This window comes from Pelodiscus sinensis, chromosome 4 (assembly GCF_052426305.1).
Source record: "Pelodiscus sinensis isolate ZL-2025 chromosome 4, ASM5242630v1, whole genome shotgun sequence".
Taxonomy (NCBI): Eukaryota; Metazoa; Chordata; order Testudines; family Trionychidae; genus Pelodiscus; species Pelodiscus sinensis.
In genome coordinates this window covers 78,205,995-78,448,024 of record NC_143055.1, presented here as the reverse complement: position 1 = coordinate 78,448,024, position 242,030 = coordinate 78,205,995, and the positions used below count along the sequence as shown (strand labels likewise).

Below are 242,030 nucleotides of genomic sequence, written 5' to 3'. Positions count from 1 at the left end.
CAAAGAACAAATTAGATGGTTAAAGTGGTAGATGCTTACTGCAAAAGGCAAGGTGGCTGCAGTTCAGCCAGGTTGTGATCATGAAGGTCTGGTCTGTGACATTAGAAATGATTATGTAACAGGTCCATCACCCCCTGAATACCATCCAGGAAGAGTGATGGATGAAGGGCCTATAGGGCCTATGGCACCAGTAGTCATCACAGTGACTTCATATGGAGGGAATAATCCACCTCCTCCAATAATTAAACATGAAAATAAGGTGCTCACCCCTGAACAAACAAGGGCAATAGGCAAGAAGCTTGGGCAGTGTAATAAAGAGAACGTGCTTGATTGGCTCGCTAAGTTGGGTGTTACACAAAATCTGAGCCCTGAAGATATGGTAATGCTTATGATTTTACTGCCCTTCCATATTATGTTATAAATGATATCAATGTAAACCAGATTGATCTGTATAAATGTATCTATAGATTATACTTTCTCCACGACAACATCAAGGGAAGGATGTACTCAGAGAGGCAGAAAGAGGGTGAAAGACCTGAATCCTATTTTATGAGGAAAAAAGTGCTTTTCTGGTTGGCTGGTTTAGGAGAACTGAGGGGAGGTGCAATCGTATACGACACTCCACAACTGAGGGACCTTTATTTTCAAGGCTTATTGCCAGGATTAAAACTGGCTATGGGTTCAGCAGATATTAGAAATATTCCATTATCTGTATTGGAATCCAAGGTGAGAGACATTTTTGAGCTGCAGCAAATTACACAGAGCAGTATGAGTCCTACGAAAAGGATTGCTACTGTAAATGAGACAAATGGATGCAGGCCACCTCAAACCTATAGATCTAAGCCATCAGATAGGATGTTCAGTGGTAAACCTGAAGATATTTTTTGCCACTAGAAAGGTTTAGATTCAAAGGCTGGCAAAGCACAGACCATGGCATGAGATCAAGAATCTTAACACTGAAGAAATCTTTAAGGAGTTCGCTAATCATGATGTAGCCACCAGTGAATCGATACTGGTAGCCAGTAGCCCTTTTGAAGCACCACTATCTTACCAGAGGCAGCCATCTTGCCCTCAAAGGACAACACCATCTTGCTGTTCCTTGAGTACGGACGAACACCATGGTGGGACACCGTTTTGGAAGCTGGAAGATACCAACACCCATTGAAGGTGCCGTACTTCCCTGCCCCTACAAATAGTAGCGCCCATCACACAAGATCAATGGGGACGTCCAACAATAGAAGTCATTTATAAAGGGAGGTTTGTTGAAATTAAACAGCAAGCATTGGTGGATACTGGGGCATCTGCCAACCTCATTTGTATATAGGCATCACCTCAAGTGAAGGAAATTCCAGTGGATTATGTGAAGACTTTATAGTCTTATAATGGGAAGTCAACGGTAACACCTTTCATCAATAATATCCATTGCTGTATAGGCAATCTTTCTACAAAAATAGTGATTGGGTTGCAGGAACTGGATGGCTGCAGAATCATTGGTATCGATTAATTGAAGAAACTTAAATTAATCATCGATCTACTAAAACAGGTTATTCGGCAAGTAAAGGACCATAAAGAAGCTGGTATCATCATTGCTGCAGCACATAGAGTGGAGCAATCAAAGTGAATCAGGAACTACACATGCCTCAATGGGAAAATGAAGTAAGAGCAGTGACAGATAAATACCCATCTGTATTTGCTGTATTTCCTATCGAGGCTAAAGAAGGAATTCGGTCAACTATTGATTCCTTATTGGATCAAGGAGTGCTGGTTAGAGTCCCTGTAATGCACCCATCTGGCCAGTTCTGAAAAGAGACAAAAAGACTTGGAGGTTGACGGTGGACTATCGAGGACTGAATAAAGAAATTCCTATTATGACACCAGTCATGGCCAAATACCCTGAAATAATGGCCAAGATTGCAGAGGGAGCCTGCTGGTTCAGCATGCGGGACATCTCAAACACTTTCTTCTCAATTCCACTCCACCCGGATTCTTGGAAGAAGTTCGCCTTTATTTACGAGGACCAACAATATACATTCACCAGGGTTCCTCAGGGATTCCATAACACACCTGTAGGGGTTAATTGCAGAAGAACTTGGTACATGCAAGTTTAGGGGTGGTGTGGCCTGCATTCTTTTCCTCCTTTCCCTTTTCCCTATATCTGATGAGCCAGAAGCAAGTCTTTGGGAACACGCCATTTAAGATAATCATTGTTGCCACTATACCAAGAACAAGTTTAAGATAAGGGTAAAGGGCAAGAACGCATAAACAATTCTGTTTACCCTAACATACTGATCACGTAAACAAGGCCAAAGAACAAGTAGAACTAGATCAGAACCAGATCGATAACTAACAGCTGAGCCCTACATCAGCACATAATGAGTAACCCCTGGAAATTTCCAAACAGCAGAACAAGGCAAGAGAACTGTATTTAAAGCTGCAACAAAGCACAGCAATTTGGACCGCATCGATGGGCTTTGGGTACCAGTGCCTCGAAAGCTGAGACAACCTCCCATTTCATCCGCAGCCAACTCGAGATCCCCAGCTAGCAGGAAGGGACGTAAGATATGCTGTTTCTTTGTTATGTTGCCCTTCTAGTAAAAGGGTACATTTGACACAGAGCACTTTACCAATAATTGTATACAATGTGCCCGGAATGACCCAGGCAGAAAGAGCCGAAAAGGACCTCTCTTCATCAACCAATAGAGGGTCCTTGGAACTGGGTGCAGATTGATTATATTGAACTTTTGCCTAGATCTTTGCAAGGGAACAGTTAGGCTGTGTCTACATTGGCATCCCTTTCTGGAAAAGGGATGCTAATGAGACACATCGCAATTGCAAATCTGCAGGGGATTTAAATATCCCCCGCGGCATTTGCATTTACATGGCTGCCGCTTTTTTCCGGCTTGGGGATAAGCCGGAGAAAAGCGCCAGTCTAGACGTGATTCTCCGGAAAATAAGCCCTTTTCCGGAGGATCTCTTATTCCTACTTGAAAGTAGGAATAAGCCCTTGAAAGTAGGAATAAGAGATCCTCCGGAAAAGGGCTTATTTTCCGGAGAATCACGTCTCCCCAAGCCGGAAAAAAGCGGCAGCTATGTAATTGCAAATGCTGTGGGGGATATTTAAATCCCCCGCTGTCAGCTGACGGTCAGGGCAGTGTGTGCGTGTGTGTTACACCCAAGTCTTTAACTGCTGAGACTCAAAGTCTCGTTGCAGTGGGCAGCCTAGGAGGCTGGAGGGCGCCCCGAAAAATAGTTTAACGTCTGTGGCTTTACTGCTAGGACCGGGGTTCCATCGCAGAGGGCAGCCAATAGGCTCTCAGACGCCCCGAGTTTATAGGAAGAGCTTATTACACCTTAGATTTTAGCTGCTAGAATTCGTAATTTCTTTGCAGTGGGCAGCCTTGAGGAAAGACTGAAAGGTGCCCCAGTGGATTGTGCCACCTGGGTGTGACACAAATCCAAACGCCCAAGCTTTCCCTATATCTGTCCCTAATGACCGGCTGAAGTTTTTTTAAATTGTGCTTGGTTCTGTTACAGCAACTCTGAAGGAGTTAGGTTAAAGCTTAAACAGTTACAGGTTTATTGAGGAAGCTTATAAATTATATGGTTGCAATGGCTATTGTTCTATTTCTTAACTACTAGCAAAATATAGATTTTAAAAATGGTTACAAAGAAGATAAAGATAGAAAAATAGAAGTAATGGTACCAAGTAACAGCTTACTCTTTTTATGTGTACACTTAAGACAGAGGACCACATCCAGGTACAATTTTTACCCCCTTTTGTGCCTTTTGACTCTAGCATGTCAGGCCAGGGCCGGTCCCTTAATTCCTAGGAAAGACGAAAATACGAGGTGGGCGTCCCCATAGAACCTTGAGAGGTTAAACACCTAACCCGATCAGCAGGTAGAGGGTAGAATGACACTCAACGTGAGTGTGTGCTGGACCTATTTTATATACCCAGGGGGTTACGTATTTTTCTTTTTTGTTTGTTATGCCAAATGGGGCTGGTCTGTTTTTTGTGAGACCAGTTTTTACAAGGGAGTTGTGAACTTAATTTACACTTGTAAGAGAGATAACTAAATTGGAATTACTGGGGATTTTTTTTAATGGGAAATTCCTTTTCCAGGGACTGTGTGTGTGTTCGAATCAACATAGATGCCAGCCGGGGGCAGTTCTCGCAGCCTCGTGGCCAGCTTGTTGACTTAATCGCTTTTTCTTCACATATTTGTTTTTTTCAGCTTCTCAGGATCAGATGAGCCAGCATAGACTATGCTGATATTATTGCACCTTCTCTGTCCTGTATGCTTCAGGAACCTTAGAGAGGCAAATAAGATGGATGTGATGGGGGGGGGGGGGGTGTCTGTCTGGCTACATTCCACCCCCTGATATGACACACCACGTCCCAGGAATGCAAGATGGTGGTTTGCCAGCACCTTTTGCCCACCTTGGAGGAATTTAAAAGTACCCAATGGCCTGATTAGAGCGTTAGGATCTAGGAATTGACTAGGGACCTTTCCTGGTGCTGTGTATCGAATGTGCACATAAGAGATAGCTACATTAACTAGGCATTGAACAATACATAGGGTTATGCAGAAAAGGAGTACAACAATCAAAACAATTAAAACAGTGATTATAATAGAGTGTAGGAAAGGAGTTAAGGAAAGTTCTAGCTGTTGGGCTAACCAATTTAGCCATGAGTTATTTACATTTTTAGTTACAGCATGTCTTATCCCATACTGTTCGTTGCCATTTTCCTTGCCTCCCCCCAAAGTTATTTTGAGGGCTGCGGTAGTTGCTGTTATCGAACCATACCGGTTCCCATTTGAAGATGTTACTCTTGTTTTACCAGTTATTTGGGCTGAGAGGGACAAACTCGATTCCCAGTCCAGTAGAGGAGTTAAGTAAGGTGTTCTGGTACAGCAGTAGCAGTTGGGATGAGGAAGAGGACCATGGCGAGTTGGAGTACCATGTCTTATTTTAATAGTTTGTAACTAACAACAGTGGTTGCAAGCACTACAACAGCAAGCGGTATATATATACAAAAAGTTTATGGTGGTTTCCCGGATTCACACCAGCATTGGGAGGGATCCATCACACTGGAGCACTGTTTAGGGCTATTGCCTCAGTTTTCTGTATTAAAACATAAGGTTTGCCGGTCTTGGATACAATCCAAGCCTCAGTAATGGTTATTGGTGTTAGCCCAGCATCTGCAGTTGTCCAGACTCCTTTTTCCTTATAGGAGTGCAGTAAATGGATTTGTGTTTCCAAACTGGGGTGTTGGGACAAGGGTTATTAAGCGGTTTAGTTCCATGACTGTAAACAACCCTGTTGCCACTGGGGTTGAGTAAGCAAAACCAATTCCTGAAACAATTTTCACTCCAGTTAAAACATACTTCCACCCTTGCTTACTGGTGGGTAGTGTACCAATATAATTTACTTGCAAGGTTGCCCATAGTACTTTTCCATTTCTTAGTTTGGCAAACCATTGCCCTTTTGTTATATGTTTTCTTAGTTTAGCACATAGGGTGCAAGCTTGTACCAGATTTTTGGCTTGTTTGTGGGTGATAGGCCACCCCCCTGGCATGTGCCTGCCGCACCAGCTTATCGCTTTCTGTGTGTCCCAAGGTTTCATGTAGCCAAATGTACAGGCGTTCCCAATCCACCTGGGCAGCAAAAATTTGTGCTGCTGCATCTGCTAGGTTATTTAGCAGTGCAGCCAGGGTGTTGGTTTTTTTGGACACATGACTTATGCTTAAGGCATGTTGGGTTGCATGCTGTTATATCCATTTCCAATATTCCAATCTTCAAACAGGCTTTTCTATTTCCCAGTTATTATTCTTTTAATTAGTTATCCACTGGGTGGCTCCAGCCCATACAGCATAGGAGTTAGTGTAGATGGTACTGGCCTCTGCCTTACAAGCTAATTGATTGCTGCCAGCTCTGCAAGCTGAGCTGTTCCTTTTATGTTTGTGGTCGGGGTGCAGTGGATGTGTCTGCTGAAACAGCAACAGCCTTCCCTGTCCACTTTTATTTGAAATAGCCAGGCAGCCTGTATTCACATATAATGTTGAATTTAAAAGCAAGCCAAAAGTGTTATCAACTCAGCCTTGAAAGAAAAAAACAGTTAAGTTTTAAAGCTTGAATTTTTAAACTAATAATTTGGTTTCTAGAAAGTTAAATGTCCTTAAGAGTTGAATACCCAACAGAAGCACTAACTAATTTGTGCCTTGTCTGTTTGCAATTTTAAGCAAGAGGACATTATCCAAAACAAAATAAAACCAGTTCATTTGAAACCTACAAAATAGTGTTACAATATATAGAGCTAATTCCTTTATGCAGTTAACCAATTAAGTTTTAGTAGAATCCTTAATTTTTTTTTGCAGATTTAACAAAGGTGTTTATAGACAAAATGTTTACATTTGATTGTTTCTTTGCCTAGATGATTTGCATAGTGCTTAAGGAAGAGGCTGCAAAGAAACAAGGTGTTATTTTTAAAACAAGATTTTCCTTCACCTATTACAACCATTACTTAATTCCTTCCACACTCCCATGGAGTCCACTTTTTATCTTCACATTCCCTCAAATTACTTGCTTTGTTCTTTCAAAGAAAATGTTTTATTTCTAGTAACTTTTCAATGTTTGCTTTACTTTCCTTATTCCTTTAACTATGCCCATAGGGCTCCAAACTTTTTGCCTCCCCCCTCCCTTTTTTTTACATGCTTTTTTCTTCTTATGGTTTATCCTAATTCCTGCTAAATGAATTTTTTAATGACACATGTTTGTTTACTATTAATTTGGTAAGGAGGGTGAGCTTGTTTACTAAGCCTTATACCTTCTGGTTTTTTGTTTAAGCATATTTCTGAGGGAAGAAAAAATAAATACATCTGAGTTGCTTTAACTCTCAGCACCCATTCTTAAGGGAATCTAGCTCTGTCTGGGTACAGAGGGACATGCATTTCTACCTCTCTACGTCTGCAGCAGAGGCTTTTACATTTTGCAGTTTCATGTTTGCATTCTTATATTAGTCAATTTTGAAGAACACCTCTTTACAGGTTTTTCACAGAAGACAAAAGCTGCAGCTGTTTCCCTCTCCATTGGGTTTACATATTTACAGGTAGTTAGCCAATTTGTTTTTTAGGTCTGAAATTGTATGGACAAGCAGTTAACACTTGATTAGACCAAGGGCTATGCCGGAATCTTTGCAAGATTTTGTTTAAAAAGGGGTAACATCTTTTACAAATGCCAATTTCGTAGTCTTCTCTCTGTCTTCTTAAAAGACTGCTTACATTTAAACTTTTCAAGTATACCCAACCTCTTACTGGGACTAAAACAGCAATACCAATACCTCCTTTTTCTTTCTTTCTGTAGGGCTACTATTTGAACTTTCTGATCTCAGGTAGTTTGCTAATCAAACTTAGCTATTACCTGCAAAGCTTCTTTATGCTGCCAGCTAGGGCATTTACATTACAAAGGAAATCACAACCTGTTGTGGCTCTTGGAGCTTTTACAGCATTTTAGTTTGTTTGCAGTTTTTACTTATTTTATAGTGTACATGGCATGTTACAGGAAAATGTGCAATCTTTGTTTACAACACTACTTAGCCACATTAAACTTTGCATAGAGTGTAACTCTTTCTTTATGCTTACAGTTTTTTTTGTACCTTCATTAAACAACTTGGACTGAAAGTAAACCAAACCAATTTGTTTTAAACCTACAAACAAGATTACTGGACCTTGAAAACTTTATATATGTACACTATATATATATATCTACACACAGATACACATACATTCTTTTTGAACCTTTCTTACACTATTTTTACATAGCTGTACAACAATTAAATTCCCTTTTTATTCAGTGGGGTAGTTCAGTTTTAATAGAACCCCCTTCCTTGAGAGTATTTTTAGCAGTCTTTCTAATTAAATGTACAGATTTGAGTCAAATTTGCCTGGATTATTTACAGACATTCCTTTGGAAAAAGGGCCCATTTTCCCTTCAGAATGACTGTAAAGAAACCACAGTTTTCTATCTACACCATTTTAGCATTTGCACAACTGCTCAATTCTCTCCATTTTCTGCAGAGTTTAAATTCTCTGTGTTGTTTTTTTTAAAACACTTTCTTATCTCTAAAATAAAAACTGGCCTTGTTTCAGATATTACTTTTGTAAGTACAGGCAGTCCCCGGGTTACGTACAAGATAGGGACTGTAGGTTTGTTCTTAAGTTGAATGTGTATGTAAGTCAGAACTGGCATCCAGATTCAGACACTGCTGAAACTGACCGCCAGTTCTGACTTACATACAGAATCAACTTAAGAACCCCAGGCGTCCCCAAGTCAGCTGCTGCTGAAACTGATCAGCAGCTGATTCCAGGAAGCTGGGGCAGAGCAACTCTGCCTGGGGCTTCCTGTAGTCAGCGCTGGTCAGTTTCAGCAGAAGCTGACTTGGGGACGCCTGGGGCAGAGCAGCTGGGGTGCTGCTGGGTGGCTCCAGTAGCGCCGCTCCTCGGTGCTACTGGACCAACCCAGCAGCACCCCATCTGCTCTGCCCCAGGCGTCCTGATTCAGCCGCTGCTGAAACTGACCAGCAGCAGCTGAATCAGGACCTGGGGCAGAGCAGCTGGGGTGCTGCCGGGTTGGTCCAGTAGTGCCCAGAGTGGCGCTGCAGGACCAATCGGCAGTGCCTCAGCTGCTCTGCCCCAGAGTCCAAAACAAAAGCCTGGTCTGCTGGGGGGGGGAGCACACTAGCTGCCCCCCCCCCCCAGCAGACCAGGGACACGGGGAGCAGAGCCGCAGTGGCAGCGGGGTGCCGCGCCTCTGAGGCTTTGCTTTGGCAAAGCCTCAGAGGCGCAGGACCCCGCCGCGGCTGCGGCTTCAGTCCGGGTGCCTGTGGTCTGCTGGGGACCGTCCCCAGCAGACCACAGGCACCCAGACTGAAGCCGCAGCAGCAGCGGTTCCCCGCGCCTCTGAGGCTTTGCTCCGGCAAAGCCTCAGAGGCGCGGGACCCTGCCGCGGCTGCGGCTTCAGTCTGGGTGCCTGTGGTCTGCTGGGGACCGTCCCCAGCAGACCACAGGCACCCAGACTGAAGCGGCAGCAGCGGCGGTTCCCCGCGCTTCTGAGGTTTTGCTCTGGCAAAGCCTCAGAAGCGCGGGAACCCGCCCGGTGCCCCTTGTCTGCTGGAGACGGTCTCCAGCAGACCAGGGGCACCGGAGCAGCTTACGAACGGGGCTTTCTCGCCCCGACCTCCGACGTAAGTCGGATCCGCGTGAGTCGGGGACTGCCTGTATGTTTTAAGGGTTTAGATTTCCAGTACTTCCTGCCTTTTTTTCAGTTTTACCACAAGGCTTTTAATCTTATTTGTTACCTGCCTGCTTGTTTGGGCCTGATTCTGTTTTTTATTTTTGCCTGCTTATTTGGGCCCGATCCTGTTTTCCTTGCTAAATGGAAAGTGGCTTCTTTCCACAGAATTAGGCTTTGTCCCATTTTTTAGCTTGCAGGCAGTTCTATACCTACAGAACTGTACCCACAACTTCTCAGGATTTCCCCAATCCGTTTCTAACATTTTTCTATCCCATTTTGGGTGGCACAAACCTTTTTGGGCAAACCCCTTTCTTTATACCACTAAAGTCCATGTCTCTCATGACAGGCTTCATGTTGCTATATGTGAACCAGTAGCACAATCCTGCCGACTACGCCAATTCTGTCAGCCGACGGTCAGGGCAGTGTGTGCGTGTGTGTTACACCCAAGTCTTTAACTGCTGAGACACAAAGTCTCGTTGCAGTGGGCAGCCTAGGAGGCTGGAGGGCGCCCCGAAAAATAGTTTAACGTCTGTGACTTTACTGCTAGGACCGGGGTTCCGTCGCAGAGGACAGCCAATAGGCTCTCAGACGCCCCGAGTTTATAGGAAGAGCTTATTACACCTTAGATTTTAGCTGCTAGAATTCATAATTTCTTTGCAGCGGGCAGCCTTGGGGAAAGACTGTAAGGTGCCCCAGTGGATTGTGCCACCTGGGTGTAACACAAATCCAAACGCCCAAGCTTTCCCTATATCTGTCCCTAATGACCGGCTGAAGTTTTTTTAAATTGTGCTTGGTTCTGTTACAGCAACTCTGAAGGAGTTAGGTTAAAGCTTAAACAGTTACAGGTTTATTGAGGAAGCTTATAAATTATATGGTTGCAATGGCTATTGTTCTATTTCTTAACTACTAGCAAAATATAGATTTTAAAAATGGTTACAAAGAAGATAAAGATAGAAAAATAGAAGTAATGGTACCAAGTAACAGCTTACTCTTTTTATGTTTACACTTAAGACAGAGGACCACATCCAGGTACAATTTTTACCCCCTTTTGTGCCTTTTGACTCTAGCATGTCAGGCCAGGGCCGGTCCCTCAATTCCTAGGAAAGACAAAAATATGAGGTGGGCATCCCCATAGAACCTTGGGAGGTTAAACACCTAACCCAACCAGCAGGTAGAGGGTAGAATGACACTCAGAGTGAGTGTGTGCTGGACCTATTTTATATACCCATGGGGTTACGTATTTTTCTTTTTTGTTTGTTATGCCAAATGGGGCTGGTCTGTTTTTTGTGAGACCAGTTCTTACAAGGGAGTTGTGAACTTAATTTACACTTGTAAGAGAGATAACTAAATTGGAATTACTGGGGATTTTTTTTTAGTGGGAAATTCCTTTTCCAGGGACTGTGTGTGTGTTCGAATCAACATAAGTGCCAGCCGGGGGCAGTTCTCGCAGCCTCGTGGCCAGCTTGTTGACTTAATCGCTTTTTCTTCACATATTTGTTTTTTTCAGCTTCTCAGGATCAGATAAGCCTGCATAAACTATGCTAATATTATTGCTCCTTCTCTGTCCTGTATGCTTCAGGAACCTTAGAAAGGCAAATAAGATGGATGTGATGGGGGGGGGGGGGTGTCTGTCTGGCTACTCCCACGGATTTGCAATTGCGATGTGTCTCATTAGCATCCCTTTTCTGGAAAGGGATGCCAATGTAGACACAGCCCTATTGTTTGGTAATAGTAGATCCGTTCACCAAGTGGATAGAGGTCTTCCCCACCAAGAATTGTTCTGCTGCTACTATAGCCAGAAATTTGCTCAGTGACACCTTCGCAAGATTTGGCTTGCCAAGAGTAATTGACTTGGATCAAGGCCCTCACTTTACCAGGGAGATAATGAGACATCTTTGCACAGCTTTGACCATCAAGCAACGGTTTCATGTGGCAGGGCATCCCCAAGCCTCAGGCCTGGAAGAAAGGTCCAATCGAACTCTGAAAACTGCTCTCAGAAAAGTTATAGACACCTCAGGCAAGACATGGGATCTAATGCTCCCCCTGCTACTAATGGCCATTTGTTCCCCAATGTGTGCCCACAACTTCACTCCCTTCAAAGCCATGTTTGGAAAAACTATGGTCACCCCAGAGCAATGGTGGATTCCAGTAGGGGTGCCGCCTGATAATTATTGGCCCAAAGTCGTCACTGATCAGTATATCAAGGATCTGCTTCTCTCCATCACTAGTGTACAGAAAGCTGTGATGATCAATCTCAAGGAGAACGTTAGGAAGATGGACCACCGGCTTAACGATAATGTTCATTTCAAGCAATGGCAAGTGGGCTTAATGAAACATGAAAAATTACATAGTTACATTGAAGAGCTAAGGGTAAAAGGAAACCAAACCCAGCTCATTGTCCAACACGTTGAAGATACTGTGCGTGACATTTTTCAATGGGTACACAAGCCAGACGTATTTGGATGGGGTATCTTTGCTAATCCTCGATTATTATTTGTTAATCCAATGACATTGTGTATTCTGCTTCAAGTTGTTGTTATTTTGTATATGATAGGACTACGTCTATACATATGTCAATGTAAGAAGACCACAAAATCCACAACAGAATTTGACCTATTGCATACTATATGAGTATCTGTGCCATTTGTTCACCGTGTTATGTTAATCATCCTTGTACATAAGTTTTGTATTGTACTCCTATCGTTAAATTTGTTAATGTTATACTTTACCGTGGTATTATGTGATGGCAAATTCTCCCTCTACAAGGTTAAAAGCCATCAAGGAGGGGAAATGTAAGGACTTTTCTATTATAATGGACTCCATTTTGCTTCAACAAAGTCCATCTTGGATTGTGCTCTGCACTGAAGCAAATAAAACTGGCTTCAACCTGTTTTTCCTGCCAAAGCTGGAAAACACCTCAGAGGTGCATTACACTGCACATGGAACAGGACAGTTTTGCACACGGCACAGAGACAGTGCACTCAGCCCCCTTACTGCTTTACTCACTGAAGAAACTTTAAAAGAACTGTCACCTGAGGGGTCTGGGCTCTTCCTGCTCCTCCTTTTGCCACTGCCCTTCCATCACCCTTCCTCCCTTGGTGTGCCACGGCTTCTTAGTTATCCTGCGTCCACTCTTCATAGTGAAGGCTTGAAGGCGAGACCTAACATCAGGCAGCAGAATAGAAGCTGTGCAAGGGATAGGAATCTCTGAGCTACTGTGGGCGCCTCCCTCCACAGCCCCTGCCGAAGGGTGGGGATTTGTGTCTAGGGGACATCCAACAGGGCTCTTAGGTTCCTTTGCCTCATTCCAGAATCCTAATCCTTGTAGTAAAAGCCCTTTGGAATCTCAGGGATCCGCGATTAACCCGAGCTGGATTAACATCTCCGTGGGATCACCTAGTTTTCCTCCCGAATAGCAAGTCTCCTGCTGAATGGTAGAAGGTCCTAGGCTTGCTTCTTCCCCGTCTATCCATCCAAGTGGAATGCCATCTTTCATCTAAGCCATACACCTGTAAAGTATTTTAACTACTTACCTCATTGTAATTGGGGAATACTTTGCTATCTTCTTTTCCCTTCCAGTTCCAGGGTGTGGGGTTGGTTCAGAACTGGTTGTACTGGGATTGATGTCAGTGTCATATGCTGTGTATTGTTTCAAATTCTTTAATAGATTGGTTAAATTTATATTCGAGTTGCGTTGTTATTTCGGCCCAATTAATCCACTGGTGATAGAAACAGTTGTCAGGGGACCTGTACTTCTGGTGTCAGGAACAAAAATCATAAGATCAGATCCTAGTTTTAACCTTAAGTGTTATTGTTACTGAGTTCCTGGGTAACACAGCAGCACCAGGAAGGAAAGGCTGCCCCCATGCCCTGCCAGAAGCAGTTCTGGGTGCCTTTTTTTTCCGAAAGATACTTTCGAAAAAGCGAATTGATTTTTCGATCCGCGTAATGCAATCTAGATGCTCTTTTTTGAAAGAGGCGTGTAGTCTAGATGTAGCCTCCATGATTATATATCAGACCCTCGAATATAAAATAGAAAAAAGGAAGATGTCACATTCAAAAGCACTGGGTAATACTATGCATTAAGATGGGGGTTAAATTCTTCCCTGAGATGTATTCACATAAGGGAGCTGGAGCTCATTTGTGGTTGTGCTAAGGTAAGAGAACCATGAAGTAGCTCCTGGCCAGCCATAAGAGCCTCTCCAGAAAAAGCAGAGTTAGCGCCACTCAGGAGATGTTGGTGCAGATGGTGCAGAAGGAGGCATGACAGGGTCATTACTCTCCATTGGCCCATAGGGGTCATCGTAGCTGGTCCACAATCCAGGGTAGTCCCCAAGGCTCTTCTAAACTTCACCTCTGGCCAAGTTGCTATCTGGTGACAAGCCAGATTGTCACCACTGTCCTGAACTTTATACAGATCCCGAACCAGGCTTTTCCTGGAATGTTCCCTAATTACTCAGGTGAGCTACTGGGTGGTAGTCAAGGCCTGAGTGCTGCCTGTGGCTCTGGGTTTGAAGCCTGTGATCCCTCATACCCACGCGTATAACTGTCTGACATCCCTGGTCCTGTTCAGGGATATCTTTTTCCCGATCCATTGTTTGCCTGGATCCTGCATTCTTGGTTGAGAGGATCTAACTCTGGAACAATCTTTCAGAAGAGATCAGATAAATCCTGTTTGTGGGAAATGCTTCAGAAAACGTCCTATTTGGAAAATAAAAAGCCTTTCTCCCATAAAAATGATATTTTATCGCTGATGGTCCTCTGCTTTGGAAGGATACTATCTTGTTGGCTCATATTTCATGTGAAACCAAGTGGAAATGTGTCCAGGCCTCTGTCATTACTATGCTGAAATGTCAGAAGCTTCACCTTTCAGCATGAAGACTCAAGAACAGAGAGAAAAAGCAGTTGGCGGTTCTTTGAAATTGCACAAGTAGCCAAGAAGTCAAATAAGGAAGGAGTTCTGCCATCATGCTGATTTTTAAAACTGTATTTGAGGGACCCACATATTAATGACTTTCTTATTCTAAACATTACATCCTAAATTTTCAAAGGTGAATCTTTATCTATTCAGCCAGATGCAGTAGTATTCATAAGACACATGTAGGGTTAAGTTTTCAAAAGGTGCTAGTGATTTTGGCCACCTTGGTTTTTAGCTACTCGATTTGATCAACCTGAAGGGCCTCAAAGTTCTGGGCATGCTCCCTCTGAAAATCCAGCATTGTTAAAGTGTCGTAACTTTGGCACTCCAAATCACCAGCTACTTTTGAAAACTTAGGTCTGTCTACCTGTCTCTTCTGAATATCAGTGAGCTGAGGGAGGATAAGTGACTGTAAAGACTACTGGTACTCAGATTAATCTATCTTTCTGGACTCTGGGGCTATGTCTACGCTGCAGTTATTTCAGAATAAGCTATTCTGGAATACAGGCAGTCCCCGACTTACGCGGATCCGACTTATGTCGGATCCGCAGTTACGAACACGGACTGTGGGACCACGTGGTCCCGCCGCCCGTGTACTCCCCGGCAAGAAAAGCTGCTCCGCGTCTCCCTGGTCTGCAGACCAGGAAGACACGGAGCAAAGGGGCGCGCCTGGGCTGCTCTGTTGCGCGAGCCCCCCCGCAGCTTTGCAAAGCCGCGGGGGAAGCCGGCAGGGGGGCAGCCCAGGGCGCTACGGCTGTCCCGCTGCCGGCGTCCTCAGAGGCTTTGCTCCCTGTCTCCCTGGTCTGCTGGTCTCCAGCAGACTAGGGAGACTGGGAGCAAAGCCGCGGAGGACCCGGGCGGCGGGACCGCGGTGTGTCTCGGTCCGCCGCACGCGTCTTCCTGGTCTGCTGGGGGGGGGGGGTGCGCAGCTAGTACGCCCCCTCCTCCCCCAGCAGACTAGGCTTTTCTCCGTCGCCTGTGGCAGAGCAGCTGGGGCGCTGCCGGTTGGTCCCACAGCACCGCTCTGGGCGCTACTGGACCAACCCGGCAGCATCCCAGCTGCTCTGCCCCAGGCGTCCTGATTCAGCCGCTGCTGGTCAGTTTCAGCAGCGGCTGAATCAGGACGCCTGGGCAGAGCAGCAGGGGTGCTGCTGGGTTGGTCCAGTAGCGCCGGATCGGCGCTACTGGAGCAACCCAGCAGCACCCCAGGTGCTCTGCCCCAGGCGTCCCCAAGTCAGCTGCTGCTGAAACTGACCAGCGCTGACTACAGGAAGCCCGAGGCAGAGTTGCTCTGCCCCGGGCTTCCTGGAATCAGCCGCTGATCAGTTTCAGCAGCAGCTGACTTGGGGACACTTGGGGTTCTTAAGTTGATTCTGTATGTAAGTCAGAACTGGTGGTCAGTTTCAGCAGCGGCTGAATCTGGATGCCAGTTCCGACTTACATACAGATTCAACTTAAGAACAAACCTACAGTCCCTATCTTGTACGTAACCCGGGGACTGCCTGTAGTTATTCCAAAATAGCTTATTTTGAAATAACACATCTGCACTGCAAGGAAGCCTCACGTTTGGTCCGAGGCAGGCTTCCCTAATGTAGACATGATATCTTGATTTAGAGCCCCAGGAGGAATAACTTTAGAATGAAACAAAATACAGGACTATGTAGCACTTTAAAGACTAACAAGATGGTTTGTTTCAGCTACACCAGACTAACACGGCTACATTTCTATAACTTTAGAATGGCCCTGGTAAGGGGCTATTTCGAAATAGTGGAAATGGAGCGTCTACACATGCCTCATTTCGAAATAGCTATTTTGGAATAGGCATTATTCTTCATAGAATGAGGTTTAGAGAAGCCAGAATAAGCCATCCATTATTTCAAAATTATTTCAAAACAATGGAATTGCTGTGTAGACGCTTGCATAGTTATTCTGAAATAACTTTGCTGTGTAGACACACCCTGGATGAACATCTTGTTGATTCATTGGCTCTGGGGATCCCACGCTCCTGCACTGAGGCAGCGATGCTGACTATACACACTGCAGAATTCTCATGTATATTTTCTTAATATCAGCATGACATTACATAAGCATGATTAAGGAGATTTTATTTGTGGCCCAGATAGCACTTGAGATGAATTATTCACACAACCTTTTGGCCAATATCTTTGTGATCTTCTGCAGATGTTGGCAATAATATTTTTGTATCTTGTATGTATTTCATATAATTACGTCACTGAGATGCTTGGCTGCTGGTGAATGAGAAGAGAAACTGTTGGATGAAGCAGATTTGATGGTACAGGGTACAGTTGCATGGCTGGCGTGTGAGCCTTTTGTTTGGGGATGCTACTCCATAGTTTAGCCTTGTAGTTACTAAATCAAATGACATGCAGGAAGACTCATGCGCAAAGTGAGTGGGCAGCCACAAACCTGCTTTCCAAAGCTCATTCAAAGTCTCGAGTAAACCCAACTGATGAGCTTCCAAAGAGAGGTGACTTGCATCTGACATTTTCCTCCTATGTAGCCAGCCTTTTTTCCTCCTGATTATTTGGGGAAATTATTTTCCTCCCCAAGTCTCGTATATGCACTGTCCATGACTGGAGCATTTGGAAATATGTGGTGAATTGAGAGAATATTTTCTGAGCTCTGCCACAGGGGAGCAGTGTACAAACAAGCTGCTTGTTTGATTATTGGGAAGTGGATTATATTTGCCGAGACACCACAAAATTGGTTTGGCAAATTATGGCAGGTACATTCTTGCTTTCATAGGTCTCATCTGGAAACAGGGAGAAATGTATCTGCCATTCTCACTTCATTAGACTGAAATGCTGAGAGTAACCTCTAAGCAGGAAAGTACTTGGCATCGTCCCTCAAAAATACGCCCCTAGCTGATGAGCCCAATCTTTGTCAATGAAGTAACTGTAGTGTTCAGAGCACCGTGCTACTTTCCATTTCCATTTATTTTCTTTTATGGGTGTTACCAAGGTGGTGGGGGTTTACCCTCTTTAGGCTATTTGGGTCCTATCAGACACTTAGCCCTTTCACATATTTTAAGCATTTTGGAAATGTCAGTAGGAAATTTTCCATGTGTTTTATTTTGTCTGACCTATCTTTTATGAGATTGACTGGTCAATTGTCACTGAGTGGAAGCAGAAAATGTTGTGATGTTTTTTGCACTACACCAGCAGCATGCGCTCTCACTCCTGTTTGGTTGCACCTGTCACTCAGTCTTCCCTTTACATAGCTAATGTGTTAAAAGAACAATTTAGCTCTTTATTTGTAAAGACTTAAAGCGACTTCATTTATAAGCTTTTATCTTCCATGACCTCTCCCCACTCCTGGGTATGAAGATGTGTTGGTTCACAGGAAAAAGAGCAGCAGACAGCACTATAGGGTTGTCATGATGCATCGGGGCCGACTCCGATGCTTAGGGGACCTACTACAGTAATTGCAATAAAACCAAATATTGATAACGTTTCTTGTGAAAATTCTGGAGACTTCGGGTCAGAGAGAAGAACCATAGCTCAGCTACTCCAGTATACATGTCTGTTACTCCCTTGTGGGTAAACTGATGATTAAACAGAACTAAATAATAATTTCAACAAATATGAATGGGACTTTTTTACATAGGAATATAGATCAAGAGTTAATAAACTCTAGTATATTTAAACCACTGGGGAGTTATCGGCCCTATGAGAATTTACATGGATATTTATTAATAAAATAATTGTTTTCCTTTTAATTGGAGAGACTATGTAAGTAATCGTTTAAAGAAATATTATTTTGGAGTTAATTCCAGAAGGGGTTCAGGCCATCCTTGGGATATATCCCCATCCCTGCCAAATATAGACTTCACTTTTCTTTTTTTATGTAAAGTGCCTTGACATTTTAACTTTAGGGTCTATAGATTGCAAAGCTGTTTCAATAATCCATAAGATTCAATATTTAGAGCTATAGGCTGCCCTTGACTCAGACGCAGAACTCCCATTGAGTATTTTTTTTTACTTATATTAGCTTTGATCCCAGGCTCTGTGCTTGACTGAACATGACCACGATCAAAAGAACTGTAGTGAAAGCTGCTCAAAGTATGTGACATCTGACCAAGGTGAGTATTGCAACTCTTCTTGTTTTGGGTGACTCAACTAACTGACCAGCCAATACAGCAAATACTGAGGATTGTGTCAGGATAACTTCTGTAATTATTACTGACTTGACAGGGATGGGCAGACAGAGTAGTAGGGGATTGGCCTGTACACTAGGATCAGGTTACATAAAGGCAGCTGCAGCAGGTTTTGGAATGTTAGTAACGTGTGTCCCTGAGGAACATTTCTCAGTGAATTAATTGGATTCTGCAGCCATGAGTGGGTGCCCATTTTGGGGGAACAAATACCAGTGAGTATATTTCTCTATTTTACTGCATAATGTCAATTAATACAATAGATACAATGTGAACATTAAGTTTAAAAATCCAAAGGAGGCTATTCATTACCTACCAGCATGCAAATTCTGAATGAAGGGAGCTGGTTTAAGAATTTTTTTGAGCATGGGCGATTGGGATATACTCAATATGAAAGTACCTCGATACTATAGAGATGTGTGTGGTATACAGGGCTGTAGATAGATACATGCTGTTTATTTTGCTCATTGAATATGTTTGCAAAACAGAGCTACTAAAGCAGATGTGCCTGAATGTTAGGAACAAATACGACTCTGACATTTTTAGCTCTGTTATTTGCTATATTAATTTTCTTTTATTCCTAGATTTAATTTTAATAAACTCTCATTGGAGGATGAGGAAGGAGAAGACAAGTCACAAGAAGGACTGAATAAAGCCAGCAAAGGTGGACTTGTCTATAGTGATTATCTACATGTAAGTGTGAGGACTGGATTATGTTACCGTCCTAATGCCTTTTACAATTTGAGATGTTGAAATATGGCATTTTCCTTTCCCTTCTTCTGCTAGCGAAGGCCAATGATAAAGGCAAGCCCCTATGATCCTTGTTCTGCTCTCAGCTCTCAGGATGTATCCACAGACATCTATCTCTCTTGACCTTTGTGTTAAACAAACAACTGCCACCCTAGATTCCCTGACAGTTCACATACCTGTTAATATTAGTGGGATGATTGATTATTTTTTAACTTGTTCAGAAAACAAATTGGATTTTGTTATTTAGGTTGGAATTGTTTTTAGACTAACAGCTAAATTGTGAATTGAGAAGGGCTGAGGTAGAGAGTTACATTAGGATGCATATAACACATCCTTGATAAATCACAGCAAAAAGAAGATCCATTGTTTTGCAGAAGGTTACACAGGGCAAACTTTCAATCTGCTCAGCAGGAGCTGTGCAGTTCCCATTAGCCATTGCATTGTGATTAAATACCCGAGCTGAAAGATGAAAAATATATATATACATTTATAACTGTCTGCAAAAGGTCTTACATTTAACCCATGGACCCAGTTCTTGCATCAGTTGCACTGATGTAAACTGAAATAAATTAAGTTGATCTAGACTTATACAGAATTTGTCCTAATATTTATATAATTATATGATTACATTTAATAAAAACCCATCTTCTTAAAATAATCATATCACGCACTCAAAAATTTGGAATTCAATTAATAAGATTCCTGTGCAACCTTGCCCCAGCATGCTTATGTGTCTTCATACAACGTAAACTTTAATAAGATGAACAACATACTACAGAACTTTACTCCTTTTCTACAGAACTTTCTCCTCACTAAAAATGAATTCCATTCACATATGATTTTGATACTACATTAGGGTATGTCTACACTACAGTGCTAATTCGAACTAACTTAGTTCAAATTAGTTAATTCGAACTAAGATAATTCAAACTAGTGCATCTAGACCTAAAAACTAGTTCGAATTAGTGTTTTGCTAGATTGAGTGGACCCTGAACCGGGGTTAAGGCTGGCCGGAAGCAGTGCCGGCAGGGCATCAGATTAGGACTTAGAGCGTGGAGCTGCTGTCTCAGGCTAGCCGAGGGCTGTGCTTAAAGGGACCCGACCCCCACCCCGGACAGACAGTTCTTAGGGGTTCCCCGCTTGCAGAGCAGTCCTGGCTTGCAGTGCCCTGAGTGCCCACACTCGGCACATCACAGCACTTGGCCATCAGCCCGGCTGCACTTGCTGGAGGCTGCCATCCAGGGAGGGGGTCAATCGAGGGGCTGCAGGAGAGCTTCCACCCCCAGAAGCCCGCAGAGCCAGCCCAGTCCTCCCCATCGGGAGCTCATACCCCATTCCTCCCTCACCTCCTTCCACTTGCCCCTCCCTAGCCCCCCTTCCTCATGTACAAAATAAAGGACATGTGTGTTCAAAAATAGAATCTCTCTTTATTGAACAAAACTGGGGTAGATTGGGAAAAGGAGGTGGGAGAGAGGAAGAGAGAGGGTGGGAGAGAGGAGGGCAACTAAAATGATCAGGGGTTTGGAACAGGTCCCATATGAAGAGAGGCTAAAGAGACTGGGACTTTTCAGCTTAGAAAAGAGGAGACTGAGGGGGGATATGACAGAGGTCTATAAAAGCATGAGTGATGTGGAAAAGGTGCATAAAGAAAAGTTCTTCATTAGTTCCCATAATAGAAGGACTAGAGGACACCAAATGAAATGAATGGGTAGCAGGCTTCAAACTAATAAGAGAAAGTTCTTCTTCACAAAGCAAATAGTCAACCTGTAGAACTCCTTGCTGCAGGAGGCTGTGAAGGCTACAACTAGAACAGAGTTTAAAGAGAAGTGAGATCAAGTCATGGATGTTGGATCCATGGAGTGGTATTAGCCAAGGGGTAGAAATGGTGTCCCTGGCCTCTCTTTGTCGAAGGCTGGAGATGGATGGCACGAGACAAATGGCTTGGTCATTGTCTTCGGTCCATCCCCTCCAGGGTACCTAGTGTTGGCCACTGTCGGCAGACAGGCTACTGGGCTAGATGGACCTTTGGTCTGACCCAGTACGGCCATTGTAAGCTCAGGGCTCAGGGTCGGGGGTCTCAGTGGACCACCTTGATTTTCATGCAAACCTGCACCTGGGTGGCCAGGCTGGTAGCTATCCTGCCCTAGACGGACACTTTCCTGTGCCTAGTGCGGAGGTTGTGGATGAGGTCCACGATGTCTGCACTAGACCAGGCAGGCACCTGCCTCTTGCGGACCTGGGCAGGCTCCCGGGAGCCGCCAGCCTGGTTCAGGGAAGAGGCGGAGGGCTGGGTGGCAGTGGGTGACTGGCTCGAGCCGTGCCAGGTGCAGGGTCTGCTGACTGGGTCCTGGCAGGCTTGCACCTGGCACGGGCACCGTAGCCAGACCGTGCCCCTTTAAGGGGTCCGGGGCCAGGAGCGGGGCAGAAGAGTTTCCCTGGTGGTGCCCAGAGTGGCCATCAGGGAAAGCTGGGGAGGGCTAGCCTCCCACTAGTTCGAATTAAGTGGCTACACAGCCCTTAATTCAAACTACTTAATTCGAACTAGGCTTAGTCCTCATGGAATGAGGTTTACCTAGTTCGAATTAAGCGCTCCGCTAGTTCGAATTAAGTTCGAACTAGCGGTTTGCGTGTGTAGCGCCTATCAGAGTTAATTCGAACTAACTTTAGTTCGAATTAACTTTGTAGTGCAGACATACCCTTAGCTATTTCCCTGTCCCATTCCTTCCTTATTGCCTTTAATAATAATAAAAAAAAATGAAAATACCGTTCAAGTGGTTTTCAGTACTATACTGCCTGAAAGAATGCATGAGTATCCAAAAATCAGTAGATAGCTAGATTTTACCATTCTTATTCATGTGACAGATTAATAGAATTTCAGACCACAAACAACCATTGTGATCATCCATTCCTGCATAACTCAGGGTATGTCTACAATACAGAGTTAGTTCGAACTAACGGAGGTTAGTTCGAACTAACTTTGATAGGCGCTACACTAGCGCTCCGCTAGTTCGAACTTAATTCGAACTAGCGGAGCGCTTAGTTCGAACTAGGTAAACCTCATTCCACGAGGATTAAGCCTAGTTCGAACTAGCTAGTTCGAATTAAGGGCTGTGTAGACCCTTAATTCGAACTAGTGGGAGGCTAGCCCTCCCCAGGTTTCCCTGGTGGCCACTCTGGCCAACACCAGGGAAACTCTATGCCCCCTTCCCGGCCCCGGCCCCCTTAAAGGAGCACAGGCTGGCTACGGTGCCCGTGCCAGGTGCAAGCCTGCCAGCACCCAGCCAGCAGACCCTGCACGTGGCACGGATCGAGCCACCCACCCGATGCCCCCCAGCCCTCCCTCTCTTCCCGGGATCAGGCTGGCAGCTCCCGGGAGCTTGCCCAGGACTGCAAGAGGCGGGCACCCGCCTGGGCTAGTGCAGACATCGTGGACCTCGTCCACGATCTCCGCACTAGGCATAGGAAAGTGGCCGGCTTGGGCAGGAGAGCTGCCAGCCTGGCCACCCAGGAGCAGGTGTGCATGAAAATCAAGGGGGTCCACTGAGACCCCCGACCCTGAGCCCTGAGCTTACAATGGCCGTCCTACGTCAGACCAAAGGTCCATCTAACCCAGTAGCCTTTCTGCCGACAGCGGCCAACCCTAGGGACCCTGGAGGGGATGGACCGAAGACAGTGACCAAGCCATTTGTCTCGTGCCATCCCTCTCCAGCCTTCCACAAACCTTGGGCAGGGACACCATTCCTACCCCCTGGCTAATACCACTCCATGGACCCAACCTCCATGACTTGATCTCACTTCCCTTTAAACTCTGTTCTAGTTGTAGCCTTCACAGCCTCCTGCAGCAAGGAGTTCCACAGGTTGACTCTTTGCTTTGTGAAGAACAACTTTCTGTTAATAGTTTGAAGCCTGCTACCCATTCCTTTCATTTGGTGTCCTCTAGTCCTTCTTTATGGGAACTAATGAAGAACTTTTCTGTATGCACCCTCTCCACCCAACTCCTGCTTTTAGAGACCTCTATCCTGTCCCCCCTCCATCTCCTCTTTTCTAAGCTGAAAAGTCCCAGTCTCTTTAGCCTCTCTTCATATGGGACCTGTACCCAACCCCTGATCATTTTAGTTGCGCTCCCCTCTCCCAGCCTCTCTCTCCCCCTCTCCCACCTCCTTTTCCCAATCTCCCCCAGTTTTGTTCAATAAATTTTTGAACACAATTGTCCTTTATTTTGTACATCAAGAAAAGGGGCTAGGGAAGGGTAAGTGGAAGGAGGTGAGGGAGGAATGGGGTACGAGCCCCCGATGGGGAGGACTGGGCTGGCTCTGCGGTCTTCTGGGGGTGGAAGCTCTCCTGCAGCCCCCCAATTGCTCCCTCTCCCCAGATGGCAGCCTGCGGCAAGTGCAGCCGGGCTGATGGCCGAGTGGTGTGATGTGCCCAGTGTGGGCACTCGGGGCACTCCAAGCCAGGACTGGTTTTCAAGCGGGGCACCCCTGAGAACTATCTGTCCGGGGTGGGGGTCGGGTCCCTTTAAGCGCAGCCCTCGGCTAGCCTGAGACAGCATCTACACGCTCTAAGTCCTCCTCTGATGCCCTGCCGGCACTGCTTCCGGCCAGCCTTAAGCCCTGTTCAGGGTCCACTTAATGTGGACATGCTAGTTCGAATTAGCAAAACGCTAATTCGAACTAGTTTTTAGTTCTAGACGCATTAGTTCGAATTAGCTTAGTTCGAATTAACTAATTCGAACTAAGTTAGTTCGAACTAACTCTGTAGTGTAGACATACCCTCAGACAATTTCCCTCAATTAATTCCTGCAAATTCAGTAGCAGTAGTTCAGCTTGAGTATATCTTTATTTTAAAAGCTTCCAGTAATGGAGAATCCACTATATCCAAATAGTTAATTGTCCTTGCAACTGAAAAATGTGCCTTATTTCTCATCCAAATGTCTTGAACGTTAACTTCCAGCCACTGGATAGTGTTATAGTTTTGTCTGTGGGCCTGAAGAGGCCCTCTGTTATCAAATGTCTGTTCTTCAGATAGTTATAGTGTGACCTAATCACTCCTAATCACTCCTTCTCTTTGATAAAGTAAATAGACCAAGCATCTAGAATTTCAATATCTCTCATGAGGCATGTTTTTCAAATTGTACTTTACCCTGCAAGCAGCGTAAAAGGTGGGACAATTGTATTTCTTTAATCTCCTCCCAGATACAAACAACAGAAAAAACAATGAATCAGTTTGGTATTAAAATACAGAATAAATAAAATGCAATTAAAGCCATCACTTACAAACTAACCACCCATCAGGAACATTTTGTCCAAAATCAAGAGTGAAGTGTTGAGATTATTACAAAAACAAATCTTTCTTTTGAAGCTGGACAAAATATTGAATGCTCAAGAACTGCAGAGTGAAAAAAGAGGAAACAAGATCCATGATGAGCATCTTTTCATTGTGACCCATCAAGGTAAACTACAGGACAGAAAAAGTTGTTTGGTGTAATCACACCATTTGTTTATTTGGTGCTCAAACATGTGTTACAGAAGTTGTTCTGATTTTTGACATGATTATAATCATGAATACCAGCTTTCTCTCCTATTCCCTTGCCAACACAGTACTTGTGTGTATGTATGTGTGAGAGAGTCCATAATCCATATCTGAAGAGTTTTAGTAGAGAGTGAGAATACACCCCAACATAATCAGTTATATATACAAGAATATTGATGGTTTAGTGACCTATGCCTTGGATTTAGAACATCAGACTTTCCAGAACCATAGGTTCGGTTGTGTTGGAGCAGATTCAGCCATCTGAAATAGTAAAATTTCCAGACTAACACGGCTACATTTCTATTAAATTTAGTACCACATTGTTGACTGAATTTGCGTCTTTTTAGATGACATCTTAAATCTGAGGCTCAGTCTTGTCTCTTTGGACGTTACACACCCCACAGAGTTTTGTTTACATGGACTTTTTTTTATTGGTATTCTCGTCAGGTTTCCCCCTCTCCCCAACCATTGCTAACATGCTTATATGCCACTCTAGAATGCTAAAAGTGAATATACTGCAATTAGTTCCTTTAACAGTCTCAAATGCTAAATTATTCCATGCAACAATGGTCTGAAGAAGGGAGAGAGTCTTTAAACAGCTGGTACATTTGTAAATCAATATTTCTTACACTCCAGTCACATGGAAACAGAACATTAATTTTAAATGAAGATGTAAGAATAAATATGGAAATTAGTCTCCTAATCTACTTGCCTAACTTCTTTCTACATATCAGCAATGGCAATGATTAACACTAACAATGTCTTTCTTATTGTAGCTTATGAACTTTGGTTTAAGCAGATTCTGTGGGAACTGGACTCAGTTCGAGTGATCTTTCAGAATGGCAGTGTAAGTTATGTGCAACTTGTTGTAGTGTACAAACTTAAGCCTCTTTTTGAAAATTTGATACTTATCAAATAAACACATACCCCAACACTGAAATTTAAGGCTGAAACTCTGCTCTTTAGTGACACCACTTTGCCATTAGAATAGTACACATATTTTGCACAATTCTGAGGGTTGTAACCCCTAAAGGGTTCACTCTTCAGAAGTGATCGTTTTGGCCAAACTATTCACAGATTCTGATGATTGGTTATCTATGTGGTTTGAAAATGCTAAGCCAATTATTGTACTGACAAAAAAGTATTACATGTGAAAATTTTATATATATATATATATATATATATATATATATATATATAAAATTATCTTTGTAAGGATGTCCAAAACTATATATCTATAGGCAGATAGATGGCCCACGAGACACTGATTTTTTAAAAAAATACAATTTATTTTAAAAAAAATTTATGTTGAAAGTTTCCCTTACCTCTGAATTTTCTGGCTATGATGTACTTATACAATATAATTGATGGTTTTATTATATACCGGTGTATATATTGCTGGTAAATAAAACGGGGGAAAAATCCTCTAGTATTTGGATGTGATTTGATGAAACTGGAGAGGAATTATCAAATCGGTAACAGATGCTTATATAGACACCTAAAAACAAAAAGGGAAATATTTTGAGCACTATTACCACTGCCTGAAGTGAAATACTTTATAAACTAATGAATTGTAAGGACAAACACTTGAGTTTCCTCTGATATACTGTCAATGAGAGCTGGCTAGCTATGTGTTATTTTAATACAACACTAATAACTGAAAAACTAGCCCTTGTGGACATTATAAAGATTTGTAACATTGTTTGGAAGTAGATCTAGCTGCAAAATGTGGAATAAAGATGTTAAAGTTTCAGGAGAAATGAATTCCACATTTTTTTACTGAAATTTAGTATGCTGATTATCTTTTGTTGAAATCTGAAATGCAGAAAAAATTAACCATCTCTAAAATGGGATATATTTATTCATGAAAGTAATTTTTGTTAAAAACTGAAATTCAGAAACCAGTGCTTATGAAAAGATTAACATGTAGCATTTTCATCCCTCCTTTGATATTTTTGGGTTGTGCTCATTGACTACCTTAACAATCTTGAGTGGAATTCTCTGACCCCATTGAAGGGAATGGATGTGTTGATGCAGAGTTGGTTTGGGAACTGCTCTGCAATCATATCTCTTTTTTAGACACATTACATCTCCTGCTTCCCTGTCCTGCTTCTCCATTGACTCCAATAGAATTACACTGTGGACGACTTTGACCGAGACTTTTAACAACTTTTTGAGTTAAAAACATGTGAAAAATAACTCGTTTATAATGGATTGTGTTAAAATGAATAAGCAGCCAGAGCCAAAACCCTCACATTTTATCCTTTAAGCATATATAAAGACTAAAACGTGTGATTTTAGTTTCATGAAAGAGTCTGTATTCAATACAAGATTTTGCTATTGATTTTTACCTGGAATACATTGTGATACTACAGTGATAAGTGAATGAAACCCCAAAATAGATAGTTTGGGTAGAACACCAGGTATAAATAGCTTATCGGCCCATCATTCTCAGGCTGCTCAAGTATTTATTTCCTATTAAGGTGAGAGATGAGAGAAACATGCTGAAGGTTGTTGCTCGAATCCACAGAATTTCAATGATCCTTAAATTACTTGTGGAGCAATTTTCAGTTCTAGAAACTATGACTGCTTTGGACTTCTTTGATTTCAGGTAAATATTTATTATTATTTAGTAATTATCATCCGTGCTTATGTAGAGCTAACAGTTCGGTTTGAATCCAGGACTTTCAGAATTGAAAGCATGAGCTTTTACCACTCCATTGAAGAATTAAATCAATCAGGTCAGCAAGATGAGTGTGTATTTGGTAGAGAAACAGTTGTAACAGTAAAAGATAAAGGTCAATAAATGTCTCTGACTTGATTGCAAGTCCAAGGTATTCTGAGGTTTTTAAGCAGATGTGTTAATTATTTGTATGTGACTTTGCTAGCCAAGAGCACCATTCTATAACTAAAATTACAGTATGCAAATAACCAAAATATCCTGTCATTTGATAGTGCCAAGCTAAGACTTAGTAATTTCCTTCCATTTCTCACAGCCACATGTTATCTGAAGCATTTTATGTCAATCATAAATTTGTGTGGGTGAGAGAAACCCACACTCCACATCTAGAGCATGAGCTAGATGTTTTAACCCATTGGTTCTGGGGCGTCACACATCCAAACTTCATAGAATTTGCAGTACAGTATTACTGGATCACTGAAACCAAATGATATTTCAAAAACCTGTGGGAAGCAGCATCTTACTGCCAGTTTTTTGCTACCAACCCTCCATCTTTCTGCACTTCCCACTTTCTTGCCAAGAATTTCTCCTCTCCATCTACTGATAGAAGCAGCTTTTCCCACAAAGTGTTGCCTGGAAGCCCATATACCTCTTTCTGACTGCTGGCCCAGCTTCTGGGATCCCTCTGTCTGATTTGCTTTCAGGAACGAACTTCTAATTCTTTCTATGTACTCCCAAGTTCCATTGTGGCTCCATGCACCTCCATTCTTACCTTTCCTGTGGTTTCCATGTGGTTCTCCTGGTGATGTCATATAGCTTCCATCCCCTGTTGTATCTTTTTGGAAACCTTTTGGCATTCTATTTTTATCTTATTATCTCTTCATAATACTGCACAAAACATAACTCATTGTCCTTAAAGGTTGCCATAATCCTCCCACCACCATTTTTAAACTTACAAAAGAAGGGAGGTGGGGAGAGGTGGATCAATCATCTATTGAGAGAGATCTTCAATTGTATTTTTCAGACATTTATTATTGTATAATAGGCAATGCTACAAAGTCAATGATTTTCTGTTCAATTGTCACAACCACCTTATGCTTTATTTCTAAATCACTAGTATTGCCAGGTAATGAGAATCAAGGTTATCCTTATTAACTAGTTCTTCTCAACATGGTTTAATTTTTTTATCAGTTCCACATAACATAAAACACCACCTTAACCTTTTGTGCAGAACTAACAAACAAAAACTTGTTCTGATCTATAGAAAGTTTAAACTCCAATAAACATTTTATAGTTTATTTTAATTTTAGCGACTCAAGAAATCTTTCCTAATACCTGTTTGGCTATGCAAGTTTAGAATTAAATTGATATTCTAAATAAATCTCCTCCTGAAACAGATATTGTTAAAAATGTTAATTTCAATATATAATTGTTGTTATTTACTTAAAAATAAAGAAATCAGATTTTCATTGTAATACCAGAGTTGCAACAAAGGACACATAAATGTTATGATGTATCAATTTTTGATATGCTGTAATTGTTAAAAATCTCCATGTAGTTTTTAAGTTATGGATAGCAAAACCACAAAATACCCTTATTTTTTAAATAATATGTCATTACTGTATCTTTTCATGTACCCAAAGAGATTACTTGAGCAAAGCATCTGGTTTTCAGAGCCTTCAGTTTCGACTAATAGAGAATAAGATTGGTGTCCCACAGAGTCTGAGAATCCCTTATAGCAGAAGGCATTACCGTGATAGCTTCAAGGGACATGAGAATGAAATACTATTTAAATCAGAGCAAGAACCAACACTTCTGCAATTAGTGGAGGTAAGGATAGGCACACATGAGCACGGGCACATACACGTGCACACACACCTTACCCCCAGTGTATGCAGTAGGGATGTTAAATATCAGTTAATTGAATAGTTGATTCATCTCATGAATTCTCATCGGTTAGTCAACTGTTCTACAGTCCCTGGACATGGGACTGGCAGCCACTGAGCTCTGGCCCCACTCCTGGGGAACCCTCTGCTACTCTGTGCTAATGCCTCTATATCAGAGGCAGCAGCGTAGAGTGCCAGGTGGGACCTGTTCCACAAGGGGAGTCAGTTTAAAAACCAGCTCTCCTCACGGACTGGCTGCCTGCCACCCCATGCTGGTGCCTCTGATACAGCAGCAGCAGCCCACGTCCAGGGGGAGGAGGGATCTGAGCTCCTGGACCTGGCGTGAGCCAGAACTGAGCTGGGCAGCCTGCCTGGCTCCTAATACACTTTAAAAGCAGAGCCGCAGCAGAGGTAGGTCCCAGACCTGGTGCAAGCTGAGACTGAGCTGGGCTGCTGGCCAGCCTGTTAAAAAAAATTACTGACGGGAAGGGGAGGGATGAGTGTAATCTACAGCATTAACATACAGGCTTTTGCTTATCGGTTAATCGACTATACTATTACATCCCTAGTATGCAGTGCTGTGGCAATAGGAGAGCTTGGCAATAATGCTATGGCAATAGGAAAGCTTCTCTTCTCCACATAGCTACCTTATCTCATGGAGGTGGATTAATTAAGCCTATGAGAGAAGCTCTCCCATTAGAGCAGTAACATTTTCACTGATGTGCCAAACCCCATTTTAAATTAGTATTCTTACCCTATTTATGGAAGGAGAAATTGAGAGAGGTAGGCAGTTTATTGAAATCAATAAAAGTTAGGTGCCTAAATGATTTCTGGGCTAAAGCGATTTGTCCAGGTCTACAGAGGAAGTCCATGTTAGATGAGATTAGAAAAAAGGAGTTTCTGTCTCCCAGCGCTAGGAGCATTTAAGAGGAACACATTACTCGTATCACCTACTCACTTTATGATATTTTATTTTTAAGGCATGGCTGGAAAGAACACCAGGATTAGAACCGGAAGGGTTTAATTTCTGGGGAAAATTTGAAGTGAATGTGTTAAAAGGTCTAGAAGAGGAAGTGGCAATGGTTCAGGTACATTACATTTCCTCAGTCTATCAATAAGCATGAGATATGTGATAAAATAAGATCCTGTCATTTTCATTTCCATTTTAATCTAATCACTGATCCTTTCTCTTAGTTCCTTCAGTCTTAAATCAACTCAGACTTGGATTGCAAAAGATAGGGTTGAAATCCTGGCTCCAGTGAAGTCAATGAGAGTTTTGCCATTGACTTCACCAGGGCCAGAATTTCACCCATGCACTTGATTCTGAAGATCAACGTGCAACTCTTCCATATGAATTCCCATGGGCTTGTTCATAGAAGAAAATGTTTGCAATGCACAACTGTGAAGTGGTAATGTAGTGTTTCACATAGATTTACTAAATGGTACGCATGGGTCCAGCAAGAAGGGATGTCCATTCATATACTGATATTTAACTTACTGAACTACATATGTATATTAGCTGTTTTGCTTTTAAAATGTTTTGCTTTTAAAAACTAATCATTTAGTTGCCCAACAGACCACAAATATCTAGATGTGAGTGATTATATGTCTCAGAAAAGGTTCTCTTGCTGTATTTTGAGGATTCATTTTTGGAAATGATCTTCTTTAGGTCAAATTACATTTTTAATTAAAAAAATTCTATATTCAATTGTGGGATTTTTTGACAAGTTCTAAGGTCAATATTTTTCTAAATGCTGGATTTCTTTCTTCCTGTCTGCCTGCCTTCCTTGCTGCAAATAAAGAACCGATAAAATCAGACCTGTAAATCCTTGAGGACAGATTTTTTTTAAAAAAGTATGAATTATGCAATTGTGTTCAATCTTGTGAATGAATTGATCTCATCTGGATATGAAATCTGGCTAACTGATGTGGTGAATTAAGTATATTTATGCATGCACTGGTTATAATCATTGTGCATTTGCGTAAGCAAGGCACATCCTACTTGTTTGGAAATATATTTACAGGTGTAAATTCATAGAATTATGATGCCAAATATTGTACTTGTATAATAAATCATTTAAAAAAGTGTAGGCCTCTTCTAAAAATAATTATTTCATTTTATGTTTTAAAGACCAAGCAAGCATCAGAGGAAAAAGAGGACCTACTGGCTGAACTTAAAAAACAAAAAGAGGTTTTTATTTCATTATTTGATGAAAAGCGCCATGAACATCTTCTGAGTAAAGGTAAGTTATGTTTACACCTGGAAAAATATAGTTTCATAACAATAACTGGACCCTTTCTGAAAAAGAAGTTTTAAAAATGCAAGGGAGAAAGTTGTCTTTGAAAGTTATGATTTCAAGTTTGTGATTTGCTTTTTTTTTTAAGTTAATTTTATGATGATTTGTCAATTTTCCAAGTAATGGTGGAATTCATTCTACAGTTACTTTAGAAGCAACTCTGATTGCTAAACACAATAATATATACTTTTCTCCTACCATATATTTTTGTATCCTTACTATGTACTAAAATGGACTCCAGACATTTGCAGGAAAATTAACACAGAAACAATTTTTTAAACATTTTAATTTTGCAGGAGAAAGAAGACTCTCTTATAAAGCATTGCAAGGAGCTTTAATGATCTACTTCTACAGGTACTGTAATGAGATATTGCTGTAATATTTAGGGGGGGGGTAACTGAAGAAAGAAGTCAAGGGTAATTGTGGTCTATTTATTATTGCAACTGATTGTTGAAAAACTATTCTAGAGCATATATTATATTTTAGCAGGTTTCTTAATTTCTCCTAAGGACAAATTGTTATAATGTGGGACAAAAGGCAACTCACATTTTAGGAGGATGAAAGCACCTAGTAGAATACTGGGTTTGTTTTTTTTTATTGGTAGAAGAAATTTAGAGGTAAAAAAATTACCAATGTCAGTGCTATGCCTACTTGAAGTGGTGCTTTGTTAAACATGGCATATTAGGAAATATTAGTAAGATAATACAAACTTTCTCTATGTCTTGTCTTTAATTTTTCAAGAGAGGAGCCTCGCTTTCAGGTTCCCTTCCAGCTTCTTACTTCTCTCATGGATATCGATGCACTCATGACCAAATGGAGATGTAAGTTTCTTCTGTATCATGATACTGTATCTTCTAGGTGCAGGATTATTCTTCCCTTTGTCACTATAGTTGTAATCAAGATGTATCAAACCAGAATTCTAAAGACCTGCTCCCCTTTTTATTCTAAGACCACTGCTTTTGTTTTGATCTGGAGGGCTGGTGAGTGGTTGTTCTGCTTGGGGAGGCTGTGGCTCCCTAGCCTGCTTCTTTTTCCTGTGGCCAGGCCCATACTCCCCTCCTGCTCTGCCAAGGACCCCACCATGTGCTCCTCCCATACCCCACTCTGTTATCTCCCTCCTTTCTTCCCTGCTCCCCTCTCCCCCCAAAATATCTATGTATTCTTTATATTTATTCTCAGTGCATGTGTGGTTTCTACATGCAATTTTTTTCAGAAATGGGCTTTTTAGAATCTACTCCAAAGTATTTTTGAATATCCATGTTCTCAAGTTGAACAACTAGCTAAGGGGTGCTGGATCACATGGCATCCAGGGACCAGTGTGAAATGTGTATCTGAGTTTCACTGGAGAAACTCATAAGGTGGGCAAGCGAAGGTGGGGAAGCTGGAAGTGGAGAGCAGTGACTAGTGGAGATGAGGAGGAGAAGCACACAGAGGAGAGGGGATAAGAGAGGGGTGGATGGAGGTACAAGTGTGGGTGAGAAGAAAACCCATGTAAGGAAGGGGGCTGAGTGAACGAAGAGAGAGGGACTATAGTAACTGAGTAACAGGGGGCCAAATAAGCAGAGGAGCAGGAACTGAGGACCAAATGGGTGTCATGAGAAGGGAAGAGGAAACCCACTAGATACTAGCAAGGGAAGGGAGGCTGAGCCCTAAGCAAGGAGGGGACTGTAGCAATCGTGTGGGGAGAGGGCAAGAAGGGGAAGGTACTGGGAAGCTATCTCTGCAGAGCTGGTTGGGCTAGGCAAACTCCCTCCATCACCCACATACCAGCAAAGGGACAGGGGGACTACAGAGACAGTATGTCAGGGGAGGGGAAGAGGACCCAGGAAAGCTCACCAACAATTTACGCTGGGGGAACCAAACCCATCACCCTTCTCCACACAACAGCAAGCATGGCGGGCAGTGGTGGTGAGGAGGCTGATCAGGGAGAAGGGAAGGGGAACACTCGGAGCAGCAAGCAACAGCTGGGGCAAGGAGGCGGGGAAAGGAGGAAACCTCACACAGGGCAAATGGGGAGTCTGAGGAGAGACAGGATAGGGAACTCACTGACTGGGACCAACCAAACAGGATAGGGTAAAGAAGGATGGAATGGGGGAAAGGCAGCTAAGAAGCCCACTTTGCACACCCTGGGCCAAGGAGCAGGGAGGAGGACTACATGGGCTGAGGGCCAAACAGGGAGGAGGGGAACAAATGGACAAGCAAGCAACACAGCAAGGTAGGTGGGGATGGTCACTGGAGACCAAGGCTGGTACTCATCTCAGAGAAGGTGTGCTGGGGAAAACTGCAGGCTGCCACAGCAGGGAAAGCCAACGTGACTGTAATTGGAGCCTTATATATGTTCCATGCAGGTTCCAGGTAGGGAGCTGAGGAGGCTCCCTGCCACACAGCCTTCCCAGCCACTTGGGAACCTGCCTGAACCATGCTAACAACATCCTGTAGCAACACATGGCAGGGAGGAGAGCGGCGGGGCTGCCACACTCCAGCATTCAGCAGCACACCTGTGGCCCCTGTGTGGGAAAGCAGTGCCTTCCTTTGCCTGATGGGTGCACCACCCAAGTCCTTACCTGTTGATGCATGTACATGGAACAGCCTTTGCCTTCCTTTAAGACTAAATAGATCACTTCCATGATATGCCTAAAATTGGGGCAACATCTTATTATCTATGGGTACATCTGTAACTGCCACCAAGCAGATTTGAACCTAGGACCTCTGGAGCTTAGTATAGGAGCCTCCACCCTTTGAGCTAAAAGCCCATGCTATAGAAGTCTCTTAGTCTTATCTGTTGCTGTGGTCTCGGTGCCACTGCAGGGGTTACACATCTACACAGCAACATTTTTTTCAAAATAACTAGCATTATTTCAAAATAACTTAGTCTGTGTATATACAGCAGGCAGTTATTTCAAAATAATGTCAAAATACTGTCAAGCTAGAGGACTTCTTACTCGGACTCATGTAACCCTCATTGTACGAGGAGTAAGGGGAGTCAGAGAAAAAGTGCTCTATTTCAAAATAAGTGCTGTATAGAAGCTCCCAAATTTTGAAATAAGCTACGCAATTGACGTAGCTCAATTGGAATAGCTTATTTCGAGTTAGGCCCTGCTGTATAGACATACCCTAAGGGAACTACAGTTTCTTCCCACACCTCATCATTCCTCTCTATCCAAACATTCTTTGAGCTCTTTTATGCCTTGTGTACGTAACAGGGTGAAATATGTTATCATATATGGGATTACAGTCAGCAGTACTACTTAGTCAATATGCAACATGCTGACCGAGTCTCTCTGATGGCCTAGTGGGTCATCTATGACCTTTATTTGTGATGTTCCAGGAAAATAGTCATAAGCATTGCCCCAAACCTGAGGACTTCACAGGAAACTGTGATACAATATAACTTACAATCTGGCCAGCTTTAATAGGGACGTTAATAGTCAACACCATTATAACTAAACCCTTTTTTATCCCAAAGCAGCAACTTAAAAAGTAAATTCTAAAGGCCATATTTTGTTGATTCCTGTTACTTAGATAATCATGTCTGCATGGCACACAGAATGATTGGCAGCAAGGTGGGCACTGGAGGATCATCAGGCTATCAGTATTTGCGCGCCACAGTGAGGTGAGAATGAAGAAAAATTATTTAAACTTCATAGTAGTAGTCTTTTCCACTCAATAACCTGTTTACAGTACATTACACTAACATGATCAGTACTTTTTATTTAGTCGTAGCCAGGTAAAAAGCACTTTAGTATTAGTGAAAGAATCCAGAAAAAAAAAGAGCATCAGTCCAAATATAGTGAAAATAAACAATAAGTATTACAGAACCAATGTCTACAGAGACTTTGAACATTGACATCTTTATATAAAAAGCTGTGTTTATACAGCAGAAAGAGGGTGACCTTTTATCTTAAGAGTTAAACTATTCTTTGAGTTTAGGGACTGAAAAAACGTGAATGTATATTGGTAAAAGCTATTAGTGTTTATAGATTTTCAGTACGTCTTTCTGTTTTGTCAGTCAACTAAAGACAAGCTTTTCCATGTGACAAGAGGTGAAGTTCCATAAAAGTCAATGCAGTTGTGAAGATTTATTACACTAATGGAAAGTGGGAGGAGTCTAACTAATCAGTTACAGTTGTCATCTTTCAGAATTGTTAGTCTTCCCTGCTGTGCAAGACACATATAATCGGGGATCTTATCTCTCTATCTCACTGACCAGTTCTCCTGCACTTCAGATGACGGGTCATGTGAAGAAGTGGGTAGTACCCATGAAAGCTCATGATACAATCTACATATTTTGTCAGTCTTTAAGGTGCTGCTAGACTATTTGTTGTTTTTTAAGTTTTCCCAGTTACAGACTAACTTGTCTACCCCTCTGAAGCCCTGAAACAATGTTTGAGATAAGAGTTGATTGATTGTTTGAATCAAATTACAAAGTGGGTAGAAATGCAACAGATTTACTGTTTTGTACAAACATAATTTAGGGTAGGGTTACAAAAGGTACTTAGGCTTTTAAGTGAACCTAAATTTCAAGCCTAAATCAGCAATGATTGTGAGTGGAAGCCAGGAAAAAACATGGCTTTGACATGAAGGCAATTTTGATGAGTTTCCCTTTGTGGCTCTTTCAAGAATGAAAGATCCAAGAGATTGAAACCACATGAATTCAAATAATCTTTGTGTCATTCAGCTGTAGTCTGAACTGCCACCACACTTGGTGGAAAGACCATGAAATCATTACTTATAGATGTTTTCCATTAGAAGATAATGGAGGGTTAGCTTGTGTACTATATCGTTCAAACACCGTGGGAGTTCCCAGGATCCTTTGTAATGTAATTTGATAGAGCTGAACCAAGATTAGAGAGGCTATAATTGGCCTTTACAAAGCCTAAATTACCATATTAAAGTTAATGCATCTGATTTTATTTTTTCAGTGACAGGTACAAGGTGTTTGTAGATTTGTTCAACCTTTCAACATTTTTGGTGGCAAGACACTGGATACCAAAGATGAACCCAACTATTCATAAATTTCTTTACACAGCAGAATATTGTGACAGCTCCTATTTTAGCAGTGATGATTCAGATTAAAGAACCTTCCTATGGTGATCCATGTTAAAGAACTTTGAATTGTCATGTAAACTGGTTCTGACCTTTTGTGAGGTCCCTTAAATTTATTAAATGTTACAAAGCATGTATATATATTTATGTACACCAGGCTATAGGATTTAAAGTTTATGATGAAAATTTGGACACATGATAAATAGTATGATTTATAAATGATACTAACTACTAAATTTTCATATTGAGCTATTTTTAAAACATTACAGAAATAAGAAGGCACAGTTTGCTGAAGGAAACAGCATTCAGAGATATGACTCTGGATAAGTTGAAATGCTGTTGTTAATGCTAATGCATTTTCCTCAGTATCTTTAAAGAGATAGTTTTGTTATTAAAAATCACACAGGACTTCTAAAATGTCTTTTCATTTTAATAATCCAATTTACTTTTCTATATTTGTGCTTATTTTTGCATTTCTGGCATCTTGGACAATGAGTGTGAACTAATTCATTTTACTTTTGTTTAGTTCATTTTTCATCAATTTTCATACACTAGAAAATGCTTTATATTTGTTTACTTTAAAAACATGTCCCTGTTGGAATAAAAAAAAAGGGAATTTTTATTGCATTGAGATTTTCATACTGCTAAATTTTAGAAAGTCTAAACATGGAGCCAAAGTGGGCCTGACAGTGTTCCTAAATAATTTATATGAAAAGGGCAATATCTTGATTCTTATGTGCCATAATAAAATATGCAATAATGCATACCTGTAAAAGATAGCATAATTAATACCTGATATTCTTGTTAAATACTTGTTATATATGCTTTATTTTTGTCTCATACTTAATTTTTTCTCTTCAAATAAATGGCTGTTAAACTTAAAGCTTTTAATTTCTTATTGATAATTCTCTTTTAAAAGAGAGGCAGTTGTACTAAATTCCAGAATGAAGGCATTAGAAAGATAAGTCTTTTTATTTATTCAAAGTACTGGTATAGCAAAGGTAGCAGTAATGCAAAATTCTATCATACCATTCTGCCAATTTGTTTCAAATCAGAACTATAACACATTTATAATGTTATAACAACTATAATATTATCTTATAGGATATGGAGACAGTAAGTATTCCTGTCCACTAAATCCTTGTGTTTGAATACTAGACTCTGTTGAGACTGAGGCATAAATTAATACTCTTTATGCTTGTTCACTGAGAATCAGAGACTATCAAGAGCAATCAGATGGCAACAACTTTTAGACATAACACAGTAAAACCAAACATAAAAAATGATTATTGCTCTTATCAAACCTCAGTTGAAACTTGTAATCATGCTGTTTTGCTTACAATAAGTAATAAATGCTGCTGCTTAATAGTTCTCATCAGGCTTTTTCATATCTAAGGAAAACTTCTCTTACAGCAAAGGGGCTTCATTAGAAAGCACACCAAATCCAGCATCTTAGCATGAGACTAGACAAAATGACCCTTGTGATCCTTCTAATCTCTGGTTGTATAATTCTATGAAACAATACAAGAGTGTTCCAAAGGGAAGCACTGCACTCTGGCGCCATTGTTTTTAGTTTCTAAAGCATGCCTTTCAGAAACTGGGTGCTATAGTATCAGCCTGTCCTTACAGCCCTTTTTGTTAGCTCCACTGAGTTGTCTTACCTCATTGGTTTACAAAAGTGAAGTTGCTATCCTAGGGTATGTCTACACTACCCCCCTAGTTCGAACTAGGGGTGGTAATGTAGTCATACGGAGTTGCAAATAAAGCCCGGGATTTGAATTTCCCGGGCTTCATTTGCATAAAGCCGGCCTGCGCCATTTTTAAATGCCGGCTAGGTCGGACCCCGTGCCGCGCGACTACACGAGGCACGGACTAGCTAGTTCGGATTAGGCTTTCTAATCCGAACTAGCTAGTCCGTGCCGCGTGTAGCCGCGCGGCACGGGGTCCGACCTACCCGGCATTTAAAAATGGCGCCGGCCGCTTTATGCAAATGAAGCCCGGGAAATTCAAATCCCGGGCTTCATTTGCAACTCCATATGACTACATTACCCCCCCCAGTTCGAACTAGGGGGGTAGTGTAGACATATCCCTAGATAGCAAAATTGAGTTAGGAGCAATAGTGTAACAGAACAAGTTACCATCAAGTCAATTTAAGGTAACAGTAGTTTTGCACTCAGGACTTCCCGTCCTATATTTTGATACTTCAAGATATGATTAATAGATTCCAAGGCTACAATCAACCATTGTGATCATCTATAGGGTTGCAAGGTGTCCAGTTTTGAACCGGACAGTCCAGTATTTGAGCTTTCTGTTTGGGAAACAAATTGAGAAAATACAAATAAGAAAATATAAATGTCCGGTATTTTCTAAATAAGATGTAATGTAGATTGTGATGTAATGTCAAGTGTGTCCGGTATTTTTGCTGAAACCATCTGGCAACCCTACATCTAATCTTATATCCTAAAGAGCACAGGTCACAGAGTTTCCCTAGAATAATCCCAGAACATACCTTTTAGAAAAGCATCCAATCTTGATTTTAAAATTGTCAGCAAGATAATCCATCATGACCCTTTATGCGCTGTTCTAATGAGTAATTGCTCATTATTAAAAACATAGGACTTATTTTCTGTCAGAATTTGCATAGCTTCTGCTTCTGGCCATTGGATCACGTGTTACCTTTCTCTGTTAGGCAGAAGATCCCATTATTAAAAATGTGTTCCTCTTATATCTAGAGAAGAAGATACTTATAAAAGATTAAGAGGGGTGATGCATGAGGAGGGCTGAGGGATATACCATCCCCAAATATAGGGGCAGGAGAGTCATGGGGCACCTTTGGGCAGTCTGGAGGACTAGTGTGTGTGTGTGGGGGGGGGGGGTGGCACTGGCAGTAGGGGTCAGGGCCCCTACTCTCACCAGCAGCTGTGGGGGGGAAAGCAAAGCATTGTGGCTACATTCTCCCTGATCCCAGCCATGTCACTCAGGGAAGAGGCGGGGCCATCCCTCACACTTACTGGCAGCAAACCTCTTCCCAGTAGCCCTGGGTAATCATATTACCCTTAATCTTCTCTGTAATTCTGTCATCTGATTTAACAAACATGGAGCATAGGACCAACCAAAGCAAACATTGAGGCTACATATACATTGGCAAGATTTTGCACAAATACTCTTTAATGCAAGAGTTTTTGCGTTAGAGTATTTGCACAAGAGAGCGTCTACACTGGCATGTGCTTTTGCGCAAAAGCATCCGTGCCAGTGTAGACACTCTCTTGCACAAGAAAGCTCCGATGGCCATTTTAACCATAGGACTTTCTTGCGCAAGAAATTCATGTTGCCTGTCTACACTGGCCTCTTGTGCAAGAACACTTGCGCAAGAGGGCTTATTCCTGAGTGGAAGCGTCATAGTTCTTGCGCAAGAAGCACTGATTTCTTACATTAGAACGTCAGTGTTCTTGTGTAAGAACTCGCAGCCAGTGTAGACAAAATCTTGCCAATGTAGACACAGCCTGAGAGACACATGACAAGATGGTGAGAGAGAAACAGTAAGCAACAGAAACAGCAGCCATTACTAGAACTTCATAATACTATATCACAATTTGAATATAAGACTAGGATACAAGTGAATTTTCACATTCTTTATTTAGAAAGAATATTATTAAAACACATATTCCACACTGTAATAAGAGAACCTGTTCAAATGTAACAGTGCAAAGTATTTTTGTAAAAATGTCTTCACGATTCAGATAAAAGTTACATGTGTGTTTTTATAAAAATGTCAACATTGATTCAAAGTTATTTCTACATAGAACAAAACTGATTATCACAGAAATTCACAAAAGTTTCTAAATAAATAAATGATACTGAAAGGCTTTAAAATTTAAAAATGGCATTGCTATCTACTCTTATGTTCTGCAGATCAAAAAGTTCAAACACTTTATCATCTCTTTTCAAAGATTCTATCTGACCAACCCATGGAAAAGAGCAGAGATGAATGGGTCTTGTAGAGAAACTAATCCAGCAATCTGTGGCTAGAGGGATGATCTCCATGATACACCAGTTAAAGGTGCTGATTGGGGAAATGCAGAGAGAAAATGAGGTATCTTAATATCCCTTCTTCATTCCTCTGCCAGTAACTAGCAACAATCGATGATGGACTGTTATAAGACAGAAATTAATATGTAGAACCCACATTTAGTGAGTTAAAGGTATCTTTTAGCTATGACAATCATAGAGTGAATTTCCCTTTTGCAGAAGTGTTGTTAATGGAGGTAGAGAAAGGAGACTGAAGCAGCTTTAACTTTAACACTTTTAAAATAATGAAATGCCCATTTGCAACCTTAAATGCAAAGATATGGTACAGCAGATATGCTTTCATATCTCAGGTTGAAGTATTGCAGTATCCTAAAGCTGCTGAGGTGCTCTTTGCACTGATAGGTAATCAAGTACATTGGAAGATAAGCATAAAAACTAAATGTAAGAAGACATGAGAGGTGAGGGTCAAAAACACTGGAAGGGAGAGGGTGTGAAAAGATGAAAGTACATGGTTATGCAAGAAGGCAAATATACATTTTGATGGTTCCATCACTATCTGGTGTGTTCTCTTTCCTTCCCCATACTTCTTTTGGCCTTTACAGTACAAGCGAAATGTTAGAAGAGATTATACTATAGTTAAACCTGCTTGCTTAAGTATATATTGTAGAGTGGCCCAGGAGGAAACTGAAGAGAAGAAAAGAGAGCAGAAGAAAGAGAGGAAGTCCATGTTAGTGCAAACAGCATCTACAATCAAAACAAAACTATAAGAAAAGCCAATTCAGGCACCAGAAGGTACCAAAGAGATAAAAAAAACAACTGTGATTTCACACATGGTTTTTTAAAATAAAACACAGGAGGAAATGGAAAGATACATCATGTTTCTCCTCATATTAAAGGGCTTTCAGACTGTCCAATCATACAGCTAGATTTCTAGACTGAAAACCTTCAGCAAACATTATCTCCTGCCATTTATTTTCTTGTATCATTTCATTCTGAACCAATAGTGGTGTTAGTGACTTTCTAGGCCTTGTTAGTGACTTGTCAGTGGGCATTATTTGGGACCAAGAAACTGACTGTGCTCCACATCTTCCATCTAGGGTTAAAGATTAAATATTTCAATTGGTGTTCCATACAGTTCAAACTTCCAAACTGACCACCACAATGGGATCCTTAAGTCATCTTTCTTTGTGTGGTATTCGGTGGAGTTGTCTGTGTAGCCCCAATCAGATTTGGCAGCTCAGATTCTGGAAGCTGAAGCAGCTTGCTGAATTCTGACTATGCTGTGTCTCTAACATCCAGGAGACCAACTCCTCATAATAAAATAGTTTTTAAAAATTTTTGAAGTAAAATATCTTCATATTGAATAAGCGTAAACTTATGGAATCTCAGTATCTGACAAATAACTGCCAGCAGGGTGGTTTTTTGTTAGGCCAGTCAGTCAAACAAATACAGATGAAACTGTATCTGCTATACCTAGAAGAAATAAAACACAAACTAGATGCTGAATAAGTATAAAGAACACATTTACTTCAAATTAAACTTAGGTCCCAAATAACCAACTAAAACATAATCCCCAAAAGTTCTACTTCATCGACCAGGATAGGTGAAAGGCAAAGAAAAAGGAAACAAAACTTTTTTTAAAATTTTTATTCCTTTGTATTGTATGAAAACAGCTACAATTCTCATCCTCCCCCAAAATAAAAGGATTCTCCTTTATTTTCACATTAGAGATGATCAGTTTTTTTTTCTTGAACTTACAATGTGTTAGCAGAACTGGAGTAGTTCTCCTAATCTAGGACTCAACATCCTTTCCCTTTCTCCTTAAGGACTGCAAAAACTGCAGTAAAATTTGCCATCCAAATATGCTATCATGTTCTAGGTTCTCCACAGATTGCACAAGGCCCCTCTGGACAAATTTGTGGCCCTGGTATGATATGTTTGCTGGGGCCTCATTCTCCCATTTTACCCCTATTTCATCCTAGTTACAGAAATTTGGGGAGCCCTACCACAATTGCTCCTCCTTTCCTACTCTTATTACCTCTTCTAAATGTCTTCTAGAATAAAGGTAGTGGACAGAGAGTGTGAGTTAAACAGTAAGGTTATGTCTACACTGGCGCGTTCTTACGCAAAAACTCTTTTGCGGAAGAGTTCTTCTGCAAAAACTCTTCCAGAAGAGAGCGTCTACACTGGCATGTGCTTTTGCGCAAGAGATGTGCTTTTGTGCAAGAGCATCCATGCCAGTGTAGATGCTCTCTTGTGCAAGAAAGCTTTGATGGTCATTTTAACCATAGGGATTTCTTGCACAAGAAATTCATGTTGCCTGTCTACACTGGCCTCTTCTGAAAGAGCTCTTGCACAAGAGGGCTTATTCCTGAGCGGGAGCGTCATAGTTCTTGCGCAAGAAGCCCTGATTTTATACATTAGAACGTCAGTTTAATTGCGCAAGAACACGCGGCCAGTGTAAACAGGCAGCAAGTTTTTGCGCACGAGCGGCTGCTTTTGCAGGAGATCGCGCCAGTGTAGACACAGCCTGAGTGATGGGCATGCCACATTTTCACCACCAAAAGAGAGAATGATTCAATAATTCTTCCTCAGGATGCCCAGAGTGCACGAAGTCCACACATCTGTCCATACTCATTTCAACCCTCTCTGAGTAGCAGTACATCCCTCAAGGGTACCCCAAAGAACAGGCCCTGAGTGCAATTGTGACTGGCTCTTGTTCAAAATGAGGTGGGTGGGAGATAGACGAGAAGGGTTCTGTATCCATGTAAGAGCCTGTCACAATCTCGTTCTAAATCAGGAATTCATATGTTTATTTTAAAAAAAGAGAAATTATGAATAGAGAAAAACTAAGATTAATAGATTCATAGAATCTCTACTGCTCCTCTATGTTGAATTTAGGGCACAGACAGTTTGGTTTTGTTTCCTTGCTGAGAAAGGTGAAGAGACAACTGGGTTAATGTGAGAATTATTGAATTGGCTTTAATTTTACTCATTTTTCTCTTGGTCCTTTCTCTACAATTGGCCTGCTTTAGTTACCAGGACTCAAATAAAATGTTACCAAGTAATTAGTGCATACAATAGAAAATGAATATTCTCAAATTTAAATAGCTGTATAAGGACCCGATCTTTGTGTAGTCACATCAGTGCAAAGTGGGTGCAAAATGTTATCCAGTTTGATCTTGTACGATTTTATACCCACTTTGCCCTAATGTAACTAATTACCAAAGGTATTGACCAGTCACGCACTGTATGTGTGACATATATGGTTTTTATGGTAGGTAAGTCCAAGATACGGACAACCTAACCTAAGATAAACTAACAAACCCAACCCAGTATTAATCACGGTTAAGGATGCCTGTACAAAAAGTAGATGGCATTAACTTCTAGTCCAATCATTGTAATTAGATGTGTGGTCCTCATTCGGAAGGGTCTGATCTTGTGAGGTGCTGAGGAGACTTCACAGAATCAGAATTCATAACAAGATCAAAATACAACTGACACGTGGTCTTTGTCAGTAAACTTGGTGAAGAATAATGTAGGGACTATAACTAAAGGTGAACCTACGGGCAAGAGCCCTGCATCCTTTGCAGAATCACTGGACTGAACACAGCTACCAGAGTCCATGTTTACAGATTTGCTTGCAAGATCGAATCCTTACATAACAAAAGGTACCCTGTGCCCATGTAACTTAACTAAACTGATGTGTACTTTAACTTGTTATGCATTAAAGCTTTATAAATATTAGCTCATCAATCAAATATATGAATTAGGTCCACTAGCAAAGATTTTGTTTTATTTACATGTTTTTTCACGAGCATTCTTCTTGTCCTCATTTTATAAATAAAGTGAGTTTGTGTTTTTACAAACCTAACCTATAGCTGAAGTGTTTTACAGATCCTTTCACATACATGAAAAATTATATCCCAGAATGTTCCTTTACTTTCAAACCAACTGTTTGTTTGTTTGACTTACCACAGACATTACTTCCTATTTTAACATGGGCATAACCATCTTTTCCCCATGTGCGTCCCCACGAGTTGCGTACAATCCAGTAAGGGATGCTGCCTGTAAAATGAGAGACTTATATAATAAATATGAAAATAGAAAATTTTGAAATCCTAATAAAACTCTTAATGAACGAATAGTCTAATTATTAGTCATTTTAATGTTTCATATTTTATACTGATTTGATGTAATGGTAGTGGAATCTACTATTAAAGGACAGTTAACAAGCAGATGCTATATGGCTGCTGCTACAGCATATCCTCATTCTTGAAGAAGTAATATAGAAACACTATACTTGGATTGACAGAATTTATGGTCACCTGTATTCTTATTGCCATGTCTTTAATGGGCTGCTGCCAGGGTGCACTGGGGATATGTTGGCATGGATGCAATAAATAAAAATACAGAGCCTAGATGAGCTGAACAGTTAAGTATTCTTTGTTTTAAGATAGATATCTTAAACAGATTCGTTTCTAACCACTTCTTTTTTATAAAGGATAAAATTACTCAGTGAAGCAGAGTCCATATAAAAGCCATAGGTTTTGAAGCCATAATTAATGAAACTTTACCTGTTCTATCAAAACCAGTGATGAGAACAGCATGATTTGCTTTTCCACTGGAGCAGTGATACTGTATGATCCCACCCAGATAATCCTGCCAGCTAACTGCATCTACTACCACTGCCAAAGGTCCACAGTTAACAAGCTTCTTCATCATTTCGTCTTCCTGGCCACTGTGAAAAGGATAAGAGTTATAATCCAGAATTGTTAGACTGCAATGTGTCAAAAACAATCTCCAAGTGAACTAATTCTGCCCATTTTAACTTTCAAATAACAAACTGTTTACTATGAAAGTTAAACATCACAGGATTATATGTCAAGATAGCAACAGGGTAAGACAGGTGATACAAAGCAAAGAATTTGCCTATATTAAATTACAGTAAGTAGATATTTACAGTAAGTAGATTTTGGATTCAACTGCAGGGAAACAGCAGATACTATGTAAGGGCACATCTATACAACAGGGCTAAAGCCAAACTAAGCTATACAACCTGAGCTACGTCAATTGTGTAGCTTAAGTTGAAATAGCTTATTTCGGCTTTTGGCGCTGTCTACACAGCAGGAAGTCTGAGACACACTTTTCCTCTGACTTCCTTTACTCCTTGTAAAATGAGGGTTACAGGAATTGGAGCAAGAAGTCCTCCAGCTCAGCATTATTTTGACATTATGTTGAAATAACTGCTTGTAGTGTAGACATAGACTATGTTATTTCCTCTCCTGTTCCTCACTTAGAATGTGGCCTTTGACAATCCATAAGATATGTTAACATGCAACAAAGTAAACTTTCGTGAGTCTTTAACATGTTTTTGAAGCTGAAAGCAGCTTTACTCAAGAGTGTAGGCTTTGTAATACCTAGTAACCAACTGTATTACAATATGTATTGAACATTATATTTTAGCTAACAAACCAACAATCCTAATTAAATTTACTTAAATGTTTTAGTGAATAAATTTATGTGGTATGATGATCATTTTGGGTAACATCACTAGTCATTTGTTAATAGGTATTTAGCTTAAATTAGTTTGCCCACTTTCACTTTTCTATAGTTATTCTAAATGTACTGCTCTCAGAACAAAAGCAGTTACATCAAGTGACTAACACTTACTCACAATTTTTTTCCTGGAGTTATGTAATAGTCTGGAAATATTAGCCACTCTAAGTATGTTTAGTTTGGTTATCACCAACATTATTTAGCAAAAAAGTATACAATTACTTCTTTTTTAGCTGTTTATCATCTTCCTGCTTCCTGATTTTTCATATGGAGTCACTGAAAGTAAATTGTATTGTACTGACAATTTAAAAAATTAGAAAGTCAATTTAGTACATTGTGAAATAGAGAACAAGTTGTCTTTACCAATTTCATTCAATAGCAGTGTTTGCTCAAGTCACAAGCTCTAAAGGGAGGAATGTTTACAGTGGAAATGCACAGATAGCTATGGGGCTGAAGTAATCAAATGCCTGCTGATTTCTTTTTTCCAGTGAAGTTTGATGACGGCACTAAGATTTGTTGTTCACGAGACACAGGTCACTAGCATTCAAAAAGTGTACGCATAAAATTGAGAGCACACAGAGAGTGCACTTTGACTTTATAGTAGCTGAAAATTACTGTTCTTATCCAGTACTGAAGAAAAATTCTATGCAAATCAAAAGCTTGTGTGTCTCTCCAACAAATGTTGGTCCAATATAAGATATTACCTCACCCACCTAATCTAATATCTTGGAACTGACAGCCACAACTGCATTTTACTCTGTCATTTAAACAATCTAGACCACAACTGCCAAAATTATTATGATTTTATATACAGTGGTAGGATTAACATATGACTGACCAATGCTAACAGTAAAAATAATCTTTGGCTGTTGAATGCAGTGAAGGCTTTGGCTTCACTTCCTAGTCTGTGAACACAGGAAAAAAGGTACAGCAAATAAAAAGAATCAATAAGGGTTACCTGAAGTCATATGCAGCATAATCTGTGATTGAAACTCCAAAGTCGGAGTGCTGGAAATAATGGCACAGCCCTGTTTGAGCTTTAAAAGTGTATTCAGAATCTTTCACCAATTTTACTTGTGTCTGTAAGAAGATAAATTACTAAACATTTGGCGCTAAAGCTTTGCAGAACACCTGGCTTTGCAGAACACTAGGTGGTATGGATACTATACTAACCCCCAACAGAAATTTTAAAAAACCACTGCCATCCCAGGAGTACCTCTGTATTTACAAACAATTCAGTTTATATGGCACAAATCGCAACAGGTAGAGACTGAGCTGGCACCAAGGAAGGAATCTGTTCTCTCCAGCCACAGAGCAGCTGTGGACCTTCTGTACAGATTACTTCCACCTACTGGTTAATGAAACACAATCTGTACACCTTGTATGCGTTTTGTGGAGGACAGGATCTATGCAGCAACGTCTATATCTTTTTCAGCTTCATGAAGAAGTCCATGAAGAATGGGGATGTGCACCCCATAAAATAAAAAACTAAATAAGAACATAAGAACGTCCGTACTCGGTCAAACCAAAGGTCCCTCTAGCCCAGTAGCCTGTCTGCCGACAGTGGCCAGCACCAGATGCCCCACAGAGAGTGGACCGAAGACAATGATCAAGCGATTTGTCTCCTGCCATCCTTCTCCAGCCTCTGACAAACAGAGGCCAGGGACACCATTTCTATCCCCTGGCTAATAGCCTTTTATGGACCTAGCCTCCATGAAATTATCTAGCTTCTCTTTAAACTCTGTTATAGTCCTAGCCTGCACAGCCTCCTCTGGCAAGGAGTTCCACAGGTTGACTACACGCTGTGTGAAGAAGAACTTTCTTTTATTAGTTTTAAACCTGCTACCCATTAATTTCATTTGGTGTCCTCTAGTTCTTCTATTATGGGAACTAATGAATAACTTTTCTTTATCTGCCCTCTCCACACCACTCATGATTTTATAGACCTCTATCATATCCCCCGCAGTCTCCTCTTTTCTAAACTGAAGAGTCCCAGTCGCTTTAACCTCTCTTCATATGGGACCCATTCCAAACCCCTAATCATTTTAGTTGCCCTTTTCTGATCCCTTTCCAAGGCCAAAATATCTTTTTTGAGGTGAGACCACATCTGTACACAGTATTCAAGATGTGGGCGTACCATAGTTTTATACAGGGGCAGTAAGATATTCTGTGTCTTTATTTTCTATCCCTTTCTTAATAATTCCTAGCATCCTATTTGCCTTTTTGACTGCTACTGCATACTGTGTGGAAGTTTTCAGAGAACTATCCATAATAACTCCAAGATCTCTTTCCTGATTTATCATCTGGAGCTGTTGCTATCCTGGCTCACACCCACCTTACTGTTCAGGATTGGAGAGTTCTTTAAATAGCATAGTTAGGCTTGTAAATCTGTATTATGACAGTTAAATAAATGGCTAGTGGTACAGTTGTGTGGATTACCTGCAGCATTTGTTTGTCTAAATAGGAGGAGAGGTTCTTAACACCACTGAAAATCAGACTCTAAAATTCACAGTGAATTGAAATGAAGATGCTGTTGAATTCTAGATGCAATGTGTTTAAATCTTCTGACTTACTGCTTCAAACTTTGGTTACTCTGGATTCCATGTGGAACTAAGTTCCAATCAGTTATGCTGCAAGCCACGTATGTTTTGCACTACCAGCTCTTTTTTTGGTTATTTTCATAAAATACATTTGTACAGAAAACCTCTAAGAAACAGTTTAAGAATTATGAAAAGATTCTGACCTGATTCATCCAGCTGAGAGCACTAACAGTAGAGCCACCATGGCAGCCATAATTGTTGTATGAACAGTCAATGACCTGCTGTACGCTGAGTTCTTCCAGATCATTCCTTTTGATTGCATAGGCTGATTCTATTGCACCCACAGTGCTGAAAGCCCAGCAGCCTCCACACTGTGGGGGGAAAATCCAATATTTGTCATTGAATAGTTTTCTGCCTTACTGCTAAATAAACAAAAGGAATGAAAAAGAAATAGTTTAAATGCAATATGTTTCTTCTAATGGATTAGTTATGGCAGCAACAGCCCCAAATCACAATAAAAAGTGTCTTCTTGAATCCAAAATCCTATATTAAGATGAACTTATCTGTGTCTGGTTTATATTGTGAAAAGCAACAACAAATGCTTATCACTAAGTGAAAGAATTAAAGGACAACATAGAAAGGTGAAGCACAAGGAGTAAATGTTCAGTGGAGCTTGACTTAGGGTATACTACAGTAAAACATCTCTGGCTGGTCCGGCTCATGGGGCTGAGGGGCTATAAAAGTGAAGAGCAGACTTCCAGCCCTGGACTGGAGCCTGGGATGTGAGGGCCTCTCCACACACACATTCCAAGAGCCCAAGCCTAGATATCTATATTGCAGATTTTTATAGCCCTGTAGTCCAAGACCCACAAACCAGGGTTAGCTATGGATGTTATTTACTGCAGTGCAGACATACCCACAGGGCCTATTATTCTATGAAGAGCTAAAAGAGAATAATACTGGGCCAGGTTCTCAGCTTTGTACAAGTTACACTTAATGTAGCAGTGAATGAGGGATATCAGGGAGTGAATAATGATTCCCTGATCCTCCTCCTGGTTTTGGGTGCGAGTTAGAGCAGCCTAATGTTTGCTTAAGTAGGTTCCGGTTCCCAAGAGACTGTAACTTACTGGATATAGCTGGAGCTATCTTTCCTCTGGCTACCCTTCTTCCCTGCCCTGATATGTCTCTGCCCTCTCCCAACAGACTACCTATAGGGTTTGTGGAAAGGGAGGTCCTAGAGTTGAATTCTGCATCCACTGGAGACTTCATCCAATTGCTGCTCCCTTTTGAGCCACTAGTAGATTCAAATAACAAGGCAGTAGAGTAAATCTGTCTCGTTTGGTTTAAAAACTACTGATATTTGAGCATATTATAAGTCTAAACAGTTTTAGTCAATCAGATTTGGAATAAAAACTAAATGTGTATTACATATATACTATTGTATAACTCTATAACTTGTAGACCTTTTAACTGACCTCTACACAAGTAAAGGTACTCCATTATAATGTACAGTATATGGGAACAATTCCTTTCCTTATACTATTGTAATTTGAAAATCAGTACACAAGCAAAACTTATTATATTCTGATCATACATTAAAAAGTAATGTTTATTGCCTACAATCAAAGAAAGTTAGAAATCCTTTATATATTCCAAGAAACTTAATCCGGCTATAAAATATAGCTAATTAGTCTTATCAATACTTATACAATATTTTGGATTTCCTGTTTTTAATTAATTTACACATTTACTGAGTCTGTATTACTTTTTCAGACAAACCCTCCCAGGTACTTGTGAAAACAAACTGTTTAAATCACAGGAGGCATTCCTGTTGCATGTTAGCATTACATTCAAAGAACTGCTTGAGTCAGTAACACACAAAGGCAATACCATCTACACTGAAGTGCTATTTTGGGATACCGGAAGTATCCCAAAATAGATATTCCATGTCTTTGGAGCACGCCCATTATTTTGAAATATAACGGTCTCACTATTCTGACCTCCCTGTAAACCTCATTCCACGAGGAGTAAGGGACATTTCGGAATAGCGATTTATTTCTAAATAAGTGCTGTGTAGACAATGCAAAATTTTAAAAAAGCTATTTTGAAATTAACTTGAAGTAAGCTACACAATTTGTGTAGCTGAAATTGCATAGCTTATTTCGAGCTATGGGTACTGTAGAGATACAACCAAACTGTATATTAAACTAATCTCAAAATTAAAATTTCCTGGAACAAAAGTCAAAATATCCTAATTTTTCACAGAACAGAGAGTTCTGAGAAATGTGGATTGAGAAGCATTTAATGTTCTTTGTTTGGAAACTATGTATTGAAACTCAATATACCAACACTCCCATGTCAGAAAATTTCATTTAAGTTGTTCACAGCAAAACAAACCACTTCATTTTAGCTGAGTTCAGCATGGGAATATGTTCATCTAAGCTATAAGAGCATGTAAAGGTGGATGCACCCTGGTGTGCAGCTCTGGCAAAAATTAACTAAGCTGTGTCAAAAGCCAGCAGGGAGCTATTTAAAGAGCTGGCAGGGACCTGGGTTGAAATAGGACAGTACCTGTAAGAAATTTTAAGTTACTTTCACTACTGGACATGAAGGTTTGGGTGCTCTTTGCAGGATGGACCCCTGGTCACAATTTTTTTTAACACCTTGAAGGAAAATTGTATTTAGATTTTGTCAGAGGAAAATAAAAAATGTTGACAAAATCATTTTCTTCACAGAAATTTTCCCACTAGCTCTAGTATGTAGATACATGGTAGTCACATGATTTAATGCAATTAAGGAAGTTACAGATGTTTTGCCATTATTCTTGCATAATGAATATCCCCTTCTTATTTCTGATCATAGTGCCCTTCTTAAGTGAAATTTTTAGCTTAATAGTGCCTTTCATCAAGAAGAATCCTTAAATGCTGTAAATAAAAACAATGCCCACCACTGAAATGCAGCCATCTCTCAGGACAAATACCAAATTTATTTTAGTAGAGCACATAAACAGAAACTACATGTGAATTTTAGTTAGGAAAAATATAATCTCTTTAATTTGCATTTGAATAGGACCCTTACATTAAGCCTTCTGCCAGTGAGACAATGATTTATGCTGCGATGCCTCATATGCTATGTAAAACACCTTTTTAATCTCAGTCCATAATATATACAACAATAAAAAACTGAACGTTAGGAAGAAAAGAAAATCCCATGCTTACTGTCTGCTGATTTCTTACTTGGGTGACAACGTTCTTGTCCCTCCAGTCAAACTTTGTTGGTAACGGTATTTCCTTTCTCTTCACCACTTTTTTGTATCTAGGAACTTTGTGAGGTCTGCTTCTTAAATAAATAGCTAAATTCATACACAAACCATTATAGTTTAAAAATTGTTTATAACATTACAGAAAGAACACTTGAAAGATATTGAGATCTTTTTAGGAGCTTAATTTTGAGCACTTTATAACATTTTAAAAATTGCCTTGCTGCTCTGTTCCTCAGTTTCCCCATATGAAAAATGGGGATAATGACAGCTAATGATGGAAAATACTGTAAAAGAGCCTGACATTATTACTATGCTATAAACAAGTTAACAGTCAAGCAAGACAGTTTCAGATTTAGGACAAAATAAGACTTTTTTTAAAAAAGACACAGGCATTAATTTCATCCATTTTGGTATCAGAGTTTGTAAATTTTGTACAGATTCTTTGTATGTGTGTACACAAACACATAATCTATGGCCTTGCACTTGAAATATAGTTTTGACTGTTTGATGATACTCGACAGATATTTGGTGTGTTGCCAGTAGATCTTTCATCTAAACCTCTTTCAATGATTGACAGTTCCATTGTATCACCAGAATGGTTAGATCCAAAGCCCATTCATGTGAATGGTAGTTTGTCCCTTTACTTCAGTGAGCTTTGGCTCAAGCTCTAAACTGACAGGTCAGTGCTACAAAGCCTAAAAACAATTTAACAAAGAATACGAAATTAGCATGCTAGTTCTTTACCTTTAAAATGTTCAGGAAACAACTGAGAAAACTGATTTATTCCATAGATCGCAGTCTTGTTATCATCTGATGATAAAAAATTCAAACTCCTAATTCTTTTAATACTTTCCTAGAAAAGAAAATTATAAATTCCTGAATGTCTATTAATTTAAAAAATGTAACTATCTTTATTGGGCTTGTAAAGTTTACACAACATCTACATGTCTGAGACTTAAACATATTTAACCACAGTGAAAATCACGTGTCCTTGCAGTACAGTATTTAGGGACAAAACAACTTTGTACCATCTTTATTATAGATTTTATTTAGTTGTAACATTCTTCACTATTTTTTTTAAATTTAAACTGTCTCTTATTCTTGGCTTCACTTCACTTTTTCTTTCTTCTCTAATGCTCAGTGTATCTTTTCCTATGCTGTCTTTGGTGTTTCTTTTCTTTTTTTTCCTCTCTTTTTCTAAACCACTTACATCTTTTTTTATTTCTCTTCATTACATACCACTTTCTCTTTTTTTCTCTCCTCCCATATATATGTTTTCTCTTCTTCCACTACCCCTCCTTCTCTCTAAGTATAGGTTCACAAACAGACATGTGTTTCAGATACAGTCGTATTAGTCTGTATCAGCAAAAACAATGGGGAGTCCGGTGGCACCTTAGGGTTTGTCTACACTGTGGAGAAGATTGATGCTGCCACAATCCATCTTCGGGGGCTTGAATGAGTGGGTCTAGTGATCACCCACTAGTTTGAACTGAGAGGGTGCTCCCACTGGTGCCAGTACTCCTTCTCCTCATGAGTAAGGAAAATTGCTGGGTGTATGTGCTCCCATCAACCTCCAGCTATGTGGGACGTTGCCAAAACATGATTTAAGATACTTTGACTCCAGGCTCTTTTAAATCACTGGTATCCTCTTTGCACCTCCTTCCCCATCGGTGAGCTTGATGTCTCATTTTGATAATTACCTAGGAAACACTTGGCATGGACTTTTGGTCTGACCCAGTATGGCCATTTCTCATGTGGACTCTGTAAGTCAAGGGTTTCAAGATAATGAAAAGGGAGCTGGGTTAGTATAAGTATGCAGAGATTAGCCCCAGAACCTTACACAATGGCTACGTCTAGATTGCATCCCTTTTTCGTAAAAGGGATGTAAATTAGACGTATCATAATTGCTAATGAAGCGGGGATTTAAATCTCCCCCGCTTCATTAGCATAAAAATGGCTGCCGCTTTTTTCCGGCACAGAGCTTTGCCGGAAAAAAGCGCCAGTCAAGACACAGATCTTGCGGAAAATAAAGCCTTTTCTAAAAGATCCCTTATCCCTTATTTTAAGAGGGATAAGGGATCTTTCGGAAAAGGATTTATTTTCCGCAAGATCCGCATCTAGACTGGCGCTTTTTTCCGGCAATGCTCCGTGCCGAAAAAAAGCGGCAGCCATTTTTATGCTAATGAAGCGGGGGAGATTTAAATCCCCGCTTCATTAGCAATTGCGATACGTCTAATTTGCATCCCTTTCCAAAAAAGGGATGCAATCTAGGCGTAGCCAATGGGAATGACTATGAAATTCCAAACTGTGAGAGGAGTAGAGAGTAACAAAAGCCACTATCATCTGACAGAGAAATTGGCAAACTTTGTTAGCTCAAGGCTGACATCTTATGGTGGAAATGAAAAGTACAGGTACTAGAAATCTTCCAGAGCCAACATTTTGTGGCCCAGGAAATCCATTATTATGCATTTACCCTTCTTTTGAAGGAAGATTTCAGTTTTCATTTCATTTAAAATGTCAATGTAAAGTTTAGTTTGGTATACAATGGTGAATGAGGGCCAGAGCTTTTTCAGTCCTAACTAAATATCCTTTCCTTCTTGAATTGATCTATTTGTAATCATATCACTTGCCATGTTACAATTCCACTCATTCTCCAGTCAGCCATAAAATTTCCTGGGGTAGGGAGAACAAGGTAGACAAGACATGACAGGTCTGATTCCTCACTACATTTTTCCTTATATCCATATATAACTACGCAAAGAATGAATAGACCGCTAATATTCCAATTTGCTGATATTTCATACTCTCATAACACATTGGAAATAACTACAAAAGGTGCAAGATAGTGGAGAATAAGGCATATATTCAATGTGAAAAGCCAGGAATCAATTTTAAACAAATGTTAATTCATTCTTTCTACAGCTAAAAGCAACCCCTCCCCCCAAAACAACAAACCCCACAATTTCCTCCCTTTCCAATGCGTCTAGATTGGCATGATTTTCTGGAAATGCTTTTTACGGAAAAGTTTTCCGTTAAAAGCATTTTCGGAAAAGAGCGTCTAGATTGGCACGGATGCTTTTCCACAAAAGCATTTTTTGCAGAAAAGTGTCCGTGGCCAATCTAGATGCGCTTTTCCGCAAAAAAGCCCCGATTGCCATTTTCGCGATCGGGGCTTTTTTGCGGAAAACAAATCTCAGCTGTCTACAGTGGCCCTTTTGTGCAAAAGTTTTGCGCAAAAGGGACTTTTGCCCGAACGGGAGCAGCATAGTATTTCCGCAAAAAGCACTGATTTCTTACAGTAGGAAGTCAGCGCTTTTGCGGAAATTCAAGCGGCCAGTGTAGACAGCTGGCAATTTTTTCCGCAAAAGTGGCTGATTTTTCGGAAAAACTGGCCAGTCTAGACAAAGCTGCTGTGTAAGACACATAAGACTTGTCTCTATTTCACCACATACTAAATAATTTCCACCACCACCACCCGACATCAACTGAATGTTACATATAATCCTTTCTGTCACTATCAAATTGAAAATGGGGGGAGGAGAGTGTAGTCTGGTGCTTGAGAGAGACTGACCCTTAAGACATATGGGGAGGGGGTGAATGTTTTAGCAGCAGTTTATAACAGTGCAGAGGGAAAGTTTTGGGGAGCTGAAGTGGGGAGAGGATAGTAGTAGGGCTAGGTGATGGGTATGGAGGCTGAGCAGCCAACAGGCAGGATGGGTGGTGGGTATGGAGGCTGAACAACTGGCAAACAAGAGATCTGGGTGGCAGGTATGGAGACGAGGGGGGAAGCCTGGCAGTCTGGAGGTTTAGAGGCCAGGCAGCAGAGATGAGCCACTAGAGTGGAAGCTGAGCGGAGGGCGGGCAGGCGCGCAGGAGGGGTGGCTCATGGGTGGCAGGTGTGGAGGCTGTGCAGCACTGCTGGCAGGCAGGGAAGCAAGGGGAGGTTGATGGTGAGTGGGGGAGCAGTCAGAGGCAGCGGGTGGGCGGCTGGCTCTGGGTGGTGGTTGCTGCGGTCACTGGCAGGGAGAGCGGGGGCGGCAGCGCAGCGGCAGTGGGTACCTACCCGCAGGGCGGCCTCCTCCCGCCCATCCCAGCCAGCCCGGGTGCGGTTGCGGGAGCCGCGCAGCTCCGGGCCGCCGCCGCCGCTACCCCGTGGCTGGATCCCCCCGGGGGAGCCACCCCCGCCGGGGAGCAGGCGGCACAAGAGCCAGAGCCCCAGCAGCTTCATGGGGCGCGGGGCAGTTTCCCTTTCACTTTCCGGGCGGCGGCGGCTCCTCCTCCTGGCGCTGCTGTGGCAGAGCGGGACTGGGCGTGCGCCTCACTGGAGCCACCGCTCGGCCCCTCCACAAAGGCGCACGCTTTGAAGTTGAGGCAGAGACTGATACTCTCCCCATTTGCCCTACAGCCTCCCTCAGGCCTTAATCCAGCCGTGTCGCCTCCAGACTCTCCCCTGGGCAGATTTTCACACGGCTGCTGCCCCATGATGGGGGGTTTTACAGCTCGCCTCTGGCACTGGCCATTATTGGAGACAAGATACGGGGCTAGATGCATTGTAGCTCTGTGCCACTCTGGCAAGTCCTGTGTTTCTAAATAAGCCTTCACCTTTCCTGAGTACTTTGAAATAGCTGTAGGTTTCCAGCACAATTTTGTTTGACCCTTTTTAGTTTGACTGAGTTGTCCATTACTCCTGAAAACAGTTATACACATGCTGAACATTAAGGACTTCAGTCCCATTAAGTTCTGTGAGACAGGAATTTAAAATGAAGCTTGGGTATGTGTTTGTAAGATTGGTGCCTATGACTATTTATGGGAAAAGGACAGCAATCCTTTTGTAAATTTCTGTCACTTAAATTCTTGCAGGGGAATGTTTTAGATACATCAGGTTTTATTTATAAATAAGTAATATATTTACACAATTACATTTATTGAGTTGCTTTTCAGATATTTTGGTTGCTTAAACATTTCTGTTCCTGCATGTATTTATTAAAGCATAATAAACATGTAGAAGGGCAATCTCTTTCCTGCTTCACTGGTGATAACATACCTAGCCAATCTTGCCATTTTGTGAATAGGAAGTAGGGTTGTTTTACTGATCCTAAAGGTGTATGGTCTGAACCATGAAGTAGATTACCTTTGCTTGTGCACTATAATATAACTAGCTTTGCACTGAAGTATTCACTTGTAAAAATCAAAGTACAGTTGTAGTGTTAGTGCTGGTAATTTTTGTGATATTCTGTGCTTCTTCTGACAATCTAAACATAAATGGAAAAAATGACATGTAAAAGCAATGTAAGACTTGTAAAATTTCAGTTTTGTACTACTTTATAAAAGTGTCTAGCTTATAACCATTTGGGTATTAAAAGAATTTACTTGTCATAGTAGCACCCCCAGTTATGCTGAGATGAAATGTTGCAATAGCTGCCTTTCCATGTCTTCTCTGCCCCCAAAAGGTGGGCAAATAAAGGCAAAAAGGATAACTGAGAAAACTGTCAGAAAAAATAATTAATTTAATGAAGTAATGGTCAGTTAATAATACAAGACATAGTTCTATTACCACAAATTAAAAGGAAGGGTTGGAGAATACTTTGTTGTGCTGGAAAGGGGTGTTATCCCTCTGGGGCAGAGTTAAGGATATGAGGAGTGACTTGTGGTGTATACCAGTGTGATAGTAGTAAGTGAGGTGTCTGTGGAAAAAGCAATGGGATTATATATGCTCATTTATACTCTCCTCAGCTGCCTCATTCTTACTCTCCTCAGTGCTAACACTGGTCTGACTTACCATTTGCCAGCTAACGGATGATGATTTGCTGATTGTGGAACTGTGGAAGGAGCTGGTATTGTGCTTTTACTCACTGAAGTGCAGCTACCTGTATTACAGAGATAAGCAGAGGAGCAGTCTAGTAACTGCAGTTCTATGGGGAGTTCAACTACCAGCTGGTCTACCGCTTTCGTTCTTTAACTGGCAAATCTCCTTTGGTTTGTCACTTTCTATAAATAAATGTAATCATTACAATGGGATCAACTGAATTAGCCTACTTCCCACAGAGATACTATAATGGATTTAATACTGATCAAGTATGCTTTATTCCCTAAACTGGGGAAAATCTTAAAAATCATTTACCTAATCATGCTGTGAATACCTCAATTAATGTTGGAACATTGAACTTCGTTTCAAGAAATAGACATTTGTTGATATGTTGTAGTGCTGCTAAGGCATGTGTATTTTGAATTTGTTCAAGGTTGCCTTATTAAGATTGTTTGGACTAGAAAAATTATTGTAAGTGTTGGGTAAGTTGCTGTAAACAGCTTTGTTGCTTTTCATGGACAGTGTAGTACAAAACCAAGAATGGGCAAGGGCTTAGCTCATCCATGGTTTTACGTGTGGGTTATATTTTGTGTCTGTCCTTTTCTGCCTGTGCTTATTTTCTGATCCAAGTTATAAGTATCAAGGTTATTGAATGTCAGCCCAGCATGTTTTTTTGGGTTTAATCAATGTACCACGGCCAGTCCAAGGTTTGGTTTTGTCTACTTGTCAGACACTGTCTCTGTAAATTCTACCATTGAGAGAGAGAGAAACTTTATTTAGTAGTATGATTACAACTCTGAATCAGATTTTCAGATATTGATTGGACCAGAGATCCTGGCTATTCAGGGAAAAAGCCACCATTCCAGCCTTCAGTTGACAACAGTTACCAACTAACTGCCATCAGATTGCCAAAGGAGTATCTGCTTTTTTCCCTCTTTTCCTTTCCCCTCTTTCTCTAATCTCTGTATCTGTGTGTGAAGAAACTTATCAGACAAAACAAACAATTTTCTAAGTTGAGCACATGTTTGAAGTTCAGTAAGGACAAATGCAAAGTACACTGCCTAGAGAGGAACAATCAGTTTCACACACACAAAATGGAAAGTGACTGTTTAGGAAGGAGTACTGCAGAAAGGGACCTAGGAGTCCTAGAGGACCACAAGCTAGATATGAGTCAACCAGAGTGGCATTGTTGCAAAAAAGCAAACATAATTCAGGGCTGCATTAACAGGAGTGTTGTGAGCAAGACACAGGAAGTAATTCTTCCCCTCTATTCTGTGTTTAGGCCTCAACTGGAGTATTGACCTATGTGGGAAGAGTGAAAAAATTGGATTTGTTTAGTTTGGAAAAGAGAAGACTGAGAAGGGGACATGACAGCAGCTTTCAGGTACCTAAAAGGATATTACAAGGAGGAGGGAGAAATTATTCTCCTTAACCTCTGATGATGGGAAGAAACAATGGGCTTAAATTGCAGCAAGGGAGGTTTAGGTTGGACATTAAGAAAAAACTTCCTAACTGTCACAGTGGTTAAACTTTGGAATAAATTGCCTGGGGAGGTAGTAGAATTTCCATCATTGGAGATGTTTAAGAGAAGATTGGACGGACATTTGTCAGAGATAGTCTAGATTAGGGATTACCCTTAATGGGTGATGCTTACTGGTTACAGTTAACTAGTGGTGACTGAAGCAGCACCCCCCCCCCCATGGCAGACAGGGGGCTGCTTCAGCCCTGTGGGGCCTGCTGTAGGGGGGCACTCCAGCCCAGCCTGACCAACCCTCCACCTGCCTGCCTGCCTCTAATTGGTTAAATAGGTTTACTAATTAAACAGGCTTCGAGAAGTAGCCATGTTAGTTTATAACTTTAAAACAATGTGTAGTCCTGTGGCACCTGAAAGACTGACTAAAATATATAGAGAATATCATGAGTTTTTGTGGGCAAAACACACTTCTTCAGATGAGCAGGATTAAACAGGATTATATATCCCTAATCTAAATGGTGCTTAGTCCTGCTGTAACTGCAAGAGACTGGACTTGATGACTCGGGGTCCCTTCAAGTTTTCTGTGATTTTGGTTGTCACGTGACTAATATTCCATCATCTCAGAAGAAAGCTGAGAAACAAAATTGGTTTTGTAGTTTACAATTTTTCCTACATAACTGGGCTAAGAGAGAAGAAGATTAATTTACACTTTGCAATTGAAAAGTAAGGCTGAGACTGTTGAAAAAAAACCTAATACTACACCTGGAATGCAGTGTTACATCTACACATCAGAATAAACCAACAATCTTAATGGAAGCTATAGCAGTTCTTGTTGTTGTCCCATGGGTTGCATAAATCACAATTTGTGTTAGTCCATGGGACACGTTAGTAGAAATTACAAAAAAGAAATGTCCTTAGTAGGGATGTGAACGTATAAACCAATACACAGTTCACCAATAAGCCTGGGCTTTTAAGCCAGCTCCCTGCAAATACTGGCTTCCGTGGTGCTGCCTCTGCCTTCTCCCCTGCACTGCTACCTCTATATCAGAGGCAACAGTATGGGAGGGGTGGAGTGTGGAGTCAGGAGCCACTTCTTCCCCTCCCCTGCTTGTAAACGTTTAACTACTGAAATTTTCAACGGTTACACATTTACCTATATATATGCATTTTAACATCTTTAGTCCATAGAGTGGGAGATGGATCTGGAGGAATGTCCATCCCCCTTTAAAAAAAGTGCAGATATTGAACCTTAATAACCAAATCCTATAACCACTATTTTAATTCGCCAGGATTTTCTGGGTTAGGGTACTTACCAACCATTCTGTTTTCTCTGTGGTAGTTTAGGTCAGCTCTGCCTCTTTAATGAAATACTCAAGAAGAAACTATGCACACAGAAATCAAGGCGTATCCTGGCTCCTTTGGGAATTTTTTCCCAACCTATGAGAGAATCTGGTTCTCTGTATATTTTCCCACTAACTGTTCCAAAGTAGGATGAATTAAATTCAAGCTCACAATGCAGAGGCCATTTGATATTTTTTGAATAAGTGCAATATTGTTTTATTTAGAAACATAAAATCACTTGCATTTAGCAATGTGTAGTATTTTAAAAATAGAGAACATAACACCATATCTACTTAAGCAGATCACAGTGTTTTTAATGTAATGGAAGAGAAGACAGGACCATTGCAGCATATGTCCAAAGGAATCTTCACAAGAGGTATTTTCTTCCAATATGTCTTGAATTCAGTGGGCCAAATTCTCTTCTAGCTTAACACTATTGACTTCAGTGAAGTTTTGCCAGAGGAGCATTTGGCCTTATACCAGTGCAAATAATACTTGAAAATTCAACTCAATTTGCTTAATTGTAATATATAATTTTGCACCCAAAAGTAGGCAGTTTGGCCCTACTTGATGACTACATGCAGTAGTTCTTAATCTTGTTGCGTTGCTGAGGAAAGATATTTTACTAACTCCTGCAAGAACAATTTCAATTCAATATGAAGAAAATATTTTCTTATTAGACACATGAGGGCAGCGAAGGACTTTTGAAAACACACTTATAGAGGGCACTGATATAAAATTCACCTTTATTGGAAACATACATGTATCCCAGACTAATTTACAATAAAATATCTGTGTAGCAGATCCGGAGGAAATTGTGTTTCTGCTGGGTTTGCCCTCTGTGTGTGCTAAAAAGGTATGTCAGTTTATCTTGTTCAGAGGGACAGAGAAACAGTGTTGATAACAGTGCGTGTGCCCTTTTCCGATGACTCTGTTTTATCTGGGAGAATGGAAGAACAACAAACAACAGAAGATATGGGACTGGGGGTATGTCTACACTACAGAATTTTTTCTGAAAAACAGCTGTTTTTCTGAAAAACTTCAATTACGTCCACACTGCAATTGCGTTTTTCAGAAAAAAATCGAAAGAACAGCATGGTTTTCCCGACATTGGTAATCCTCTTTCTATGAGGAAGAAGCCTTTTTCTGAAAGAACTCTTTCGGAAAAAGGCGTGTGTGTGGATGGGGAAGAGGGAGTTCTTTTGAAAGAAGAGGAAAGAAGAAAAAGCACTGGTGCCCTGGTGGCCACTCTATCCATAGTAATCACAACTGAGGAGGGGGAATAGGAACCATTCCACATTAGCAGAGTGTGAACATATTTTGTAGCCTATTTTCTTTTAAAATGCTGCTGTTTTAGAAGATGAGCACAGCTTTAAAGAGTTTCAGTGAAGATTTGTTAATGGCCAAAATGTGAGAAGCCCAAAAGATAAGAATTATATAGAGATTTTATTTTATCATAACAAATAATGCAGAAAGTTAGATTTACAAATTAGTGCAATAAGGTATGTCTGAGATGAAGAAAGACATGGTGTTAAAAGGTGTTTTTAAACCATGGCCAATAATGAGTTGTGTTAAATAGCAACTGCATAAGATACTGGGGGGTATGGCTAGACTGCGGCAGGGTTTAGGGATACCAAACATATCCTGAAAAAACTCCGCTGTGTCCAGCGAACGCGTTTGCACTTGCACTGTTTTTTGCAGAAATGCAAACACGCTCTTTCGGAAGCCCCTGTATCTCTCGTTCTATGAGGAAGAAGGGCGCTTCCAAAAGAGGGTTTTTTGCGACATTTGGCCCTGTGTAGACGGGGCCAAATGTCAGGAAAGCCTCTTTCGACAAAAGAATCAGAAAAAACTACGCAAAATGTGTAACTTTTTACGAAAAAAAGATGTAGTCTAGCCGTACCCAGGATGAAATGTTACCTTCAATTCTGATAGAGAGTTAAGCAGCAGTAACCAGGTCTATTAATTTTTGTGAACAGCAATCCCATGGAAATAAGATGTAAAAATAATGTGCACAATTTGCCAAATAGCTCCTTTTTGTACCATATTGCTTGCAGCCTTTGAGAAAGAGACATTTTTATGTTTGCTGCAAACTCCCAAATGACACATCTAGAGGTAAAAAGACAACTTTTCCTAAGAAGATTTGTTGCAGTAAGTTTAAGGCAGGGGTTGGCAGACTTTTTGGTGTGTGAGCCACATTGGATTTGGAAATTGTATAGAGGGCCAGGTAGGGAAGACTGGGTGAGGTTGTGCCTCTCAAAGCAACTAGGTGTGGCCCTGATCTACACCTCCCTGATCAATCTCCCTGATCCCTGGGATCTGCCTTCTATGCAACCACTCAAACTCCAACCCTTTTCCAACCCTCCCATGCCCCCCACGTCCTGACTTCCCCAGGACCCATCACTTATTCAACTGCTACTTTCCCCCATCTCCTGATTACTCAGCCCCCCTGCTCTCCACCCCCTGACTCCACTCCACTCCAGGAACAGCCATCTATCCAGCCAACTCGCTCCCCAGGTGCTGGTGGAAGTTGAGGCAATGAAGGAAGGGGGACAAATGGGGAGGGGCTGGGGTTTAGCTGTCACTGGTCACTGCGCTGCCTGGGAGACAGCCTTATTGAAGTCAGTGGGAGTGTTGCCATTGACTTGGATGTGGTCAGAATTTGATCTCTAGACACTTACCCAATATCAAGCTTCATGATGTGAATTGTGAATGAAGGTTGGGACTAGGACTAATTCCCAGTGCACACAATACTAACTAGGTATGTCTACAAAGCAAGAAAGATCGGGGCAGTGAGTCTCGGAACCCCAGGGGTAGCGGGTGTTTTTGGAATGCATGGCTAAAAATAGCAGTGCAGAAGTTCTTGATTGGGCTGGACCTCCAGCTCAGAAGCCTGGAGAGAAGGGAGGGTCTCAAACCCAGCCTACAGCCTTAGTCTGAATATCCACTGCACTTTTTTAACCCTTCCCCCCTTGCTCAAATCTTGATTGCTGGAGTCTGTTGACCTGTACTCAGACTTGCTGCTGCAAGGTTGTTTTGTTTGTCTAAGTTCTACGTTGTGCACGGTAAATGGAAGTTTAACAACTATATTAGACATATTTCTTCTGACTCTTCTTGAGCAAGTAATTGCTGGTTCAGTGAACATCATTTGTAGTGCGTCTCTAATTAAACATAATTGTAAAAACCCCACTAAACATCTGACTGCAAGTTAAGAAAATCTTAGTTAAGGCTTCTTATTCCAAACTTAACCCACACCAATGTGCTTGGGTGACACTGTGCTTTGAGAATAAGTTGAGAAGAAGCATGCTATCCATGCACTAATTCTGTTCCTAGTCAGACTCTTAACAGTATTTTAATGTGGGGTATTTTTGTTTGTTTGTGTGTTTTAATATCATTCATAGTTAGCTAGAGCAAATGGGATAAAATTAAAGCTATAACTGAAAGGATAGAGGGTGACCTCGCTGGATCTGATAATGTTTAGCTCTTGGTATATATTCATACCTATGAGAGTCATAGCTATGACAACCTAACTCTAGTGTAGACATACTTAGAACAAAGGAAGTATTATTCTGCCTGCTTAGCTATTACCACTTGGATTGGTGGATTACTTACTACAGAAAAAACCCTTTCATTTCTATACGGGGCATCTACACCATGGCACTACAGGCACAGTGGGTATTAACAAAACTATTGAAAATTGCATATTGAATACTGTACTTTACTCAACCATTCATAGTACCCTGCTGAGAGGTGAGGAAATAAACTAGATGACCCATGAGGTCCCTGCAGACCCTTATTTTTGCTATAACATGACTGTGCTTTCAGTTGAAAGCCATCTTTTTGGGGGAGGCATTCATTATTCAAGTGTTGCTGTTTGGAAAAGTAGTAATAAAATGTGCCTCGTACAAAGTAACACTGATTAGAAATTGGGAGAAAATTAAAAGCAAATATGCTTTAACTACATTGAAAGACTGAATGCCCAGAGTTGAGAGAGATTTTCCTTCACTGAAATTAATGCAGTCATTTTATGAATAAGAATTTAAGCGTATTTGAAACTCAGAAGGAAGTACCAACAATGAACTAAACTCATATACATTTTAGCAGCATAAAAATCACTCATTCAGATCAATTGTTGGGGTTATTATTTATTTATTGCCCACATTTGGACTTAATATTCAAAATTATTTCAAATGAAATATTGACTGTGGTATTTATGCTTTTTCGATGTTATAAAAACATATGTGTTCACACAAATATATTGTGAGCTTTGTTCTGAATTTACATGGGGGTAAAACAAAAATAATTCCATTGATATCCGTGAAATAGCCTGGTATAAAATCAATGTCCTAAACGGCAGAAACATGCCTTATGCATTTAGTTAGTTATGGACCTTGGCTTGCAGCTTCAGTTGTTAGAGTGAAGGATAATATATTTTTACAGCCTCTAGTCTTTCTCTTACAAAACAGCAATTTCAGCTTTCGGTATAATTGCCTAAATGGTTGTACAAGTGAAGTTTCCCAGAAGATTAAATTACATTGTTTAAAAAAAAATACATGAAGTCAAAAATGATTCCATTAATTATTCAGGAATATTTACTGTATTTGGGATTATTTAAAATATTTTAAGAATTTATTCCACCCTTCCTATGTTACTGAGACTTAAAAATCCCCATTTTAAAGGAATATGGACAAGTTTATCCATCTTAAATTTAGATCCACCAGCATTGTTTTGATTCATGAAAATACTGCACTGTCCTTTGGCATTGCCCACAAAATAGGGCCTCTGAAAGATACATTTTCAAAAGAGCTCTGTTACCATATAAATTCCTATATGCTGTGGACAGATTTTCAAAAGTTTCCAGCACTAATCAATTTGATATGTTGATGTATAACTGAAGAAATGGCAAAATGGAAGGGCAATCATTTCTTATATGACTCCCCATGATTAAGAAGAAACTTATTACCTCAGGTTTTTTGTAATTAGGTCCTCTAGCTGAGAGGCTGTGAGTTTATTAAATCTGCAACCTTCTCTCTTGAGGGAGAGTTAGTAGAACATTAAAAAAGGTCATGCACAAAAAAGGTTTTCAATAAATGTATCTAGCTTAATAGAGAGATCATTTGATATTTTCAATTGTCTCAATATTTTTTCTCTTTATATGTTATAATTGCCAACCAAGTATAAAATAAGAGTTTATACTGTTCAGTTCATCTTATCTGATTGGGTGCTTCAGTACAGTAATAAAATAATTTGGCATTAAAACATCACATTTGTTTCCACAGCACCATAAAGTAAGGAGAATAGAATTATCACCTGAAAATGATGCTAGGTTTTGAGAAAGGGAGGGGAAATCTTTAATATTAGTCGTCATCAGAAATGTTTGAAATTTCAGTTGAAAATAGGAAATCCTTTTTGTTGATAAATGTTTTCTGTATTCCAAATAGTTCTTGTGAACAGATGAATATCTGAAGGAGCCTATTGCTTACAGAAATATATTTCTATGAATGTTCTTTGGTTGTCAAGCTTAAGCTAACTTGAAAACCAGTCTTTAAGTTGTTGGGCCTGTCAGCCTTGACAATAGACCTTTAAACTGTTCATGTGGTACTAGACTGCAATAATGATCGTAACAATGTCTGGCTGAATTAATTTATGATATGCAAATATGCAAATATGTGATACTTTGCACTGTAATCTATCATGGGGTTGCCAGATGCTTTCAACAAAAATACCAGACACATTTGACATTACATCACAATCTACATTACATCTTATTTAGAAAATACCGGACATTTATATTTTCTCAATTTGTTTCCCGAACAGAAAGCTCAAATACTGGACTTTCCAGTTCAAAACCGGACACCTGGCAACCCTAAATCTATGGGGCTACAGAAATAAAATTCACAGACAGGCATCAATGTGTAATATGATCAGAATACATTCTGCTTATTTTTCATACCTTGCGCCAATCTGACATGGACTCAGCCACTTCTCTGCTTGTTGACAGGCTACCATATCCAGATACCATGTAGTTTATTTTTCATTTCTGGTATGAGATTTCCTATTATATAATTCAACATAATTTACAGAGGTGACTGTTGTGTACTTAACCTTCTGGCCTGAGGCAGTGATAGTAACTCTCCTTAGCTCAAATGACAGTCGGAGATGCAACAATTATAATACTTCCTATCTCTCAAACCATGCACCAGCTCTGAAGATTGTTCAGAGTCATCAGTTCAAGGCCTCTAAGGGCACAGCTACACAGCAGGGCAAAAGTCGAATTACGATATGCAACTTCAGATACGTCAATAGCTTAATTCAGCTCTTAGAGCTGTCTATGCAGCAGGAAGTCTAAGGAAAAACACTCTTCCTTCAACTTCCCTTACTCCTAGTGAAATGAGGGTTACAGAAGTTAGAGTAAGAAGTCCTCCAGCTTTCCATTATTTTGAAATAATGGCTTGCTGTGTAGATGTGCATTTTGTTATTTTGAAACAATGTCAGTTATTCCGACATAATGTTGCTTTGTAGATGTACTCTAAGAACTAGAAGATGATAGTCACCTTATTGTTCGCCCCTCTGCAGTTATGTCTAAAATGGCGTGCTTAGTGTTGGTAGTAGTATTTAAGTTTGATAGTATGTGATTTTGCTATTACTTCATTGTTTGATTAAATATTAAGAGGCTGATTTTTCATTGCCAGGTATTTTGTGTCATTGTTTACATCCCCCCGTATATTTAAAGTGAATGCAAAGTGGGTTTATAATGCTTCCAAATCAGACTTTTTCTATCCATATCATATAGATTTAAGGGACTATACTTGATGGCAGGCAGTAGAGTTTATCTGAATGCAATTTAAATGTACGTTGAGTAATTTATTACCATTATGTCAAAGGAATAATGTAAAAATGAATTATAGCAAATGTTAATATAATTTATCTATCCCATTTTTCTCTTAGCAGAAAAAGCAGGTCATTCCTAAAATACAGAATACATTCTCTTCAGTATTAAAAGCTCAGACTGACTGGCCCCAACAGTTAAATAATTGAGATGTTCTTTACCTAAACTGTGCATTGTAATTTGGAGCTGATTCTATCTTGAAGTATGTGGAACTAAAGACAGTTGGGGCCAATCCAGAAGAAAAATAACTGCTCTACACAGAGGTACTTACTTTAGCTTAGCTCCAAGAATAGACAAAAAATTTAAGGTTCATTATAAGCAGATCTGATTAAGGAAGCCATGAGATTTTTTTCCCCCCTTCTACTTAAAAGACAGCCAGATCACAGCTTTGCCCACTGTAACTCCTTATGGTCAGATCCCCTACTCATAACTCTGGTCATCTGAAGAAGTGGACTGTGCCCATGAAAGCTCATGATACCATCTACATTTTTTGTTAGTCTATAAAGTGCTACCAGATCATTTGTTGTTTTTTTTCTTATGGTCAGTTACTAGCATAAATTCCTTTAGAAAACAATTTTTAGATTCACTTGATATGAACATTTGAGCATGTAAGCTTAGCATTTGTTTTTCATGTTTATTTATGGTAGCCAAATTCATTTGCACAAATGTTTATGATAAGCAATCATAAATAGGACAGATTCTTGGCTGAAGTTAAAAACAAACAAACAAACAAACATTTTTCAGTATTTGTTCAAATATACAGAAAAATAATGACCAGATTTATCTGGCATTGCCCAGGTCCTTCAGGGCAAGGGGCTGGCAGTGTGTGTATGTGTGTGTGTGGGGGGGGGGGGGAGGGGCTAGGTATAGGAGTCAGGGTAGGGCACATTCAACATATATGGGTTTACACTATTGCTATGTTTAGATTCATGGTGATACTGCTCCATCATCAGACTTTAGAGTAGATGTAAAGACCCAGCTGCACTGGAAAGGACCGAAGTGGGACAAACACGTGTAATCTTACTCAGAGTAAGTGCTAAGTGCTTACTCAGATGTGCTAAGTGTGCACATCATTGTACGATAATTAATCACACTTGTACTAACTTGGGAAAGGACTGATTAAATTTTATAACTTTTTGTTATTACAGGTTGAACCTCTATGGGTTGGGACTTTCTGGTCCGGCAACATGCATGGTCCAGTAGGTGGTCAGGTCCCGAGGTGCTGGACGAGAGAGGTCCAATCTATATTTTATTTTTAGTAAATGACTAGGCGGGTACAGAAGAAACACTTTCTCTATGAATACGTTACCTTGATGAATGATAATGGCTTAGACTGTACCTACCTAAAAGCAAAACATCAGACTAAAGCTGGTAATGCATTTTTGGACAGCCCTTTAATAAAATATTGGGTCTCATGCTGATTAGGTTTAGAAACTCTGTTTCTGATTTGTAAATGGTATATCTTCAGCCTCTTTTGAACAAGAATTTTTGAGAGTATAGAAGACAAAATGTACCTGGTACTATTTCAGGAAACAAGGACTGAATAATTATTACAATTCAATGAGTGAGATGTGGGCAAAGATTCCCCTCTATTTAGTACAGGCAGTCCCCGGGTTACGTACAAGATAGGGACTGTAGGTTTGTTCTTAAGTTGAATCTGTATGTAAGTCGGAACTGGCGTCCAGATTCAGACACTGCTGAAACTGACCGCCAGTTCTGACTTACATACAGAATCAACTTAAGAACCCCAGGCGTCCCCAAGTCAGCTGCTGCTGAAACTGATCAGCAGCTGATTCCAGGAAGCCCGGGGCAGAGCAACTCTGCCTGGGGCTTCCTGTAGTCAGCGCTGGTCAGTTTCAGCAGAAGCTGACTTGGGGACGCCTGGGGCAGAGCAGCTGGGGTGCTACTGGACCAACCCAGCAGCACCCCATCTGCTCTGCCCCAGACGTCCTGATTCAGCCGCTGCTGAAACTGACCAGCAGCGGCTGAATCAGGACCTGGGGCAGAGCAGCTGGGGTGCTGCCAGGTTGGTCCAGTAGTGCCCACGGGCGCTGCAGGACAAATCGGCAGCGCCCCAGCTGCTCTCCCCCAGAGTCCAAATCAAAAGCCTGGTCTGCTGGGGGGGGGAGAGCACACTAGCTGCGCCCCCCCCCAGCAGACCAGGGACACGGGGAGCAGAGCCGCAGCGGCAGCGGGGTGCCGTGCCTCTGAGGCTTTGCTCTGGCAAAGCCTCAGAGGCGAGGGACCCCGCCACGGCTGCGGCTTCAGTCTGGGTGCCTGTGGTCTGCTGGGGACGGTCCCCAGCAGACCACAGGCACCCGGACTGAAGCCGCAGCCGCGGGGGGGTCCCTCGCCTCTGAGGCTTTGCCAGAGCAAAGCCTCAGAGGTGCGGGGAACCGCCGCTGCTGCCGCTTCAGTCAAAGCGGCAGCAGCGGCGGTTCCCCGCGCCTCTGAGGCTTTGCTCTGGCAAAGCCTCAGAGGCGCGGGACCCCCCCGCGGCTGCGGCTTCAGTCCGGGTGCCTGTGGTCTGCTGGGGACCATCCCCAGCAGACCACAGGCACCCAGACTGGAGCAGCAGCAGCGGCGGTTCCCCGCGCCTCTGAGGCTTTGCTCTGGCAAAGCCTCACAAGCGCGGGAACCCGCCCGGTGCCCCTGGTCTGCTGGAGACGGTCTCCAGCAGACCAGGGGCACCGGAGCAGCTTACGAACGGGGCTTTCTCGCGTAAGTCGGGGACTGCCTGTAGTAAAAATCTGATTAAAAGTACTTTGATAGTATGTTTATAGTATTCAGATTACCACTTTTCAATCTGAAAAGGAGCTGTTCAGGTGGGAAGTCATCTTGTGGTGTGTGTCACAACATGAACAAGAGCACAATCAGGTCACTGTGTACAGTTGGAAATAATGACAACAAAAATACAGAAGAATCATTCATGGTATTGGGATATTTTTATCCTTAGGCTACATCTACACTTTGAAGTAGGAATAAGATCCTCCGGAAAAGGGCTTTTTTTCCGGAGGATCGGGGCCAGTGTAGACGCTCTTTTCCGGCTTTTCTAAAAGCCGGAAAAAAGCGGCGGACATTTTTATTTAAATGCCGCGGGGGATATTTAAATCCCCCGCGGATTTCCCTATTGCGATCTCTGAAATTAACATGCCCCTTCCGGAAAAGGGGCCAGTGTAGATGTAGCCTTAGTGTTTCATATGTGAGCTTAATTGTTAGCATACGATACATTTTCTTTAAACTTGATCATGGTGGATGCTCCCCTCATGACATGGTGCAGGTCAAAATGGCATATTTCTCTAACCTACTGTGTGTGTGTAAATGTGTATATGTATACGGCGTAGCTTCTTAAATGCACAATTATCTGTGCATCTACTATATCTGTATAGACCTTAGTGAATTATTGTTTATATGCAAATAAAATGTATTAGCAAGGTTATCTAACTCATATTTTGCAACATTTTGCCTTGCATTATAAACAAAAGCAGTAAGATAAACTTCAAAATAAGTAATAGAAGGAATACTGAGTTCAGTTTAAAATGTTCAAGCAGGTTGCTATGGAAACTCCTAAGAAAAGGTTACACTATTCTTATACCATTCTGTGTTTGCTTTTCAGAAAACTGTTACATAACAGGAGTTTTAAAACAGCCAGAACAGAACATTTGTGTGTTATATAACCCTTTTCAAATTTAACTCTCTCCACATCCAAACTAGAATGCATTTTAAGGTCAATAACAGTTAAATAATGAAGAAGTCTATGTTGTGCATTTTAAACTGGGCCGGAAAATAAATGATTATCCCTTCACAGCTAACATGGTCGGTTGATACAGTAGTATGGTTATGAGCTTCTTAGAGAGAACTTTCACAATTGACAAGTCTGAAGGTACACCTCTGGGAACAGAAAACTTGATTATACTTAAAGGGTGGGAGACTAACCTGGGAAGCAATGCCTCAAAAAATTTGGAGGTCATGGTGAATAATCTGACAGGACTCTCAAGCAGGAGCAGGGGTATTATTTTGCCTCTGAAATTTCACTGTTGCATAACTGCTGGACTATTTTACCCAGTTGTGGTGCCAACAATTCAAGAAAGATGTTGATAAATTGGTGAGGGTTTAGAAAAAGAATTACAAGATGATTAAATGATTAGAAAACACGCTTTAGCGCAGGGGTGGGAAACTATTTTTGGTTGGGGGCCACTCCCAAGATTTTGGAAAGTGGTCAAGGGCTGCACTTTTCTGTGAGGGGGTATGGGGTCTAGGATGGAGTTTGGGTGCAGAAGGGTGCATGGGGTAAGGGACTGGGGTGCAGGACATTGTGAGGGCTGAGAGGGCGTTTGGGTGGAGACGGGGGTTGTGACCTGGGTCAGGGATTGGGGTGCTGGGTAAGGGAGGGGTCTGGGTGCAGGAGAGGATTCTGGCCTGGGGGACGGACGTAGAAGGGGGTACAAGTTCTGGGAGGGAGTTGTGACCTGGGGGAGGGGCAGTGCAGAGGGTTTGGATGGTGAGCTGAAGGAGGGAGTTGGAGTGTGGGAGGGGCAGGGATGTCAGAGGCAGGCTCTGGCTGGGAGACACTTACCTAAGCATTTCCCGGCCTGCAGCATCCCCAAGGCAGGCTGGGTTCCCTGCTTGCTGCAGCCCCAGACTGCTTAAAACTGCGGCTGCTCCCTCCATGTGGCTCTCAGCTCCAGGAGGGGGAAAAGACTTGCACTGCCACCATCCCCTAGGCCAATCTCTCAGCTCCCATTGGCTGGTTGTTTCTGGCCAATAGGAGCTGAGAGCTTGTCTGGAATCAGTTCCTATTGGCCAGTTATTTCCAGCCAATAGGAGCTGAGATTGGGCTGGAGGCGGTGATATCACCTGGAGCCTCCCCCTGCCTCCAGAGTAGAGAGTCACATGGAGCAGTTCTGTGTTTAAAATAGTGGCTGCTGCATGCTTGAGGGGCCCGGCAAGGTGGTCCACGAGCTGGATCTGGTGACTTGGCAGGACAGATCCAGCCCACGAGAGGTGTCTTGCACACCCCTGCCTTAGGGTGATAGATTGAGCTTCTGGAGTCTATGTAGTTTAATGAGGAAAAGGTTAAGAGGTGACCTGATTATACACTATGGCTACGTCTACACTGGCCCCTTCTTCGGAAGGGGCATGCTAATTTTGAACTTGGGAATAGGGAAATCCACGGGGGATTTAAATATCCCCCGCGGGATTTAAATAAACATGGCTGCAGCTTTTTTCCGGCTTGGGGAAAAGCCGGAAAAAAGCGTCTATACTGGCGCGATCCTCCAGAATAAAGCCCTTTTCCGGAGGATTTCTTATTCCTACTTCAATAAGAGATCCTCCGGAAAAGGGTTTTATTCCGGAGGATCGCGCCAGTCTAGACGCTTTTTTTCCGGCTTTTCCTCAAGCCGGAAAAAAAGCGGCGGCCATGTTTATTTAAATCCCGCGGGGGATGATCCTTGGAACCTATGGCTCATTGGGCTCAAATTTCTGTCTGTCTTTCAGTACTTTGCCTCCATGGACAAACATTTGCTTTGGAATGAGTTCTTTATTTTTATCTTGCTTGATCAACCAGCACAGCCTATAGGTTTTGATTAAATTCTGATCTCAGATGTGCTGCTGATCCTTATGGTAGCTGGTTTTACCATATGTGCCTCTCTGCCTGTCCTATATGTTCTGAACTGAGCTTTCAAAAAATGTTTCTAGTATTGAATGAGGCTTAATACCTCAGAATAATTGCAACTATAAATACAATTGACTTGTTTGATCTTTTCTGAGGTTTATATTATACCCTCTCCAGGGAAAATTCAAGAAAGGGGGATAGAAGGAACAAGAAACTCAGCAAGGAGTAGAGTTTTCCCCTTAACCTCAGTAAAGGGAGCAATAAAGCATCAGAGCCAAGAGACCAAAATGGATTTACACTTCCCAGCTCACTGGATCTCTGAGCTTCTGCAGGTGAGAACTAATTCTCTTAGATGCTTTGTCAGTCACATCAAACCCTCTGGTAACAATCAGGTTCTGTGCCCCTCAGGCACCATACAGTTTGACTCCTCTGCAGTTCTACCTCATCCTGTCCTGGTTATGTCCCTTTCTGACTCTCAACCTTGATCCTATACAATTAGGATGATGAGGCTTCTGTGGACTCAGCAAGCAGGGGGATCACACTACACAGTATGATATCCAGCCTGCTTTTACACCTGCCCCACTTCCCATACAGATCTATCTAATCTGGTTCCCCTTCTCTCCTAACACTGGTAAAAAGAATAGACCCATGATTTTGTGCCACCATAAGAGCAGTGTTGGCAGCATTGAAATACCTGCACAGATAAACTTACATTTTCTTGGGCCTCTTTTTAATGTTTCAAATCTTATAATGAATGAACTTTATTAAATCAACATATGAAAGGGATAGTGTCTTAAACACTGCCATAATCTCATCAAAGCTTGTCTCTTGGTGGGCTAGAAATGTACAAGCTATACTGAGATTTATAAACAAGTGCATAAAAGATTAAAGCAATTGAGACAGCCACAGAAGATGTGATGCTTTCATGTCCTTTAAAGGTTGTTATTCCTAGGGGAACACATTAGCAAAGGCAGATAGAGAAAGTAAGTAGTGTTGAGTGTTCCTTATGAAGGGTGACTGAATTTCAGATACTGGATTATACACCAGAGACTGACATTAATTAGGTGCTTGATAAATTGCAAGAAGCAGGCAAGCTCTTTGTTCATACTTTTGAGATGCCCGTTTGAAGATTCTAATGAATTTCTACCTGGAGTCTCCTCTCCTCTCAAGCATGGGTGTATATCATAGACTCATAGATCAGTAGTGGGCCACATGCGATCAGCCCATCAGGGTAATCTGCTTTCAGGCTGCAAGACATTTTACAGATGTTGAGCATCCAAAGGCACCACTCCTCACAGCTGTGGCCTCGATTCTCCCAATGGGAGCTGTGGGAAGAGGCAGTTAGCATGTCCCTGCAGCCCTTTGGCCTGTAGGCACCACTTCCCATAGCTCCATTGGCTGTGGACAGAGAACCACAACCCCTGGCAGCTGTGGAGTGGGGCAGTGCCTGCGGATGGCCAACATCAGCAAAATGTCTTGTGGCTCACAGTCAGATTACCGTGACAGGCCTGCAGGTTGCCCACCACTGCCATAGACACAGGAAACTTTTGATGTAGAAATGATCTTGTAGACCGCCTGCCTTCCTCTTTGAAATTCCATAGCATCATACGGCTACTACAGCAATTGTTTCCCTAGAAAAATAACATTAGGAAATGTTAATATATTTTTTAGCTTTTAAAAATACAATATAGCAAGAGGAAATAATGAGTCATGATCTGCCAACTCTTTGTGGATCCACAGATCACTGCTGGATAACTTCTGCCCTCATAATACAGTGTAGTAACTCTTCATAGTAGATGGTCCCAATCCCCAGTAGCTAAACACAGATAGGGTATGTCTACACTACCCTGCTAGTTCGAACTAGCGGGGTAATGTATGCATACCGCACTTGCTAATGAAGCCCGGGATTTGAATTTCCCGGGCTTCATTAGCATAAGCGGGGAGCCGCCATTTTTAAATCCCCGCTGCTTCGAACCCCGTGCAGCGCGGCTACATGGGGCTCGAACTAGGTAGTTCGGACTAGGTTCCTATTCCGAACTACCGTTACTCCTCGTGAAACGAGGTGTACCGGTAGTTCGGAATAGGCACCCTAGTCCGAACTACCTAGTTCGAGCCCCGTGTAGCCGCGCTGCACGGGGTTCGAAGCAGCGGGGATTTAAAAATGGTGGCTCCCCGCTTATGCTAATGAAGCCCGGGAAATTCAAATCCCGGGCTTCATTAGCAAGTGCGGTATGCATACATTACCCTCCTAGTTCGAACTAGGAGGGTAGTGTAGACATACCCCAAGTTATATTTTAGCATCAGAAAACTGCTGTCAAGATTAATTGCATTTAATTAATGGAACCTCAGACTTAGATTCTCCTCTGATTTGCACTTTGTATAGTGATTTACATCTAAATAAAGAGTATAAAATACTACCATGGCAGAACACTAATGTTTTGCTCTCATTTTTCAGAGGTAAAAATGACAATCCATGTGTGTAAAGCACTAGAGAATCAGGCCCTCGCTTTTCTTGTATGTCCATTCCAGTGGTATTCTCCTATCAAAGTCTGTGCGTTTATGGAGGAAAACATGCATCTGACGAAGTGGGTCTTTGCCCACGAAAGCTTATGCTCCTACACTTCAGTTAGTCTATAAGGTGCCACAGGACTCCTCGTCGCTTTTGCAGATTCAGACTAACACGGCTACCCCTCTGATACTGGAGGAAAACAGTATGTTTTAGGAAATGACAGCATTAAATATTGCAATGTTTTCTCTGCTTTTATTTCTTAAAATACCTTTGTGCGTTATTAAATTTTTTTTATAGAAGCACAGAAATATTTGTTTTGAAGCAAGAGAAAAGGACAGATTCTAAGTTGTCTACATGAGTCAAAATTGCTGTAACACCTGATTCAGCCCCTTTTAAATGTGTATATTATAGGAGCTGTGATTCCCTCCATACCTCCTTAGGCTTAGCTTGATTCCCCTAGTCTGATATACTTTGATTTTCACCCACTTATCAGCATGTAATTACATGTCCTTCTTCCATTACATCTCTGAATTTAGCTCCCTGAATCTAACCAGCATAAGGGAGTCTAGGTTTCTGTAAATCACATGTCAAGGGACTAGAGAAGTAGAGGGAGGAAGAAAAAATAAATATCAGGAGAGCATAATAAAATATGTTTCCTATGGTGGGCTGCCATTGAGGAGCAGTGTAACTTAGACACCTCATAGGCTGCTTAAAGTTATGTCTAAACTATGAACTAGGGGTTACCTACACTTACTCCTATATGAGCTAGCAGAAGTATGAATAGTAGTGCAGCGGTGGTAGCATCGGTCGTGGTGGTATAGCTGAGCTTGTACAGGTACAATAGAGTCCCGATTATCTGACCTAAACGGGACCAATAGGTGGTCAGATTAACGAAAATGTTGGATAATACGGAGTACAGAACATTACCTGTAGTTGATTCGGGTGCTCTGGGTGAAGGGCAGCAGCACTTTGGGGATGTTCCGCTTGGAGGCCGCCAAGAAGGGCGGCGGCGGCAGCAGCAGCAGCACCCAGAGCGACGGAGCAGCGAGTGGGGTCATTCTTCTGGCCCGCACCCGGGCGCTGCAGGGAGGGAAGGGGCCAGGCAGGAATGGGGACCCTGGGAGGTGGGTGCACAGAGGGATGGGGATGACCCCAGCTGCACTGTGACCAAGTGGCACCAGCAGGAGACTCCGACCCGCAGGCTGGACTCTCAATCAGCCACCACGCGCTGCAATTCAAGGGACATCAGCGGCTGGGGCAAGGGAAATGGTCCCGGTCACATGGTGGGCGGACGGCGGCAGCGTGGGGTTTTAGTTTTGCTTTCAGGGGCTGCTGCTGGAGCCTCTTCAGCCAGGAAGGGCTGCATGTGACATGGCAGCCCGGGGCGGCTGGCCTTGAGGGCTGCATACTTGCTCTGCTCTAGGCTGGCTGGAGTTTCTCGCTGAACCCCAGTTTTTTCTGGCTTTGTTGGATAAAGCGGAATGTCGAATAAGCGAAGGTCGGATAAGCGTGACTCCACTGTACATACATACCAGTTTCAAATGGAGTTGTGCTCAGTATGGCTCAGTCATGCCTCTGCTGACTCTACCTGTGTTGCTATGACATAGCTATTTTTACTCATGCTAGCTCAATGAGAGCTAGTGTGAGTATGTGTACATGAGCAGGGGAATCACACCCCTGACTTGTAGTATTGGTATAGCCTAAGTTACAGCAACATGTCCCAGCTGTGCAGGGTACCTCTCAGAATTATTTCAATATTTTATGCTCAGGCTTCCCCTGAAATGCCCCTACATTTGGACTTGATGCAGGTGCCTCATACTATAACGTAAACTGCCGTGTGCAAAGTTTGCACCAGGGAAAACTCTTTCCTGGCCAGCTTTAAGGCATTCTGAGCCTTTTTACACCATCACAGCTGCCCTTCCACTATACAGTACAGTAACACAATAAACAGTACACTCTATCATCATCATTGTGCTGATCCCAAAGGGACAAAGCTTTCTTGTAAGCAAGTGGAATGCCACCCAAATCAGTCCCTGTCAAGTTCTTAAAGAGGTCTGTATATTCAGTTCATGTCACCCATACAATACAACAAAACATTAAAAGTTTCAACTTGTGGCATTTTCCTAGCAGTAAACCACATCCACACATTCTGTACTAGCAAGCCCAGAGATTCCATTCTATATACTATTTTATATAGGGTCTTATTTTGCTATCATCACCACCGTATCTGACTGTGTCCAGTAGTATCACATGAGTTTTGTTTTTTCTCTTATCCTCTCTTCAAGAGAATTGTGTGTTTTGTTTTCAGTGACATTTTAAAAATATCCATGATGTATACATTTACATTATAGAAAGGAAGGCTAAAGAGACATGTTTTTGCATGTGGATCAGTAGATGATAGGCCTTATGTGCTGCTGTGAGAGTTAGTTTCACAATCTTTGAATGGTCCCTGAGAAAGTTCTGTCTCCTGGACATAGGTGTTTTACACACAGGCTGCATCTAGACTGGCATGATTTTGCGGAAATACTTTTAACAGAAAAGTTTTTCTGTTAAAAGTATTTCCGCAAAAGCGCATCTAGATTGGCACGGATGCTTTTGCGCAAAAAGTGCTTTTGCACAAAAGCATCTGTGGCCAGTCTAGACGTGATTTTGCAGAAGAAAGCCCCGATCGCCATTTTAGCCATCGGGGCTTTTTTGCGCAAAACAGTTCTTCCCTGTCTACACTGGCCCTCTTGCGCAAGTATTCTTGTACAAGAGGGCTTTTTCCCGAGTGGGAGCATGAAAGTATTTGCGCAAGAAGCACTGATTTTGTACATTACAAAGTCAGTGCTCTTGCGCAAATTCAAGCGGCCAGTGTAGACAGCTGGCAAGTTTTTGCGCAAAATCTTGCCAGTCTAGACGCACCCTTCTAGTAGAAAGTTCTTCTGCCTGAAGAGCAGAGTTGTCAGGCACGGTCTTCATACTCGTTCTTTACTGTCAATGTTCACATTTTCTGGGTTCTAGCCATTGAGGCCCTTGAAGATAATAAACAAGGTCTTGAGTTTGACTCTCTATTTCATAGTAAGCCAGCGTGGAGAAGGGAGGACAGATGTGAGGTTATTTTAGTAGTATATGTCACTGAGGAGACCTGCTGCAGGATTTTGTACTAGTTGGAGTTTCCTAAAAGCTGATGGCATCATGCCTAGATATATTGCAGCGCTGTAGGTCAAATGGGAGATAACTAAATCATGTACCATTGAAACTAGGCCATTATCTGCAAGGCTCATATGAAATACCTTGCCAACCAGAGGTCTTGAAACTTTACTAATGGATGTTGCTCTGTGAGAGGTTATCATCAAAGAAGAACCTGGGAGATATCTGAGATACTCGCAATGAATTCTAAATTAAGTTTGGTCTGTGTTCCTCTTTAGAACTTGAACATAAGCCAAACTTCTAGAAACTTGCATTGATGAAATTTGGACAGCATCCTTCCATCTTACTTGTCCCTCTTTTTCTTAGTTGATTTCTACCTCTCCCAATCCCCGGGGCTTCCTCATAAACATTAGCTATACAGATTGAACTTCTAAAATCCAGAACTCTCTTGTCCAGCAACATCCATGGTCCAGTAGAACCATGGATATTACTGGACCAGAGAGCCCCGGTTGGTCAGCTTCAGAAAAGTAGCACAGGTTCAGCTGGCAGTGGGGAGTGCATCTCCAGCTCAGGTTGGAGGCAGTGGGGTCAGTGGCTAGGGGTGCAGCTCCATCTGAGGTTGTTGAGGGGAGGAGTGCAGCCCCACCCAGAGCTGGCGCTGTGGGAATCACAGCCTCGGTCAGGGATGGCATGTTGAGGGATGGAAGGGACACAGCCCCGGTGTGGGCTGGTGGCGGGGAACACAGCCCCAGCTGATGTTGGGGACAGCAGGGTCGGTAGTCCTGGCTGGTGTTAGTGGTAGAAAGGGCAACCCCATCCAGGGCCAGAGTCAGCGGGGCTGGCTAGTGGATGTGCAACCCAGACTTGTGCCCGGGGAGAAGGGGGGGGGCGCATCTCCAAGCCCCGGCCCTTGTGTGGGGGATGCAGCCCCTGTCAGGGTTGGCACAGTGAGGGGCTGAAGGCAGTGGTAGGTGGCAGGGAGCACAGCCACCGCTGTGAGCAGAGCCTGTAGCCAGGTAGGGAGCTTTGATCTCCCCTTGTCCAGCAAACTCTGTGGTTTGGGACCACTCAGGACCTGAACAAGGGAAGTTCAACCAATATTTAGAAGGCCGAAGGTGTTTTCTATGGACTTCATCATACAAGCAGTGAACAGGGCAGCAGCCAACAGGGGAGTTTGCCTGGGAGTTCACCCTGGGGGAGCCCCATAGTGTTTGGTGGTCTTTTTCTTGAAGTTTGTTTCTCTTCTGCCCTTCAAGGGGACATTTCAAAACATCTAAGGAATCTTTCTGAAGGAAGGCTGATATGGATAGTGATGGGTCTGCTGTAGTTACCTTCACAGCATGTGTCATGATTGTCTTCCTCCTGGAAGATAGAAGTGATTTCATCTGCACTAAATGCCAGCTAGTCACCATTTTGGAAGAAAAAATTAGAGGACTTGAAGACCAAATATCAACTCTACAGTCCATCAGAGAGGATGTAGACTTCCTCAATAAAAGGCAGCATTTAATACTGCAGGCACAAGAACTAGTGGGGGCAGTATAGAACAAGGGAGAAAACTGGCAGCATGTAACCTCCAGGAGAAGAAAGCCAACTCAGGTATCCCCTATTCCACTAGAGGTAAGTAACCACTTTCAGGCTCTTTGCACAGGCACTACTGTGGAGAATGCTTTGGCAGGGACCTCTCAGGGAAGAGATCAGAAGGAGATCTTATCTACCAGAAGGCATGGGATACGTAGTCCTAGGAATTGGGGTTCCATGACCACCCCCCCCAAGAGAAGAAGTCTGGTGGTCATGATCAGGGACTTCCTCCTAAGAGGGACATAGTCATCCATCTGCCGTCCAGACTTGGAATCTCGAGAAGTGTGCTGCTTACCAGGAGCTAGAATTCAGAATGTGACCGAGAGTCTTCCAAATCTGATCAAGCCTTCGGATCGCTACACCTTCCTGCTTCTCCATGTAGGAGCTAAATATACAGCCAAGAATGACCTTGAGCAGGTCCCTGCAGATTGTGTAGTGTTGGGAAGAAGGATCAAGGAATTTGAAGTACAAGTTGTATTCTCGTCCATCCTCTCTATAGTTCTTCTATTATGGGAACTAATAAATAACTTTTCTTTATGCACCCTCTCCACACCACTCATGATTTTATAGACCTCTATCATATCCCCCCTCAGTCTCCTCTTTTCTAAGCTGAAAAGTCCCAGTCTCTTTAGCCTCTCTTCATATGGGACCTGTTCCAAACCCCTAATCATTTTATTTGCCCTTTTCTGTACCCTTTCCAAGGCCAAAATATCTTTTTTGAGGTGAGAAGACCACATCTGTACACAGTACTGAAGATATGGTGTACCATAGTTTTATACTTCCCCTCCTCCTTCTTCCCCTGGCTTCCCCATTCCAGCTCCCTCCTCCCAGGTTTCCCTCTCCCCACTCCCACCTCCTTTTCCCAGTCTCCCCAGAGGTTAATCCCTTCCCCCCCAGTTTTGTTAAATAAGGAGAGTTTCTATTTTTGAACACACGTGTCCTTTATTTTTTACATCAGGAAGGGGGGCTAGGGAAGGGTAAGTGGAAGGAGGTGAGGGAGGAATGGGGCACGAGCCCCCGATGGGAAGTACTAGGGTGGCTCTACGGGCTCCTCCAATTGATCCCCCGGATGGCAGCCTGCGGCAAGTACAGCCAGGCTGATGGCCGAGTGCTGTGATATGCCGAGTGTGGGCACTCAGGGCACTCCAAGACAGGACTGCTTTGCTGTCCCTCATCGAGTTAGACAAGCAAGCAGGGAACCCTGAGAACTGTCTGCCGGCACTGGTTCTGGCCATCCTTAACTTCGGTTCAGGGTCCACTCAATGTGGACATGCTATTTTGAATTAGCAAAACACTAATTCAAATTAGTTTTTAGGTCTAGATGCACTAATTCGAATTAGCTTATTTCGAATTAACTAAATCGAATTAAGTTAGTTCGAATTAGTGCTGTAGTGTAGACATACCCTCAGAGAATTGATGAGCAGGATCCTCTGGGATGCTAACATGATCCTCTGGGATGCTAACATGAAAGGAGTCCAGGAGAGCTGGTAGTATTTTAAAGAAGCCTTATTAAAGGCACAGGAAGAAACCATCCCGATGCGCACTAAGAAAAGCAAATATGACAGGTGACCAGATTGGCTTACTGGGGAAATTCTTGGTGAGCTTAAATACAAAAAGGAAGCTTATAAGAAGAGGAAACTTGGACAGATGACTAGGGAGGAGTATAAATATATTGCTTGAGAGTGCAGGGGAGTTATCAGGAAGGTGAAATGACAATTGCAATTACAGCTGGAAAGGGATGTGAAGGGTAACAGGAAAGGTTTATACAGGCATGTTAGCAATAAGAGGGGGATCAGAGAGGGTGTGGGGCCCTTACTGGATGAGGGAGATAACCTAATGACAGATGATGTGGGAAAAGCTGAAATACTCAATGCTTTTTTTGCCTCTTTCTTCACAGACAAGGTCAGCTCCCAGACAAATGCACTAGGCAACACAGTATAGGAAGAAGGTGGGCAGCCCTTGGTGGAGAAAGAACGGATTAAGAACTATTTAGAAAAGCTAGACATACAAAAATCAATGGGTCTGGATGTAATGCATCCGAGGGTACTGAGGGAGTTGGCAAATGTCATTGCAGAGCCTTTGGCCATTATCTTTGGAAACTTGTGAAGACCAGGAGAGATGCCAGATTATTGGGAAAAGGCAAATGAAGTGCCCATCTTTAAAAAAGGGAAGAAGGAAAATACAGGGAACTACAGACCAGTCAGCCTTACCTCAGTCCCAAGAAAAACCACGGAGGAGATCCTCAAGGAATCCATTTTAAGCACTTGGAAGAGGGGAATGTGATCAGGAATAGTGAACATGGATTCACCAAGGGCAAGTCATGACTGACCAATCTGATTAGCTTCTATGGTGAGGTAACTGCTTCTGTAGACATGGGGAATTTGGCAGAAGTGATATACCTTGACTTCAGCAAACCTTTTGATATGGTCTCCCACAATATTCTTGCCAGAAAGTTAAGGAAATATGAATTGGATAAATGGACTGCAAGTTGGATAGAAAGCTGGCTAGATTGTCAGATCCAACAGGTAGTACTCAACGGTTTGATGACAGGTTGGCGGTCTGTTTCAAGCGGAGTGCCTCATAGATCGGTTCTAGGGCCGTTTTCATTCAACATCTTTATTAATGACCTGGATGAAGGGAAGGATTGCACCCTCAGCAAATTTGCAGATGATACTAAGCTAGTAGGAGAGGTAGATACATTGAAGGGCAGGGACAGGGTCCAATGTGACCTAGACAGATTACAGGATTGGGCCAAAAAAAATCTGATGAGGTTCAACAAGGACAAGTGCAATCCTGCACTTGGGAGGGAAGATTCACAAGCATTATTATAGGTTGGGGATCGACTGGCTACGTAGCAGTTGAGCAGAAAAGGACCTGGGAATTTCAGTGGATGAGAAGCTGGATATGAGTCAACAGTGTGTCCTTGTAGCCAAGAAGGTTAATGGCATATTAGGGAGCATTAGGAGGAGCATTGCTAGAAGTGATTATTCCCCTTTATTCTGCACTGGTGAGGCCACATCTGGAGTACTGCATCCAGTACTAGGCCCCCCACTACAGAAAGGATGCGCTCACACTGGAGAAGGTCCAGCAGAGAGCAACCAAAATGATTAGGGGACTGGAGCACGTTACCTATGAGGAGAGGCTGGGGGATTTGTTCTTATTTAGCCTGCAGAAGAGAAGAGTGAGGGGGATTTGATAGCAGCCTTCAACTTCCCGAAGGGAAGTTCCAAAGAGAATGGAGAGAGGCTGTTCTCAGTAGTGACGGATGGTAGAACAAGGAGCAATGGCCTCAAATTACAGTGGAGGAGGTCTAGGTTGGATATTAGGAAAAATTATTTCACCAGGAGGGTGGTGAAGTACTGGAATGGGTTACCTAGGTTGGTGATGGAATCTCCATCACTAGAGGTTTTTAAGTCTCAGCTTGATAAAACCCTGGCTGAGATGATTTAGTTGGGATTGGTCCTGCTTTAGGTAAGGGGCTGGACTCGATGACCTCCTGAGGTCTCTTCCAGATCTATGATTCTATTATTCTATTCTATGATTTTCTGTAGATTTTCAGAAGGACCTCGGGCAAGACTGAATTCTCACAATCCTACCATGAAAACAAATATGTAAATATATAGCTATAAAATTAGCATATGCGAGCATTTCTTTGGTTCCTATCTCCATAGTATCTCAGTACCTCTAGTGTGTCTTAGCTCCTCCACTGGACTTATGTGACTCATATTTACTGTTACGAATGTTGCAGTGCATTAACATATTAATGTGACACACTATGACTCACATGAAAAATGTATGTCCTTTTCATATCTGTAGTAAGGGCAGTGAAAAATCAGGTTTGGCTTTGTAGATAATCCCTGCATAATTGACTGGCAGTGAAACCTTTTTATTTTTAGCATGCAGTTGCTAAGGAACTCCCTACATCCAGATGTTCTGCTTACTGGCTGGCCAATTACCCCTATTGACAGGAGGAACAGACCTGTTTTCGAGCTCTCACTTTTCTATTGTGGGCTCCTTGAAATCCTTCTATATGATTGCACTCTTGTGGGAGGATCATAATCTCTACAGCCAAATATTTGTGTTGCTCTTCTCTGTACTTCCTCTCCTTTTGATAATGATGTTGCAATGACATTTTACATGAATCCTATGGAAAAAAAATCTCATTTTTTGGGTTAGAATTTGAGTATGCATTTTAATACAGTGGCTGTTTGTTTTGTGCAGTATTGGTGAAAATAGCAAGTACAGTTCTATATTCCTGCAAGTCAATTCAGTTATCAAAGACTGTGAGGGTATGTCTACACTACAGCGCTAATTCGAACTAACTTAGTTCAAATTAGTTAATTTGAACTAAGCTAATTCGAACTAACGCGTCTAGAACTAAAAACTAGTTCGAATTAGCATTTTGCTAATTCGAACTAGCATGTCCACATTAAGTGGACCCTGACCCGGGCTTAAGGCTGGCTGGAAGCAGTGCCGGCAGGGCATCAGAGGAGGACTTAGAGCGTGGAGATGCTGTCTCAGGCTAGCCGAGGGCTGCGCTTAAAGGGACCCGACCCCCACCCCGGACAGACAGTTCTCAGGGGTGCCCGGCTTGCAAACCAGTTGTGGCTTGGAGTGCCCGGAGTGCCCACACTGGGCACATCACAGCACTCGGCCATCAGACCGGCTGCACTTGCCGCAGGCTGCCATCTGGGGAGAGGAGACAATTGGGGGGCTGCAAGAGAGCTTCCACCCCCAGAAGCCCGCAGAGCCAGCTCAGTCCTCCCCATCGGGGGCTCGTACCCCATTCCTCCCTCACCTCCTTCCACTTACCCTTCCCTAGCCCCTTTTCCTGATGTACAAAATAAAGGACAATTGTGTTAAAAAATGGAATCTGTCTTTATTGAACAAAACTGGGGGAGACTGGGAAAAGGAGGTGGGAGAGGGGAAGAGAGAGGGTGGGAGAGGGGAGGGCAACTACAATGATCAGGGGTTGGGAACAGGTCCCATATGAAGAGAGGCTAAAGAAACTGGGACTTTTCAGCTTAGAAAAGAGGAGACTGAGTGGGGACAGGATAGAGGTCTCTAAAAGCAGGAGTTGGGTGGAGAGGGTGCATACAGAAAAGTTCCTCATTATTTCCCATAAAGGAGGACTAGAGGACACCAAAGGAAAAGAATGGGTAGCAGGCTTCAAACTAGTAACAGAAATTTGTTCTTCACAAAGCAAAGAGTCAACCTGTGGAACTCCTTGCTGCAGGAGGCTGTGAAGGCTACAACTAGAACAGAGTTTAAAGGGATGTGAGATCAAGTGATGGAGGTTGGGTCCATGGAGTGGTATTAGCCAGGGGGTAGGAGTGGTGTCCCTGCCCAAGGTTTGTGGAAGGCTGGAGAGGGATGGCACGAGACAAATGGCTTGGTCACTGTCTTCGGTCCATCCCCTCCAGGGTCCCTAGGGTTGGCTGCTGTCGGCAGACAGGCTACTGGGCTAGATGGACCTTTGGTCTGACCCAGGACGGCCATTGTAAGCTCAGGGTCGGGGGTCTCAGTGGACCCCCTTGATTTTCATGCACACCTGCTCCTGGGTGGCCAGGATGGCAGCTCTCCTGCCCTAGACAGCCACTTTCCTGTGCCTAGTGCAGAGATCATGGACGAGGTCCACGATGTCCGCACTAGCCCAGGCGGGTGCCCGCCTCTTGCGGACTCGGGCAAGCTCCCGGGAGCCGCCAGCCTGGTCCCGGGAAGAGGGGGAGGGCTGGGGGGCATCGGGTGGCTGGCTCGAGCCGAGCCAGCTGCAGGGTCTGCTGGCTGGGTGCTGGCAGGCTTGCACCTGGCACGGCACTGTAGCCAGTCCGTGCCCCTTTAAGGGGGCCGGGGCCGGGAGGGGGGCAATAGAGTTTCCCTGGTGTTGGCCAGAGTGGCTACCAGGGAAAGCTGGGGAGGGCTAGCCTCCCACTAGTTCGAAGTAAGGGGCTATACACCCCTTAATTCGAACTAGCTAGTTCGAACTAGGCTTAATCCTCGTAAAATGAGGTTTTCCTAGTTCGAACTAGCGGAGCGCTAGTGTAGCGCCTATGAAAGTTAGTTCAAACTAACGTCCGTTAGTTCGAACTAACTCTGTAGTGTAGACATACCCGGAGAGATTCATCGCACAAATAATATTTTGCAGAGAGGTTTGGGTTCTTTCGGCTAATGGCCAAATGAAAAGCAAGTACTGTGCAACTTGTCACTGCCTTTCAACTCATCCCAGACTCTCCTCCTTTCTGTTTCCCCCCTTTCCTTTCACAAAAAAGATGATTATCATTTTCAATTGTTGGCTCCTTGACATAGACAATCTTTAGGTGTCTGAAAAATTAGTTAAAAGTTTTTATGCTCCCACTTCATGAAACCATAAGATTCCAACACACAATATCTGTTTTCTGGTTTATAATACTGCTCTTAGAAAAGATAACCATACTTTTGATTATAATAAATAGTTAAATAATTGTTTGCAATAATAAATGTAAAACAATTAATTTATTGGTTGCCAGTCATCTTGGGATTTTTTTTAGTGGTCCCCCCTCTCCCACCAGTTAAAAGAGAGAGAGACAAAGGGTAGTTCAAAGAAAAGGAAATATGACATTTGTTTAATTTTTTTCCAGTTACTAGATTACACAATTTCTTTAGGAAAATAAAAGAACAGACTGCTCATAATTAAGGGGAAGGGAGGTATCATTATCCTTTGTACTTCTGGTGGGCTATATGATAAAGGTGAAGAAAAGTGGATGTATAAAAGGACAAAATTCACCCATAAATTATAGCAGAGGAATTAAGCCTGCTAGTAGCAAGCAGTTTATCACATTTCAATTGATGTAATGGAGAAGCTATCTTGTAATAGAGATGGATACTAATAAGTAGTTCCTGTCAACACATGCACTTGGAGAAAGGTTTCTATTGGAACTGTAAAGGGACCTTTCAACTTTAACAACTCGGAAACTATCTGTTGAATTTCAAATGAATGTTTGTCTTTGGGCTAGTTAGATTTTTTGCCGTTGTACATTTGTGACATTGGTCTCTTTAATTCTTTTAGCGTTCATTTTGTTAACAGCTATCACAACTGACAAAATTCTTTTTTGGGAGGTTGGAGAACAACCCTCCTAAAACAAGTCTGTGCTTTTTCCATCAACAAATTGTCCATAAGATTTAAACCTACCTCTCTAATGTCCCTTTCCCCACTTGCTTTAACTAGGACCATCATTTTATTCAGCTTCCCTTTCTAATAAATTGAAAAGGGAACCTTTCACCTCATTCACATTTAAGTCTAGGAATAGTTTATTGAAACTTCCCACCTTTCAGCTCCCTCTCTTTCAATTCTCCACCTTCCTCTTTGTGATGGTTTTCATCTCAACAGACTCTGTGGCAGAATCCCAAATGACTTTCCCTATTTAAGATATTAGCGCTTTCTGAAGATCTCCTGTCAACATATTTTTAACTCTAGAGACCTCTTGCATTCAAAGAAATTGAACATCATGTTTCCCTATATGTTCAGGGCTGACATATTCTTCCAGAAGGAAACTTTTATTGAAAACAGGGTTTAAAAATGGTTCCTGAAAACATGGGCTGAACACTGTTATCTTGGCAAGTCTGAATTGGGATCTGTTAATGGGTGTATTCACCTCACACCAAGGAGCAACAAGTTATTGGAGGCCTCATGAGCCTGCAACACCCTATCTCAGAGAGGGGCAGTGAGAGTGAGTCCTCAAAGCAAGTTAGGCAGGTTGCACAGGATGCAGTCAATTGGAGGAACAGCCAATCAGAGCCCAGTGAGCTCACATAAGTGAGCTGTAAGGTGCTTAGAGAATGAGGACTATATTTCTGAGAGAATAGGGTAGTGTCTTGGACCACCTGCCAAGACTGGGGGAGCAAGAAGGAGCTCCTGACTGACTGTATGAAGGCCTAGCTGGCTCAAAGCCCCAAGGAGAAGGAAAAGGCAGTGTTAGTGCTACAGGGAAATGGCTCAGGTAACTGAAGTAACGAAGATGGAAGCTAAAGATATGCAGCAAGAAGTTGCCATCCACAGGCTCCATGGGATGTGGCCCAGAGTAGTGGATGGGCCCGATCTCCCCCACTGACCTTCCTGCTGGGGAAGTGACAGGATTGGAATGAGATACCTACTCCTGGAAAGGGGGAAAAACATAGATGGTGATGCAGCCAGAGGGCCGAATTATGAAGAGGATACTGCAGTACTTGGATTGAGGCGGGGTCTGCAGACAGTGAAGAGATTGGAGAGATACCAACTACAGGCAGTCCCCGGGTTACGTACAAGATAGGGACTGTAGGTTTGTTCTTAAGTTGAATCTGTATGTAAGTCGGAACTGGCGTCAGCCGCTGCTGAAACTGATCAGTTTCAACCGCGGCTGAATCTGGACGACAGTTCTGACTTACATACAGATTCAACTTAAGAAACCCAGGCGTCCCCAAGTCAGCTGCTGCTGAAACTGATAAGCGGCTGATTCCAGGAAGCCTGGGGCAGAGCAACTCTGCCTCGGGCTTCCTGCAGTCAGCCGCTGGTCAGTTTCAGCAGCGGCTGACTTGGGGACGCCTGGGGCAGAGCAGCTGGGGTGCTGCTGGGTTGCTCCAGTAGCGCGGCACTTCAGCGCTACTGGAGCAACCCAGCAGCACCCCAGCTGCTCTGCCCCAGGCGTCCTGATTCAGCCGCTGCTGAAACTGACCAGCAGCGGCTGAATCAGGATGCCTGGGGCAGAGCAGCTGGGCTGCCGGGTTGGTCCGGAGCGGCGCTGCGGGACCAACCCGGCAGCCCCCAGCTGCTCTACCCCAGGGGTAGGCAAGAAAAGCCTGGTCTGCTGGGAGGAGGGGGCACTAGCTGCACCCCCCCCCCAGCAGACCAGGGAGACGGGGGGGGCGGGACCGCTCAAGTCCTCCATGGCTTTGCTCCGTCTCCCTGGTCTGCTGACCTGGGAGACGCGGAGCAAAGCTGCAGAGCACGCGGGCAGTGGGACAGTCCAGGCGCGCCGCGGCTGTCCCACTGCTGGCATGCTCCGAGGCTTTGCTCCCCATCTCCCTGGTCTGCTGGTCAGACCAGGGAGACGGGGAGCAAAACCGCGGAGCACGCCCGCAGCAGGACAGCCCAAGTGCGCCTGGGCTGTCCCGCTGCGGGCGTGCTCCAAGGCTTTGCTCCCCGTCTCCCTGGTCTGCAGGGAGACGGGGACCAAAACCTTGGAGCACGCCCGCAGCGGGACAGCCCAGGCGCGCCATGGCTGTCCCATTGTGGGTGTGCTCCAAGGCTTTGCTCCCCATCTCCCTGGTCTGCTGGTCGGGAGACAGGGAGCAAAGCCACGGAGCATGCCCGCAGGGGGACAGCTCAAGCGCGCCCGGGCTGTCCCACTGCGGGCGTGCTCCAAGGCTTTGCTCCCCGTCTCCCTGCAGACCAGGGAGACGGGGAGCAGCTTTTCTCACCCCGGAGGATGGGGGCGGCGGACCGTGGTGCATCTGGGCGTCCCGCCGCTCCAGTCCTCTGGGGCGAGAAAAGCCCCGTTTGTAACTGCGGATCCGACATAAGTCGGATCCGCGTAACTCGGGGACTGCCTGTATAGAGAGCACAGTAGCTGGAATAACCAATCCCCATGACTGCCAGCAGGAGATGCTACTCTAGTGAGTGATCCTTGTCACAGGACTATTTAAAAATCTTTTACTTCTACTTTTGAACTATCCAAATAAATTGTTTTTACAGTATATAGTGTGTCTATAACCTGTTGTATTGTGGATGGTGCTTCAGTGAGCTTTAGATCAAGTCTTCATGACTTCTGCTCCTGAATTGCTGGAGCATCTTGTTTGTTCCTTATGTAACTGTTTGGTAGGTAGTTAATAAAATTAATCAGTCTGCATTGTTCTTACATTTTTTTTAATTAAAGAAAATTGGTAGGAAAAGGTGACATCATTTGACTCATCCTCCACTATATTGATTTATTTTGAAATTTAAAATCATATGACCAATATCTGAAACATGCCTGTGTTTATGTACTAATGTTATAAACACTATGGGCCAAATTTACATCAGTATAATTCAACTGACATTAATATAGTCACAGTAGGGATGAATCTGACATATTTATTACTTTTCACAGTGATTTATGACAAAGAAGCATGAGAAAATTAATTTACAGTCAGTAGTTTTTGGAATATGTTGTTTCCACTGATATTTTTTCAATATTTTAATTAATTTTTAGAGCATCTATCATACACAAGAAGGATGCTTTAAACCACTGTTCTCCAATTTTGCACTCCAATCCTGAAAATATGCACGTGCCTATATTAACAAATAAAGAGTCCTGTTAAATTCAATCCCAGTGGATCAGGACCTGAGAGTTTTGCACTGAACTCGAGGTCCTGAGCTATCTAACTCCAGTTTGGGAACTTGGGTCCAAACCCACTGACAAGAGAGGACAAAGGGGCAATTGGCCCAGGGCCTGGAAATTCAAAAGGGCCCAGCGCTCCCAGCTGCCACAGGGCAACCACAGCAGGAGCTGAGCTCTGTGGCCAGTAACAGTCTCTTCATGTTTGCCTGTTAATTCCTTCCCCAGAGGTACAAATCAGAGGGTTCTATAAACCGTTAAGTGGATTTATGTCAATTACAAATTGGCATGAGGGCAGTTTACCCCACTCTTGGTCACTTCCATCTCCAAAAACCTCTCCCTGAAACCTCTGAACTTGTGTTGTGTGTGGATGGGGTGTAGGTTCTTTGTGTGTGTGTGTGTGTGTGTGTGTGTGTGTGTGTGTGTGAGAGAGAGAGAGAGAGAGAGAGAGAGAGAGAGAGAATCTGCGAGAATCAATCACTTTCCTCCAGCATTTTTTTTTCTCTTCGGCCCAGTATTCTTGACTTACATGCATATTGGCCTTCCAGATTTCTTGGTTGGCATAGTTCAATAATTGCTGAATTTCTCTCTGCTCCAGTTTTCTGCTTCCATGAACAACAGTTTAAGATTAATTCATACTGTCCCTACACAAATTATTAATTATAAACCAGCAAATATAAAAAGTTTAAACTCAATTAAATTGTTTCATTATTTTGTAATAGGCCCAAATTTGTTACCATCAGAAGGAGTGGAACATTTGTCTAAATGATTTTGTCATATTGATTTCCAAATAATAAATTAAAGGATGTTTTCCAGAGACAGTGAAGATTAGTGATTCAACCATTTAAATAATGAATGCAATGGAAAAGTATAACTTTTTACTACAGCAATAGTTTACATTTAACACCACAAGGTACCAGAGTAGGCTAATTAATACAAAGCAACCACATCATTGTCTTACTTGTAAAAACAAGTAGTTATATCAAAATAGGAGGGTGAAGCAGCATACAATCTGATATTTAACAGATTGAAGGACAATGTTACTTTTTTTTTTGCAGTGTGAGTCCCTCCCCCTCATAGTCTTAAGTCCCAATTCAGCAATCACTTATAACTAAGTCCATCCCCATTCACATCAGCATTTAAGCACATGTTTGAATCTCTGTAAAGTAAATACGAGTTATTCATGCAAACATTTAAGCACATGCCTAAGAATGGATCTGTGGATGAAAATAGTTTTCTGGCAGCCAGACGCAACAACACATAGGAGTGCTTTGTGATGTGCTTTCACAGTGGAAAAAAGGTCAGATTTAATTTTTTTTAAATGAAAGCTTAATTTGAATAATATGATCTGATGTACTCAAAACTGAGGAAAGATCATAATAGCACATCATCCATGGAATACTGTTATTCTTTTTGAAGAACGCTGATATGCTTTTTAATTAAACAATTCTCCCCCAGACTTAGTATCTCCACATTAACAAGAGAACCACAGACCCTGGCTCTTTCCCTCAGTCATAAGGGCCTGCAGCTGTGCCTGCCTAGTTGTCAGGCAACCAATGAACACAGCTGGGGCTCAAAAGACCCCCCTGATTGGCTAAGGCAGCCGGTGGCTTGCTCTTAACCTCAGCAGCTGTAGAGGATCAATGGTGATGGGAGTTGGAGCTGTTAGAACATGCCTTAAGGCAGCAGTCTGTGGCCCTCAGGTGAAGCAAGGTTGAATACAGAAATTGACAATGCCAGCCAGGGGGGTGGGAGAGAAAATTGCCTTGCATTATAGGAGAAACCACAGGGAATGAGGAATGGCCTCAGAACAGGAAACGTGGGGGAGAAAAAAAGTTGTAGTTGTATCAGGTTTTGAACAGGAATGAATGCATAAAAATGAAAAACAAAAATGTCAAATCAGTGACATAAGATGTGAAAACAGGAGATCTTAATCCTCTGAAAATAGCAGAATGGCTAACACAAAGGCTATGTTTACACAGGCATGTTGTTGTGCCAGAAGTATGCAAATGAGGCTAAGCTTGGAATATCACTGAGCCTCATTTGCATACCTAATGAACTGCCATTTTGCGGAAGAGGCTCTTGCGCCAGAAGGAGCTGTCTAGACTGCCCCTTCTTGCGCAAGAAAAACCCTCTTGCGCAATGCTGCTACCCTGATTACTTTCAGGAATAACGGCATTGCGCAAGAGGGTTTTTCTTGCGCAAGAAGGGGCAGTGTAGACAGCTCCTTCTGGCACAAGAGCCTCTTCTGCAAAATGGTGGCTCATTAGGTATGCAAATGAGGCTCAGTGATATTCCATGCTTAGCCTCATTTGCATACTTCTGGCACACTAAACCCGCCAGTGTAGACATAGCCAAAGTGTTTATGACACAAAGAAATAAAATAATGCAGCATGGACATCTATTGATGGAATATACACATAAGGAACAAGCTGAAAAATTGCTTAAAACTGACACCTGAAAGAAAATGGAGGTTCCTTGTCAACTGTCTAAATCCTGATGGAAGTAAGAGGGGTCAGGTAAGGAGTATCACTAGGATTGTCTGAAAATGATATCAAGAGAGTATAGATGAAGATAAAGTATTGTTTCCTAAATGGCTACAGAGAAAGAGAGAGAAAATTGGGCATCTGTGGCTTCATATATAATGCTTAAATAGGTCACATTTTCAGATAGAATCCAAATGGCTTTTTAAACTATTATTTCCCCCTACCTTCCTATGAGGTGGTATCATTATCAATGGTTTGGAGATGTGGGAGCTATTTGTAAGGGAACAATGAGGTATTGTAAATGTAGAAGAAATCTCTCGCATGAGAACACTGTTGAAGGAACAGACCCTAAGTGTAGCAATTGTGGAGAAAACAACTGTGCAGCATATATAGGATGAGCACTAGGAAAATGAGTTAGAAATACAAAACATTAAAATAATTTAAAATCTAGTACATATGAAGGCTTCCAAAAGCAGCTTCTGCAAAAAAAATTTAAAAAGAAAAATACATAAGAAAGAAACAAGATGAACAGGTGCAGCAGAAAACATCACTTGTGAGGGAGGGAGGGAGGGAGGAATGGGAGACAATGTGTTTCTTTCAGAGAGGTAGCTGTGTTAGTCTGTTTCAGCAAAAACAACAAGGAATCTGGTGGCACTTTAAAGATTAACAAATGATAAAGAGATCATCACATTTCTTGTAGAGGTATTGACTGCATCTTTCAGATGATGGAGGAGAGGGGAAATTAAAGGATTAAAATAATAACAAAATCAACAGAAAAATATCTAAACATAGATAATATCTCAACGTGGCAGTCATGTTATTTTAAAAAAGGCAAAATACAGTTTATAATCCATGGTTTTAAAATCCTTAATTGGAATGCATGAAGTTTAATGATGCATGGACAGGAATTTAAGAAAGCCATCTTTGAAACAGGAAAAAAGCCCCATGTAATTTGTGTGCAAGAAATATGAGTAATAAGTAATCTTGTATTCAGTCTGCCAACATGCAATATTCTGTTGTGGGACTGAGCAGGTACTAGAAGAAGGTTCTGTATATTTATAGAAGAGGGACTTGGATTGAAACAGTTGTACAAAAACTGTGGTTTTGAATATAACACTATTGAGATTCTCATGCAGAACAAAAAAACCATTATGTATAGATTTATAATATTTAAAATACATGTATAATTAGTTATTTTATAATTAGAAAAAGTAGTTAATTCCAAAGTACATTCATAAATTGTGGAGATTGTAATAATTACAATGAGCTAAGGAGAAGTAAGAAAATTGACCTAAATTGTAAATGCCAAGAGCAATTTATTCTTAGGCATTACCTGAAAATATTGAATATGAGAGTGCCTACAAGATATAAAACAGTAGATGAAGCATTTTTTGTTTTGGATTTGGGAACTGCAACAAATAGTATAGCTAGTAAATGCAGCTGGGAAATTCCTAAAGAAAATGGAATAGGAAGTGAACATCCTTATTGAGTACCAAGACTGAGGAAATGTGGAAAATACAAAAAGGGTTCCTAGTTGGAATTTTCAAAAAACTGATTGGGGCCTTTTCAAGATTAATGTATTAAATATTTGAGTGATTGTAGAAGAGTAAAATCTAAGACTTCTAGAACAACATAGTAAAAGAATCACAGAAAAAGCTGATCTTACCATCTACAAAACATTTTATTTCTCCCAGACTTAGAAATTAATTTCCCAGGTTGAATGAGGACTGCAAATTATTAATCAAGAAAAGAAAAAAGGCATACAAATAAGCCAAACACATAATGAACAGAAATGACTTAATTTTGAAATAAGTTAAGGGATGGCACAAAGGATGAACAAAAAGACAAAAATATCAGAGACATTGCTGTGGGAAATTAAACCAGGATTCAAAGCTTCCAGGAATATATAAACCGAGTCAAAGAATGAATAGAATTTTAAGTACAAATATGTGTATACCTGGTCTTTTTGTAAACAATGAAACAGAGGTCTCCAGCTTAGAGAACCAGACATTTTAGCAAAAGAAATCCAAAAGATTATATGAATCAAAGCAGTAAGTTTCATGAAGGGAAAAAAGGTATGGTTTTTTTTTAACAAAACTTTAAATTGATAAATATCTGCAGAGAATATATTGACGATGCATTATACAAAAAAATTAATATGCAGGCGCTTATCAAAGGCATTAGAAAAAGGAATAATACAGCTCCAGAAAAAGTGAGTTATGAAATGCTTCAACTCTTCAGAAGGGAGTTTAAATAGTTACTGAGGGAATGGAAACAAATATTGGAAATATTACTTAGGAAATCAGGCAAAATACATACAAAACCTGATGCTTATAATCCTATAGACCTCATTTCTTGTGCAGGGAAAATTATGGAAAAATGATACATGTAAGACTAGTAGAATCCTGGAGAACATCGATATTATAACTGAGCTATAAAGTAGTTTCAGAAAAGAAAAATACACAGTTGTTCATATAGGGTGACTAGAAATAGCAGTATAAAAAGCATAAGAACTATGAACATTATAGGTCTTCCTGGACATTGAAAAAGCATATGACATGTTATGGAGGGAAGGCTTCCTATAAAACCTAGTCAAATTTGGAATAAATGGAAGAATGTTTTGGTGGATAAGGGATTTTTTAAGTGACATAACTACACATGTCAAAGTGGGAACAGTGTTATCAAAATCAAAAACTTATAAATGGAATGCAACAAGGGAGTATTGTTAGCTCTACTTCGTTTTCCATTATGACAAATTACCTCCTGGAAAGTGTGCAGACAGGAATAAATATTTCCTTTTTTGCAGACAACTGTGCTGTATGGAAAAGCAGAAAAGACTTAAAGTAGCTGTGGAAAAGACAAATGAATCACCCCAGAGAATTTCTAAGTGCAGAAATGATTGGAAATTTAAATTCTCTCATACACAAACTACAGGAATGCTTTTAACCAGGAAGAAAATTAGGGAAGACTAGGACTTACTTTATGGTGAAAAAATCAAGACAGTTCAAAAGTTTAAGTCCCTCGGAGTAGTGTTTGATGACAAAGTTACTTGGAAAGGTCACAGAGATAATAACATACAAAAGAGTAAAAGTAGGATGAACTAACTTAAAAGTGTGGTTGGAAACAAATGAGGTACTGAACAGTATTGATGATGATGTATAGAACATTGATAAGATCAGTTTTAGACTACAGATATCAAGGTTTCAGTTCGGCCTTAAACAATTTTTAGGAAGCTGGAACTGCTCTGGGCCCTAGCTCTACAATTGGTATGGTGCAATGACCACACCAATATGTGTGCTGCAAACAACCACTGGAGAAGCACTTGTGAATCAAAGGATGAAACTACTAGATCTAACATTCTGGGCAAATGTAAAAGGGAATAATGCAAATAGAAATGAACAACTGATTTATGAAAATTATTGGGAGTTTAAGATAAAGTTATATGGATTGTCATAGACTTCCTCATAACATTAATTGAAAGGGGGCAGAGAGACATAGTTCAAAAAAAAATTGAGAACTAAAAATATTTAGAAATGTAGCTGTGTTAGTCTGGTCTAGCTGAAACAAAAAACAGGACTATGTAGCACTTTAAAGATTAACAAGATGGTTTATTAGGTGATGAGCTTTCGTGGGCCAGACCCACTTCCTCAGATCAAATAGTGGAAGAAAATTGGTATGACCATATATACCAAAGGATACACTCAAAAAAATGAACATATATGAAAAGGACAAATCAAATTTCAGAACAGAAGGGGGATGAGAGGGGGAGTAAATGTCTGTGAGCTAATGATATTAGAGGTGGTAATTGGGGAAGCTGTCTTTGTAATGGGTAAGGTAATTAGTGTCTTTGTTAAGACCTAGGTGTAAAGTGTCAAATTTAAGCATGAATGACAGTTCAGAGGATTCTCTTTCAAGTCCAGTGTTAAAATGTCTTTGAAGCAGGATGCAGGTAATCAAGCCATTGAGACAATGCCCTTACTGGTTGAAATGGCAAGAAACTCTTTTTTCTTTGTGATCCTGCCTAATATCTGTTTTGTGGGCATTGATTCTTTGGCAAAGTGTCTGAGACGTTTGTCCAATGTACATAGCAGACAGACACTTTTGGCACATGATAGCATAAATTATATTTCTGGATGAGCAGGAATATGTGTTCTTAATCTTATAACTCAATTGGTTAGGTCCAATAATGGTATCTGCAATGCCAATAATAGAGGAAGTCTATCTGCAATACCATAAAATCATACGTTATGACCAGTGAAATTTCTGATGTTATGTATGAAAAATGGGGCCAAATTTACCACATATATATGGATGAATCAAAAGATGACTGTTCAGGTAGATTTGAAACAGCCTTCTGTGTTCCTAGTCATTAAGGGTATGTCTACACTACCCCCCTAGTTCGAACTAGGGGGGTAATGTATGCATACCGAACTTGCTAATGAAGCCCGGGATTTGAATTTCCCGGGCTTCATTAGCATAAAGCCGGCGCCGCCATTTTTAAAAGCCGGCTAGTGCGAACCCCGTGGTTCGGGGTTCGCACTAGCCGGCTTTTAAAAATGGCGGCGCCGGCTTTATGCTAATGAAGCCCGGGAAATTCAAATCCCGGGCTTCATTAGCAAGTTCGGTATGCATACATTACCCCCCTAGTTCGAACTAGGGGGGTAGTGTAGACATACCCTAAGCGATTCAGAAAACTCAAAGGCTATCAAATGTTGTGATTATTGTGATGGCTAAACTAATAGGGATAACACTGGCACTAACTTGGGTAAGAGATGTGTGACTGGCTGCAGCTGTAATTGTATCTGATTTGCTTGTAAGGCATTATGATTATCAGAACAAGGGCTCTAGAAATCAGAAATGGCATAATGTTCCTAACACCAGAAATAGCACATGCAAGTTATTGGAATATCTGGAAATGAAATGGATAAGCAACCAAACAAGATCTAAAAAAGATGAGGAGGTGAATATTAAGATATTCCTGAGTAGAGAAAAATGTATTAGTGTAGTCACAAAGGAGCTTGCAAGGGAGTGGAAAGAACTCTGAACTTGAAACAAAATGGCAAGTGTTTTATGACACATACTCAAAAGTCATCAATAATACAGTACTACAATCCACAGACATGATGGGAAAAGGGAATTACTTATTTTTAAGTTTGCAAGCAGAAGATTGTGCCTTAAATGACAAGTTAAACTCATGAAAAAGAAATAAAGATGGACCCTGTAATGAGTACACACACAAAACCTGGTAATCATAGTCTGACATTGTCAGCCATATTCAATTGAAAGAATGTTTCTCAATGAAAAAAATTGGGTCTACTTGGAATATTTTTTCCCCAAGAGGGACTAGTGAGAATGTTAGGGCAATGGACTAGAACACACACACAAACAGAGATGGCTCTGTACCCAGCCTTGTTCCAGTCTTTTCCCATATTTGGAAGCAGCCCTGCTTTTACCTTCTTTGACACCAGGTAATTCTGTTCAAATCCTCAACTCTGACTCTTGGCTCTGACCTTTTTCTCAGAGAATTGGCTTTGTAATTTGGACTCTGCACTTTGGTTCTGACTGCTCTATCCACTAGGTCAGACAGGCAGACTCTGCAATAATGTCCCAAAAGAAGAGGTTTCATGAAGCTTTGTTGGTTTCTTTACTTCATTGGAGACTATTAGGGAGAGAATTAACCACACCTGACAGATGCTGAAGTCCTGTCACTGAGCCCTGGTCTACACTGCGGAGTTATTTCAAAATAACCTCCTTACTTCTAAATAATAAGCAATGTGTTCACACTACCAAGCCTGTTATCATATATATAGTAGCCCAATGTCTGTGACTCTGTAACGCTGAAATGCTGGCTGTTCCCTCTGGGCGGTGCTGTTGCCTCCTGCAGTGGTGCTTGGCTGACTTCTGTGCCGCTCAGCCTGGCTGCCGCGGAGGAGCAAGTGGCGCAAGCAGCTGTTTGGGGTCCGCGCTCCCCATGCAGCTCGGGGGTGAGAGGCAGGAGGAGGAAAAGAGAAAGAGAGAGATGGAGAAAGAGGCAGGAGGCGGAAGAGAGCTTAGAGAGAGGGGGGAGGCAGTAGGAGGAGGAGAGAGAGAGAGACGGAGCGAGAGATGGGAGGCTCAGGAGAGAAGACCGTCACGGAGGAGAGACCTGAAAATCCCCTCTTATGATGGGCTAATTGGCTAGTTTTGAAATAAAGGTCTGGTTGTTTTGGAATAATTTCTGCTTTCTATGAGGGAATAATACTTATTTTCAAATAAATTCCTATTTTGAAATAACTACTCCGCAGAAGCTTCAGAGGTTAGCTGAGTTAGTCTGTACAGAATAAACTTAAAACACAACGAATGGTCTGGCAGCACTTTATAGACTAACAAAACATGTAGATGGTCTCATGAGTTTTCATTGGCACAGACCACTTCTTCAGATGACCGGAGACTCCCCAGAGTCATTTAAACTAATTACTTCCCGGTGCTTCTTGGAGTAGCATGTCCACATTAAGGGAGCCTGCCACAGACTTATTTTGAGGCTTCCCTGCAGTGTGAACATGCTATTTCAAAATAGTTATTTCAGGAGTTATTTCAAAATAACTGATTTCAAAATGATTTCCTAGTGTGGACAAGCCCCAGATGAACTACTAAAAGGTGTTCATGTACTCTAGTAATGAAGTCAGCATAAAACTTGAAGGCTATGTCCACACTATAGCCTCTTGTGCAAAAACATATGCAAATGAGGTGAATATTGCCATGCCTCATTTGTATAATTAATGAGGCTCCGTTTTTGCACAAGAGGCTTTCTTCCTCACTTTTTTCAGGAAGAACAGCTCTTACGCAAGAGGGGGTTTTGCGCAAAAAGGAGACTCATTACTTATGCAAATGAGGTGTGGTAATATTCCATGCTTTGCCTCATTTACATTTTTTTTGGCGCAAAACGGGGCCAGTGTAAACATAGCCAAAAAAAAAGTGTACAGAAATCTTAGCAAGGGATCAGGGAGCATGCTCAGAAGTGGTTTCCATAGATTAACTATTTTACTTTTTATTTCCTCTCACCACTCCCAAGCCAAAGCTAATCATGTATATGTTCCTTAAAAGGATCTAAGTCCTATTCATGCAATCACAGAAGCAAAATACAAACTTGTATTTCCTTCAGTGGGTGGAAGATTCTGACATCCATGTAAGTTTTAAATTCTAATCAATTTTCTGGACAGAGCTGTAGCAAAATTGCTGTTGAAACTTAGTTCGACAAGGAGAGAGAGAGAGATTTTAATATTCAAAACTAAAGAATTCTGACTTAATAGCTGTTGCTTAATTTATATAGACAGACATGCACACACATATCACATTATTTTTCAGAGAGCATATACAGGAAACTTCATCCTAAAATGATACAAGTTTTGGAAAGTTATCAAGGAATAAAAAGGGGAGTTGTTATGGAAAGTGTTTTGAAACAGCAATCCTTCCAAGCAACCATTAAAATAACCATTGCTGTGATAGAAATGTCTCCAGTTATCTGAAGAAGTGGGCTGTGCCCATGAAAGCTCATGATACCATCTACATGTTTTGTTAGTCTATGAAGTGCTACCAGACCATTTGTTGTTGTTTTTTTCTTTCTGATAACTTTGGATAACTTTGGAAAGCTGTTTGCTTTAAAGCCTTTTTTAATTTCAGGATTGTTATATGTGTGTGTGTGTGTGTATTTGTGTGTGTGTGCGCGTGCGCGCGCCTTGACTATATGCATATTAAAATGTCTAATAATTATTGTAGCCATCAAAATGCCATGATTTCTGAAAAGCAAAATGGATGATATAAAGTACTGTTTCTTGATGGAATAAGAGCACATGCATTTAGACAAATTGTATCTCCTTCACTTTCTCGCCTGTTTCATATAGAAAGGGGGATGATAAATGCACAGAGACCCCTCCGGAGCATAAGTGGAGGTGTATGCTGAGCCCTAATATTCTAGCTACTTTCACCACTTCTGTAACACCTTTTTTCAACTATACTGTTTCTCCACTGTGTGTATACAACTGTGTTTTGTTAATCACAATAAAATCCCATATATTGAGGCGGATCATCAGATAACATAAATGCGAACAGCTCCACTGACTTCTAAACTGCTACACTAATTTACATAGGCCGAAGAGCAACCCATTTTTCTTAAATTGTTTTAAACAAATTTCTTATCAATTTAGGTTCTCCAGTCACTTCCTGGAGATAATACAGGGGAAACTCTGAAGATATAGTGCTGAAAATCTCTGAATATTTGTTATAAAACATAGCAATATGAAAAAATCTTCCAACTTTTATTTAATTAGAGAGGGGAAAAAAACAAAAACCTCACAAAAAATATCCTCAGTGGGAATGAGGAAAGAATGCAGCTTTGATTTCACATGACATGAAAAGATTTAATGTAAATGTTCCATACTGAACAACAAAATAAATATTTGTCTTTATAAAGTATTCATTCCCTAAAATCATGTTTTTGTCCAAGAGTGCTTAGTTGATATGGACTCTTACGGTTTGACACAGTACCTTTTGCTTTTATGCCAATAATGTGTATGCTATAGGCTGAAAAATTCCAGTTCATAGAATGGCTGGTGAACGGGTCATATTTCAGAAAAGCCTCTACCAAAAAAAAAAAAAAAAAATTGGAAAAAGGTGCAGCATAGACCTAGCCTTAAACATTTGTTTTTCTGGGAGTTGTGGTGGAGCAAGGTAGACTAGAGAAAGGCCTACATAAGTGGTTTGTACCAGAAGAAGGTGGGCCAATGACTCCACTGCTTTACAGTTGAGCAAATATGCTGATTGTGTTTTTTCCCCAACGTCTTTATGCATTCTATTGTTTGAAATTATAAGTATAATACTCAAATACTGGAAATAGTGGATTGTGCAACTTATTTATTTGCCATGCCATTAATACCTTTTATCTTCTAAATTGTGAGCCTAACATTATGCCTTTACTTCTGAAATGGCACTTTTTGACCTAGCTGTTCAGTTTCTTCAGCCACCTCCCCTTTGAGTGGTTACTTTTCAGGGCATTTACCATTTGGAAACTTTGAAAATCACCATGGACCTTATAGCTGAATTATTCCTGAAAATAATGGAACAATATGCTATAGTCCCTTCAGGAGACTGTCTACTCTACTAGGGGTCAGATGCAAACTATTGGCTCTACAGCCTGATCTATATTTAAATGTTTTGCTGGATTAGCTATGTTGGTTAAGGGTGTGATTTCCCTTCCCAACATATTTACCATGCAGGGAAATGCCCTAGTATAAATATAGTTATTCCTCCCCTTCCTCCCAAAAAAGCCAGGAATACCTTATATTTCTAAAGAAACTGGTATAAGCTACACTGGCAAAAGGGCACTTATGCTAGTGGAAACTATGTACATGAACAGTTGGACATTGTCAGCAAATCTTTTGTATATAACTAGGCCTAGTTTTGAAATCCTGAGGAGTGGTGCATATGTATGCTGCCAAATTGGTAAGATTGCCCACAGCTTCCTATCTTCTTTCTGAACAAAGGAGAAGGTTAAGATTCACATTCTTTGCTTTTTGAATAAACTTCACTTTTCTTGACAGTATTGCCATCTTATCATTAATGTTGTTCTGTTGTAGGTTACTTTTACTTTGGTGGTACAGTATGTTTCAAAGCAAGCTACTTACTCTTTTTGAGTTAGAACTTGTTTGATGGCGTTTCATTACTTCCACGCTAGTTGTCAACAATTTGTAATACATCATTCAGGTGACTTTTTTCCACTCCTGTGAAAATGCTAAACTTAGCTTATTCTACTTAATGACTCCATTTAGTAAATAGTTGAGGGTTTTTTCCTCAAATGAGGGTTTTTAATCAAGAAAGACATTCATTTTAAAAAGGCCTCATTAATCATATAGTTAAAACACCAATTAAAAACTTTTCTTTGATTTACCTCATTTTGATTAAATACCAGACTGCATGGGGAGGAAGGCATGTGTGTGACTAGATATGATCAAAGAGGTTTGTGGCTGTTTATTACCAAGAAACTAACATCTTTTACCATCTAATTTCTGTGGTATATTTCACCTTCCAGAGAAACCGCCTTTCAAATTTTAGCATCTAGTTACACATGTTGGTTGCTTTGTGACAGGTGGTTAGCTTGATTTTATTTATTAGGTTCTTCTAAGAAGAATAGACTTCCTCAGATCAGTAAACTTTTTCTGTCTTCTCTAGTGATGATTGAGATGGGGGAGTGGGCATGAAATGGGATTCACAAAATACTGTTGAATTATAAAAGGATGGGAGAACAGCATTACCATACATCTGGTGTTACTTTTAGACCCCTGTAGAGTCTCTCTAGATGCACAAGGGTTTGACTTAATTCTTTACACTGAATGATGTTTATCACTAGTGTCTAACTTGATTTGCACCCACTCTCAGCTTTATTTTACTGAATTAAAACAAAATTCTACTGTTTGTGAGTTTCAGGATCAGTGTATAGATATATAACACACCTGCCTTTTAAAAATCATTTAGTTCTCCTTGTCCTTCTGTCTGAATCTACAAATTTAAAATGGCTATTTTCACATTTATTAGTCTACATTGGTGCGATTTTGTGCCAAAGTGGCCGCTTTTGCGCAAAAACATGCTGCCTATCTACACTGGCGGGGAGTTCTTATGCAAGAACACTGACGTTCTAATATGTGAAATCAGTTCTTCTTGCGCAAGAACTATGATGCTCCCTCTCAAGGAATAAGCCCTCTTGCACAACTGTTCTTGTGCAAGAGGCCAGCGTAGACAGGCAACATGAATTTCTTGCGCAAGAAAGCCCGATGGTTAAAATGACCATTGGAGCTCTCTTGCTCAAGAGAGCATCTACACTGGTATGGATGCTCTTGCGCAAAAGCACATCTCTTGCGCAAAGGCACATGGCATTGTAGACGCTCTCTTGCGCAAATACTTTAACACAAGAACTCTTGCGTTAAAGAGTATTTGTGCAAGATCATGCCAATGTAGACGTAGCCTAAATGTAAACAACAAAAAAAGTGATCCGGTTCAACTTCATTTCTAGTTGTACTCTCACCTTACATCCCAAGTTTGGAGCTAAGTTCTGCTTTTGTACATTCTTTTAATGAATCTGACTTTTTCTTGAAACTCTTAAGGATCAAAAGCATACAGATTTTCCAGTGAGAACTCAATGACATCCTACCATATATTTAGAGGTTTTAAACCATTGCAAAGTAAACTATTACGTAAACATCCACAGTTGTGTTGTGCTGACAGTATTAAATATTCATTTTATCTCTTTTCTGTTGAGGAAAAAAATACCCCATTTTAAAGAGTAACTTTTATTCTGCATTTTAAAACTGTAAATTCTAACTCTAATGGGACTGTTATGTAGAGCAGAGGTCCAAGCCCCACATATTAATTTAAATGTAAGCTAACACTTCATGGGTAGTAAATTGTGAAAGGGTTCTTTTGTACTTTCCTCCATGCACCTCTTTGAAATGTTTCTTCAAGGTCAGGTTAGAAAAGTACAGCATGTGATTAGCAGTAAGGAGTCTCAGTTAATCAGCATAAATTTAAAACCTTGCCCCTGCTCAATTAAATGCTTTCAGTTTACTGACAAGGTTGCTAATATTATTTTCTAAAAGCTCCTGATAAACAGAATATGCCACTGCTAACACTTTAGGCTCCAGGAACCCAAGAGAGGATAGGAAATAAAAATCTTGTTGAAAGAGGAAAACAGACTTCTTCAGTGCAAAACTATATGCATAATATATAGTATATGCTTCCAGTCAAGAGCTTGCAGGTGTTAATGCTCCATCTGTAGTGACTCTCTTCTGTATGAAAAAAGACCAATTAACAGTGAATGCAAATAGTCTAGGAGGGATGTTAGAGTTGTAGGTTATTCTTCCTTCCTTCCATATCCTTGGGATATCTTTTCTGTAGTTTTTAAAAATACTTTTAAGTGTTAGATCTGACACTGAAACACGTGGTTCACTTGGATACATTAGCACTCTGGTAGTTGTCTGAATTACATTTTGTCAAGCTGAGATTCAAACAGCAGTAAAACTGTGGTTTCAGTCAAACCTTCAGTATATGCTCTTCACACTTTAATCTTACCTGAATGTATAGTTGGTTTTCACATTCAGTTTTAACCCTAATATTTTCGATAAAGTCTGCAATAGAAAAGCTAGTTGCAGCATTATCTCACTTAGAAGAACCGAAAAGAAAATATAGGATTTTTTATTTTACTTGCAAGGATTTTTTGCCCCAACTCTTGCAAAAAATTAAAGTGGTCATTCACATTCATAGTTACCTACCTAGATTAAGTCACGTATTACTGAATTTTGAAAATGACATAAGTAACTATGCTCAAACATTGAACAGCTAAGGCTCAGAGAATCTTCCAGCGGCCAGTGAAGTAGAAGACCCACATTTAAGACTAGACTTGTTGGGATTGGATTTTCAGAAGTGTTTGGCTTTGCCCTAACTCTGCTGTCATTTAAGAGGATTAGCTCTGCATCCTAGCTTTGGATTCTTTTCATGCCAGGTAAAAAGGTCCAGTGTCACAAAAAAAGCCCCAGATATGGCCAGAGGAGAATTTATCAGAGGCAGGAACCATGAGAGAGCCATAAAGCTTTTCTCTCTCCCTGCACACCAAAGGGACTCCCTTGAAAGTCTTGTCACATGGGAGCCATACACATGATGGGGACATGGTAGCATGCCTGAGCAAGAACATGACACACAACCCTGTGAAGATCTTGAGCAGTGCTGCTGACCCTAGGATACTTCTAGAAGCTCCCAGGGCTTGCTAAATTGCACCAGAAACTACTTCTACACTTCAGAGTTTGTAGCCACCTTAAATCCATCCTCTTCACTTAAGTGCAAGTTCTGTGCTGAGCCTCTTGGAGGTGCAGCACAAAATCTCATCAAATGTCCTTTTGTGAGGTTGGATTTACAGTACATGTAGCCATCCAAGTGAACCAACACCTGTTAATGAAACATTCAGAAATCTAAAAGCTTAATGCAAGCTTTTGCCCAGCACTCCTGTTTTCTTTAGGGGGAGGGGAGAAGGTATACTTAAGTCACGCCTTTTTTGGTCTCAAAGCACTTATCAATGGGTATGGGAAACTTGAGGTATTCAGGCCCAGGTCTTTTGACCCAGCTCACTAGTTCACAGCTACCTCAACAGGAGAGTGCCTCTTTCTGAGAGAATACTTCCTATGAAACAAATTCTATTCGATCTTACTGGACTTAATGAAAATTTGCAACTTTGAGTTCCTTCCCTGTGGTACTCTTTGAATCAATAGAAAAGTCTCCCTTAAATATCACTGGACTGGAACGAACAATATTATTATTTCTTAGAGGAAGGGGACATGCAGGACAGTAGCCTGCAGCTGTTGCCATCGTATACCTTGTTAAAATGCCACAGACATGAGAAATCTCTCGGCCCTGGTCTACAGCAGGGAGTTATTTCGAAATAACAAGTGGAGCACCCATAGTACGAAACCCATTATTCTGAAATAACAAGCTGGTTATTTCAAAATAATAACTCTTGCTTTCCACTAGGAATCACGCTTACTTCAAAATTGTTATTTCAAAATAGTGGTGCTGTGGACACTCCACTGTTGCTATTTTGAAATAACTGCTCCCCATTGTCATTCAAAATAATAGCTCCCAAGTGCTTCCTGGGGCTCTACTTGGAGGTAGTGTGCCCACAATAAGGGATCCTGCGTTGGACTAATTTCAAGCCTTCCCTGTAGTGTGGAAACGCTATTTCAAAAATAGTTGTTTTGTGAGTTATTTCAAAATAAGTTTTTTTTCACCCAAAATTTCCTAGTCCCTTGGTATTCCAATAATGTCCCTGGTGCCCCGCCGTGGGAATTAATGCTCCACAAGAAAAATGTTTCTTAGCCCAGTGTTACACTGAGATGCTTTTACCAGACTGATTGTTCCAAAAAGAATGAGTGATGTTTGATCAACTTCAGTATGCTTGAAAGTGAATAAAATTGTTACATGTAATGGTGTTAGGAACACAGTTCTCACATCCTAACTGGTTTGCATAACCTGTAAATGGGGTGGGTTTAATAAGTCATTTAACCAGCAAATTTCTGCATTTATTACACTCCCAAATTTCCTTGCCAAGTAGAGGAATAAGAGGACCTATTTAGGGTATTCATACACAAATACCTTTTAAAGGTGTTTTACACTGCTATCCTAGACTTCTTATCCATTTAGAATTGTACGTAACTTTACAGAGCCTCTGGGTCTGATTTACCTTTCCTTGTGTTGTAGAGCCCAAGCTCTCAAGAGCTTCTGTGAGGCTGTGAGAAGTAGAATGATGCAGTGGGCAGGACATTACCCTATTCTGCACTAACAGCAGAGTAATGGGGATCTGGTAGGTTTTCATCCCTTTACCTTCAAGGTGAAGGTGGTGATATGGGGTTTTTTTTTAGGTTTGAATGCTAATACTTGGAAGTTTCTTTACTCCCTCCTTCAAGTGAAAATTTCTTTTTCTTAAAATATTTAGCTAGTATAAATTGTGTGTAAGTTAGGGAAATAATGGTATCCAAAAATAATATTTTCTCGAAGGGTGTGTTTCCCCTACTAGAGCACAACTGTGCAAGAAAAACTAGAGTTCTGCTTTTTTTGAAAGAGAAAGGATTTTCTCCAGTGGCCAATCCTTTCTCTCCTTTTGTTGTGCATTGTCATGGTCACACTAGTAACTTATAATACTCCATTTATGTGGGAATAAGTTCCATGATTCTAGGAACAAATTCCATGATGGGCTGAAATTTGTTCCATCATGTAATAAAGTATTTTGGGATCCAGCTGGGAAAGAGGGGTGTGTGTATGTATAATGGGGTAAATCTTTAAAAAAAACAGCTTATAGGTTTAAAGCTATAGGTATAGGTATCACATATTGCACTGTTATAGTGGTTTAAGAATATTCAGCTTTTCTTAAGGTCTTCCTAAGGAACCAGAAAGATAGACTTCCTGAAAAATCATTAGTGCTCATCGACCTGATGGTGCTAATATTTTATAAGCCTGTGAGAATTCTGTTTAATTATACTGTGTTCAATAGAGTGAATTTTTTTTATAATACCATAGGACTGTTTTTTCCCCATAAATCCTTGTCTGCAGTTTTGTAGCTGTGTCAGTTGCACCATATTAGAGACAAGGTGTCTGAGATTATATTTCTTTAGAGGATCAATTTCAATTGGTAAGAGAAAAACTTTCAAGCTGCACAGAGCTCTCCCTTATGTCTGGGAAAGTCATTGAGTCTCATAGCAAAACAGTGTCAAACAGAGTTTATCAGCTATGCGGTCCCAGAAGTCAAATCAGCAAATGAAGTGGTTGTCATCATGTCTGTAATCACAAGGATTATGTGAATGAGGTCTTCTGACCACTCTGACTCCACCTACTAGAAAGAAATCAAAGAAGACCCCACATCACACTTTATCCAGGAATTTAAGCATATAATTGAAGCTGTCCCCATAGAATCAGCTTCAAATTCATCCACACACCCATTACAAAGATCTTCCACGTACTCCCCAAGCCACACAAACAAGGAAATCCAGGCAGACCCATCATATCTCGGCATAACACTCTTCCTGAAAGTTTGAGTCTGATATTACAACATCAAGCCACTCGTCATACAAAGGGCCAGCTTTCTCCCGGGCACAACCAATGTCCTCCATAAACTCTGCAACATTAAAAACCTACCTCAGAACACCATTCTTACTATCATAGATATCATTTTCATATACTCCAACATCCCTCACAATGGAGGAATTCAGGTATTTACAAGAAGATAGACAACCTTCAATATCTACCCCAAACACATTGAAAAATGTATTCATTTCTTCCTTACGTGTAATCATTTTATACTCAACAGTTTGTCCAAACCATGGGGACAGCTGTGGATTCTAAGTTGGCTTCCCAATATGTTGCCCTCTTCATGGGCCAATGAGAAATTTCTGGACATATGCACCTCAGAACCAGTAATCTACCCAAACCATGTCAATTATAATGTCATCCACTCAGAAGATGAGCTAAACAAAGTCCGATTTCCATCACAACTTCAACAAACATCGTCCTCCCATAAAACTCTCTGGAATGCTCCCACACCAGCATCAACTTACTGGTCAACACAATCAGTTTCTGTGCTGGACAACTAGATATAATAAATCCCCAGCTCACCAGTCCTAACTTCAAAGCTCAATAACCACCCCAAACACACCAAGAAATCTGACAGCCTGGCACTCAGACAGGTCCAGCCATCGCAGCTATGGGCCTTTTAAATCCCCATCAAAGCCCTGTGCAGTGTGGTCTGGACAGTTCTAAGGTCTGGGGAGAGTGCTGTGCTCTAGGTGGCACTCAGGTCTGCCTGCCCCAACCACGCCCCTTCTGCCTGAGGCCCCGTCCTTCCACCAAAGGTGTTGCCTCCTTCCACCAAAGGTGTCCCCTCCCCCACCTTGCCCAGGGGCTTGTGAAGGCTGTTGGCTCCCTTGCACTCAGATAACACAGAATGTGCTCTGAGGAGAGTCTAGGATGTAAATCTTTACACACTTAGAATCACATTCCCACTCCACCAGAGAAATAGTTCACATCATGAAAGAGGCCACCCAAATACCTGTTTCAATAAAAAAAATACCTCCTATGACTACAAGTCCAAGTGTCACCCACTGCCTCATGCTGGGGCCTATACAGGGTATCCTCAAACCACAACTCATACTCAATGGGATTCCCATCCTGAAAAAAATCTTTCTTGACCTCTGCTCTTCTGGCTTACATACAACCCCCAATTTCTAAAAGTTCATCAGAAGCAATCTCCTCATAGACTAGGATGCACCATTTCAAAGCGGCACCAGATCCTGCCAGAACATCACCTGCAAATGTGCAGACCTGTTTCCACACTTACAAAGATCAATGCACATTTCAAGAATCATGTGTCCTACACATGCCTATCAATATGTGATCTACCTCATTCAGTGCACTAAATGCTTAGTAAAAACTATGTGGTTGAAGCCATTCCATCAATATGCTCTCAAATGAATCCACACACAGAACAATAAGACAATCACATCATAACACCTGTGGGCAAAAACTCTTCACAAAGCCATGATGAGATGATGAGTCTATATCTCACACCCAGGTCTCAGCCACCAAAGAAACCAGCACAACATTTAAAAAACAAATGAGATGTGGAGATTAAATGTATAACTTGGCTAGGTATCAAAGCCATTATTTTAATAAAGATATTGGACTTATGGCTTTTTACTACAATCTGTAACCTCCCTTTTTGTCCTATTAGTACAAGGGTATTAATTAATTTCCCTTGAATGGTCTGTTTAGAACAGTTTTTCTCAAAGTGGTCCAAAAAACCACTTCAGGAAACCTGTTAACTGCTCGCTCTGGTGTGTTTACTTACTGGTGCTGTTGCCACAGAGCCTCGCAGCTCCTATTGGCTCCATTTCACCATTTGCAGCCAAGGAGAGCTGTGGGAAGCAGCAGCTGGCCCACACCACTTCCTATAGCTCCTCTTGGCCATAAATGGCGAAATGGAGCCAATAGGAGCTGCGAGGCTCCATGGCTGAAGCACTGGTAAGTAGGCATACCAAAACGGCCAGTTAATAGGTTTCTCAAAGTGGTTTTGTGGACCATTTTGAAAGATGCTGTTTTAAAGTATGTGCTAATTACTTCTGCTAAATTGTTTGATATTATCTTTAGCTATGACACTGAGTACATTTCTCAGACTGGAAGAAGAGCCCTATGGAAGCTCAAAAGTATGTCTCTTAGGGTATGTCTACACAGAAAATTTTTTTTGGGAAACTGAGGTATCCTGAAATAGTTACCCAGCTTCTTAGAAACGCGCCCATTATTTTGAAATATTTTTCGAAATAACGGGTGTACTATTTCACCATCTCCATAAACCTTGTCACATGAGGGTTAAGGGATGGCTTGAAATAACATGTTATTTTGACATTTAGTACTGTGTAGACAGCGACAAATTTTGATACAGCCTATTTCAAAATAAGCTGTGTAATTTGTGTAGCGCAAATTGCCTATCTTATTTTGAGTTTAGGGTACTGTGTAGATGTACCCTAATTGACAGAAGTTAGTCCAATAAAAGATAGTACCTCACTCACCCTGTATAAAATAATACCATTAGGTAGGCAAAAATTTGTTTAGATTTCAATCCCATCAATAGTGATGCAGCTAGTAAACCCTTACTATAAAGACTCCAGCAAACAATTACCTGGGGACAATGAACTTCTTGTGGGATTAAAGTTCCACACATGCATTAGAAGTGTTTGTTTATACTCTGTGTTTAAGAGGTTTTTTTTAATCTTAAAATACATTTGCTTAGTATGTGCTACTCAACACTGTCTAATTTGAAATATAATTTTGCATAATTACAGAAAATTTTATTGCCTAAGAACAGAAATCTGTGACTGAACAGGTTATTCTGAATTCAATGAACCAAGGTCACGGAAGGCCGTAGTGAATCAAGATATATATAGATAACTTCTCTTATTTAAAGTGCCAACTGTTCAAGGAAAAAATACTTTTCCTGATGAGAGCTGTATTATAAGTCAGGAAGGTCCGATCATTGACAGTGAAACCCTTTTCCAAAAATGTTATGATTGAAATACTCCGGTTCTTTTTGGAGAAACAAGTCCAGGAGTTGAAAATGTTAACTTTTATGTAAGCAATTTGTATAGCTTCTGTCTATATAAATTAGGCACTTAGGAATAAAGGCTTATGTTGGCCATCAATTAGATATGCTCAAGTTAGCAAAATATAATGAGATGTTTTGTTTCTCATTCACTGGCAACAAGAAAATTATGGTTTGGTGGTTGTGTATGTATACAAAGGGTCGACTGATATAAAGGACATCAGTCTGCTCTTGAGTGCACTATAAAGTAAAATGTAATGTATCATAATGAAATCTTCTGATCAAAATCACACCAAAAATCAAAGTATCACTTGCATTGTCAATATTATGAAGTAGTATTGCTCTTTAGTTTTATTTGTTTAGTTTTATTTGTATGTTAGTAAGATATTAACACCTCATGGGTTCATTTTTCCCCCTTCCTTCCCATGCACGGTCCAACAATAGCTAATTTATATCAGATTCTAAAGAGTCCATACTCCTTTCTAGAAATTGTTTTGGTTTCTTACAACTTTCTTCTCTTGGCAGAGTCACAGAATGCCACATTTTTTCTCTTTCCTAGTTATGAACTCATTTTTTTTTCTTGGCAGCTGATGTTTGGGCTTTATCAATCATTTTCTCATCTGGACTCAGAGCAGGTTGCATAGATGGAAAAAATATTATTGAATATTTTAGAAATGTGCATCTGGCCATCCCTGTGAGTCCATTTGTTCAAGAACTCGTCCTAAACTGTAAGAGCTAGGGCCACCAAATTTGGTATGCATCTTCCTCTTGTCATAACTTAAAGCAAGGCCAGGGCTTGGTTGTGCTAGGACAATGGGATGTGCCTGGAATTAGTTTGATTGTTTCTCATAAAACGGAAAGGGGAAGGTTTGGTAGAAGGGACAGTTACACTGTAGAATGGCCTCCGGGGAGGGTGGGGATCAGCAAGGGGCCAGAGATGGGGACTGGAACAGCTATAACCCCAATGGGCAAGCAGGGGGAAGAGGTGGAGAAAGGGACAGTGATCTACTATATATTTCAGAGAGTTTGTCTGTATGTCTGTCTGTTCCTCAGCCAGGGGGACATGCATCTCTCCCCTCGTTGTGCCCGCTGCAGCTGGAGCAGCCATGGACAGGTGCTTCTCACCTGCCCCCAAGCCGTTGTGGTGAGAGAGGGCTGGGGTCTTCTTCCCAGGGCAGCCTGCATACTACACCCCTCATCCCCAGCCTCACTCCAGAACAATTACAGTATTTAAATGAAGAAAAAGAAAACTTATTTCAGTTAAGGACCCGAGCAATACTGGGTAAATATTCCAGTACTGAATATTTCAGGTACGAATACTGGTGGGCTATACTGTGCTGACCGGCTGCAGTACAATTTAGTTGTGCTTATGCAGAACAACAGCAGGCACTATAGTCAAAAGCGGTAGCAGTTAATCATGTAGCCTAGTGTATAGGAGTGGGATGTGGGCAAAGAAAGTTCAAATTCTGGTTCTGCCATAGGCTTGCTGAGTGAACCTAGAAAAATTACCTCTATCCCTGTTTCTTAGATTGTAAAATGGGGATAACAATAGGGTTATCTCTTGTGAACTATTTTGAGATCTGTGTAAAATATTCTATATAAAGAGGTGTTATTTAAATTTTAGGGGGATATGTTGGTTTAATATTTTTATCTTCTGCTATGGCTATGAACTAATACTGCCTTATGAACCTATATATTATAAAATAAGGGGATGGACATAATGAAATGCCTTATGAAGAAAAGCCTGTTGCTTCTAAAACTTGAAGTGAGCCTTATAAGAGTGCTGATTCTTTACATCTAACCAGACTTTCCTCCTTCTTCTGTGTTAGAGTAATTATGCATTATGAATATGCTAGATTGTAGAGCTACAAAGTTAAATAGCCACAAGAGAATCCAAATATTAGAATAAAGGTAAAAATTACTCATGGAACACTGCAATTTGTTCATGCTAGGAGCAGTCAAGAGTCATGCATAGTTTAACTCTGCAGCCTCCAAGAACAGGTTCACACAAGCTCATTTGTTTTATGAGCATAAGGAACTGATCTCTGGAGAAGTCTCTATTGGAAAGTTAGACTTGGCCATAACAGTAGCTTGAGAAAGTGTTCTCTTGTTTCCCTTACATCTGGCATGTATTAATATGGATCAGAATAATGACTTGTTTACATTGTGTAATGTCTATTTTCACTTTGATGGTAAGATGCAAATATATATGCACAATCTCTAACTATAAGATTGGTTATAGAATGCATGCTGACCTAATGCCCTCCTACAATATGTGTTCTTATTTACCCATTCATCTTCCGCATTGAAAGAAATTCTGGCAGCATATGTATGACTCTATCCAGATGGAAAGGGAGAACATACGAGCCCTCAAGGCAGTAAAAAGCCATGATAACATTTTAAATTTAAAAGGTGGTATTTTATCATAAACCATGTGCACTAATAATTTCTTCAAACAAACTTCTTTGACAAAACTAGTTATGTTACAGGGTTACTTACACAAAACATAATGGTCACCTTGCAAATTTTTGTCAGTTTCCTAGGCTAACTAAATACATTTTGCTCAGTTTTTACCACATTCCTAGGGTATTAAATAGAACACAAAGAATAATGAAGAAGCCCATGTTTTCAAGGGTGACTTTTGGCCTATGCCTGTGCAATCTTGATTTGCTTAATAATGCCGACATGTAGTATGGCAGTTCTGAGTGACAATAGTATAACTTGGTGTTCTTCAAAATGTGTTTGGAACAGATGACACCTGTTGCAAGAAGGGCCCAAGCAGAGATGGATTAAGAAAGGGGCTTCAGGGGTGCAGCCCATTAAAGCCCCTGCATGCTGTGTTTTTGGCCTGCTCTGCGTGGTGGTAGGGTAGAGGGGAATGGTTCCATGCACTGCTGTTTCTTCTCCTGCCCACTGGAGCTGTGTCACTGCAATGAACACAGCACCAACAGGGAAGCTCTGTCCTAGAACTGCTTTCTCCTGCAGACTCTGCCCTTCTCCACACCCCAGCTCTCCTTAGCCACAATTGCCAGCCAATATGAGTTACAGAGTTGCAGTGTTAGCCAGTGATCACAGGTCGTGTGGAACCACCTGTTTCCTCCCCCCACCATTGCCTCAAGTAAGCACCCCACCCCAATCCTCTGCCCCAGCCTTGAGCCCCCCTGCACCGATATGTTCTCCCAGGCCCTTCACCTCAAACTTCTACCTTGAACCTCCTCACACATTCCAAATCCCTTAATGCAGCCTGGAGCCCCCGGCACCCCAAGTGGCTCATCCCCCACCCCAGAGCCCACACGCCCAGTTGGAGCCCTCACCCCATTGTAACTAGCATATAATTTACTTACAATAAAGAAAGAAGGAAACTATTATTTATACTATTTACATTGTAACAAAGGAGTATGAGGCATTTAAGAGTTTTATTGGCTACTTTGTGGAAAAGTATTTCACACTAAAAAGAGCATTTCTTAAAATTGTTCCATAGCCCATATTCACACCACTCGGTGCTGTTTTTGAATAGATTAAAGAGATTTTTTTTTCTTCCTAGTGTTTTTAAGTATTTCCTTTCACTACTTATAATTCTGGATGGAAATAAGTCTCATTTAGACCTAAGGAAATGAGTTAAAGGGGGTAGTGAATGGTAATGGATTGAGAGTTCCCGCGGACATAAAGTGAGAACATATGCATTTACTTTCAGTAACAAGAGTCTTTATTAAAACAAAATGCTGCAGTGGTAAAACCATAACCAATATACCTTGCAAGGTTAACTACTTAACAAACAGAATGTCAACAAAATATCCCATAAGCCCATTTACAGCGGGAAACATCCATTTTCAGTTCTAATTTAAAACCAAACTAACAGATGATTCTGGAAAACACGACATTTGGGGCAATAAAGTTTTCAATTCATAACCCTTTGGTCCCATTTCAGTACCACTGCCTCGGTTCTTTTCATAAGTGTGATGGATTTTTACATTCTTCATCATGATTTCTTGTTGGATCACCTTGACTACTGTGTTTTGAATTGAAGACACTTCATTGCTTTGATTTTTTTAAAATGCCTTTTTTAAGGCATTTTCCCCCAATCCACCAATAATTAACAGCTGGTGAAACTAAATAGGATTCTTAACTGGAGTAACACTTCTAATGAAGCTGTTCTCAGAGAAACCTTTTTTTCATACTTACAGCTTTGGGTTCTATAACTCAGTAAGGGTATGTCTGCATGAGGAAATTATTTTGAAATAACTAAATTCAACTTAACTCATATTTTACAAAATCAAAACAGTGTATCCCCAATACAGGGAAGCCTCAAAATTAGACAAAGACAGGCTCCCTTAATGGGGATGGGGTACCTCGACTTAGAGCCCCAGGAAGCACTGGGGAGTAATTAGTTCAAAGTACTCTGGGGAGTAGTTATCTCAAAATAGTGGCACCGGCACGTCTACACTACCGCTATTTCAAAATAACTATTTTGAAATTAATGTTATTCCCTGGGGGTATGTCTACACTACCCTGCTAGTTTGAACTAGCAGGGTAATGTATGCATACCGAACTTGCTAATGAAGCCCGGGATTTGAATTTCCCGGGCTTCATTAGCATAAAGCCGGTGCCGCCATTTTTAAAAGCCGGCTAGTGCGAACCCCGTGCCGTGCGGCTACACGCGGCACGGGCTAGATAGTTCGAACTACGTAGCCATTCCGAACTATCTGTACTCCTCGAGGAGTTCCACGAGGAGTACAGATAGTTCAGAATGGCTACGTAGTTCGAACTATCTAGCCCGTGCCGCATGTAGCCGCGCGGCACGGGGTTCGCACTAGCCGGCTTTTAAAAATGGCGGCGCCGGCTTTAGGCTAATGAAGCCCGGGAAATTCAAATCCCGGGCTTCATTAGCAAGTTTGGTATGCATACATTACCCCGCTAGTTCGAACTAGCGGAGTAGTGTAGACATACCCTAAGAAAAGCAGGAGTACAGATTTTGAAATAAGTGGCCCATTATTTTGAAATAACAGGCTTGGTAGTGTGGCTGCTCCGCTTATAAATTCAACCTAAGTGTGGGTTATTTTGAAATAATTCCCTAGTGTAGACCAGAGCTAAGAGAGGATGATTGTCTAACACAGTTTGTTCTACATTTTATTATGGAATTAATATACATAGAATGGATCCTGTAAATGTATTGCTTGATGTTAGCTACTCTAAAGAACAAAATATATAATCTTTTCTCCTATTGTGAACACTCATGAGTACAGATTGAGCCTCTCTAGTCCAGCACTCTCTCGCCCGGCAACATCTGTGGCCCAGCATGATTTGTTAGTCAGATGTCCACTTGTACCGTGGCCCCTAAATTGTGGGATAGTGGTGGAACAAGGGTCTGGGACCCAGGAGTGGGACTGACCCTGCTACACTCCTAAATGTCTTCTAAGAGCCCAGTGAGCAGTGGAAGTGTTTGGTAATGCTGCTAGACAGTATTGGCCTCACATAATTCAGCAAGTTCTCTGGTTCAGCACTGTCAGGTTGCAAAGGTGCGAGACTAGAGAGGTTCAACCTCTCCTCCCTTTGACTCTTTATATTAGTGATGTGGAAAGCGGGGTTTCACTTGGATTTAATATTATTACAATAGGGTAACTTGTTTGCGTAAATGTTCACCAATATAAGAATTATACTCAGGGGGTCACAAAACTTGTTTCATTTTCATTGCATCTTTTTGTATCTCAAATGCCCAGTGGTTTTTGTTGTTCAGTTTCCAGCAGCACCACTGTATTACTTGTTACTTGTGGTTTATCACTTATATAATAAGAAAAAAACATGTCCCTTTGCTACAGAATGAGCCGGCTTCTTGACAGTGCTAGAGAAGTGTAAAGAGGACTTTCGGTGGTGTAATTTCTGCTAATTTTAAGCCTCTTTATGTTGCTAGAGCAGTTAAAATTGTAGTTACCTGCCTGGAAGTTGGAGGGAGGAGCATAGGTTATAGAGAGAGAATTTAGATGAGACACCAAGAACTCAGTTTATACATGCACATGACTTGAATGTTAGCTGCAATTGCAGCAGCTTTTATAAATTGTTAAAGGATCGGTTTAGTTTTCCAAATGTGGAGTCCTTTCATGTTGTTTCCTGTACCACATGCTGAGTAACATAAGGCACCATACTGTAAATGAGAATAAGACTTTGCATTTAATGATGCTGAGATCTTGATGCAAATCATATATATTTCACAGCAAACATTCTAATTTTCTTACATGTTTTATTAATGTCCATGTGGTTTATGCAGAATTCTTTTTGCTATGGCTCTATGCCAGCTGAACATTCAAGGATTATTTATCATGGAATAAGATGTATTTATCATTCCAAAGTGAAATATAGATAAGACTAAAATCTTGGCTATACCAGGTTTCTAGAGGAATTCTATTATTCCCTCAGGATGCATGATGATAAGGAAATTGAAAGTGCTTCTTTTGTTTCTGTCTCAGACGAACACTGCACTAAATTGGAGCTACAGTAGAGTCTTTATTTTTTGAGGGGGAAAAATTTCAGGGATGTTGTAAATATCCTTACTATACGGCATAATAAACTCAGAAAAAAAAGAATTGAGGTGAGACTGAAAAGTCTAAACATGTTAGTATGGAGATGTGGGTGTGTTTAATTATACAGCTTTAGTGCAGTCCTCTAGTAATGTCTGTGATAATCATTTATGATTAATGCATAATGGCAATCTATTTAAAGATTTTTAGGCTACATGATTTTTTCTTCTTCTTGGTGTTACAAGCGTTCATTCTTTTAATTGTTAGTATTGTTTCTTATTTTCTTTGACTAGTGATAACTAGCAGCAGTATCACTAACCTGATTCTGCCTCCTTGTTTGTGTTCAGTCTGGGATGGTGTTTACTTTCATTCTTGTCAAAGTTTAGCAATATGCTTTCAGTTAGTAAAGCTATTTCTGTTTATTAAGGCTTTGTTTGTTTTTTTTTTAAAAAAGGCAGCAACACCACAAAGGCTTTGATAATGCAACTTGGTAAACAATCCCATGCTGGGATCCCTGCTACATACCGTCATTTCACACTTGAAGGAGGTCTGGATAAGAAAACACATACCGTAAATTAGCGAATATAACCTGCAGGTTATACACGTTTTTACAACCCCTGCCCTCCCCCCCGGGGGATATACATGTCTGCATCTTATACAAGTTGATTTTTACTCCTTGGAGTCCCCCCGGGAGCATCAGTGCCCCTAAGTGGCTCTGCCCACTCCCTCATTAGGACTGGGTTAGCTCGGCTGCAGGGGGGGCAGGAAGAGCCTGACGAGCTTCCAGCATGCCCGTGCTACTCCATTGCCACCGCCCAGAGGAGGGTGGGTGGTGCCTGGCTCTGGCTGTGTGGGGCGGGTCTGGGTGTGAGCGTGGCTCCCCTCCCGCAAGCTGGCCAGCTTGCTGTCAGCAGGATGGCCATCGCCTTGTGTCTGCTCTCTACTCTGGGCGGTTACCTCCTCACCTCGGTGCTGCTGGTCAAGTGCCCGGGGCTCCTGCACCGGCCCAGGTGGCAGCGCTTCCACTGCTGCCACATCTCCCACGGTGGCATCAAAGACCACCTTTTATGAAGGTGGCAGAAGTCTCTGCAGATTATATACATCCGTGGGTAATCTAATATTTTTTTTACACATGAAAGAAAAACCGCAGGTAATACACGAGTGCGTGTTATACATGGATGGGGGTTATATTTGCTATTTTATGGTATATTCTGTCTCTATTAATATAAGTATGCAATAACTTATTTTACTTAAATTCATAATGAGTTAACAGGTGGAATACAAAGCTAAGACCACTGAAATAACTGGAAAGGGTCACACTGTTTTTCCTGCTCCCCTATCAATTTCAATGTAATGTAAGCATCCAAATAGCATATAGCAGCTCGTACATCTTACAAAATTAAATAAAAAAAAGTTAATGTTAAGGTTGCAAAGTCAAGCACTGAAATTAAAAATGTGAGAATTAAGATTGCCTGCACAGCCTAACTTTGGCTTTCTTTGTGAGTATGCATGATGATAGTATTCAATTATATGATCACATTATTTTTTCTCTGTCTCATTTAGCACACAGGATGGATGCTGCTCTCGGAATGAGAATGAGTTATTCAATATTTCTCTTCGTCCTTGTTAAATTTCTGGTCCAGACTTTATTTACAGAACATTATTCAAAACCTGTTCAGAATACAGAACTATCAATTTCTTCAGGAGTCTTTTCATCATAGTATGAATATTTCATTTAATGTATGAATTATCTTAATACCTCTGTGCAGAGAAGCACTATTATGTCTTTTGTACAGACAGAGGTACAGAGATTAAAGACAAAATTGTCAGTGTCCACTAACTTTGTATGTCCAATTAGAGACACATAAGGACTGTATATACTCAAAACTAAGTCCCAGTATGACTTCAGTTGTAGCATTAACAGCTCACTCCTGACAAACTTTTCTTCTCTCCTCTCCTCCTCCTCCCCCCCAGCCTCCCGCCTTCTCTTATTTATTCTTGGATCTGGACTTTTAATACTCCAGTCATCTGAAGAAGTGGGTTGTACCCATGAAAGTTCATGATACCATCTACATGTTTTGTTAGTCTTTAAGGTGCTATTAGACTATTGTTTTTTTAAGTTTTTCAAGTTACAGACTAACTTGGCAACCCCTCTGAAGCTCACTCCTGTACATTTTGGCTTCTAGTTGCCTTACTTGAGACATCTGAAATCAGGAACACAATTAACCATGTGAAAATTTTGGTTCAAGTGACTCGTGTCGCATCACATAGGATTTCTGTAGCAGAGAATCCAGTTTTCCTGGGTAGAAACTCAACAACCTTTACCACCACAACATCCTTCTCTGAGTACAGTCTCTTCCCTCATTCACTACAGACTTTCCGTCTTCTCCTGTAAATGAGGAAGGGTTCCTATAGGCCATAGAAGTGTTAACTATGTTAACTACAAAATTCTGAGTCAGCACCTTCCTTATTGTGCTTTGAATGAGACAGGTGTCCTCTGGAATATATGGATGTGCTCATGCAATGACAGAATATATTAAAATGCGTACACATAAGGGGTATGTCTAGACTACATGGCTACGTCTAGACTGGCCACATAAGACGGAATAGGCATGCAAAGCAGGCAAGTCAGAATAGGGAAATCCGTGGGGGATTTAAATATCCCCCGTGGGATTTAAATAAACATGGCCGCCGCTTTTTTTCCGGCTTGGGGAAAAGCCGGAAAAGAGCGTCTAGACTGGCGCGATCCTCCGGAATAAAGCCCTTTTCCGGAGGATCTCTTATTCATACTTGCAAGGAAAAAAAGCGGCGGCCATGTTTATTTAAATCCCGCGGGGGATATTTAAATCCCCTGCGGATTTCCCTATTCTGTCTTGCCTGCTTTGAATGCCTATTCCGTCTTATGTGGCCAGTCTAGATGTAGCCCATGGCTCTGTCGATGGAGCCATGTAGATGAGTTTACAACACATAGCAAAATGAAGTGGCGATTTAAATAATCAGCCAACCCCAGATCCCTTTGTCTTCAGATCCTTTATGTCTCGTGAAATGCCTTTTGCTATGTCACACCCAAGGAGACCAAATTAAGGTTACATACACTGAATTATTGCATTGCCTAACTTTTGAGTACCTGACTATGAGCTTTCTTTGATGCAGATTGTTATGTATAATTGTCTACTTAGTCATGTAGAATCAAATTGACCCTCTCACCTGAATCATCAGCAGGATTGGAACCTTGAAATCCACAAAACAAACTCCTGCCACTTGAACTAACATTAATAGCTGGTGGCAGGGTGAGGCTGTCCTCGGCTGTGAGAAGAGGCTGAGGCACGTGTGATTTAATGATGTTAGTTGAGAGCAGAGGAACGTTAATTTAAGACTCCTGGGTTCATTTCTAGATTCTAGAGGGGAGTGTTTTCTAGTGGCTATAAACTCTTCTCACACTGTTCCCTACCAACTGCTTCTTGGTCCTCTTCTTCTTTTCCTAGAGTGTGACAAGATAATGCATAGGAATAAATTAGCTTTGTCTTATCTCTGGGCTTTTTCCAAATAAAGTCCTAGCAACCAACTTAGGGCTTCTTCTCATTCTCCCTGGCTCGTGGCATCTCCACCTTGCCTGGTGCTCTGCCAGCTAGCCATACCATCCATGCTCCTACAGCTCCAACAAAGAATTACAGTGGCTTTGGTCCAGCCACTTTTTATATTAGCTTGCTGGGCCCTGATTGGCTGTTTCTGACACAGCTGCTCTAGGAATCTTGAGGGATATCTCTACTGCTCTTTTCTGGGTTGGTGTGTGACAGGGCCACAAAGCCTCCACCAGGGAGCAGTGAGGCCTTATCCACCCTAATACATTAGTTAAATCACTATGTTCTTGTTTGGATCTCCCGAACTTACCCACAAGGCAGTGGGGAAGTTTCTGTCAGAGTTCTCTTCCCTGGGATGACATAAGGAGTCACTATCCCTTCGATGCCAGCGACCAATCAAGGTTCATACGTCAATCGGATTATCCAAAGTAAACCAGGGACCCAGGTATCCCAGACCCTCAACCAACAGAGTGAGGGGGGTAGGGCAGCCTTATTTAATGGTGGGCTGCACTCGCCATGTCACAACATCGTCATTGGGCACTTGTGACTTTTAGTCAGAGCATTGGATACCACCCAATGTCCCATCACACCCTGGTAATGTTGCCTCTGCTGGTCTGCGGCTGCATATTCGCATGACAAAAGCACACTTATTTTGCAGCAAACCTCTGAAAAGTCACCTGAAGACGTGCCGGGTAGCATGCAGCTTCCATTGAGCAGTTTCCACCTTCGCTGCCTTCACAAAATTATGAATATTAAGTGGCAAGACAAAGTTTCAAATGTAGATATCCTGTCAAGAGCTGGCATACCCAGTCTCATAGTGTTCCTAAACAACAGAAGACTCTGGTGGCTTGGCTGGTGAGGAGAATGAGTGATAAATGCCTTCCCAAAGACATCCTCTTTGGTGAACTAACACGTGGAGCAAGGGCAAGAGGAAGGCCAAAGTTAAGATTCAAGCATATGTAAAAACAGTATGAAAAGGTTTAACATCAATCCAAGCTCTTGGGAATCTACGTCATCAGATCGCAACACCTGATGACAATTATTACAACAGAGCACATCATTTTTCGATAGGACCTGTGTAAGTCATGCAAAAGAACTCCACCTCAGAAGGAAAAAGTCTCAGACTCATGAAAACAGAAGTAGACTGGCATGTAGCTATTGTAATTGACTGTGCAAATCTAATATTGGACACATAAGCCATGAAAGAAGTTTCATATCCAGGCACAACTCATAGATTATCACCGTCTGTTGAGATGAATGGGCCATATATATGTTCTTGTTTACGACAAGTGCATTTACATCCAAACCCAGATTTGAGACTTGATCAGCAGATCATCCAATTTTAAGCAACTCTGCTAACATTATCCTGATTTCCTTCTCTGCCTCTTTTCTGGTTCTAAACTGGGATCAGCACTATTAAATGTTTGTGTTCAGAAATGGTGAAGGTGGAGGAGTGTCAGATTACATGGGTCTCAAATGGGGCAATTAACTCCTTTTGTGGACTAGATTTCCCATCTCTTCTCTTCCCACCTCCTCCCCCCAGAAGAGCATATGCTTATTTCTGGAGATCAGCTTCAGAAAACAGCCATCCATGTGGAGGCTCTAGTCTATCTTCCTTGGTGATTTCTAGGAGCTGCTACATACTTAATGATGCTGCATTCCTTCTAAGTGGAATGGGAGTAGGATGTGCTTTGTCTTTACTTTTCCCTCCAATTTTAAAATTTCACATAGGAGCCTTTACATTTGGCTTCTGCCAAATATTTGCAAATATTTGCTTCACCAACAGTAGTATTCTTGTAACTTTCCAACCTGTTCTGTTTTTGCAGGCCCTGCTTAAAACAAAGATGACTAATTTTTTTTTTTTTTTTACCTTTCTCCCAGCAAAGAGGCTGCAGGATACTGTAGTGACCAGTATTTGATTATGCTTTCTCATAGAAAGCATGGACAAAACCAAAGTGGCAGTAGGGTGGCTGTCACATTACCGAATTGGAGGGAAGCAGCCAGATCGCTGCTGCACCCCTAGGTGGGGGTGTTGGCCCCAGAAATCTGTATGAAAGGGAGCCATGTGGGGTATTGAATGGGAGCTTGTTGTTTTCTGATCCTGTGTACACTGTTTATGTGAGTATATAATGTCTGTGTGTGTAGATCTGTAATCTGTGTGGAAACTGAAGATTTCCCTGCATGTGGTTAAGCATTGGGCAGGGCCGAGCCTGTGGAGCCTGTGGACATGCTAATTACCTGTGGGACAATGGTTCTCAATGGGCCAAAGACACACCCAAAGAATGGGGGCTGTCCTGAGAGCAGCCAGCAGGGAACACAGAGAGGCTGAGGACCAGGTGACCTGCTACATACTAGAAGAGGCCAGGAAGGAGTATAAAGAGGCCATGTGGTCGATGCCATTTTGTTCTCAGCTCAGCACTTCATCCCAGAGGCAGCACTGCAGGGATTGAAGAACCCGGAAGACCTGTGAACCCATCCTGATCGTAGGATGTGCAATAAGGACTTTTAACCAGCAGCTGCAACATCTCTGCTAGAGCCTGCATCGAGGGCTGGGAGATTCGGTGCATGTAACGTACTGTACTTTAATAACCTTACTCTCAGGCTTTTCTTTCTTGTAATAATAAACCTTTAGATATAGATTCTAAAGGATTGGCCCAGCGTGATTTGTGGGTAAGATCCAGAGGGTAAATTGACCAGGGATCTGTGGCTGGTTTCTTGGAACCGGACAGAACTTGTTCGGGGTAGGTGGGATTGGGTGCTAGGACCCCCCCCACCCGTGTATAGGCCCGGGGCCATCTGGGGCACGGATATTGCTGGGGTGTCGGAGGGGTTTTGCTCGGGAGGCTTCTGGCAGGCAGCTGAAGCGCTCGGTGAGACTGGTTCGTGGCCTGTGTGGAGAGGTCGCCAGTCGGGGGCTGTAAGGAACCCCGGATTTGAGCAACTCGCCCTGAGCGGACGCCCTTAGTTGTGCCCAGACACGGCCCGGTCTGTCACAGTTAAGGAACCCTGGATTTGAGCAACTCGCCCTGAGCGGACGCCCTTAGTTGTGCCCAGACACGGCCCGGTCTGTCACAGTGGCATATGACTATATCAGAAATCTTAGCAGTTGCTAGACCATGTGAAACTTTAGCCCTACAACTAGAAAGATTTGAATAAACATGTCTTGGATGCTTATTCAAACCAAGGATATGACAATGCAAGGTGGTCCTTGAGTCTCCTTGGCTTGTATTGAAGTTTCTTATCACCTTTCAGGAGACACAAAGCACATTGCAAGATAAGAACATAACATAAGAATGGTCATACTGAGTCAGACCAAAGGTCCATCCAGCCCAGTACTATGTCTGCCGACAGTGGCCAATGCCAGGTGTCCCAGAGGGAGTGAATCGAACAGGTAATGATCAATCGCTCTCTCTCCTGCCATCCATCTCCACCCTCTGACGAACAGAAGCTAGGGACACCATTCCTTACCCATACTGCTAATAGCCATTAATGGACTTAACCTCCATGAATTTATCTAGTTCTCTTTTAAACCCTGTTATAGTCCTAGCCTTCACAACCTCCTCAGGCAAGGAGTTCCACAGATTGACTATGCACTGTGTGAAGATGAACTTCCTTTTATTTGTTTTAAACCTGTTGCCCATTAGTTTCATTTGGTGGCCCCTAGTTCTTATCAGGTCCAAACCTCCCATCACTAGCAATTAGTATTTCAAAATAAAATGAGACAAATTATTTACCTATTAAACCAATCCACCACAAAAAGTACAGTCTAGGTTTACATCAAATTGGATTTGAACTAACAGCACTTCTATTCTTGACCTCTGTAATACTTCATTTCTATATTAAAACATCCTTATATCCATTTTATCAGTAGTGAACAATGAGCCAAAAAGAAATAGGCTATTCTAAGTAAGCAGAGAAGATTTCTGAAGTGTTTTAGTTCATTTAAATTCATATCCTGGCCCTTCATTTATTTTAGCATTCAGCTTTTTCCCAACTTGTGACCTATTTACAAAATACAGTGCTGTTATTTCAACATCAGAAGTAAATAATATGACAACTTGTCACACCAATCAACTCAGAAAAGTGTGTTGGTGGCATAAACAATGTCATAAATGCAAGTTAGATTGGGGAAAGGATATATTTATAGCACTTTGATAAACTAATCTTAAATATCTTTGAAGAAATTAATGGCAGAACTTCCTTAGATCTTTCCCTCTAAAATACAGACACCCACATTCTACAAGACACTTTTACTCTTTATTATTACAAGCAAATATTTCTACATACAGATGAATAACAATGGAAGAGTAACTGAAGAGAGGCAGGGATGTAAAGCTAGATAGCAGTTGAAAAGAGGGAGAGTTGAGAAGGATCAGAATAGATATGTGAATGATTAATCTGGTGGCAGATGGAGTAGCTTCTCACCTGCTGTGGGCAGGGGGTTGCTCCAGCCCCACAGGGCCCACTGTGGACAGGGGCTGCTTTGCCATCTCAGCTAGTGGAGCACCTGCCCCAGCTTATGAGATTTTACATCCCTAGAGCAGAATTACATGCAAGCTTGCCAGTATAAGGGTGACTTGCATTGGAGTAGTTGCACAGGAGCTTAATCCATCCAGATCCTTAGGGTACATGTAATGCCACAAGGCAAACTGCAAGGGCTTTTTTTTTTTTTTTTAAATATACCAGTACAGCACTGCACTTGGTCAGTTGGCATCCGTGAGAGGCATTTGCCTGTTTTCTCTCTCTCTAGTGGCAGTGGCTCTTTGGTGACAGCCCGCCAGCAGAGTCACACAATATGTAAAACAAAGCAAACCCCTTCTGGGGCACAAATCCAATAGGGGCTTTTCTCACTGCCCTCTAGTATCTTTAACTTTGTCCCCAGTACAAAATAGAGTGGTGGCCCATGACTCCTTACCAGGCCACAACTCTCCAGGTGGGCTGCTACAGTTCTGTTTCCCCAGGACACTTCCCCCAGTGAGTAATGGGAGATTTATTTGGGTGTGTGGAGTGGAACTTAGCAGCTGTCTGTAATGTCCCTTTAAGTAATTGTATTGCTGCTATAATTCCCTGGGCCGCTACCCCATGACTCCAACACATTCTTCACCCTTATTTCAGGCCCTTGTCCCAATGGAGACTCAGCTGCCTGTCCCAGAACACCATCTATTCTTCACCAGCTCTAACAGGAAACCCACACAGCCCCTCTAGTCTGCTCAAAGGACCTCTCTGCTGACTTTTTTTCCCTGGGTGAAGTGTAGCAGGACCATGAGGCCCCCTCTGGAGGCCTTAGGGCCTACTCCATTCCATCAAAAGTACCTTCTGGTTAATGTAGCTATCCCAATTTTCCCCAGGATACTTGTTATATCATTTTTTGTAGTCATTTTTTAGGGGAAGGCGGAAAAGGAGAGGTTGTCTTAGAATACAATGGAGCTTCATTAATTAAGAAAATAGAATTTGGGCCATGCAAGTACATGAAATATTTATGACATCTCAAAGTGGTTATAGTTTATTGCATGAAAGTCTTTGGTGGGCTCTTCCAAAAATCTTTGTTATAATGTCAAATACTGGAAAACCATTCAGTGCCGATAGAAAACAGTTTCCTAAGACTATGTCTACACTGGCCAGTCTTGCACAAGAACATATGCAAATAAGGTGTGGCAATGAATATCACCACATCTCATTTGCATACTTAATGAGCCACCATTTTTGCGCACGGGGCTTTTGTGCAAGAAGGAGCGGTCTACACTGCTCCTTCTTGCGCAAAAAAACCCTCTTGCACAAGAGCCATTCTGCCACTTATTTTCAGGCAGAACGGCTCTTGCACAAGAGGGGGTTTTTGTGCAAGAAGGAGCAGTGTAGACCACTCCTTCTTGCGCAAAAGCCCCGTGCGCAAAAATGGTGGCTCATTAAGTAGGCAAATGAGACATGGCAATATTCATCGCCGCACCTCATTTGCATATGTTCTTGAACAAAACTAGCCAATTTAGACCTATCATAAGTGTTTTAAGATGTCATAGCTATTTTAATGATTAACAAGAGGTTTGTTAGGAAAATGAAAAATGCAAACTTCCCATTTCTTTAGTTCCTCTAATAGCTGTATCCCCAATGCAAAAAGACTTTATTGTCTGCATAGACTTGATATGATCTATCAGAATTCACTCACATGAAGTTTACATTGATTTGAAACCTACTTTGAGATTTTATATTTAAATCTAATTTTTTGTTTTTTTGGTTTTTTTTTAAAGTACAGGAATGAATGAACAGGAGATAACCTGCACAAGGAGAGCAGCAATCTCCTGTTCATTCATTCCTGTACCTTTTAAAAAAACCCCACAAATAATTAGATTTAAAGATGCATCTGACAAAGTGGGACTTTGCACATGAAAGTTTATGCTCCAATAAATCTGTTACTCTATAAGGCGCCACAGGACTCCTTATCGCTTTTGCAGATTCAGACTAACACGACTACCCCTCTGATAACTGGCATGGTATCAGTTTTCCTAGATCCATTCTTTTTTGTGTGTTAACCTTGCTATGAACATCAGAATAGAAAATAAATTATTCAGATCTTATCTACAGAGGAGGCATCCATGGCATAAATCAAACTCAAATTGGACTCTAGGCGCCTAAGTCCCTTTGTGGATCTAAGAGTGTCTCTCTCTCCCTTTCTCTGGCCTAATGCATATTTTTAAGGAAAGTGGAAAAACTTCAGCTGGAGGTACATCAGCATCTCCTGTAGTCCAGTGGTTCCCCACTGAAGTAGGGAAAACCTCATTTCAAATTCTATGATAGGAGAGCCTCTGGATGCCAGCTGTCTTAGAGGTACAGTGATCCCCTGGTTTCACCAAAAGAATGTCACATGTAGTGAATACAAATGCCTGTGTCACAGTGGTAATTATGATCATTGCAAAAAGATGGGGCATGTGTATTTAATAAGTTCTGTGAATAGGGACTGGTCACCAGAAAGGTGAAAAACATGCTTTCTTTTAGGCAAGAAATGTTTGTCTGTTTAAACTGAAATTAAGTATTGTATAGTTCATAAAGTGCATCCATTTACAGTGTTAACAAAATGCTAATAAGACATCTTTAGCTTTCTTAGCAGTCTGTAAGGGAAGATGAGGACATCACATTATCCTAAGTTTCTAAACTGAGAACCAGATCAGTGCCATTTTTATGATTAACCATTTGGTTTATCTGTGAAAAGAAGGTGGAACAGAGTATCTGGCATTGCTTATGTTTTTTTCAGGATATTATGTGAATGTTCTTGTCCTAGCTTGTGTTCTTAGGTTCATTGTAACTGCTTATATCTTTATTCTGAGAAGAACAGGTTGACTGAGTCTATTCAATCATGCTTGTAATCTATACTATGCTCTCTACTCTTGAAGGCTTTGGAGTTCATACTAAATTGCATACTGAGGAACTGGTCACTATAAATTCCGAAGGTTTTTTAAATCAATTGTATGATACTTTCATGCTTGTATGTTATAAAAATTGTTATAGAATGTATGGTAATTGAAGTCATAGACACAAATAAATAAAAGCTATATCTAAATGAAGGTGCATAGAGCCACAGAAGACAGTCCAGTACTCTTACTGCCTCAGACTTCACAAAGGCAATTAAAATATTCCATTCTGCAGATGCCGTGTGCTTCCATGATGCTTATAAAATTGTCACACAATGGGAAATGAGGACATGGAGCACATGAAGTACAACTTTCATGAGGCACCATGGTGGCATCTCAGAGTTTGTTTTGTTTGTTGTAAAATGTTAGGTTATTTTCAGTGGAAAGCATACAGTACTCATATTGAAAATTTTATTTAGGCTCAAACCTCAATTCTCTAATGCAGGGGTCTCCAAACTTTTCAGCCCGAGGGCCGCATTAACTATCAAACAGCAGTTCGGGGGTCGACTACACACTTGAGGTCCAAATAAAAAACAATCAAAACATGGATGTTGTTTTCAATTATTTATTTAATATTATTTTATTCAGTTATTATTTAATAACACATTGATACACTACTCATGAACACCTGTATTAGTGTGAATGGTGAAATTGTTTCCTGGATGCCAAAATAGCAGACATTTCTGGCTTTAGATTTGTTGTCCCTAACATCAACAGTGACCTGAGATTATCATCGGACAAGTTTGTTCTCAAATTGTTCTTCACATATTTCAGACGTGGGGAACTCAGCTGTTGCTTCAGCCATGAAGACCTTGCACTGCTGAAAGTGCGTCAAGTTGTTGGCCTGTACTTGTTCCAAAAACAAATTAGCAGCATGCCAGGCACATGCTATGGGGCACTGCATTAATGCACTGGGGAAAACTCACCCTTCAGGCCAGCGAGAAGAAATCCAGAGAGTGAGAAAAATACTTAAAAGGAGCAAGGGACAAATGAAGCATTAAAAATTAACATTTTTCCTCACCTAGAAGCTGATTTTAGGCACTAGATCTGGTGTTTTAGGAGAGATCTGAAAGAATTTAATATCGATTTAAATCAGGGGTCACCTTTTTAAAGTTCCCGCGGGGGTTCACGTTCCCCCGCACGTCGCCAGGCGGGCGTTACCACCACCGCCCATCCTGCCCCCGATTGGCCGGCTGCCCTGTCAGTCTAGGCGGGGGAACGCCGCCCGTGCTAACCCCCGCCCCCTGCGCCGTTTGCCGCCGCGCGGCCGCTTGTCAGCGGAGCGGCCCGCTTCTCCTGCCCCGGCGCGGCGTGAGTACACGCCGCACACCCCTGACAGGGCCCCCCCACCGCGGCAAGAAGGGCCCGTTCGGCGGCGCCCCAGGGACGGTCTCCACGGGCCGGATGAGAGGGCCTCGCGGGCTGCATCCGGCCCGCGGGCCGTAGTTTGGAGACCCCTGCTCTAATGGAAAAGTTCTGGCCAGCTCTTCTAATGGACAAATTGAGCACTGATTTAAGCCCAGACAGAAGGATTGTTGGATTCCAGGAAGGTGTTGGAGGAAGGGAAGAAGGCTTCCCTTACACAAAGCTGTGGAGCTGCTCCATGGAGATGGAGATGAGCTGTTTGTATCTCTTAAAAAAGGCCTACTGTATGACAGAGGAAAAACCCAGAATACTTTGTTTTCTCACTGTCCCTTTGAGACTGCTGTTTGCCTACCTCCACCAACACCTTTGTGCTGGCACCTTGTGAATGTGCTTTGAACTATGCAGCTTGTCATGCTAGAGTGTGCGTTCTGTCTGTTGTCCCTTCAGATTGAACTCTTCCCATGTGCAGCATAACAGGACCAGTTCTGCTGCATGAAACAATAAGCAAAAGCCAGAATCAAAACTGATGTCAACTGGATGCCTGTGATGAAACTGTTGATCCTTGACTGTACTGACTTTTTATGTAAGGCTTATGCTTTTTCTAACTGTTCTTTTAACGAAACATGCTACCATCTTACAAAACATCCTTTGGTTTCACTAAATGGAAAAAAAACCTTATTTGCATGTAGAGCTAATCCTTCAGGAGGCTGTGTCCTAGAGTTGGTAAGAGAGGTTTTCCTTTTTTCTTTATTTAGACCAAATAGCGTGACTAAATAGTGAGAGCAGTAGACAATAAGAACAGTCAATACAGCCGAACCAAAATGTAACTCTCCCTTATCATTGTTTGCTTTCACAAAGATTTCCTCATCAATGTAATATGGAGTAATCCCTCTCCCCAATAATCTTGTCAATTCAAGCATGCAAACAGGGGTTACACAGACAAGGAATTTGGCTGGCTCTGTTTATGATTAAAGGTCCATTAAGGAAAAAACAGTGAAATATGACAATGCAGAAAAAAAACAGGGAGGATGGGAAGATCTCTTAATAGATTCTTTAAGCAAACTTGGCCTGTGTTTTTTCAGTTTGATCTGTTTGATTACTTTGGAGTTCTCATCTTCAGATTTGGTGTTCTATCATTTTGTTTGGATTAGCTGAGCCTCCTGTCACTATCTCTTCATTTGCTCAACTAAAACTCCCTTAAGTAGAGCTGATCAGAAAAATGTTTCCTTCGACAGAAAATGTAATTTTTTATCCTAGGCCGGGGTTGGGGGGTGGGAAGACGAGTAGGGGAAAACTACTTACTGAAACACACACAATGGGCCTGAGGGTACGTCTAGACTACCGCGCTTTGTCGACAGAAGTTTTGTCGACAGATACTGTACGACAAAACTTCTGTTGACAAAGAGCGTCCAGACTACGGAAGCTATAGACAAAACTATAGACAAAAGTTTTTGCTTTGTCTACAGAGAGCGTCCAGACTGCAGGACGCTCTGTCGACAGAAGAATGTACCCGGAACTCCTTTGCCAGGTCACAGGGGCAGCATGTACTTCCTGGTGCAGCTGCCTGCACTTTGCAGAGACGCATGCTAAAAGGGGCACCCCCCCCCCGACTAGCCATTGCTCTGCTGCTGCAGCTGCCTGCAGGGATAGCAAAGGTTCTGCAGTGCCTGTTTGGAGTGCCCTGCTTCCTGGCACAGCACAGCAGTGTGGGTTTTTTGTTGGAAGGTTTTTCCTAACCTTTGTTTACCATGGAGCGAGAGCTTCCCCTGGCCAGGCGCTGGCCCCACTCCACGGTGCTTCATATGCTGCTGCAACTGCATGAGATGATCATGCTGTTAATGCCTGGTCCAGAACCTGAGCCCAGACTGGAGCCGCTCCTTCAGGATGCAGCAGCACTGTTCCTGCCTCCGAACTTTTTCCCGGACAGGCGATGTTGGAGGAGGGAAACAAGTACGGACTGGTGGGACCGGCTCGTAATGGAGCAGTGGGATGATCAGGCTTGGCTCCAAAACTTTAGGATGCGGAAGTCCACCTTCCTGGAGCTTTGCAACTGGCTTGCCCCCACGCTGCAACGAGAGGACACCCACCTGCGCCCTGCCATCCCGCTGGAGAAGAGAGTAGCTATTGCCCTCTGGAAGCTGGCCACTCCTGATAGCTACCGGTCAGTGGGACACCAGTTTGGTGTGGGGAGATCAACTGTTGGTGCTGTGTTGATGGAGGTAAGTCCCTTGGGGATGGGGGGAGGGCAGTCCGTAAGGGGACTGTAACCAAAAAAGGGTGGGTGGGGGGCAATGGAGGGGAGGTGGTGGAGGGCTCCTGTGCCTCACACCATCATAGTACTAGGAGCAATCACTGGGGGAGGGGGGTCGCCAAAGGACTTAGGCAACCCCTCTTACTTCATAATCTGTGTTTGTTTGTATGTGTCTATTTTTGCAGGTGGTGAGGGCCATCAACTCAGAGCTGCTGAATCGGATTGTCTGCCTCGGAGACCTAGACACGATCATAGCTGGTTTTGCAGGGCTGGGATTCCCAAACTGCGGAGGAGCGCTCGATGGAACCCACATTCCCATCCGTGCACCACCCCATCAAGCCGCCCGGTTTATCAACAGGAAAGGGTACTTTTCCATTGTGCTGCAGGCCCTGGTTGACCACCGTGGACTATTTACAGACCTGTGTGTGGGGTGGTCGGGCCGGGCACATGATGCTCGGATCTTCCGCAATTCACATCTGTACGAAAGGCTGCAGACAGGAACCTTCTTCCCCCAGCGAACCTCTGCTATTGGGGACGTAGAGATGCCGGTCTGCATTGTGGCCAATGCGGCGTACCCCCTCATGCCCTGGCTTATGAAGCCATACACAGGGCATCTGACCCCGAGCAAGGAAGTGTTTAATGCGCACCTGACATGCGCCCGTTTACAGGTAGAATGCGCATTTGGCCAGTTGAAGGGAAGGTTTAGGTGTCTGCTAACTCGCCTTGACATGGGGGAACACAATGTCCCAGAGGTGGTGGCAGCATGTTGCATCCTCCACAACCTGGTGGAGAGCAAAGGGGAGGCCTTCCTCCCAGGTTGGGGGCCAATGGCTGAAGTGGAGGGCAGGCGGTTTGCGCAGCCTCGGACAGCTGCTGTTCGCCAAGCCCATCAGGTGGTGGTTCGCATCTGGGAGGCTCTGCGTGAGCACTTCTCACCTGGAGCCGTATGACTCCCCAAGGTATCCCCAATGGGGTCTGTGGGCCTTCCCACCCATCACAAAACCTTCCCTCCCACAATCCATCCCTGCATCATCCTCTGAAAAGTTAAGGCGCACACACCATGTTAAACTTCGAAAATATGTTTATAAACAAGTAACGTTAGAAATTATATCTGTAATACAAAATATAAATCTTCAACAACAGTGAAAAATGAAGTTCTTTGTTTAACTAATACCATGTGTTTATTACTGAGGTAGTAGGGGGGATTTCAACCTGGAGTGAGGGAGGGAGGGAGGGAGAGAGGGAGGATGGATTTCCAACCTGGAGTGAGTGAGGGAGGGAGGGAGGGCAGACACCTTCAGGTTAATGGCGGCCTTGCCTGGGTCGCAAGGCTTTGCCACCCCTGGTCCGTGGACCCAGCCATCCTCGGGCTCGAGGATCCTCGGGCTGATAATGACTGTTCCCTTGCAGTGGGGGGGAGGGGCAGGGCTGGAGGGGTGGCAGGGGCTGAGGGAGAGGAAGGGGTGGCAGGGGCGGAGGGAGAAGAAGGGAGGTCAGAGGGGGCAGGGAAGGAGGACGAGGGGTCAGAGGGGGCTGGAGCTGGATGGCCAGGAGGAGTCCCCAGGGGGAGAGGACCTGGCACAGCCAAGGACTCCCGGACAGTGGCACACATACTCCGCCACTCTGGGAGGAAGTCCTGCAGCAGGGAAGTATGCCACCGAGCCTCCTCCCTTGCTCTTTTTTCCATGGTTTCCTGCATGTTGGCCATGGTCCTTTCCATTTTTTCCATGGCCACCACATGCCGCTTGAGGAGGTCATTGTACGTCCTCCAGTGCCTGCGGGTGCTGTGGGACCGGGTGGGTGGTGGCACAGGGGTTGAGCGGCGGACAGCAGCAGCAGGTCCGGCTGTGGAGAAGAAGAGGGAGAACCGATGAGTGTTAGCAATTCACACACAAGTCCATACAACAAGGGATGGGAATGTTGTTACTGGTAGGCCACGTCTGGCCTTGCCAGCCGCCTTGGCTGCACAGGGGACCCGTTGTGGCTAGGACAATGTCCACCTCCACCCCCTGGATACTCCTGCCCTCCACTGTGGCTGTCCAGGCCAGATAAGTGTGCAGCCACAGTAGGACAGGGGCCTGCTGCACCTTGGGTCTCCCATGCCCCCACCCTCTTACCCACCACCTGCCCACCTGCTTGTACATGCACAGAGAGATGCAAGCTGTCCAGGAGGGAGGACCAAGATGTGAACACTGCTCTGCATCCTCTCTGCTCCCACCTCCCCTGTTCTGTGTCTGCACTCACCTGATGTTCCTTCTTCTGCATCAGACGCTGCCTGCGAGGCTTCCCCTGAATCTGGGACAGGCTGCAGACTCAGGGTCAGGGTGTCCTCTGTCTGATCCTGTGCCTCCTCCTCCTCCTCCACGTCTTCCATGGGGACCTCCTGCTGGCTATGCTGCACCGGTGTGTGCAAGCCTGTCTGCACAAGCACTGATGCAGACATTGGTTCCTGGCCTCCCAGGATGCGGTCCAGCTCTTGAAAGTAGGTGCAGTGCACCGGGGCTGCACCTGACGCCGAGCTCTGCGCTCGCGCCTTCATATATCCCTGGCGAAGTTCCTTAACTTTTGCACGGACTTGCTGGAGTGTCCGTGGGTGGTGCCCTTTATTGGCCAGCCCCTTAGCCATGCGGCGTTCCTGCGCCGGGTGTGCAGGGCCTGCACCGCTTCTTCCTCCCCCCACAGTTCAAGCAGGGTCAGGACCTCTGTCCCTGACCAGGCTGGGGCTCTCCTTTTGTCGCCTGTGGTCACCAGGGCTGGCTCCCTCGAAGGTCCTTGGGGGCCTCGTGGCGCTGGAGCTGCGCACATGGCTATGTGCAGGTGATGCTGGGAGAGCTCTGGGCTGACAGGGTCTCTCTGTGGCCAGCTTCCTGCCACAATGCCTGCCAGAGATGTCGGTGCCTTTAAAACATGGCTACAGACAGGACCAAGAAGAGGTTTTTCCTAAAGAAGGACTCTCCAGCAGGGGGCTTCCCTGGAGGTCTTTTTCTGTCGACAAAAGAAACCCCTGCGTCCAGACTACCCTTTTGTCGACAGAACTCTGTCGACAAAGACGTTATGCCTCGTAAAATGAGGTATACCAGCGTCGACAAAACTGCTGAGTTCTGTCGACGTTATGTCGACAGAACTCAGCGGTAGTGTAGACGCTGGTATAGTTTTGTCGACAAAAGTCCACTTTTGTCGACAAAACTAGGTAGTCTAGACACACCCTGATTCTGTTGTCTGGTGCCATTTTAGTCGCATCTTTGCAAAGTGGGTATAAAACAGTAGATTCTTACCAGGTAGCGTTTTGCACTCTCTGTCTTGGGCTTAATTGACCTACATAAGTAATAGGATTGCGGAGAAATCCATGCATACTTGGTTTAAACTTAAACAACAAATAGTCTGGTAGCACTTTATGCACAGAAGCGGGCTGTGCCCACAAAAGCTCATGATACCATCTACATGTTTTGTTAGTCTTTAAAGTGCTACCAGACCATTTGTTGTTTTTTAAGTTTTTCAAGTTAGACTAACTTGGCTATCCCTCTGAAGCTTATATTGGTTTAGTTATTCTTTCTCTTTGACCTTCTAACATTTGACATTTTGGTCAACTGTTACAGTCTCTGGTCATTAAAAACTTGAAGGAAATAATATTTAAGACCTTACTCCACGTTAATTTTTGTTTAGAGAAGATTTTATATATTAAATGGCAAAACCCTTCATTACTGAATAGTTGAGGTTGCCTGGTGATAGCTTGAACCCTTCCAGAATGTCAAGTCCAGTGAAAGTGAAACTTTCAAAAATCAAGGAATTAAGTCTCTGCTCAGGACAACTGCACCTGTATTTTCTTTTACTGTCCCCAAGGACACCCACTATACACTTTGGGCTCGTCTACACTGGCCCCTTTTCCGGAAGGGGCATGTAAATTTCACCAGTCGTAGTAGGGAAATGCGCGGGGGATTTAAATATCCCCCGCGGCATTTAAATAAAAATGTCCGGGGCTTTTTTCCGGCTTTTAAAAAAGCCGGAAAAGAGCTGCTACACTGGCCCCGATCCTCCGGAAAAAGCGCCCTTTTCTGGAGGCTCTTATTCCTACTTTGAAGCTCTCTACGCACCAGCAAGTGCTGGCTCAGCACTGTCCAAATGTCAGGCAGACTTTGCGCAGGCACAGCTTGTGCATGCATAACGGCTTGCTGACTGTTCTACCCTAGGGCCTGGATTTGCTGTCTGTGGGCCTAGTTACCGCTAAGCTCTTTAAAAATAAATGGGCTTTTTTATAAAGTGAAATCATTACAGGGAAAATACTGAAAACTATGAAGCTTTTGAGCTTTCATATAAGCTTTTTATCAGAGGTTCCCCCAATTCCAACCCTGAGCTGTCAGTCTTTCAAAACCCACAACTAAGGTTTTTGTTGGTGCTTATTATTACAGCTTCAATAACTTTTGGTTATTTGTGTGTAGGTGCTTAGCAAATAACCAGAGCAAATGTTATGACTCTACATGATCAGAAACAATATTACATAAACTCAAACATACATTGTTAAAGAACTTCAACAAAGTTATCATACTTTAAAATGTTTAGTGAAATATAAACAACTTTAGGTTCATATGATAGCCTCTGGCAATTATTTCCCCCATCACCTCAAAAAAATGGTACAGACAAGGGTTGGCACAAATAATGTATTTACCGGGAGTAATTTTAAAAGTTTTTCCGCGTTGATGTATCTGTGCTCCCATATAATGTCAATGATAAAATTCCCACCAACTTCATTGGTATTAAAGTCACGCAAAAGTTGAAATCTTTGAAAATTTTACCCCAACTGTCCACGTGTGAATTGTGACTTTATTGCATTTGTTCGTGATTCAGAATTATTTTTGGACTTTATTCACAGAACTATGTCCTGCACTGGGAGGTCTGAATAATGATGCAAATATCTATCTTTAACTTCGAGGATGTTCATCTCTTTTTCATTTGTTTTTCATGTCTAGCTTCTGTAAATCATAAGCTCAGCACTGCTTCAGAAATTCTGCATGCATATACAAACCCAAATCCTTTCTCATTCACCCATCACTAGACAACATCCATTTGTATTTAAATCAAGGTGGTGACTTAAAATTGCATTCCATTCTAAACCCCTGATCACTCTAACTCAATTACTAAATCTCTGAGTGATATGTAAAGGTATTTAATGCTGGAAATGAATAAGTTGTGAAAACTGTCAGATTATCTGATCAGAAATGAGTAACTGGGATCATGACTTTTGATTTTTGAATGGCTTCTGACACAATCTTATGTGACATTATCATGAGCAAAATAGAGAAATGAAGTCTAGATTAAATTCCCATATGGCAAATTCAAAAGTGGTTGAAAGACCATGCTCAGAGTTGATGCCTATGGTTTACTTTGAAACTGGGAGAATATATCTAGTGGGAACCCATGGGGGCTCATCCTAGGTCTGGTATAATCAATATTTTCATTAATGATTTAGTTAGCCGAGTGGCAAGAATGATAAAAATGTGTGGATGACAGCAAATTGAGGTGGGGAGTATCAGGGGTTTACAAGCACTTTGTAAGGCAGAATTACAATTCAAAATTATCTTAACATAAGGAAGAATTGGTCTGCAGTCAAAAGGACAAAATTCAATAAAGGCGAATATGAGCTACAGGTTGGACTTCCCTGGTCTGGCACCCTTAGGACCTAATTGGTTTTGGAGAAGGGTGTTTGCTGGACCAGGCAATTTTTTGGGGGGGAGGGAGGCACTAGCTTTCAGCAACTCTGCAAGCTGTGGACTCTGCTGCCCTGCAAACTCCTCTCCCCCTACCCCCGGCTTTCCTGCCCCTAGAGCTGCGGGCTCTGGTGCCCTGCAGGCTCTATTGCCCTGCTGACCCCGCCGGCCAGCTCTGTTCTGAGCCACCACCAAACTCTGCCGCTGAGACTGTCTCATCCTGCAATGTCTGTGGTGCTTTCTGGACCACATATGTTGCCAGACCAGAATTCTGGACCGCAAAGGTTCAACCTGTGCTATACTTTGGAAGGAAAAAAATCAGTGCAAAAACTACAGAATGTGGAATACCTGACTATGCAGCAGTAATGCTGAAAAGGATTTTGGGTTATAGTGAATCACAAATTGAATGAATGAGTCAGTCTTGCAGGTATAGAAAAAGGGGAAGCATGATGCTGGGGTTTATTAACATTTCTGCATATAAGAAAGAAGAGGTAGTTGTCCTGCTCTACTTGGCACTGGTGAGGTCATAGTGGAGTACCGTACTTCACTAAAGATGTGGGAAAATTGGAAAGGGTCCAGAAGAGAGAAAAAAAATTAAAGCCTTTTAGAAAACTTGATGTATGAGGAAAAAGTACACTGTGCATATTTAATCATCAGAAAACAATGCTGATGGGGGACCTGATAAGCCTTCAATATGTCAAGGGAGGTTTACGTTAGATGTTATGAATATCTTTCTAGCCATAAGGCTAATTAAGTTCTGAAATGGGCTTCCAAGGGAGGTTGTTGAATCCCCATCATTGGAGGTTTTTACAAGCAGGTTACGCAGGGATGGTCTAGGTTTACTTGGTCCTGCCTAATTGCAGGGGCAGGGGGGCTGGACTTGATGACCTCCCTAGGTCCCTTCTAGCCCTACATTTCTATGATTATATGTAAAGCTACAATTATGTCACAGAGGTTGCAGAAGTGATAGAATCTCTATTACTTCAGCCTGTGGTGGCCAGGAGCTGCAGGATCCCCCACGGGCCATGAGGTCAGGGAACTGCAGAGTCTTCAGTTAGTCATGGATATTTTTAATAAAAGTCAGGGACAGGTGATAGCATCCATATTTTTTTTTCTTTTTTGGCCATGACCTGTCTGACTTTTACTGAAGATATTAATGATAAAATCTTAGTCTTAATTATATGAGGCAACAGCAGCTACTAAAATACCTTTTTACTGAGTAAATCAAAACATTCAAGGTGGGTAAGAAAGCTTGAGATTTGCCTACCCATTATTAAAAAGTCTCTTAGCTTGGTTCTGGAACAGATAGAGAGGAGAAGTCTAAAAAGGATCAAGTAGATGAACATAAGACTGGCCGTACTGGGTCGGACCAAAGGTCCATCTACCAAAGGTCCATCTAGCCCAGTAGCCTGTCTGCCGACAGTGGCCAGCACCAGGTGCCCCAGAGAGGGTGGACCGAAGACAATGATCAAGCAATTTGCCTCCTGCCATCCCTCTCCAGCCTCTGATGAACAGAAGCCAGGTACACCATTTCTATCCCCTGGCTAATAGCCTTTTATGGACCTAACCTCCATTAAATTATCTAGCTTCTCTTTAAACTCTGTTATAGTCCTAGCCTTCACAGCCTCCTCTGGCAAGGAGTTCCACAGGTTGACTACACGCTGTATGAAGAAGAACTTTTAAACCTGCTACCCATTAATTTCATTTGGTGTCCTCTAGTTCTTCTATTATGGGAACTAATTAATAACTTTTCTTTATCCGCCCTCTCCACACCACTCATGATTTTATAGACCTCTATCATATCCCCCCCCCCAACCTCCTCTTTTCTAAACTAAAGAGTCCCAGTTGCTTTAACCTCTCTTCATATGGGACCCATTCCAACCCCCTAATCATTTTAGTTGCCCTTTTCTGAACCCTTTCCAAGGCCAAAATATCTTTTTTGAGGTGAGGAGACCACATCTGTACACAGTATTCAAGATGTGAGCGTACCATAGTTTTATACAGGGGCAGTAAGATATTCTGTCTTATTTTCTATCCCTTTCTTAATAATTCCTAGCATCCTATTTGCCTTTTTGACTGCCACTGCACACTATGTGGAAGTTTTCAGAGAACTATCCATAATAACTCCAAGATCTTTTTCCTGATTTGTTGTAGCCAACTTAGCCCCTATCATACTGTACATATAGTTGGGGTTATTTTTCCCGATGTGCATTACTTTACACTTATCCACATTAATTTCATTTGTCATTTTGTTGCCCAGTCACTCAGTTTGGTGAGATCATTTTGGAGTCCCTCACAGTCTGCTTCTGTCTTGACTATCCTAAACAGTTTGGGTATGTCTACACTACCACCCTAGTTCGAACTAGGATGGTAATGTAGGCAACCGGAGTTGCAAATGAAGCCCAGGATTTGAATTTCCCGGGCTTCATTTGCATAAAGCCGGGCGCCGCCATTTTTAAATGTCCACTAGTGTGGACTCAGTGCCGCGCGGCTACACACGGCACGGAGTAGGTAGTTCGGACTAGGCTTCCTAGTCCGAACTACCGTTACTCCTCACCTCATGGAACGAGGTGTACAGATAGTTCGGAATAGGAAGCCTAGTCCAAACTACCTAGTTCATGCCGCGTGTAGCCGCGGGCACTGAGTCCGCACTAGCGGACATTTAAAAATGGCGGCGCCCGGCAACATGCAAATGAAGCCCAGGAAATTCAAATCCCGGGCTTCATTTGCAAGTTCATATGACTACATTAACCACCCTAGTTCGAACTAGGGTGGTAGTGTAGACATACCCTAATAGATTAGTAAGACATGATTTCCCTTTACAGAAACCATATTGACTTTTGTCCAACAAATTATGTTCTTCTATATGCCTCACAATTTTATTCTTTACTATTGTTTCAACTAATTTGCCCGGTACTGAAGTTAGACTTACCGGTCTGTATTTGCCAGGATCGCCTCAAGAGCCCTTTTTAAATATTGGTGTCACGTTGGCTACCTTCCAGCCATTAGGTACAGAAGCCGATTTAAGGGATAGTTTTCAAACCACAGATAATAGTTCAGCAATTTCCCATTTGAGTTCTTTTAGAACCCTTGGATGAATGCCATCCGGTCTCGGAGATCTGTTAACATTAAGTTTTTCTATGTGTTCCAAAACCTCCTCTAATGACACTTCAATCCGGGACAGTTCCTCAGATTCATCAACCACAAAGGATGGTGCAGATTTGGGAATCTCCCTAACGTCTTCAGACGTGAAGACTGAAGCAAAGAAATCATGAGCAAATGAAGCAAATGAGATGCACATGGCTCAGATGTAAGGATTAGTTGGATATACTAAATCCTTACTTAGTACCATGTTTTAAAGAAAGTCATGGATAATGGCTAACATGAAGTGATTTATTACTCCCTATCCTAAAATGATATACTACTATGGATATTTTAGCAAAATCATAGGAAACTCAAGTTCAACAGTACAGGCTAGTGCATGTAAAGGGTCTCCTTTTTAATCAACAAACTCTTAGTGCAAGATCCTGAATAACCCTTAAACATGGAAATTGCAATACTGAAGGCAATGGGACTGGCTAACTCCCATGCTTGCTCACTTATTCTAAATTAAACTTTGCAATGGAGTTCAGGCTGAGACGGAATATCCAAGTATTAATTCATATCAATTTTTCCTGAAATCTTGTGCATATGTGACACTACTGGGCACCCAGAACAATAGAACCTAAGAATACCACCATATAGGTGGAAGGATAGAAGGATGTATAAATAACAAATGAAATTGTCCTACTGTGCATAGTGCTGTCTATAAAGGGACCAAATAAAAGCATTAGCATGAGCATTAATATGTTTCTTGTCCCCGGAAATATACTGAGTGAATCTGCTATAAATAAGTCCTTTTATGAAGCCTTGCCATTGCTAGAAAATGCAGTTACCCCTTGACCCATCATAATTATCACATGAACAGCATCCATTCCAAATGGTAGCAGAAATGATTTCTTCAAGTGGAAGAATTGCATAAAAACTTGCTTTACATTTAACCTAATTAATTAGCTGACTTTCATTGATAGGGCTTACCGAAATTATGCTGACATCATGCCAAGACTCAGATAGATGGCACCTCAAAGCACTACTTCGTATTCTGTCATCTTTACGTTAATCGCACTATGAAATCCATTTAGTTCTCTCAAAGCTCAGAAAAGACAGATCAGGGTCAATGCTGAGTCCCAAAAGTTAGGTCAAAAGCATAGTAACTTCTGCATGGTTGTACTCTAAAGATGGGGAATACTACAGAACGGTAACATAAGTATGATAAAGAAAATGTACAGGAATTTCCACTTACTGGCTGTAAAAGCCTTAGTTCTGTTTGAGATCAGCATAGTGTGATACTTTCAGGGCTCGAAGCACTGTGTTAATGATATCTGGATCATAATACAGGAAATTCTGTTACAATTCCCATAGCCCACCCAGTACAGAGTATGAAATTAAAAAAAAAAAAAAAAAAAAAAAAGACAGTAGCAGAAGAATAGGAGCAGTACTTATGAGGACAGGAAATTACTTCCCCAAGTAAGGATGCCATAGGTCAACTATTTCACTGTTGCTTGTATAAGTATGTATTTAGAAAAGCCAACATATCTGATAAGAATTCTATAGCCTCTTTGTGAACAAAAGTAGATTGTTTTGAAACATGTAAAAGGCGACACCAGCTACATGAGTGTAGAGAGGTTAATAAACATGATTGCTCCCTGCTATGCCTGACTAATTGCCTTACTAATCAAGGGCAAAGGTTAGCTCATCGTTCATGCATGTAACAGTTCATATTCCTCAGGGAGTCCTGTAGCTAGTTGAGACAGGATGATTGTTGTCAATGTACATAGTGAAAAGGAGGGCTCTGTTGATCAGGCCAGGAAGGGAGCTTACAAACATTGTGACCGATTTCCATAAGAATAGTTAGCCTCTTCCTTGTGGGTTCCAGAACCAGATGCTCCAAGATGCAGTCATTTAAGGTATCAAGAAATTTTATCTCTGCATCCTGTCCTGAGGAGACATGTACCCAGTCAATATGGGGATAGTTGAAATCCTCCATGATTATTGAGTTTTTTTATTTTGATAGCCTCTCTAATCTCCATTAAAATTTCATAGTCCCTATGACTGTCCTGATCAGGTGGTCAATAATATATCCCTACTGCTATATTCTTATTATTGGAGCATGGAATTACTATCCATAGAGATTCTATTGAACATTTTGGCTCATTTAAGATTTTTATATCATTTGAATCTACATTTTCTTTCACATATAGTGCTACTCCCCCACCAGCATGGCCTGTTTCATCCTTCCGATATATTTTGTACCCTGGTATGACTGTGTCCCATTGATTGTCTTCATTCCACCACACTTCTGTGATTCCTATTGTATCAATATCCTCCTTTAAAACTACATAGGTATTAGTCACACTATTTTGTCTAAAGAAAAAAGGGAAGCCTCTCTTACCAACTCTAGGACATAGCCTCCTGAAGCATGAGCTCTACATGCAAATAAGTTTGTTTCCATTTAGTGAAACTAAAGGATGTTTTGTAAGAAGGTAGCATGTTTTGTTAAAGGAACAGTTAGAAAAAGCATCAGCCTTTACATAAAAAGTCACTACCATCAAGGATCAACAATTTCATCACATGCATCCAGTTGACATGAGCTTTGATTTTGGCTTTTGCTGATTTTTTTATACTGGTTCCCTTACTTCATGCAGCAGAACTGGTCCTGTTCTGCTGCACGTGGAAAGAGTTCAATTTAAAGGGACAGCAGATAGAATGCACACTCTTGCATGGCAAGCTGCATAGTTCAAAGCACATTCACAAGGTGCCAGCACAAAGGTGTTGGTGGAGGTAGGCAAACAGCAGTCTCAAAGGGACAGTGAGAAAACAAAGTATTCTGGGTTTTTCCTCTGCCATACAGTAGGCCTTTGTTAAGAGATACAAACAGCTCATCTCCGCTTCCATGGAGCAGCTCCACAGCTTTGTGTAAGGGAAGCCTTCTTCCCTTCCTCCAACACCTTCCTGGAATCCAACAATCCTTCTGTCTGGGCTTAAATCTGTGATCAATTTGTCCATTAGAAGAGCTGGCCAGAACTATTTCATTAGAAAACTGGGGTTTGTGGCTAAATAAAATTTTCAATATGAGTACTGTATGCTTTCCACTGAAAATAACCTAACATTTTACAACAAACAAACCCTGAGATGCCACCATGGTGCCTCATGAAAGCTGTAGTTCATGTGCTCCATGTCTTCATTTCCCATTGTGTGACAATTTTATAAGCATCATGGAAGCACATGGCATCTGCAGAATGGAATATTGTTATTGCCTTTGTGAAGTCTGAGACAGTAAGAGTACTGGACTGTCTTCTGTGGCTCTATGCACCTTCATCTACATATAGCTTTTATTCATTTGTGTCTATGACTTCAATTACCATACATTCTATAACAATTTTTATAACATATTAGAATGAAAGTATCATACAATTGATTTAAAAAACCTTCAGAACTGATAGTGACCAGTTTCTCAGTATGCAATTTAGTATGAACTCCAAAGTCTTCAAGAGTAGAGAGCATAGTATAGATTACAAGCATGATTGAATAGACTCAGTCAACCTGTTCTTCTCAGAATATAGACATATGCAGTTACAATGAACCTAAGAACACAAGCTAGGACAAGAACATTCACATAATATCCTGAAAAATATGTAAGCAATACCAGATACTCTATTCCTCCTTGAGGAACCTGACCTTCTTTTCACAGATAAACCTAATGGTTGATCATAAAAATGGCACTGATCTAGTTCTCAGTTTAGAAACTCAGGACAATGTGATGTCCTCATCTTCCCTTACAGACTGCTAACAAAGCTAAAGATTTCACTGTCTTCATAGCGTTTTGTTTATAGATGTCTCTGTCCAATCCATGTTGTTACCATGGATTTTGTACTGTGTAATGGGGATGTTGATATAGTGAGGCAAATACAAAATGGAGTCATAATGGGTTCCGTTTTGGGTAGGAGGCAAAGGTCATTCTTTCTGCCTCAGAGTTTCCCGCCTAATTTACGCTTTCCATTTGGTACTAGTCTGTGCACTCCATCCCAACAGAGTTCACACGACCCTCTAAGATTATGCACATCACCCATTATGCACAAGGCACCTCAGACCTGCACACCACTCCTAGGTAATTTGTGTGCACAAGTCACCATTAAGTGCACTCAGCCCTCTACAGTTTTTCCCGCCTTTGAGGCAATATAACTCTCTGTGTCTGAGAGGATCGGGTTCATTCATTGGGTTTGTTCCTACCGTATCGTGTGGAGCTAGTCTGTTTGTCCTGTCTGTTTACCTAAGTCTGTCTTATGAGTATGAGTGTGTGAGAGGTTGATCTATTGTTATCATTGAGAGTTAGCAATGTTTAGCTAGCTGGCTATTTTTGTGCATATGGTGTATTCCCGTGTTGGGGTATTAGGCCAGGAGTAGTGGTGGCTAGACCAACATCGTTATCACCTCTGGATTACCACGAGCGTGCTGAATAGTCACTTTCCTGTGATTCCTGTGAGTGTTATCTTAAGGCCTGGGAATAGACTTCGAGGGATCACCTCACTGTTCCTCTTTTGTGGCTTTCCATTTCCTAACTGTCAGGGTGGTCAAATATTGGAATAAATTGCCAAGGGAGGTGGTGGAATCTCCCTCTCTGGAGATATTTAAGAACAGGTTAGATAGACATCTGTCAGGGATGGTGTAGACGGAGCTTGGTCCTGCCTTGAGGGCGGGGGGCTGGACTCGATGACCTCTCGAGGTCCCTTCCAGGCCTATTATTCTATGATTCTATGATTCTATGAAGATGTAGAGGTCGTGAGCAACGGCTGCAGTGTCAACTAACTGAGCAATTGTAATGTATATACCTATTGTCTGAGTGACTTTTCTATCTCCTTTTCTTCTTGGATTAGAGTTGGCTTGCCAATTGTTGTTCAATTTCTGTGTATGTTACCTAAATTTGTTTACAATATATGGTTTGGCCCCAAAATTGAGTGTCTGTCTATTTCTTTGAAAAATTCCACCGGTGATAGATATGCTCTTGGGCTAATCTCGCTTCTGAAAGCATTCGCATATCTGGCGCAGCATTCAGTCGATTTCTGTATTTCGTTTTCATTGCTGCATAGTTCGAGAACCCAGTTTTGCACAAGTATGTACTGGCAAAGGGTAACAGCTGACGAATTGCGTGTCTTGATAAAGATGAATATTCTTGACTTTGACATAAGTCACCCCAAAATGTAATCAGAGCAACTTCTTTAAATTTTTGTATTAATTGGCCATCTGAAGTGATTTCAATTAGGTTTTCATAATCTTGTGTAGAAAAACTGACTGGCTTTTCTGTTAAACTTAATGGATTTCGAATCCAGTTATTGTTGTCATTGATGTTTGGAAAATACTTAATGATGTTCGTGTATAAATTGCGGAGATGATCTGCAATGTCGCTGTGAATATCTTCATCAAGTTTGTATCCATTTTCTTCAAGGAAATCATTCAGAGTTGGTAAACAATCCAAATCATTTCGTCCTAAATATGAGATCCAAAACTGTAGCTTCCGTGACAATGACAAAATTTTGTCTTTCGCATTAAAAATATTTACATTCTTTCCTTGCAGCGACAGATTTACTTCATTTAGTTTTGTAAAGAAGTCTGCAAGATACGCAACTCTAGATAACCACAAAAAGTCTGTTAAACGATCAGACAGTTGGAATTTGTGATCCATCAGATTTGCGGAGAGCTCATGACGCAATTCAAATAATCTAACCAGCACTTTTCCTCGTGATAGCACCTGACTTCTGTATGTAGAAGCAGGGCTGTGTGCTGACTACCCATATCTTCACACATAATTTTGAACAGTCTTGATTGTAATGGTCGAGTTTTTATATAATTAATAATCTGTACTGCTTCGTCCAACACATTTTTAAGAGAGGGAGAAATATTCTTAACTACCAGAGCGTGTCTGTGGAGAATGCAGTGACTGCTGGTGCAGTTTGGTGCTACATTTTTTATTCATGTTACAGCGCCAGCCACTGTTCCTACCATTGCTTTGGCACCATCACTGCACACATCAACACTTTTTTTCCCAGCTTATATGATGTGTTTTCATAAAGTTATTGATACAATTGAATATATTCTCACCAGTCGTATTGGTTTGCAAAAATTCACATAAAAGTAAGTCTTCTTCAATAGAACTATTAAAATCATAACGGACAAATACAAGCAGAACTGCAAGACCTGTAACGTCAGTGGACTCGTCTAATTGTAATGCATATGCATCACATAAATGCAGCTGAAAAATAAGCTCCTTCTCGATGTCAGCAGCAAGATCGTGAATATGACGTGTGAAAGTATTGTTTGATAGTGGCACAGCCTCAACTTTTTTACTAGACTCCTGATCCAACATACACATCACAATATCTTTTGCACATGGTTTTATGAGTGATTCCCCAATAGTGTGTGCTTCTTCGGCGAGCGATATATGCTAGCTTACTTTGTAAGACGCCTCTGTTGCATTTTCATTATCAGATTTGGCAATTTTTGACATGAAGAGTTTACTTTTTTCAAGCGATTCAAGCTTTTGCTTAAAAAAACTAATGTCTTTATCTTTGTATTCTGGATGATTTGTTTCAAAATGTCTTCACAATTTAGCAGGTACTAAACAACTATTAGATAATATTTTGTTGCACACTACTGTGGCCAGACAGTCTAACCCCATATCATCCATCTTATTTGCCTCTCTGAAGCACAGGGCAGAGAAGGAGCAATAATATCAGCATAGTCTATGCTGGCTCATCTGATCCTGAGAAGCTGAAAAACAGATATGTGGATAGAGAGCAGTTAAGTCAATAAGCTGGCCTCGAGGCTGTGGCTGGCACCTATGTTGATTCGAACACACATAGTCCCTGGAAGGGGAATTTCCCACTGAGAAAACAATGTCCTGTACTTCCACTTTAATCATCTCAATTCTCTCTTACAAGTGTAAATTAAGTTCACAACTCCCTTGTAAGAACTGGTCTCACAGCAGACAGACCAGCATCAATTGGCATGACAGATAAGAAAGAGAAAATACGTGACCCAATGGGTATAAAAGATGGGCCCAGCACACACTCACTTTCAGTGTCATTCTACCCTCTACCTGCTGGTCTGGTTAGGTGTTTGACCTCCCGAGGTTCTATGGGGACGCCCACCTCGTATTTTCGTCTTTCCTAGGAATTGAGGGACCGGCCCTGGCCTGACATGCTGGAGTCGAGAGGCACAGAAGGGGGTAAAAATGGTACCTGGATGTGGTCCTCTGTCTTGAGTGTACACATAGAAAGAGTAAGCTGTTACTTGGTACCATTATTTCTCTTTTTCTATCTTTCTCTTCTTTGTAACCATTTTTAAGACCTATATTTTGCTAATAGTTAAGAAATAGAACAATAGCCATTGCAACCATATGATTTATAAGCTTCCTCAAATAAACCTGTAACTGTTTTAAGCTTTAACCTGACTCCTTCAGTTGCTGTAACAGAACCAAGCACAATTTAAAAGAACTTCAGCCGGTCTAAAGGAACAGTTATAGGAAGAGCTTGGGCGTTTGGATCTGTGTCACTCCCAGGTGACAGGATCCACTGGGGCATCTTTCAGTCTTTCTCCAAGGCTGCCCGCTGCGAAGGAATTATGAATTCTAGCAGCTGAAATCTAAGATGTAATAAGCTCTTCCTATATAACGGGGCGTCTGTTGGCCTGCTGGCCACCCTCTGCGATGGGACCCAGGTCCTAGCAGTAAAGGCACGGACGTTAAACCTTTTCTCGGAAACATACACACACACACTGCCCTGACCGTCGGCTGACAACTACACACTGGGCACCTGGAGCATCTTCATTTCCATTGCTTGTGAATCCAAATGCCAAATAGTCTTCACAATACCTGCGTTTCTTATTAGTCAGCTGAAATTTTTCATAATTAACTTGAGCTGCCTCAGTAGTTTCCTTGCTGGTTTCAGTAAAAATATTGGAGTTTGAAGTACTCACTTTTCTCTTTAAAGTTCCTTCTTTTAACCAACGATCCATGGGGAATTTTGATATTAGATTGAATTCTTAAACTTAAAGTCACACACAGGAGCCACGTGTCCTCACAGTGTGTATGGGGATTTGTTCCGATCCTCACAGTGAGTAGGAGTTCCGGTGTTCCATTCACTGATAGTACTCCCCCCCCTCTCCACACACACACATGCTGCCTTTACCAAGGGACCTAGCAGCAGCAACAGCTGCTTGTCCCGCTTCTGCCCGATCAACCCAAGATCCCTCTCCCACATCCCCCGCTGCCGCTCTGCTTTTACCACCGGACCTAGCAGCAGCAACAGCTGCTTGTCCCGCTTCTGCCCGATCAACCCAAGATCCCTCTCCCGGGTTCCCCGCTGCCGCTCTGCTTTTACCACCGGACCTAGCAGCAGCAACAGCTTCTTGTCCCACTTCTGCCCAATTAACCCAAGATCCCTCTCCCGCATCCCCCGCTGCCACTATGCTTTTTCCGATGGTAAAAGCAGAGTGGCAGCGGGGGACGTGGGAGAGGGATCTTGGGTTGATCGGGCAGAAGCGGGACAAGCAGCTGTTGCTGCTGCTAGGTCCGGTGGTAAAAGCAGAGCGGCAGCGGGGGACACGGGAGATGTCTGAAAGGGGAGCGGGGAAGAAGCCAGCGTCTTTGCGCACCGGGCTTCTCTGTCTCTTTATGGGCAGGGGGAGGGGAGCGTTCAGGTTCTCGCGGAACCCTTACGTTCGCTTCACGGAACCCCAGGGTTCCGCGGAGCACCATTTGGGAAACACTGGTCTAGACAGTATTGGGTCCTGCCATGAGGGCAGAGGCCTGGACTCGATGACCTCTCAAGGTCCCTTCCAGTTCTAATTCTATGATTCAAAGAGGTTATAAAATCCCTATTATTGGAGGTTTTTAAAAAGCTAAATAAATACCTGTGAAAGATGGTCTCGTTGTTCCTGCCTCGGCATATGGAGGCTGTCTAGATACCTCTCAAGCTCCCTTTCAACTCTACTTTTTTAAATTAATTCTACCACTTGAACTAAACAAGGTGCCCTTCAGTTGAGGGATAGTATGTAATAGATGATATAGGTGTTAGGACCAACCACTCGAAAAGACCTGATCCTGTGCTCTAGCCCATTGTATTACATCTATAAATCATAGAGTAGTAGAGTATATTTCTATTTCAATATGAGGGAAGTGATAATTGTAATGGTTGGTATAAGGAAAAGGCTGTACCAGTGTTTCTGCAAAGTTAACCGATAAAACTGTCACAAAGGCTAATGCTGTCTTCAAAGGTCAAAATGTCCTTCTGTGCTAAGTATAGCCTTTCCTAGACAGGAAAGGTGTTCCAAAATGCTAATGACATTCATCAGATGAAGATCAATTTTTAAGACCTTGGCACTGAAAATGTCCAGATACAATGAGTTACATTTTCTGCTTCATTGACAAATGGTGAGTCATTGGCCATAGAGTGGGAAAAAAATATTACCAAGGAGTCTGTGACTAGCAGATAGCATTTTTTCCATAGTGGTTGTGATGAGTCACTACGTTCTTTGCTTTAATACGTTTTTCTTACCCTAAGGCACATTTACCTGCTAGGCTATACAATTTTTCTTTATTTTGTCCTGGAAAATAAATAAGACAAATTAAAAAGGACAATTAACTAGATTTAACTCCAGGAATAGTACAGTACCACTTTTAGGATTTCTTTTAAAAAGTTTGTTATAGTTTTTTGTTCTGTCAAAGGAAGTAAAATCCCCAATAAATATTTGGGAACCCTGCTATCAGATTTTGTTTCATTTCTCCAATTTAGAGTTTGATTGGTCTTATAGAGACATTAGTGAAAATAAATTAGGAGTTTTATAGTGATTCTATTTTGTTAGTTTCATAGATCTTCATATGTGAAAACAGTAGTAATGCAAACCTGTTCCTTAACAAATGTTTATATTTTTATCTTTGTGATAATAATCAAGTTAGATTAATTTGTTGATATAACAGTTTTCTATGGAGGATTGGGAGACTCGGATGCAGTTTTGGTATAGGTTATGAAAAATAATATTGATGTAGTACTACAGAGAGGATGTTTTTGCTTTGCCAAAGAAGTATTTTTAGATAAACATTACTTGTTCCTATAGAAAAGCTTATAGTATAGAACTTTAAAACCAACTTCATAATTCTATAGTATGGATATAGAAGTCTCTGTTTTAATATCTTTTTATTAAGGATGTTGATTAATGAAATTCACACAAAGCTGAAATTAATCTTGATTAATCATGGTTTTAAACACATCTTGATTTAAATTACAACACAGAATATCAAGTTACAGTGCTCACTTATTACAAATGTTTGCACTGTAAAAATATTTTTACTGCATTCTCTTTATCGTGAAAGGGCAACTTACAAATGTAGATTGTTTGGAGAGAGGGTGACATAATTACACTCAACTTTTTTTAAAGCTTTAGCAATGACAAGCCTATTCAGTTCTACTTCTTATACATCCTGTTGCTTAGAGAAACAAGTTTATTTACATGTATGGGAGATAGTGCTTCCTGATTCATATTTACAATGTCATCTGAAAGTGAGAACAGGTGTTTGCATGGCATTTTGTAGCCATCATTGCAAGGTATTTCCATGCCTCTGATAGCCGTTTGACTTACAAGTGTGTTGCCTCCTGCTGGTTGTCCTAGAGATTAGCTCTGTGTGCCAGTGTGCTTTCTTCTGGTGCATCTTGCCACCATTTCTCTTCCAGGGACTCACGTCACTCCCATGAGTGTGGTATCCTCTTTCTGACAGTGACCTTTGGCTGTGCTGTACTGACTTCTGGGGGAATGTCTCAGTCCCTTATTCCAGCCTCTTCCTCAGTGGCAAGTAAAGGTGAGAGGGGACCTGGGCCCTCCTCAGGATTCTGGTCCAGGGACCATGTAGATGGCCACCACTTGCTGCATCCTTTCCAACTCCTCAGTAGATGTCCCTGGGCCACTTCCCTGCAGCTCCACCATCCTCTTTGCCCTTGCCTCAGGGCCTCAACCTGAAGATCCCTGCAGCCTGCCTGGAGTTGCATTTAGCTCCCTGGGTCTCTGCCTGCAGACTGCTCTGTCCAGTGTGTTTGCTACAAGGCAGCCAGTTTTTCTCCTCTTCTCAGGCTTCAGGGATATGGTCTTGCATGACCTTCTTATTAATAAACAAGGCAAATACAACTTAGATGGGACTACTATAAGGTAGGTGCATAACTGGTTGGATAACCATTCTCAGAGAGTAGTTATTAATGGTTCACAATCCCGGTGGAAGGGCAGCACGTGGTGTTTTGCAGGGATCTGTTTTGGGACCGGTTCTGTTCAATATCTTTGTCAATGATTTAGATATTGGCATATCTAATATCATAGGGTATGTCTACACTACAGCGCTAATTCGAACTAAGCTAATTCGAACTAATGGATCCAGACTAAACAACTAGTTCGAATTAGCGTTTTGCTAATTCAAACAAGCATGTCCACATTAAGTGGACCCTGAACCGGGGTTAAGGCTGGCCGGAAGTAGTGCCGGCAGGGCATCAGATGAGGACTTAGAGCGTGGAGCTGCTGCCTCAGGCTAGCCGAGGGCTGTGCTTAAAGAGTCCCGACCCCCACCCCGGACAGACAGTTCTCAGGGGTTCCCCGCTTGCAAAGCAGTCCTGGCTTGGAGTGCCCTGAGTGCCCACACTCGGCACATCACAGCACTCGGCCATCAGACCGGCTGCACTTGCCACAGGCTGCTATCTGGGGAAAGGGGGCAATTGGGGGGCTGCAGGAGAGCTTCCACCCCCAGAAGCCCACAGAGCCAGCCCAGTCCTCCCCATCGGGGGCTCGTACCCCATTCCTCCCTCACCTCCTTCCACTTACCCTTCCCTAGCCCCCCTTCCTGATGTACAAAATAAAGAAAACGTGTGGTCAAAAATAGAATCTCTCTTTATTGAACAAAACTCGGGGAGACTGGGAAAAGAAGGTGGGAGAGGGAAAGAGAGAGGGTGGGAGGGGGAGGGCAACTAAAATGATCAGAGGTTTGGAAGAGGTCCCATACGAAGAGAGGCTAAAGAGACTGGGACTTTTCAGTTTAGAAAAGAGGAGACTGAGGGGGGATTGGATAGAGGTCTATAAAAGCATGAGTGGGGTGGAGAGGGTGCATACAGAAAAGCTCTTCATTAGTTCCCATAATAGAAGGACTAGAGGACACCAAAGGAAAGGAATGGGTAGCAGGCTTCAAACTAATAACAGAAAGTTGTTCTTCACAAAACAAATAGTCAACCTGTGGAACTCCTTGCTGCAGGAGGCTGTGCAGGCTAGAACTAGAACAGAGTTTAAAGAGAAGTGAGATAAAGTGATGGAGGTTGGGTCCATGGAGTGGTATTAGCTAGGGGGTAGGAGTGGTGTCCCTGCCCAAAGTTTGTGGAAGGCTGGAGAGGGATGGCACGAGACAAATGGCTTGGTCACTGTCTTCGATCCATCCCCTCCTGGGTCCCTAGGGTTGGCCGCTGTCGGCAGACAGGCTACTGGGCTAGATGGTCTTTTGGTCTGACCCAGTACGGCCATTCTAAGCTCAGAGATCAGGGTCGGGGGTCTCAGTGGACCACCTTGATTTTCATGCACACCTGTTCCTGGGTGGCCAGGGTAACAGCTCTCCTGCCCTAGACGTCCACTTTCCTGTGCCTAGTGCGGAGGTCGTGGACGAGGTCCACGATGTCCGCACTAGACCAGGCGGGTGTCCGCCTCTTGCGGTCCCGGGCGAGCTCCTGGGAGTCGCCAGCCTGGTCCCGTGAAGAGGGGGAGGGCTGGGGGGCATCGGGTGGCTGGCTCGAGCCGTGCCAGGTGCAGGGTCTGCTAGCTGGGTGCTGGCAGGCTTGCACCTGGCACGGGCACCGTAGCCAGCCCATGCCCCTTTAAGGGGTCCAGGGCTGGGAGGGGGGCAGTAGAGTTTCCAGTAGAGTTTCTGGTGTTGGCCAGAGTGGCCACCAGGGAAAGCTGGGGAGGGCTAGCCTCCCACTAGTTTGAATTAAGGGGCTACACACCCCTTAATTCAACTAGTAAGTTCGAACTAGGCTTAGTCCTCGTAGAATGAGGTTTACCTAGTTCGAACTAAGCGCTCCGCTAGTTCGAATTAAGTTCGAACTAGCGGAGCGCTAGTGTAGTGCCTATCAAAGTTAATTCGAACTAACGGACGTTAGTTCGAATTAACTTTGTAGTGTAGACATACCCATAGAGAGTACACTTATAAAGTTTGCAGATGATACTAAGCTAGCAGGGGTTGCAATTGCTTTGGAGATTAAGGTCATAATTAAAAATTATCGGGCAAACTGGAGAAATTGTCTGAGGTAAATAGAATAATGCTTAATAAGGACAAATGCGAAGTACTTCACTTCTGAAGGAACAATCTATCTCACAGAATGGCAAGCGACTGTCTAGAAAGGAGTACTGCAGAAAGGGACCTAGGGGTCATAGTGGACCTATGAAGGAAGATTGAAAGAATTGGGCTTGTTTAGTTTGGAAAGGAAAGGACTGAGAGGGGACATGATAGCAGGTATCTTAAAAGGGTGTCAAAAGGAGGAGGGAGAAAAATTGTTCTCCTTGGCCTCTGATGACAGGACAAGATGCAATGGACTTAAACTACAGCAAGAGAGGTTTAGGTTGGACATTAGGAAAAAACTTCCTAACTATCAGGTGGTTAAACAGTGGAATAAATTGCCTAAGGAGGTTGTAGAATCTCTATCTCTGGAGATATTTAAGAGCAGGTCAGATAGATATTTATCAGGGATGGTCTAGACAGTACTGGGTCCTGCGGTGAGGGCAGGGGCCTGGACTCGATGACCTCTCAAGTCCCTTCCAGTTCTAGTGTTCTGTGATGGCAATCACAAGATGTTCCTTCTCCGGCCTCAGATCATGCTTGGGAGATGTCCTCAGGGAGGCTCAGGGGTCCTGGGTCACCTGTGTGCTCAGGATGTCCTGGTCCTGCTCCTCCTCGTCACCATTATCTGGGCACGGATTAGGTAGTTTGGACTAGGCTTCCTAGTTCGAACTACCGTTACTCCTCGTTTCACGTTTCACTGAATCCTAGTCCGAACTACCTAGTCCATGTCGCGTGTAGCCGCGTGGCACAGAGTCCGCACTAGCAAACATTTAAAAATGGCGGCGCCCGGCTTTATGCAAATGAAGCCCGGGAAATTCAAATCCCGGGCTTCATTTGCAACTCCGGTTGCCTACATTACCACCCTAGTTCGAACTAGGGTGGTAGTGTAGACATACCCTTACAGTGCCAGATACATTAAACATTCAAATGGCCCTTCATGCTTTGATCATCATTCCAGAGGACATACTTCAGTGCTGATGACACTCATTTAAAGAATGCATTAATTAAATTTGTGACTGAACTTCTTTGAGAATTGTATGGCTTCTGATCTGTTTTATCCACATTCTGCTATATTTTTCATGTTACAGCAATCTTGGATGATAAACAAGCACAAGTTTTTTTAATAACATTTTTGCTGGAGATGTGATAAAACACAATGTGAAATTTCTAAAGATAGGTACGGCACTCAACCCAAGATTTAAAAAATTGACATGCCTTCCAAAATCGTGCACAGAAAAGAGCATTCTTTCAGAATTTTAAAAGTGCAATATGTTATACAGAAACCACAGAATCTGAACCACCACAAAGGGTTTTAAAGGAATTTCTGTAGTGTTATTGCTTACATGCCTATTAAATTATGCAGATATCTCCCATAAGGGGAGAAAGATACTTCCTAGAATCTCTTAAATTCTATGAATTAAACATTATAATATTGATAGAGCAGTGGTTCTTGAAATGCCATCCACGGATGGGCTGCAGCTTGAGGCTAAGCCTCCCCACTGCAGCAGAAAGCCCAAGCTGACGCTCCAGCCCCATGCCCCATGCCCCTCCCTTGCTTTTCATTGTGGCAGGGGAGCCCCAAGCCTGTGAGCCAGATCTGGTTTGCAGTGGGTGCGAATGGCTCCACGTCCTGCCACTTCCCCTTCCTCCTGGCCAGACTCCTCACCTCCACCCTGCTCCTGCACTCTTCTTCCTGCTCAGATCTCACATCCTTATCTGCACCCACCTCCCACCCAGACCTTACACCCTCACCCCATCCTGCAAGCCACCTCCTATACGGACCCTGCACCCCCATGCCTATTCTGCTCCCTGACAGCCTCCTCCTGCACACTGAGCCCCTCATTTTTGGCCTCACTCCAGAATCTATGGAGTCCCACAAAATCTACTAGCCCTGGAACCCCAGAAGAGTTAATCTGGCCTGGGGGAAGCCCTGAATCCCTTTGCCCATCCTTACCTCTCTCCTATGAGGCTGGAGCAAGAGGGCAGTGAGGTGCCTCAGTTGAGGGCCACATCCATGAGGGCTGAGGGGTTCTTTTTTGTTTTATTTTTGTTTCTGACTTTTTATGTAAGTCAGTGGAACCCTGACCCAAAAAAGGTTCCCCGCTCCTGTGATAAATAAAGACAATGTTGAAACCTTTTGTTTTGGACATAAATGTTATGAAATGTATTTAAAATGAAATTTGATGAGGTAACATGATAAGGGGCTTAATCTGTTAATGATTTTGATGAATAATATTTCCTTTCTTACTAGTTATATATACCCCTTTATGTTATAGCTGTATATGTATATTTTATACTCTAATATCCTAATATCTGTAATTTAGTATTTAAGGCAAGCAAAGGCATTTTTTCATCATGGGTGGTTGGCTTGTGGTCCATGGAAAGGTTTGTGTTGAGCAGGGTGGGCCATGGGCCAAAAAGTTTGAGAGAGAGGAGTGTATTTTCTATAAGAATTGTTCAATTCTATAAGAATTGTCCTTTATATCCTCTAAGTAGTATGGATTTTTTAGTGAAATTTCTACAGAATCTCATTTATTTCATCCATATTAAATTCCCTAGGCATATAGCAAGGAAATGCAAACTTAAATATTTTGACCTAAGTTTTCAAGGGTACGTCTACACTACAGCGCTAATTCGAACTAACTTAGTTCGAATTAGTTAATTCGAACTAAGCTAATTCGAACTAGCGCATCTAGAACTAAAAACTAGTTCGAATTAGCGTTTTGCTAATTCGAACTAGCGCGCCCACACTGATTGGACGCAGGGGGGCATTTAAGGGCAGCTGAAACCGGTTCTGGCAGGGCATCAGGTCAGTAGTTGCTTTGTGTGGCTGCTGTCTGAGGCTATCTGAGGCTCGAGCTTAAAGGGACCCCCCTGGACAGCCGGTTGTCAGCTTTTCCTGCTTGCTTGCCAACCTCGCCAAGGGACAGCAAAGCGTTGGTCTCTGTGCCCATCTGTGTCGGTGCTTCCCTTCGGGGGGGCCGCCGCAGGTGGCAACATGGAGCCACAGCTCGCCCTGCACCTTCTGGTGCACTTTCTGAACTTGCTGCTGTAAGCCTGCCAGCAATGGCTCGAGGCTGCTTGGCACCACCTGGTGCACGTCAGCCCCCTGCCTCTCCGCCTGGACGCCCTGGGGGCCGAGGAGGAGCCGCGGCGGCGCCCTGGCACCGGCGTGCCCCGCCATGTCTGGCGTCTGGACACCAGCACCGACTGGTGGGACCGTATTGTCCTGGAGTGCTGGGAGGACCGACAATGGACCCAGAACTTCAGGATGAGGAGGGACACCTTCCTAGAGCTCTGCAAGTGGCTCGCCCCTGCCCTGCGCAGAAGGGACACTCGCATGAGGCCCGCCACCCCCCTCCAGAAGCGGGTGGCCATCGCCCTATGGAAGCTCTCCACGCCGGACAGCCACCGATCCGTCGGGAACCAGTTCGGCGTGGGGAGATCCACCGTCGGAGCGGTGCTCATGCAGGTACGGCACTCGTCGGCCACCAAGCCGGGGGGGAAGGGGGCTGCGAGGAGGGGATGGGCCGCCCCAGGGACAAAGGGGGAGCGGGAGGAGGCGAAAGCGCCCCGCACCGGAGGGGTCGGTCTGTCCCGGCCGTACTACATGCCGCCAGGGGGGTTGCTACCGGGAGTGGGGCGCGGGGCACTGCCAGGGCACGAACGCTCCCAGCCACCCGGGCGCCCCACTGATTGGCGCTTTGCTGTGTCTCTCTCCGCAGGTGGTCAAGGCCATCAACCGGGTGCTGCTCCGCAGGGTGGTCCGCCTCGCCGACCCGGACGCCGTCATCCGGGGATTCGGCGCCCTCGGCTTCCCTAACTGCGGGAGGGCCATCGACGGGACGCACATCCCCATCCGTGCCCCGGAACACCAGGCGTCCCGGTATGTGAACCACAAGGGGTACTTCTCCGTGATCCTGCAGGCCGGGTGTGACCACCGGGGCCAGTTCACGGACATTAATGTGGGCTGGTCCGGCAAAGCACACGACGCCCGGGTGTACCGCAACTCCTCCGTGTGCCAGCGGCTGCAGGCCGGGACCTTCTTCCCCGACCGCCACATCAGGGTCGGGGACGTGGACATGCCCGTGTGCCTGGTGGGGGATGCCGCCTACCCACTGCAGCCCTAGCTCATGAAGCCCTACACGGGGCACCTCAATCCCTCCCGCCAGGCCTTCAATGCCAGGCTGACCAGGGCCCGCATCGTGGTGGAGGGGGCCTTCGGGCAACTGAAAGCCCGCTTTCGATGCCTCCTCACCCGTCTGGACCTGGCTGAGCACAACATCCCTCCCGTGGTGGCGGCATGTTGTGTGCTCCACAATTTGTGTGAGTGAAAGGGGGAGGCTTTCCTGCCAGCCTGGATGGCTGAGGCTGACCGCATGGCTGGACACTACGGTCAGCCCTGCACCGCCGCCATCCGGGAAGCCCAGCGGGGGGCCGTCCGGATCCGGGAAGCCCTGCGGGAGAGCTTCCTGGTGGAGGAGGAGGAGGACTGACCTCTCCCTGCAAGCCCCACTGGGGCCTTCTTCCACCCTACCCCCCTTCCCCTTTCCCCTCCCTATCTACAGTAAAATAAAGACACCTATTTTTGAAACAAAAACGTCTGTTTATTTAACATAACTGGGTGCGGGAAGGGAGGAATGAGGGTTGGAGAGGGGAGGGGGAAACCTGGGACGAGGGAGCTGGAAGGGGAGGGGAGGGAAGGGAGGAAGGGAAAGGAAAGCTCAGGGGTGGGAGTCTGGCTGCCTCTCCCGTCTCGCCACACTGCGGGTCCGGGGGCGTCGGTGGGAAATGGTTGTGGAGGGGGGGAGCAGGAGGGACAGGGGGTGTGGAGGAAGGAGGAGCGGAAGCAGGAGCGGGAGCAGGAGGGGGAGCAGGAGGAGCAGAGGGAGCAGGGGGAGCAGCAGGAGGAGGAAATGGGAAGCGGTCGAGCAGGCTCTGGAGGTGGCCTCGCAGGGCACGGCCCTGCTCCTCCAGGGCCTCCAGACTCCTCCGGCACAGCCTCAGGTCCTCCTGGACCCAGTGGTCCTGGAGACGGAGCTGTTGATCCAGGAACCGGAGGTGCTGCCTCTGGTACTCCTCCTGGTTCCTGGCTCTCCTGCTTGCCCGGGCGCGGGCGGCTGCTGCAGGCGGGGTGGTGTGCCCTGCAGTCCCAGGTGCTGCGGCTGTGGTGCAACAAGACCAGCGGTCAATTACCCCAGGGGCCCAGGTGCGTGAAACCCAGCTCCCCTCTGCAAGGCCAGGGCCCCTGCAGGATCCCCAGCTGCTGCTCCTTGGTGGGCAAGGCCCAGGTGCACGGTCCCGGGGCTCCCTCTTGCCCCAGCTCCCCGTACACATAAGGGGAACACGAGGGTACTCACAGGTGGACGCCTCCCCGGCCTCAGACGACACAGGCGAGTGGCTCTGTGGCGTGCCTCGGGGGTCCCGGGTCCCGGGCAGGCTGGCGGCAGGCTCCTGGCTCTCAGAGCCCTCTTCCTCCTCCTCCGACTCCAGGAGCGGTCCCTCTGCCCCGGGGTCAATCACGTCCCGGGGGGCAGGGATGGCATGAGCCCCCAGGAGGCGGTCCAGGGCGTGGAAGTGGGGGCAGGCCTCCGGGTCGGCCCCTGGCTGGCAGGCCTGGGAGTAGGACTGCCGCAGGTCCTTAATTTTGCAGCGGACCTGCTCCCAGCTGCGCTGGTGGCCCCTGGCGGCCAGGCTGGCAGCCATGCGGCCATAGACTGCCGCGTTCCGGTGGCTAGTGCGGAGATCGTGGACATTGGAGGCTTCCCCCCAAACCTCGATGAGGTCCACGATCTCCGCACTTGACCAGGCGGGCGCCCGCCTTTTGCGCCCCCGGGCAGGCTCCTGGGAGCCGCCAGGCTGGTCCTGGGGAGCAGTGAAGGGCTGGGAGCCCTCGGATGGCTGGCTCATGTTGTGGCAGGTGCAGGGTCTGCTGGCACTGGTGCTTGCAGCCTTGCAACTGGCACAAACTGTGTAGCCAGCCCGTGGCCCTTTAAGGGCTCTGGGGCCGGGAGGGGTGCAATAGAGTTTCCCTGGTGTTGGCCAGAGTGGCCACCAGGGAAACCTGGGAAGCCTTAGCCTCCCACTAGTTCGAATTAAGGGGCTACACACCCCTTAATTCGAACTAGCTAGTTCGAACTAGGCTTAATCCTCGTAAAATGATGTTTTCCTAGTTCGAACTAAGCGCTCCGCTAGTTCGATTCAAATTCGAACTAGCGGAGCGCTAGTGTAGCGGCTATGAATGTTAGTTCGAACTAACGTCCGTTAGTTCGAACTAACATTGTAGTGTAGACATACTCCAATTGAGCTGAGGCTTCACATTCTATATTTGTAGGTGCACTTTGTTCCTGAAAACTCTGAGGTACAACACAAATTTCCCTGACAAGTCTAACATTATGTAATCAAGATAGAACACAGGCTACATAAATCTCAGTCAAAACAAAATGTTTAATTCTGTGCCAGTGATTCTTGGGGACTTCTTGGAATCCATAATTAGAGCTATGCAAATAGGGCTTTGAGATATGAATCGACAAGATTTGTTCTTAGACATTTCAATTAAATAACTAAACCCCACTCAACCCCTTGAGCTCCTTTCACATAGCCATTGGGTTTACTAAAGAAGTTGCTTTTTATCCGCACACAATGCAGCCTATGTGAGGATAGCAGTTGCTATGGAAACTATTCTCTTTATTTTTTGCTTAATAGCTGAGGGTGAATGATTGCCTAGATATTTACAGTAATTTGCTACGGGGTTCCAGAATTCCAGTAATGCTCTATGCACTTTTCATTCATTATTTTTTTTCCAAACAATTTAAAATCTAAATAATTTTACAGATTTGAGCTAGTAATAACGATGTTGTAATTTTGCATCAGGGCTTGTACATCAGTCAGGCTTGTATACAGAGTAAAGGGGATATAGTTAAAGATGTCTATTTTAAAAAGGAAAACATCAGGAAGATGGAAGACCTCTTGTACAGGTTGGACCTCCCTGGTCCGGCATCCTTGGAACTTGATTGGTCCTGAATGAGGGATTTTGCCAGAAGGAGAGGTCATTTCTGACCCCTCACCCCAGATTTTCTGGCAGCTGATGGCCTCCCTGACTGCTCCCCCCTGCCACCACCCTGCTGTCCTGCCAACAGCCCACTGTCCTGCTGGGCTCCTGGCCTGCCAGCCCTACTGTGGCAGCCTCCAGTCCCACCAGAGGGGCTCCTGGCCCCACCAGCTATGCTGGGGCACCTGGCCTTACTAGACCTGCTGCAGCAGCCCACAGTCCTTTTGCTGGGGCTCCTAGCCCCACCATTACTGATCACTGCCCCATCTGAGTCCACGGGTGCCCTAGCCACTCTGCTGCTGGCTCAGCCAGACTCCACAGCATGGCTCCTGGCCACTGGTCCCCCTGCAGCCATCCTAGCCGGGCTCCCATGCCTCTCAGGGCTCCTGTTTCTCCCATCCACCGGGACTCCCTGGTCCAGCAACATCCTGAGCAATATGACATCCTGAGTTGTGAATTAATGGGGGGAGGAGCCTGGTGCGGGTGACAGCAGGGGTTGGTTCCTCCTCCCACACTCACCATGGCAGCAGGAGCCAGAGTGAATGGCAGCCTGCTCCACTCTGCTGCCTTCTCCCAGCCTGCTGTGCTCCACTTCACTGCAACCACAGTGCCCCATCCATAGAATGGTTGAGGCGGCTGCTGCAGGGCCCTCCAAAATGCGAGGACTGGGGCAGCTGTGCCAAACTATGCTATGGATGGGACAACTCTGGCTTCATCCACAAGGGACTAACGTCCCAGCCACAGCACCTTGGGCAAGAGTGCCAAAGCCCAAAAGGATTCATCCCTGGCTAGAGGGTCTGTAACCTGAGCCTCACTGTCTATGGCTGAAGCCTGAGCTGTGGGTGGTGGGGGTCATGCTTGGGCTTTTGCTTCAGGCCCCAGCCAGTCTAAAACCAGACCTGGTGACACCATTACCCACAGTTTGAGAACTGTTGGTCTCCTTAAACCGAAGAGCCTTATTGCTTTCTCACGTAAAAGGCCTTGCACAATGTGTGTGATGAACAGCAAGTATTGCCACAGGTAGTATTTTTCAGAGTGAATCTAAATGCAAGAACCAGTCATCCCTTTTTATTGCAATTTTATAGGTAGAAATGTGAAGATCATATGGAAGTTTTTTTCTTGAGAAGCACAAATGATTACCAAGATAGCTTGAGAAAATAGCATGCGTCAGATCCCCATCTGGTATAAACTGTCAGCTCTCTTGGCTTTAATGGAGGTATGACAATTTACACAGGCGATGGTCTATCCCTGCTGGTTTTGCTAGCCATCACTCACTTCATGTGCATCAGGCCTTAGTATTCAGGGGAACAGGTGTACAAGAAATCTTTTCCACCCGCCATGCAAGTGTCAAGCACATTTGGAGTCTTGCATTAATAGGAATGCAAAGAACAATGCACTGCTATAGCTTTAACAGGGTTGGAGGATCCTAAAACACTTGATTCTCAGTTAGCAATACACATAAGGTTTCCTGGGCAATGTACTTTTTTCTTCCACCAAAAATAGTCAAGTCTGACTTCTTAATTGTGACCATTAAAAGTACCCTTACCTTTCAAGAGTTTATTATTTCTACTTAAATTAGTAGAAATTGGTACAGATTGTATGGAATTCTGCAGCTCTGGTCTCTCTTCTTTTTTTTAAACAATTGTTCAGATACATTCTTTTCACCACTAAGATACCTAACCAAAGAAGAGCAGTTAACTGAAAACTTTTTTAGAAGTCAGACAGAATAGGGTCAGTTGCCTATGCCAAAGGAAAGGAAAAAGAAAGGAATAGATCAGGTGTGAGATACTATTTTTAAATAAGGAACACTATTTGCGCATTTCTCAAGCTAACATGAAGCTTTTGTAGAAATGTCTTTTCCCTTGTGTGAGGTTATTTATATTACCTCAAAACCATTGTGTTTGCAGAAGATCCAAAATGATGTCTGAAAATAGGCCTGATCATTCTTCCATTTTAACTTACTTACAATAATTTTGTTGATGTCAAAGTAAGTAGGATTAGGTCCAATTGTTAAAACCTTTTAGGAACTCATCCTGTTCTTATTGAAGTCAACGTAAAAATATCTTACCCCAGGTCTATAATAGTAGATAAGTGTGGATTAAGAAATGCTATGCAATTAACGTAGCTAAAGTTCCCTAAGTCCAAGTATCTTAACTCAAAGTTTGATGCTGTCCACACTGCGGGAAGTCAAAGGGAGCACATTCTTCCTTTGACTATCCTTACTCCTCATAGTAACAGAACTACCGGCATTGACCAGAGTGACTCTCTCAGTTTGAATTAGTAGATCTTCAGTAGACCCACTAATCTGAACCCCAGAAGATCGACTGCAGCTGCTTCAATCTTGTCTGTAGTGTAGACATGTCCTTCTTGACTTCAGTGGACAAGATTAGCTCCTTAAGTGACAGAAAATTGTCCCATAAGGTAAAATCTCAGAAGGGTAGCTATGTTAGGCTGTATCTGCAAAAATGAGGAGTTCTGTGGCACCTTAGAAACTAATACATCTTTTCATTTTTCCTGTAATTATCAGCTGGTTAACTGACAGAATCACAAAGACCTGTCTACCTAATGACATTCTAGGTAAGAGCACAGCTCAGTCTGAATTGGTTGTGTTTGTGTTGCTCTAATGTGGTGAATCCAGTCATGTCTTTAGAGCAAAAGAGTTTTCTGTCAGGAATTTTGTCTGCCCTATTTCAACAATGGCACATAGTGTCAAGTCAGTTTCTGAGCTGGTAACATTATGGTATTGTTCAGTCTTTCTGAACACTCAGGAAGACAGCATCATATTGGGTCACATTTGAGTTGCGTACATCACAGCCACTGTGGTTAGAATGTAGTTCCTTTCTTTAAGCTTTCATTTAAAAATTTAAAGAGAACAGTCTACAAGCTACATTATTCCATAATCTGGATGTTGAATGCCTCAGGAGCAAAGAGGCTAACTAATACATGGTCTCTGAATTTTTCCCATATTTTGATTTGTACTGTTCTGTTTTGTTTTAAATACATAATAATTTGCTGTTTTAGACCTATGTATTCCTTATAAAATAGCATTTTGTGCAGAAAAGTTAGCCTTTTTCCTGGTGCACAAAATATAACTACTATGAATATTGTCAGAAGTCTCCAATTATTCAGCATAAACTCTTTATCAAACACTGTAAATTGCAATAAAAATCAAAACGATATGATGGAACTGAAAGGCTACCGCCACTGTTTATTAACAAATGGAAGACTGGATCAAAGGTGTAGCCTAGAAAATCAAGCTCAACCTATTTTGTGGCTAGATTTTTTTTTGAATGGTAGCATTCATGCTATGGTCTGACACTGGTAACATTAAAAGCTTTGATGGATTTCTTTTTTATGTTAGCTTTTCAAATAGCTGATGTCTGAACAGAGGATCTGTGTTGACGGATGACTCAAGACTGACAATGGAGCAAGAACAGAGCTGCATTATTAGCAAAAGTACATTCTTTCAGCTAATATCATAAAATAAAAAGCACAAGATAATGCATGGCACTATGAAACAGAGTATAGTGTTCTCAAGTCACAGATAGACACCATTCTGCCTGTACAAAGGAAAATAAATAGATTTAATTATCTTCTTTCAGTTAAGTCCACTGTACAAGTAAGACTTAGTGCTACAGTAGACATTAAAGGAAGTTTCATCAAACCTATCAAAATACCATTACTCATTGGTTCTGCACATTTAGGTGTATCAAACCCATTAAAGAACCAATTCCAATTCACTGTAGAATGGTACATTTGTTAAGCTGAGGAATCAAATTTCAGACAGGCACTTCGGCTTCCAAAAGAAAACAATTATTTTTTCCGTCAGCCCTCAACTTCACACAACCAGAGTGGCACAGTGGACACGCTTCAGGGAAGGTGGTCAGGACGAGCACTGTAATATGCTGTGGAATTGCATACCCACTCAGGAATCACAAAAAAAGAGACTCTCCTCAGACAAACATTGAACTGTAAAGCTGTGACTGTGAGAGATCGTAAAACAGAACTGATGTGGAAATTTGCATAAAAACAAAAAAGATCAAGATTTTGCTAATAATGCAGCTCTGTTCTTGCTCCATTGTCAGTCTTGAGTCATCCCTCAACACAGATTCTCTATTCAAACCTTAATTAAAAGTTACTCATGCTTACAATGAAATATGCTCACTTTCAAATAAAACCTGATCTGTCATGTTTGATTAAAAAAAACAAAGCAAAAACAACAGGCAATGTAAATTCTTAATGCTGATCCATATTTGTCTATGAGTCCAAATACATCTACTCAGCACCCTAAACTAGAACTAAGATATGCAATTTGCACTACGCAAATTACGTATCTTATTTCGATTGAATTTAGAAATAGTGTGTTACTTTGAAATTTGGCACTGTCTAGATGCACCAAATTTTGAAATTGCTCATTTTGAGAGATCCCTTAACTTTCATGGAACAAGGGTTACCGGGATGCCAAAAATAGCATGCTCATTATTTTGAATTTTTTTCAAAACAACGGGCAGCTTGTGTAGACGCAGGATAGCTATTTCAGAATACCTCTGTTATCCCGAAATAGCCATGCAGTATAGACATACCCTATGAGATTTCCATTCCAACTGCTGTCAAGTTAATGAATTCCTATTAAATAGAATTCCATCTACTAAAGTAAGCAATCAGAAATATGCTTGCATTAGTATTATAAGACTTGTTTTATAGATTTATTTTTTTCAGCTTCTTGTGACCTAAAGGATTTAGAGTGGGGTGGTTAATAGGCAGATCATGGTCCATATCCAGACTGCTAGACGCTTTTGAATAGATCTGGAAATATCTAAATTTCATATTATTTATTTTATTTTTTATTATTTTCTCTAGAGTTGGGACTTTAGCAATGTCTTGACCAAGAAATGTGGACCTTGACAAAATAATTGGCAAAATTAACTGGCTTAATATGCAGGAGAAATGTTAGTTCTAGTGAAGTCAATGGGAGTCTCAGTGGGACTCAGATTCCACCCAAAGTGTTTATTCTTACTTTGCCCTGTATCTAGAGTCAGTAAGCTGACATTCTCCATGGCATTTCTCCATCCAACCCAGTTGCTATCCAGCTGGGAATTAGTAGTGCTCTCAGTATCACTAAATCCGAAGAGTATTAGTTAGTTTATCCACTACCATCTACTTATAAAATTATTAAATTGAACATCTTCAAGTACTTTTTCCAAACTTACTGCTTACACTATGCTCAGATGTCTCTTGTCAATGGGCTGGATATTAAAGATTATTTGGATGTCTACAGATGTAGAAGGGAAAATCCCTTGATAGTATGTATCTATCTGTATCTTTTGTCACTTACATATCTTCGTAAATCTGCTCCCGTGGGTCCAGCGAAAAGCACTCTGTGGAGATATCACCAATATTGTTCTGGATTTTGCTGGCTCATGAACTTCTGTACTTGGAAATGGGTTCATTCAGGTGTAGCCAGACAGAAACCCCCCTTGTAACATCCATTTTTGCTTGCCTGGAGCATACAGGGCACACAGAGCAGAAGGCCCAGGCTGCTGTGACCATGAATGGCTGTAAACAGAGATATACCAATTGCTAACCAAGAGGCTGCCAAGGAGTGCCCTTGACTAAAACCCATATTGATTCGAACACACAGCCGCCCGCGGGGGGAGGAATCTCTTGCCCAGTAAAAAAATGTCTAGTATTCACAATTTAGTTATCTCTCTTGCAAGTGTAAATTAACTTGAAACTTGCTTGTAAGAACTGGCGCCACAAAACGGACCAGTACAATTTGGCATCTTAGATAAGAAAGAGGATACGGGCCCCCAGGGGTATATAGATTGGTCCAGCAGCACATTTTCTCTGGGGGTGTGTCTAGACTACATGCCTCCTTCGACGGAGGCATGTAGATTAGCCAGATCGGAAGAGGGAAATGAAGCCGCGATTAAAATAATCGCGGCTTCATTTAAATTTAAATGGCTGCCCCGATCTGCCGATCAGCTGTTTGTCGGCAGATCGGGGGAGTCTGGATGCGATGTCCCGACAAAGAAGCCTTTCTTCATCGACACAGGTAAGCCTGGTTTCACGAGGCTTACCTGTGTCGATGAAGAAAGGCTTCTTTGTCGGGGCATCGCGTCCAGACTCCCCCGATCTGCCGACAAACAGCTGATCGGCAGATCGGGGCAGCCATTTAAATTTAAATGAAGCCACGATTATTTTAATCGCGGCTTCATTTCCCTCTTCCGATCTGGCTAATCTACATGCCTCCGTCGAAGGAGGCATGTAGTCTAGACACACCCTGAGTGTCAATCTACCATCTATCTGCTGGTCGGGTTAGGTGTTTGATCTCCCGAGGTTCCAGAGGTTCCACCTCGTATTCGTCTTTCCTAGGAATTGAGAGACCGGCCCTGGGCTGACACGCTGGAGTCGAGAGGCACAGAAGGGGGTAAAAATTGTACCTGGATGTGGTCCTTTGCTTAAGTGTATATATACATAGACTTAGAGCTCTTTAAAGATTAAGCTGACACTTGGTACCATTATTTCTATTTTCTATCTTTATTTTCTTTGTAACCATTTTTAAAATCTGTATTTGTTAGCATTTAAGAAATAGAGCAATAGCCATTGTAACCATATGCTTTTATAAGTCTTTTAATAAACCTGTAACTGTTTAAGCTTTAACCTGACTCCTTCAGTTGCTGTAACAGAACCAAGCACAATTTAAAAGAACTTCAGCCTGTCATAAAAGGACAGACATAGGGAGAGCTTGGGCGTTTGGATCTGTGTCACTCCCAGGTGACAAGATCCGTTGGGGCACCTTTTCAGCCTTTCCTAGGTTGCCCGCTGCTAAGGAACCCCTGTGTTCTAGCAGCTAAAATCTAAGGTGTAATAAGCTCTTCCTATATAACGAGGCGTCTGTTGGCCTGCTGGCCACCCTCTGCGACGGGACCCCAGTCCTAGCAGTAAAGACACAGACGTTAAACCTTTTCTCGGAAACAAACACACACACACACTGCCCTGACCATCGGCTGACATCAGGAAACTGTATTTCTGACCCAGCTAATATCACTGAAAATAGAGATGCTCTTCATGATAGCTGAACAAACAATTCAGTTTAAATACTTCTAAAATGATATATTTTTTTTCTTTAATGTGAAAGCTGCAGAGAGCAGGATTCAGAACAAAGGAACATGACACTACAATACTATAAAACATAGTAACATTTTTTACATTAAAACTTATTTTTAACAGAAAAGAAAAAGCCAGTCTGCGGAAAAAAGTCAGTATTCTCATTTTAGCTAGTTTTTCTTCAGGCTGATGTATAAGGTAACAATGCTGTCACAACCAGTTCCCATACTGGTTTCATAACTAGGAAAGAATATAATCTTCCTTGCCTTTAGCTGTAATATAATGGTCTCAAGGCTTAGTGCAGGCAATTGCTTAAACAGTCTATTTGCAAGTATAATGATGAAATTATATCTGGCAAACTGAGTCATTTCAATCACCACCTTTTCAACAGAAGACAACTCTCATAGTGAAGCAGCATTCAAGTGCCTTATAAGCTATGGCCAAAAGGTCGGTAATAAAATTCCCTCCACCTAGTCATAAAATTCTCATTTCAAATGTGTGGGATGAAAGGAAGGACAGGAAAAATTATTACTCTTTATAAGGACTTTCAATCCAATTCACTTAAATGATCACAAAGAAAGTTGAGATAGAGGGCTCCCTACATGCAGATTTACAGTATTTACCTGGTAGGCATATTTTTTTGTTTTTATGATGAGCCTGAATTCATGAACTATTTGCTACAAAGATCAATCTAAGGACAAATTTTCAAAATATGGGGCCAGATCGTTAGCTGATATAAATCCAGTATAAACATTGTACATAAATTCAATTACTTAGATGTTCAAGTGTACAGTGGTGTTTCCTTAATCATTTGTGGTGTGTATTTAATGAAGACCAGGTACCCCGTTGGAAAAATTGCCCACGTATCTAGAGCATCTGGGCCATGAGGAAACAAGGAAGGGATCCAATGGTCATGTTCTGAATGTAATTTTTTTTTCTGAGGGGCAGAGAAAGAGGAGAATTAGTGGCATAAAGACCATCAGGAAAATGGGAACTTTCTTTATCATAAAGTCTTTGAGGTAGGAAATTTTCACATGGTTTGTACAGTCCTAGCACAAACTGGATGCCCAGTTCTGACTACATTCTTTGGTGTTGCTGTAATAACAAAAAATGGAATGTAGCTGGCTGCCAAAGTTACCTGAAATATGATACTCTGTTAATTTGAATTTGTTTTCAGTGGAACTGTTCACAAGATAAAGATAGGCACCCTGATTCAGTACATTGCAGAACTGAAGCCAGTGTGTGTAGTTTTCTTTGGAGGAAGGTGGGGACTCCAGCTTCATACCCAGAATGTTATGGGTACATGTTCCAAGCTGGTTGTGTTGATTGTACTGTGCAACTTCTATTAAGGTAAATGGGAGTCATGTGGCTGTCTCTTCACTGCTCCCATGAGCCACTTTAAACAGTTACCTGTAGGCATGTAACAAAAAGATACGACTGAGGAATATCAGTTGAGCCTTAAATTTGTAGCCTTAACAGTTATGAAGAATGTTTCTCAAGCATTAGACTTGCTTATCCACTGGTTGCAGTTATTGTTTATACAGTAGTTCTGATACCTTAATTCTCCCTGCACTTTCCCATCTGCTAAAAGATGTTTTATGGTTTTCATAGACAAAAAGCAATAATGGACTTTCAGTCTGGATGATTTTTATTTTAAAGGGAAAACAAGAAAAGAATAATATAAAGTCTTAATAAGAAATCACAGTATGTATGAGTCACTCAGTAACAGCAGCCATCTCAAGCTCTCAGGAAGTGCTCTATAAACAGGATTGGAGGCCCAATTTTCGCACACTTTGCTCAGCGGGGTAATTGTTTAGATTTGAAAGAGTTAAATTACACAGTCCTGAAATGATGGCAGGAATGTGCAATAATCTTTGAGAATTTGAGTTCTGTAAGCTTTCTCTCTGCAGAAAACGTATATTTTGAAATGTAATTTTTCGGCAGACATTTACAAATCCTTCTCTGAAGAGCGTGTTATTATCTAGTCATAGAAGATGGCAAAAGGTAGGTAATACAGGGGCAACAACGTGCCATATCAATGGGCAAGTGCATACCCTGTCAGCTACAGTAAATCTGTGCTCAAATTCTGTCTCCTGTCATAATTCAAAGTAAGTTTAATGAGATCATCCTACAACTATATCATAACCACAAAACACCACAACTTCTTGTGTTTGAAATTTCATTCAAGACTAGAATGGGACATATTACTTGTAAATATTTATTCCCAACATTAAATATATCCACTTCAGCTCTTCTTGTGCCACTTGTGCCTTTTCTCCATTTATGTAGGGGGTTTTTGTGTGTGTTCCAGAAAGCAAGTTCACTGGCAGGAACCATTGCTAGAACAATATATTTTTAGTAAATATAGCAGAATATTAATTGAAAAGCAAATTTCAAAAGTCTGTTTTCTTGTGTGAATATTCTCATTTACAATCTCAAGCTCATTCAGTCAGGGAATGAAAACATTGACTTGTGTGTTCAATCGAACACCTCAGGTAGTTTGAACACTTCATATATGAAAATGAGCTGTACTGAAATAGCTCAGTAAAATGAGCTGTACTGAAATAGCTGTCAGAAAGCAACGTATGGAGGGTCAGGCCAAGTGTTTTGAGTTATGGCAGTGTAGCCAGACACAAACCCCATCTTGTTTTTCCACGAACCCCATCTTGTTCCCCCCCCCCCCCCAGAGAGCAAGAGAAAGGCAGTCAGCCTTTGATGCCCTGGGAACACAGGTGTGGTGCCTGTCCCTGACTCTACCATAAACAGAAACCAGACAGTAAATGGGCTAGCTGACGACTGGGAGGCCTCCCGTCCCCGTGATGGCTAGTATCAGTAATTGACATGCCTGCACTCTCAGGAGAGGAATCTTCGCCCATCACATACCAGAGGTGCCCATTGTCTGCATCTTCCCAGGTGTGAATTATGCTTTGCACCCTTCGTGGGAAACTTGGCATTCAAAGCCATTTTTTTTCCTAATTGGCCACTTGAGACCAGGAAGAAGCCCATGTGACCCAAGGGGTATAAAGAGGGTTGAGTTGCCCACCCAATTTGAGCTCCAATCACCTACACCTGCTGGCAGGTATTGATTGTCTCCCGAGGTCCGTGGGACGCCCAACCTCTCCCTACTTCTTCCCGAGGGATTGAGAGAAAGACGCTGGCCACGCCAAGTCTGGAACGCAGGGGTGAGAATTGTACCTGCAATGTGTTTTCTTTATGTGTACACTCTAATTGTCTTTCTGTTTTAAGTTAGTTACTTTATTATAGTTTTCTTAAGTCAAACTGCTTCATTTCTATTGTAAACTGCCTTTGGTAAGGTGATTTAGCTATAAACTTTGGGAATAAGTGGGGTGCCCTCATTCACTTATATATATATATATATATATATATATATATATATAGCTGTATATATACACTGAACCAAGTTTCTTTATTTCTTTTCTCTTTCTTTCTCCTATAAATAAGCCAGTACGTGTCAAGCTTCTGACTTGAACCCGTGCTGCCGTACCCGAACCGAACTCAAACAAAAGAACTTCAGCCAGTCATAAAGGGACAGTTATAGGAAGAGCTTGGGCGTTTGGATCTGTGTCACTCCCAGGTGACAGGGTCCACTGGGGCACTTCTCAGCCTTTCCTGGGCTGCCCGCTGCGAAGGAATTATGAATTCTAGCAGCTAAAATCTGAAGTGTAATAAGCTCTTCCTCTACACACTGGGGCGTCTGTTAGCCTGTTTGGCTACCATCTGCGACGGGACCTCGGTCCTAGCAGTAAAGTCACGGACGTTAAACTATTTTCGGGGCGCCCTCCAGCCTCCTAGGCTGCCCGCTGCAACGAGACTTTGTGTCTCAGCAGTTGAAGACTTGGGTGTAACACACACGCACACACTGCCCTGACCGTCGGCTGACAGGCAGCTATACCAGGAATTGGAACCACAGTCATGAGTCAAGAGCAGGTTAAGAACAAAGCAAAAATAGGGCTGGAGCAAGGGCATTGCTACAGCAGGACTGGGAAGAAGGCTAAAGTCAGAACAGTACTGGAGCAAGAGTAGCTCTTTCCCATTATTGGGCAAGAAAATTATAAGCCATAAAATGACACAGGGCAGACTGAGCTGCTGTTTTACTGGTGAGGTTAATATGCTCGTTCTGAGACTCACATGACCAGCTCCTGGCTTGTGACTCTCAGGGCTCCGGGTTGGAGCCTAGCATAGACATTATTCAGCACCACATGTGGCTTAATCAGAGTCTAATTCAGAGATGAGTAATTACCAGGTGAGTTGCAGATCTCACTGGTCTCATTGACCAGGTCTCAATGAAGTTTTGCTGATTTAAGATTTACCCCTTAAAAGTGATTTTGGAATCACTTTTAAAAGCAAATGGAATCATGTGTTCTAGCACAGTGAAGTTGTGATCCATAATTAGGAGCAAACCTGGGAACTTCATGCATGAGCCTCTACCACTTGAGGAAAAAGCCAGCTGTCTCTCAGCTCATTCATTCTTTCTCTCTGTAAATGGTGTAATACCATTACATGGGACTGTGAACCACACCCAGTAAGTGTGTGGGTTACACTATTATACCACTCCTCCTCCTCCTGTTTTAGTATTTCATAAACATATCATTTAAAACTTTGTATGGAACAAGTATGGTTAGGAGGTAAAGTAGTGACAGAAGTCTTTTGAGATTCATTTTGACTGTTAGGAGGTTGATTCTCTCCCTCTTTCTACTTTAGTAATATGCCCCATTTAAAAAAATAATGGAAGGAGGAAAAATCTGAGTGAAACTTCTCCCAGCACAAATGGTCATCACACAGTGTACGTGGTACTTATACCCTCAAAAAAGTTTTAAGTAGAATTTAAGTGGTACACAGGCCTCTTGCACTAGTCCTTTTCACATGGTAAATTTTACCCGATCTAATGTGAAACTACATCACTAATTTCATAAAGCAAGTTTAAGTTCTGTACAGGGCAGCTAAATACAAACCAGGCATTTAGGAGTGCAAATGGTGTTTTGAACCAACTGTACCACTGTGATGTAAAAGGAACTCCTTGTCATATATAGAAGGGCTCTTCATCAGCTGAGAGGAATGTAAAGATAAGCAGCCTAAATGAGCCAGTAGAAACATCTGTTGCACTCATAAATTTATCTGAGACCGTTCAGCTGTATAAAATTAAAATAATGCTTCACTAACGCTTGTTTTAATAAACCATAAAAGGGATTGCATTGCAAATTATAGATGCTGTCTAAGTTTTTAAATCAAGTTAAATGCTCATTTTTAAAGTTAAAGTACTGCATTTCTACATCTATCATACACTGCATTTCTTTAAATAAAATTTAAAGTTAAAGTTAATAGGCCTGCCCATTAGCTTTGAAAGAAGCCACAGATCGGTGGACTGGAAGCATAGGTGTGTGCAGCACACTTCATTAGGGTGTGCACCCAGGGAATTTATTTTTTTTAAAGGCGAACATTTGTTGAATACTCAATCATAAAGGACATTATTTTTATTCATCAAACAAACTAAATAACCTAAAACTTAACTAAACTTATTTTTTTTAAATTAACAACTAAACTTTACTTAAAAGAGCATATCATGCGATTAAATTAAAATGCAAAGCCACTTTTTTTTGGAGACACTAGGGTGTGCCTGGGCATACCCCCTGCAAACGCGTATGACTGGAAGTGCATTTTGTTTATGAATCATTCTTATAAGTAGTGGTATTTATATATGAAAGTTAGTCTGGTACCACATCTCTGGGAGTTTCATTTATATCCTTGTCCATGCATCAAAGCCAAGTACCCCATTGACTTCAATTGATATTGGATTCAGTGGATTTAGATTATTCCTGTCTTCAAATTAATAGTAGTAAAATGTTCATGGAAAGCAAAGGTAACACATATGAGACTAAGTAGAGGGAGAAACCTATATGAGATGTATATATACCCGAAAAGTGAAATCTTGGCTCCTTTATGGCAAAAATTCCATTGACTTAAATGGACACAGATTTTCACTCCCTCTCTCTAATCTATTACCTGCACATGTATTTCTAGTCCCTCTTCCTGGTTATTCCACTGCCAATACAAACTCTATGAAATTAATAGGTAGAAGGTTTAAAACAAACAAAAGGAGATTTTTCTTCACACAGTGCACAGTCAACGTGTGAAACTCCTTGCCAGAGGATGTTGTGAAAACCAGGACTTTAACAGGGTTCAAAAAAGATCTAGATAAATTCATGGAGGTTATGTCCATTAATACTTATTAGCCAAAATGGGCAGTGTGACAGTTCTTCGGGGCGGGTAGGTTAGACTCCCCTCCCCCCGGCCCCCAAGTCTGGCACTTTTCCCTTTAATCCTAGCCGGGCGAGTCCGTCCCGACCGGCGTTGTGAGGCGTACCTCAGCGACTCTCTGGAGTTTGTCTTGGCCTGAGACGGGGGAGAGAGAGGGGCCCGAGCCCGCCCTCACTCGCAGGCCCCAGCCCAGGGCCCTAAGGACTTGGACCACATTGCAGTCCTAGTCCAGCTAACAGGGTTGAGACCCTAAATGCGTTAGCCCATGGGCTTGGTTCCTCGCTCTGCCCTGGGCCACTTCCTCTATCCCTCCTCCCCGTCGGTACCTCTTTTCCCAGCTCTCCGTCTGGCTGGTTCTTTCGCCATTGACAGCGGCGTTCGCCTCCGCTCCCCCGGAGGCTGCTGCGGCACCACCCGTCCTTCTCGCGGACCCTCTCCTCCCGTTCTCTCTGTAAATTATCCATAGTAGTCTATGACATTTCTTGCCATTAGGATGTTCAATTTATACTTCTGTACTTTTTTACATGTAATAAAACCTGGTGTTACAAAACTATTAATGTTATAAAGTCAGACACTCAAAAGTTTTAAATGACATTGGTCTACTTTATACAGGCCTGATTAATTGTCTCAATTTATTTGCTCAGAAAAATCCACGTACCCCTCAGCAGTGTAGTTGAGTCAGCCTAACACCTGGTATAGCCAGTGCTAGATTAATGGAAGTATTCTTCCATTGAAATGGCTACTACCTCTTGGAGAGGCAGATTTACCTGCTCTGATAAGAGAACTGCTCCCACTGGCACACATAGTGTCTGTGCTGAGGCACTACAGCAATGCAACTGCACCGCTGTATCATTGTAGACAAGCCCAGACTAAAGGCTGCACAATCTTTGTTTTGCTCTCATATGTATTTTGATGCATTCGTTATTTTTGTGGTGACATTTTGCAGCAAGAGGTTAATAGAACTAAACCAGTTCATACACCATCTTAAGCTTAGGTTCTTATGTTAAGCTCTGACCATAATACATTACTAAACCTGTTCTGTCAGATGGGTGTAAATTCAGAAAATCATGGTTCTCAATATACCAATATGTATGGGAACAGACCACAGATTCTAGTGATAGTTAAGCCTAGTGATACAGGCAGTCCCCGAGTTACGCGGATCCGACTTATGTTGGACCCGCAGTTACGAACGGGGCTTTTCTCGCCCCGGAGGACGGGAGCGGTGGAACGCCCAGATGCGCCGCGGTCTGCTGCCCTCGTCCTCCGGGGTGAGAAAAGCTGCTCCCCGTCTCCCTGGTCTGCAGGGAGACGGGGAGCAAAGCCTTGGAGCACGCCCACAGTGGGACAGCCCAGACGCGCTTGGGCTGTTCCGCTGCTGGCGTGCTCCGCGGCTTTGCTCCCCGTCTCCCGACCAGCAGACCAGGGAGATGGGGAGCAAAGCCTCGGAGCATGCCAGCAGTGGGACAGCCGTGGTGCACCTGGACTGTCCCGCTGCCCGCGTGCTCTGCGGCTTTGCTCCGCGTCTCCCAGGTCAGCAGACCAGGGAGATGGAGCAAAGCCGTGGAGGACTTGGGTGGTACCGCCACCCCTGTCTCCCTGGTCTGCTGGGGGGGGGGTGCAGCTAGTGCCCCCCCCCCCAGCAGACCAGGCTTTTCTTGCCTACCCCTGGGGTAGAGCAGCTGGGGGCTGCCGGGTTGGTTCTGCAGTGCCGCTCCGGACCAACCTGGCAGCACCCCAGCTGCTCTGCCCCAGGCGTCCTGATTCAGCCACTGCTGGTCAGTTTCAGCAGCGGCTGAATCAGGACGCTTGGGGCAGAGCAGCTGGGGTGCTGCTGGGTTGCTCCAGTAGTGCCGAGGAGCTGCGCTACTGGAGCAACCCAGCAGCACCCCAGCTGCTCTGCCCCAGGCGTCCCCAAGTCAGCCTGCTGAAACTGACCAGCGGCTGACTACAGGAAGCCCGAGGCAGAGTTGCTCTGCCCCAGGCTTCCTGGAATCAGCTGCTGATCAGTTTCAGCAGCAGCTGACTTGGGGACGCCTGGGTTTCTTAGTTGAATCTGTATGTAAGTCAGAACTGGCGTTCAGATTCAGCCACGGTTGAAACTGATCAGTTTCAGCAGCGGCTGACGCCAGTTCTGACTTACATACAGATTCAACTTAAGAACAAACCTACAGTCCCTATCTTGTACGTAACTGCCTGTACTTTACACACACACAAAAACAGGTCTCAACCATGCTTGTAGCACTTTCTTATTCATTGCACTAACTCAACAGATATTCTAGGTTTCAGAGTGACACCTACAGTGACAATCACAGCATCTTTTTGTACAGAAAAGATTTGAACCTAAATACTACATATGGGATCATTCTGAAAAGATAAAAATTGCAGCTTTTAAATTAGTGTAAAGCAATCTGTGTTTTTTTGTAAATGTTGAGTTAAATGAAATAAAGATGTTTCATCTCTGCTCACATGCTTTTAGTATTCAGTTGCAAAGAATTTTGCAATGAAAGATTAGCAGGCATGATCATGGGAACAGCTGATTTAAGTGCATTAATTTATAACAACAACAAAAAAGACTCAAAGGTAAAGCCTTACAAGTAAGACTGCTGTCAACTTATTCCAAATTTGAATTGTAAAATCTTTGGCAATCTCCCTTAAGAGAGAAGAGAAAAATAACCTTGCACAGTCAGTATAGATTTATGGTAAATCCTGCCTGAATACACACACACTTTTTTGTGCTCAGAAACGAGGCAGGAAGGGAAGATGGAAGAAGCTAATTTTTATTAATTGAGAGAGCTACTGTGCTTAACAGCATCCTGAAATACATTTTCAGGTCTGCTTCAGCTTGTGCCATTTGACTGTTTTTCAAGTACTTATGCCTCAAGGTGGAGCTATTATCTTTTCAGTGGAGAGGAAGAAATGAAAACAGTTCTTCATTCCCTAGAGTTCTGTTTCTGATCTTGAATAAATGTATGGGTTGTGTTGTTAATGAGAAATGGCAAGCTACTCCCCCCCCCACCCCCTTCCTTTCAAGATGAAAAGTTCAATGAAAGCAGGCAATGTATCACATGGGCAGAGGAGCTGAGATGGTGACTTTTTTGGGGGGGAAGAAGGGGATATTTATGTCAATACTATCTTTCATAGGGTGAGGAAGATGAGTACCTTTCACTCACAGTAGGTATCCAAAATAATTGTAAAAATACGTATAATGATTTTCAAAAGCAGCACTGTTTTTGTTATGGCATTTTGAATTGGTAACAATTTTCCAGAAGATATTTTGAGTGTGTATTGTGTGCTACTTAGAACTATTCTAGACAGTTATGGCTGGTTGTCAAATCAATAGGACACTGGATATATTTTAGTCTGTGTGCTGTAGCTTAAATAACCTTTTAAGGACTCCTTTCTTTCGGTGCTGTAAATAAATGCTGAATGTTATGTGCTTGATTGACCTTTGGGTAATACATTCCACATGGTTTTATTGCTGGAATGAGACCCTTCTTGTCAGTAAACATAGAATAGTGATGTGTGGTGATTTCAGCGTGAGAAATACATGCAGCATGTGGATGAACAGAGGCAGGGTCTTCTGGAAGTTCATTTAAATAAGAATACTTTAAGTCAACGTGTTATTTAATGACAGTAAAGAGAACTTGAAAATCTTATGAATGACATACTAGTCATCTTATTTCTTATTTTAGCTCAGATTCTTAATTGCAACATTACTGTGGACATGGGAATATATTGTAAGTGAAGTCATGAGAGTCTAGACCAACTTGCCCTTTGTTGGTTTTTTGTCTGTTTTTTTAAAAAATATGCATTGCTCCTGAGTATAAATATTCATTCCTGTTACCTTAACATACCTGTTTCTATAGTATGCACCACAAACAATTCTTGCTCCCAGGAAATGTCCAGCTGGGGGCTGGCAAGGCATATTTATAACAGCTGCACTCCTCCATATACCAAAAGCTTCACTGTGCTCCCAGATGAATAGACTGAGGAAGGTGTAGAAGGCCTGTCTAAGATCCTTTAAAGTTCTTAAGTTCTGCAGTGGGACTGTACCATGAATGCAGAGAGCCCTGTGCACTCAGCTCATATACTGAGACAGTGAGCTCTGTGCTGGCCTGAGAAAGTCAGCTGCAAAGGTAAGATTTGAAGATCTGAGTATGGGCCAAGTATCCGAATAATTCAAAGCTCTCCTACTTTGTTGCAGAGAGGGATTGCTATTCCAGTCTATGGCTTATAGTTACAGCTACAGAAGGGTTGTACTTTAGAGACCCCGGTGTTGCATGTTAGAATGTGTGCATGACTTGAAAGTCTCACTTTGAGCAAGAGGCGTGAATGTCAACCTATGTGATTTAATCGACGGAGCAAGCAAGGAAAAACATGATTGACATTTTTCTTTTTGCTTTCCTCATGTATGGAAACGTTCACCCAGACTCCCAAGTTTTGCTGATTTATTTTAGAGATAGGCCAAGATTCATTTAGCCAAAATGTTAAATACTCAAGCATGGCTAAAAATCACCTTCCTTGCCAGTATGTACAGTGCATTAAATGAATTATTTTATGTTGCCCATGAAACCTCTGTCACTGCCTGGAAATACTTCATCATCATAAAAACATAGATGTTTACCTAGACAGTATTAGCTGTTGTGATTTCAATCCTGAAGATACTGTACTAGCAAGAATTTCATACAAATTTATAATTAATAACTGTGATGGGTTTCCTCCCCAAGGTGCCACGTGGAACTGGGGTACCACTGAGCCTGCCGGACCCACCAGCTTTGGCTACCTCTATACTGTACTATTGTGACCAGGTCCTCAATTCACTTCCAGCACACATACACACAGCCTCTTTGACCAACCCCTATATGGGAAGTTATAGCTGAGATACCTCACAATTTCTAAGACATGCATACCCTTTCTGAAAGCTAACCCAAAATTATACTGTCTTGTGCTGCATAGAGAACTCCACAGCTCATGAAATTCACTCCTACCTCAATGTGGAGAGGAATATACAACTGTGTTTTGCCCCCAAATTATGATTTCCCTCCACTGGTTTTAGACAAAATGAAAATAAGTTTAATATCTACAAAAAATAGATTTTAAGTGATTATAAGGGATAGCAAACAGATTAGAGCAGATTGCCTCACAAATAAATAAAATGTGCAAACTAAGTTTAATATACTATATAGATAAGATATGAATATCAAATTCTCATTCTAAATGAGGATGCAAGAAATCTGTAGATTTTTAAAGGGCCACCTTCACTTGCTTGCATTTTAAAACTCCAGGTTATCCTTCCACAGGCTATAATTTCCTCTGGCCTTGGTCCAACACTTACATCCAGTTCAGTCTTTGTACCTTATCAGTTTCCGAGAACCTTCTTTGAGCAGGGAGTCCGAGAAGAATCCCAATAGTGTCACTCTGCTGACTATAATTTTTGCATATGGTAGGAATTCTTTGTCTCCAAGATTGATTCCCAAACATTTCAGTGGAAAAAACACTGGTATTCCAAGGTGGAGTCAAGTAGCAGGTAATTTGATCATGTGCCGCTGTAGTATCATAGCAGCCATGGCTTGGAGGCTGTTTGCAACATCCTCAAGCAGGCTCACTAGGAAGGCATTCAGAAGTGAGAGAAACCTTTTTCTAAGACCTAGTGTTCTCTTTTGACTTGAAACACTCCTCCTAGACAGCCATGTAGACTGTCAAGCTTTTGGGGCATTCTCCATGTATAAAAACACTTGTAATAAATAGATAGATACTATTCCTAAATTCAAATACCAGTGTGATGCATGCATACAAGAAAGAACCATATTCAATTAAATATAAACTTTCCAGTGACACCATATATGAATCATCTTGCATAAAATATATCATTGTCACAATCACATTATTTTTGTTATAAAATAATATTATAATATTACTGTGAACAATATGGGGTATAGCATCATAACTGTAAAATAAATCAAGGTCAAAATTAGAAAAGTAGATTTTCCTCTTTCATTTAACAATTTCATGGTCTGTCTTTGTACTCACATATTGTTTTTATATAGATCTTGTGTTCTGCGGGAGTTAAGTTCAATCATCAAGGTCCAGCTTCTGTCACACAGACTTCCTGCATTCAAACTTCCCCCTGGTGGTTGGCAAATAGGTAATAACACCACAATAACAAGTCCTGTTTCTTGTATCATGCCTGGGCTTGAAGCCTGGCTGAGCTGGATCTGAGGTGACTGGTGATATTTGGGCACTGACTTTTTAATTAGCTTGCTCAGGAAAGATGAGTTAGACAGTGGTTTGCAGGGTCTCTCCTGATGAGCAGTGGTTCCTCTAGAACTTGTTAGTCTATTTGGTACTGGTCAGATTACATAAGGTGGATGCCTAACTCATCTCACCTAAAGACATGTTGAAATATTTCCATTAGTGGGAGTTCAGGTTGTGCTCTACTTTTCTACTGAACAAAAAGAACAGGGCTTAGGTGGCCTTGATAGTCATTGAAATTTCTATTTCTACATTTTGTATGGAGACTTGGGAGGTGGATGCAAGGTGTTTGGTCCTAGTGTGCCTTGTCACTCTTAGAAGTCGTTCTGGGTAAGGGTGATCTTTTCTGGAAAATAAGAATTCCTTGAAGGAAAAAGTGTTGGCTGGGTCCGAGTGAAGGTAGTTTGGGTTCAAAACAGTGTTTGATGAGTAATCGTTAGCCCATCTCAAACTGGCTTTAGAAAGAGATGGGCACATTGTTTGACTGTCTTAGCAGAGGCCAAGGATTGAATATACATTGAAACTTAATCTTCAAAATACCTCTCACATTCTGGGCCAGAGATGAGACACATTTGTGGGATAGTTTTGGGAGACCTGCATTGATGCACCTTGCAATGTGCTATGTAGTTTCTCTAGGTATATAGACGACTTGAACTTCCAGGGCTCCAAAGGCATCAGTGTTCAAAAACATTGACGTAGCTACAAAGTGAATATGAGTGACTTCAAACAAGTATATCTCATTTTCCCCTCCCTTGCCTTGCTGAAGAACCTCATTTGTGATCTCTCATTTCCCTAAAGCTTCCTGATGCAACAGTTAGCATCAACTCTTCCTTATTTTATAAACCAGCTACTGTTTCTCTGTACCTGTTTCAGCTGGCAGCTTCAGACCAAAGTACCTGGTGATGTCAGCACCAACCTTTCTGATGCACTCATCCAAAGCAATCAGAAAACCATGGTACAAAGGAGAAAGATGAGCTAAATAAGTTTCAAACAGGTTAAAAGCAATGAGGTCATAAACCCAGCAGGGTTTCAATATCTGATTAAAGAGCATGCTAATGCTCATGTTTTCTGAAAGGGCTGGCGAACTACTCTGATTTCCTGTCAGAATTTTATTGCTGGGTAATACATCTTCACAAAGGCATCACTCCACTTCTTCCAGTCAAGAAATTCCATAAGGAAAGAATCCCTTAGATTTATGAACTGTGGTATTTAAATCACATTGGTTATGTGAGCTTATTTACATTTCTCAGCCATTTAAGCTATTTTATAATTGTAAAGAAAATAATGAATGAAACGGACAAAATGGTGATAGATCTATTTGATTAAATTGCTCTCATATAAATGCCAACAGCTTTTCTTATTACAACTCTGGCATTAACTGAGCACCTTGTTAGATGCTGTTGTCATGGAAATTTTTTGTGATAATCAATTAAAATCCCATCAGAAAATAATTAATACATGTCTGTATGCAGTGTTGTTGTTGTAACCATGTTCGACTTAGGATAGTAAGGTGGGTGAGAGAAAATCTTGTATTCAGCCATGGTAAGTGACCCACTTAACATTTCCCCCAGGTTTTTTTCCTGTTCCCCTCCTGTGAGAGGAGAAATGTTAAAGGGCCTCTTCACCTTGAATGGTCCCTTCACGGGTGGTGGGTGAAGCTTCCCTTTGGGGAGGCTAACTGCTAGATCCATCCCTTTTGCCCAATAGGATAACAGCTACTGGGAGGGGAGGGCAGCTCTGTGCCCTCAGAAGAGGTGGGACTGAAGGCAGTTAGCCCTTAGCACTGCCTAACTTGTGGCACCCCCCTCTCCAGCCCTTAAAGCCATGTGGAGCGGCACTCCAGCAGGGCTCTGGCCACCACTGCTATGGAGCTCTGTACCCCTTTGAATCTCTAGGCCCTGGGACAATTGCCCCTGTCCCCTCCACTGTCAGCAGGCCTGCTTTCCCCCATGCTCCCATCCCTGCCAGGAGAAACCTCAGGCCAAATGCTTGCCAGGCCTCCCCTACCCTCCCTTTCCCCCCATCAAAGCTGCTCTGGGAAAAGCATCTCTTCAAAGACTCTTTCGATATGCCCATGTAAGTTTCAGGGCAGCTGAGGCAGTGGTATTTGCTAGTCAGCTTCTGGGTTCCTCAGTAATCTCCCTGGAGTCTAGAGAGATTACTGATGAACCTAGGAAATCAAATAGCACATATTTCCTCCTCAGCTCCCTCCTCCACCTGAACCTGCATGGGGCATAATAAAGCAAAAACATGATTGCCAAACCCCACAATACAAGGTCCTACAGCTACAGTAGCACTTGGGCCTTTTCTGACCTGTTATACTTGCCAGTGGCTACATACTAAAATAATTCACTAAAAAAGAAATAATTTTTCCCTTTTTACATTTATCTTGCAGGATTTTCACATTATCTTGTAGTTATAAAAATGGTCTACTCATAATCAGGATATTCTTGATTAAGGACTGTGACATCCTATTCTATTGAGGTTTCTAATGTGCCCATCATCAAATTATTTGCTTGCCTATCCAATTTCTGTTGAAACTGCTGGATTTTAATTACGTTAGGACATGTGGAATTATTTTGTGTGTTTGTCAGGATTGCATCATGTCATTGAATCTGATGAAAAACAATATTTTTTAGTTGGTATAAAATATGGGTTGACAGAAATTGGATTTATGATAATAGCTTTTCTCTAATTTCCTTGAGAGTTTTTTATGTAGACCCATCTGAAAAATCTGTGCCATAAACCACATGGGGAATAACAGGGCTCATGAACTGTATTGAGGCATTACAAGAGTTACTTATGGAGAATTTATGAAGAAGTGGAGCTACATGTATTTATAATAGAAGAAGGAAAATCAAATGAAACTGCCTGGTAGGCAGGATTTTAGTGGTTATGGTAATGACTTGGGAAAATGCAAAGCACTGAAATGCATTATTTTATTCAAAAGCTTTGGATACTTTTTTAAAGAAGTGCTTGCTTACCACAGCATACTGTTAGTGGAAACAGTGCTGTCTCCGAATTCTATTGCTGGATGATAACATATTTAAAAAAATATTTTTGGTGGCAGACTATTCTTCAAAGAGGCATTTGCTAGGCGTTCAGTACCCTGGAGACACTGGCAAGAGCACCAGCAGCAAAGGAGGTAATATTCTGTCAGAAGCAAGCCCAGAGGTAGTGGCTGCATCCAATGAGTTTCACTTCTGTGGCTTCTCCTGTTTCATTTTGTCTGAGATTATTTGAGACTGATCTTTCTATAGATCAGCAGCCTACGGAAGTAGATGACTAATGCAGCAAAGGGATTGTGGAAATATTTGACATCACTGCAAAATACAATTTAATTATGTCAGTTTTCATGCTTTGTTTTCTTTGTGGATGACAGGTTTGCTGGAATATATGGGGACAATTGTTGATGACATGGCCTGGGAATATGTTGATGTGAATAGGGGCAAAGTGTTTTCTGAGAATGTACTGTGCTATGATGGAAGAAGCAGTGCTGGTGTGCTACTTCACACTAGTGTACAAAAACATGAAAGACTGGGTTCACTAGAAAACAGTTAAAGAGAATTCTCTATCTTCTCAAGCCTTTTATTAGAACATATTTTTTCAACATATAACTTTATAGAGAACTAAAAGTTCAGCTGGTGGTGCAATTTAAGGCCCAGTTTTTGCCTTCAACTATGCCTAGGCAACTCTATTTAAAAATAAATGCCTGTGCAAATGCCACAAATCACTGGAGCTTTGAAAGAGAGATGGCTTAGAGGAGAGAGATTTTTTTTTTTGAGGAAGTGGAAGCGCATGGCATGTTCTGAGAAGACCGTGGTGGGCCAGTCAGGATCCTATATAGGGACATGAGTACATAGGAAAAATAGGTTGAAGTTAAGTTGCAGTGTATTAACTAATCTTGACCTAACCACTAATTTTTCCATTGACTGGCCCAATCAAAATAAAAGGTGCTGCAACATGTCCACATACGGTTAGTTTGAGGTTAGTTAATCCACTCACAAATGAAACCCGCTTTTTAGGGTAGTGTAGATACACTCCAAGAGAAGGTGTTGGGAGGCTGGTGTTGGAATTGTGAGGAGAGTTGTTACAACCCCAGTGAGGCCCAGTGTTGTTCATTTGTCAATCTTTAATGCTATATGGAGTGAAGAGCAGAGGCATTTCCAGCTCCTTTCTTATTTCCAAGGATGCTGTTTGCCATCTTCTGATGGGGCTATGTAATTGGTGCTATGTTACTTGCCCTCGGAACTCCTGTAGCAGACTTTAAGTGAAGGGAGCCTGAGCACTTGACCCAAAAAAACCAAACCAAAAAAAAAAAAAAAAACCCCACACATTTCTTGGGCAATTGTATTGTTTTACTGCAGTACACTTGATATTAGTGAGAGGCTGGGAAGGTTAAGGTATTTCTATCCCAAAGAATTAAGTGGTTGGTGTATTATATATATGTCCTTTAGGGAGATCCCATAATTTTGATTTCTTTCAAAGACTGTATGAACCTAATAAGTATCAGTCCACTTTATACATTTGTTTTTAAGAGGAAGAGACCAATCTCTGAATTAGGCTAAAAATTTGTTATTGTTTATTGACTTAAAAATTGGTAGAGTGTTTCTAATAAAACTGAATATTCTGTTCGCCAAGTGCTTTTACCTGAGCCCTGACAATTCTACATAAAACACTGGAACTTTTACAGTAAATCTGGTGATGAGAACCAAAAGAAAAGCCTTTTTATTAAATGTTCATTCTATACATTCCTTTGTTCCCAGCATTTCTATGTAACATGAGACTCCTGGGGTGATTTTGTTGCTATGGCAAATATAATGGTGTTAGCATAATACCTACAGACACATTTTCTTCTTGCTAGAGAAAAAGGGCTGCTTCGTGACCACCTGTCATCTGAAAAAAAAAGTTTATATTCCTTTAACCCTTTGGAGCCTTTAGATACATACTTCTGTACATAGTTGACATAATGGAAAATACTAGCATTCTTTTCTAGATAGGAATGAGTGACCCAGCTGTAGTATATGTCAAGTCGTGAGTAATAACATCAAAAGCATCACAAGAAGAAAGGATATTTGCTTATATAGATTGTTTATAGCAGAATAGTTTAATGACTTCATGCTGTCAATTCTTAATTAGTTACTATGGGTGTTAAAATGCATGCAATAGAAGACTCAGTAGGTAGGAATTAAATTAATGTGTGAATAAATCCGAAATGTAGACTATCTTGCTAATGTTTTTCCCTGAAATATTTTAATGAAATGTTTTTTTAAAATTCTGAAAAACACAGTCTAATTGCTCTATAACTATATAAGGGTATGTCTACACAGTTCGAACTAGGGTGGTAATGTAGGCAACCGGAGTTGCAAATGAAGCCCGGGATTTGAATTTCCCAGGCTTCATTTGCATAAAGCTGGGCGCCGCCATTTTTAAATGTCCGCTAGTGCGGACTCTGTGCCGCGCGGCTACATGCAGCACGGACTAGGTAGTTCGGACTAGGCTTCCTAGTCAAAACTACCGTTACTCCTCGTTTTGAACTACCTAGTCCGTGCCGCGTGTAGCCGCGCGGCACGGAGTCTGCACTAGCGGACATTTAAAAATGGCGGCGCCCGGCTTTATGCAAATGAAGCCTAGGAAATTCAAATCCCGGGCTTCATTTGCAACTCCAGTTGCCTACGTTACCACCCTAGTTCGAACTAGGGTGGTAGTGTAGACATACCCTAAGAAAGTAAGTGGTTCAAAACATGTGCTGGGTAATTTCTCTTACAAAATTAAATTCTATGGCCCTATTTTCAAAGATTTTGAGAATGAAGTGCTCCCTCTGACTATAACTAGAGGTTTGGGTACTCAGTATCTCTGAAAGTCAGCCCTTCTGGAATTTGTGCTCTAATTCTCTTCTTCTTTATCCTACTGACTATAATAGTCGGTTTTGATTTTCACCACAGCAGAACTGGGCCTAAATAATTTGAAAAGAAAGTAAGGATCATGCAGCTATTTATAGAATCATAGAAAACTAGGACTGGAAGGGACCTCGAGAGGTCATCGAGTCCAGTCCCCTGCCCCCATGGCAGGACCAAATACTGTCTACAGCAGTGGTCTCCAACCTTTTTACACCGAAGATCACTTTTTAAATCTCAGAACAGGTGAAGATCTACCACCCTGCCCCTTCCTTGAAGCCCTGCCCCTTCCTTGAAGCCTCGCCCTCTCTATTCTCCTTCTGTCCATCACTTGCTATCCCCAGCCCTTACTTACACACTGTGATAAACAGTTTATTTTTAAATTATGCGATATAAAAAATTAAAATCACGTGTTTATAGTTATGAAATAAATGGTCTGTTTTTTATTCATGCTATTTAAATCTAAAATGAAGCATTTATAATTATACATTTTGTGGGGACAGAGTTCTGCGGCGGGGGGCAGGGCAGAGGACAGGGTGCCAGTGTGGACAGAGTTCAGGGAGTGGGGACGGGAATGGGGACAGAGTTCTGTAGCTGGGGACTGGGGAGTGGGGTCTGAGGAGCAGGGAGTGGGGAGTGGGGACAGGGTGCCAGTGGCAGCAGAGAGTCCCCTGCATCTGCCTCCTCCCAGGATTCTCCCCCCCCCAGAGCGAAGCCAGCACATGCCTCCTCCGGGCCCGACCCCTCCCCCACCCCGCGGTGCAGGGAAACCCCGCGCGTTCCTGCCCCGGGGCCAACCCTCCCTCCCGCAGCGGGCCCAAACCCCCCTCCTGCGGCAGGGCCAAACCCCTGCGGGAGCCTGCCCGGGGGCCAAACCCCCCTTCCACGGCATGGCACGGCCCATCCCCTCTCCTCCTGCAGTGCGGCCAACCCCGCGGACGCCTGCCCCGGGGTCAAACCCGCCTCCCACGGCACGGCATGGCACGGCACGGCCAACACTTCCCACAGCACAGCCAACCCCTGCGGGCGCCTACCCCGGGGCCAAGCCAACTCCCTCCCCTCCCGCAGCATGGCCAAACCCCGGGGCCAACCCCCGCTCCCGCAGTGCAGGGAAACCCCTGCGCTCAACTCACCCCTCCGGCGCTGGTGGCGCAGGGAAGCCTCCGCACTCCTCCTTCAGGGCCGAAACCCCCTCCCCCAGCATGCAATAGAGCTGTGGGAGGGGAGCAGCCCTCACACTTCCGGAACCCCCGGAAGTGACGCAGGCTTCATACAGGACTTCCGTCAACCCCGCGGGAAGCCGGCACTATACTAGAGGTAGGTAGTGGGGCTTCTTGGGGGTGGGGGGAAAATGGTGGGTGGAGTTGCCCGAACGCCTCGCAATCGACTGGTCGAGGCCTTGCGATCGACCAGTCTATCACGATTGACCGGTTGGTGACCACAGGTCTAGACCATCCTTGATAGACATTTATCTAACCTACTCTTAAATATCTCCAGAGATGGAGATTCCAAAACCTCTCTGGGCAATTTATTCCAGTGTTTGACTACTCTGACAGAAACTTTTTCCTAATGTCCTACCTAAACCTCCCTTGCTGCAGTTTAAGCCCATTGCTTCCTATCCCCAGAGGCCAAGATGAACAAGTTTTCTCCCTCCTCCTTATGATACCCTTTTAGATATCTGAAAACTGCTATCATGTGCCCCCTCAATCTTCTCTTTTCTAAACTAAACAAACCTAATTCCTTCAGCCTTCCTTCATAGGTCATGTTCTCTAGACCTTTAATCATTCTCGTTGCTCTTCTCTGGACCCTCTCCAATTTCTCCACATCTTTCTTGAAATGCAGTGCCCAGAACTGAATACGATACTCCAATTGAGGCCTAACCAGCATAGAGTAGAACGGAAAAATGACTTCTCATGTCTTGCTCACAACACACCTGCTAATGCATCCCAGAATCATGTTTGCTTTCTTTGCAATGGCATCACACTGCTGACTCATATTCAACTTGTGGTCCACTATAACACCTAGATCCCTTCTACCGTACTCCTTCCCAGACAGTCGCTTCCCATTCTGTATGTATGAAACTGATTGTTCCTTTCTAAGTGGAGCACTTTGCATTTGTCTTTATTAAACTTCATCCTATTTACCTCAGACCATTTCTTCAATTTGTCCAGATCATTTTGAATTATGACTCTATCCTACAGGTTAGTCGCAACCCCTCCCAGCTTGGTATCATCTGCAAACTTTATCAGCGTACTTTCTATACCAGTATCTAAATCGTTGATGAAGATATTGAACAGAACTGGTCCCAAAACAGACCCCTGCAGAACCCCACTTGTTATGCCTTTCCAGCAGGATTGTGAACCATTAATAACTACTCTCTGGGTTTGGTTATCTAGCCAGTTATGCACCCACCTTATAGTAGCCTCATCTAAGTTGTATTTACTTAGTTTATTGATAAGAATATCATGCGAGACCATATCAAACGCCTTACTAAAGTCTAGGTATACCATATCCACCACTTCTCCCTTATCCATAAGACTCGTTATCCTATTAAAGAAAGCTATCAGATTGGTTTGACATGATTTGTTCTTTATGTAGAAATGAGGTGGTAGCTGATATTTATGTGCCTATTATGTGTTATCTGTGCACATATACAAAAGAGAAATATATAGAACCATGTCCAAACCATATTGTCACCACATCAAATTGTTTTCCTTTCCTCATCCTTACCACCTGATGACTACTGACAGTAAGTTCTCTGCTAGCTAGTAATACATCCAGACTGCCTTGCATCATATTCTAAAAGTTGCCAATCTTGAACTTGGGCAAGAAGAATGCCAAAGGAAATGGTATTCCGAGCCATGAGTGCTTTTTCCCAAAAATATCATGCCACCTCTCCCCAGAAGTTCTGTCAATGGAAGATACTTGTGAAAGATGGTGAAATAATATGTATGTTGATGCATACAGGTTTGCTAGCATTCTTCACACTTCGCTAATGTTTTGTTTTCTACAGTATTGTACAATGATAAAGAAAATACTTTGCTTCTTACCAGTCACTTCTGCTTTTAATCATTCTTATACACTCATACCTATAGAATGAAGCTGTCTTCACAAATTCTGAATTTTGCTGAATGTCCAAACCCTATTCATGAAAGCTTATCAGTACAATTTGTGAAGACATGAATACCATCTCACTTGAATTAGAGCCCTAACATCTGTTTCTAGTTTTTGATAATGAATTATGACCTTCATAGGATTCCTGCGAGACTGCTATTTTCAATGTAATTTATGCATTTTAGCAAATCCATGTGGCATAAATGTTCCTATGCACTCCATTTCTTTTTCTTCTGAAAATTCCATTATTAAGTCCAATGTTGCTCTAAGGCAGCTAAATGTTTCTTTCCCAATTTTTATCAATTTACCATGTTGCTATTTTACTTTGTACCACAAACCACTCCCAATGAGATTTTGTAGCTGTTCTTCTCTGTTTGACTTCATTGCCTGAGTATTTGCAATATTTATGTATGATAATTCTTAATTTATACTCTCGGGATAACATTACTTTGGTGTCATGGTTTGAAATTGTAAAGATCTTTTTACTGGATCAATTGTTTAATTTTATTTTTACTCAATGGGACCGCATCATGAGAAGCAAGTTCATTTCCATTAATACTGTAGTGGGCCAATGTCCAAATGCTATTATTTGAACTAACTTCAGAGCAATTGCAGCAGGATACTGCAACACACTTGATTTAAAATAACAGAAAAGAACAATGAACACTGTCCTTTCATGATCTGAACCTCCAGATTCGTCACAGAAGTATCTGTGCCCTTTTACCATATGCATGACCCAAAAAAGAGGTTCAGCATAGCTTTTAAATTCATTAATTACGTGTATGTCATTTCTGTGTTCCAATGTAAGAGTGACCGTTTCCCTCTGTCTCTTCAATTATTCTAACTCATTTGGAGTATTTTTTTAATTTTTATGTATTTATTTTATTTATTTTTATTTGAGGGATGCTGACCACATCTATTTATTCTTTTTTTCAGTTGCAATCTTATCAGTTCTTTAGGTACACTGGGGGCATAGCCAAGGGTGGGTCTGAGGCCATGGCCCCATCCCTTACCCCTCTCCTCTGCCCCATCCAGTGTTCCCTGTAAAATTTTCCAGCTATGAGTGAGTAGTGTGAGTTTTGTCTTTTTCACCAATATTGAGGTCACATGCTCTTGTTCAGACTTGTGCCAGCATTGCAGCCACCGGTTACTAACAAATATCATACACACACACACACACACACACACACAAATAAAATAAAATAAAATAAAATGTAATTGAAGAAAGAATACTAAAACAGCCCTTTCCTAGTCACAAAGAATAAAAAGAGCTGTTAAATCAGAACTTTCATCCACACATCCTTATTATTATGGGTGATCCTAAGTGCTAATGTATTATATTTGTCTAACATCCTATTCATTCTATACACCAGTGATTCCCAACTTGTGGTCCGTGGACCCCTGTTAGTCCATGCCGGTATTGTAGGGGGTCCATGGAAAGTTTAAAATATTAACTGTCATCCACTCTGTAGCACCAGCCATGTCATTAAGTAAAGTACAGGGTATTATCTGTCAATACTATTAAAATTGAACCATTATACATTTTAAATGATTATCAAGTAATGGAATGTTTGAAAACAGCTATATTGTTTGGGGCTCCATCAAAATGTTAATAGCTTGAAAAGGGATCCGTATGCTCAAAAAGGTTGGGAGCCACTGCTTTACACTCTTTGTTCTTATTGTTGTCTTAGAACTCATTACAGAATCATAGACTTTTCCTACTGTTACAGTGTAATTTGAAATCTGGATGTTACTATTCAATTTATAATTACTTAGTTGAGCACTATACAAAACCCTAAGATAAAGATCTGAACATATCTTGGATAAATAGATGTGTATTCATTGACTTAAATGGACTTTTACTGATTTTCAGCAACTGAGGGTCAAGTCCACAATTTTTGCAATGATTATTTTTGTCCCTATTTTTTATTATGAAGATTAATACAGATCAAACTTTTTGTAGTAGTTGATTAGCCATTGTCCAGACAGCACCACTACAAAATAAACTCTTCAAAAATGCATTTACATTATACTGAATGGTATTCTGTGTTAAAAGTAATATTTTTATTGGGCAAAGACATAATATGATTTTTGCAGCTAGATTCCAAAACAAATAATTGTTGTATTCAGTAGCATATATGTTGTGCTTCTGCCAAGTGGTTAATAGCAGCAGAAATGATCAGGTTTTATGTATCTAGGGTCATTCATGACAAATAAGAAAACTGGCTGGAGGCTCACCCAGAATCCTGAGAAGACTAACCATAGCCTCCACGGTTAGCTTCCCAACTCTGAGAGCATGCACAAATAAGGAAATCTTCATGAGAAAGAGAACACGTATCATTAATGTAGAAAACACAACCATTTATATGCAACTTCCTTCTAGTAATGTTGGCAGTAATCCATCTAAATCTCTTTTCACCAACCAGTGAGAATGTCCCACAAGTGTCTTGGCCTCATCTTCCACCACACGGCCTCAGCCACTGCCACTTGCCATGCAGATGCTCCGGCTCTGACCCCGGACAACGCTGCCACCACCCACCATGTGGCCTCTGTCCAGAGCAGTTGCTGCCCACCACACAGCCTCTGACTCTGGCCCAGGCTGGGGGCCGCTGCTGCCCAACATGTGGCCTCTGGCTCTGGCCCTGAAGAAGAGCTGAAGCTAGGGCCAGGGCCAGGGCCATGTGATGGCTGTCCTGCTGCTCCTGGGGTGAGGCAGCTGCCCACCACACGGCCTCAGCCTGGAGCAGCTGAGCAGCCACTGCATGGCTCTGCTGAGGAGATGGGCAAGAAGCAAATTCTTGTGTAGGCGTGCACCTTAGAGAGAATACTACCCCCATTCCTCTTGTATCACTCCTCCCTGCCCCCCATGTTTGCCTGCCCATCTAAAGTTGGGGCCCACCCAATTGGACACTTCTGGCTACACTACTGAGGTACACTAGTAATATTGGCATCTTCTCTGTTTCACAAAATATTAATAATCTCGCTGTACCTGGTCCCTTTATATATTCTTTAAGTAGTGCCTCAGTCCAATCAATCTGTTTCCAGCTACTAAGCACAATATATACATGTAGTAAGAGGTAGTCCACACCCTGAAGAGATTACAATCTGTTTTTACAAGACAGACAAAACATGGAATGGAAAATAGAGGCATAGAGAAATGAAGTGACTCGCCCAAGGTTTTACAGTGGCAAGAGCCAAGAGTTCTTTTCTCACATGAATGCAATGGCCATTTCCTTAAAATAACATTTTTTAAGGTGTTACTCTTTACAGTAGACATAGTGTGGAAATTAGAACACACATATGGATGGATTTTAAGCATCAGTTTGCAACTTTTATTAAACTTCACTCCTAGTCTTCTATACTAGAATTTGGTTCAGTATGGCGGTTTCAAGGCTCCTGCCATTCAACCCAGTAATTTGGGGTTGGCTCTCAAATTTCCCCACCCACCAAGGTGTGTGTGGGGTACATTTTCAGCTGTTTAATGATTACTCTTTGTTGTGATAGGACTGTATTTTTGCATCAGAGAAGGGCAGTACGGTCTATGTTGTCAAATTCTACTCTCAAACAATTGTATTTAAACCAGTGTAAATGTAGAATATCTCCATAAACTAAGTGGGGGTTATTCTGGATTTAAACTGAGAACAGAATTTAGCCTACTATCTGTTTTAGAATGGAATTTTGTTCAGTAATCCTTAAGATGTACCTTCATTTAAAAATAATTCATATGTCTCCCTAAAGTCAAAATAAATAACAAATGGTCTGGTAGCACTTTATAGACTAATGAAACATGTAGATGGTATCATGAGCTTTTGTGGGCACAGCCCACTTCTTCAGATGACTGATCATCTGAAGAAGTGGGCTGTGCCCACGAAAGCTCATGATACCATCTACATGTTTTGTTAGTCTATAAAGTGCTACCAGACCATTTGTTGTTTTTTTCTGCAACAGACTAACTCAGCTATCCCCTGAAGTCCTAAAGTCAAAATGACTTTGCTAGCTCCAAAAAATGTGGTCAGAGAAGAGTCTAAATTGGTGTCACTTATATATTCACATTCCTTCATTATGTAAAGTAAGCCAATTAGTATCAGACTCAGATACTATCCTCTTACCAATATAATAATCAAACCCCATTACCCATCTCTTTTCAGTTTAACACAAGCTTTAAATGGATGGAAATAAGAATTACGTATTAGGAAAAGCAACCCTTATGAATGTGTAAAATAAAACGTTCCTTGTTACAGCATCCCAATGCCCTCTTTTAGTATTCAGAAGAGCAAATGAAGAAGTAATATGTGTAGAAATATGTGTGTCACTAAGTGGATGGGAGTCATAGGAAGCGTAAGTTAGTGTAGATAGAAGGTGCAATTAACAGAAATTTGGATTCGTTTAGGTCATCCTCTAAATTTGGTCCTTCACATTTTTTAAATCTTTTAAAATATAAACTATAAATATTTCCCTTAAGGCACAAATGAATGGAATTAGCATTTCTCTGAAGGGTTTAAAAGGGTATAAACATTTATCAATAGGAATGGTGAGCTTTTATATCTGAGAAAAGGATGAGGTAGTATAGACAGATTTAAAGCTGACCACTCTTTTTCTGAAAATAGCTTTATATAATTGATAACAAGGATCGCATGACTTTGGTTAAGTACTTGATTTGAGCTTCAGCATACTTTATACCTGATTTTCTTTGTTTTACATGTAATATGTACAGGGCCTGATACTCCTCTGCATTATGCTGGTTTTACCCTGATGTGATTTCGCTGACATCAGTGGAATCACATTAGCAATAATCCTATATTAAACACTTTAAGAAACATGGCAGTCAACATGCAGTAGAAAAAATAGTTTATTGACTAGTTTGCTCTTAATAAATCAACCTGGTGAAGCATCTTATCTACCAGTGTTGGAAAGATTTATAATTATTTTTGCTAGAAATAATCAAAATGAAATCTGAATAAGACATGATACTGTCCCAATCAAATTGGCATCTGAATTGTTTCTCAGGTTCCTGTTTAGACATGGTACAATCTATAACACAAAATCTATCAGCAATAATTTAATGCATTGCTGGATATAATTTAAATATTTTTTCAAGGTATTCCAATAATAATCACTAACCTAATTTTGCTACTGTGATACTACGAAAAGAATACATTTCCCTTGTAAACCTTGGTGTTCTAGTCCTTTTATTTTCGGGGGGGGGGGGGGAGGCGGGGAAGAGGAAACTGTTCCTTTTGATTGAAATTGCTTATTCTTGTTTTCCACTGAAAGGTCAGCTTGTTTGGAGAGTGGTGTGAATTTCTATTGGATTGGTAGTATGCCAGCTCCAAGCAAACATTGTTTTGCTTGTTTTTAAGAAATTCATTATAAACTATTTTTGTGATCAGAACCCTCTTTTTTTAAAATGTACCAGGCAATTATGCCTTTCATAAGGATATGTACCTTCACATCTGTCTTGGTTCCACAATAATGGGCCCAATTCTATGTCTATGTGAAGGAGTCCCCAATCGCATAGACCTGCCTTTTCCTAGTGACAGTGCGATTCTCTGGTCTATCTCTAGCTTCCTCTGGCTTCAAGTCCTTGCCATTCCTATTTTCCCTTGTAATCCTCTTTAACCCATCCTGTATCCTCCTAATGCTCGTTATTAGTATTGTCTCCATTACGTCTTCCCTTTTATCTATGGGACTAGCCACTCTTCTCTTCTTCCTTACCCTTCCATCTTCATTATCTACCTGCTGTACCCCTTCTTCATTCTCCAGCTCCACATACCTGTTCTTGAGCTCTGTTTTTCCTTCACTGACCCATCTTTTCCTCTGCCTGGTTCTCTGAGTCATATGCTTCCACTGTCCATTTTCTTCGCTCAGCAGTTCCCCCTCTGAGGCCCTTGATCCTGCTTCCATCTGCATATCTAAGCTTTCCCCTTCAGCCACATCATGCCTTTGCGCCATCATCTGCTCAAACCCCCTTCTAAACTCGACCAGAGTTTCCACCTGCATCTCCAGTCCTCAGATCTTTTCGTCCATCAGCTCTATCAGGTGGCACTTCATGCAAACAAAACTCCTTTCAGGTACCCCCTCCAGAATCATGTACATACCGCAGCTACCACATCCAATCATCCTCCTTGTGTTCTCTTCTACTTGGGCCATGGCCACTACTGCCTCTATGTTTTTATCTACTTTCTCACCAAAATCCTATTAGTCTGGTGAACACAAAAACAAACCAAACCCCCCGCCCCAGCAAAAACAAACCCCAAACAAGTCCCAATATCCAAACTCCCTTTACAAACTCTCACTCAAACTCCCCTGTTTTCAGCTCTGTTTGCTGGCTCCTGTGCCACTTCAGCTATCTATAGTACATCTAAGCAAACAGTGCAATCTGAGTGCAATCAGCCTCAGGGTTGAGTTTTCTTGCTTTGTTTCACAATAATATGATTTTTTTAAAGACAAACTCTTGCATTTTATCCTTTTCGTTTTAATCTGTCTGCAACGCACACTCTTAAGCTCATCTAACAGGGCCTGGACATAGCAGAGTGTATACACATTTCTATTTCAAGCATAAAGTCTGATTTGTTTGGGTTAGGATGTTTTTTCAGGGCTACAGCCAATGCCAGAGTTTGCAGTTAGCACAGAGGTCTAGTCAGTGAAAAAAATATTTTTTATAAGTCATAAGCAATCATCGACTTGTTAACAAAAATGTGTATGCCAAAAGATCAATATATGAGTGATTATTACATAGTCCTAACACCTTGAAGAATCAGATTCATAATATTTCACAGCTGGATGTTAATATTAAGTCATTCTTTTAAAGACAAGATCAGCAGTACTTTCCCTCCCACCCCCATCAGTTTTAATGAGGTGTAAACTTGCTTTAACCGGGTAACCACTGTATTCTGTTCATTGTATTGTATGTGACAGAATAAACTAAGAACGAAGATGCTGCCACCGTGGCTTCCAGACAATTTCTCTTTCTATATTTTTCATACATAGATCTTGAAGGTACAATAGTTCTGCCTCACCCAGATGATGGAGAAATACTGTTCTTCAGTGTAGACATCACCAGGTGCTGATATGTCTCTCCCTGGCATAGAAAGGTTGGGCTTGGCAACAATAATTCTTATATCGTCATGAGGACAAATAAAGTTTAGCATCTTTCTCCATCTAATTTTTCATCCAGGCCAACCATCCTGAAGGGAACAGAGACTGGTTTTTATAACCAAAGTTTTCCTTTTGTGGGCACAAGAGCAGGTTTGGTATTCAGGCCAGGAACTAGAAAATTCTGTGTGCTATTCTGAACTGAGTTGGCCAGCTCATGTAAGTAAGTACTATTAGACTTACTAAAGGCAGCAGAAACACTCTCTTCCTACGTAATGTATCCAGGACACTTCAAGATGCTTTTCTTTGGTAATTTGATTATATAACTGTAGGTATAGATGTCCATCTTCATTGGCCCTGCGTGCTACAGATGGGTGGAAAAATTGTGTTGGTTTAAAGAAAACTGGGAAAACCTTACAGCATTTTATTCATCTTTCAGTGCATAGTATTAATATATTTTTCCACCTTCAATTTAGGATCTGCAGGATCAGACATATAAATATTGACAGATTTTGTTCTGGACCATTAAAAGCATTATTGTTATAAAGTAAATCACAAGTATAGCAATAGATACATTTTCTGAAATACACTTATTAGGGCCGCTTAAAGGTTTTCCATTGACTTTTTTCAGTGGACAATTAGGTTTCAACTAATCTAATTTGAGGTGGTGTTTTTAGTGAAAAGTGATTATTTACATGAAAAATAATTGACATTGATTTTAAAACAAATATATAAAAACTGAAGTATTTCAGCCATGACCCAAATAAAATTGATTAGGATATGCCACTGTGTTGCATCAGGGCAGACGTAATTTAGGTGCCTTTTGGTCCATTCTCTTTTATGTGATGCGTTCCCTGGTTGGACTATATTTTCTATGTTGCACTGAGACCAGAGTCTCCCAATATTTATTGCAAAGACTCTGTAAGAGGAGAGACCATGATGCATCACAGAAGATGTAGCCTAATCCATGGAAAAAATAGAATCATAAAATCACAGAACACTAGAACTGGAAGGGACCTCTAGAGATCTTCAAGTCCATGGAGAAAGATGCTAAACTTTATTTGTCCTCATGACGCTATAAGAATTATTGTTGCCAAGCCCAAAGTTTCTATGCCAGGGTGAGACATATCAGCACCTAGTGATTTCTACACAGAAGAACACTGAAGAATCCTGCCCTCATGGCAGGACCAAGCATGGTCTATATCATCCCTTGATGTCTGTCTAACCTGCTCTTGAATATCTCCAGTGATCGAGATTCCACAAAACAGAGCCATGAGGTCCCTGAAGAATAACTTCATGAGGGAACATGTCAGTATTTCCTTTTAGAAAACCTCATTTTTCAGTCATTTGTTTTTCCAGTTTTGTTTTGTTGTAACTGAAAATTGAAAATTTCCCCCATAGATCTTTTTAAACCAACTATAACATAACTACTAAAGACAGATTGAATTCCCTATTTATTTTTTAGTTAGGCATTTCTATAGTTGTCTTCGCATATTTTTCTATTTATTTAGCTATATAAAAATATTTACAAAAAATAGTACCTTTCCTCTTGGTGCTTCTGCCAAAAATATGGCCAGCAGTTGCTTCTGACCTCCAAGCCAAAAACTAACCACAGCAAAACCAATACCAAACAATACAATAAACCCTTGCAAGCATGCTCTTTTTGTGCCTCTCCTGTCATCCAAAAATGTGCTATTTTGTTTGTACATTATTCAATACCAAATTGATCAATCCAAGGTTCTCAGACCCAAAGGGTTATGAACAGGCCTCAGGGTTATGCAATCACTCTGCCTGTCTCATATTGATAGATGGGGTATTCTGTTATAGAAAATGTTGAGAACTTCTGATATGCCATATCTTAATTTTAAGTTCCTCTGCTCTCATGCCATTGGAAATCTTGCTGGCTTCAATAGCATGATATGCCTGGATGCTAATCCTGGTCTAGGTTCTGAATCTCGTTTCTTTTAAGGCAATGCAAATTTCCTTACTGGTTTCAATTAAAGATGAATCTTCAGTTGCCAAAATATGTATTACCACAAATCTACCTGTTCTTTTCACAGACACTTTTCTGAGCTATGTATATGACTATAACTCTGTTCAGCAAGAAGGACAGCCTTTTGCAAAGCTTCCTTGTGCAGTACTTGTCCTATTTCAGGCTAGAACCAAAGAATTCAGGGATTTGTGGTTGCCAGAGTTGATGGGATTTTGGGTTTTTGGGGAAAGGTATTCTGGGAAGGGAGAAAGTCCATCTGAAGGGTGAGACCCTGGGTAGGCAATAGAAGCTTCAGACAGTTTTCCAAGTTATTGGAAAACTGGTGATATTTTAATATTTTAATGGGACAAGAAGTTGCGGAGAGAAGTGAGGGAAAGGTAAGAAACTAGAATGAGTTCTATACAAATTATGTAGTTACACTGCTAAATTAATTTAATCTTTTTAAGGGGTCCATTTATGATGGTGGATCACTATACAGGCAGTCTCTGAGTTACGCGGATCCGACTTATGTCGGATCCGCACTTACGAACGGGGCTTTTCTTGCTCCGGAACTCCCGGGCGGTGGGACCACCCAGACGCGCAGTGGTCCCACCACCACATCCTCTGGGGCGAGAAAAGCTGCTCTGGGTGTCCCTGGTCTGCTGGGGGGGTCCCCAGCAGACCAGGGACACCCCGAGCAAAGCCACAGAGGCGGCGGGGTCCCGCGTCTCCGGAGCTGAGAAAGAAAGGCGGAAACAAACTGAAAAGTGTTAAGTAAAACAATGAACTAAAGCAAAGTTTTTATGACTTTGATTTAAAAATCCCCCCTCCTCTTTTTATCATCCCCAAAATATTTCCTCTGCAAAAACATCATGAATTATTTATTGCTTACTTTTCTGATGATCAGTGAAATAGAGCAGATGAGGAAAAGAAGTCTTTTGCCAACTCAAATAGTTGATTGATATTTTGATAAACTGTACAGTAGGCTTCATCTTTTAGTATTACTTTTCTCCATAGTAAAGAAGACATTTTCAGAAAATCTCTTTATGCCTTTTTCATTTTTATCAAAAGCATTATTCAATTTATTGGAGTTGCACAAATCCTAGTCTGCTGGACTTACATTCAGTTTTGACCCCATTGGCAAATGCACCATTGCACTTCATTGGGGGCAGAATTTATTTCAGCAACTTCATTCTTGGGAATTGCAAGATCATGCAAGTTTTAACAACTGAAAATGTGCATAGAGTAAAGTAACATAATGTATTTATTCTAAATGGGTTTGATATAAGCCTCTGAAATATCATTACAGTTAACTCAGCTGAAACCTTCATATTGGTATTTATAAACCACAACCTCAATTTATAGTTATTCCACATAACATTAAACATCAGGGCTGCGTCTAGACTGGCAAGTTTTTCCACAAAAGCAGCTGCTTTTGCGGAGAAACTTGCCAGCTGTCTACACTGGCCGCTTGAATTTGCGCAATAACACTGACGATCTAATATAAGATTGTCAGTGTTCTTCCGCAAATACTATGCTGCTCCTGTTCGGGCAAAAGCCCTTTTCCAGAAATACTTTTGCGCAAAAGGGCCAGTGTATAGAGCTGAAAACTGTTTTGCGCAAAAAAGCCCCGATGGCAAAAATGGCGATTGGGGCTTTCTTGCGCAAAACCGCGTTTAAATTGGCACGGACGCTTTTCCGCAAAAAGTGCTTTTGAGGAAAAGCGTCCATGCCAATCTAGATGCTCTTTTCCGCAAATGCTTTTAATGGAAAAACTTTTCCGTTAAAAGCATTGGCAGAAAATCATGCCAGCCTAGACGTAGCCCAGTTGACTATCCACACAACAAATCAATTTCAGAATTAAAAATCAAATTCAGACTAGCATTCCAGCCTTGGTTTTCAATCAGAAAAATGCAATGGAGTAAATTACAACACAAATGATAGCTGTAGCTCTGAATTTTCTTGCTACTACAGGGTACTATAAAATAAGAAAAATAAAAGTACCTACTCTGAGACAGAGTTTAAGATCATAGGGTATGTCTACACTATAGCACTAATTTGAACTAACTTAATTTGAATTAGTTAATTCGAACTAAGCTAATTCGAACTAGTGCATCTAGACCTAAAAACTAATTCAAATTAGCGTTTTGCTAATTTGAACTTACATGTCCACATTGAGTGGCCCCTGAACCGAAGTTAAGGCTGGCTGGAACAGGTGCCAGCAGGCATCAGGTTAGGACTTAGAGCGTGGAGCTGCTGCCTCAGGCTAGCAGAGGGCTGTGCTTAAAGGGACCCGACCTTCACCCCAGACAGACAGTTCTCAGGGTTCCCCGCTTGCTTGTCTACCTCGATGAGGGACAGCAAAGCAGTCCTGTCTTGGAGTGCCCTGAGTGTTCGCACTCGGCCATCCGTCCGGCTGCACTTGGCCATCCGTCCGGCTGCACTTGCCACAGGCTGCCATCCGGGGGAGTCAATCGGGGGGCTGTTAGGATCCAGGAGTCCCTGTAGGAGAGCATCCACCCCAAGGAGCCCGCAGAGCCACCCCAGTCCTCCCCATAGGGGGCTCGTACCCCATTCCTCCCTCACCTCCATCCACTTACCCCTCCCTAGCCCTCCCTTCCTGATGTAAAAAATAAAGGACACATGTTCAAAAACAGAAACTCTCTTTATTTAACAAAACTGGGGCGGAGGGGGGGGAGGGCACATTAACCTCTGGGGAGACTGGGAAAAGGAGGTGGGAGAGGGTGGGAGAGGGGAGGGGGAAACCTGGGAGGAGGGGACTGGAAGAGGGAAGCCAGGGAAAGAAGGAGGAGGGGAAGTATAAAATTATGGTACGCCATATCTTCAGTACTGTGTACAGATGTGGTCTCCTTACCTCAAAACAGATGTTTTGGCCATGGAAAGGGTTCAGAAAAGGGCAACTAAAATGATTAGGGGTTTGGAACAGGTCCCATATGAAGAGAGGCTAAAGAGACTGGGACTTTTCAGCTTAGAAAAGAGGAGACTGAGGGGGGATATGATAGAGGTCTATAAAATCATGAGTGGTGTGGAGAAGGTGCATTAAGAAATGTTCTTCATTAGTTCCCATAATAGAAGGACTAGAGGACACCATATAAAATGAATTGGTAGCAGGCTTCAAACTAATAAAAGAAAGTTCTTCTTCACAAAGCACATAGTCAACCTGTGGTACTCCTTGCCATAGGAGGCTGTGAAGGCTAGAACTATAACAGAGTTTAAAGAGAAGTTAGATAAATTCATGGAGGTCGGGTCCATGGAGTGATATTATCCACGCGATAGGAACGGTGTCCCTGGCCTCTGTTTGTGGAAGGCTGGAGATGGATGGCACAAGACAAATGGCTTTGTCATTGTCTTCGGTCCATCCCTTCCGGGGTATTTTGTGTTGGCCGCTGTCAGCAGACAGGCTACTGGGCTAGATGGACCTTTGGTCTGACTCAGTACGGCCGTTCTTATGTTTTAAGCTCAGGGTCGGGGGTCTCACCTTGATTTTCATGCAAACCTGCTCCTGGGTTTGCATGTGGCCTTTGGTGACCAGGCTGGCAGCTCTCCTGCCCTAGACGGACGCTTTCCTGTGCCTACTGCGGAGGTCGTGGACGTTGGAGGCCTCCCCCCAAACCTGGATGAGGTCCACGATCTCCGCACTAGACCAGGCGGGCGCCCGCCTCTTGCAGCCCCAGGTAGGCTCCTGGGAGCTGCCAGCCTGGTCCTGGGAAAAGGCGGAGGGCTGGGTGGCAGAGGGTGGCTGGCTCGTGCCATGCCAGGTGCAGGGTCTGCTAGCTGGGTGCTGGCAGGCTTGCACCTGGCACAAGCACCGTAGCCAGACCGTGCCCCTTTAAGGGCTCCGGGGCCGGGAGGGGGGCAGAAGAGTTTCCCTGGTTTGGCCCAGACTGGCCACCAGGGCAAGCTGGGAAGGGCTAGCCTCCCACTACATAGCCCTTGATTCGAACTACTTAATTCGAACTAGGCGTTAGTCCTCGTAGAATGAGGTTTACATAGTTCTAATTAAGTGCTCCGCTAGTTCGAATTAAGTTCGAACTAGCGGTTTGCATGTGTAGCGCCTATGGAAGTTAATTCGAACTAACGGCTGTTAGTTCGAATTAACTTTGTAGTGTAGACATACCCATAGTATCTGCTGAAACAGGTTACTTAAGAACCAAGAAATTAAACATTTGAACAGAAAAGACACTATGGATTGATGTGTTCCCATCCCTGATTTAAATAGTATTCCTAATAAAAAATACATTTTAAATCATACTTCTACTTTCAGATTTATGTTAATCAGACACTTAATTTTCCTCTATTATTTGACATTAGTAGGATGCATCCACTCATTTTAAGACTGATTATGTAGAGAGGAGCCTTCTATAAATACAGAGCATTCAGTGGTGTGTTAGATTGGACATATTTCACCAACATGTTCTAAGTTATCAATGTATGTAATAGAATATGCATGCACATGCTACATAATCATTAAAGGACACAGTGTGGTTAAAATGAGTCAAAAGGAGAAGAGAATGCAAGTTAATGTAACCATTTATTCATGCCAGATAACTGTTCACTGTTGTCCAAGTACGTGCATCTGAAAATTATCCATAAGCAGAAGTGTAACCCTGCAATTTTGGAACTGAGTAATGCTAGAAATAGGACCTGCCATAACGAAAATTGGGACTATTTGGCCAGGAATACAGGTAAGGACATGCATATAATTATTTTCCTGATACAAATATAGGAATTTATATCTTTTAATAACCTGAATTATTAGCTTTTACTGAATTTAGCAAACTCTGTCATCAGATTGTGAGAAAAGATCCATGACCAAAAAACAACTGGGGCCAAATTCATTAGTAAGTAGGAGCAATGTAATTGACTTTCTGATTGTACCAACATGGTGTACTATGTTCATTTCCCACTTGACCCATATGTGTAACTTCAGTGAATTCTAATGTTAGATATGCTTTCATGTCTAGTACAGCTGGAAAAATAATTTGCAATGAATAATTCATTTGATGACCTTAGCATCTCTGGCTATGTCTACACAATTAAAAAGCCACGTCTGGGCTGTGCCAGCTGACGTGGGTTTACAGGGATCAGACAAAGGGACTCATTACCTACAGTGTGACTTTCAGACTTGGGCTGGAACTGAAACTCCAGGATCCTGTAAAGGTGGAGGGATCCTAGAGCTCAGGCTGCAGCTGGATCCTGAATGTCTATGCCTCAATTGAATCAAACCCCTTAGCCTGAGCCCCTGAATCTGAGAGAGCTAGCCCAGGCCAGCTGTGGATGTCTAATTGCAGTGTCAACATACGGTGTTTCTGCCCCTGGGACAGCTGCAGGCAGACCCTGCGTTCTGATTTCTTATTCATTATTTGGAATGTATTTGATTCATTTATGTATTTATTCTGTAGATTAACTCTAAATATGTCTATTTCACTGTTTATTGCTTAGTTGTCACTGGTTAAATAAGTCATTTGGCTCGTTTCTATATTTTGACTGGTTGATTGCTCCAGCATTCCCAGCATGCATACAAATCCATGAAAAATGTGAATGACCATTTACAGAAAACATAGTGCTTTTTTTCCTGATAGATTCAGTTGTAGGTACCTAAATTGAATCTGATTTAAAATGAAAGGCTGTTACAAATTAAAGAGTCCCACTAGGTAGGAAAGGTCATATCCCTCAAGTATCAGTAGACATGAACATTTTCACATCCTTAACTCCACCAGGTAAGCTCAAGAAATTATAGTAACTGACAAGGATATCATGCAGTAACTTCTAATTGCTGAAGTACTGAAGTAAGCAAATATCAAGCTATGTCAAAACTAAATTTTAGACAAGTGCTGTGAAAGTTTGAAGAAATTAACTTCATGACTTAGCTTGTTTTAACAATAATGATATTGAATAATAAATAATTATGAACAATAGTCTCCTTAGCATCTTATAAGCCCCCCAAAGCTATGTTTATATCCTATATACTGTATATACAATATACCCATATTTAATTGGACATCATGCCAAAAAAGCTCCACAGTGACTTTGTACTAAAGTGGTAGTCTAGAAGTGAACTACATTAATACCTACTTTGAAGCTTCTTTACATTGCCAGAGTGCAAATGAGGAATGGACCTTAAGGCCTGGTCTAGACTACAGCAGAAGGTTGAATTAAGATACACCACTCCAGCTACAATAGCCCAGATACTGTGAATACTTACAACAATAGGATAGGATAGACTAAAAGATCAACCTGTCTTAGTGGGTAGCCCCTAAGGATACAACATTGATTGGGTCACACATAGGAATACTTCTTTAAAGGAAAATAGATGACATGTTCTAGAATGCAGTTAAGAATGAAGATACTAGAGAGGAATGTTGTATTCAAATTACATTGGGATATCAGAGTCCTTGCTAGTTCCTTGCATCTGAGTTATATCAAGCCTAAGATCAGTTTAATATTGATATGACATATATTGGAGGACTGTATCTTATTCTGGGACTGGAATGCTGTCAGATCTAAAAGTATTTATCCATTTCAAATTAATATGATCCCATTAAAATATTTGTTATAAGAAAAGCCAAGGACAGATTATGAGTGGTTTTGTATAGTGTGTAAGGTGGTTGGTGGAGAGATTGAATGAATCATCCACAGATAATGATCATACAATCATAAGGATTGTACTTAACTCTAATGGGTGTTGCACTATCCCACAGTGGCATTAGTTTATCAAAGAGATAAAATCCTTGCCTACTCCTTCACTTTCTGCTAATGCGAGCTGATCTGGTTAAATGCAGCTGGCAATTCAATAAAACCTTTAAGGGTATGTCTACACTATGGGACAAGGTTGAATTGTGTTAATTCATTAATTGTGTAGTTGAAGTTGCACAACTTAACTTGAATTTTGGCACTGTTCACACTGCAGGAAGTCGAAGGGAGGACACTCTTCCTTCAACTTCCCTTATTCTGTGTGGAACCATCATCAATCGGAGTGACCCTCTCAGTTTGAATTAGTATGTCTTCACTAAACCCACTAATTTGGACCCTGGAAGATTGACGGTGGCAGCTTCAATCTTCTCTGTAGTGTAGACATTCCCTCACAGTCCCGTGGAGTTATAGGAGACACTGATATGTGCCATATCTTTAGAATTTCCCACTGGAATGTGCACGAGGAGCTGCACAGCTTGATCTTGGAATTGATGTTTTATATTACCTCAGAGTTACTGAAAACAATTCTCGTACATAAATATCTCTTTTTCACCTGACTCAGATATTAGGGAAACTTGTCTTAACAGTCTGACAAAGAGAGATGGTGAGATCTCTGGAAAATGAAATTGCAATATTCAGTAATCATGCCTCAGCATAAGCAAACCTTTCTAGAGAAGAATATATAAACAATCTTTAAAATAACATTACTTCCAAAAGTGTGAGTGGTGATGGTATCTTTCTCAGTTTAATGTTGCCTCTTTTATTTTTTTTCCAACAGGCACATTTACCTGGTATTGCTCGGTTCCCTAAAGAGGGGCAAAGGGCTGGGTATAGGTGGAGTGCTGTAATCAGGGTTGGGGGGTGAGAAGGAGCTCTGGGCTGGGGATATTAGTAAAGGATGGGAGCAAAGCCCCCCTCCCTCCAAGATTCATGCCAGCTCTGCTTGCTTTCACTCCCTGACAGGGAGAGGAAGGAGAAGAGCAAAGTGCACAGATTGTCTCTCCCTGTGCTCCACAGCCAAAATGAGAAATTTAGTAAACTGTGCATTTCCCCCTCCCTGATAAAGGGGAACAGACAGCAATTTCCCCCTATGAATTTGGTGGGGGGGGGGGGGGAGCTTCAGCCCTCCCCCTCATAGGATGCCTGTAGGGTGAGAGGATTGGGCTGGAGAAGTCCTGGACTGAGGGATAGGGGGATGGAGGGTGTTTCACCCGCCTGGTGATTATGTGTGTCTTTCTGTATGGTTTTACGAAAAGCAATCCCATTCTAGGCACATCCCGTTTTCCTGGCACAACCAATACCTTACCTTGCTTTAAGTTATAAGAAGAAACTGTATACTGAATTTGGTGATTCTAGCTCTTACTTTTTATGAGTTCTTGAACAGACAAACAGACAAACTCTCTCAAATATATAATAGATGAGGATCACTAGTTTTATTAAGAGCAGTATACAGAGAGTGCTTCACTCATAACATTGATTTAGCTAGGTAACAGGACTTCACCTTTAAGTAATGCACATGCCTTTCTGTACCTTACTGAGTCAGACCTTAAACTATTTCAGAGATGCACTTTTATTTGGCTATTTTGTAATTAAAAAAAATTACCGCTGTTAACCAAAAGATTTAAAGGATATTCAGTCAGCTACAGTTATGTCTTCAATAGGTAATTATCCTTGCCTTTTTGCTATATTTCAAACACCATTAAACTTCTGAATGTTTTGTGCAGCTTTGTAACTAGATATGGATATTAGAATGTCATTTATATCAGGCTACTGTTGTGAACTTTTTTCAAAGTCAAAGTCAATTCATCTTGAGAGAGATCTTTATTTTGCCTGAATCAGTTTCCCATTTCTAGTCACAACTGACTGCATATTGAATAAGCGTGTAAACCAAATTATCCTCTGTCCCTGAGAAAGATTTGTTTTGATCTTAAGCTTACAAAACAATAGCAAAATGGTGTGAGGGGACACATTGCTGTTTATTTTGTGCAGAGGACTTTAGATTTCTGTGCTCTCACTACAGTGTTTTTCATATGGTGCTCAATTCATTTTAAAGTAAGGAAAAGAAAACATGATTCAGCTCCTTGATTAAAGCTTTTAGCACTACTGCCCACATCTAAATTTTCAAAGAGAGAAAGAATCGAAATGTTCTGAACAGTAGGAATGTAAATGTTGGGGGGGGAGGGGAAGGATTTAAATTTTGATGACCCTTTATCCATTTACAAGAGTACAGATAAACAAAAGGAGAAATCCAAGAGTCTCCAAAACATGCACTCACACACTTCAATCTATTCAAATTGTATGTAGCCATGTCCTGTTTTGAAGTGGAAAGCTACACAAAGGAGGTTGCAAAATGGAAGTTTTTCAATTGAGTGAGTCTATTAGAATGTTATTTGACAGGAAAGAGAAGTGAGGCAAACTGCATAAGTAATGATTTACAGTCATAATGGTAATATTTTTTTCAGATGCAAAAACTGAAGGAAAAAAGGTTATTTTTATATTAAACTAGTTGGAGTTACCCGGCGTTTCAAAATGTAGAAAAACAGTAGTCCATTATCTTTTTTGAAAAGGTAGAAAAGTTACACTGATTTCTATGAGGACTAAAATATAGGTTCACATCATCCCCGGGGGGGGAGGGGGAGAGCGTTGGGAAGGTGCAACCTGGGTGGAGGGGAGGTTACATGCAGGAGGGGTGCCCCAGCTCACGCCCGGGGCTGCAAGTGGCACGGGGGGGCAGGGCGGGTGCCCGAGCCGTTATGCGTGTGTGGGTCGGGGCACTGCCTGCTGGTGCGGGGGAGGGGGGGGGAGAAAGAAGGTTGCTTATGTAACCTTGTGGGCAGGAAAGGGCAAGGACATAGGGTGGGTGGGGCGGTGGGCACAGAACTGAGGGTGGGAGGGCCCCTGCAGCATGACGGGTTCCTTTTTGTTTTTTACAGCTTGAACTCGGGCCCTATCGGGTCCAAAAATAACTTAAAACCTTATCCTGGATGAAAGGCTATCCTATGCAAAGTTTGGTTGTGTTAGCTCTTATAGTGTCCAAGGGTATGTCTACACTACAAAGTTAATTCGAACTAACGGAGGTTAGTTCGAATTAACTTTGATAGGCGCTACACTAGCGCTCCGCTAGTTTGAACTTAATTCGAACTAGCGGAGCGCTTAGTTCGAACTATGTAAACATCATTCTACGAGGACTAAGCCTAGTTTGAACTTACTAGTTCGAATTAAGGGGTGTGTAGCCCCTGAATTCGAACTAGTGGGAGGCTAGCTCTCCCCAGCTTTCCCTGGTGGCCACTCTGGCCAACACCAGGGAAACTCTATTGCGCCCCTCCCGGCCCCAGACACCTTAAAGGGCCACGGGCTGGCTACGGTGCTTGTGCCAGGTGCAAGCCTGCCAGCATACAGCTAGCAGACCCTGCACCTGGCATGGCTTGAGCCACGCACCCGATGCCCCCCAGCCCTCTCCCTCTTCCTGGGACCAGGCTGGCGGCTCCCGGGAGCTTGCCTGGGACCACAAGAGGCGGGCACCCGCCTGGTCTAGTGCGGACATCGTGGACCTCGTCCACGACCTCCGCACTAGGCACAGGAAAGTGGCCGTCTAGGGCAGGAGAGCTGCCAGCCTGGTCACCCAGGAGCAGGTGTGCATGAAAATCAAGGTGGTCCACTGAGACCCCCGACCCTGAGCCCTGAGCTTACAATGGCCGTACTGGGTCAGAACAAAGGTCCATCTAGCCCAGTAGCCTGTCTGCTGACAGAGGCCAACCCTAGGGACCCTGGAGGGGATGGATCGAAGACAGTGACCAAGCCATTTGTCTCGTGCCATTCCTCTCCAGCCTTCCACAAACTTTGGGCAGGGACACCACTCCTACCCCCTGGCTAATACTACTCCACGGACCCAACCTCCATGACTTGATCTCACTTCTCTTTAAACTCTGTTCTAGTTGTAGCCTTCACAGCCTCCTGCAGCAAGGAGTTCCACAGGTTGACTCTTTGCTTTGTGAAGAACAACTTTCTGTTACTAGTTTGAAGCCTGCTACCCATTCCTTTCCTTTGGTGTCCTCTAGTCCTTCTATTATGGGAACTAATGAAGAACTTTTCTTGATGCACCCTCTCTACCCCACTCATGCTTTTATAGACCTCTATCCTATCCCCCCTCAGTCTCCTCTTTTCTAAACTGAAAAGTCCCAGTCTCTTTAGCCTCTCTTCATATCGGACCTGTTCCAAACCTCTGATCATTTTAGTTGCCCTCCCCTCTCCCAGCCTCTCTGTTCTCCTCCCCCACCTCCTTTTCCCAGTCTCCCCGAGTTTTGTTCAATAAAGAGAGATTCTATATTTGACCACACATTTTCTTTATTTTGTACATCAGGAAGGGGGGCTAGGGAAGGGTAAGTGGAAGGAGGTGAGGGAGGAATGGGTTACGAGCCCCCGATGGGGAGGACTGGGCTGGCTCTGCGGGCTTCTGGGTGTGGAACTTCTCCTGCAGCCCCCCAATTGCCTCCTCTCCCCAGATGGCAGCCTGCGGCAAGTGCAGCCGGGCTGATGGCCGAGTGCTGTGATGTGCCCAGTGTGGACACTCAGGGCACTCCAAGCCAGGACTGCTTTGCAAGCGGGGAATCCCTGAGAACTGTCTGTCCAGGGTGGGAGTCGGGTCTCTTTAAGCACAGCCCTCGGCTAGCCTGAGGCAGCAGCTCCACGCTCTAAGTCCTCATCTGATGCCCTGCCGGAACTGCTTCTGGCCATCCTTAACCCCGGTTCAGGGTCCACTCTGTGTGGACAAGCTAGTTCGAATTAGCAAAACGCTAATTCAAACTAGTTTTTTAGTCTGGATCTGTTAGTTTGAATTAGCTTAGTTCGAATTAGCGCTGTAGTGTAGACATACCCCAAGTTATAAGCACACAAACTTACAAACGTTCTCCTTTATATATTAGATATTTGTTATATAGGCAAAGGTTTTGTGTTCAGGAATGGAGTATGAAACTGTAATGAACCTTTCAAATTCACCATTCCAATCCTGCATGTAATCATACAGATACTGCGTACAACAAAGGCCAATAGAGATATTTAGTTTGATAAAAGCAAACTCTATAGTGCAGATGACAAAGCTGAAATCTCTGTAATCTATTTGCAAATTTATAGGCATGCTAAGTTGGTGGCAAAATCAGTTTTAGGTAATCAGCATATTTCTAACTAAAACTTAAATCATCTTCTAATCTACAAGCATCTTTTATATTAAACATTTAATGATATATGTTAGATTTAAATTCCTTAATGTTTCCAATATTAACAGACTCTGCTCATTTGTTTATGGATCATTTTTGCTGAATTGTGTATAATTTTTATTTTGCCTCATGCTGTAACTAGGAAACAAGTAATGGGAAAAACACTCATTTTATATGGACATTTATGAGTCGTTTTAATATGGTCAGTTTATGTATTAGAATATTCATGTTTAAATCATACCCTGAATCATAATTTTAAATCAAGAAGATGGAGCAGTTGTCCCAAGAGCAGCTGCTGGATAATGAAAAGCAGAGGGTTGTGGAGGAATTACAGTCCTAGTGTAAGCTGGGCCCATATCTAGGGCTAGGTTGGCAATGTAGCTGCTACTCTTTAACAGTTCCTATTCATAACTTAAAAAGTTAAATTGCATCTCTTGGTGCCCGTGTCTGGTGCCATCTACATGGAAATTAAATATCTCTTGGAATTTTGAGATAAATAGCCATTGCCTTTGTATATGAGACAATATTTCCTTTCTCATTAAAATGACACTAATTAGAGTGGTGATTTTTTGACTCTATTTTGGAGTTTAGTTGATAAATACTTTGAACCCCAAACTGAATTTCTCACACTGCAACCTTGTTACTGTGTTATGGCATCCATCATCTATGATTTCAACTACGTATCTCTCATGGTGACAGGGAAAGTTGTGCTTTAGACCCTTTTAAGCCCCCTTGGTTGTATACCTGAGTTAGCAGGGTTGGCTTCCTGCATGTGTCTCAAGGGGTTGGGTGGGGATGGGGAATCTATAGTCCAACCACTCTAGTAATGGACCCCTGGCTGGAAGCTCCCATTTTTCAATTGTGTTTACATGACAGGTCCAACTGCATTTGGGACCTTTAATGTCAAAGACCTGAAACCGGCAAAGTGACTCAAAAACAACTTCTTCAAAACAAAGCACTATTTCTCCAAAGGGTACAAAGTGCACAAAACAAAGGCTAAAAATAATAGTGACTGTCTGCATATTTTTCCCTTACATAAACTTTAACCTTTCTTTGCTTGCTTTGGGGAATTAATGGCATCCCAGTTACTCTCATCTCTGTGTTGGGGGAGACAGCCTCCCCTGCTGAAGTTTCTATGGCTCTTTCTTTGTCAGACTCCTATTCAGCTGCTTCTGAGAACCCATTCATCTCTTTTTCTAGGCCCAAGACCCTTAATGGTCTGATTCCCTCTTTGTATTGGGAACACTGAATAGACTCCGACCTGTGATGGGTAATTCTTTCTGGCATGGAGGGAGACAGGCAGGAGCATCCCCTTTTTCCTTGGAAGAGCCTTATTTTTGTCATTGTTACATTTCCTCTGATTTGATTTTCTCATATGATTTAACTCTATGAAGTCAGGTAAACTGAGGCGTGTGTGACATTTATAAAAAAATGATACCCATAACTCAATCATACTTCATATCTACTATCCACATTCTATTGCAGTGCCCATCACCATTGTATCTTAGGGCTTGTCTGCACTCAAAACATTGCAGTGGAGCAGCTGCAGTGCTTCAGTGAAGATGCTACCTATGATAATGGAAGGGCTTCCCCTGTTAGTGTAATCCATCTTCCTGAAAGGTGGTAGCTAGGTCAGCAGGAAGATTCTCCCACTGACCCTGTGTCATTTAAACTGGGGCTTAGGTCAGTTTTAACTGCATTGCTCAGAGTGTGTGTGTGTGGGGGGGGGGATTTTCCCCACCCCTGAGTAACCTAGTTATACTGCCTTAAATCCTTAGTGCAGATCAGGCCTTTGCACCACACGTACTACAACCTGTCTTACAGGATTAGAGCACTGATGTCAGGAAAGAGCAGAACATCTGGATAAGACCCATAGCTGCATCCATCATATGGGTAAGCACCGCAGTTGTTATTTTCTACCTCTTCCTATAGATGGGCTTCCATTGCAAGGTTTAAAGGGTTAATTGAATGGTATGACCAGGAGTTTCTTTTTACTATTCTGTTTAAATGCTCTCAAAAATAGTGATACAGAAAGAACTGAACTACTTCTGTTATAAAGAATTATTTTTGTAGTGCAGAAAATATATTTCCTTACCGCCATTTCTTTGCCTGGTCAAATAGCATCACTTTTAATTTCAGTAATATCATTACACTGTCACTGTCCAGGGCAGAGATGGTTCTTAAGGGAAATCAGATATTAAGTGGGTAGGAATGACTAGGAAACAAAAGTATGAGATATTATGTGTTGATAGCAAAATCAGCATTCAAACAAACTACATCACATAAGAAGAGAGAGCTCACCTATCTACATTTGGTACTGCTATTGTGCTTTTAAAAATATTATAACAGGCCTATAATTCAAGGATGGAGCATATGAAGATACATTTGTATAACAGAAAATTGGCTAATATAGAATAATACTCTATAAACACCATATTTTATAATTATGGACACTAGTTATTTATCACTAGTTGCATGTATAAGTCTAAAAAGTAAATGAATAAATTTTAATGTCAGTGGAGTTACTCCAGATTTGCACTAATGTAATCGAGAGAAGAATCTGATTCTGTATTTTCTACATTTAACCATAATGATTGCAACACTGTCACATGATTCATGTCTCCAGTGTTTTGAATATGCTTCCACTTAATTAAGATGGTTCATCAACAAGCAATGTAAGAATACAAAGGGTTTGTTCAGTACAATTTTAAGTTTTGCTTAGAACAGGAGGGTCCTCAAACTAAATGCCTTAGAAACATTTGAGAACAAGCAATCTAGGACAAGCATTGGAACATAACAGATACTTATCCTTCAGTTCAAACATTATTTCCCTTATTATCTCTGTCCTCATGCTTTCCTTGTTACAGTTTGATTAAAAATATGAACTAGTCTGTCAGGAGAAGGATATACAACAGTGTGTGTCAGTTTCGCTGATCAACTTTATTAAAAGCGTGATAGAAATCTCACTATAATGTTTATTAGCCACAATTGATTATGCTGGAATTTATATGTACATCTAGTATACTGCTTGATTTGCACTTCCAAAGTTATTCCAAGGTGTCTTGGACTCAGGGTTTTCTATTGCATTGTGTAACCCATTTGCAGTACCCTGGTGGTGCAAATACACGATGGGCTGGCCACAAATCCTCAGCAGAAAGTTCTCTGATGAAGGAGCGCTCCTTGTTAGTACAAGTGTGCTGTATTTAGGTCTCAGGGCTGCGGAACCCACATCTGGCAGAAGAGGCAGAGAGAGGAAATGTCAAGGTAGAGCTCTTCTATTCCAATCTTTCTCTAGTACGCAGTCCATTAAAGACCCTACTCAAATGGCACAATCCAGAGCCTTTAATCAGCTGTTCTAAGTTGCATCTGACCTGGTCCCAATACTGAGAATCAATGCGCTCTAACAAGCCCCATGATGTTCCTATCTCTCTTCAACACTAAGCAGAGTTCTTCACAGGAGAGACTCTAGCCCTATTTGTTATCCTTAGTTATACTCAGACTTTTGAATAGAAAGTACTAAAACTATAAGAAAAGTATCTAATCATCTTATCCTTCAGTCTTCTCTGTTTCAGTCTTGCTCTGGGACAAAGTTTGGTGGGCAGAAAAAGCATCCATCTATTTAATGTGAGAGGGTGTAATAAGACCCATAAGTGACATTGTGCAAATTCAGAGGAGCTATGAATCACTTCATAGCTACTGATTACAGCTCTTCCTTCTGCAGACTCATCTTAGCCACTTGACTAACAACTTCAGTTTCACTCCTCATAAATGTGTAGAAAAAAAGAGCTTTAGGAAAGGATCTAGGCAAGGTTGATTAAATGATTTTTTTCTCTTTGAAAGCATATTTCCAATGGTTCACAACTGATTTTAATAATGTTGTGCTGAGGATGCTGCTTGAAAGTCATGTAGACAGGAACAAAGCTCAGTAGATGATTTAATGGCAGACTGGTAAATATTTTTACAATATTTCTGTAATGTGAAGCAGAAGTCTTCTGTTGTAGATATAGAGCCAGCGAGACTGGGATGTAAAATAGTCCTTTAACTGGAGACATCAAATGTCTGCAATTTTCACCTGCCCACGTGTACTTCCGTTTAATGCCGCACTGTCCTGATGATACACCACCAAGACAGCACATCTATGCAGGCTATTACAACATCAGGGATATGGATAAATGTTTTCCTCATTGCAGTGAGAAAGAAGATTTTCATTCTGATCTCATAGACTCATAGACTTTAAGGTCAGAAGGGACCATTATGATCATCTAGTCTGACCCCCTGCTCAGTACAGGCCACAGAATCTCACCCACCCCTCCTCGAATAATCCTCTCACCTATATCTCAGATATTGAAGCCTTGAAATACTTTGAAGACCCCAAGATGCAGAGATCCTCCAGCTGTGATCTGTACCCCATGCTACAGAGGAAGGCGAAAAACCTCCAGGGTCTCTGCCAATCTACCCTGGAGGAAAATTCCTTCCTGACCCCAAATATGGCAATCAGCTAAACCCTGAGCATGTGGGCAAGACTCACCAGCCAGACACCCAGAAAGTTCTCGATAGTAACTCCTATCATCCCTCCATTGACCTATTTCCCACTGATAATGAATGGTCAATTAGTTACCAAGATCATGTTATCTCATCAAACCATCCCCTTCATAAACCCATCTAGTTTAATCTTGAAACCAGATAGATCTTTTGCCCCCACTACTTCCCTTGGAAGGCTATTCCAGAACTTCACTTCTCTAATAGTTAGAAATCTTCATCTAATCTCAAGTCTAAACTTCCTACTAGCCACCTTATATCCATTTGTTCTTGTGACAAATGGGGGGGGAGAGGGGCTACCAGAGCTATATAAGCCTGTGACTCAGCGACCAGGAACAGCTAACAGGAGAGTTTGGAGAGGGAGTTCTCCAGGTAAAAGAGGAGTAAAAATGGGACCCTTGTGGTAAGTGGCTGTCTGGAGTGTGTGTGTGTGTGTGGGGGGGGGGGAGTTATTTGCTGAGCTTGTGTTTGTCTGGATTGTTTGTTTGTTTGGTTGGTTTGTCTGTTTGAAGGAGCTTCTAAAAGGTTTGAAATCTAGAAGCCTCTGTTAATTGGATGAGCCTCAGTCAGGGGGAGGGGCTACCAGAGCTATATAAGCCTGTGACTCAGCGACCAGGGAGAACGCGACCAGGAACAGCTAACAGGAGAGTTTGGAGAGGGAGTTGTGGGAGTTTAGAGGGCACTAGTGACTTCTGACCTTCTTTAAAACATAACTCTTAAAATAATCTATACTCCAGAGGTTTAAAAAGAATCCCAGTTTATACTTAAACTTATTCATTAGAAAAATGGAGACAGAAGCCCAGCAGCAGAGTGGGGGCTATCCTGTTTATTGCGTCGGGTGTAACATGTATGATTACCTGCCCTGTGGGTGGGTGGCGTATGTGTGCACCTGTTGCAAGGAGCTCCTGACCCTCAGAGACCGAGTTCGGGCTTTGGAGGCCAAGGTGGCTGAACTGGAGGAGCTAAGGAAGGTAGAGAGCTATGCTGATGAGACTTTCCGGGACACTGTAGTATTGTCCCACCTCCTGTCTGAGAGCCCCAGTGCTCTTAAGGAGGATGAGAGTTTCAAGGGAACAGAGCATTCAATGAGAGCAGAGGGAAACCATCCCATAGTTGGGACCCTCCTCCCAGAGGATGTTGCGGTATCCTCTCGCACTGAGGATACCTCTGAGGGAGAGGGAACGCCAGTTAGGAAGAGGCAGATGTTAGTAGTGGGTGATTCGATCATTAGAAACATAGATAGTTGGGTTTGTGATGACCGGGAGAACCGTATGGTCACTTGCCTGCCTGGTGCGAAGGTTGCAGATCTCTCAAGGCATCTAGACAGACTTATGTGTAGTGCTGGGGAGGAGCCGGTGGTTGTGGTACATGTAGGTACCAATGACATAGGGAAGGGTAGGAGAGATGTCCTGGAGGCCAAATTTAGGCTGCTAGGAAAGAGACTGAAATCCAGGACCTCTATGGTGGCATTCTCGGAAATGCTTCCAGTTCCACGCGCAGGGCCAGGTAGGCAGGCAGAGCTTCAGAGTCTAAATGCATGGATGAAACGATGGTGTAGGAAAGAGGGGTTTAGATTTATTAAGAACTGGGGACACTTTTGGGGGAGCCTATACAGGAAGGATGGGCTCCACCTAAACCAGGGTGGAACCAGACTGCTGGCACTAAACATTAAAAAGGCCATAGAGCAGTTTTTAAACTAAGAGATGGGGGAAAGCCGATTGGTGTGGAGATGCACGTAAATCGGAGGGAGACTTCTCTTAGAGGAGAATCCATTGATAGAGATTCTCTAAGCTGTAGTCAGAAAGAGAGGAGGGGAGAGGGCAAACCATGGGCCAGAGCAGACAAAGAACCGCATACAAAGGAATCCAATGCATCAGGGAAGGGCAGACAAATAAGCAGTGGCAAATTTCTAAAGTGCTTGTACACAAATGCTAGGAGTCTGACTAATAAGATGGGTGAACTAGAGTACCTCGTATTAAATGAGGAGATTGACATAATAGGCATCACTGAAATCTGGTGGAATGAGGAAAATCTGTGGGACACAATCATACCGGGATATAAAATATATAGAAAGGATAGAGCAGGCCGGGTGGGTGGCGGAGTGGCACTGTATGTGAAAGATAATGTAGAATCAAATGAAATAAAAATAGTAAGTGAATCAACATGTTCAATAGAATCGCTATGGATAGTAATTCCATGCTCCAATAATAAGAAATTAGCAGTAGGGATATATTACCGACCACCTGACCAGGACAGCGATACTGACATTGAAATGCTGAGGGAGATTAGAGAGGCTAACAAAATAGAGAACTCTATAATAATGGGGGATTTTAATTACCCCCATATTGACTGGATACATGTCACCTCAGGAAGAGAAGCAGGGATAAAATTTCTCAATGGCTTAAATGACTGCTTCTTTGAGCAGCTGGTACAGGAACCCACAAGGGGAAAGGCAATTCTCGATTTAGTCCTGAGTGGAGTGCAGGATCAGGTTCAAGATATAACTGTTACTGGACCGCTTGGGAATGGTGACCATAATATAATAACATTCAACATTCCTGTGGTTGGAAGAACACCTCAGCAGTCCAGCACCCTGGCATTTAATTTCAGAAAGGGGAATTACACAAAAATGAGGAGGTTAGTTAAACAGAAATTAAAAGGCACAGTGACCAGAGCCAAATCCCTGAAAGCTGCATGGAAACTTTTTAAAGACACCATAATAGAGGCCCAACTTAAATGTATACCCCAATTTCAAAAACATAGCAAGAGACCTAAAAAAGAGTCACCGTGGCTTAACCACCATGTAAAAGAAGCAGTGAGGGACAAAAAGGTATCTTTTAAGAAGTGGAAGTCCAATCCTAGTGAGATAAATAAAAAGGAACATAAGCACTGTCAAATCAAGTGTAAAAATGTAATAAGAAAAGCAAAAAAAGATTTTGAGGAACAGCTAGCCAAAAACTCAAAAAGAAATAACAAAATGTTTTTTAAGTACATTAGAAGCAGAAAGCCTGCTAAAAAACCTGTGGGTCCCCTAGATGATCGAGCTATAAAAGGAGCAATCAAGGACGATAAAGCCATTGCAGAGAAACTAAATGATTTCTTTGCTTCAGTCTTCACAGCTGAGGACGTTGGGGAGATTCCTGAATCTGCACCGTCCTTTGTGGGTGATGAATCTGAGGAACTGTCCCGGATTGAAGTGTCATTAGAGGAGGCTTTGGAACAAATAGAAAAACTTAATGTTAACAAATCTCCGGGACCGAATGGCATTCATCCAAGGGTTCTAAAAGAACTCAAATGGGAAATTGCTGAGCTATTATCTGTGGTTTGTAACCTATCCTTTAAATCGGCTTCCGTACCTAATGACTGGAAGGTAGCCAACGTGACACCAATATTTAAAAAGGGCTCTAGAGGCGATCCTGGCAATTACAGACCGGTAAGTCTAACTTCAGTACCGGGCAAATTAGTCGAAACAATAGTAAAAAATAAAATTGAGAAGCATATAGAAGAACATAATTTATTGGACAAAAGTCAACATGGTTTCTGTAAAGGGAAATCCTGTCTTACTAATCTGTTAGAGTTCTTTGAAGGGGTTAACAAACATACGGACAAGGGGGATCCAGTAGATATAGTATACTTGGATTTTCAGAAAGCCTTTGACAAGGTCCCTCACCAAAGGCTCCTGTGTAAATTACATGGCCATGGGATAAGAGGGAAGGTCCTTTCTTGGATTGAGAACTGGTTAAAAGACAGGAAACAAAGGGTAGGAATAAATGGTAAATTTTCAGATTGGAGAGGGGTAACTAGTGGTGTACCCCAAGGGTCAGTCCTGGGACCAATCCTTTTCAACTTATTCATAAATGATCTGGAGAAAGGGGTAAGCAGTGAGGTAGTAAAGTTTGCAGATGATACAAAACTGTTTAGGATAGTCAAGACAGAAGCAGACTGTGAGGGACTCCAAGAAGATCTCACCAAACTGAGTGATTGGGCAACAAAATGGCAAATGAAATTTAATGTGGATAAGTGTAAAGTAATGCACATCAGGAAAAATAACCCCAACTATACGTACAGTATGATGGGGGCTAATTTGGCTATGACAAATCAGGAAAGAGATCTTGGAGTTATCATGGACAATTCTCTGAAAACTCCCACACAGTGTGCAGCGGCGGTCAAAAAGGCAAATAGGATGCTAGGAATTATTAAGAAAGGGATAGAAAATGAGACCCAGAATATCTTACTGCCCCTGTATAAAACTATGGTACGCCCACAGCTTGAATACTGTGTACAGATGTGGTCTCCTCACCTCAAAAAAGATATTTTGGCCTTGGAAAGGGTTCAGAAAAGGGCAACTAAAATGATTAGGGGTTTGGAACGGGTCCCATATGAGGAGAGGTTAAAGCGGCTGGGACTTTTCAGTTTAGAAAAGAGGAGACTGAGGGGGGATATGATAGAGGTCTATAAAATCATGAGTGGTGTGGAGAGGGCCGATAAAGAAAAGTTATTTCTTAGTTCCCTAAATAGAAGAACTAGAGGACACCAAATGAAATTAATGGGTAGCAGGTTTAAAACTAATAAAAGAAAGTTCTTCTTCACACAGTGTGTAGTCAACCTGTGGAACGCCTTGCCAGAGGAGGCTGTGAAGGCTAGGACTATAATAGAGTTTAAAGAGAAGCTAGATAATTTCATGGAGGTTAGGACCATAAAAGGCTATTAGCCAGGGGATAAAATGGTGTCCTTGGCCTCTGTTTGTCAGAGGCTGGAGAGGGATGGCAGGAGACAAATGCTTGATCATTGTCTTCGGTCCACCCTGTCTGGGGTAACTGGTGCTGGCCACTGTCGGTAGACAGGATACTGGGCTAGATGGACCTTTGGTCTGACCCAGTACGGCCATTCTTATGTTCTTATGACAACATTGGTATTAAGCTTAAATAATTCCTCTCCCTCCCTGGTATTTATCCCTCTAATATATTTAAAGAGTGCAATCATGTCCCCCTCAGCCTTCTTTTGGTTAAGGTAAACAAGCCAAGCTCCTTAAGTCTCCTTTCATAAGACAGGTTTTCCATTCCTCGGATCATCCTAGTGGCCCTTCTTTGTACCTGTTCCAGTTTGAATTCATCCTTCTTAAACATGGGAGACCAGAACTGCACACAGTACTCCAAATGGGGTCTCACCAATGCCTTGTATAATGGCACTAACACCTCCTTATCTCTATTGGAAATACCTCGCCTAATACATCCCAAGACCGTATTAGCCTTTTTCACGGCCATGTCATAATGGCGGCTCATAGTCATCCTATAATCAACCAGGACTCCAAGGTCCTTCTCCTCCTCTGTTACTTCTAACTGATGTGTCCCCAGCGTATAACTAAAATTCTTGTTATTAATCCCTAAATGCATAACCTTACACTTCTCACTATTAAATTTCATCCTATTGCTATCACTCCAATTTACAAGATCATCCAGATCTTCCTGTATGATATCCCGATCCTTTTCTGAATCAGCAATACCTCCCAACTTTGTGTCATCCGCAAATTTTATCAGGACACTTCCACTTTTGGTGCCAAGGTCAGCAATAAAAAGATTAAATAAAATTGGCCCCAAAACTGATCCCTGAGGAACTCCGCTAATAACCTTCCTCCAACCCGACAGTTCATGTTTCATCTATTTGTAGCTTAATCCATCCATCTATTGTAGGGATTTCTACTGCTGCCTATCATTGTGATATCTGAACACCTTTCATGTAAAATCACCAGCAATAAGGAAAACCTTTGTGGTCTTCATGGAGTCTCTGGCACTTTCCTCTTTTCAGATTCAAAACTGCTTGGAGTATATTTTTTGTTTCTCATTTTTTATATTGGTGAGGACTTATGGGGCACTAGATGCTGTCAATATTAGTTTCGGATTCCCTTCTATATAAAAGAGTAAATATTACTGGAGGGGAGGGCTATGAACTTAAGCACATGATTAGGTTAGTGGGTTCCCATGTATAGGGAAGGGGAACTTTTGATACCTTGCTATAGACCCCCTTTTCATATCTTTTGGGGTTTTCAATATATAGGTGCAAATGTGGAAAAGATGGGGGGAATGTGTGTGAGAACATGTGGAATCTACAGTTGCATGTGTGATATTATCCATAGATGGAGAAACACACCCTGCTTTCAGCAATGATGGCATAGCTGTTTTGCTAACCTATATTGCAAGGTACAATCTAGGGTGCAATTTTACATGAGCCAGCAAGAGTTCCTTTTGGGATTCTGGCTGCAGCATGGCTTGTCCACATCTCATCCAGTGTGCCTGACAATGCCAAAGGCATAATTGCCTAGAGCTGGCAGGCATTTAATTGCATACAGTAATGAATTTTTTATGAGTATAGTTTCATCAGTAACACATATATAGATGTCAAAATCACATTGTCACCAGTGCTGCTTTTTTTTTAAAGATACTGAGGTAGCTTAGTTATGAATTATCAGTTTATGGGGTGATATTCTTTGTGTTTTCTCAAGCTTTTGTTGTAATTCTTCTCTAAGTAGGTCAAACAGTTTGCAGTGTGAATTAAAAGCTGTAAGATGTAGCTGTCAAATGATGGCACTCTTCCCTTATCATTCTCAGGTGCATTAGCTATTCTGAGAATTAAACAGGCCTTGGCAGATCAAAAAAGCTGCTACATGCATCTTAATTTAAGATAGTCTGAAAAAAACTCAGTGGATAGAAAAGAACAGACTTCTGAGTCTGAAGGCATATTTCCTTAATCAGAATGAGGATTTATTTGTGATGTTTAATTATGCAAGATATAAGAGCTGTAATCCTTAGCAGATCATTTGGTCATAATGGTATGTCTGTGCTACAGATCTTCACTGCATATGGGTTACTTACATGTAAATTAATTCCTCTTTCATTGTTCTAATATATGATCATTCAGAGGGATATGAAGAGACATAGTGGAAACCTTCACTTTTGCCAGCTAAATAACGCAGTTTGTCTGGCATCCATCTGTAGGTTGTGGTACAATCATTACAAAGTACAAATACAAATGATATTCAAAGCTCAAACGATGTCCTAGCCAAGCTCATTCAGATTGAACTATTGCTCTTGCAGCCTAATATCTAATTCTGGGCATCTGTTTCTTGTCATTCCAATATAAATGGTATTGGGTTACATCAGGTAGGTTTGTCAGGAGACTGCAGAATAAGTAATGTTACGCTCTCGCATCAAAACACTGGTTCAAGATTATTCCCTTCCATGTGAAAACTCACAGGAGGGCCCCTTTAAGGTTTGCCTTGTGGAATGCGTCCATTATGCTTCCCTGGGTTTGTGAGAGGTATTTGTAAGTGGCTTCAGTCCCCAGAACTACTGGTAATTTTTTTCTGGATTCTCACCTAGACTGAGCTGGGTAGGAGGAGCTGAAAGGGCTGGGGGAGAACACTGATGACATATCTCTGCAGTAAAAACAATTAATAGTCCTGTGGCTTATCTCTAAGGTGCACACAGGACTACTCATTGTTTTTAAAGTTACAGACTAGCATGGCTACCCCTCTAATATCTCTACAGTGGCACGGATCCATGCATGGAGGATGCTTGCTGCAGGCAGATGAACAAGTTATGATCCAGCCTTTGATTTTTAAAACATGCTTAAAACATTTGTGATTAATGGGCTGGTGGACAGACAAAGGCCTGCTACATTCCAAAAGAATGATCATAAGAAGCATTCTGGCTTATGCCAGGCAAATGCCAGAAGCGTGCAATCTGATTTTTTGGACTGCGTTGTAATTCTGCTGCAATTCCATTATTTTATATATACGTCAGATGGGAAGAGTGCTCTTATGCTGAGGAAAAAATGTGTAAATGAGAGAGAGGGGAAGGCTATTAAATTGATTAATCAGAGATGAAAAGTGTGAACTCTGACACGAGAGAAATACCTAAACTTCACCACAAGCTGTTCTGTTTACACCATGGGATGTGTTAAAACCTTCCACTTATTATATGAATTTTTAATGAGCATCTTCCCTACTTTCACAGGAATTTTCTGAGAATGAATTAGCTAATATTTGTAAAGTGCTTTAAAAATTAAAAGAAATTAAAATTGCTAGCTGAGAACTAAGCATTCTCATTATTTCACCTATTATACCTGTCTACTAAGTGTTCATTAACTCTCATAGTTTGCAACCTCTATTTAAATTAGTTGTGCATGGCCAGTCGTATATAAATAACAAACCATAATGTTGCATTATCAATTTGCAGTACACAGTAATAGCTACATTATGACATCATGAAAATACCAGCAGCCTAATGACTATAGATATCTAAGATTCATGCCTTTCTGAAATAGTGTATGCCACCAGATTATACCAAAATTTCCCCCAGAAGGTAATATTTCCAAAAATAAATATTGTAGTATTATACCATCACATCAGCAAACTGCTTCCAAAACTGGCCAAAAAAACCCCACCCCCAAACAAATGAAACATCTTGGATTTACCCACGGGTGCCTATCTTTTCTAAAATTAGATAATATCTACTATAATAACTAATGTATCCATTTAGCAAAATGTTTAACCCTATATCTGATTTTAGGCATATTAGTAAAGATAAGCATGTACTTAAATATCCTGCTGGATTTGGGTTTAAATTAAAAATTATGAATGATTTCAGAAATAAATTTCAAATAAATGTCCTACTGGGTGAGATAAAGAATGTTGCATTGTTCAGTGCTGGCAGTTGGTTGAAGAAAGACATCTGGTGAATTGCTAATCATCAACTGTAGTTGAAAGGTGTTAGCACCAGGGAAGGAAATTTGATCTAAGGGAATATAAAATGAGGAATGAGTTGAAAGTAAGACTAAATATAAGTAAAATGTTTCTGACAGTAATTTCAGAGGTCTAGAGAAGAAAGCACATTGCTTCAGTGAATTACTATTGGAACCATTTATTCAAGACCCTCTCCCTCTCAAAAAAGTAAATAAGCATGGAGGGTTGAATAAAAGGAGACCTGACTTCACCCCAATTTGATTTCTAAATTAAAATATTGGAAGTTGCTAGTATGGAGCAATCCTGTAATGACCCAATAATTGCATTTCTTCTCACTTCTCCGATATATGATCATTGTAGTACAGAAGCTGGTTAGTTGGGGAGAGAAGGGTTATTATTCTTTGTTTTCTTTGCCATTTACTGTCATTTATGGATGTAATTTTCCAGTGTTGTTGTTTCTTGGGGATTTGTCTGTGTGTATATTGTTAAATCTCTTTTTCGATGTTTGATTTTTCTGAGTTAATTATAGCTAGGACTCCAGATTTGTCACCACATTTTTTAATAAGAAATGATGGAGCAGTCACCGTAAATTTAATAAAAGTTACATTTTCCATGATTTTTAATCAATGTTGTGACAAAGAAGGATCAGGGGGCGGAGTAGTGGGGTCCTAGCCTGACCCATACTCACCCTGTGCCTACTCACAAGGCTGGGCCCAGCTCCCCACTCTGGGCATTGTGATCTGCCACAAAAGGTTGCAGCATTTTTCAGGTTTGGCCTGGCTGCACCCCTTATCATGATGATAGGCCAGACCCGATCAGCATTGCAACCCTATGCATTGGGTTGCCCAGCCATTCGCTCATTCCATCTACCCCTAGCTCCTTATTGTGATGAAAGGGCAGCTGGGCCAAAACTATGCGGTGTTCATGCACTAGGGCACTATGCCTGATGTGGGGAGCTGGGCCCTGCCTTGTGGGACAGAAACCATGGACACAAAGACAAATCACAGAGAACTGGGAAAACCACAGTATTCATGACGTTTTTCCTACGGTGACAAACCAGCAGCTCTAATTATAGCACAGTCATTGGAGAGGTCCAGGGGAAAACTGGAAAACTCTACAAAAGAGAGGTGGAGAAGATTCTCCAGGAAGTTGCATCCAATCTTGTTTAAGAGCAGAAGGAACATTTAGTAAATTTACTTCCGCTTCTAAAAGTATTTTGGGGAATCTAGTAAGTGATTGTGATACAACTGCCAAATAGACACCAGACCTAAGCTGCACAGCCTCACTCAGAACTTGACAGCATTTCTTTAGTGACTTTGCCACTGCACGCCATAACAACATCTTATTTTTATCAAGCCCTGAACCAACATGTATTTTTACTATATCCCTTTCCTGTTTTTGTTTCCACCTGTCCTTATGAGTCTAATTCAAAGTCTGCTTAAGTAAAAGTAGTGATTCCTATTTATTTCTGTGTTAATATGGAAGTGGTAGCAGAGAAGTAATCTTCAAATATTGATGACTATATTTATTTTTTGTTCAAGATACCATTTTCAAATATGAATATCTTATATGTCTCCTCTGTCATGAAAGCTTCATTATGGATGAAATAATTCCACACTTGCATTTATTTTGAGTGGTTGTATCCTCCTGCAGTTTTCTGATCTATTCATTTTAAAATCTAGATGCCTTTGAGGGTTAAATGTACCCATTCTATGGCAAAATCCTTAGCTTTCCCTGTGATACATAATATATTTATAAACACAAACATGCACAGGCCCAGATAGTCACATTGCCCACTTTAATTTAGCACTTCTCATTCACCTTCTCTGCCACAAAACAGTAATGCCACCACATGTTCGGGGGAGGACCATTGGTAATAGGATGATAATTTCTGAATGGATGAAAAGGAACTGAAACTTGAGTAAAGCTTGTCTGTTTCAAACAGTAATGTGGTATACTCCCTGAATGAGCTGTGCAAGAGCTAAATTGGGTCAAGTGAGACCAATCAGCCAGTGAGGCTTCAGTCTGGAAGAATTAAACCTTGGGGGGAAACCCTAATTAAGGGAAGCTCACCTGTGTGGAAAAAGGCAGTGCTGCTATGAAGACAGAAATTCAGAAACAAAGGAGACAGCATTAAGGTGATCTGCAGTGACTCCCTGGGAACAGGGAAATTTGTTTTGGAATAATAGAGTCAAGTAGCCCATGGAGCCTATTCCCTGGGAGGAGGGAACTGAGACACTGGAAAACCCAGAGGAATGGGGAGGACCAGGAGGTAAGGAAGAGGCTGAGGAAAAGCAGCAAGGAGCAGGAGGGAACCATAGCTGGGCTGTTGTTTAAATAGTACCTGGCTGGAACATGTCCATGTGTAGAAGATAGGTCTGGGTTCCCCTACTAGCTACTGAGAGAGTGGACCCTAGGACCATGAATGGGAGAACTGCCCGAGACTGCTGGTGAGCTGTGACCATGATATATATTCCTCCCTCTTCTCTTTCTTACCCCCGTAAGAGGACCTGGCTGGAGGGCCAAGTCAAAGATGATTTGGAGGTTCATGGATGGAGAGAGGGACTGCAGCTGCGTGAGAGGTGGAGTGCAGGCACGATAAGCGGCATTGGCCTGGCAGTGCTGATACCCAGAATGGCTTGGAGGATGTGCATCGTGTGACAGGGAGACAGAACTTTCTTCAGTGGCTGATTCCAGACTGTGGGCATGAGGTCCCCCAGAAACTAAGCATTTTCACCACTTTCCATTCCAACTGCCAGGCTCATTTCTTTGCCTTTGCCTTCTCAGATAAAAACACATGACAAAGGATGCTCTAATTTAAAACAAGAACACATTCCATTGCATATGCTCCTTTCTCTGGGGAAAGGATATGAGAACAAACATGACAAATGTATTCACATTGCCTAATACAGTACTACTGAAAAGGGCTCAGATACTACTGTGATGAACATAGTATAAAAACCTATAAGGAATGGAATTAGTTTTGAGATTATTTGAGGCAGATGGTTTTGAAGCTTTTTAGGTGGAGGATCTAAGATTTGGCTAAGAATTTTGTATTAATCTGAATACTAAAAATATATAAAATATGTATAAAGCATATGTTTTATATAGATGACTTAATGTATTAGAGCATATATTATTGATACTTGAAAGCAGCCACTTTCATATATTACAATTCTTGCATGTAATATACTCTATATTTTTAAAACATGTTATGGGCTATAACCTGAGCTGCAATGAATCAGCATTGTCCACTGAATTCAGTGAAGCTACATTGCTTTACCCCAATTAAAGATCTGACACACACATTCTATGTACATAATAAAAGTATGTTTTGCACTGCAAGATTTCATATGTGGACATGGTGTTAGTGAAGAACAAGATTCTAAGCTGGTTCAAATAGATGTTTCCTCACTCTCAGTTGTTAGTTTGGAGTAATCTCTTCTATAGAAATAATGAGAAATCATTTACATTTAGTAGTGCTGAATATTTAGGATGCTCCTCATCTACAGATCAGAAAATTGTAAAAATGAAAACTTGGTAACCCTCTTTTCCCTTTTATGGCCTCAATTCAGCAAAGCACTTAAACATATTATTAGAGTCCAGTACATAGTTAAGGGTGCTGTTGATTCGGAGTCTTATTTGGAATAGGATTATTAAAATTAAGCATGTGCTTAAGTACTTTGAGGTCTGTGAACTCTGGTAAAAGTCTGTTTCTAGGCATTGTAAAAATATGCAAAGCCTCTTTTACATTCCTGATAGGAACTTTTTTTTAGTGGCCAAGTAATAAAATGTAGAAGCCTACAAAATACATATGGTTAGGCAGACAATTTAGCAAACAGAGGTACATTTAAATACTGAACTAGTGATTCAATATTGGATGACATGGTTACTAATGACTATTGACTTCCCTATTCTTCATCCACTCAAGTACTCCAAGGATAACACAAAATATCATTGCTTTGTCTGAAGGTAATTGAAAATCTAATTTTTGTATGATCTTTCAGAGATGCTAAGATAATTAAGTAGAGTATATTTCTTTACATGGACTCCAGCAAGTTGCTTGGTGACTCACAATGGTGTTAACTTTTTTAACTGATCAGTGCAAACAGAATAGGATAAAAGCTGTAAAAAGTAACTTTCATTAAAACAATCCAAATGATGCTTGTAATTATAACCACATCTGTATTGTATAGATTTGCAAGAGACTGATAATGCTTCGTTTTAAAAGTTGTCAAAAGAATACAAAGAAAAAAATGCTATATTGGAAGAAAAATACTCATTGGATATGTATTGATTTGCCTTGATGCACATACATGGACCTCCAAGTCAGAACAGTAAATAAAATAACGTACATGTATGTAATCAAGCTGGAAAGATATATCAAATTGGATCCTAAAGGGATCAGTTCTGGGTCCCTTTCTGTGCAATATCTTTATCACTGATTTATATAATTACATAGTTTGCAATTAAAATTTGAGGATACCACCAAGGAAGGAGCAGTTGCAAGTGCTTTGAAGGATAGTATTAAAATTCAACATGATCTGGACGAACTGGTCTGAAGTAAAAAGAATCAAATTCAATAAGGTAAAATGAAAAGTACTCCACTGTGTAATGATCTGTCTGTCCTTCTGGAAGAATCAGTTGCATACATACAAAATAGGAAATGACTACCCGAGAAAAATACTGCAGAAAGGGATTTGAGAAAGGGGGTGTCATAGTGGACCACAAGCTACATATAAATCAACAGTGCTGCGAGAAGGTAAGCATTGTAAGGGATGTATTAGCAAGAGTTTTGTACACAAGACATGAGAAGGATTTCTTCCAGTCTACTCTGTGCTGATTAGTCCTCGACCAGAGTATTGTATTAAATTCTGGGCGACATATTTCAAGAAAGATGTTGACAAATTGGAAAACATCCACAGAAGAGCAACAAAAGATGAAAAGATCTAGGAAACATGACCTACGAGGGAAGATTTGAAAAAAAAATGGGTTTGTTTAATCTGGAAGAGAGGAGATTTAATATCAGTTTTTAAGTCCATAAAAACTTGTTACACAAAGAACGGAATAACATTTGTCTCCTCTGCTTCTTGCCCTATCCTCAGAAGTTATAAGCTTATTTTGTAGCAAGGGTGGTTGAGTTTGGACATTAGGAAAAATTTTGGAACTGTCCAATAGTTAAGTACTGCAATAAACTTCCAAAGAAGTTGTGGAATCTTTATCATTGGAGATTTTAAAAAGAAGGCTAGTCACATACATCTGTCAGGGATCTTCCTGATAATAGCCTGCCATGAATTCAGGGGACTGGACTAAATGACCTCTTGAAGATCCTTACAGTCCTATTATTATTATTATTTTCTGAAGGATTCCAAAAGATTTTTCCATGTTATACATTAAATTTTCATAGACTTTGAATGACAGCCACTTCTGGGGTGGGATTTTTCAACAACAATGCACATTCAATTCACAACTTCCTTTATTTAAAAACACAACTTTTAATTTTGAAATTACATCATCTTGGTTTTATGTCTGTAAACATGACATAGTTAACAAATCATATGTGTTCATACTACATGTAAATAATGCATTGTTTTCTTTTGTCACAAATGTGATGTTTCTCTAAACTTTTCTTGATCCTTTGTGCTTTTGTCAGAAAAGACAATAGTATGTAGAGTACATACACATTTCAGAATATATATATATATATATATATTCCCTTTGTGCAGTGGGTGGAAACATTATTTAACTTTTAAAAAGATGGCATTTTCAAAACTACCAGCCAATGGAGGGCCAGATTGTGACTCTCTTACTCATGCTGCTTGAACAAGTAACCCTTCACCAGCATAAGGCATTCATAGTGTGGTCTAAATGATTACAATGTATCTACTCTTCCTTCATTGGGATTTGTAGGATTTGGTTCCAGTCTGTGGTCTCCACAGGGTCAAATATTCCATGTGTTTTAGGGTGGGGCACATTTAAAGTGTGGCACAAAATAGTCTAAATGGGACTTTTGCATTCAACAAACTAATTTGTAACTTTTGAGTGCATGTCTACTCTTTCTTAAATAACAGATTAATGACTTTCCTTTCCAGTTGGATATCTCCTATACTTAGAGCTTGCAAAAATGTCTGCTGATTTCCCCACCCCCCATCTATATATTGCTTTTTTAATCATGCTTGTAGTGTACTCTATACAATCTGCATGGATGTTTCAAGCATTTTAAAATATGTTAATAAGTTAGTACCTAATTAAGGTATGTTTTAAATGGCTTTTAAATCCTTATCATGGATACCTGCTAATATTGTGTTTAATGTTCAGTACCTGTATGTTTCTTTATTAGGAATGCCACAAGAAAAGATCATCATTATGGACCCAGTTCTTTCTACCTAGTGCTGCCTTGGTGCTGAGTACCCACCTGAGAGTTTGGAAGATTAGGGTGCTGAGCATGTTATGGAAGGTGCCCGGTACCTGGTAGAATCTTATACTCTCTGAACTTCATGACCATTTTGTCTAAAATAAAGTGGTGAAACTTCCTTTAAAAATTGTCCACATAATTTATGCTAGGGATGTATAAACTGGTTTGGATACAATATAAATAATTTTACCGCAACCTTAGTAACTTTGTTCAAAATGCAAGTACATCCTGTTGAAGAAAAATATTTGTCCATACATAAAAGCTATGTAGTTTTGTTAGTCTAAATTAATATTTGTTTTAGCAATAGGTGTAGAAGTTTGAGAAAGCTGCTGGAATCGATTGTGGAATGCAGAGAACTTTAAAATTATCCTCAGAATTAACATTATATTCCAAAAATCAGAGACAAATTCCAGAAAATAAATGAGTCATTTATTCAGCTCTTGGCAGGCAATACAGTGAATATGGAGGACAAGTAAAGGCAAATAGTGATAAAAGGATTCTAATATAACAAGAAAAACCCTGTAAATCTTTATGTGATGGAGGACTTGCACTTGTCTTTTTTTCCTCTGGGTTTTGTCTTGTCATATTTAGACTTCTGCAATTTCTGAGTGCTTTGACCTGTTTTAGGATTTTAACTTTTCCATAATGGTGAATGAAGAAAGACTCTGTCCTTGAATATCTCTTTGCTTTCAAGCCCCAACATATAGAATGTGCAGATGCTATAAATGCCACATATAGCTTAGATTTTCTATTCCCTTCTCTGCTCCATTGAGAATAATTTGTTATAACTGCTGAAGAAGCCAGATTATTTGTATTTTTTCATGATGACAAGTGCTCACCCTTATTATTCTTGACTACAAATTCATGAAGGGCCCAGCACTAATAACCAAAATGAATATCATAGATATTTATGAAAACACAACCAGTAGGGTCACCATTTCAAGAGGAATCTTGCAGTGATATTTTTTAACCTTATATGCCAAAACCAAATGACAAACTGTCAGTATTTAACCTCCAGCCATTACACACAACAAAGAAAGAGAGAACTGTAACAGGGCTACCATAGAATATATGACGTACTCACTCAAAATAATATCTTTGAAACTTATAAGAAGTTTAGGAAGGAACAAAATGTTGAATACGTTTTTAGTTGCATCAAAACACAAAGACTGTATTTAGACTTGAAGACAGTTACAATGCTTTGCCAATTACTGAGCTGCCCAATTCTCATTTGACTCCAGTTGTAGGTCAGTTAACTCCAAAGATATTAATGAACTGTTGCTGATTGTAACAAGCTAAAACTCTAAGACTCATCAGAGGAACTCTCCTGGGCCAGTATTCCTTGTTCCAGGTTTGCCTACAAGTGTCCCTGTGGTGCATGGAACAAGGTCACTGCAGACAGAGTGATCTCAGATAGAACATAACATAAGAACATAAGAACGGCCGTATTGGGTCAGACCAAAGGTCCATCTAGGACAGTATCCTGTCTACCGACAGTGGCCAGCACCAGGTGCCCCAGAAAGGATGGACCGAAGACAATGATCAAGCGATTTGTCTCCTGCCATCCCTCTCCAGCCTCTGAGAGACAGAAGCCGAGGACACCATTTTATCCCCTGGCTAATAGCCTTTTATGGACCTAACCTCCATGAAATTATCTAGCTTCTCTTTAAACTCTATTATAGTCCTAGCCTTCACAGCCTCCTCTGGCAAGATAAAATTAGGATTTACAAAGAAGCCCATTCAGCAGACAGTGGTCTTAGGGTGAAATGTTTCAGCCAAAATCCAATATATTTTGGCTGAAAACCAAAATATTTGTATTGTCAAATGCTGCCACAGTGCCTCATTGGAGAGGTAGTTTGGTTATATTGTATATTCTCTTTGTAGGCTATGCTCCCTGGTTGGGCATGGTGTACCACAATCTTATTTATTTTTATTTATTTATTTAAATATTTTTATCCTGCCTTTCTATTTAAAATATTCAAGGCGGATTACAAAAAAACCCACAATACAAATATATATAAAAATTTAAAATATGAGACCCCAGAGGGACATAACCAGGTAAAAACATATAGAAAGGAGGAACACACACATACAAATTCAAATATTAATAAAAGCATGAATAAAAAGGGTAGCTTTAGACTGATGCCGAAACAACGCTAGTGTTGGCGCCATGCGAGTATCCCGAGGAAAAGAATTCCACATCCTGGGAGCATCTAGAACAGGTGCCATGCCACATTCCTGAAGAGATGGCCTCCTGATCCACAGGACCTCAGTCTTATCTGGGTTCAACTTCAGCTTATTTGACTTCATCCAAACCATCACTACCTCCAAACACCGATTTAGATCAGTCACCGCCACACCTGCTTCTAATGTCACAGGGAAATAGAGTTGGGTGTCATCTGCATATTGATGGCACTAATCATCAATTTCCAAGATCAATCTGAAGAAGCAGAAAGGTTCTATGGAAAAAAACCCATTGTTGGCTGAAGACCCACAGAACCCTTTAAAAAATAAAACTATATCCTCCCCCAAGAAAAAAAGTCCACACACATATATGATATGTTACCAGTCATCACCCTCCTCATATGTTGCGTTCCCGTTGTCTAGATTGTCTTTGTTGTCTATTTAGGATTTGTCTACATTGCGAGTTTTTGTGACAGAAAATATGCTAATGAGAGACTCATTAGCATAAGTCACAATATCATTAGCATATTTTCTTCTGTTTCTTTTTGCGCAAGGGGTGTTTGCGCAAAAAGAAGCCATGTAGCTGCTTTCGTTTTGGGCAAAAAACCCATTTTGCGCAAGATCCATATGCCTGTCCCAGAGAGGACAGGCATACGGATCTTGCGCAAAATGGGTTTTTTGCCCAAAACGAAAGCGGCTACATGGCTTCTTTTTGCGCAAACACCCCTTGCGCAAAAAGAAACAGAAGAAAATATGCTAATTATATCACAACTTATGCTAATGAACCCCTCATTAGCATGTTTTCTGCCACAAAAACTCGCAGTGTAGACAAAGCCTTAGTGTATAAACTATTATTGTGGGTTTGTTAGTGCACCGAGGACAGAGAATCTTGATTGTAATTGGGTCCTCTATATATTACTGGAATATAAATAAATAGTAAGTACTCACAATACATTACCTGCTCATGGTGTTGGCTGAATAACAGAGTAGATATGTGGCTTTTAATTGTGTTCTTCCTGCAGAAGTAAATAGGACCAAAATATTTTTCCCTGACATTTTACAGTATGCTGTTGTTCATTCTTTCTCTCTCTGTCTCTCTCTCCTGAAGATCTGTATTGAAGGATTATCCAATTTCAGGCTGCTGTAGGTTTCAAGTTTTTCTGTTTATACATTCTGTACGTTGTTACAGCACATTTGTTGTAGCGATGTTTTTGTGGAATAACTTTAGAGCAGAATAGGAAGGAAGGAAGCTCTCATTCCTAAGTGGGGAGACATGGCAGTTGATCAAGTAAATGCTTAAAAGTGAATCAATTGTCAAAATTGTGTTTCCATAAGTGTGCCAATTGCTGTAAAAGGAAGGAAAAGCCAGCGAGTGACCTTATAAGCCTTCAATATTAAAACAGTCCTTTAGAAAACACTTTGCTCTGCTGTTTTCTTCTTGGAGTGGACAATTTTTTGGCGAGGATACATTTCAACATATTCCCTGTCTCTAGGATTTGGAGTTCTTTTGGTAAAACTCTAGGAAACTTATTATGGTGGGCGTATCATGTCTACAGTAGAGATAAGCGGAACTTCTTAATTATGTGTCATTGGCCCCATTATTGCTAAAGTCTGATATAGATTCTCTAAGCATAGTGATAATGGTGAGTGTGTTTGAAGCTGGAAACCTGAGTTCTGTTCCCACCATTTCCACAAAATTCATTGCCATGATGTGCTTCAGAGAGACAATTATGAAGTTACCAGATAGACATGATGTTACAAATTTCTATGGCTGTCACGTTACCGAATTTGAGGGAAGCAGCCAGATCACTTCTGCTGGTTGTTGAATAGAAGCTTACTGACTGCTAATCCTATGTACGCTATTCATGTGATTGCATAATGTCTGTTTATGTAGTTAGGAATCTGTAATCTGTGTGGATACTGACTATTTCTCTGTATGTGGTTGAGCATTGGGCAGAGTTCAGCCTATGGACATGCTAATTAGCGAGGCCCTGTGGGACAATGGCACTCAAGCAGAGGGCAGCCAGCAGAGAACACAGAGATAGACCACTGGCCAGGTGACCTGCTGCAGCCAAGAAGAGATGAGGAAGGATGTATAAAGAGTCCATGTGGTCGACTCCATCTTAGTATTCAGCTCAGCACTTCATCCCAGAGGCAGCAGTGCAGGGATCGAAGAGCCGGAAAGAACTGTGGACCCATTCTGATCTAGGATGCTCATCAAGGACTTTTAAGCCAGCAGCTGTAACATCTCTGCCAGAGCCTGCATCGAGAATTGGGAGATTCGATGCATGTAATGTACGATGCTTTAGCAACCTCACTCTCATGCTTTTCTTTCTTGTGGTAATAAACCTTTAGATGATAGATTCTAAAGGATTGGCTCAGCGTGATTTGTGGGTAAGGTCCAGAGGGCAAATTGACCAGGGATCTGTGGCTGATTTCTTGGAACCGGACAGAACTCATTCGGGGTAGGTGGGATTGGGTGCTAAGACCCCCCACCAGTGTATGAGGCCCGGGGCCATCTGGGGCATGGATATTGCTGGGGTGTCGGAGAGGTTTTGCTCGCAAGGTTTCAGGCAGGCTTCTGAAGCGCTCTGTGGGACTGGTTTGTGGCCTGTTTGAAGAGGTCACCAGTCTGGGGGCTGTAAGGAGCCCCGAAGTTGAGCAATTCGCCCTGAGCAGACACCCTCAGCTGTGCCCAGACACGGCCCGGTCTGTCACAATGGCATTGCAGCAGAGTTATCTTATTCTGTCACAGTGAGCCTCAGGCCCAATCATCTGTTTGTCTTTCAAACTGCTTAAAATAGGTAGAGTTGAAAATATTTAGTCATTAAGTCTTAATACTCAGGTGCAAAGGACAGTATGCAAAGAAAGTTTACCTAGGGCAGGCATGTCCAAAGTCCGGCCCGCGGGCCAATTGTGGCCCGTGTTCTGGTTTAATACGGCCCCCCGGGCAATTTGGCAATATCTATCTTTTATGGCCCCCAACGAATCCATATGTATTGAGATGAATACATTGTAAAATCTCAGTTAATGTCAGTTGGTCTAAATCAGTTATAAATATATTTGGACACAACATGTATACTTGGTGTTATGTTCCTGTTCATATTTTTTGAACTTAAAAGTTGACAGACAACCTTTATTACCAATAATATGTAATGTACTTTACAATGTTCCTGACATATATTTCAGCTTCCTGGATTTTTTTTTCATCTGGCCTTCAGATATGAAAGGCAGAGTGATTTAACACCTGTTTAGATTTGTCATCCATGTGACGAAATGAAAAGTATGCCATTTGCAATAAACCTTGCATAAAATAGTTAATTTGCATTTAATTTTAATGGTTCAAAGAATGTCAGGCAAAATGGTCGGCCCTCACGCATGTTCACTTCATCAAATCTGGCCCTCTTTAAAAAAAGTTTGGACACCCCTGACCTAGGGCATCAAAAAAGCCTATGAGGCCAAATGTAGGTAAGTTCTATACCAATCAGATGACAAGGATTAAAACAGGACATGACATATTTATGAAGATGCTATTATTTTTAGTCCCTTTGCAGAATTTTTAAATTAGTTACAGAAAAGAGCAGAAATGTCACGTGTACCAGTTTCTTGGAAGTGGCATATGAGATGCATTACTTTTTGCGTCACTCAGATATACGTGAAGTTTTTGAAATACCAATACATGGAAAAGTAGTGCACTTAATGAGCATTAAGTTCCTGCATGAACAGAGTAGAGAAGTTGGAAATACGAAGTTTAAATTTTAATCTTAAACTTAAATCAGTGCATGACAGCTGGAGGAATTTTAGGAAAATAAAAAGTAGCCTTAAAAATAAATTCAGCCACCATAGCAGGAGAAAAACATATAATTCACTTTTCCTCAATATTGGGCTACGTCTACACTGGCATCCCTTCAAGAAAAGGGATTCTAATGTAGCACATCGGAATAGCAAAATCCGCGGGGGATTTAAATATCCCCCGCGGTATTTGCATTAACATGGCTGCCACTTTTTTCCGGCTTGGAGATAAGTAGGAATCAAAGTAGGAATTTTTTTCTGGCTTCAAAGTAGGAATAAGAGATCCTCCGGAATAGGGCTTATTTTCTGGAGAATCACGTCTAGACTGGCGCTTTTCTCCGGCTTATCTCCAAGCTGGAAAAAAGCGGCAGCCATGTTAATGCAAATACCGCGGGGGATATTTAAATCCCCCACGGATTTTGCTATTCCGATGTGCTACATTAGCATGCCTTTTCCGGAAGGGATGCCAGTGTAGACACAGCCTTGCTGTTTAACTCTTTCATACCCAAACACTATGGGAGGTGCTTTATAGGAAAAGTAAACCTCTATAGAAATTATAATTTGCATTTAAAAGTATATGTAACAGAGGGAAATAAAAAAACAGGGAGTGGTAAAGATAGAACAATAGTAGTAGTAACAAAATAAATTAATTGATTTAAGCATATTACCATCTTGATGTTTCTTTTAAATCATTGCATCTGCTGGCAATATCGCAGGAGCATGCATATAGTAGGGATTTCAATGAAGAGAGGTTTGATGCATGGGGAGTGGATGAAGGAAGAAAGTGAGGGAAAGAAATGTCATGGCTTCTTTGATGCCCCTCAGTAAAATGGAGATGGAATGAAGACATGCAAAAGGAAAGCAGAATACAAAGAGCGGTGAGTGATGTATAGGATCTTGAAAACAAGGACAGAAATTTGAATTTGATATGAAATGTAAGTAAAGGAGGGGGAGATGGACAATGAACAATGGGTAAACTTACTTTTCTTTAGGTTATCATTTTTGTTCTGCATTTTAATTTTCATTAATGCTTTCAGCAACAGCTAATAAGGCTGTCTGTCAATTTCAGTTCAGGACATTCTAGTTTCAAGGAGTTGACTTTGAACAGCCATCCTGTTTTTCTTATTCTTTTAAAATGTCCAAATAATTTTGTATTTTTAACTCCGATGCCTACATTTCATCCACCCTAAAGGTTTTTATGTTTACCTCTGCAGACTTGGACAAATGTCAGGTTTCCAAAACCGTATCTGTAATAGGCATTAAATCTCATCTTTTCAGAAAGGTGGCTAACTCACAAGAAGCTTAAGGCATGAGAATTCTTTGCCAATTCTGGTATATACGTGCTATTATAATATTCCTTTATTCTCTCTGCCTATTCTGTTCCTCTGAATAGGCAGGATCCATAAAATTATATTGATCCATCTGTCTGGACTAAAAAAGTGAGGCAAAATACAGAATAGTGGGGTGGCTGCCCCACTCCAGCAGGAAAGGGGATAAAGCAGGCAGGAGAGAGACTGTGAAGGACCCCAGCCAATTAGGAAAGGCCTTATAAGGAGTCAAAAGGCAGCTTGTGGGGGCAGCTCTGATATAAGGGCTGCTCAGCGGGACAGTGGGCAGTTAGGTCTCGACCAGGGAAGATGCATGACTGGCTCCCAGTGAAGGAGGAAGCATCTTGAACAGAGCAGTGCTGGGCAAGCTCAGGAGATCTGGAGAGAGGCTCTAACCTGGTACCTGCCGGGCTGTGGCCTTGATAAAAGGCCTAAGAAGGTGCCAGGGGTCATGAGGAAGTGGCCCAGGGAAAGGGAGCCAGCAGTTAAGGGAGAGTAAAGGAAGGCAGGACAAGGCTGCTGTCAGAGGGTTCCTGGGTTGGGACCCATAGGAGTGGGTTGACTTGGGTCCCCTCTTACACTACATTTTTCCACCAGGGAGAGTGACCTATACAGTCTGTGAATTGCCCCGGAGGCAAGGGGCTGCAGCTGGCCACATTGGCAGATGTATGGACTGAGGACTGCTGATTAGGAATTGAGAGACTGGTGCACTGACAGTCCTGAGAGCAACATGGGTCCAAGAAGAGCCAGCAGAACAATGAGCAAGATACCGGTCAGGAGAGAGAGCCCCACTCAATTTCCAGAGTGACCAGCACAAGGCACTGTGGCAAAGAGTCAACCCCATAACATGCAGGAACATGCACTTATAAATGCCTCCTAAGAGGTTATGCGGTGGCCTTGCAAGACTTAAATAAAGGGCAGGGTATAATTTTGGTGCACCAAGACCAGACTGCCTCACAGGGTGTCTACATTGCAACTAGATACAATTCAGCACCTGTAGATGTACTTGCACTGGCTTTAATCCAGCCAGTGTGGCCACAAAAAGGAGTTGTGAAGTTGGCACGCATGAGCCTCAGTCTGAACTGTACACACCTCCCTGGAAAACCCTGAGAATGTATTTGCATCCCTAGACTTTCGCATCCTTGCCAAGACTGTGCCTGGATCCTCCTCTTCACTGCTATTTTAACCATGCCAGCTAAATTAAAGTAATATGGGTATTCCTGCCTGAACTGCAGCCATGCCTCTGATTGCAGTGCGAACCAACCCAGAGTTGCTGGGATTACTTTGGCGCCTAAAGTTATGTAATTTTCCCTACTCCTCTGAGTGCTTCCTGTTCTGCAAAGGCACAGACATGTTGGCCAGTGCATGCTGGGGTTGGGTAGAGAGCCTCTGGTTACTGGCATGATATAAATATACAATAGAGCTGGACGAAGAAAGATCTTTCTGTTTCATAGAGCATTTTGATATTTTGAAATCAAACTTTACATTCTCATCAGCAGAATGAAAATCCAAGATCTGGAAATTCCCCATGAAAGGGAATGGCAGACAGATTGCACCAGAGCGGTGTGCCTGAAAACCTTGGCTGCCGGGGAGCTGGGCAGGCAGCAAGCTGGCAGGAAATGAGATCGCCATCACAAACGTTCTGGTAAGCAGGGCTCTGTGAGAATACTACCTGGTGTATGGAAGAGCTTCACTGAAATCAGCCTCCACCAAATATTCTGATTTTGATGAATCGGCAAATTCTGGCAACAAATGTATGTTCAGTAACTTGCAAGTCTGTGAAGTGAGAAATTCTGAAGAAACATCAGGTGGTACTGGTAACTTATCCTTACTTAAGTGGGTTGGATTATTTCTAGCATCCTGGATGTAAATAGCTAAGTCTCATAATATTTTGGTAAAATTGTGGGAGCGTCTTCAAACAACGAATAAGGACATCTCAGAGATGACAGTGGCTTTGTAATAAGACTGAGAATCGTTTTTTCCCCTACAAGCGTAGTTCAACAAAGAAGAAAAAACAGGGAGATGGAAATCATCAATGTTTGTGTGTAAGTTCTATAGAGATACTAATATTTCCAAACCAGTAGCATATGCATCTTTTCCTCAATTTTAAAGAGCATTTATTTGAAGATGTGAGGACCTGGAAAATAAGCCACTTTGCTTAAGGAATTTAGAACTCACCATAATTGTCTTCATTCCAATAGCCCTTATGAATCCAAGAAAACTGTATAAGCATAAAGCAATCCTCTTAACACCCAGGGAAATAAAAATCAGTGGTGAGCACTCATCACACAACACATGATACATGAGCACCACAGGCTCCATAGCACAATTAGGCAAACTGTCCACCAGATGGTACAATCTCTTACTGTGGATAATCACATGAAGTGATACAGTCTAAAAATAGAGCAGAAACCAGCCTGCAGTCTGCATATTATGTAAAATGTGGGTCTAAAAACCTGCAGTTCAATTGCAGAAGCTTCCATTTTACAAATCAGCATTTGAAAGAATTGATGATATTGGAGTACTAACATGGCAAATACCCCACAGAAACTCCTTTTTCACCACAATGGTTTGAAAAATGCACCTGTTAGCATCAATTATGCCAAGTTTTCCAGGCTGAAAAACATAGATTCATCCTAATGTGTGGTTAATCATACAACATGATGCCTAGCATATAAAGAATACTATGTACATAAGTTTGTTTCAGTCCTCTAAGTCTCTTTCTTTTCTCTTCCTATGACCACTGAAAGCCTCATACTACAGATATTATTTTCTTCTTTGCTCAGCTCTGATAATGAGGCTGATGTAGTTTGAAAGTCCATTAATAGAAACAAGGGAGTTGTACATTATGTGTTCCATGAATCTTCTGCTTGAGCTTATAAATTAGGAGCACTCAGATACCAAAATAATATTTTAAACAACTTTTTTTTGTTTGCAAAACAGAGTTGCCTTTAACTCTCTCTCAAAAAAATTGGACAGATGTTTCAAAATTGGGCTGGTCTAGCATTTTCAAAATGAGAAACTTCTGGTGGGTTTGGTATAATTGTTGGACAAAGGGATTCACTTATTTAGCAGACGAGTCTAACAGATCAAATGCTCACAGGTGGGAAGTTCATCAGGACAGTTTCACCATAAATTTGTCTCCAGAGCTGGAAACTTCACAGCTTCAGTTTCTAGAGCTGTCCTAGAGGGATGTGGGGCCTGGGGCAAATCAGCCTGTATGGGACAGGGGACGCGCTGGGTTTCTCAAGGGAGGGATGGGGTGGGCGGCCAACGGGTGGAGCAATGAAACTCC

The 242,030-nt window shown here is 41.9% G+C and overlaps 2 protein-coding genes and 1 long non-coding RNA gene across 4 annotated transcripts; 2 read left to right on the top strand and 1 right to left on the bottom strand.

Annotated features, from left to right (window-relative positions):
* The first annotated feature begins 18,444 nt into the window (after positions 1–18,444).
* Positions 18,445–37,460, top strand: TDO2 (tryptophan 2,3-dioxygenase). Its single transcript, XM_006121847.5, has 12 exons — positions 18,445–18,601; positions 18,971–19,079; positions 24,498–24,588; positions 25,445–25,515; positions 27,152–27,279; positions 28,992–29,178; positions 30,215–30,322; positions 31,366–31,477; positions 31,828–31,885; positions 32,273–32,352; positions 35,054–35,144; positions 36,454–37,460. Exons 1-12 carry the CDS (start codon positions 18,567–18,569, stop codon positions 36,605–36,607), a joined length of 1,224 nt encoding a protein of 407 aa, XP_006121909.1. The 5' UTR covers positions 18,445–18,566; the 3' UTR covers positions 36,608–37,460.
* Positions 37,461–40,194: 2,734 nt separating this feature from the next.
* CTSO (cathepsin O) lies at positions 40,195–56,281 on the bottom strand. The gene is made up of 8 exons (XM_025183995.3): positions 56,031–56,281; positions 52,712–52,820; positions 51,924–52,057; positions 48,909–49,076; positions 47,124–47,245; positions 45,184–45,347; positions 44,582–44,674; positions 40,195–42,079 (listed from the first exon to the last, which is right to left on the bottom strand). The coding sequence occupies exons 1-8, from the start codon at positions 56,193–56,195 to the stop codon at positions 42,045–42,047; spliced, it is 990 nt and encodes a 329-aa protein (XP_025039780.3). The 5' UTR covers positions 56,196–56,281; the 3' UTR covers positions 40,195–42,044.
* On the top strand, positions 55,843–234,143 carry LOC112545578 (uncharacterized). 2 transcript variants are annotated; one of them, XR_016349447.1, is made up of 4 exons: positions 55,843–55,917; positions 59,056–59,157; positions 204,376–204,516; positions 231,357–234,143. It is a non-coding gene; the product is annotated as an uncharacterized LOC112545578 (long non-coding RNA). The 2 variants fall into 2 exon arrangements; XR_016349448.1 differs by lacking the exons at positions 204,376–204,516; positions 231,357–234,143 and adding an exon at positions 73,269–74,847.
* The last annotated feature ends 7,887 nt before the right edge of the window (positions 234,144–242,030 follow it).

Bases quoted from the DNA above. Each gene is read 5' to 3' on its own strand.
- TDO2 (XM_006121847.5), top strand. From the start codon at position 18,567: ATGAGTGGGTGCCCATTTTGGGGGAACAAATACCA. The intron at 25,516-27,151 runs GTAAGTTATGTG...TTTCCTATTAAG, and splicing joins TGATCTTTCAGAATGGCAGT to GTGAGAGATGAGAGAAACAT. The intron at 31,478-31,827 runs GTAAGTTATGTT...TTAATTTTGCAG, and splicing joins TGAACATCTTCTGAGTAAAG to GAGAAAGAAGACTCTCTTAT.
- CTSO (XM_025183995.3), bottom strand. From the start codon at position 56,195: ATGAAGCTGCTGGGGCTCTGGCTCTTGTGCCGCCTGCTCCCCGGCGGG. The intron at 52,058-52,711 runs GTAAAGAACTAG...GTATGAATTTAG, and splicing joins GTTTCCTGAACATTTTAAAG to CTATTTATTTAAGAAGCAGA. The intron at 47,246-48,908 runs GTCAGAATCTTT...ATCTTCTTACAG, and splicing joins CTCTCAGCTGGATGAATCAG to ACACAAGTAAAATTGGTGAA.